Source organism: Perca flavescens, chromosome 24 (assembly GCF_004354835.1).
Source record: "Perca flavescens isolate YP-PL-M2 chromosome 24, PFLA_1.0, whole genome shotgun sequence".
Classification (NCBI taxonomy): Eukaryota; Metazoa; Chordata; class Actinopteri; order Perciformes; family Percidae; genus Perca; species Perca flavescens.
The window spans coordinates 6,041,171-6,287,429 of NC_041354.1; the positions used below are offsets into that span (position 1 = coordinate 6,041,171).

The 246,259-nt window shown below is 40.6% G+C and overlaps 6 protein-coding genes across 21 annotated transcripts; 2 read left to right on the top strand and 4 right to left on the bottom strand.

The window, feature by feature from the left end:
* Positions 1-28,917: 28,917 nt before the first annotated feature.
* On the bottom strand, positions 28,918-42,803 carry rnd3a (Rho family GTPase 3a). Its single transcript, XM_028571685.1, has 5 exons — positions 42,476-42,803; positions 42,010-42,097; positions 33,150-33,259; positions 31,794-31,928; positions 28,918-31,543 (listed from the first exon to the last, which is right to left on the bottom strand). Exons 1-5 carry the CDS (start codon positions 42,623-42,625, stop codon positions 31,295-31,297), a joined length of 732 nt encoding a protein of 243 aa, XP_028427486.1. The 5' UTR covers positions 42,626-42,803; the 3' UTR covers positions 28,918-31,294.
* Positions 42,804-61,728: 18,925 nt separating this feature from the next.
* LOC114550800 (uncharacterized) lies at positions 61,729-64,412 on the bottom strand. 2 transcript variants are annotated; one of them, XM_028571681.1, is made up of 3 exons: positions 64,041-64,412; positions 63,200-63,294; positions 61,729-63,076 (listed from the first exon to the last, which is right to left on the bottom strand). In XM_028571681.1, exons 1-3 carry the CDS (start codon positions 64,237-64,239, stop codon positions 62,627-62,629), a joined length of 744 nt encoding a protein of 247 aa, XP_028427482.1. In that variant the 5' UTR covers positions 64,240-64,412; the 3' UTR covers positions 61,729-62,626. The 2 variants fall into 2 exon arrangements, with proteins under 2 accessions (XP_028427482.1, XP_028427483.1); XM_028571682.1 differs by lacking the exon at positions 64,041-64,412 and adding an exon at positions 63,759-63,840.
* A 615-nt stretch (positions 64,413-65,027) lies between these two features.
* Positions 65,028-111,701, bottom strand: r3hdm1 (R3H domain containing 1). 10 transcript variants are annotated; one of them, XM_028571617.1, is made up of 27 exons: positions 111,516-111,701; positions 103,174-103,333; positions 96,871-97,069; positions 93,456-93,473; positions 92,726-92,815; positions 88,914-89,037; positions 87,404-87,482; positions 86,137-86,196; positions 84,946-85,086; positions 84,567-84,675; positions 84,200-84,295; positions 83,743-83,768; positions 83,400-83,453; positions 82,343-82,575; positions 80,473-80,742; positions 79,765-79,919; positions 79,245-79,358; positions 77,953-78,306; positions 77,640-77,766; positions 74,533-74,690; positions 74,023-74,201; positions 71,701-71,804; positions 69,434-69,615; positions 68,627-68,783; positions 67,492-67,589; positions 67,180-67,264; positions 65,028-66,062 (listed from the first exon to the last, which is right to left on the bottom strand). In XM_028571617.1, exons 3-27 carry the CDS (start codon positions 97,027-97,029, stop codon positions 65,743-65,745), a joined length of 3,492 nt encoding a protein of 1,163 aa, XP_028427418.1. In that variant the 5' UTR covers positions 97,030-97,069; positions 103,174-103,333; positions 111,516-111,701; the 3' UTR covers positions 65,028-65,742. The 10 variants fall into 10 exon arrangements, with proteins under 10 accessions (XP_028427418.1, XP_028427419.1, XP_028427416.1 ...); XM_028571618.1 differs by having other exon boundaries at positions 74,059-74,204; positions 111,516-111,700; XM_028571615.1 differs by having other exon boundaries at positions 74,023-74,204; positions 111,516-111,700.
* zranb3 (zinc finger, RAN-binding domain containing 3) lies at positions 111,385-186,197 on the top strand. The gene is given in 23 exon segments (XM_028571625.1): positions 111,385-111,471; positions 113,236-113,435; positions 120,443-120,461; positions 120,724-120,902; positions 124,303-124,534; positions 128,883-128,968; positions 130,726-130,843; positions 130,845-130,898; positions 135,922-136,056; positions 140,095-140,214; positions 142,924-143,043; positions 143,719-143,898; positions 145,093-145,266; positions 146,270-146,744; positions 152,197-152,481; positions 157,229-157,383; positions 165,307-165,411; positions 169,023-169,165; positions 176,096-176,236; positions 178,935-179,093; positions 180,076-180,268; positions 182,801-182,932; positions 183,621-186,197. Coding segments are annotated over 22 exon segments (3,450 nt in total). The 5' UTR covers positions 111,385-111,471; positions 113,236-113,289; the 3' UTR covers positions 183,720-186,197.
* Positions 186,198-199,718: 13,521 nt separating this feature from the next.
* On the bottom strand, positions 199,719-207,381 carry ccnt2b (cyclin T2b). Of its 4 annotated transcripts, XM_028571641.1 has the most exons (9): positions 207,107-207,372; positions 206,489-206,570; positions 206,270-206,398; positions 204,796-204,856; positions 204,451-204,513; positions 204,118-204,163; positions 202,001-202,164; positions 201,074-201,144; positions 199,719-200,956 (listed from the first exon to the last, which is right to left on the bottom strand). In XM_028571641.1, exons 1-9 carry the CDS (start codon positions 207,262-207,264, stop codon positions 199,913-199,915), a joined length of 1,818 nt encoding a protein of 605 aa, XP_028427442.1. In that variant the 5' UTR covers positions 207,265-207,372; the 3' UTR covers positions 199,719-199,912. The 4 variants fall into 4 exon arrangements, 1 of the variants encoding a protein (XP_028427442.1); XR_003691747.1 differs by lacking the exons at positions 199,719-200,956; positions 201,074-201,144 and adding an exon at positions 203,407-203,460 and having other exon boundaries at positions 202,090-202,164; positions 203,791-204,163; positions 207,107-207,381; XR_003691745.1 differs by lacking the exons at positions 199,719-200,956; positions 201,074-201,144 and having other exon boundaries at positions 202,072-203,460; positions 203,791-204,163; positions 207,107-207,381.
* On the top strand, positions 204,568-239,538 carry LOC114550796 (transmembrane protein 163). 3 transcript variants are annotated; one of them, XM_028571675.1, is made up of 9 exons: positions 204,568-206,474; positions 209,224-209,461; positions 210,718-210,837; positions 217,324-217,367; positions 217,471-217,562; positions 220,722-220,818; positions 234,438-234,549; positions 235,005-235,146; positions 235,612-239,538. In XM_028571675.1, the coding sequence occupies exons 2-9, from the start codon at positions 209,272-209,274 to the stop codon at positions 235,670-235,672; spliced, it is 858 nt and encodes a 285-aa protein (XP_028427476.1). In that variant the 5' UTR covers positions 204,568-206,474; positions 209,224-209,271; the 3' UTR covers positions 235,673-239,538. The 3 variants fall into 3 exon arrangements, with proteins under 3 accessions (XP_028427476.1, XP_028427474.1, XP_028427475.1); XM_028571673.1 differs by having other exon boundaries at positions 204,569-206,474; positions 208,264-209,461; XM_028571674.1 differs by lacking the exon at positions 204,568-206,474 and adding an exon at positions 208,202-208,235.
* The last annotated feature ends 6,721 nt before the right edge of the window (positions 239,539-246,259 follow it).

A 246,259-nucleotide genomic window follows, 5' to 3' on the forward strand; every position in this document is an offset into this window, starting at 1 on the left:
GTGGCTAGGATGCATATTAGCACAATGCATGTATAATCATAACATAACCGGTGCTGAGTTTGTATCATCATTGTAAGGCTTGCAACATTCACTAAAAATTCCTCAAAATTGAAACAATGACAATGGAAGAAGTAAGCACTTATTCTAATAAGATTAGCTACCACGCAGAATAAATCTCATTTTGCATCTTTCATCGTCTCATTATAACAATTTGTTCTAGCTCTGAGATGAAACACTGCCTTGCATTCAGTCACGGAAAAAAAATCTTGACATGAACAGATGAAATTCAAGCGTTTGTGAAAAATACTTTTTGACTTTGTCCGTTATCATACAGAATGTTCTCGTTTGTGCTGTTGGAGGAGGAGAAACTCATTCGGAGGTCATGATGCGTGAGCATGACGGAGGTCACGTGATCTTTGATCTGGTTTGAAGTCAGCTGAAGCTGCAACAACACAACAGCTTATTTTTCTCCTCAAAAAAACGTGATGCTATGCTAACAATGGGAAGTTGTTTACATGACTGCAAGTAATTCAGATATTTTTCTTGTATCTGAAGCACCTCATCGTTTCCTTAGTGGTTGGACTCTGAACAGTTGTGGGGTCATGGTCCACCACCTGTGCCTCAAAATAGAATCACATTGATTAATGAAGGTGAACTCGGGACAAAAAACATCCATGCACCCAAAGTCATTTGAACACATATGGTTTTATCCTGACACCTGCAACTGCCTCGTGTCGAGGTCATTCTGTCTCAGTTATCCATCTAATTAGAACAAATGTCTCCTTATTAACCTCTTATTCAATACTTGATTTCCCAAAAAGTGGAAAAATTACATAATTAAATGCTAATCAAAGGGAAAATAGACACAATGTTCTGAGACAGTATAGAAAATACCCGCTAACTTATGAATTTGCAAGATAGAACAAGGACATAGTAATATGCTTGCTTGTAGACAAATTACATTTTGCATGTTCAGCTGGCCTGCTGGGAACTTAAAAAGAACTATGCATGTTATGTTTGCAATTAATTGGAATTCATTATTTGAAAGTATATTAGTTGAACACTGTCCATTTTAATCTGGTCCTCTTCAGGAACCTTCCGAAAAAATTAGCAGTTACATATCAGTTAATTTCTAGGAAACTATGAGACTAAAGTCACATCATTGTGTGTCCATCATCAAAATAATTGCATTTAAAGTGGCAACATCAGTGTTTTTTCAGAAGTCTCAGATTTTTGCAAATGCAAATCTTTTCTCAATCCGACCACATTAATGCCGTTAGATGGACTTCATTACTACCTGATCCTCCTCACATTACTGCACACCAAATAGCTCCGAGCTGCACCAACATTAGACTATGATGCCTTGATGTGTGGTGACAGTGATCAGAGTGCAGCATCTGATCCACACACATAACCGTTGAGGAGCAGCGATATGAGCAGTGACAGTCATTGCTGTGTACAGTCTAATGAAGTATCCATATTTAATATGCCAGCTGTGTGTGTGTGTCAGTCTGGGACTAAACAGTTGTGAATCTGAATATGGAGCCCTGATACAGTAGCTGTTGAGCAGCGCAGCACTGACACCCTGAGGCCTTTGTGTCACTCGCCCTGTGCACCATGATGAAGTCATTCATAGAGTAGATCACAGCTACGTCTTGTATGACATCACTGTTCAAAAAAGATTGCTATACATGAACTAAACGTCTTTAAGTCTTGAAAATGCAGATGCAATTTGGAATAAGAAAACAAATATCACTTCACTGTTGGTATAAAAAAAGCTGATATTGTATTCATGTGGGACAATAAAGCAGTGCATGCACCAAATTCACTCTGTACTGATGAAACTAATTCATTTAAAAGCAATAAGCAGCCTTATCAACATTTTACAGAGTCTGCAGAACGTTGGCTCAGTGAGATATTTTCAGTTTCCTGGGGGAATATGCCACCGTTCATTTAATCTGTGGCTCCCTGCAACACTTCCCTCAAAGAGGCAGAAAACAAAGGGAGCTGAGAGAAAGGAAAACACAACTCACGTTTCATTAAATCAGTAGGAAACCAGAAAGCAATCAATGCAGCACACGACTTTGCCATTTTCTTATCCATTGACTCAGAAATCAAAGAATAGGGAGTAATTTGAAAGCTTCATCTGAATCCTGTTTGAGTGACAGCTGCTGCAGTTTGTACATATACATGTACAGTATATGAACCCATACATGCGTGTAAAAGTGCACTTCATTCATCAATATTGTGTCAAAGCTGATTATTTATTACCAGTTTACCAGAGTAAAACACACTGTCTAATTTATTAAAAGCCACATCGGTGAGAGGCAGCTCTACTAAACACTATAATGTATTTTTATCTTTTTCAACTGGAACTTAATAGATTTAGGAGATTATGAGAAATAGGTGTTGAATCATTTGAAAGTTCTGAAATGGAAAAAAATAAAAAAAATGTAAACCCTGTGTTTTAGCTTTTCTGCTTTTTGTGCACCATTTTGCTTCAAATCAGACTGGGAGTTTATTTATTTTTAAATCTAGAATGATGGAGCAGTAATATTACTATATATATTTGGAATATTTCAAAGACATTTCTGCTTTGCAGCATTTACTGAGTGTCACAGGATGTGACAGCAGGCTGCAGAGACCACTGTGCTCTGCAGTGACACTCTGTCCACTCGCATCAACAGCATTGTTCCCCACAGCAGCATGCCACTATTCTGCCTTTAAGCACCTGCTCAGGGGGGAAATAAAGCAGCTATGGCAACACCTGCCCACATCTGGCGCCTCTGCAGCCACCCAGTCACTGTTTTTATGGGTCACCAGATGATTGCTGGTCATTTTTCTGATGGCCGGGTACAAAATGCTGGCAGGCTGCTGATGTGGAGCAGGGGTTGGTTTTAGAAATGCTGCATGTGCACTTGCACTTAGAAAATGTTTTGAATGACCAAAGAAAAGGAATATCACTCAGTGCAGATGGTTTCCTTGAAAATAGTGCGTAAAAGCTGGGATAAAACCCTTGACGAAACAGCTTTGACATTTTGAGAAATACACTTGATCGCTTTCTTGTCAAGAGCTAGATGAGAAGATTGATACCACTACCATGTTTGTATGCCAAATATGAAGCTAGAGCCAGGAGATGATTAGCTTAGCTTAGCATAAAGTCTGTAGGCAGGGGGAAACCGCTTGCCTGGCTCTGTAAAAGAAATACGCCTTCTAAAGCTTACAATTAACATGTTATATTTCTGTACAAAACTGAAATGTAAAAACAACAAGCTCTATGGGTGTGTGTGTGTGTGTGTGTGTGTGTTTCTGTGTGTTTATATATGTGCTCGAAATCTTAGCCGTGCCAATACCTCTCTGCCACGGCTTGAACGAAAATCCTACATTTAAGCTGCTCTAATCAATATAGTCGTATCAACAATGAGTGGCATTTGAAAGGGGTCACTCGTAGTGACAATTCTACAGAAAATCAACATCAACTCTGCAGTTTCCCTCCCCTTTACGGAGTGTTTTAACATCTTTCAGCTCATTGTTTTGGTCCGTGGCTAGCTGGTGAACATAGTGGAGCATTTAGCAGCTATATGGCCAGATGGTTCCTCAAGAGCTGGTTGAAACAGAGCAAAAAAGGAGAGTGACTATTCGACATATACTCGTCAGGTGGCCAGAAACACAACGCCAGATGAGTAAGTAAGGAAAGTTTAACACTTACCACAGACCGTGTCACAAAGTGCTTCACAAGCAAAAAACTAACTAAAATACAATAAAACAAATTAATAATCATAAAAGAAACACAATAAATCACAGTAAAACACAAAAGCATAAAATACAAAGTATTACCATGAACAATGTGGCTAAACAAATGCCTGACTAAAAAGATACGTCTTTGCTGCTTTTTAAAGATTGGCAAAGCGTTCCACAGTCTAGGAGCAACTGTTTCAAAAGCTCTGTCACATGAGGCAAATAAAAAGAGAATTACAGTTATCCAAACGCAAAGAAACAAAAGGCATGTATGATCATTTCCAACTCAGCAAAGGATGCAACACGCCTGGGTTTTACAGTGTTTCTGAGGTGGAAAACAAGTGCGGGTTAAGGGCTTCACATGTTTGTCAAGGCTCACAGCCTGCACCAAAGTCCCACCAAGAATGAGTGCTAATATTGCTGCGTGTCTTCTGGATGTTCGTTCCCTCTCTTCAATTGTTATTGTATATTTCTTGTAAATTTGTAAATTCTATTGCATTTTTATACTGTTATACTTAACAGTATTTTTTTTGTATTTCTTACTGTTCTGTTTTTATTCTCTATATGTTAAGTGAGTGTTGTACTTTAAGAGCAAAGATTAACCAGAGTCAAATTCCTTGTTTGTTTACGCAAACCTGGCCAATAAAGTGGATTCGGATTCTGATGTGTTAATAGGCAACTGTTTGCTAACACATCAACTTTATAAGGCGATGGATAATATGTCAATGTTGTAGCTAAGGTGTTAAATTGCATTACATTGTCAGGTGCTCCTCTTATCTTGACACAAAACCTTTTTTAATGTTGCCTGATAAGCCTCTTGTTTACGTGTGATCACTGCAGTGCGTGATGATGATTAAATTACAACCCCTTATCTTTATCATTACTATCACAGTTGGGGCCCGCATTTATCAGAAGATTAAATCAATTTCAATGTGAACTGATCGAACTGCGGAGAATAGATATCAGTCTGCCGTGCTGTCAGACACACACAGAACCACGACGCTGGGAAATGAAAAGCGTAACATGAACTGATTTATTTTGTAATGAACTGGGATATATTGAATGTTGAATCCATCAAGTTAGATTGTCTCTGCGGTATCTTTCATGTTCAAATGTGTGAACAATAACAGAAAAGAACAAAAAAAAATGTGTGTACATATACTTCCACAGCTGTCACTTGGATGCCCTAAAACAGTCTGAAGCTCTGTAATCCTGTTTTCCCTTTTAGCTGTTTCTTTTTTTAAATTGCACTTTTGTCTATCACGGGGGGAATTAAAGCATCAAATAAACTAATTGCGCAGCAGTGTCTTGAATTTGTATTCAATATTGAGTGGAAGTAATATCTACCACCTTGTCTATATTGACAAAAAATAAAATTTTGCCAGTGTTTAGAGGAGGAGTTTCAGCATTCATTTAAGCACACAGAGGATTTCATTTATTTGGAGCACGTGTGTTGCTGGGGAGTGCCTTGGTAGCCGAGTGGTTACAGTGCTTGCCATATATCTATCTATCTATCTATCTATCTATCTATCTATCTATCTATCTATAAATTTATATGTATACCATAACGTACTGGGCTCGATTCGGGCCTTGGGACCTCCCATGTATGTTCTCTTTCAAATAAAGCACAAAAAAACACACACAAAAAAAAATCATTGTGTTGCTGGAAGTATGCCTTGGACCAACACATCTCTCTAAAAGTTTCCAAAGTTTTGTGCTTAAGAAAAAAGTTAAGAAAATTAAGTTCCACTGCAAAATCTGCAGTTGGCTGTAAAATGTCAAAAGACAAATCTAAGTTCTAGTAATATTCAAACTATGAATGCTGTGAAGACTTTTTCATTGCTTTTGTAATATAATTTGGAAATCAAGCAAAGCATTGTAGAATAAAGGCAGGGAACAATATACTGTATGATGTCTCCGGATCATAAAACTCTCAGGCAAACATTGCCAGAGTATATTTAAATTAAAATGTTTCCAATTGCAGAATGTATGTGCACTATGGGTTTGGAGGCAGGTAAAGAGACAGAAACAGGAAAAAGATCATGGTTACACTTACACACACACACACACACACACACACACACACACACACACACACACACACACACACACACACACACACACACACACACACACACACACACACACACACACACACACACACACACACACACACACACACACACACACACACACACACACACACACACACAAAACTGGTTATATATTTGAGAGTTACCCTGCTTTCCATTGTTGTATTGACAGAGAAGGCAGTGGTAGTGCAGCACTAATCAAAGGCACACTTTAATTAATGCACTATATTTGCTCGTCAACCTTCATACCACTTCAGCATCTGGCTGCTCCCCCTGTTAATATCATGAAGACGAGAAATTGAGCAACTGGGAATTCCACACTTCAGATTCTGCAATTTCACACGCTGTTTGAAGAAGAAATTCATGAAATCTAATTTCCAAATCTAATTTGTTTTTATGGCACTCAACTGGCCGGTGACAAGAACAGATTAAAATGGAGCCAAACCAGATGTGCAGCAATAAAGTAGAAATCCATGGAGATTAAATTCACTCCTGAAGTTGCATAGCAGTACATTACTTTTTAAGTTTTGGTAAAGTTTAATTGGCAAAAACACACAAATTTATCACCCATTTTAAAGTTGAAGTAATAGTAATTAAATTCACTTTGGGCCACATGGGCTCAGTTAACTGGCTCCAGACCAAGGTTGTTACTACTACTCACGTTACGTTGCACGTTAACTACACGTTACGTTACACGTTACGCCGCACTCTGCAAGTTACTCAGAGGGTTGAAGCTTAGACGCTGTTCCACTAATGTCCCAAAACAACTGTATTCCCTTTTGAAAACTGGAAACATATGCACAATATATTTACTTTCACAAAAAGTGTGAATTCAAATTTCAGTTCAGCTTTACATACCGGTCACAAAAAGTGCAAATACACAGGTGAAGTCAATTCCTTATGTAAACTACACTGGAAAAAAAATACTTCTGCAATGGCAAAGTGGTTACTGGTTGCTACCGGTTTGGCAAACAGCAGCAACAGAAATCTGCAGATCACACCGAGAGCTGCAGCCGCCTCACTGATAACAGCCTTGTAACACCACACTTTGTCTTTTCTGTGTGCATCTCCTCATCAGACTGTGTGTGGCTCTTCTTTCCTCCAGGGGACCCAACAGGCTAATAATGAGTTTGTTATTAAAAGCCTTTTATGTGCAAAAAAGGATAAGGACATTCACAAGCCTGGAGACAGCAGCCTGCTGCCTCTGCAGAGCTGCAGGAGAAAATAATCTGGAAGCTTGTTTGACTAAGCTAAAATGTCATAACAGTTTAGGAGAAAGCTATAGGTCTTGTATGATTAGGTGGCAACTGATGGGCACATTTCTGTAGTTTTCTTTGTTTTTTTTGCATGTATGAATTCTAGCTTATCCTACACAGTAAACAAGAGTCTATAACACCTCCAGATGCCAAAACACTGGAGGTGAAAAGCACCGAAACATGTCAATTCTGTAAGATGCTTAACTCCCACACAACACCTGTTCTTTCTGTGACTCAGCCAATCGGCTGTCTCTGTTCTATCTGCTGTGTGTGTCTCTGAGGAGCTGTATAGGTACGTATGCCTGATACACACATGTTCAACACACAGAGCTGGGTGAACCCTCTCTCTCTGACTTAATCCTGGTTCTTTTGCTTGCAGAAAACAAGCCATACTGATGACTTGAGAGATGTGTGTCGTGCTTTAGGTAATCCTTTGCCTGCAAACATGCTATTTTGCCCAAAACTACAAAAAGAAAATACCAAAAAAAGAAAACCACAAAGAGCCTGAAGCGTTGCTGGTTGCTTTTATCATTAAAAGGCTGCGGCTGGACTTGAAACAGAGACACATTCAGGTATTATGGATGACAATGCTGACAAAGTACAACTAACTTCTTAATTTTTTCCCTTGATCACAATGAGTTATAGCTTTGTGCCTGTCGGTCTTTTCACCGCCAGTCTTTGCCACCATGTGAAAGAAATAATCACATTAATTCTGCTCCAGTTTACCATTGATGTCAGCACTAGACTTTTGTTCAACTTTTGAGTTTCACATGCTTAGAAACTTCAAGGGAAATAAGTTTTTTTTTTGCACTTTTGCATAAGTGCCAAATATACGTGTCATGACTGCAGGCCATACCATTTTATTCTTATTTATAAAAGGAATGGGTATTTCAATAGGACTTGCTACCATGGTTTTTGTCTACACACCTTGAAATAATTAGATACAAATCTTTTCCAAAAACATATTACGTTGCGTCATGACAGAAAAAAACTCCTTGGCGAGCGTAGAAGATAAGATTTAGCTATCCCTCCGTACTGGCCAAGTACATCAGTAAAAAACATCACATTCACTGTTAATGTTACATCTGGTGCTAATGGATGGATTATGAGACAATGGGTCCCTGGGCACAGACACATGCCTTACTCTCAGTCATCTTGTGCCTTTTTCTCTGCTGCTTTGCAGGTTAACCATCACACTGAAGTTCTGTTGGTGAAAAACATCTCCCGGACCTGAGTATGTTGTTTACTTTAGAGATAAAGAGATGTCGCCATAGATATCATATATAAAGAATAAGGCTTGTGGTATTCTATAAATCCCATGAAAACACTGATCAAAATAAGCAAGCAAGAGGAGACAATAGAAGTTATTGATAATATAATACAACATGTGTAAAACATGCGCAGCATTTTTTTTCCTTTTGCACTTCAGAATATGTTAGCTTAGAAATGGTGGTTAGGCTGAATGTGCTTGAGAGACCCTTAGACAGATGCGGCAAGACTCCAATCAAAAAGAACAAAATTCTTTACAGAGTTAATTGACTATAATCAAATATTGCAGAATTAAAAAAGGCACACAACACATGGCTGAAGTCAAAGAAAGAACAGAAAGGAGGGATGCAACATGTATACCAAGGCCCAGATTAGAATAAGGTAAAGTATATGAATAAGGTAAAAGTCTAAAAACAGACCTCAACATAGTGCATTCCTCTACTCTACTTAGACACATAAATACATATGTACTACAGTAGAGGTATGCACGCACACACAAGCACGCACACACACACACACACACACACACACACACACACACGCACACGCACACGCACACGCACACGCACACGCCCATCCAATGACATTGTCTACAAAAACCAAAGGGCAAAGTGTGTGTGTATGTGTGTGTGTGTGTGAGGAGAGGAGGACGTCATATTTACACAATCTGACAGGCAAATCTATGGCGGAGGAAAAATGCTCAGCCACTGGAGTAAAAGTCTGCAGCTTCAGAATTTGAAAAGATAAGTCTTCTTTAAAACACATCACAGATATGACATATCTGGGTCCGCACCAGCGTGGAAAAATTGTCTCAGACTCGCACAAGTGAAGTCACAACAACTCGCTATCATACTTCTGCTCTGTGCCGGCATCAGTGAGTCAGTTGTGTTCAGGATTTCAGGTTTAAATTAGTCAAGCGGCTATTTCTAGACATACAGTTACTATGCAGCACACTAGTCTGTATCCAGTCTTTAGGTTTGAAACCACTTGATTCATAGTTTAGCTTTGTTTAGTTTAGTAATCATTTACAACCTCCCTCTAGAGTTCAAAAATGCAAAAAGCCAGATCTGTCAATGCTGATGACAGGCTCAGATTGTTTTTATAAGTGTAGGACAACATTATGGAAAGAACATACAGAGAAATAATAAAAATAATTTTTTTTTACCTGTTGCTGGATCCGGTCTGTTTGTTATTGTATCTAACCAAGCCTCGGTCACAGAGAAGTCTCGTTCTGAAATCTTGCGGTGGTGACTTGACTCATCCACACTGTCGAAATCATCTAAATATTTAGCCACGACAATGAAAATCTTTAAGATAACACTTAGCTACGCTTTCTGTACTCCAACATAAACTCTTCCCAGCACTCCTTCCTCCCAACTCTCACTCCGCTGTCTCACGGCAACAAGTCAACTCTTGAGAGATTTCAGAACAAGACTTCTATTGGTTAGCGGATCAAGCAAAAAGGTCAAGAAAAACGTCTTATTTCTCTATAGGGATCCTTTCCATAATGTTGTCAGACACTTAAAATAACAATCTGAGCCTGTCAGTGGCAAAAACAAGCACTGTTAATGGACACACATTGACGATTGGTAATTGCCCCATAGGATTACATTGCAGCCTGTTTCGTGGCTGTAGGGCTCTTGCTGAATACTGGACCAATTTAAAAAAAAAAAGTGTCCCTATTGGTCACTTAGACACAAAAAAGGGGAAATAGTGCCTAGGTTGAAAAATACAGAAGTTCCCCTTTAAGGTTTGGGAAAAATAATGATTACGGTTAATAAAAAGGCAAACATTAAATTACGAGGTACTGAATTATAGACTTGATTTCCATGTATACTGTACTAAGGTCAAAAAGTATTGGGAGATGGACTAACACATGGTTGGTTTTGGTCTTTTCATGGGAACAAAACTATAGTTGTGTTATATAAAGAACAAATGTCCTCACAAAAAAAGTTAAAGATGTGAGACAGACTCAGGCCTGCTCTGTTTTAACAGCCACCAAACAGATTTTAAAAACCCCCTCAAAGTGTATTCCCATTGGTCCTTTAGCTTATTCAACTCTGCCAATGCACACTTTTCCAACATGTCAGCAAGTTTGCCCGTCGCTGCTCTATCGAGAGTAACCTGAAAGAAGCGACTGACTGCGACTTTGCTCGCTAAGCCTCTGGATAGACTCCCACTGCCATTCTCTGGCTTTCACATCCACACAGAGAGAGGGAGGGCTTCTTGCCCTCCCCCCCCCCCCCCGCCTTAACAGTGTGTAGGAAGCCTGTGGAAAACACACAGGAGATAATAACTAATGTGTCAAACCTGGAGCGAGATCAAAGCAGCCCGGCTGACAAGAAAACCTTCTTACCAACACTGCAGCAGTACGTAGGGGTGGGGGAGAATTGAAATTGTTATGCAATGCAATAGAAAGCAGTGGCTGTCGATTTTACATTCAAAACATCCCCAGAAGTTCTCAGTGAAATGTTCCCCTTCCCTTAAAATCCTTCCACAGCAGTAATTCAGCATTGTGGGAAAGATGCAATCTGTCTGCAACAGTATTATGGGATGCTATTTCCAAAAGCCACTAGCAGCAGTTTGGTCTTCTATGTTGTACAGAAAGATCCGTAAAAATGGAACGCTTTTCAGTTTGCTCTCTGCAACCGAAGACTTAACTGTTTTCATCAGAGGAGAGGGAAGAGCCAAGACGCACCTGCAGCATTTTTTTAATTAGTCATTTTTCTGAGGCAATAATAAAAAGACTAACCTATGGAGTTTGCCTCCTCACTCCCACATGGGTTTATACAGAGAATGTGAGGTCAATAAAGTGTTAAAGTAGAGGGATGGAAGAATGACAGCATGCCAGATGTTTTTTTTCCCTAAACTTGTATTATCTATTATTCATTATTGGTACTATTCTGTCAGTGAATTTACATTTCTTTATAAATTATTTCAGTATATTTTGGTCCATTTTTATGTTAAATATGTTAAACCCACCAAGTCCAATTCCTGCATAAACAAACTGCCATCAATCACGCACTAACTGCATACATAACTTTCTTGTTACTCCAGAGTTTGTACCAGTCCAGCACACTTGTTTGTCTCACAGGACACCCAATTTCAAATTTAAATTTGACAAAGTCAACGTTAATGATCAATCAGTCGCTCTACTTCACAGATAAACTAAGTTACCTGAAGAAATTTCTTAATCACAAACCAAAGTGCGTTTTCAATTTTTCTCACTTCAATGTACTTGTATGCTCTCTGTCGCCTGTCAGTTTGTAACTCTTCAGCTAACAGTTTGACACAACAAAACCTAGCTCCAGCAAGTAGCTTTGACTTAAATTATCCCACTTTTGTAATCCATTTCCTTGACCTTCCTTGAAAATTGCCCATTGCAGCATCCGTAGGACAGGTTTCAATGTTGTGCATTGTGCAAAAAGGAGCCAGCATGCTTAATCACAAACATACCATCATTTACTTTGACTTCTAAAGATGGACGTTTTGGCAAGCTGACTGACATAGGATAGGTGTTTTAAATAAGGAGCTCTCAGGGTAACCAATTTGAGGGACATAGAAATAGAGGACTTAGAAAGGCCATTCATAACCAAGACTGGCCTGCACAAAAACACATCCACATATCTAGACTCACAATGAAATCAACAACAAACATTTTAGTGCAATGAATCCATGATATACAAATCTATATCCACACATACAATGTTTAAATTCAATTTACAATATCCAGTAATTAAACAGTGACATTGATTTAAAATGTTAAGTTAATGTATAAAACATAAATACAATATAAAACGGTAAAAAAATGGTATTTATATCTGGCATTTACAGGAGGATGAATAAAGGTATATAACATTCTGAGCTACGCACAAAACATCTTTTGGCAAGCAGCAGTTTGGCAAGTATGTAGCATCATCGAGTGAGGCTTCAGTGACAGAAAAGTGTTGAAGAGAGAAAATGTTTCATCAATGCCAATGTCAAGCACAGTTGACGCAAAGAGGAGTCATTGTTTCAGCAAAAAAAGGTATATCATTTGATTGCTTGTGTTGGGGGTGTGTTGGGAGTATTCATATCAGGAATCACATGTATTTTAAAGGGAAGTCAGCTACCAGGATGTTTAGAGAGACCAGCCCTCTCCTCTCTGTCTCTGTTTCCCCTTTGAGCTCCGCCAGTTTCAGTCCCAGCTGAGAGGAAGGAAAGACAAAAGGAGAGAAGAGGAAATGGAACGGAGAATGAAGATGGAAGGGACGGTGGGTGGGAGGAAGCGGGGGGGGACGACACACACACTTCCTGCGAAATCTTCAGCAGTTAAGGATCTGAGAGGAGATGAGCTCAGTTCACAGAGTGAGCTCCTTCACACAGCAGACACACACACACACACACACACACACACAAACACACACCGCTGCAAAGTCCCATTACACATAAGGTCAGAGTGTAAAAAACACATCCTCCTTCTACAACAGGGGTCTTAAAGTTATACATCCAGTTTGTAGGAGATTGGACTGGTAAGTAACAAGAACAAGGATGGACAAGGATGCTCCATGATAACTGTTGTGAATATAGGTTACATTCTGTTCTGTAAAAACTATAAACATCTCTCGCATCTGTTTTAATTGGTGTCATAAATTGTTACACTGTTTTCATTTCTGAAGATTTATCTGAGTGAGCCTACCTTGAATCCATCCACCCTTCCTCCAGTGCCATTTTCCTATCAATCTGCTCTCACGTTATCAAAGTGAATGAAGCGTTTGTTAGAAAAAGTACCGGTATATATTCCTGTGTGTCTCATTAAACCTTTAGAAACAACTTTTCTCTTCTTCTCATCATCATATGCAAGTACTCAGTGAAATGACAAATAAAGTCAATTGAATGGAATTAGAACATTGTGAGCTGAACCCTGCTTTATGTCGCTTTGTTCTCCGAGCGCTCGCAGCTGCTTTCAGAGTAAAGTCACACAGGTTGAGCTTGTGGATGGTTAGTGTCGGATTATAATATAATAGAGAAATTATTCTTGTCGTTGGTTTTCAGATTTACTATCCAGTGAACAAATATGATAATATGCTTTAGCAAAAGAAAAAATGAGTGTAGGCAGGATGTGGTCAAACTGCTGTCATCTGAGACAGGAGATGGTCAGAGGAAATAGCTGTATTGATTCCTCTCTCTCTCTCTGTGTGTGTGTGTGTGTGTGTGTGTGTGTGTGTGTGTGTGTGTGTGTGTGTGTGTGTGTGTGTGTGTGTGTGTGGGACTGAACCGTCATACTGAAATGAATACTTTGGACAATTCTAATATCCATTAAGATAACAGCTCGGCTTTGCTAGGGCTTTCATACAGATCGGTGGTAGAAACAGTCTGAACACTTATATCAAATAATGTAAATATGCAGTATATGCTGTATGCATATTTCAGTTTCAGACGTTTACAGTTATGCAGCTTACCCAACATATAGTATGAATGCTTACGGGGCGGGCATTTCAGGTAAGTTCATTGTAGTATTGTTTTCTTCGCAAAAAATCCATTTTAATTTAGTTTGACTTAAATTCAACCACATGACAATGAAAGAATGGATGTGAAATTTTGAATCAGCAGAGCCTAATATGGCATTTCATAACATGTCAAAGGCTTCCAAGGTTTGTTTCTATCAGGAATAAGTGTAACCTTTGATTTTATGACTAAATAAAATCCAAGAATCAAAACCAATCATGCAGCTTTTTTGCTTTGTGTTTATTTAATTTGATGCATTGGAGAACATGTCACACATGTCACGACACACACCAATTCTCAATGGATCAATGTCCAATATGAGATGATTTTTGTCCAATCCACAAGGTCACGTATCAGTGCTCCCCATGCACCAAATGCTTCACATGGATCAATGTAAAGCCAACATGGACGACTGCCGGGGTTACATGGTCTCCTTTGATCCATTATTAATAATGCTGAGGTACTGCTTTTTGCTGTGTTCTGAGTGTGTGAGGGAGTTTCCTCAGAGGAATATTTGGTGCACACAGCATATATTACTGGCAGTAGCTACGAGACAAATTGTCCTTGGCAAATGTCCTGGAAAAAGTTTTTAGTGTCATCATTTTGGCTTGTTATTAATGTAATTGTTGATTAATGTTGCAGCCTTTAAAGTCGTCATCAATATCACTGTTGTCATCAACCTCCTCATCTTACACCAGGAGGAAAACTCTTTGTCCTTTTAGGTCATCGTGATGTTTTTTTTATTAGCAGACAGTTAAAGTAAAGAAACATTTTAGCAAAAAATCATTTAAAAAGAACCTCAACAAAATTAACTGAGTCATTTTAAGTTTACTGCTATTAGGCTAGACTGTATTATTTCTCTTCAAAATAATAGCCTTGACCTCCACATTGAGTCAAATCAAAACTCCTCTTATGCTCATTCACATAAAGAACTAATTCCTGTTAAAATATGACATAGGTGTGACTCCTAGATTTAACAAAAAACAAACATTTTAAGTACTTTACATAGATGTGGAAAATCAGTGATGGCAAAAAGAAACCTTGACCAGTTTATCCTTGAGTTTAAAGCAGGTGAAAACAAGTTAGTGAATTCATTTTCCAGGTAAACAATAGCCTAGGATTAGCTCTATGCCTGCAGATGCGGTGCGGTCAAAATGCTAGTTGTCCTCTCTCACGTGTGGCCACACGCAGCAGATGGATACATTACCTGTTATGTGTTACTTAGGATAGGGAGTTATGCAGAGAGGTAAGAGATAAGATTCAGCTCATCAGACGTTTCCTAAAAATAAAGATTGTCCACAAGTCCTGCATCTCGAGTCCCAGTCGAGTCTGAAGTCACTGTGTGTGCGACTTAAGTGCGACTCGAGTTCCAGTCTCAAACTCGGGTCCCCATGTCTGCTAAATAAAGAGCCGGACATAGCCTTTAACGTTAGCTTGAACTCTGATAGTAACATGTAGTTGAAGAAAAAAAGGTGGTTTTGGATATAAAAACACTTGAAAATGTTTTTGGTTTTCCTCATACTGGGTTCAGTAAATGAGACCATTTACCCAGGAACACAAGGTAACAACACAAAAAGGCATTTTTCATTTAATGGGAAGATTAAGGGATCGTTAAAGGGACCTCTTTGAATATCTGACATAAAAGCAGCGCAAGGCAATTTCACATACTGGCAGCTGCAAATGGAAACAAGAGATAAGTGCTTGAAATGTAATGAGTTTAGTCGCCAAAAATCCAACAATGTGACTTCAGTAAAATGCACTCTGTATGCCCATGTTAACCAGTACAGTACCAGAGCACACTCGAGGATAATTGAGGTCCAACGTTGGTCCAGCTGTCTCAGAAAGAAGAGCTCTTACTTCCTGTAGGCTTCATTCAACATTCACCATATTGATGCTGTTCAAGACAATCTCACACTCCTGTGGCCCCAAGTGGCAGCCAGAAGAAGCCCTTTGAATTTCTGGAGCTTCATCACCCAGAAGTCATGTAATCGGCCTTTGTCGGAGGAAATGTTTGACAGTACATTTCATTCTTCTGAGTGGAGACCATTTCCCATCACTGTCCATATCCATCACTTAAATTTAATTAAAACAAACCAAAAGTCCAAATCTGCTTTTAAAAAGACAGGATGTTACCTGATTAGATGATGATGCTGGGTGTTCTAAAACGGCTTCAGGATTTTTCGTTGGGTTATTTCTTAATTTTCCAGATGGTGGGGAAAACCCCGAGAGTTTGCCTTGAAATATGCAGAATGACAGCGGCGGTACAGCGATCCCCTTGTTTAATTGAGTTTCAGTTTTTGGGCCCCCACTTCGCAGGGACTTTAAGTCATCCATAACCTCGCTGAGGTTTAATTGCTTATGGCTGTTGAGCACCTCTGGGAGAGAAGCGACAGCTGAACAGGATTCCTGTGTTAGGACGTACTCTGGCACACTTTCACTGAACTTAAAAGGCTTTTTCTCATGCAGAGAATAAGTAGATTTTCAAATAAAGTGCACCACGGATACACCACCATCTCTTTATTCACGTAAGAGTGTCAAATGTGTTAATTTACCAATTAAAGAGTTCAGTCAAACCCTACCTCTCTGTCTGTTCACGAGTGTATGTGACAACAAATTAAAAAGGCAAATATGTTACATTTCTAACCAACATAATCTGTCATGATTTCATAAGAGAAAAGCTATGTGCTAATAAATGTCATCTTACGCACACATTCAATTTCTTCTCCGATGAATTGCTGCTTTAACAAAGGAAGCTGCTTCACATCTGTGTATGCCGATGTTAAAAGAAAAGCCTTGAAATATTTTTTCCAATGCCTAGCATACTCTTTTCTGCACCGATGCCGTCAACAGAGGTATCTCTTCAAATGCACAAAGGACTATTTTCTTTTTTCACCTTGATTCGAATGAGCACTCTTGTTAAGAAACAAACATTGCAAAAAGCAAAGATGCACCCTGGTTTCCTCTCCGCTCAGCAAGCTGCTGGCTGCTCTCTGGTAGCATGCATGTGAATGTTTCTAATAAGGTTTCTAATAATGGTGTTGCTGTGTGTGGCTTCTTCCATCTGAGATCCATCCTCAATCATTGGCTTTGCTCAGAGATGACTGATACGTGAAGAGTCGGGAGGCTGTACACAGCTGATAAGCCAAGTCTGCACAACCCTTACCTCTAATCTCCACACACAGTTTGATTCCAGAGGTTTCCGTGTGTGTCCTTGGCAGTCCCATTTTTGAAAGGCTGAAGAGATATTATCTAGCTAGCTTAAAGTGGAAGAGCATAGACAGAGCTACGGGGTGTACACTTTGACCCTTCAAACGGCTAAATGTCCACAGCAACGGCTTCAGAAAAAAAATCTTTAGTGCATTAGTAGCATTTGCTTTAGCCCTACCGATGGAACAGATCAATGCATTGATTGTTAATTAACATGTTGTTACCGTGTGCATGTAAAAGCAAACAGCTTTCAGAGTAAAGAGAAACTACACCCGCCTACAGCCATGCTTGCAGCTGTGAGGCTGTGTTTAGTCACATGCGCTTTGAGCTCAAAGCTACGCTAACATTCTGATGTTTAGCAGATATAATGTTCACGATGTTTAATTCAATTCAATACTACTTTATTTGAGGGCAATCATCTAGAAACAATCTAAAAAGGATACCCAAGGTAATGCCATACAAAAGCATAACATAATGAAAATAAAAAAAACACCCTATAAGGAACTAGAAGGCAGACAGCAGCGGGGATAAAGGACTTAGAGTAACAATTAGTTTTAGAGCCAGGTAGATTGTAGCAGTGAGATTTCACCAGCTAAGACGTGCTCAGGTAGCTTCAGTGTACTCGCTGAATTCCTCATTGGTCACAAAAAAACTCACCTATAATTTTCAATACTGTTCAGGCTGTTTCCGTTCCAAATTACTTGACAATTGCTGCTCCAAAGAGCTGACAATTCCCACTCTCTTGTTATGTATGATGCGCAAAAATCTGTGCCGCCATGGAAATAAAACAATATCATTCAGAGATTCAAACCAGATTGGCCCGTATCTGACCTTGGCAGGAGGTTGATCGGCTTAGCTCACATTTATGCTAATGATGCTGCATCTCCACCCGCTGCTCCATCAGCACATGAAGAATGAGTTCTCCTCCCCTCTACACCAGTCACCCAAAGTTTAAAGGCGGGTGGAGATGCTGCTAGCTTTCAACCAAACTGTAATCAACTATCTAACTATTTGTGTGTGTACTTTCCAAGACAGGAATGTGTGTGGCTTGGACTGAAAAGTCTCCCTTCACTCATTCAAAAACAATTTAAGAGGCTCTCTGCTGAGCTAATGCATCTGAATACATTACAGTCCTTTAACAAACAGCAGCAGCCGCTGCAGGGATGTAATTGTGATTTGATAGGCTGAGACAGAAGAGGTACCAAATGGACAAGACAAGTTGGAATAAGAAGATGAAGTGTGAACCATCTTTGAAATGAGCATAAATAGTATGTTAAGATGACGTTTGGCTTCAGCTCAAGCTTCCTTCCCCACTTCCTGTGTGTTATTTATATACCCCAACAAATGTTCTGACTCAGATGTTTCTCTAATCTCATAAAAGCGTGATTTCCTTATTTATTTCTGTACACAGCTCACACTTGAGTTGACAATGAACCTGTTTGCATGGTAGGCAACATTTTCATCCTGCGACAACAAAAACTTCCATTTCATTACTAACAAAATTGAGATCTTAAGACATCAACTCAACAGAACGTAACAATGTCAATGAAGTGAAAATAAGATTTAGAAGCAAAGTGAGTTACAGCTCGGTAAAAACAAACGCACAGCGGGGTTTCAGCAGCGCACCAGGAGTGGCCGACAACTGATAAGCGTCTCTGGCTCAGTGTAGCATCAGTGGCGCAGTAGGGGGTGTGGGGAGGGGTGTTGATGGGTGGCAGGGACCCATCCGTTGCTGATTCATGCTAATCGGGGCAGGTGGGAGTCCTGGGTGTTTTTTGTTTTTTTTATCGGTGAAGTAAACACACTCAGCAGGAGGGGGGTCTCACTCTCTGTGTGTGTGTGTGTGTGTGTGTCTCTCTCTCGCGCACGCACGCACACACACACACACACACTGATTTTGTGATGCTCCAGTTTCTTTAATCTTTAGGGGGTCTTCAGCTCATGCAGATACTGTAAATGAACTAATAAATTAACAAAAACACACTCAAAGGCATTAATGCTTCATTGAGAACAGCTGGAATTCGGATTAGTTGTGACCCAAGTTAGTGTGTGTGTGTGTGTGTGTGGTTAACAAGGTTAAAACCCGGAGGAGAGGCTGCTTATAAAGATGGAAAGAGAGAAGAGACACTGTGTAAATGGCTTTGCCGGCTGACTCATCAAATACATATTTGTCTAGCTAATGAAAAGGACACAAGTGCTGCGCAATCATATACCTGAATTAATCGTGTTTACTTTCTTTCATTCACAGTAAAAGAGCAACGGATTTTAAGGAGGAGAAAGTTTGCTCTGGGAATGGCTTTGCTAGATCTTTGCTAGATCACGTTACCTGAAAAGGTAAACGGAACTCCTGTCGGAATTGGAAATGTGTCAAAGAAAACACAAGCATCCCAAGCTGATCTTTTTCATTGGACTTTAGATGTAAAATTGTCCTGTTGGTTATATTGCATGTTACAGGAGAAGAACACAGAAACAATTGTTTATATGTCCCTAATGGATTTTTGGCTCCAGCCCACAGTAGCATAGTCTACATGATGGTCTATATCCACAATGTTCCACTTCTGGGATTGTCCGTTTCCTTCCCGCTTTCTTTGTGTTGGAATTTTAAACTCGGGTGGATTTCTGAGGACTATGGTTAACTGCTCCTCAGATCTCTGCAGGGTAAATCCAGACAGCTAGCTAGACTATCTGTCCAATCTGAGTTTTCTGTTGCACGACTAAAACTACTTTTGTACGTACACATGTTCCACAAAATGCTGTGTGGACTAGCCAGACCCTCCTCCGCAGCGCTGTGGAGGCATGTCTGGCAATGCGAGACGAACATGATGTTAAATGATATTATTGCTATGAAGAAGATCAATTTAGAGCTTAAGCAGGCGATGAAGGGCTCTCCCCTGACAACATGCTCAGACATGTGTTGAGTTTGGCCCCTAACCAAAAAGGCCGAGCCGGGGAGCAGATGGAGAGGAGAAGCGAGACAGAGGAGGTCAGTGGTCTGGATGTAGCCCACGGTGAGGATCAGACATATGGCAAACCAGACCGGAGAAGAGAGGATGTTGAAGAAAGAGGAGGGAGTCCAGTTCACTGGAATATAAGACTCAGTTGTTTGGAAAGGTCAAAATAGTTTTGAGCTTTGTAGTCAAAGCTCAATTCTGGGCCAAAATCCACAGAAAAATATGGCGCTAGTAAACTGTATACAGTAAAACATGAATCAGGAACTTTTCTGGTGATTTGGCAGCCCCTCTGCTGTTCACCGCAGAAACATTCTACCAAGAAGCATGAAAAGCTTCTCCTGTCGTTGCTGTTCCCACAGTCTTCTCCAAACACCATCCCCCATGGAGGGCAGCAGTGAGCCAATGTGAAAAGGTTTTTGGTTTGGTGGATTTCATGAGTGCTGAAATGAAAAGTGGTACTTATAAGTACAAAGTCTTTACTAATTTACAACAATGGCACACTATAGGGGCAATGCTCCAGGATGAAATAATATATTTTCATTGTGTTAATAGTTCTTAGTTTGGTTTTTTAAAGTGTTAAAGTGACACTATGTAACTTTTGAAAGAAGAAAACACACATTATTCTTCTGAAAAATAGCTCATAAGCAATAAAACTAACCATTGCTTAGTTCAATATACTCAGGGGTTTTGGTGCCACTGTCTTAGTTGGTCTGGTATGACCATTAGGTTATGGTCAGCTAATTACAAACAGGCTCATTTTAAAGTCTTGATTAATTATAAATAAGGATGCTTTTCAAACTTTAACTTTGACTGTTGCTTATTCAGTCACGAAAAGGTAATTTTATAGAGAAAGACTGAAGATTTGAAACTAAGAAACTAAGCTTCATAAACTTCAGCAAAAAAAATGTTCTGACTACTCTACAACTACTCTTGTAAAGGCTCTACACTGTTACTTTGCCTAGCTGTGTCAGCATTTTAGATTAAGCCATACTTTTCCCATGTTGCACCAGTTCATTCATAATGAACCAAAAGCTTGTCATTAAGCTCAAGCCGTCTGCACGCCTCAGAGCCACAAGGAAACACGTTCTTCTCATCATCCTCTTTTCTCAAGACCTTCAGCCCGAGTCCAGCACAAGCTTATTCTGTGAAAAAAAAAAAAAAAACATCTATTGTTTTGCTTTGAGCCTGTCTCTATTTTACAGCTGTGCATGACTGATTGTCTGAGGCAGAAGGATTGGGGGGAAACAATGCACCACCAGTTTAGACCTATTGATCTACACGCTCCCAGTCTGTGTCTGTCCCAGCTGGTCCTGCAGGAAAATGGAAAACTGTGGGGGGGCTGCTCTCACACACACACACACACACAGCTTGCATTAACATTCAGAGTACTTAAAGAGTGTGTGCGAATATTCTGTGGGCGAGCAGTGATGATGCCTGTTTTGTTGAGCTGTTGCGTGAAACATAGCAACTCACTTCCACCTAAGCCTTGACTTCACCCGGTTCAATATCAGGCAGTCGATTGCACATAAAAAGCAATATGTGGCTGATAGATGATCATTCCTGCTCAATCAAGTTGTTGCTTTTGCCATAACAGTTAATCCAAGCAATTGTATTTCTTAATCAAGATGAAAAAAGAGCTTCTTCGCTCCTACAAAGATGGCGATGAATAGCGCCCATCTCTCTCTAAGGCTGTTACTGCAGACAGATTAGGAAAAGTATTCTGTTTTGCACTGGAGAGTGGGAAAAGGATATTTGGCTTAATATTAAAACTATTTATCAAAACTGGACATGCAGGAAATCCTGAGTGATTTAGACATTTAAAATGGTCTTGGGATAGTTTCCTCCCCATGAATCAAAGTCAAATAAGCAATCAAAAGCTTTTTTTTCCATGCTGTGATCCACTTATGTGTGTGAAACTAAGAAAAAATTGTCCAATAAGAAATGGCATCCTATAAAAAGCCTAAAACCTTCCAGCTCAATTTCCAAGCACGCCGTTTGTCACCTGTCAGATTAATGCACTGGAAGGCAGGTGTAAACAAAAGAATATGATGACAAGATTCTCTAATTCTCTTTTCTTCAAACAATTTTTGTCTTCTGGGACTGAGCTGCTGAAGGCTACAATGGAGCTCAACTTTTCCATGTGCCAGATAGGAGTGGCTTCTTGTCATATTTCTCTCATGTATAAATGCCACCACTGTATGTGTGTATGAGTCATGTATGTGTCAGTCAATTTTTGTTTTATTAATTAAAAAACACTAAGAGCTACAGCCATGCTAGCCGCTCTGTGAAATGGTACAGAGGCAAAGTGGTGCTTTGAGCTTATTGCAAATAGCAGCATGCTAACATGCTAACAATGTTTAGCAGGTATAGTGTTTATTGTTTAGCATGTTAGCATGCTTACATTTGCTAATTAGCAGTAAACACAAAGTATAGCTGAGACACAGATCATTACTTATGTAGGTATTTGGTCATGAGTATTGGACAAATTTTGACCTGATGATGGCGCTAGATTAAAAGTTAAGGGATCTCTAAATTCACTCTGTGAGGAACAATTAAATGTCTGAACCAAACTTCATGGCAATCTATAGAATAGTTGACTAAATGTTTCACTTTAAACCAAAAATGTCAACATCATGGTGGTGCTAGAGGTAACGTGAGAGGATTACCTAAATCAGTAGGATTTATTGTCTGGGAACCATGAATGTTTGTACAAAGTTTTCTGCCAATCAATCATGTAGATATTGAAATATTTTACAGGATAAGTTAAAACTTTCACATGCTGCTGGCACTAGAAGAAAGGTCATGGGAGGGGATTACCAAGTCATGAGGATTCATCCTCTGGGGACCATGAATGTCTGTACCATACCGCATGCCAATCCATCCAATAGTTTTAACTAACATTTAACTAAAAAAACAAAAATGTCAACCTCATGGTGGTGCTAGAGAAAAAAAAAATAAGGGGATCACCAAAGTCAGTAGGATTCATACTCGGGACCATGAATGTCTGTACCAAATTCCATTGCCATTTATGCAACAGTTGTTGAAATATTGCATTCTGGACGTCGCCATTCCTAGAGTCACAGCACTAGCACAGCTAAAAAGAAAACATGCTCAATGTATCTGAACAGCTGCAAATCATAAGAACCCAACCTTGGGGAAGCTGCGGAAATCACTTACAGCACATCTGCAATCAATGGATTAGCTCACTTCACCTCCCATACTTCTACAACATGGCTGAGTAAAATGAGGCGTTGTGGGACACATACTGTACAGGGCAGGGTGGACTGCAGACTTGCTCAAGGCTGATTTTCTGCCAGCTCAGCCCACCAATAGGGAGTGTTTAAGACCAGAGCTGTGCTCAGGCGCTCTGCTTTAGTGGGATTCCTTACTTATTACAGTATCTGGGTTAGTCTAAATACCATTACAGTCTGGACCCAGCTGTAGAATTAAGGTTAAATTGGCACAGAGATGTTTTGTTCTTTGTGAGTGTCGGTGTTTGTTTACCACTGCTATCATAGTGAGCAAACGGTGCTCAACTTGTGTTGTAGAAGCTGCTTGGGGTTAAAGTGTTAAATTCAGTTTCTGTTGTTTCCCTTCTCCACCCTATCTCGTTCTAGCTGAATTATGTTGTACATTTCCCAAATGCATTTCAACAAGCCTCAGAGAACTTGCCTGGACATCACCGTTCAAATATGTGTGCATGCAAGAGAGAGTATGAAAAAGAACAACAATGGTGGCAATAATGGCAAGAAAGCAGGGTTTTCCAGTTGAGAAAAAAACTGGGCAAGTTGTGCACTTCACTCAAATGCTCAACATGTCAAATGTTCTGGTTTATGAAGCTACACTCTGAGTGGAGAGCGTGTTATTTGATCTACAGACTACTCCCCTGTGTGTCTGGGGAAAATAGAAGCAAAACCAGCTCTAGAAGAAAACCTTGCTGTTTAATAGTTAAGGACTGACACCCAAACCAGATTACAGCTGTTGTTTTGCAGAAAATAATGTGATGTCACTGCAACTTTATGAAAGCAGGAACAACACCAGATAGCACCTAAGGCTAAAAGGAAAACAATTTTTTTTGCTTTCTTACTGAAAGTTAGATGAGAAAATCGACATCACTCACATACACTAAATATGAAGCTATGGTTAGCTTAGCTTAGCATAAAGATTGGAAATGGGAAAAAGATAGCCTGGCTGTCCAAAGGTAACAAAATATGCCTCAACAAAATATATAACATTGGTCTAGTCGCTTTTAGACATGTTAATGCTGAAAAATTACACATTACACAGTACTTTTAAGTCGCAACAGGAATAAACATATTTCCCAAAATGTTGCACTATTCCTTTAATTTGGCTAGTAAAAAGAATAAACTTACATACTTTACAACAGTTTTTTATTAGGGCTGTTACTCTATATGGATATTGTAGCCACGGGATGTCAGTCCAATTAGAAATATAAGAAATGAGTCTCAAGACTATACAAATGAGGCTGAAATCTAATATAAATGCATGCTACTTGAAAAAAAAGGTTTCCTCCATGTAGAGTCTTTCATCTCTGACATTTATTTTTCACCTGACAGCCCTGTTTTCCTGCCCCTGACAACCTAATACATCTTAGACCATATATATGTGATGAAGTCATTGCGTGATATATAGGCTTGCTGTGTGAGGAAAAGCAGTTTGCATGCTAGGCAGCCCCGGGGATTTTTTTCACGGCCTGTATGACATTGTCTGCTTCCAGTGATACTGTAGCTTTTCAAGCCGATGGAACGATGTAGGCTGACTTACAATGAGCTTTTTGTTCCGTTGCTACAAAACCAGCTTTTCACTGACATGTCAAGACTGTCAAGGACTGAAGTCTAACTTGTTTTTCCAAAAGAAATGACTGTTGTCATACTGTAGAGCTGAAGAAGTGATATGTTAACTGTGCTGTGTAAAAACTAAACTATTTTAACCCATTTAGTAATGCATCTACAGTTCTTTCCTGGTGTGTTCAGTAAGCTGGGCCCCACTCTTTCAGACAATGTTACATTAGCAAGCTGAAATGATCTTGTTCACTCTTATCCACCTCATTTGGTTCTTTGAACTCATCTACATATTTGATTTGTTAATCTTGGATTAAGTAATCTTGAATACCAATGCACTCTTTTTTTCTAAATAAAGGCAAATGAGTAGAACCACAATCAGCACTCATGTGTTTCGCACACTTTACAGTAGTTAATTTAAAGCTGAGAAGGCATCTTAAACACATTTTAACTATGAAATGAAAACGCCGAAAGCTGATTAAACTTAAAGGTGCTGTAGAGGTAGGTAGGATTGCGAAGATCCAGGATTTAGCCAAAAAATATTAACTTCAACAACTTCTCAGTCCCTCCCCGCTTTCTGCTAAAGCCCAAAAGGGTATCCTAAGCCCCTCCCCCCACAAGGGAGAATGAATGCGTGTGCAAGAGCAGTGATTGACATGCAATTAGACACCCCCCCTGGCCGTGATTGGTGCATCTGAACAGGGAGCTGTGGATTTTTGCAAAACGCACTACAGGCTGTAGGTGGTGCCAGAGGAGCCAGATTTTTTTTTAGTACCTGCTTCATGTAGTTCTACTGGAACATAGGGTCAGTTTCAGCAAATATGACAGAAAGTTAGTTTTATAATGGCCGCGTCTCATTTCTCTGTCTTACCCCTTCCACTTACCCCTTCCCCTTAGTTTTGCGCATTCACGTGAGAGTAAGGGATATCCCAATTCTCGTTTTGATTGAGGGGTAGGGCTAAGGGGAAGTGGTAGATACCCCTTAGTTTTAAGCAAAGTCGCGAGCTTACTTGAAAGCAAGGGGTACCCAGAATACACTGCGCAGCCGGCAACAATGGCGACCAGATCGACCAGAGAGACCCATAAATGTAAGTATTTTCGGCTTAGAGAATTGATTTAAAAATTACGAAAGTCTTGTTTTGTGCTCTTGCATATATATTTGCAATGCAATGTTCTTAATTGAAACGTTTTTAAAAATCGCTAGTTTGCTACACTAACGCTAACGCTAATGTTACATTGCTTCATGTTTCTGCGTTCATGTTGTAGACATTCATTATTGTATTGGTACTGTATTATTGTAATCATGTGTAATTCATTCCTGTTCATGCACCTGTACATTGTTGTTGGTTATGATACAAGACACTAATGAAAGAAATGGGGTTGGAGGGATAGGTCACTGGCCAACAGGCATCAGACTGGGGTCTGGAATTTTAGAATAGCTGTGGTCTTGTGTGCCTTTTTTTAGTTTTATACATTTGAGTGCCTTTTTTATGTGTGTGACATGTAAGTTGTGGTTCTAATAGTTGTAATAGTTGTAATAATGTTATGTTTACTTTACTGGGCAATAAAGACAGCTTTTTGTTAACAAAGAAAGTGACATTCAAAACAGTGATAACTGAAACAGATATACAACACACCATGCAGTGTGTATAAAAATATTTATTGCAAACAGACCTAAGTATGTATGAAGACGTAACCAAGTGGTGTCTCGTTTCATAGGGGTATGTTTTCACCCCTACCCCTTACCACTCGGTTTTGAGGGACAAGGGCTAGGGGTAAGACGAAGGGGTAGGGGAAGGGGTAAGACAGAAAAATGAGATTCAATTCTTACCTACTGCACCTTTAATTTAAATTTAAATTGTCAAAATCCCCAGTATGATAACATTCAAACTTTGGGTTGAATAAGCCATGTTTCTTTTGCTCAAAAAATGTCTTAATGGCCGGGGGTTTAAGCTGAAAAGTCTCGATCCAGCTAATTGTGAATAAACTGCACTTTTGTAGGTTTGGGCTCAAGGACTTGTTGCTCCGACAACAGCGCCATCTAAACTTTAAGCTAGTCTTGAATAACTGAAAGAAAACAGGCTTTTGTCCCATCAACAATAAATCAAGCTAATGCAGTGATCCATGTACAAAGAAAAGGACATAGCAGAGGATTTACAGAATTGTTAACATGACTAATGCTCATTCTCCACCCAATTTTTCCACGCCCAGGCATCAATAAACTTTTCTGTCACAAGCTCAAATCTCATCTCTATTGAACTGGATCATTAAACATTTAAAAAAACAAACACCCTTACAGTCTGGATGAGGGCGCAAGTGAACTTGGAAAATTGGCTATATTTCTGGTTTCTAAGATAATTGACTCCAGGCATGTTTGTGTAATGCACATGTAAAAAGCTAGCTGTTGTCAGAGACAGCAAACAAAGGCTAAAAACCACCACCACATTTCAGCTGCATGGCTTTGTCTGAGTGCTACAGACCAACAGGCCTTACATAGGCTGCACCTGTGCAATCATGACATACATCACAGATGTGTCCTTTGTCCTCATGAGTCATATTGAAGAATGAAGGAAAACTAAATATTACTCAGCCAATATGTACCTTATCTAAGCCTCTTTTTGTGCATTTAATGTGAAGAAGACAACTGATGATGAAATTCTTCTTCTAAAGCAAGAGTATTTTTGCAAAAAATTTCCTGTTTTAAATAAGGAAGTTGATTTTTGTCCCTTCTTCTCCTTAACTGCTGTATAGCATTTTTTTATATCCTGAGCCGGTGCAGTGGCCTTATGGAAAATATTTTGCATTCCTCCATGAGGTGTTGTATGCCCAATTTTATTCTCAGAAAAACCTGTGTAGTATTTCTACGATTGCAAAGCTCTTTACATAAACGCACACACAGTATGTGCCTGGAATTAAGTTGTTTACACCACAGGTGTGTGTGATTTTTTTGATTTGATTTTTGATTCCTGTTTTTGCACAAGATCCCTATCGTTTACAATTGAAACAACCTGTATGCATACACTAATTTATGTGAATGTTGATTCAAGCTGTTTCTTTCTATATGAATTCAACGTTGAGATAAGAAAAAGTATCCTTGACAGCAGCCTAAGCCTAACCCTTACCTCAGCTCAGAGGAAAGTGTGACATCTTGTGAGAACCCAATGACACAATGTTCAGAAAAATATGATCCGTGCCAACATCAACACAACCAATTTGCTTTAAATGAAAGACAGGTGTGCTTCCTATAAGTGAATTAGGTGCTCTCTGGTAAAGTGATAACGTGTGGACTGAAAGGTCGCACTACTATGGCTTCAGTTTACTTGACGTCATGTTTTCTTAACCTCCAGATGCTCCAGATGGTTTGGTACACAGAACTAGGGCTGCACTATATATATATATATATATATACACTGTATATATTTTATTATTATTATTATTATTATTATTATTATATATATTTTTTTTTTAATCGTCATCTCAATATCAACTGGCGCAATACACACAGGCTGTGACATATTGCAAAAGACACTCCAAGATTTTTTGCAAATATCAGTAGAAGATTGCACTTCATAATGTGTCTCTTTTTTTTAGAGGTTCAATGTTCAATAAAAGAATGTTGTAAATGATTTCCTTTCATTTGTTTTAAATTCAAGTTGTATTTTAGCAGAATACTGGAAGCAGCAGAAAGGCAGAACTGAGTACATATCCGTTTATTTATCCCAAGTATCGTATCATTATCGCGATATTCAACAATATCGCATATCCTATATTTTCCTCATTTCGTGCAGCCCTACACAGAACCATCTGAGAAGCAGTTATTGGAAACTGTTTGGCACTTTCAAAAAAACACCTGGCAGGTGATTGGATGGACCATCTGTCTATCATGTCCGCCATTGTTGTTTGAACGAACAGTCGCGGCAGTCATACACACCTAACCACGCCCAGAGCTGCCAGTAGCTCCTCACCGGACGCTGATTGGTCCGGTCCTCTGCTGTTCAGACACAAGATCTTTCACTTGAAGCCTGACTAGAGGGATTTTCGTGTGTATGTGATCTCGCGAGAATCCAGCTGCTTTGCAAGGTACACGTTTTCTCTCAATGAACAGAAAACATACTTCTCTTCAATTCCATTTGCATTTATTCTAAAGGGAAAATATATAATTCAATAAATATTGCGGCAACAACATTGGCAAAGACATTTGAAGGGGACATCAACATTCAAGAAAACATGATACTGTACACGGGGGAGAGACAACAGGTCAGAAAATCGAGATAAGAGTTGGGCCACTGAGTTGCCAAATGTGACAGCACTGGCATTTGCAACAAGATTATGGGAAGTTACATTAAAAGTGTATCAACGCCTTTGATATTTAAACAGCTCCTTAATTGCACTGTTAGAGGAAAAAAAACACACTAATTTACACTGTAAACAACACTGTTTGTCAAGACTTTAGAAAAAGTCTAGTTTTCCAATTAACACCCATTTGTTGTTTACATGATGACGTATTTCAAATGAAGGTTAATGGAACCCATACACTGAAACGACCAAATTTTGAACCATGTAAGGAAAATAAAACTAAACTACAATTTAAGCAAAGGCCCAGTCACACCAGAAAGTGAAACAGCAAAATGATTTTCCTCGTCTTCGCAAAATATGTAACCTCTCAATAGAGCTGCAACTAACGACTATTTTCACAATTAATCTATTAGTTTGGTCTATAAAATGTCAGAAAAATGGTGAAAAATGTAGATCAGTGGTTTTCCAAAGCCCAAGATGACGTCCTCAAATGTCTTGTTTTGTCCCCAACTCAAAGAAACTGAAACTAGAAAATATTCACATTTTAAAAAACTGAATCAGAGAATAGTTACAGTTGACTTAAACCGATTAATCGATCATCAAAATAGTTGGTGATTAATTGAATAGTTGACAACTAATCGATTAATCTTTGTAGCTCTAAACCACTAACAAACTAACCAGACAGCTAACGCCAATCAGACACATTAGCTCCATGCTCCATTTACTCCCCCTCCGCTCAGTATTGTACTAAGTGCTAACGATTATTTTCAGTAACGATTAATCTGCCGATTATTTTCTCGAGTAGTCATGTAGTTTATAAACTGTTAAAAAGTAGTGTTGAATGACAATTATTTGATTATCCAAATAGTTGCTGGTGTGCCCGGGCCTGTGTGAGGATTTTACCTAACAGCAAAGTCTGAACACTTCATGGAAACGCAAAGCAAAGAGCTCTGATGTTTTCACAGCCTAATAAACAAGCTTTAGTTGTTGCTTACATTTACACTCCCTCCCTAAAGTGCAGTGGGAAAATGACTCATAGCTCAAACTGGCTGTCAGCCTGTTAGGATATTCACATTTTACACAATTAGTCCATGTGTGTTGGTCAACTAAAGCTTTACGACCCATTAAGGGTCCATTAAGGGTTTTAAAACTTGTTATGCAAGTTTATTTTTTTATTTATTTCAAAACAGTGTCACTAATTAAAAATCCAAACTGCATTCGTTTATCACAAGGACTTGAGGAATTGTTGGCCATATCCTGAAGTCTGACTTAAGCTTTGAGTCATTTTGCTTACAGCTCCACAAACGTGGCATTGTGGAGAACAGTTTAGATAATCTATCTTCAGTCTTTTTATCTATAGCTGTTGAGGTGAAATAAACGGGCACAGAATGGCTGTCTGACTGCTACAAACAAGCTGTTATAAACTCAAAGAACCACTCCTAGGATTAGCTGTTCAGTGAATTAAACTCATCAGGATGAAGCTAAAATTTAACAATGATGCAGTAACACAGCAATGACTTCACATTATACCGACGAGATATCAGAGACAGGGGACAAACAGCATCAGGTTTCCTTTGTGCAGGACTGAGAAATTGCTCTTCTAATGTCCTCTGCACACAGACTATACAGTTACAGGAGTAGGTGGGGGGGACGGGGTGGGGTGGGGGGACGGGAGGAGAGGAGTGAATCAGTTCCAAACTACAGTGACGAGTTGGTGTACAACCCCTCTGAGCAAAAAGTCTCTGATCCAGCACAATCAGCAGCTCCATCACCCCCCCCCATCACCGACTTTGGCTCTCATTCAAAAGATCACATGTTCTTAAACCCTTCCCTTACAAATGAGCGTCTCCTAAATGACATCACTCCTCCTACTCATTTCCTGCTGGTGTGGAAAGCCTCGACCGCTCTGTCCTCCCAGAGGAAGCAGGTCACTTCCCCGAGCAGGTAGCTCGCTGACAGATAGCTTCCTCGTCCGGTAGGGCAGGGGGGGGCCACATGGTTTGGGACGCTACTACGCATTGAGTTTTCACTGGTGCAGAGTATTCCAGTAACGTGTACATGAATTGAAGCTTATAAAACCTCTTTCCAGACAAAAAAGGGGTCTTTAGCATGCAGGAAAGAGCGTTGCCCCATAGCTTCCTGCTTGCACTGTGCGCTGTCCTCATTCTCAGTCTAATCCCCCTCAGTCTGATCAGTCACATCACTGAGCAACTTTTGGCTTTGTCCTTCCGGAGGTCCGAGGCCACAGCCGCCAGGTCGGGCCTACTTGGCATGTGTGAGATCCTCTTGTTGCCGCGGGTGGCCTTACTGCGCTTGACATTTTTGCTGTTTTTGTTGATGCAAGCCAGCGTGGCCACATGGAAAATGTCTCTGACGCTGTTCTCCGACTGCTGAGCCGAGCACTCGATGTAGGGCGCCGAGATCTGCTTGGCCATGTTGGAACCCTGGGGAGGAAGAGGTCAAATATGGTCACCAGGGGAATAAAAGGCTTGCGGGTCAGGTTGACGCATTTTTTAAAGTACTCGCGTCAACAATGACGACAGGATTTTCTCTCTCAGGGATCAGTTATGGCTTAAATAACAATGAGCGATTATTCATGAATGATTCCAGTCACAAAACTGCTTTGCTAATCGCATGTTACATTCAAATCTGCCGTTAAAAATCGGTCACCTACAACACTTTTGATCTGCATACCTGGTCATAAGAGACTGGTGTCTGTCTGTGGTTGGAAAGCTCCACCAGTGTGCTCAGGTCGGTGCGCAGGTCTGACTTGCATCCAACCAACAACATCTTAGTGTTGGGACAAAACTCCTGGATCTCCCCTTTCCACTGTGGAGAAAGACAAAAGCTTGCATCATGCAACACTCGGAAAGAAAACTCTTAACTGATTGCACAGGAGAAAGCAAAATGGTAAATTATCTAGCGCTGCTGCTCAAAATGTAGCTCCCATTTTCTCGACAGACCACATATGAAGAAAAAAAAACAAGTAAAATGTTTGAAATGTTTGAAAAGTATTATTTAACTGCAATTTAACTGTTAAAATATGCATGTTGGCCAGAATGACCTGACACAACATCCCATGAGTCTCCCCCCCCACCCCCATCACCCGTCCTTTAAGTACAAAGGTTAAAGCTGCCACTTCCTGGAAGGGAACTACAAATAATCCCCAGGTTTCCTCCCTGACAACAATAAATGCTCTGTGATTGATGGTATTTCTCCAGGGGCTTTAATCTGAGGCTCATGTGCCTCAGGGCTGGCTGGCTGGATGGATGGCTGGATGGCTGGTCAGGGGATCAAGTTCATCAACATTCAAAGAGGAAGTTTCTTTGTGCAATGTGTCTGTCATTTTCTGTCTGCAAAAACACCACTATGAGACCAATGCTAATTCTAATCTAGACCCTCATTGTCTGAAACAGGATCTGTGACTAACACAACGTTGCGGTAAACACAATGAACTTGCTCATATTGTAACTTTTATGGACAGCTACAAAAACACGCCATGACAACAGGAAGTTCCTTACAAAAGAAGAGCACTACCAGGTGCGTTTTACTGTAAAAAAAAAAAAAAACAATAATTTTACATTTTTAGCAACCTTTTTTTCTGAGTACAATCAAAGCCTTCTACCAGTCAGATGACTGTCTGATGCTGCATGTCATGCTTTATGTTCAGTACACACATGTGGGAGTCAGCCAGTGTGACCACAGTCATCAGACGTCAGCTCCATGTGAGTAACTGGCGGCTACACCTCAGTTTTAAAGTCAGTCAGTGTGTGAGAGCGTTACTTCTATTATTCCCCGCTCCAGGGATTCAACCCAGTGACCCTCCAGTCACACTACGGCTTTACATCCTCACATCACAAGATCTGACGTGACTGAGGCTACAGGAAAATCTCTTGACTGTAGACGCGGCCTTTGTCAGCGGATCAAACCAAATCAAAGACTTTACAGTGGTGGAATGTTTAGAGTTTAAGGGCTAAAAGACTTCTATTGAGCTTATCAAAGGCTCGATCACTGCTTCATGAATGAATGTGTCAGTAAAGAGGAACAAACCTTTTTCAGTACGCTGTCGAGTGTTTCAGGGCGGCTGATGTCGAAACAGATGAGGACGGCGTCAGAGTCGGGATAGGAGAGAGGCCTCACATTGTCGTAGTACGGAGATCCTGAAACAGAGGAAGACAAGAAGCTCAAACAGTATTCACACACACTGCAAATCAACTGGTTTGGTTTTTAGAGCTGTTGGGCACATGGACACACAGGTACATGCACCAGAAAATTGGACAACTTTTGTCACAAGGATGGATTAGCACGTTTCCCAATTCAAGACTGTGATCGTGGAAGAAACTTTTTTTCCTGGGAGGCCTAAAAGTCTTCACCGCATTAAAGTGAGGGGCAGCAACTAAAAATCTACAGAGAACCACAAACATTCTCTTGAATGCATGAACGCAGCCAAATCATCGCTTTTAACTCTAAAGCATTTCTGACAGTTATTCTCATATGGCATGATTGCAGCTCAGCCATCCATAGCAACCATTCGAGAAAAACAAATAATGCCGCATCAGTCGAAAGAATGTGCTGACTACGACGGGATGACTTGTTGAAGAAATCCTCTCCCGAGAAACGGAGAACTTCAGAGCGAGGAAATGACTCCCATACTCAAAATTGATACCATATGTGAGGGAGACGCCCAACTCTCCGGCAGACTGAAGGGTCTCCAGAGAGGAAAAAGGTGGGGGTGGGTGGGTGGGGGGGCAAGGTGGCGTCATGTCAAGGTGAGTCTAGATCACATGACAAGCAAGAGCTGACCACACACAAACGGCTGCCAAGAATCTGGAGAATTTTGTTTTTGGTAACTGAAGGTTCCCCTGGGAGGTCTTTTCTAAACACTGCCGTGGAGAAAAACCAGGAATGCGACACACACGCACACACACACACACACACACACACACACACACACTCTAGTATTCCTAATCTAAACAGTCTGGATGGGAGACGACACCGTTTATACAATCTGTGCTTCCTTCCAGGCCTGGGCCTCGCACAACAAAGCATGACAATAGCTGATGTGTGGACAATAAATGTACCGCTGCTGCATACAGAAATCTGAACCATATCTATGTCCACACATTCCCAGTGTTTGAGCCAGAGTTATCTGGGAGGGGGTCAAATGGGCCAGTTAGGTTACTGCTCCATCCAACAGGGGCAATAAACAATACTGTGAAAAATGTACACCCATTGAGTGGAACAATACTTAAATGTTATAAGAATTAATATTAGACATAACTTCTCAGTTTGGCCCATTGTTGTGCATCTAACAATCAATATTTTGCCAAAGGTCAACTGCAAAGAACTTGACAATTAATCTGAAAGTAGACAACCACACCATACACTTTAGTTATAAATAGCAAAATGTTTTTTTTTTTTCTTTCACAGATTGACAGATTGCTCAGCTCTCAATTTAGGAAATTAAGAGACTGATGTGACATGCTTTAAAGTATACAAGGCAGTGTGGCCGGTTGGCTCAGTTGGAAGATTGGGTGCATGTATGCAGAGGTTTATTCCTCGACGCAGGAGGTCCAGGGTTCAAGTCCAACCTGTGATGGTTTTCCTGCATGTCTTGCTCCCCTTTCATATCTCAGCTTTTCTATCTAATAAAGGCAGAAATGCCCCCCCCCCCCAAAAAAACATATACACACATACATACACACACATACATACATACAAGGCACTATATTACTATCTGCTAGCATTAGTTGTCGGTCAGTACTCAACTGCTATATAGCTACAGCGCAAAGAGCTGGAAAACGACCGGATCACAAATGGAAACGAACGATCACTCTTTTCAGAAAGCAAAAAGATACAATCCTTCCGAACTTTTTAAATATCAAAACAGTACAGAGTGGCGTTTTTTTTTCTAGCAAACCGCTTTGCAATATAACAGTCTAACGGTTACATTTTGTAGTTTGGCCATCTCACTCAACATAAAATGTAAAAATAAGAAGCCTTCTTACAGCATTGAGCCTGCATTTAATTTTATGGGGGGCAATTGGGTGCAGGGAAGTTTGGGGACATTTTATGTTTTAAGGAGGTCATTGTCTCAATTGGCTCAAACCATGAATTCAGTGTTACATTCCCAACTGTTGTTCCCAATCTGTTTCTTAATGCCTTTTACTATTTCAAAAACTATGTATCAAAGTATGGATGCCAGGAACTACACAGAATAAATTATTTTGATGTCTTGATCTAAACATAATTTGTTAAAGATGGGAACAGGCTTGTTATTTCCCAACAACTCTGTGCTTTTCCCCTCAATCCCTGAGGATCTTTCGGAAAGCCGTCTGATAGGTGACACCACCTAAACAAAAAGACCCGACTCTGGGCTGCAATCAAACACGGCAAAGGAAGTACAAAGCGAGGAGGAATTTGGGAACCCCACCACAAGAATTTATTTCCCATTTTTCATGGCTGTCTCACACTCAATCATGACCGCATTGCATTGTCTGAAGGTTTTTCTTTTTTTTCTGCCTGGAACCAATCACTGGAAAAATAAGACTGCGACCGAAAGGGTAAGCTGTAGAGTCGGTTGACATTTAACAATGAATTGATTGTTTTTACCAACCCAATAAGGGGAAAACACACATATCTTATTTGCTGGCTGCAGTGTGTGTGGTCTTGGTTTCAATGTGTCTCTGCACATATTCCTGTTAATTTACCTGGAGATTAAAGTATTTATACCTGCAACTCCTCGGAGTGCATCTCTGCAAACCACTTCACGCTGCACAACACAAAATGGAAACTTTTCACAGAGGATCAAAATTTGCATGTGGCTTGTTGAAGAGTGTGTGCGAGCAGGTCTGTTATGGTTTTCAGGAGACTTTTAATCTGAGAAATTTTGTTTTTGTCTGCTGTTTATAGCGGAGTAATAACTGAATTAGGAATGCTCTGAGACTAAACTCCGCTTCAAGGTCATCTTCATGCCAACCAGAAAGATAAGAGGAAAGCCCAGAGCTAGCACACACACACACACACAAGACCTGGTGACCGTCATCTAATTAGCTCCTGTCATTGTTCTCCCACAGGATCTCTAAATCTGGAAGGAAGACACACACCCTGTCCTCCCTGTCCGCCCTTTAAACACACATCGACACACACACACACACTCTCCAGCCCTCTCGCCTTCTCTTAAACAACTCCTTTGTGTCTTGTACACAGCAAATGATAGCACAATGACATGAGACGATACAGTATACTGTGAGACAATGCCAAACTTCCAATGTGGTCCTGATGAAAACCTAAAGGACTTTCCATAACAAAAGCGGAAACTCTTCCCAAATGTAAAAATGTTCTTCTTTTCTGGTTTGTTAATGTGCTTTTCCCGGCTGGTTTCCACAGCAGCTGGGATGAAAAGCCCCACTTAATGCAGTAAATGCACATGAAACAAGTTGGAAAGTACATTCTACTCTATTCATGTAATGTGACTCAGAATTCAGAGTCCCAGATGTTTCCTGACTTCCACCAAGAACAAAAAAAAGAATCTGATATTTCCTGATGTCTGGAAAACTAGGGCTGTCTTCAATTACAGAAATTCTTAGTGGACTAACACTGATACGATTTTGTCGACTAATTGATTAAATCAACAGATCTGTAAAACTAAGTTTCTCCACAAAGAACATGCAAAAGCACCATTTTAAATTTTGTGTTTGCTAAAGATGTGCTCTTAAGTTCTTGAAACTAAGTCATTCAGCGTGAAAAATGACTAATTGACTAAAGAAATCATATACGACTAAGATCAAAACAAGGGGGGAGCCATGGAATACAGTTCTAAGACATGGAAATGTACAAACGCACACAGTCCTGAGGTAAGCCAGCTGCGACTGACAGTCTGGAGGTATGGCAACAGGTCTGCAGGCCTGCTGGTTTACTGCATAGCTAACATAGCTGAGCAGAAGTGAGCAGAGGGGCGGTGAGAGCATGTGTGTGTGTGTGTGTGTGTGTGTGTGTGTGTGTGTGTGTGTGTGTGTGTGTGTGTGGAGAGGCGTTAAGCCTTCAGGGACACCTGTGGAAACAACAAACAGCGACAGGCACGTCCAGCCATCCCACATCACTGAGCCTAAATATGTAACCTCTCGCCAGCCAGTCACATTTAACACAAACAGAGGAGAGAAGAGAGTAATTTAAACTGATGTAACCTGAACATAGATCAGCTGTTGTTGCTGTGGTTACCAAGATAATTGTTGCTGCAATCACTGCTGTGTCAAATGTGAAAAGGTATCTAACAGCTAATATGACATGAATACAGTAAGATATGATGTGTTACAACACAATGAATTACTATGATGAGAATTATTAAGCTACAATATGTTACGATGTGATACGTTACCATAAGATATGTTATATGTTACTTTATAATGTTACTGTAAGATAAGATATTCATTACAATATGTACCGATACAATACGATATGTAACAATGTAATACGGTATGTACCAATACCATAATATGTAACGATGCAATATGTTATGCAACAATACAATATGATATGCAACGATACAATACAATACGATATGCAACGATACAATACAATATGTAACGATACAATACGATATGCAACGATACAATACGATATGCAACGATACAATACGATATGCAACGATACAATACGATATGTAACGATACAATACAATATCTAACGATACAATACGATATGCAACAATATAATACGATATGTAACGATACAATACGATATGCAACAATACAATATGTAACGATACAATACGATATGCAACGATACAATCATTTAGGATTTCGTTTTTGTAACATGTAACTTCAAGACAAATATTCATCTCTCAGATCTCATCTAACATTAAAAATAAAACAAAAAAAACTCCTAACATCCACATGTGAATGCACCTAAAACACTATAAAAGATCTACGTAAATGAGCTCTGAGGGTGTTAATGACACTTACATTAACAAAGTGTGAATCAAGTACGACTCCACATTACAACACACAATTGAAGTTCAAAATGTGCATTCAACAGGAACCGAAGGACACAGAGGGCCAAGAGTGCAAGGTGTTCAGTGTCGAGACCGGAAAGAGATTTTAATGTCAGGTGTAAGATCACATAGAAAGTCCTTCCGTGACATTAGCAGACAGGAAGCCTATTAATCTCTCCCAGGATTCCACTGTCCTTTAGTTCATATACTGTATCACCACTGTTTGCTCAAGGCTCTCTCACCAGTCGGCAAATTCCAGTGTGATTCAATTTCCCCTTGGAAACGAGGTAAGGCTTTAGTGAACCACGCCACTTCTCTTTCACTCCGCTAAGGATCTGGGCCTGCTGGGTACAATAGGGGTCTTTGTAGAGGAGGAAGTAGAAACCTTTAGTCTGAGGAATGCCAGACATGCGGCTCCAATTCGCTGAGCCCAGAAATGTGATCCAATGCAACAATGGCTGCCGACACAAGAATGGAGGGGGCACAGTGTGTGTGAGCAGCCGAGGGGGCTTACGGAGTGCATGAAAAAGTCCCATAGTTCAGCTGTCCAGCATTACAGGCGAAACCGCACATGCAACATGCTCTAGAAGCTACAGAAGGAAATGATAATCCGGACTGCTCTATCCTCTAGCATTATGCATCTTCCTTTAAAAACTCCTTTATCTGACTTTCTTCCTGTTTCTCCAAGTGGGTCATCTTTTAATGTGCAAAATTGGCAGCTGTTCAAATCAGCACTAAACAAAAAACAACAAAAACTTTCCCTTTAGGTTCCCCGGGATAAATATTATCAAATGAGATCCATGGGGTCTAACAAGTAGGTCACTTTGGGAGTCCTTGATGTGAAAATGCCTGAGAGTTCCTGTGTTTTTCTTATGAGATTTTATTGAAGCTTTTATTTGTCCTAGCTTTGGGAAAGTGCCTAAGAAAGTTGGAACAAACACCGACCTCACACTGATTTCTGGAGTACTAAGTTCTTTCGTGCAGTCCACTGCAACATAAGTACATTGTGAATATTTCACTAGTGCAAAGGTGTCAAATCTGATTGAACCAATCTTCCATGACCCTGGGATTAGTGCTAATACAATTAGTTGATTGACTGAAAAATTAAAGAACACCGTTTTGGTTTATTCTCACCCCTCACGGAGCATTGTTTCCAGACGCAACAAAGCAGCTGTTCCCAGAGTAAACGCTCTCATAAACACACCAAACAGCAGACAGACACACTTAGAGACTAGCTTGTTAACATAGTGGAACACATAGCAGCTAAAGAGCCAGATATTTTTCCCAGTTGCTGGTCAACAACAAACCAAAGCTAAAACGACAGTGAGTACTGGATTTACATTTATCCAGTGGTCAGAAACATGACCCCAAATGAATGCTAATGTTGCTCCATATCCATATCTGCGTTAGTCATTAGCCATAAGTATGTCAGCGTTATTTTTACAGCTTGTTGCGCTGCCCCCTATTCAGCCAAACAAACGTATGCCGGTTTAAGCATCAATACATTGTTAAAAACAATGAAACTGTTGTTGCCTTCTCAAATGTGAGGATTTGCAGCTTTTCTCTGTTGTATATGACTGTAAATTAAATATCTTTGGGTTGGAACCTTGGGCTGGGAAAGTGTGATGGGTAGGTTTTATGTTGTTGCTCCTATTTTCTGACATTTTAATAATGGAAATAGTTGGTAGTTGCAACCCTGCCTGAGATTATGTACTTACAGGTTTTGAGTTTGACTTTTGCTCATTTCAACTCAGGACAATGAGAAGAGGCCTCAGGCACACAGGTACTGGGCCACAGGGGTTGTTCTGTTTACCTTCCTGTCTTCCTGTCTTCCTGTTTCTTGCACGAACACCTTTGCAGCTCATTTAGACATGCAGGCAGACAACGTAAACCGCTTCCTCTGCTGGTGAAAGACATGCGAAGCATCAAAAGGCTGCGCCTCGGCCCCGACGGGCCCCACCCTGAGGCCTGGGAAACAAAGCTTGCACAGACAAGCAGGGTGAGGAACAAATGGAAGGCAATACAACTGGCAGGCATTTACCTTAATGACCTGAATTACTCCCATCTCCCTCCCTTTTAAAACACACTCACACGCCAGCCATCTCATTAGGCCACTCATCACTGCAGAACAAAGACCACCACACTGTGTGTAGGCGAGTGTTTGTGAGGGAGGGGGTTGGCAGTCCTGAGTGTTTGTCTTCACCTCTCTATTGTATAAATCCTCCTGGTCTTTGTCCTAGTGCATGCTGGGATCACACACACACACACACACACACACACACACACACACACACACACACACACACACACACACACACACACACACACACCCCCCTCCCCAGCACACCTCAGGAGATAAGGGATCGATTGGATTGCCTATGGCTGATGGGTGTCTCTACAAAAGGACCAGTCAAGCCAAAAGCTGTATCAATCACTGTGTGTGTGTGTGTGTGTGTGTGTGTGTGTGTGTGTGTGTGTGTGTGTGTGTGGGCGCATGCTGGGTGGGGTTAAGGATTGAAAGGGGTGGGGGGTCTGGTTCCATCTCAGACACACTGATCTAATAGGAACGGCGTCCCCCCCTTGCTGTTTTATGAAGCAAAGAGAAGAAGAAAAATGGCTCCAGGCAGTCGGCCAACGCAGTGCAATAAAACAAAATTCTCTCTCTAGCCGACTTTCATTTTTTCGCCTTTCCACTTCCACGGTACGCACATGCTGTAGGGGTGAAAGAATTTGAAATTTGACCTCCTTGTTTTGCAATCTTGTAGTGTTACTAAGACTGGAAATAAGGATTACTTACTCTGAAGTCTAACACAGAGCAAAAATGTAACTTTGTGCTGCTTTTGCTGTTTAAAGGAGGTACAGCTGTAACATTTGTGCAAAATCAACATTTGTAAATTGACTCTGTAGTTTTGCTTCGTTTCACGCTGATCTTTCGAGTTCGACAAAGTTACTCAGACATCGCTCAGGAATTCCAGGCCAGAGACCCGCAACAGCTGGCTGTAGGCTTGTCCCCGCCCATCTCTCACACACAAACAAACACACACACACACACACACACTCGCACACACACACACACCACATGCTCACACACATGCAACATACGCCTCACTCACGCCTGACTGCTGTGCTTTTCACTGCTGGGCATTGATGGATGGGAATGTGGGTTTGTTTACACACACACACACACACACACACACACACACACACACACACACACACACACACACACACACACACAAAGCAGCTGGTTTGGACCCTGAACACAAAGTCCAACCAACAAGCGATAAAAGCTGGGGAGCCAGTACACGTGTTGCACAACAAAACTTTCCCAAAAACCGCAGTGGGAAGAATTTCAAAGTGTGTTCTCCAGATGTATGAATATACGCTCCGTTCAGCCTATCATTATCTTTCCTTTCCGGTTTCTGCTTCAGCTTTTCTCAGCTGGGAATAATTCATAAATCAAATCCAGCACTTTGATGCATTTCTGTGTTAACACTGAACTATTATACTAAACGTTTCCATGTAGGTAAAAGGTGAACCATTTCCTAATCTGAGGGAGGGGGAGGGGGGGGGGGGAACGTGCCTGGCTTCCAGACTATGAGAAAGGATTAACCCAGCTTTATTGATTAAAATGGGTCACAGATTCATTTCATTATTCAAAAATGTAAGCCTGGGTCTCTTTATATCTTATGATCTGGACATTTTAGGGAAATACCTCAGCGTTAGTGTGCAGTTTGACCTGTGTTTGATCATCTCTCTAACCAGCAAGAGAGCACTTTGCATGTCCACAGGGGTCACATGGGGTTTGTGCATGTTTGGACATGTCTGAACATTTCACCACAACTGATTTTGCAATGACACTGCCACAAAAGACAGTAACATGAAGCACACAAGAGAGGTGATGGAAGGCATAATTACCTGAGGTGTCCCACAAACTGAGCTCAATCCTCTGCGTGTCGATTTCAAAACTGGCTGTGTAGTTTTCAAACACTGTGGGGACATAGCTCTGCAGGAAACATGAATGAAACAAGGGTTTGTGTCTTAACATTTTGGATGAAAAATTACCAAAATGAGGCTTATAACAGAAGAAGTAATACAACATGATTACCTTTACAATAACTAGTGCCAATGCTCAACTAGTATATAGCACTGTTGTCCCTACTGTACTGCATTTCTTGTAAGCATTACAGCTACACCACACACTAACTATACATGCATCACATAGATAAAACTCAATGCATGCCCTTCAACATTATTGGAGCACCAACCCATCTGACACATCCAGCTCCATAAAAGCACGAGCTGTTTAGTTATCACCGTGTATTAATAAAACCAGGTTAATTGGCATCATGTTAATCAGTGTGCGGGCTTTGCAGGGTCTCACCTCGGGGAAACAGTCCTTGGCGAACACGTGAAGCAGGGCAGTCTTCCCGCACTGGCTGTCTCCCACCACCACTATTTTACACTTCACACTCTGACTGGGATCCATGCCGGATTTCAGAGATAGTTTTTGACACGAGCGTCTCTCCTTCATTGATTTCACTCGGAATTAAGTATAAAAGTCCAATCCTGTGTGCATGTGTGTGATTTGTCGAGATGTGAAAGCGACAGAAGCTCTTCCCAGGTTGCCTGCCTGCCTCCTCCGGTGTCTCCGCCTGTTCTGAGCCGTTAAAGGCCATTTGCTTGTATTTATAACGTCGCAGGAGCCAATGGCAGCGGCTCTCCTCCTGTCGGGATGAGACTCGCTCCACACAGCAGCCTGCGGGGTCTGTCCTCCATGGTGGCGCCCCCTTTTGGATTACTCTCTGAACACCACTTTTACATGAAATACATACAAATTAATAACAGTTTTTGACGATTGCTCACACACTGAAATCAAAAGTAGCCTATTACACAATTATCAAAACCCTACACTCAGGGAGCAAAACGTTGGCCCAGATGTGCACCACTACAAGCACAATGTCATCTTCACACTTTTTTGCAAAAAAATACACACAGTGATTTGCAAAACATTAAAAACACTTGTATTCATTAGACACATAAGTATATCATGATGTCACTTCCTTGTAATTCCAAAGCACTGACTGTGAAATGACCACAACTATGAGCCAATCTGTGAAACACAGTCATCAGGTGCGTAAACACATGAAGGCCTTACCTGCCTTCAACCAAAATGAAAGGAAAGGAGTCAGAAGAAGAGGGAAGGTGAAAGGGGGAATCCACAGTGGAGGAGAAGGAGTTAGACGATAAGGTAGCCCTCATTCAGGCCATGGAGGACGCCTGTGAACAGGTTGACTTGCGGCTGTGTAAGGATGAATTGGACATTCAAGACGGTTCTTCCCACGTTGTCTTGCCAATGAGGATGTATTGCCTGTGATGGTGATGAAATTCTCTGGCCAGATCCAGCTAGGCGAAGAGATAATGTCTAGTATTTTCTTGTACGTTTCTGTAATTGTAACCTTTACTGGATACAGTATTTTATGTTTGTCTGTTGTTTGCTGAGCTAACAATAATATGCACACTACTGTAGTAGCTGTATGAAAACTGGGACATGTTTTGTTGTGATTCTCCATGTTGACATACTAACTGATTTGGGTATATGGAGGGAAATACATATTTTCCTCAGTGTGCAGCATTAGGCTTGTGTGTTTGGTGAACTTATTGTATATTTGCATATTCTCTGTGTACTTCATTTACAGTACTCTAATCACTGAGAAGTAGAATTGCTAAAAGTGTTTTAGGATAGCAACAGCAGTGTGTAACTGAACAGAATTAAGTCATATGAAACGTGTGTGTTTCAAATGGTAACAAAATATGGTTTTTATAAGTTAGCGTATAGTTTTTGCAAGTGTCTGAGGCGTTCTGCTAAATGGGTGTGTGGTTGTGCTAATAGTGTGAGGTGTTTTGAAAAAACGGTCTCTGCTTTCAAAATAGTGCTTAAGCAATCGAAAAAAAACTGTAACATCATAATATTTGGAAGAAAGTGAATTTACCTTAATTTTTATATTGATGTGTAAAAATGAATAAAAGATGTCATGTGTTTCCACAGAAGGACAGGAAGTCAACTCATAGTGCTATAGCTTGTTTGCTTACTGTAATGGATGCTTAGAGAACCTATGTATACAGTCTATGAGCAAAACCTAACTGCTTACTGCAGTTAGCATTCATTTGATTAAAGACTGACGAAGAGTATACCATTATTAACCACAAAATAGTCATAGACCTGTCTTACAAATGAAGAAATGGAGACAGAATTGAAATTCTGTTTGTTATTTTGTTTGGGAGACCAAAAGCCAAGCTAAAGTAGGCGTAGCATAATATTCTAAATGAACTTGGCTTTTTAAAAATCTTACACAATTTGTTTTACACAGTATAAGTTTGAAATCATTAAAAAAACATATACTCTTGATTATATAGTATTCTTTATGTAGGCCTACGTAAATTATAAGATGGGAAGATATGATACCTAAAATCAAAATTACTCCCGGCCAGGGTCAATAGGCCTACACTGAAGCTTTTCTTGGTTGTTGTTCTTTTATTTGCAACAACGAAACCCCTAAAACTTGGTTGCTTTATTTATGACCATCCTCTAGATACTTATATTATATATAACACCTTTTTCTGTAAACATACAATATTTAAATTGAGGCACATTCTCTTGTCTTATGTACATATATAGGACAGAATAGAATATGAGTAAACATTCATGAAAATAGGCTATTTATTACATAAATAAAACTTTAAGAATGGAGTTAGAATATAGTTTTTAATTACTCATGTTAATTTACTAAAGACAAAGTTTGTCAGTCTCATGTTTGTTTTCTCAGACACGGAGTGATACTTATTGTGCAAATGAATTTGAATCATAGCCATTGTACATGGTTATTATATCACCAATGAACCAATCAGATTGCTTATTTTGAGCTACTCGTTTTATAATCATTAATATGTTCCCTACACTTTAAACAATATGTTGATTGCAGCAGGTTCAATACAAAATGTGCTTTAAAAACGTTTTGGCTGGTTCAGAGCACAATAAAGGGCCTGTCAAGGATCCTGCTACGCACGTGGGGTTAAATTTGATCCCAAAGTGACGCGGCAACACACCTTATTATTATCATTCTCTATGTTGTATACACATTTCACTGGATTCTTACAGTGAATGAGCCCTCGGGCTCCATATTAGCTGAACACTGTGAGCAGGTATTGATTGAGTCACACACGTGGAGGGTTTTCTTTAGGAGCAATCCAATTAGGAAAAGCAATAAACCCAGTGAACCCAGTACCAAGTGCTGCTTCTTTCTAGTAAGCAGCTTTGGGAGTTTCCCTCATTATCTGTGCATAATACACCTACGTATTGGGGCATATAAAGCCAGAGAAAACACATTAGCTTTCATCTAGATCCTTGTGAGAAGACACAGAAAAAAAAGTCAAATGGAAACTAGATTTCCCTAAAGGCTTGATAAAGCATCACATTCACATTTTTCTATCTTTTTCAGAGTGTGAACAGACACCCTTCTGGTCTCCAGGCCTCACCTCTCAGCCTTCAGGCTACCTTCCCAACACGGCAGCACTGCTATTTTCTTTTTTTTTACAAAAATGGGAAAACAGCAGCGTTCTGCATCAGCTCTCCCCTCTGTGACAAAGTGATTGGACTCTCTGTGTTGCTGGCAGCGTTTTTTTTTTACAGTGGAACAGCTCCACCCTGCAGGCTGTGTGATGGGAGTCCCGTCTGTTGTGTGGGAGCTCTGCCTCCAGGACACAACACTGCCAGGAGAAAAGGGACGGGGGGATTTTACACACTATAGCTCTGCTATTTGACTGCCATTTCTGTACCATAAGCATTTGACCTCATTTAAATTCTGGCTGAATCAGAAGGATACAGGGATTTTACCTGTCATTTTGTGATTTTTGTATTTATGTGATATAGAAATATATATACGCGCATCATCATATACACTCGATCTCTACATCCGTTATCCTCTGATGTTTACCATTTCTTTATGTCTAAATAAATGCATCTTGCTGAGATTGAAAGAGCCATAGCAGAGGAGACAGTGAGCAAAACCACATTAGCTGAGGTGTTTACGCAGTGTGGCCCTGTGCCCTTCTCCAGTTTTTTTAGGCTGACTGCTCTGTGTGTGTGTGTGTGTGTGTGTGTGTGTGTGTGTGTGTGTGTGTGTGTGTGTGTGTGTGTGTGTGTGTGTGTGTGTGTGTGTGTATGTGTGCTGCTATAGCCTGCAGCGTTGCCAATCTCACATTTGGGCCAAAGTGAGATTTTGCAGAAACATCTTAAAGGATAATCCTGCCCCTTTATATATAAGATATCATCAATATGTAATGCATTTAGTAGTTTTTTTTTATGTGTGCTATCAGTGTTTTGGTTTATTATGTAAAAAGAAAAGTTTGATGATGGTATGGTTTACATTTTGTACTATGTTGTAATCTGCAACTGCCTTTATCATTTCAATTGTTGATTGTAAAAAATGCCTTGCAATAAACCACAGTAAATTGGTATAAACTTAGAGCAAAGAGTCTAATAAAGCAAAGCTAAACTAGACACGTCTTGTATTGCATTCTGGTCTATTGAGTCTTATGTCAATATAGAAATTGGTTCCCTGCCCCCTGCATCTATATCTACGTTTTAGATAGCTGAAATAGATAACAAACTGGACCCAGCTGAACATACAGTGTAGTGGACATTGAATTTGGTCTTTATGTTCATAGAACTGGCAGACAAGTGCAGTAGCCCAAATACTGTGCATGGTTCCCAGAATAGAAATGAGGGTACCACCTGTTTCTGGTCACATGGGGCTGTCAACATCCTGTGCATGCAGATACCAACTACTCCTAATCAGAACAACCTCCATATATAGTCATTTTTATACTGCAGGAAATCAAACCACAACAGTCCTTTTTTGGAGATAGGTTAACAGAACATGTACCTTAGCATCAGTTGGGTCAGCATCAATAAGCTCATACTGCATCTCTCCTTTGGAACCCTTTCACCGTGTACAGTATGTAGCTGCCTACCATCCACACTAGCTCTTACATAAAATATAATAATGCAGAGATGCCCTTGGAAAGTGAGGGATTTTTTAGTAGCTAGAATTTGGGTCCCAGACTGTAGGATTTTGAACGCCAATTTATAATAACAAAATAATGATATTCTGTACATTTTAATTAATAGACTAATCAAATTTGAAGCATACAAACTGTATGAGATGAATACTGGATGACCTTGCTCTGTATTCCCATAATGCTTTATTACACAACTAGGTCAGCACACATCTACCTTGCAGTATTTTTTAAAGCAGTTCAATGTGTTGGCACAGTAAATGCTGGAAACATAACATTAAATCAGCCACAGATATTTTTAAAGCTATAAATAAGTTTATCTATTCATAGTGAACAAAGTTCCTCAAAGCAGCAATACTGAAGTTTCCAATGACGAACTCACATCCGTGTGCGGCAAGCACCTATTTACTATCGGTAATATCCAGCACAGTTCAGGTCTGGGTCACGCACCAGTGCACATAATTCTTGGAGTACCACATGAGAGGGATTTGTCATGTTGTTGCAATGATTTCCAGAAATGTCAAGCAACCACAGTTATGGTAATCATTTGAAAATAATGATTAAAAACTATGTTTTTCCAAACAGGTCACAATGGAAGAGGATTAGGGCCACATGTGAAAAATGTATTTGAGTTTTGAGTTTAAAGTCAAAATTCTGAGTTGTTGTTTTTTTTAAGTAAAAAATAACTTCTGACTTTATTCTCAGAATTCTAAATTAAGAACTCAAATAAATTATTCTTATATGGCCTTATACTAATCCTCTTTCATAACAAAATGTTTAAGAATGAGTAACAAATAATACAATTTGAAGTGAATCTGAAGTGGTTTGGTTTTAGCTAGTGGGCCAGCAGTGCTGGGGGGGTGTGATGAGTGAGTCTAGGTCACTGGGCCGCTCTTCGTCTGCCCTGACGGCATGCTGCCCCACAGTTATCTCTGTCGGCGTGCATTCAATCAGCGGGGCACTGACATTTACTGCAGCACACATTCACTTGTTTCATTTTGGAGAGGGATTTCCTGGATGGTTAGTCACCGTGACTGGAAAATTAAGGGCAGATTCAAAACAGTTCAGGGAGAAATAGCATTGGAAGTCTCTTTTTGTTCTTTATTCAAAAATCAGTGTAAGCACCATGGAGGGATTATAGTATATTTTTGCTGCCATCTTGACCTTGGTACCCATAAAAAGGAGGCTTGTGATATCAATCAAAGTTAAATGTATATTATTACATGGCTTGCTTGAATTCTAATGTAGAATGCCCTGATCACCCTGTCGGGGTTGTATTCGCTATAACTACCGCCTCGCTCTACATTATCCCTTACTTAGATCATTTGTAGTGTGTGTGTGTGTGTGTGTGTGTGTGTGTGTGTGTGTGTGTGTGTGTGTGTGTGTGTGTGTGTGTGTGTGTGTGTGCATGCATGCCTGTACATGTATTTTCACACACAAATTCATTTTCCTAATAGTAATTTGCATGGAGAACAAATGCTAAAAGCAGTGACATCACTAAATTCACTTCAATCCCACCATGGTGACATCATTAAAGAGACATAAGGTAACTGTAGTTATTAGAATTTTACTAGTGACTAATGGCGTCATTTGAAACATGTCATAATGTCAACATCACATGGGTGTCAACTGACTCTTTGCTAAACCGCATCCCCCTTAGATAAGGCCTATTGATTCTAGCACATGCAGTAATTTTCCAGTCAGAATCCAGTTGAGGAAACATGTAGAAGACATGGTAATAAAGAAAATTCTTCTTGTTTTACAGTGTAGAGCTAGTTAGTCCTAGTCTAGCCATCAAACACATCAATACCTTGTTTTACATATTGCTGATTTGTTAATTTTCTAATGTAAACTCTGTTGTGGCTGGTGTATTTTCCTTCCATTGCTAGTAATTATGAGTAATATCCACCCCCAGTCCGTTCAAACCTGTCATGGGAGTACACAGTTTTACCAAATACAGTATGAGTCACCTGCTTTCACTTAACATTGCATCAGATGGAACAGCAGAGCCAACATGTCTCATCATTTAACAGGTAAAAACAGCTCCACTACGACATTCCGGGTTTTCTAGTGCATGAAGCAATGGCAACTAACTGGAACCCCCTAATGAATCCTAATAAGCTTCAGCTCTTCCCCCCCTTGGCTTTACTGACACATGACATTTTGTTTTAATAAACCATTAGCTTAATATCCTCCTCCACTATACTGTAGGGCAGCGAGGGCACAGCACACACACACTGTGACGGGAAAACACAGAGACATGCACACAGACAGAGGCAGAGGAGAAAGGCAATGGTGCGTACAGTAGAGTACAGTAAGTCTGTGGAGTGTCTCCCGTCAGTCATTAGGTCTGTTTAGGCATGGATACACACACGGATGTAATGAGGCACATTGAATGTGTTCAGTCTGTGTGTATGTTTAGATTGAAGGATGAATCATTTCAGGGATGACCTGATTCTTCAGGGAAGTTTGAGTGTGTGTGTGTGTGTGTGTGTGTGTGTGTGTGTGTGTGTGTGTGTGTGTGTGTGTGTGTGTGTGTGTGTGTGTGTATGTGTGTGTGTGTGTGCGCACATTTGGGGGTTAATGGCGCATGAAATTATGTCTTCATTAACATCTCCTCAAGATAAACCACATGAAGGGACAGTAATCATATCTGTCAGTTACATACATGACAGGAACAAAGGATATTTGGGAGTCTAATAATTACAGTAAATGACTACATTGAAAAAATTATTAAACTTTTCTGGTCTGATCGGAAAACAAAAACAGCCGCCTGAAAGTATGCTGAAGTTACACCCACATACAGGGCTCTATAATGGAACGTTAACATTAGCTTATCTTTTTGTGGCCTGCCTGTTTTTATTGTTCTTTTGCCTCTTAACAATTTTTTGTGTGATTGTGAATTGTGAACTGTGAATGCATTTGGTCCGTTAATTGTTACTTTATAAGTTCCATGAAGCGGTAACGTTTTCAACGTTTTCATAATGTGAGGAGGGTCTTGCACATCTTACACAACCTGAGGATGAAGTGAACTTATTTATTCGAGATTCTTGGACACTTTGGCCTGGGGGAGGGTTTTTGTAATTGGGTTAAACTTTTGTACAATGATCCCTATGCAGAAATTATTACAAACAATATTTAAAAACCGATAAGAATTAAAAGAGGCTGTAGACAAGGTTGCCCACTGTCCCCCTTACTTTTCATAATTGCAATCGAACCGTTTGCCATTGCTGTGAGAGGACATAGTGGAATCACGGGTATAGGCATCGGAGAATCCATTTTAGAACAGTTACATACCTGGGAATTCAAATTGTTCCTAAACTGGAAAACTTAGTGAAAGCTAACTACAGCTCAATGGTGGAATCTATATCCAAATCAATCACGGAATGGTCTGGTCTTCCTATCTCTCTGATTGGTAGAATTAATTTACTTAAAATGAACATTCTCCCCAAACTTTGATATTTATTTCAGAATATCCCCCTGCTGCCTCCTTTATACCTTTTCTCCAGAATGAAAAAAAATTCAATAATTTTATATGGAAAAATAAACGCCCTAGGCTTTGTCTGTCTCTTTTATATCTACCCTATGACAGAGAGGGGTTACAATGCTCTAATTTGCTGTGGTATTTTTGGCCAGCACAGCTAAGAATGTTTATGTTTTACTTACCACAGACAGACCCTTGACATGGAAGGATATTTATTCATACTCCCTAAGTCTCCCATTCCCCACTTATCTATCAGATGAACCTAAAAAACTCAAAATATTGTGTTAAAAACATGATTGGAGTCTGGCAAGAAGTTAGGAATTACTTAAAAGTAAAAATTATTTTGGAAGGGGCATCATCTCTGAGTTTTATGACTTACTGAAAGACTTCTCTCCTGAGTCTAAATTTAATGCATGGAAAACTGATCTACAGGAGATTATCTCAATTAGATTAGATATGGAACCTAGGATCATTCTGCTAGGTCTTCATCCAGAGGGACATAGAATAAAGCTTCATGAAAAAATGTTTCTAAACAAGTGTTCTCTACAAGTAAAAAGGACAATAGCCTTATCATGGAAAAACTTTGGTAAACCCGCTATCGCTGGTTTAGGGAACTAACTTCTTGTTTACCTCTGGAAAAAATGTCTTACACTCTTAAGGACAGACAGGAGGTATTTCAAAATGTATGGGGTCGTTTCATCAGTTATATGAAGGACAATGATTTGTCACGCCTGATGGACGGGCCTGGGACAGTATAGGTGACCCTCTGCACAATCTGCATAACCCAGTTTTTCCTCGTCTCCTGTTCTCTGGATTATATGTTAATGCATCTTCTGTGGACCCATGATTATGTGCCTTCAATGGGGAGGCCCCCTGACCGGTAAGTATTTTTTTTTGTCATTTTGTTGGTACAGTTGTATGGAGCAAGTGTTTATAGTGTGAAAAATATGTTCTGACGGAGTATGTTTGTACACTTCTGTACCATTTTACACACTTCTCTGCTATTATTTGTTCTTGTATGTCTTTTTTATAAAATGAAAATCTAATAAAGATATCGTTAAAAATAAATAAATAAAAATAACACTGTAGTTCAGTTCTGGCTGTATCTTGCAGTCATGTAGTCATGCAATCCAAACCAGAGCCTGCTGTAAATACCTCATGATCCTCGGAAATGTGTGGCTGCTGTGCGAGGATGTGGTTTTTTTATTTAACAACCGTGCGCAGACCCACCACAGTCACCCCGATGAGTCAAATCACATCACAGGGAAATCCAGATCTGAAGCGGTGTGTGTCTGTGTGTGTGATGTGTGAGGTGGAGATGAGAGTGACAGCCAGGAAATAGCCTCCAGTGTCATCCAGCTCTTTATCACAGTAATGATAAATGAGAAGCTCCATATGTGTTGGGAGGATTTTAATGTCAGGACTGAAATTTGCCCTCAGATATATCAAATACACAAAAGGCAACAAAAAAAAGGATAATGCAACCATTGCTGTCGCCAGTGAAGGTCTGATCAAAATCTATGCAATATTAATAACCACTGACAATGTTGGCATGATAGTAGGGTGTGTTCTTTAATCACTTTCAGGCGACATAATGCGCCCCTGGCTACTTTATGGAGGTCCTCAGCTGTTAATGACATTTAGTAACTAATTGTATTCCTTAATGCATGACCAGGGGTATCATGCATCTATTTTTTTTTTTTTTTTTTTTTGAGGTTTCAAAACCTATAATAAAGACAGTCAATTACTTTATTATACAAGATAAAACATCTAATATTAATCTGGGTGACTGTGGCTCACCTGCCTCTCCAGCTGTCTGTGCTCTGCTACAGTTTCCTGGACGCCTATATTAAAATGAAACCTGACATAAAACATGCGTCTCTCTGGCTACTTTGCATACTTCACTTAAAACAGTGTGTGCTAAGTGTTAGCATCCTTAAAGTATAATTTGCTTTCTTACTGGGAGTTAGATGAGAGGATCGATACCGCTCCCAAATACAGTAAATATGAAGCTAGAGCCAGGAGACTGTTAGCTTAGCTCAGCATAAAGACTAGAGGTGGGTGGAAACAACTAGCTTGTGTCTGTCCAAACGTAAAACATCCCCCTTCCAGCATCTCTAAAGTTCACTAATTGACAAGTCGTATCTTGTTGTTAAATCCGTACATTGAATGGTAAAATGACAAGCTACAGGGGGTTATGTGCTGCACTATTTCTTTGGTCGGGCAGAGTGCTTCCAGTCATCATGCTAAGCTAAGCTAACCATCTCCTGCCTGTAGCTTTATATTTAGGGTGCAGTAACACTGCAAAACATAATGCAAAAACAACATGGACATTTCCGAATCTTACATTTACCTTTACTTAGCTAAGAATTTTTGGTTCTATCTTCCAACTGTAACTTTAGCTAACAAGAATGGCCTTGTTTTTTTGACACATTTGATTTGAGGTGTTATTAGAAGTTAGTGGTCTCTCTAAATACGGCCTCTACATCCACACCAAAATAACCTTCTCAGATATTTCATGTTCTGGTTAAATATAGTTAACAAGCAGGCCATCTCTCTGGCCTATATATGCATAATGTGTGTCACCTTGTAAACAGATTTAAATGTGAACATTTTTCATTATGCACTTTGACAATGTTTTGCTTCGTCTTTACATTTAGTTGCACTTGTCACAGTAAGAATAAGACTAAAATGAATGACGGCTTAATTATATATTAGCTGGGACCTCCATACTGGCTCACGTTGTTTTTAATTGGGACTTAAAATTATTCTCCTAATCGATTGACAATTCTTGTTCTTGCTAAATTAATTTAATTGATTAACAGTTTGTTTGATTGTGAAACCAAAGGTCAAAATTCTGAACATTTTTTAATGATATGAAGCAGAGAAAAGCAGAAATCTAGCTATTTTCAGCAAATATATGGCTTTTTCGCTTAGTAAATAACTTAATTACTCATTTATCTAAATAGTTAACCTCATTCAAGTTAATGTCATGTTGAGATAAACTGTTTAACATATGTGAGAAAGCAGAAAGTAGAGCATCACTGTCATCTGGATTCCTCACAGCGGTGTGCCACACAGTCAGATGAGAGCATCATAGAGCTTCCTAATAGCTCGGTGTCCCCTTCTCTTTGTCAGCACTGTGGTGATGTTCATGCGATCTTTGAGCTCTTCCCCAGCCCAGCCTGCAACCCCCCCACCTACTGGCAAGCCTCGGCCCTGTGGCCTGGAAATCAGCACCAGACATGGCGAGGATGCAGTGTGCGAAGCCAAACCGTAATGCTGCCCAAAGTGATTGAGGGAGCTTGGAAGGGGGGGATGGGTGTAGAAGCAGGAGGTGTGATTGTGTCAGCATCTGTGAGTGCGCATTTATGTGCAGGAATATGGAAATCCTGCACACAGAGAAATATGAGACTGTAATGTCCTGTATGTGCACAGAACAGCCAACGTAAATATCAGACATGTTTCATAACGGTTGGGTTATCCCAGACAAGGATGGAAATCAAATGGAGGCACGCTGACCCTCTTACAGCTGGGTCTTTCAGGGCTTCTGTTAGGGCTTCCTGAAAGGGAAAGAGTACTTAAAGCAAGAGGTGTGTTGTGGGCTTACTTTGAGCCACTGTGGTGCTGGGATTTAGAGGTTTTGGGAGGCGGGGGTTCATACCAACATTTCTTTGATCTACTGAAGTGGCCTGAGGTCTGAGCAGCCTGCTGTGAGTGGGGCGGGTGGGTGTAGGGTAAGTAGGTGGGGTGGAGTGTGTGTGTGTGTGTGTGTGTGTGTGTGTGTGTGTGTGTGTGTGTAATTCAACTCATAAAAGAAAGGTTATACATAAAACACTGTAGTGCATAGCCTTGTATTGAAAGGTAATTGTTTTTAATGAGATTAAAAACGGGTGGGATTAATATGAGAGGCTGTTTAGTTCATAAATCATAGCACATACACCATTACAGTGTGGAAGAGAATACTGGTGTGTATCATACAGAATCACATTGTGTAAGACAGTATGATAATATTATTATTTATTGGACAGTAAGGCAAGTTCAATTCTTGTTCCTGATTGGTTCACTGCTTAAACAAAAGTTGTTTGAATGACAGCAAGATTGTGATGTTTGTTTTCTGATTATGTTCCTCGTTGTTTTCCCAATGTATAAGCCAATCAGAAAATGTTACGATTTCAATTTTAATCAACCTCACATATAACTATTACCAATCACATATATTAATAAACTATGCTATGTGATACAATCAATAACATTCCCCTAAACATAAAATGAAAGGTACACCGTGGAATTTTTGACCACTTGTAGCGCTGTGGAGCAATGTTTTAGTAGTATTTTAGCAGTCAGTAGTATAAACACATGCAAAAGAACACACTGATGCAAGTAACGCGATACACATTCCTGACACCTTTTACACACTATTCTACTGATCGATAGTTGGTGGTGGTAACATGCAAAGAATAATGGTAATGTGCCTGCAATGGCAGTTAAAAAGAAGAACATGGATGTATAGAAAATGCATGATTTATTTATTTATAAAAAGCCAGCTTTTAGTGTATGAGGAAGGAAACATCTTCATCACATTTGTTACGCTTCAAGGAAATACACAATGACTTTGGGTGTAAACAGTGACTATAAATATAGCTGTGTTTGTTTTCAAGAAAACTCCCCAGGGGGCCTTTAGGTTCATATTATCCAATTCTTAAATTGTTATGGTTGCTAAGCTAAGCTAGGCTGGTTCTCCTAAGGACCCACAAACTAAAGGCTAGCCTAGCAGACAACATCAATAAGCTGTCTCTGTTCCCCGTGAGCTGCGTTTGACTTGAGAATGAGACCTAAGCTTGCCTGGGTAGAGGGGGACTCAACCCTACGTCTGAGAGGGGTTGTGCTGTGTTTGTGACTCACCCAGCCACTTCTCGTCCACGCTCCGAAACGGCCAGCCCGCTCGGAGAGTAGTTGTTCAGTTTAAAAAAGGTGTATTTTCAAATCATTGTGGTGTGTGGTAAACAAGACCAGCTTCAGTCTTGTCTTCAACAGTATCCTCTTCCAGCGTGTCAGCCTGCAGCTTGCTGGGCTTAATTGAGTCAAACACCACACCCCTCATATGTGCACATGACAGTCTGGCCCTGTCCATCAAGCTACAGCCACACCTAACCATAACAATACAGAGCTAGGGTTTGTGTGGGAGAGTATAGTGGTGTTTATGTGAGATTATAATCCTTTTGTATAAGAGCAAGTATAATTTATTGGCCTCTCACAACATTACTGCACTTACTTTACTCTCATGTTGACTACATTTGGCTGTGTAGGTGCAAAACCCACCATTTGTCCAAACGTGATGCATTGCTTGCTTTGTTTAACGTAGGGCAGAGATGCTCCTCTCGCTGAAGTGGTAATGCACAGAGAAAGTGCATTAATGTAATATATGGGATGGAGGCAGCCTGAGCAAACGAAGAGGAATTCCTTGTAAAAACAAGCACACGAGTGCATGTGACACACTTGCGAAGGCAGCAGAGGTTTGGTGGGCCGAGGGTGTAGCTACGAGGGAAATGTCACTTGTCTCTCCTCGATTCCAGTCTGTCTCCACTTATAATAAAACTCCCATAAAACCAATAATGTTGTGCAGATGTAGACGTTTTGCCCGTGAGCTAACTATATAGAAGGCGCAGTATGTTGGGAATGGCTTTGATCAAAGCTTTATGAAGGGGACGGACGCTTTGATGATTTTGCTGACATTTCCAGGAGACTTTAAAGACTTGAGTTGGGCTAATCAAATCAGTGTGTATTCTCTCTCTTCGAGGTTAGGTCGCATGTATGCGGCTAGCCTAGGCTGGAGTTTGGTTTTTTATGGTTTGGAGATGAGGAGACATTGTGTCTAAGTGTTTTTTGAATGAATTAAAAGACATTTGCACATTCTGTACAGATACAGGCCTTTCTGCAGACTTCTTAATGTGATTTGCAAATTCTATATTTTCATTTTGAAAGTCCTATGTACAGAATGCACAGCATTGTATATTATGGTCTATTTAGCTTTGTGACCCACTGATTTGGACTGTAACTAACCAGCATGTTGGATTATATGATTTGTGTAAATGTCTTCCTCATTTGGAGACATCTTTGTCCTTTGTCTAAGCACTAACATTTTACTTAAAGCCAGCACCATTCGTCTTCACCACACGACTGATTTCAGATGCCGACAGCATATAAATGCACTCATCACACACACCTGCATGTTCTAACACACCCATGCTGGCGCATCCTGTTGGCTCAGTAGGCCACTGATGTATTCACAACCTTTTCTTACACGCCGTCGCCTCTCTCTTCTCCATCTGTCCCTTCTCTTTTTACCATTTAGTCCAGACAAACCAGATAACACTGGGGTGGGTAGAGAAAACCCGAGGAATGAATTATACGGGGATTCTTTTTATGTAATCTGTTCACAGTGTAATTATGTAAATCTTTCTATTGTCAAGGGGGGACTGGGTTTCTCTGCTTGGCTGTCACAGATAGTAAAAATGGCAAAGTTCTCATTTTGTTTGCGTCCAATCCTTTGCAGTTCTTATTCATAACACAGGGTAAGTGAACTCATCACACCGATCACATCTAAAACTTCAGGGTCACAGATTTTATTATCAAACCGGGGTCCTATCATGGTCAGTGCAGCATGTATAACTGCAGACAGAAGACGAGATAGTGCCGCTGATGCCATTTCTGTGGTGGCTTCAATTCTGAAAAATGTCCAGGCCATTAAATCTTACAGGTGCTTTCACACAAATCTCAATTATTAGACCTATTTCTGGAGTTTTCAGCTCCTGCACACATCCATGTACAGTTTAAAATAAGACAGAGTGCCTCATATAATCTAGAGCCACACACATCATTTCATGCCATGACGTGGTGCCACCTGAGAAATGTGCCTCTCAGGATTCTGGTATCTTTTGTCAGTTAATGGAGGTGAGAGATGAGGGCTGAAACTGAGAAGCTCTCCCTCTGCTATCACAGCACATCGGCACACTGAATCATATGATATTTTGGACCAGCTGCAGTCAATGAACCAGCTGGGCCATCGAGCCTGTGTCTGAGACCAAATCTACCACAGCATCACTTTCTCCACAAAGGTTTTATTGTCTTCATACTATGATTTCTATCTCCCAAATGCCTTGCAACACTGTTATCTTTAGCACAGATCAGTCCCAGAGGCCCTTGTTTGCACACAGCCAGCATCAGACTCAACTGCCCCCCCGTCTTTAAATATTCAAGTGCAAAGTAATAGTTATGGGGGGCCCACATGTGGCGTCCGTGTGTTGAGCCTTGCGGCCAGCGGTGTCAAGGTTTAACAGGCAGTTGCGATTCTTCTTTACACCCCGCTAACTGCGATCTTTTTGAAATGGTCAGAGGAGAGACTGATTATTGTACCGCCACTTCCTGGATCGGCTCGTAAGTGAGGTTGTGCAGATGGGACGCTGAAATGTGAGAAAGCAGGAAGACGGAGCAGATGATCAATACAGTACACAGCATGGACTTAAAGGATAATTCCACTTCATTGCAACGTGGGTCTTGCTTTCTGTGCAGAGCTGTAGAAGTTCAACAAAACAATATCGATAAATGATGAGCTATATTCTGAAATTATCATTCTTCCTCCCACAACAGAGCCACAAAGGACTTCTCTTGCTATGGTAGGTACAGCATCTGCATGTGCTGCAGTGGTGAAAGAAGTATTCAGAATCTGAATCCTTCACTTAAGTAAAAATACTAATACCACACTGTAATAAGACAGAAGACAGGAACGAGGGACAGGTGTGCAGGGAGGTGCAAGGTCACAAAGGCGGGAAACTCTCAACTGGCGGAGGCATGGGGAATGACAGCGTCAACAAAGAATAGAGGTAAAAAAGTAGTTGGAGTAAAACGCTTAAAGAGCACCACAGTAAATGGGATCACTGGGTTGATACCAATCTGAAGGCACACAGTTTACCTCTACACATTAATCATTAAAAATTCAGTGGGATCCGGTGTGTTTACATTATGGGTCATATGCTGTGAGTCCAATCAAACACCCTTCATCCTTTCTTCCACAGCTAACACACACAAACTGTTTTCTTGGTCTGTTGCCCCCAATTTCTCCTACATGGGTCTTCCATCACAACTCCCTAACACCCATGGTGGTTGGGGGGGAGGGGTGGGGGGGGGCAGTGGGTACAACTTGTATCCCTCCCTACCTTCCCCCTCCTGGGCAGGGTGATGATCTGTAAAGAGAATCATTAAGACGCAATTTGTGACTGCAGCGTGCACACACACATCGCCTGGAGAAGACTATTCATCACCAGCAGCCCCATCCCTCACTGTGAAGAAATGTGACGCGGAGGCTTGCTGCTTGTGACCTCTGACTTCCAAGATATGTGTGCCTCAACATGACCACACACGCATACGCACTCAGAAATAGAACAATAGGTGGTCTGGTGGTGACAGGCACCATCCAGCATGGACGGACTGGCGTGTACCCACCAGCCCTCCTACATATGAGCACGCTTTGTAATCGTTTGGGGGTCTTGATTTGTAATTGTTTTGCGTTCCTCTGTAGTTGCTGTGCCTCTCTTGTGGTAGTTTTCCATCTCTTTTTGGTAGTTTTGTGTCTCTGTGTGGTTGTTTTGAGGCTCTTTGTGGTCATTGTGTGTTTATTTGTGGTAGTTTTGCGTCTGTGATCATTTTGCTTCCCTTTTGTGACTCTTTGTGTAGATTTGCATATTTTTTTCAGTCATTTTGTGTCTCTATGTAGTCATTTTGTATCTTTGTAGCCATTTTGTGACTCTTTGTGTTTGTTTTTTAGTCTTTTTTCTGTCATTTTGTGTCTCTCTGTAGCCATTTTTTGTCTCTTTGTGGTCATTTTGCTTCTCTTTATGAGCATTCTGATTGACTTTCCAATAAGAAATGTCAACAGTCACAGTCCCGACCGGCCTGTGCCTGGTTAGACCCGTTCAGTAATCCATCCATATTTCAATCACAGCTTTGACACACAGCAGACCCCCGTCCCCCATGAAACATCCTTGAGACAGACACTCTGGGCTTCCTTTTCTGGCCTGCTGCTGTTCTTGACCTCCATCATGAAAGTCATACATATTTAATATATTCAAAAATGCAATTACCTAATTATTCTTTATGCATAATGAGGACAAAGAATGAAAAGGGATGTAATGGAGGACCAGCGTCAAGACCATTTCAGGAAAACAAATTCATGCTTTCTGCTCGTTGACCCTCCTTTCCATTTCAACTCCAGCCCCCACCCAAATAAAGGGTAATTGTTCAAGACGTGCTATCAAAGGGGCAGCAGAGGGGTCTGGCTGTTAAGAGGCATCACTATCTCATCTGTGCATCTTTGATGAAGGGTTATTCTGCTGTAATGCAATTCAATTCATCCTCCTGGATGTTTTCATTGTATTCGAGAGCTTCCCCTAACAACGCCCAGTGCTGCAGCTCAGCAACCTCTCCCACTATGTTCCTATGGTAACAACCCACGGTGTGTGTGTGTGTCTGGGAGATGAGTGATTGTCTGTTTGTGTGTGTTCATTATGGTTGTGTGGCTTCTTTTTACATAATAAATCAATTATCGAGGCTGTGGAACAAGCTCATTTGAATAATCGCAGAGAGAAAAAAACGCTCTCCACACAACATGATTTTACTGAGCATCTTCACACAGCACATGTACAGATCAGTATTTCCCTTGGTGAAAGTTCAACACTGTGTGTGTGTGTGTGTGTGTGTGTGTGGAGAGGGTGTATAATGGGGCGTCCAACTGACATCATTTGCTTTGCCAATCTGCACCCGGCTCGCCAAACCCAGCCTCAATAATAGAGAGCCTATGGCAGCAGCTACAGTCTCTCTATTTTGAATCATATGGGAGAAAGTGTCATACTGCCCCCTGCTGTCCAATGTGGGTCCATGATTCTGATCACAGCTAAACTACAGGAGGATTTATGACCATATCACAGCCAAGCACAGAACATACTATAATACAATGTTTCCTCTGTTGATTTTGTAGTGGCAGCCCACCATGGCAAAATTTCTGCCATATATAGCCTCAATGGTGGAAATGTGCATTTTCAATTCTGTATTAAAATATGTTAAACAGAGACATTTTTAAAACTACATTCTCTTCTGGGAGTTTTTTCTTTCGTCTGTCTGCCATGAAGACTTCAGTTTACCGGTTTAAAAAACAACAACAAACGCCTCAAATAAAATGATTTATTCCCATTAAATGATTACAGAATCTCTGGGAGAGAAAGGGAAGATGACAGGTTGTCATCTGACATGTTTTGTTTTATTTAATGAGAAGCCTATCTTTTGTAATAAGGATGTGAGGAGGTTAATTAAGACTTATCCCTACTGCTGTGAGAACATCGTTTGGATTAAGACCTGTTCTTTTAAAGGCCTCATTATTCACCCATGCATAAACAGGAGGGAAGCTTCACCATGGAAACAAAGAGAAAAGCAAAAGCATTGGGGTTTTATAATTTAATAAGAGCACAAGAGTTCTCTGAGTAATGGACACAGATATGTAATAAAGTATTAATCATTCCTATAGTTCTAATTATTAGCCAGTATGAGTGTAACGCAGGAATCAAAATGCCTTTTGTGAAGGCAACATGCAGCACAACTGCACCACCCTGTGGTTGTAGATAAAGGTAAAATCATTTCTTTTCACTTCATCTATGACACGTTTCAAACTCAAGGCCCGCGGGCCAAATCCGGCCCCTCGTAGATTATGATCTGGCCCGCATATCAATTTAGGTTCACAATACATTTTGGCCCACCTAGTTTTTGTCGCTTTTTCTGACGTTGTTGTCTTTTTTTCGACGATTTCTAACTTTTTCCGACATTGTTGTCACTTTTGCTGACGTTTTTGTCACTTTTTCCCATGTTTTTGGGTGCTTTTTTTCTATGATGGCTGAGGAACTTTTTCGTGACTTCTTTAGGACTTTATGTCGACCAAACTGTAAGTGAGAAGACTATATGACACATGCAATAATACAGTCAAAGATATTTGACTTTTTTGATTAAATAAAAGCATATCAATAAAGTAAACATGTCTGGCCCTTGATGTGATTCTTATTTTCCAGTGTGGCCCTTAGTGAAGTTGAGTTTGACACCCCTGATCTATGATATTCTCTCTTTGTGTTTAGCCATTCTATCCTCCACCCTCTTACATAACAGGTGACTCGATACCGAAGGACCGGTGACTCTTATATGCGAGAATCCTCCAACATGTACAGCACGTTAGAGTTCAGGAAATTCACATCATCGCAGGCTTGATTCAGTTTCTGTTCCTCAGGCCGCTCCTCCTCAGCGTAGTTGATCTGTTGAACTCCTAAAACTGACAGGCCAAAACTCCACCAAACTCTGGAGGTCCTCCGACGCCTGCTGGACTCTTGAGGCCGTCTTGGTGGTTTGCCTCTCAGTCAACACTATCCGCTTGAGGTCGCTACCTTCACACTCAACGGACACATCAAGACCTCTCAAGTATCTGTCAAACGACCGTATCCTGCACGTATCCTCCTGATCCTCTGGACACATTGCAGACAGCTCTCCTCAGTATCGCTCTTGGAGGACGGTGAGACATTTGTAAGTCTGGTCTGGAGGATCTTAGCAGTGAAGAAGGTGGAGCTGCTCTGATCTGATCCCTTCAGATAGTCAGTACTGCTGTAGCAGGAGCCTGTGTGATTCTTTCTGATCTTGGTTGCTGAAATCCTGTCTAGGCTGCGGTGTTTTTCTGAAATGTCGTCTTCGCCTGGCTGTTTTGCTGATATTTCCTCTGCTAGGAGCAGGTCCTGGCCTGATAAGAAAGATCTACCCCCTGTTTTGAGCATTTGTCTGGGGTTGGCCTTTGTTCTCTCGGTCCTATATTCTGAGGGCATTTCGAAATTGGACCGATGTCTTCTCTCCTCTTTATCACTTTCGCAAAAGCTCCCGACAGCCAAACTCTCAAGGGAAACGTTTTTGCCTTGAGGAAACGTTTTGAGTTTTTGCATTGGAGAGCAGGCTTTGGACTTCAGTCGCCTCACCTGTGGTCTGCAGCGGCGTTGATAAGCAGTTTGAGCTTGCTGGTCCCAGCTTAGCTTTAGGACCGCTGCAGCTTACAGAGCCGACAAACTCCTGATGAGATATTACCCTCGGATTAGGAGGAGTTTCTTTTAGTTTGGCGGCAGCAGTTTGGGCTGAGACTGTGGATTTAAGCCGTCTGGCCCTGCAGATGAGGTCCTGTCTCAGGGCCTGGACGGCAGCGAAAGGCCCTTCAATGTTGGCTTTCATCTGCTGATGGAAAGGCCGGAAACGTAGCGACCTATGAGCTAAACGCAGACTCTGAATCAGCGACGATTGATCTCTGCCGAATACGGAGAGGTCAACCATAGCGCTGGGGACGTATAAAAACACCTGCAGCACAAGAACATACCTGAATCAGTATTTTATACCATCCGAGAAAAATGTGTTACTCACATAAGTTACAGATGAGCCAAACTCTCATGAAGTTTTCTTTAAAACCAAACCGATACTTACATCTCTAGTGAAGGGAAACACTGTAAGAAGGAAGTCTTCAGGAAACTCATTGTCCGTCATGATCTGTTGCTCTTTTCGCACGACCCTCTCTGCATCTGCCAAGAGTAGTGTACTGTGTTCTGCTATGGTCTCCACCCATGTGCACATTATAATGTTCCATGATGCCATCAGAGCACAAAGCCTACTTATTATCCATCAGTCTGATACTGGCTTGCCGTGACTATAATTTGGCGAATTAATCCATTCATCAGCCAGGCAGCACTTGTAAATACATGTCTGAGCTATACTTCACTTCTCTACATATTGCATAATAGGTTCCCATGGGAACCAATTAAGCATAAAACTGGAGATACTTAACAATGACTATAGTTGGTTTAAGGCATTTATGTATTTTCATTTCCATTCACTGATAAAGGCAGCCTCAGTTGTGCCTCTCGCACAATGCCATTACATTAGAGTCACAGCTACTAAGCATAAACAATAAACAGATGTTTTTTTTGGAACACAAACAAAACATTTGGCATTACTTTGTAAAAAAGTGTAGGAAACATCAACATACCAATAGTAGAATGTTGTTGTTGTTGACATTGTACAAATTGAGCAATATGTAATTTCCTGCCACCCATCATCTTTGATTGGAGTATTAAAATAACATTATTTTTTAAATTATATATTTTTGAGCCACGTGGTTAGTGTTGCTTAATGACCTCTGTGGTTTTGAAAGATGGCTGGATATGTAATAATGCTCTGTGACTGAAATGTAATGATAACGTTATTACATATCGTTATACGCACATATACGATTAGCTAACCTGTGTTAGCTGTAACCCTGTTCATTTACCTTCAATTTTGTCAAAAGTGACAAAAGCGACTCGGTCCATGCTGGTGGGATATTTGACCACCTGGACGTCTCCTCCTCCACTCCTCCTGCAGCTTTGGAAATGAATAGTCAGCTTGTCATTCATCCTGCTTACGGGTAACACGTCGGGCACCCCGGAAACAACCACCGTCCTGCTTCCCTCCCAGGAGTCGGTCTCCATTACAGCCGCAGACACGAAGCCTTGCAAACATCGCAGCTAACGCGCGTTTTTTTCCAACCTCTCCCGCCGTTGCTATAAACACAAATTCAGTTACCTGAAGAGTCAAAGGTTTAGTTCAGTTTCACTTTCACTCTTCTTGGAGCTACGTGTTGGTTAGAAGATGTATCAGAAGCCTTTATCCACTAGGCGTCTCTGTTTCTCTACATTTCAGTGACTGAGAAGAGGGGTTTATTCAAAATGGCTAATTTATGCAGCTGGAAATAAGGCTGCTAAGCAGAGCAAATATCTCTGCAATGCCCAAAAGACAGATACAAGCCTAAGGCAACATTTTCCAAAGAGTTTTTTTTCCCACACTAAAGGAACATCTTGCTCCAAGAAAAAAAATTTGATTTTAATACACCTTCAGTTTTAGATCATTGTTCGCCTTTTAGTATTGGAAAAAGTTATGTCAACACATGTGGTGCAAACATTTATTAGAGTCAAAAAAAAAAAAAAAAAAAAAATAAGAAATAAAGAAATGCCACACCAGACACAGAACACCTCTCATGATTCACACAAACAAAATCCCCCAAAAAAGAAGCCAAGTAGAGTGACAAACTCGATTGCATTTTTCTTGTGCATATAAACATTTTAATTAAATATAAAAGAAAGGAGGCCTGGCTGAGGGGGTCGATAAAAGAAAATCCAGGCCTTGTCCGATACTAATCAAATCTTCATCTCGTTCATCACTTCAGTGCAAATCCAACATTCACGGTGTATAAAAGTGACTTTAAATAATTCAGGTAGTATATCTATTATTCAGTGTTTATTATTGTATGGGCTCACACTGTACAAGTGTTGCTGCACATTATTGTTAGAAGCATGTTATACAAGAGAAATAACCCATTCCTGTGTAACTAACGGAAGATAAATGCTGCTCAGTTGTATGAGTCAGTGGCTAGGACACAGATGATGGAACTGTTGATGAATGTTAAATAAAATAAAACACTTGCTTAGATATGAATGCTCAGTTTCAATGCATTAATATGGTACAGAGCCCCAAATTCTAATTGTCTAATTTTCAAAGTGGGCACAAAAACATTCTTGAACCAGAAACAAGTAGAATATGTGTATGTTTAGCTCGATATGGTGCTGTCCCACTCATACACCTGCTATTAAAAGAGCCACAGTGGAGTCACTAACAGCTGGCAAATGAAACCCAAAGCTCTCCAAACACTTTCACTTTGAAACAGCAAACTAGATTTTCAGAATAGAGAGGGGCCAGCTCAGTAGCCATGGACGCATTTCACAAACAAAACCAAACTCAGACCTGTTGGCCAGAAAAATTATAAAATGAACTAAAACAAAGTAAAAGTCAACATTCATTCTTCAAACATTTGATACGTTTTTTTTGATTTGGACAGAGTCTGGGACTTGATCCGAGAGTCCAGACTGAGGCAGCAGAGGCAGGTGGTTGGATGTGTGTTCATGTGGCGCTCCTTAGGTGCACCAAGATCTTAGCAGCTATGAGCCGGCCTTGTCCGAGTCACACAGCTCCCCTTTGTGTCTGGTACTAGTTCTGAGTTTAAAGGTTGCCTGGGGGCTGCTGTGGTGAAGCGCGGTGCTCGGGGCAGCATATCTGGAGGGTAGCATGGCAAAGATGGAGTATGATGAGGCCAGGTGTCCGCTGGGAGCGTCTCTGGTTGTGTTGCACAGCCGGGGCTGATGGTCCGACAGCCGCTGGATCAATTCGCTCCCTTTGCACAGCTCTGCCAGGAGATGGTGGGAGTCTGTACAGCTGATCCCCTCTGGAGGATCGGTCACATCCAGGATCTGACTGCTCACTGCACACACACACACACACACACACACACACACACACACACACACACACACACACACACACACACACACACACACACACACACACACACACACACACACACACACACACACACACACACACACACACACACACACACACACACACACACACACACACACACACACACACACACACACACACACACACACACACACACACCACTGTGAGCAGCAGAGCCAGTAAGTAAAACAACTATCATGGGTGAAGAGAAAACTCAGACCTGCACCATCGGGAGGCTTCAATAAACTGCTGCTGTCAGCTTTAAAGCTTTAGGTGGAAGGTCAGTCAGACCTGTCGCAGAGTGATCAAGCAAACCTATATACAAATATCACTCAAATTTTGTGTTGTTACTGTTTCTTGATAGGTTACGTTTTCAAAAACTGCCAGTCTAGAGATAATGCTGCTTTTCTTATTTCCAAAAAGTGTGACATTTTAGAGGCAGCGCTGTAATGTTGAACTTTCCACCGAGCCTTAATGCACAACACACTGGGCTGCGTACGAGCCCCCTCCTTTTGATTGTACTAGTGGGATTGTTGACAAAAGCACCTGAATAATGCAAAAAAAAAATACCTCTGAGTGCAAAAATACGACGCCATATTTGAAATAATCAGCACATTTCTCTCGGCACAATACCGCCGGGGCTGCAGGTTCCACTGCCAGGTGTGAATTCCGCCCCGTTTGTAATTTATTCTGCTTACATTCACAAACAGACGCTTTTCTCCAGAGCTGCGGAACGCAGCAAGCATATTTTGACACAACAAAATCCTGCTGTTATTTCAGTTAATCTGCTAAACTGACTACACAGCAGCGGAGTTGATCACGCGATGATGAATTTCCTTTTCTGATTGACATCTAAAACCTGATGTTTCACTCTGGACTGCAGGTTTTGACAAACTGCTTGCCTGAATTCCTAGACAACTGAATAGAAAGCATTTCATAATATAGCAAATTTCTATTTGGTGCATCTTACAGTGGAGGGAAGGTCAAATTTCGGTCAGAAGCTCCGATAAATTAAAAATGGCCGCTGTTATCTCGAGGTTCACTAAAGTCAAGCCTCCCTCTGGACTTCCTATTACCTGCTTCACCTACACTGAGATCTGAAGACAGAGATTTTCTGCTGGCCTTCCTCCCATGACCGCTACGCCAAACCCCCAGTGGACCCTGAGGAGACAGAGGACAACAGTTAGGTTATCTGTGGAGGGCAGAGGAGGGATGTTTGCTCACCTGAAATATAATATCTTTTTTTTTTTTTTTTTTTTTATAAAAGAGGAAGACCTTTACAACTGCAAGCTCAGAAAACAACCGTTAAGATTACTGATAGAAGACTCTGAAAAAAAAAACCCAATTAAAATCAAGCGTATCACGCAGTGAGTGTTTGTGTGTCTGACCTGGTGTTTGGCCACCATGTGGGCAGTGTGGATCAGCGGAGGTCTGATGGAGGGTTTGTACTGCAGAGGTTGGCCCAGTAGAGAGTAGTGTGCTTCACCTAGACAGTAGAGCCAAAACACAAAGTTATCACAAACTGAATTTTCAGATCAGTGGAAACAAGAAACTGAGTTTATATGGAGTTAGATGTGGGTCTTGATCCTGAGCAAACAATGAAACATTTGAATATATGTACTGTATGTATATATATATATATATATATATATATATATATATATATATATATATATATATATATATATATATATATATATATATATATATATATATATATGTGTGTGTGTTTTTAAATTTTTTTTTTATTTGAGCAAACAAAATGTAGTTTATTAGCTTGCAACCTAGCCCTCTTTTTAGGTAGCTAGCCTTCTCCAGCCAGATAAGCAGCAGCTAACTGAGTTAGTTGGCTAATTTGATAATTCCAGCTAAACAGCCAAGGCATTAAGAGTTTCCTTACAACACATTAACTTTGACTGTGTCTCTAAATTTAAACAATTTCAATCTAAGATATGATATTTGTTGGACAAAGTGATCTAAATTTCAGTTTAAAAGCATGCTATAAAAAGGTGGTATGTAACCAATACGGTATAAACTACAACTACCTACGTGTGGCTTTTGAGTAGCTGCTTACCATTGTCCCACTGCTTCCATACCTCCTTATTAACAGATAATCTAGTAGCAATCGGACTGGAGACAAAACAGCCAATCAGAAATGACCTACTCCAATTTTCCAATTGGCTATAACTGTGGCACAGTACAAGGCTGTGTGAGCTTCAGTGAGAAGCAAGGCTAAGCTGAAAGTGTGCAGACCAGGGATGTTGAGAAAGGACAAATGGGTAAAACTGAATGAGAGAGGTTATCATTATATGCTCATGTGGATAATTTACTAAGCACAACATTTTAGTTTGCTCAAATGAAAATCACATTTTGCGCGATAACATCTCTACAAAATAAAATGACCATGCGTGCGAAAAATCTTTGCACACTTCGGATTAAGAAATACAACTGCATACATTTTGATGAGCCTGCTATATCAGTCTGTGAGTGAGTAAACACCCTGGTGGCCCATGTGTCTCTGACCTTGTCCACTGTGGCAGAAAGCTGTAGGGAGCGGCGGGTGGTGGTGGTGCGGGTGGTGGGCCATGACAGGGATGGACGAGATGCCTGATGGGAGGCCCTTGACGCTGGGTGGCTGGCCTGGCAAGGGAGTGAGTGCCGGAGACAAGGGCAGGCTGCTCTACACACAACACACCGGCGGTGCGGCGAGAGAAAGCGGGGAAGAACACAAACACTTTCATTCAAAAAAAGCAACAATCTCGATTTCTCTCTTTCGCAAAGTCATTCTGTCGTTCAAGTTGTTGCTTTAATGTACCGTTTCATCCACATTAGTCCCCCTAATGTACCATTACACCCTAATGCTAAGGACTATTTTCTCCTCGTTTTCAGGTTACGCCAGCGTTGACTTCATTTGCAGAGCCTATTTACTACGACATTTAACCTGCCTGGAGCGCCACGGAGGCCACGTTTGGCAATTCTCGTGTCACTGTCAGACTCAGACGACCAAACTAAATTGGCTTTCAAATTGCTTTCTTGCGACAGTCTTACCTTTCTGACACATGCTGTATTGTCCTATGTGGCAAACATTACCTGAGTAGATTTATAATTTAATTTTACATTATTTGGAAATTGTTGTCAAGTCAAAATCTCTGGGCCACTGAGCTAATTAAATCTTCTCAAAACCATAAGACAACCTCAACAAGGTTATTAAAAGGTTATAAACACAATCGTTTGACTTGACATTACAACAATGCAGTTTTATTTTAACTCTGAAACTCTGAAAAGTGGTATTGTCTTTGCCTAATCGATGCACATGGGCAGCGTTTGTACCTGGGTTGTGTCTGGAGGTGGGGGGAGCTCAGCAGGCCTGCGGCTGCGCTGGTGCTCGGGGCCCGAGTGTTTGTGGCTGGGCTGTTTCCGCTGGCAGGGGGAGGGGGCCCGGGGCTGCTGGCAGGAGGGCGCTGTCATTTGCAGCATCACCATGCCGCTGCCGTGGGCCGGGGGTAACAACCCTGCACAAACACCAAAATAAATAAATAACACAAGCTGGAATTGAAATACTGCGTTGGCAAATCAGGTCACGCAGACATGGTAAAACACACCATAACTTATTTTCATTCATTACATCCGGGTTTCTTTTACCCAAAAACTCTCTTTCAGCACTTTTGTTTAGTTACACATCAGTGGAGACACCGCTCTCACACCATTAGCCCCAGAGCAATTAGGTTCTAAGTGCCTTGATTATAAGGGCACATCCGTAGCAGCAATAACAGTCCAAACCATTTAGCTGCTAAACTTTCTGCAATGATCCGGGAGATCCAATTAGTTTGTGACGCATGAACGTGACTTAACAACCCCCCCCCGCCCAAAAACAAAAAACCAATCGGAGGTTGAGAAGCAACCTTCTGCTCCATCCATTCAAAAAATATATATTCCATCTAATTAATTTCTGTTTACATAAAGCTTGCATTAGGTGAAAATCACATTGGAAACTTTGCACAGCCGACGCCAATGTTGATTTATGAATTATTACCCAACAACAGTAGCAAGGACAATGGATATTTGGACTTAATCTGCAGATTATTTCTGGCCCCGGCCTAGCCAATTAAAAATGTTTACTGGTGACGCTGTAGGTGAGGCCGCCGCGAGACCTTCATCTGACCTCATTACTGACGGGCTGGAAATGATGGCTCCCTCCATTGCTCCCCGTAATAATCAGGCATGAATAATAAAGGTCATTAGTAAGGAGACTGCCCCACCTGGGCCTCTGGACAGAGATTCTGTGAGCCGTCGAAAGGCCAACACAAAACAGGCAATACATGAAAAGATGGAGAAGGGTTATTATGGCGACTTTCAGTATTTATTTTTATATTATTTCACCCCTTCCATGTCTGTGTGACATCCACTTAAGCCGTCTCCTCACACGGGCTACGGAAGAGCTTTTTTCCCCCAGAGCTGTGGACAGGTCGCAGAAATCAACCCACACCCACACCCACACCCACACGTCTGCTTAATGCAATAATGGACAGTGCAATAATGACGCAATAACCTTTGTGTTCATTGCTATATTTATATCGTGGGTAATATGTGTAGGTGGTCATGGGCATGAGTGAGGTGTGTGGGTGTGGGTGAGAGTGTGCATATATCTCATATTTTATCTTGTATTTGAATGCTGCGAACTGGATTGCTCCAACCAAGTTTCGTTATGTAAATATATGCAATGACAATAAAGATTTCTCTATCTATCTTTGGTAGTTTCAACTATCTATCTCCCAATTTACCTATATATCTCTTTCAACTACACATATCAACAAGGTCCATATATCTGCTGATATTAACTTATTAAAGAAATGCCTTCGCCTCATGTTTTCTGTACTGCATTAATGATATCAAAGCATGTATGAGTTCACATATGATGGTCTTGTAGTGAACAGCAAGCAGTTCATTTAGAATCATCATTTAGGAGTAGGACAGTAGGGAAACAAGGACTATTTTTCACTTATAAAATTAGATTAACCATGTAATAATATATCCCAAAACAACCATTGGAGCATAACTCACACTGGAGCTGCCAACGACATGATTCAAAGAGTCACAACGACATCAGTGATTTCTCACTTTAATAGTTTTGAAATGTACCAAACAACATGTGGACCAAAGTTGTTGTCAACACAACATTTGCAGTGGTCGACCTACTTGCTGTTTAATCTCCGTACAGCTTCGGCGGAAGAGGAAGATGGATGTGCAAATCCCTTTCACTTATACACACACCAGGGAGCCGTCATCACCACGCCTCACTCTTTCTCATTTTGAAAATCCGGAGTGTAAATCTAATCATGCTTCCGACGCACATACAACTGCAAAGTGAACCCAGGGAAGATTATTTCATTATGAAGCCCGGGTCGTAGCTGTGAAGGAATACATTCTGCAGTTATTGAGGGATGGGGGAATATAAAGGATGTCTGAGTGCTGCCGGTGGTGGGGAATCTCCAGGGCGGCTAACGTCAGAGACAGAAAAGTGATGCTGCTGCACATCACTGTGTGTTTAAATCTGCACCTCGGATTTGGCTGCGGTTGGCTGTCGGAGGGGAGCGTACCTGCATACTGCTGGCCTGGGTGCTGCTGGGAGACGCAAGGGGACGAGGTCTGAGGAAACTGGAGCTGCTCCATCATCTGGGCAGGCAGGAAACTCACTGTAGAACTGTGAATGAACACACAGAGGAAAGTGTTTTAGAAAAGGGTTCAAAACTTTTTTTTTATAGCACAATTTAATACTTGTATAAAAAGGTGATAGGGTAGGGATGATAAGGCCTAGAAATGTTAGCCATCTGCATTCATCTATTGACATTTCCATCACATTTTTGTCAGTACTTTTCAGCAGTATAGAACAATTAGAGCTGCTAATAGTCAATTGATAAAACAATTTGTCCACAACTATTTTGATAATCGATTAATTACAAGTTATTCTTCAAGCAAAACAATTGAGGGTTCCAGCTTCTCAAATGTAAGAATTTGCTGCTAGTTATCATCTTACAGTATATTAAATCAATGTATTTGGGTTTTGGACTGTTTGGCTTTGAAAACAGAATTTGATGCCATCAACTTGTGTTCTATAGTCTTGTATAGAAAAATAAAAAAACTAATCTGCAAATAATCGACAATATTAATGATGGTTAGGTGGTTATAATTGTAGCCCCCGATACCAATACTTCCTAACAATATCATTATTTCATCATTAAACACCACTTACACCTGGATAAGCAGCAGAAAATGAACGGGTAGATCATACCCTGTATAAGGTTTAAATGTTGCCAAATTTGTCAGCAGAAGTGCTTCTGGCACTCCAAAGCGTGAGCATCTCGAGAAAAAGAAGTCCAATACGATACTGATCAGAGAATCACTTCCAAACCTGCACAGACGTAAATCTCCAGAAGCTCGGCGATCTTAACGCTTCAGCTGGAGGTATTAAATTTGAAATTTAACGTTAAGTCCATCTGCAAAGCAGGTGCTCTGCTCAGTAAGCAACCTGCCTGCAGGGACTCGCGTACAGCTGGTGAAAAAGCTGGCTGCAGGTGGACAGTCGGGCCTCGTGGGAGAACACGGAGCCGTTCGAACACTGAGGCATAAATCATTTCCACACTGACTGCCCTACTAAAGCAGCCTCATTTTACAGCTGGGAAAATGAGAGTGACCTCTTCTCTTGTGCCTGTGTGTGCGCGCACACATTGTTCTTCTGCAGGTGATGACTACAGTACATGTCTGTTTCATGTCTGGTGTTGATGTATACGAGCATGCACAATGGTCCCAGTAGTGCTCCCCCTCACCAGTATCCAGATTGATTGGGTCCATGGAGGTAGAAACTAATTACATGTTTTGCTTTCTGTGAACTAGTTCTATCAATCAGCTTATAATGAGAGAGAGAGCACAGCGCTCACCACTACTCGGCACCAGCAGTAATGGAGGAAAACGACTCCAGCTCTTTGAGTCGACATTCATCACTTATACGCAGACCCGAAAAGCATCACCCAAATCACGTGCTTGCTCCCCCCACCCCACAGTGAACAAAGATGACCTTGGCTCGGCGGTGCTTTGGGGAAGCACTCATCATGCTTGTTAGGTCTATAAATAAGAGGCACCTTTAGGAGTGAGAAACAGCAGCAAGTACCTGCAAATCGGTTTCTGGGACAAAGTACATCCACAGGCGAGCTAATCATTTCACCTGAACCTGATTAAAGCAACTTCAGCTATTAGAAACTGGCATTATAAAAGGATGAACATAAATCAAAGTAAGTTTATTATCAGTGTAAACGTAATGTAAAAAAAAAAAAAAAGCCGAACCAGAAAACATTATTAACTTTTTTTTTCCTCATACATTTTAGACAGTTTAAGGCCTTTAGAATGATTATTAAATTGATCATTGAAACTGGCTTATGGAAGAAATCCTAAACATAAAATGTGCCATAAACACCTTTGCTCCCATATATCAAAGTATTGATGTGCATGTACACTGCTGCATTTGAACAATATCTTTATGCAATAAAAGAATTTAAACATACAGTTATATGGTATTTTAATCTAAAATACGATATCATACTGGGCTCCTTAAAATGGATTGAGTTACAAAAACTGTTAAAATGAAAATGGATGGATGTTCAAATAATGTGTAACCACTGTACATTGTGTATGCTTATACTATATATGTTCATTCTTGTGTCTCTTGAAAATATATAATGATCTCAATGAGACTTCCTGTTTCAATAAAAGAATAAATAAAACCAAAAAAAAAACATTCATCTTTTATCTTTGGTGAGTCATATGCCCTTTTCTGTTGCATTTGATGCTGGTACAGTACATTCATTTCCATTCACATTTCAGAAAAATAACTAGATATAATTAACATAATCATGCTTTTTCATTACTTTTGGAACATTTGCAGAGTGTCCATGTTGTTTAACCTGAGATGGTACCTCATGGTGGTGTGCTGGTTAGGGGGGAGCAGGCTGTAGCAGGGCTGCATGCCAGCAACAGCCACCGCCCCCTGTCCTGGCTGACAGGACACAAACACTGGCTGCTGGTACGTCTGCTGTGGCACAGAGACCTGCTGCAGGAAAAAAAAAGGTTGGAAAACAGCGGTTAAACATGTACACTTTTCTTTTGGTATTCTCCTTACTGTTAAGACGAATCATTTTAAAGTTTGTTTTCTCCATTAATCTCAGGCACACGCTTTTATTTTGGAAGGTCTCTTCTCTTCCTGTGTCTTGCCAAGAATAAAGAGCTACCAGCAGCCTCCTTCGAGAACAACAATGGTCTTGAGAACAACAAATTACATTCATACCAAAATGAACTGCATGCTCTTTTTCATCTTTACACTGTTAATATTAATCTGACACTCAACGGGAAAGCTTGCAGGCGTCTCGTCATCAAAATACCTGATAAGACTGCATTGGAGGGTACTGGACCATCATGCCTTGCATCTGGTTGCCCATATTGCTTTGCTGGTTGCCAGTGAGAGCGACGGTGGATGTTGGCTGCATGCCCACTATGGTCTGGTAGCTGGATGCTGGGTTTGGCATCATGGCTTGGTGCACTGAGGCAAAATGAGAAAAGGCACAACGCTGTGACCGAATGAAAAGAGACTCCTGATAGGAACGCAGCGATGATAACACAACACTGCAATTAATATTCACGACTCCCTATGAAACACAGCACTGATAAGAGCTTGCTTATCAAGATTTTAGAGATTTTTTTTAAAAAGGGAAATTTGCTTGTCATCAGTAGAAGAACAAAAGAAGGAGATTCAAAGATTGACAAAGTCTGAGCTTGGCTCAGGGAGTAGAGCTGTTACAGCTAAGCAGGTTTGAGGCACTCGGAATAAATGAGAAAGTCAATATATTTGATTTAGCCTGCGGTGGCCTGAACCTGCAACCTGAGTGGCCCAACCGCTCCTTCGCCTCAACAAAAAACAACTTCCACTTCAACGAGTGATTAGGTTCAGGGGTAAACGGAGAATGGGAACACATTTCTCCAGTACTACTTAAAAACCCATTTAGAGCGCCGGGAGAAAATGACACACACGGATCTGTCCATTTTCCAAAAGGTCTAAAATGGCGGCGCTTATTCCTCGCCGGAGGGAAAGGGGAGATTCAGACACTTAAATGTCAAGGTGACAAAAAGAGACATTTGAAAATACGTTCCCTCCTGACACACACACGCGGTATTCCAAGGGACAAAGGAGAGGGCGTCCTTTTGTGAAGGTGTCTTTACAGTCTGCCGCCCTGGGAGAAAAGTACGACGAGACAATGAGAGTGCTCGACGAGGAACAGAGAGGGGAGGACTATTTTTATCCAGCCTCGTCTCCCACCTTCACTCACAAACCAAGCATGAAATGACAGTAATATCAAACGCACCCCATTTTATTCCATTCCAGCAGATGAGGGACGACGGTGACTTCTTTCCTTCGGAAATTCCTTCCTATGCCTGTTTGTGCATCTTAGGGATTTGAGCCATCCAGTGAGGACAGGCTGAGACTAATTATGAGGACTTTTTTGCTTTGCATGCACACGCTCCATCCTCCGCGCCTTGTGCCGACCGTCTAGCCATGGCGAGACTACTGCATGTCCTGCATGCGAGGAGCGAGGGGCTGAAAAAGAGACCGGTTCACTGTGAGATTCATAAAGGCCTCTCAGACAGCGTCCCGGCCCCGCATCCCGCCTCTCAGATTCAATGTGCTTCCTCTTTGGTATTAAATCATACTTCAAAGCCTGGAAACCATTAAGATGAAAAGGAATCTGGTCTTGAAAGGTCCAAGCAGCTGACTATCTACCTGCCTCATTTGTAGGGCTGGGTATTGCTCAAAAATATTTCTAACGGGACGGATACCAATACCGTGACTTCGATACTGGTTCCTAAACTATACGTTTTTGGATACCAATTTAGTAAAAAAAAAAAAGAAATTACAACATTACGGCACAAATCTTTTTGATTCATGTTTCAGCTCCTACTATGTGAGCCCAGTCTCTGTGCGTAACGTGCGTGAGTTTTTTCTGCCTGCCTCTGCGACCTGTAAAGTTAAGACAGCCAATCACAAACATTATTAGATCTTGGTAGAAGCATGCCTTATTGGCAGGCTTTATATCCAGTGTCCAATGTTTTAACCTGGCGGCATGCACATATTTTATGTAGAGTTTTAACTGTTTGCAAGTATGATTCAAAATGTGAGGTATCTCAGGATTTTCCCATCATTCCTTGAGAAAAACGGTCATTTCTTTCATGTAACTTCCATTGAAAGTAGGGATGGTGGCATTTTTTTCCCCCAGCGGGGACAAATGAACTCTCATCACCAAACGGAAACGAGGAAGGAAGACAAATCCTAATGAACATGACTGAAGCTGCAGCGAAGAGTGTAAACACAAGTATATACATAATACATAAGCTTCTCTGCGGACCCTGACTGCACCATCAGAGAATTCCCACTGAGTACTTATTTATTATGTGTGAACCCATTGCTACACTATCTTTACCTTTAGTTGGTCATATATATATATATATATATATATATATATATATATATATATATATATATATATATATATATATATATATATATATATATATATATATATACATACATACACACACACCATATATCTTTGTTTTTAATTAATGCAAAAACAGAAGGGAAACGAGGCACTGAAGTAATTTTTTTTCTGTTTCCCTGAGAAATAATTGCTGTCCTTTGCTTTTGTAGGTCAGCTTCATTTGTCCGCTGTCTGTTCTCCGGGTCCCCAGCAGGGAAGCAGCATTTGCAGCCTACAGATGACAGAATAGTGCCGCAGCCACTTACAGAGACGTGTGTGTGCACCAGCGTGTGTGTGTGTGCGCACGTGTGTGAAAGTGTGAGAAAGACTAAGCAGGAGCTAACAATCTCAACTCCTGTGGTGAAGGAAAAAAAAAATAAATAAATCACCAGAATAATCAAGTGGATGACTCCCGGGGAGACATCTGAACTCGTAAAAACGAATCAACTGAGGAAAGAAAGGGAGAAATTTGTCCTTCAGTAGAGCAGTCGGACTGCGGCTGGCATAGCTCCCTTGTGAAGAAACATACAACAACAACACATAAATACTATCTAAGAGCTGAAAGTGAGAAGTCAAACTATCTATTTAGCAGCAAGAGCTCTTGGCAACACGAAGTCTGAAAAATCAAGGAGAAATCCATTGCTTTACATCAGAGACTGCAGACCTCGTTCATTAAAACATCCTTTGATTTGTCTTTGGATCCACCATGTAACTATTTCAAAGCCATGTTTGAAGAAGTTTAATAAGCTTTGGTCCATCACAGAAAACTGGAGAAAAGATGGGCAACCTGCTAATTTTTTTTGGCATCCAGGTGTGTTTGTTATAAAACAACTTTTACCAGTTTATATTGACAATGTAATGTATCAAAAGAAAGGGGGGAAGGGGGGGGATTTTCTCTTTAAAAAAAATAAAGACGTAAAAACTCAATTGGATCTTCTTTAAAAAGACTGTGTGCATACCTTGTTGCTGGGGCAGGTTTTGGCTCTGGGGGCAGTTATAGGACAATGGGTTGACGGGGGGCCGGTAGTGCTGCTGCTGGCTGGAGCAGTGGGGGTGGTGGGCTGAAGAGCAGTAACATGCGGACATCTGGAAGAGACACACAACACGAGTTCAAGGACTGTACGACACATCAGCACTCCCGTTTGAATCTACTTCCCAGCGAGAGGAGAAATGAAGGATTAGTCATAAAGCTGGTGTTCCACTGCGGGAGTGATCCATGGTCGACACATTATCACAATTTGAAACAGTTAGCATGATTTTAGACGTCCCTACCTGCTGGACAGGCTGATGGATGTAGGTGTGTTGCTGGAGCAGCTGCTGGTTCAGCGTGGATCCAGAAAAAGCAGCAGGGCCTGGGGTGGAACTGGGATAGGTGTGGTTGGGGCCCGGGGTCGGGACAGGCTGACCCTGCAGCACCCCTGGGGGTCCTCCTGATGGCCCTGCCACCATGTAGCTAGCAACCTGTTGCTGCTGCTGCTGCTGCTGAGCTCCCTGCAGTACCATCTGGGAGGGGTGGTGGTGGTATACGGCCGGATAGTGGCGGGCGTCCGGAGCTGAAGCCCCACTGTTGCCGGGCGGCTGCTGCGCCAGAGTCATGTGACTGAACTGGGCGTTGAGGGCATCAGGCTGGAGAGAGAATCTAGTGTTAAAATGCATTTTACTCAGTCAATGTGCTCAGAATTTGGATCAATACAGTTCAACCGTCCTGGACAGTCCGATGATTCCTAAGCTAAGCGCTGAATCAAAGCCACTCGCTAAATTGACTTTCACTCGAAGGTTCAAACAAAAGCAGAGTTTAAATCTGACCCAGGTCTGCAGAGACCAGCAGAATCTAAAGTGGACTATTTATCTGCATCACCACTGCACGCCAGTTCAGGTCATTTCTGACATGTTGGAAAAGTAGTGTTTTTGGTCATGGATTATTCAGCGCTAACATCTGGTGATGAATTAAATATTTATGGAACTTTCCACAGGCATAATTAGTCGCAGAGGCATGTCTTTCACTAAAACCAGGTCAAAAATGAGGTTAAGTGAATGCATGATCTATATATGTGGGTACCGGCTCCTGCTGGATTTAAATACACCTTTCCACCCAATAAAACAAACTGAATAGTTAAGTGGGGGGGGGGAATAATAAGGGGTTTTGAAGTTTGAAAAGGTGAGATAATGCTTGATTTTAGATACCATAGATAAAAATCTTGTTGAGCCAAACCTTTTAAAAACACTGAATGTGGATACCAAACTCTGCTTGCTAAGTAGTATTGAATATATTATATGTGGCCAATAATTTATCTCCTTTTTAAATATATCACAGAAGATAATTAATTAAGGAGCTCATTAAAAAGGCAAATAGATAACAGTATGAAGATCGGAGTCGAAATAGAGCGCAGAGTATTTCTTTAGCTCGACACAAGCTTCCTGGACATCTGCGTCAGAGTTCCATTTATTAATTTAACTGCTCAGAGAAAAGTCTAGAAATAAACTCTTAATGAGCCAGGTCTGACAGGAGAAGGAGAGCAGGAGGGGGGGAAGAATAATAAAATGGAAGAAAAGGAGTTCTGTACCACAGCGTACTGTTGGTTATGACAGACGGGCAGGAACTGAGAAGGAGGAAGAGGATACGAGACCGTTGGGTTGTGAACAGGCTCAGAGGACAGCTGGAGAGGAGGACAGATCGGCTGAGGAGGGAAGAAGAAGAAGAAGAAATGGACAGAGGGACAGGAGATGAGACTGGAGGCAGGACGCGAGTAAAACGGTGGGAGCTTCAATTGACCATTTTACTGAACCCCGTTTATGTTTTCACTTTTAATGTAACTAGAGAAAAAAACCTTTAGTATGAGGACTGACTAATGGGTTTGGAGAATGTAACACTATCTCAGGTAACATTGGCTGGTGCTGCTGGAGGGGTTGTCGATGGGTCAATGAATTAGCTTAGAGAAACTCCCAGCATCCTACTATCAGCTCCCATTGCAACACAATAAGTTAGTGAGGTTAGAGAGTTAGAAAAAACAACAACACTTGAGTCTTTACAGGATTTCAATTTCAATGAGTCCTGCTGAAAAATGTAGCCCCGCCCCCACTGACCTGAGGGTGGAGGTGATTGGTTGGCTGCTGCTGTGTCGGGACAGGGATAGGCTGCTGTGGGCTTTTCCCCTGCTGTGGGTTCCTGCCAGCAGCGGGGGCGACAGAGGCCGGGTTATAAACTACGGCGCTGCCATCGGGGTGGATGAAAGGCTTGCCTGTCAAATTTTATTCATAAGAGACCAAAAACCACAGTGATGTGAACTGCACACACAAACACACACATACTAATAATTCATCATCATCATCCAAAAAGGAAACACTTGAATTATGCTCGTGGTGACAGGGAGGGACACACCCAAACATAGTCCATGAGAGGAGAGGCAACAGGAATTAACAACCTTGGCAGCATTTGAAGTTCAGTTTGCAGCTCAAAAGTGTACAACATGATGAATATTTACACATTTCTCCCATCTGTTCAGTGCATTTTGATCAGCGTGCTCTGGTCTGACTACTAATTTGACAGACAAACCGAGTGCAGCCCCATGCCAACCTGTAATTCTGTCCCCAATTCATGGATAATTCATTAGTAAACCAAAATTACAAGACATGAAAATGTATTTTTTTTGCTTTGATTTAATGCAGCAGGCTGAGATTGGGTCACCGCCCCTCAAGAACAAAATCCTGTGCCTTTGTGGGATTTTTGATTTAGTGAGATGGACTTTTACATTGAAACGTTTCATCTTCACGTGGAGGTATCCCATCACCCACCTGTGTGTGGGTTGACCAGAACGCTGCCGGGTGGTATCCCTGAGGCTTCCAGCGGCAACACATAAAAGTTTGTTGCATCTGTAGCTGATGGTGGCTGTGACGGGACGCTCTTGATCATCTCAGGGTGTCCAGAGCCTCTAGTGTCAGCGGCTATGTGGATTAAAGGTGCGGCGGGGATGTTGGACCAGGACGGGGCTGAAACTGGGAGAGGCAGCTGGGGACGGGATAGAGAGCTGGACGAGGAGCCGACGCTGCTGCACGATTCTGAACCTGAGGAAAGGCAGAACAATGAGATTAGAATATTCTTCCTACGTCTCCCAGAAAGACTTCAAGAGAGCTTTTGAGAGGAGGAGCATTAACGTATTGCTTTCAGCTTGCTAGTTATTCAAGTGGGTTAATAGAGTTGATGGTGATAATGAAGCAGTCTGGCTAATAATGCGACCTCTCTGGTGGCTGCACAAGCAACTGTTGATGGAGAATTGGTATCTGTGCACCGTCTGTTATGGATTTCTCCCTGTATAATTACTGAATGGCGTGCAAAACGGCGATTGTACAAAGACGTTTTTTGGGAGGAGGGATTGGCATCGCAATCTAGTGTTTAGAAGAGTTTAGAATTGCAGGAAATTAAATGATCAAGTGCCTTAAAACTTTACCTAAGTATTTGAGTAAATGTAGTTTCCACCGCTCGATTTAAAACAAAGGAAAATTAATGACAAATGTCATGACTTTGACAAAAAAACTGAAAGATTATGTCCAAATTAAATCATACAGGCAGAAACAATAATTTAATTTCAGTTGATTGAGAGCAATTTTACTTTCATCATATATAAGCTCCTATTTTCAGGGGGAGATGGCGTGCAGCCTGTTCCAAGAGAGGTTATTTGAGGGCTTAGGCGAAGGGCAAATGCAGCCAAACACGGCAGCACAGGAAAAATGTCTCCTCGACTTATACTCCCAAAACACAAAGTGAGGGCAGCCAGCCGCCTCGTAAACAACTTAAAAAACTGCTCAGGCAAGAAGCCTGCTGCTGCTGTTACACCTCTGTGTGTTAAAAAAAAAAAAAATATGTAACCAGGAAGAGAAAAACGGTGGTGTGTACCAAATGGAGAGCAGAGGCCAACCAAGGACTTCTACCCTGCATTCACGGAGATAAAGAAGACAAATCCACAGTAAAGAACACTTTCCTCTAATCTCAGCCAATATAGTTACAAATGTATCATGTTGTGGAGTAAGTACCTGCAGTAACTCCTCACCGCTAGGTTTTACACTATTGCTGCTACAACACTTTTTAAGGGCCTCTTCCATCACCAGGTTGCTGTACCGTCATTAGTTTTGACAGCTGTCCGGCTACAGGGCGGCCCACAGACTTAACAACGGCAGGCCAACAAACATTTGCTTTGAAGGCAACTCAGAAGCCCTGAATGCCAGAGGAGTTTGCTTGGAGCTCAATATGCAAAATGCCTATTTTTTGCTCCTCATTTATCCAATTAGGATACTTCGTCATGCTGGGACACTGAGTTTCCTCTCCCTTCTCTGAGAGACTGAATGAATGAATGAATTACATGCGTGAGAAAGAAGTGAGAGAAATCCTTCCATCTACATCTATCAGAACATAGCTGTACAATGTAATCTGCCTCGTTTTAAAACAACCAATCACGGAAACAGCTGAATCTGTAAAAAAAAAAAACATTCAATAAAAAACTGTATATGGCAGAATAATGACTGCTACACTTTGAAAGTGCAAGTAGATGCAGTTTTTTTGTATTTCCGGTGGCATCGGTTTCATTTAAAACAGTGAGGAGATTATGAGGTCAATGAGTCTCTAAACATTGTAGTACAGCTCTACTCCACCTCCCTCCATCCCTCTTGCCTGTTTTGGAGAGCCTCCCGGTGCTCTTGCTGCTGGCCGTGCTGTCCCCTCGGACCAGGCCGGGGGAAATGCCGCTGAAGCTGCTGGCCTTTGTGATGGGGGGCCGCGGGGCGAGCCGGTTGGAGCTGTCCGAGCTGTCGGTGCTGCTCCACGGCCGAGGCTCGCCGTGCCGCGGCAGCGTTTCTGTCTCAGAGCTGCTCTGCCGGCTGGCGCCTGACCGGCCGGCCCGTAGCCTTGAAAAAGAGAGCGCATTTTATTTGAAAATATTTTATGCTAATTTTATCATTCAATATCAAAAATGCAAAACAGTGTAGACCCAACTTTCAATGTCCTAAATCAGAAAGAGCTACATCACTAATCATATCACAGTACCTGCACACACATCTTGATGAATCATTTGATCCATAAATTGTCTAAAATAGTAAAAGAATGTCGATCCCAAAACCAAGTTGACATGTTTAAATTGCTTGTTTTGTGACCAAAGACATTTAGCTTTAGATCATAAAACATTTAACAGCATTTGCGTTTCAGACGCTGGAACCACAGACTTCTTTTGGCATTTCTGGTTTTAAATAGGACTTCCAATTTAATCAATTATCAAAACAGTTGCTTATTTATATATATATATATATATATATATATATTTTTTTTTTTTTTTTTGTCTAATTGCTCAGCTCTAATCTTAAAATTAACTAATAAGTTAATCTTTTGTCACAAAATGACACATGAAAACCTAAACTAAACCAGACACTCGCATAACACGATTTAAAAACATATGGCCTGTGGTCTTCCTGTTGGACCATATTCAGCAATGTAGATTTAGCTATAACAAGACTGCATTTTCTCCCAACAAAAATGGTGTAATTGCCAAGCTTTGGTTGAAACAGGCCGTCCCACATGGGCAGCAAATCCTATTTAACAGAAGCTTTCCTGAGCAGCAAAAACAAATCCTCAGATCAGCACGCCGATTAAGGCTGACGGGCGATTCAAAGGGTTTTCTCTGCCTGCGGTTCAGCCTCTGAAAGAGCTGAATGATGTGCGGCGGGGGCGGACCTACCTGAACATTTGCCGCCTCTGTTGGGTGCTCATGCATGCGCCTTCATCCTGAGCACTGAAGGGAGAAGAGAGGTATTAGGGAACAGGCGCTGACAAAATGAGATATCCACCATTTTAAAACATGACAGAGCTGACGCTAATTGCTGCTCTGACAGGAACACTATAAAAGTGATAGAACATCATTTAAAGTAGAGCTTTAGTTACACTTTAAAAGGATCTATCGGTTCTACTCTGGCCAATTAACTGACAATTCATCATCCATGTTAGCTCTTTTTGAAACAAACTTATTGCTCAATGAGAGGTGAAGCAAAATCAGTGGTTATTAATGGCATAGTATGGCTTACCTTCTATCTAGTATGAAGTGATCTCCCTGTGGGTGGAAATGAAAGTTACAGTCAATTCCAGTGGTGCAGATAATTCACAGGACAGTTTGTTCTTATTATTATCTTCAACGCTTTTCTCTTTACATTTGCTGAAAGCCATGTTTCATGGCTCTGTGCATTAAAAATCCTCATGAATATGACTACAGCATTGATCAATTTATCAACAAATATATAAAAAAAACTAAATGCCGTTGCATTGACAGATGCTTGGACCCCGGTGTTCCCACTTACAGGTCTAGTTATAAATTGGACTTTATACATTTGGCTTCACATCAGAGGGAACCTAGTCTAGAAATTCATAAATCCAGCAGTGGTAATTGGTAGCAAGAAATCTCCTGAATTTGCACATGAATAGAAACGACACAAAGATTTGTGCAACATGCCCCCCCCACCCTCAGCCTACACAAACAGCTCTCACATCATGTGCAAATATCCTTTCTCTGGCTCGCTGGTACTCCTCCTCCCTCTCCTCCATCGATTTGCTCCTCTTGTCAGCTTTCAAACGCATTCGAATCTGGCAAGGACACACACACACACCCCCACCCCCACACACACCCCCACACACACCCCCCCACACACACCCACACACACACACACACACACACACACACCCACACCCCACACCACACACACACACACACACACACACACACACACACACACACACACACACACACACCTTTAGCTGCTATGTCAGGAACGCCAGATTGTCCCACTCTTACCAACATGTCAGAAATGAAAGTGACAGCTTGGTGAAAAACACACATGCACACGCAAACACCTACCGTGCTGTCTTCACGATCAAAGCTGGAGTTGTCTCGTTTTAGAATGTAGCGTTTCTGAAAATCGTCTGCCCTGTCATCCTTGATGTGCTCTGAGAATTTCTGATCCGGTCTGTTGGTGGGGGGATTTCACAAGAGTTTTAGTGCCATCTTAATTTCAGGCAGATGCTGACAGCAACATATGTTAACCAACAAGCAGGGCAGGAAAGTTACCGATCTGTCGACGGATTGCGACAGCTTAAAGTTCACCACCAATTAACTAGCTAAGTGATAGTGTAGTATAATGAGAGGTCTGATAATAATATAATTCATATACTGATTTTACTCTAATACGGTGAGTAAACTTGGAAGAAGATCACCAAAAGACCAAAGAGAGGCTCACATTCTAGTGTTGGTGGTTTTGTTAATCACCACGGACTTTCCACTGGGGTCCACGTTGTGGTCCATGCCAAAGTAGGCTGCCACCCGATGTAGCAGCATCCTGTGGTAGGACGTCATGGGTGGGAACTTTCTCTTTTGGCTTCTAGGAGGGACGCACACATGGTTGAAATGTTTAAGTGAAAATGATATGCTCTGAGAGAAAAAACATTGCAATCCCAGTCTGAAATGAGGAGTTAAGCAAGTAAAGCTTGCCTGTTTTATCTGGTAGAAGGCCATTGTTGTCTTACCTTGTAAGGATATATCTGCTCTTGGGTTTGTTTTAAGAAATGTTTCAAAGCATGTCAGAGTTCACTAGAGGAGAACTTAAAGCCCTCTGTAATTTGAGACCAACATGACTAAATTGGTAATGGTGATCCAAACTTAACATTTCATCCTTTAAAAGGTACTAATACCACAATGTAAAAAAAATACCCTGTTACAAGTAAAAGTCCTGCATTGAAAATATTACTTAAGTAAAAGTATGTAAGTATCATCAGGAACTCAAGTACTCAATGCAGAAAAATGCAAAGAAAAGTGTTTAATGGTCTAATCATGTCAGCTGGACTTATAGGTCTATATATTGTTGGGTAGTTTAATGTATAATAAAACGTCGTATTTTAAAAAACTACATGTGTTTTGTGTACTTAATTACTAATTTGTGAAGAAACTAGTAGCTGAAGCTGTCAGATGAATGTAGTGGAGTAAAAAGTACAATATTTCTCTCTGAAATTTAGCGGAGTAGAAGTAGAAAGTAGCATGAAAAGAAAAGACTCAAGCAAAGTACAAGTACCTCAAATTTGTATTTAAGTACAGTACTTGAGTACATGTACTTAGGCACATTCCACCACTGCTTCCTTTGATGAGCAGAGACAAAAGTCTGATCATAGACTGTTTTTTTAAATGTATGTGATACATCCAAACAGGGCTATACTCTACAGATGAGGCAACAAATGTATCAGCTGAAATGACAAACAGCTGTTCGTCTTAATTGTGTAACATCAAGCACAGCCCATCTGAAAGAGCCTTCTCTGCTCATATTCTATAGAGCTCTTTGGAAGAATATTTGAGCTTGAAGGAAAAGTTTGCTACTGCAGCTGGGTTCACTAATTCAGTCTGGTTGAGAACCTGCTAAATAGTAAAGAATATGTCTTACTCATTATTGCTGATGAAGTCCAAGATGTCCTGTTCCAACTTCAGTAGCATGATTCGATCCCTAAAGAAATGACACATATGAAGATTGTTTTTTGAGACATCCTGAATGCAAAATTGGGTTCATAATCAACATTATTTTCACTTCTCAGGTCATAAGAAAGATCACCAATGTTCAAATAGTACCAACACGATCTCTAAAAAGGCCTGAGGCCGGTACTAAGAATCAAGATCAACATGTCCTGGATTTATTTCAGTTACCCGGCTTCACCTAACAATCCAATCCAGCACGTTCACATAAAAGAGGCGGTGTTTGCACAGCACGACCAATCGCAAACATCTACCAGAGCCGCATATTTTACATAAGAAGAGCAAAATATAATTCGACATAAATATGAAGAACACAGACACGGTTTTACAGGAAAAACGCAGGAAGGAAAGCTGGCAAAAAAAAGCCAACGCTGTAGATGCGTAAATCACAACGCTTATCAATATCACTTCCCCATCAGTCAGGACCACGATCTGACCATAATTACACTTCTGCTTTCCATAAACTGTCGTTGCTTTAGCCTATTATATTATCAGTTGCAACCTTGGCAGTAGGAAGCGATCGTGAGAGAAAATAAAAAAATATAAAAACGTAATTCAAAGCGATGTGTGGCATTGGCAACACACGGCTCAAGAAGCTGACAAACAGCCTTTGTAAACCACTCTGCTGAAAATCTATATCTTTCATTAAAATAACCATCAGGGAATGTTAACGGGATTGTCGGTTTCTAACCGTTTTAACTTTTATGAACGCACCTCTCTCTCTCTCTGAAGTTACCTCGGTAACGCCAAATCTTGCTTCATAGTACAGGCCTCTGGTCGCACCAGAAAGTAGCACAGTAAAATGCAAAATATTTGGTTAAGAAGGCGTGGTGACATAGGGCTACTTGGTGAATACTGTAGTAAGCAAGCTAACCGCTAACTGGCTAGCCAGCAGGGAACTAGCTACTCTATTACCTATCCAGGAAGCCGGAAATAACGTAAAACAAAGTTTACTGTTAGCTGTCTCCATTTTGGACACTGGCTCTCTGTACATTCAAATATCAGCAGTGAAAAGACAGCTTGCTATTGCACAATGGCGGGAATTCCTGTGTCAAGCTCACCAAGGTTGAGCAATATTTTTTTCTGCAAGTGAATCCACTAATCAAAGCGATTCCATTGAAATGGTGTGAGCAGGCCTTTAGGCTGGCGTTGGACTGCAGCAGTGTGTATGTTGAGCGTACCTGGGGTTGCCCTTCAACGTGTTGACCAGGAACTCGTGGAGATCTATGCCAGTTGAATCGGTGTAGTCTTGGCTGGAATCTAACCAAGAGAGACACACATGTTGTTTCAATGACCAATGAGGTTGCCTTTGAAATGAAGGCAGTGCATCACAGGTCTCATTTATAAAACGGAGACTCCACCCTTAATGTTGCCTGCGCACAAATTCACTCCAATATGTCCTGATTTATACAACAATCCCCAAGATTACATGCATGTCATTTTCTGAACATAATTTCATTTATATAAATAATAAGAAACTTGAAAATGTTCCACCCAATTAACTCCCCAAATTATTGATAAACAGTTAATGAAACGCCCATTGTGATTATTGATATGCTAATTAATCAGCTTGTCATTCAGCTCAATTTGGGAAGAAAAAGAAAGAAAGGAAAAGTCATGTGTGAAATAAGAAACTTCACTGAGGGTGACAGTGCTAGCCACTAGCAGTTTGGTGTGACCAATTTTGGAAAGAAAAAAAAATGTATCTGGCAGCTTGTATGAGCAGCAGGGAGCGCTGCCAGCGGAACAGTTTAAGAAACGAAGAAGTGGTTGGATAACGAAGTCGACACTGAAAAAGCTCGTTCCTGTGCACGAACAAAGGATGGGAGCCATCAGTGGGAGTCAGGGGACACGGAGCTCGTTCCTCTTGGTGGGTGTCTGGTTTCTATAATTGGAGGCTGCCTCATCAGTGGCGTTTTCTCCACAGAGGGAAGCAGACACCTTTATACGCCTGTGGGAATCCATATAATTGCTTAACACCTTGAGCTTGTCGCAATTAACTGAATCACGCCAATTATCAGCCCATAATGAGATATCATTTAAAACAGAGAAGTGCTTTTGGACAAACTGGAGGGCACTGTGCCGGGAAAAAAAAAATGTTTAGGATTGGCTGTTGCTCGTGACATGGTAGAAGATATAATTATTAGAAGGCTGTAATTTGGCAGAGTGACATGGATTGTGTGATAAGTATCATTTAAGCATTTGGCTTCATTTCAAAATGTTTCCTTCAGTGTCACCAGTGACACAAAATATTATAAACATATAAATAATCTATAGTGAGGTTCAATTTCAAGATGTGCACATATCCTCCTGCCAAGTTTTCTAAATTAAATCATAAAAATTCAATTTTTGGGGATGGGAAAAGCACATGCATCTTTCAACCTCCTTTTTGGAAGTAGGCAATGTTTATAAATGAGGCCAGGTGGCCAGGTGTTTATGATGTAAAGAAAGCTGTGGTGTTAATGGAAAGATTTCAGCTCCTGTGACTGAGATGGCAAGTCTCGTCAGGTCTTCTTTCGAACCGTAAAATCTAACCAAGGAAAAAAATGTCAAAATGTGTATGAATTCAGAAGAGAGGGTGGAGATATTTAAAAAAAAAAAATAATAATAATAATAAAAAAAAAGAAATACAAATCTATACAGACCTTCGGAAACAAGCACTTCACTATGGGTTTTAATTGCTTTTCTTACCTCTCGACAGCATTTTTCTTGGTGTTTTCTCAGGTTTGTCCACCTTATCGCAACTGTCCTCTTTCTCAGCCTGGTCCTGTGTGGCTCGATCTTCCTTTTCAAAGGGCTGGAGAAGGAATCCATCCTGTTCAGGGAGGAAAGAAAATACAGACTGAAAAACTGGTTGAGGTACAGTATGTGTGTGAAACAGATCTTTCTGATGACCTATTAAATGGCTGATTTTGTGTGTGTGTGTGTGTGTGTGTGTGTGTGTGTGTGTGTGTGTGTGTGTGTGTGTGTGTGTGTGTTTGGGGGACTAGTTACCACACACAAGTGCAATAATGTCAGCATTTTACAAGAGCTTCAAATACTAAATGTGACCTCTGATTAAAGAACAGACATGAGACTTTAATTTAGAGAGGCGGCATTAAATATGAGGCGTTTCACTCTCCATGATCTTGCCTGAGGTTCTAGGTTAATTAGAGAATAGGATGGGCAAGAGAGGACACTGCAAGACACTTAAACTCTTTATCATCCAAACCCGTTTCCTTGCTGGTAATAATGCACCTGCGTCCATGAATTCCAAATCATAATGGCAATTAATCTGTCAGATTACCTTGTTTCTATTAAACCGCCGGAATAAAACATGAATTTGAGCCTAGAATTAAAACAACACAGCACATTTCATTCCTTAAAATTCAACAGCATGAGGAGTTAGCTGTAATCCCCCTCCAACTGTAAAATTCTTGAAAATTGACTGTGCCGCAATCTGAACGGAAGATGTGGATGTTTTTCGAGATCTATTAAAAATGCCTCGATTTACCCCAGTCGTGCTGTGCTACGCCACCCACACACACCCACCCCCACACACCTCAGAGCAGTATCTGATTTGCATTTCAGACAATTCTACAAAAGGCTAAAAAGGAAAGCTGAAAAGAGGAGAAGGCTTGCCAGCGCACAGTAAATGGATTAAACACAACTCTGGGAAGCTAACATCAGAGTCTGTGAGAGTGTGTGTGCATGTGTGAGAGAGAGAGAGAAATGAATGAATGAAGGAGTGAGCAAAGGGGTGTCCTAGTGAGAGCAGCTCATAACCAAAAAAGGTCACAAGTTGGATATCTGTAACAGCTGCGAAGCAAGATAATGAGACGCTACGTTCTTCATTTCAAGACGCTCTTAATATATGTGAAAATGTAATATGCTAATGAGAAACGTGACTGACTAATTGCCTAAGCGAGACTGGGAGAAAGCAAAAATTAGTCTAGGACTGTGTTGTGTAAGTGACAGCGAGTTCATGTGTGTGTGTGTGTGTGTGTGTGTGTGTGTTTTCGTCAAAGCAAAAGGATTTTTTTCTGGCACAAAGCGGTGATGTTTGCTACTTAATGCCACCCTCGGCATCACATGGAAGCCGCCCGGTTGATGTGCAGCTGTTGCGAACTGCCTCATTTGTTTCCTGACATCCATTTACCTCGAGATAAAGAAAAACAGCGTGAAAATGATGGTCCTCTGAATTTGTAATGAACATGCTGTCAGTCTAAAACAAAAAGTGCAGCGTGTATTCAGAGGCTCTCGACTATCGGCCATTGATTGGAATTGACAGCCAGGCGTACAATGTGGGGACAGATGTAGTTTTTCAGGATGTAGAGAAAGCATCCATACAGCTCTTTGTTAATGCTTACAATCGGACATCGGAGACAACAACGTAAAGCGGTGAACGATGATAAATATTTAGATTTGATAAATCAAGAGGTTGAATGGGAGTCAGTGATCTTACAGCTGAATGTGTACTCCACTTACGTGTTTTCTCCTTTTCTCTTTCTTTATTGCTTTACCTCACCCCTCCAGGTTAGTTTGCCGCAGAAGGAGTCTCGACTCCGGGCCCAATAACAGTAGCGGGGGAAATATCAAGAGTATTCAATTAGAGCGCACCACAGCTCTCTGTAGCTGACGTGTGGAAATTGTAATTTCCTCGACATGATTGATGGCAGTAATACAGGACGTTGTGCGAGTGCAGACGATGCGAGACTGTTGTGGGAATAACACCGCTCTCTGGTTATGGAGCTCGGTGCTGACTGGCTGAAACGACTGGAACAAACTCAGCTGTGTGTATATGTGTGTGAAAGCATGCCAGGAGCGGTGCACAGTGGCATGTAATGGAGAGAGTTCGATCAGAGGGGGGTTTGCCCAGAGATACGCAGTAAAAGGAGAGTTGATTTAGCAAACTAAACGACCGGCCCGCTGTTGGAGCTCTGTACTTTCAGTTTTGATGATGTGATGTTTTCATCAAGCGGCCACGGGCAGGTATTTAATCATAGCTGTCAGACGAAGGCCGCTAATCAAGCATCAGAGGTCTACATGCTCAATTGTAATGAGCTGAAATGAAGAACTGATCCCTGGTCAGCACTTCAGCGCTATGCGTGTGGGCTTGTATCTTAACGAACTGAGCCGAGGTGTCAGACAACCACCTATGTCACATCGGGCTTGATGAGATGACTGGGATGAATTCTACTCCAGATGAACAGAGTGTCCATGTGAATTAGGGATGTGCCGGCATCACATTTTCATGCTACGATCGTTGTGGCCAAAAAGGTCATGATGGACTGTATTTAGGGTTGCACGATATTGATAAAATGTGATATTGCGATATCGATTATGAATATTGCAAGATAGATATTAATTTTGATATTTTCAAACTAATGTAAAATTACAAAAGTTACGGGAAAACACATCAAAATAGATTAGTAACAAATTAAACAAGTTTTCTTACAACACAAGGTTTATTTCATATTGGACCGGTCCAACATGAATAAATAAATAAGGACCATGTCTACAGAACAGGACATGTTCTACTGGTTGGACAGTATAAAATAAATAGAGGACACAACTTTTCTTTCGCTTCTCTGATTTGTGGTCTCTATTTCTGCACTTACACTGTCACTCTGTCGAAATATGCACACACGTGATATGCTCCATAGGGATGGTCACGTAGTGGACCTGTGCGCTAACGTGTACCAACATGTGCAAGCGGCACGGTAACTGGCCAATGAAATGATGATCATTAGTGTTTCAAGCAATCTCTACATCGAAAACAGCTAAGCCACACAGCCAACGGACGGGACGCAGCGCTCATCAAAATAAACTCAATATTGCATACTTATTGCGACACTTTCAATATAATTTTGCGCAACGTGATATCGCGAGAACGATATTGAGTTGATATATCGTGCACCCCTAACTGTATTATCACGATAACTATCAAGCTTTCCAGAAATACTATTAGACCTGAAAATTACCTCAAACCTGCATTTTTTGGTGGAAAATCATATCACGTGCAACGAATTGTTCAAAGCGTAGTATTTTTTTCTATGTCTTAAAGTCCAGTCTATGTCCAGAAGTGGTCTTTAAGTAAGTTAGTACTGTAAGTGTGTCCTGCTGGGTGTTATAAGTAAAAAGGCAGAATGTTGTTGTCGCGTACTGTAAAATGCATGTTCTCTCTCACGGAACATTACGACTTGGGCAGCCATGAACTAGCTGTACTTAGGTTCACGAGCTAATGTTGGCATAACAGTTCATGGCCAGAGTAGCTAGAACTAGGCAGGCAGGCAGCCTGGTTCCGTTGGTCCAGCGCTGACTCCGTTTGACTGGTAAAAAGGCTAATAGCTGCTAATAAAGACAGGAGAGCAGTTTTCATGGTGCCCTCTAAAAACAGCAATAGTCGCGGTATTGACAGTAACTGTCCAGTAATTGTTACCATCAGAATATGGTGTACAGTAAAACTGGTAAACCAGCACACTCCTAATTTGAATACACTCTGGTTATTCAGAGATTGTTACCTGAGGTGCTGCTGAAGGCTCAGGAATAGCACAAGGAAAGGACTCTTCACACACTGCCAGGCTCCGCACCAGCTTTAGCCTGGTGTTGGACTAAGGGGGAGGGGGGTGCAGGTAGGTGGGCAGTTACAGTTACAGTTAAAACCATGCGCACACACACATAACCGCATCAATATTATCACGCATCACAGCGACAAGCCAAATTAAAACAAACAGCCAGCGAGCACAATCGATTCTTTGCAAGCAAACCCTACAGTTACAATATTTCCCATTTTAAATGTCAAATCTTTTCCTGAGTGACGGAGCTCTTCGCAGCTAGCATGATTGTCCACCAGTAGCTGCAGATTTTCTCAGATAACTTTATCAGAACAATCTTAAATAAAAAATGGAGTAAGCATTTTCACATAAACCCAAGCCGTCTCATTGTTTTTTTCCCTGAACGAACCATCTACAGCAATGTAGCAAGCACACAGGAAACGGCCATTTCAAACTATTAGTTTTTTCCAGGCATAATACACACACAATAGCCTCCACTATCATTCATTTAATAGCATCAAAACATATTGGTCTGAACTCATTTGAAAAATTTCGGGAGCAATGTGTACAATGACAACTTGCTTGACAGGAAACACAGTTACAACTTCCAATTTATTTCAAGCAAACAACGCAATCCAAGTGCACATTACACAGGTTGGAGCATCCTTGCACAACATGCACGTCGAGCGTACCGTACCTTAGAGTACTTCACAGGCTGTCCATAGGTAAGGGAGGGGTGCAGGGAAAAAGTGCACAGGAAGAAAAATCAAACAAACCACAGAAGTTTGGTGGGAGAAAGAGGATTGTTACTTTAAGAAAGCGGAGAGGTTTGAATTAAATATGACTGGCCTACATTTTGTGCATGCGTGTGCTACTAGCTCTGCAGAAGAGCAAAACAATTTATACCAAGACAGCAGAAAAAGACAAATAACCTTCTGTAATGCCGGTGTTTTTACATCTGTTCCTGAACTGAAAAATTTAAGGACACAGAAACAAAATTTAGCTGCATTGATCTGCAAATTCCCTGTGCAGCATGAAATCTCAAGTTAAACATTTACCATTTTCCTGGGAGCATGAATTAATTTTGCAGAGCATATGCTACTAAAGCGGCTGCACTGTGGACACACACACACACACACACACACACACACACACACACACACACACACACACACACACACACACACACACACACACACACACACACACACACACACACACACACACACACACACACACACACACACACACACACACGATTCGGGTCAGTCTTATGCGCTGCTCTCAGCTCCATTTAGCCGTCATGTGAATCAAACCGAGGCGCTGGAGGTGAGATGAAGAAAGCAGAGAGAGACTGGCCGCCCAACAGTGTGTGAGACAGCTCGCTGCCTCTGTGCTTCACGCACTGGTGGCTGTGTGTGTGTGTGTGTGTGTGTGTGTGTGTGTGTATGTGTGTGTACGTATAAACAGAAGGTCTCTCAGTAGCATGCATAGAGGAGCAGAGGAGGGGAGGAGAGAGGGTGGGGGGGGGGGAAGCGAACCTGGCAGGAGCCATTTCAGGCAAAATTGTAACAGAGCCCAGTCCTCTGCATCCTAATCTCAACATGCATCCACACACAAGTGCACACCACTCTGTCCTTCACCACCTGTCCTCTGAAATCAAAAGGACAACCCCCACCCTCTTATTGAGCTTGAGGGCCAAAACATTTTTTAAATGGACCGCTTTTCGCCAATCTCCAATGCCTGTGACCTGCCGCGCCCCTTTCTATATCAGGTAATATGGATGTGGATGGAGGAGAAGAAGGGTGGGGGGAGGAGAGGGCTGGGACTGTGAGCGCACCGCTACACCAGCTAATTGAGCGGTGTGGGGCCAGTGGGGAATGAACAATGCCGGCAGGAGATAAAGGAATGGGAAAGGGCTGAAGTCAGCAGAAGTAGGCCGGCCACCAGCCACCTGTCCTGCTACAGGGGACAGAGCTGGAGGCAGATGGTGGCAAAGTCACCCAGTCTCTCACCCCCCCCCCACCTTCCTCTGTTGGAATGCTTTTCCACATTGCACCTACTGCCACCCCCTCCCCTGTTTCTTACCTAGTTCCCTACCTCCTCTATTTCTCCCACAATGAACCTTTCAGGCATTTAACCGACGCCCTTACACAAAACGACAGAATTAGCTCCACCTCCTCCACTGCTGAAATTAACAAGCAGAAAGGTCAGGGGCTTCAGGGTGGATGGCATATCTTGGCATATGGTCCTGTGACCATGGAATAATTATGCCAGGGGTGAGTTTTATGGAAAAGGAGTAGAAGGAGAAGTAAGTCGCTAGATACATTCTAAATTTGGAGAGGTCACAAAAAAAAGAAAAACAGAGGAGGCAGTGATACATGCAAAGTCAATCTGAGGTGAGATGTGAAGGGACAGAGTTTTGCTTTAGGTGGTAAGAGCTGAGGAAGAGAACAGTTTGCTTGCTTTAAAATTCCATCAAAAACACTGCTAATTTCATTCACTAGTTTCAAATCGATTGTTTAAATATAAGACAACGGTAAGTCATTTATGCTGAACAGCGGCCACTGTGGCCACAAGTGGTAATTACAGGATAATGGCACGTTGAATTTCCCAAGATTTTCTCATTTCGGTTGCAAAAATAAATAGCTTGACACATTGAGAAAGCAGCAGAACGAAGTGTATATTGAAGTGAGCAATGATGCGTTTTATTGCTTATGAAGTCAACTTTATATTTCCAAGAGGAAGATTGTGTCAATTCATCTTTTAAAAGTTACATCGTCTCAGAGTCTTTCGGTTTCCTTTTTGCTCCGTCTGTTCTGGACAATTACTGCAACCCCTACATAGTTTCAAATTACTGGTGCTGCATAACTCTCAGATGTGCTCAGTGGTGAGTTATTTTGACCACACTTTTTCATCTACAGTAGTAGTTAGAAGGTGTTCAGTAGAGTTAACCTTCATCTACATTCTTCTTTTTGGTCTTCCCTCGGCTTTCCGTCCATCTATCTTCAATACCGTGTCTCTCATGCTCTTTCACCTTCCTTCTATCCTTGCTCCCTCATTCTTAACCTCTTAACCCATCCCTCTCTCTTCCCTCTTCCTCCTATGTCCCCTCCTCTCACCCCTTCAGCTTCCCCCTGCTGGTGTCATTCTGTTCCTCTGGGCAACATAGACACAGGAAGTTCGTAGATAAGCCAGGATTTGAGCTCCAGATTATCTGCCTGCCTGCCTCACTTCCCTGCTCTGCCTGCCTCCAACCACAAGGCCAGATTGGCCTGAATCCTATTTTTAGGCTGCAGCCAGAGACAATCCTTTTCCCTTCTTGGATTTTGTTTCCTTGACCACAATCGAAGACATTGCACATAATTCTGCCATTTGGGAGCACTAACCAGTCAGCACCGGTTTTACTATTGAAGCCAAATTAACAAGTGCAAATTGTCTGCGGTCCCAGAGCACATTTGTTGCAATGACATGGAGAACTAATTAACTGGCAGTTTATTTGAAAGTGATCTCAGCTGCCCTGAATCCCCAGTAGATCCACTGCTTAATATCTCCCAGGGAGGATCTATGAGATTCACTAGTTTCCACAACCAAATTATCTTTTTCCACACTCCGTTTCAGTAGTGACCAACCTTGGTGCTGTGGCAAGGCAGAGTCAAGCACCACATTATTATTTCAGTCTGTGCAGATGATACTTTTCAGGAATCATTTTTCTTGCTGAGGCAGCCCGGAAAAATCATCTTGAATGCCGCAGGTGACAAGAGATCCCCAGGGCAGTTGGCGTTTGACGTCGACTCTTACTGAATTTTTATGGAGAAGAGTGTGGAAGAAAAATGAACATCACTCCTGGTCCGGTCAGGTTGCTGACACCTCTAACCTCCCCGATTAGACGAGTACGTGACGTGTTGAGGAAACGTTAACAAAAAAAGACTGCCTGAACGCTTTTGTGACAAAAGTCAGTTTTGATCTATATGATACGGGTCAGCATATGAAAGGGGTGTTTTTATATATATATATATATATATATATATATATATATATATATATATATATATATATATATATATATATATATATATATATATATATATATATATCATTTAGTTCTTTACCTGTACGTCCCGGTTATTGTTGCTGCCGTGTTCATCTCTGCTGCTCTGGCTCTGGTCAGTGATCTCAGATTTGGTGGCGTTGTCTTTTGGAGATGGCACCGTGTCGCCAGCTTCGGAAATTTTCATCGTTTCAGTGTCAACTGTATCGGACATTCTCATTGCAAAGTCTTACTCGGAGATGCTGGCAAATACAGAGAACCTGAAAGAGACCGAAATGTCCATGAGGGGATGAGCATGTTAGGATGAGAGGCTTCACGGTATGAAGTTCTCCATTATTATAAAGTAATGTCTTTTATTGAAGTATCAAAGCCTCAAATAACAGAAACCTACAAATAAGATATACCACAAAGTATAACTATTCTACACATTTCTCCCCCAGGTATGTACTGTATCTGGACAGCTCAATAATCAAGTAGTTTTAATTGGCCCAAACACTTACAAGTATAACAGATATATGGATGATTATTTGGAAACAGATTTTTGAGGTCACCTAGAAACACCATACATTTGCCGTTGGTCCACCAGAGAGTACTGGCAAGTGTATTATTCTATTACCCGCATTGTACATATGATTGAGTTTCCTTAAAAAAACAAATGTAAGCGATTAATTAAAAATGTTAGTGTTCATTAAATTAAAAAAGAAGAAGAGCTGATGTCGGTGTCAGCCTTAAAAATCCTGCACCAGTCAGGCTGTAATTCCCAAATTCTACTACCTAAAATACTCCCATATTAGCAGTTTTATACTAAATGTGTTTGATTTTGCTTTGCTTTCCAAAAAGCATGTGTCAGGGTGATTGTATATACAGTATACCAACACAATACAACAATATCAACAAAATATGCACTTTTTCACTAGTTAGAGCGAATTTATTATTTCACAAGACAACACAAGGTAACACGGAGAATCTGGGCTGTGCCCAGTGGTTGTTGAGGCCACCAGTCATTGTCCTCATCCTTCTTCTCTACACTGTGAAAGAGAAACAGTTTATCATCATTATGTTTGTGATATGAACTCATTTTAAGCCATTTTTGGATAATGCACACTAGGGAGTAATGCAATAATAAACAAATGCAATAGCACAGGCCTACATTATTAAATAAGAAACTGAATTATAATATATAGTGTCTATATGTATACTGTGGCATTAAGGTCCATAAAAGTAAAAATAGTAAAACAAACTTGACATGAAGAAAGCTCTTTAGCCATACAGTAATAAATAAAACTTACTTGTTCACACGGCATCATTGAATCAGGCCCACAGCAAAGCGCCTGCTCTTCATCTGTGGTGTGGTCCATACTGTTGTTTGAAGAGTGTTTAGTAATGACCGTTTACTTTGTCTCACTTTTTCTTGTGGGTTTTATTTAGAAAGTGGAAGCTACAATACTGCAGCAGTAGTAACAGTGATTTGCCGTGAGTGCACGGATGCCAATTTGCCACCGAGCAGCCTAACAATGTTTTCATGGCAGACATTTAGAGTTGTTGTGGCAGTAGAAACACAGGTGTAACTTATAACATTACTGATGTCTCCATATCTAAATGGAAATCAGCCATTTAGAATGTCATTAGCTACATCAGAGTTTGACAACTCAAACCCAATGTACGCTGTGAGAAAAAGGAGCGGCGCTTTGTGTCATCAACACAGTCTGTGATCACCCGTCACTTTCTGTCCGTCTGTGCTGGCTCACAGTTTTGCAGCTGTTCAGCTACAGACGACGGACGTGATTGGACAAGACACAGCAGGGGGACAGTTTGGTCCTGTGAGATCCAACAGCTTCAGATTACAGTGTTGGTCTCCCCTTGGGCCCAGAAACTAATAAACCTTTGACATCGAGGTTCCAAAGTGTTAAAGGAGGCGTGGAGGGTCACAGCCCCCAACCTTTTTTGGTTGGGGGCCATATATATATATATATATATATATATATATATATATATATATATATATATATATGCTTAATTGAAATTTTGAGGGTGCAGAGTGAAGGCAGTGCAGCCAAAAAGTGACAGAAACACACTACCATATAGGTTTTATTTAATATAAAATTTAATTTGGTATTTAACTAATTTACCTGATATTAAATCATATGATCTATTATCTGCAAAAATGTGGAATTGCCTAAACAATTTCAAACTATATGAAGGTTTATTATTTGTGTTTTCATTCGTTTAACGCTGTAAAGGCAAAGTTTCTGATTGCGTACAGCCATCCAAAACCTTGAATTACCAGCACACAATATACAGTAGTATATGTAAAGGCCATACTGTATCTGAGCAGGAAGATAGGAAAGGGAGAGGTCCACACCCCCCCCCCCCCACCACCCAAATTACTCAGTGTGTAAATTGTAAAGGAACAGTTCAAGCATGCAGATTACACTCCAGACCCAGAGTTTGGTCAATTTAATGACTGGTTCAAACATTGTTCATACAACATGAAGACTTTTGGGGTTTATGTCAGCTTAATTTGTCAAAAAAATAATTTTCAAAATATAAGAACTCTACATTATTGCCAATCTTGGATCATTAGTTGCTTTGCACCTATGGTCTGTTGCATGAAATAACTGTGTAATGCCATGACCTCCCTATGTTGAAGTCATGGTGCGAGTTGATCCTGCTGATATGACCTAATTATGTAGTCAGGCCCCATGCAGTCACAGACACAGACACACACACACACACAGACATAAAGAAGGGAGAGCAGACATCTGGTACATGAGAGCTATGATTAATAGGTTAATTAGAGATGGGCTCATCAAATTCACTTTGCACATCAAAACTGGATCCACAAATGACAGCACCTACTCTGTGCTTGAGTGTGTACGTGGCTGCGTGTGTGTTCCAACCATCACCAATCAGCGGAGACTCAACCTATTTGCCCTGCAGTGATCAGAGCCATTTCCCTATCTGATCGCTGAGCAGCAAAAGCGGCTGGCTAAGAATCGAATGTTTATCTTCGTCCCAAAAGAGCTGAGACAGCGAGCGGGAGCCGCTCTTTAAAAAGGCGGCATCCAATTCCTCTATGTCAGAGTAATTGACTTCTAGTGAGGTCCGCTGCCCTCCGGTGCTCTTCTGCTGGGCAAATGTACTGCTAACCTGATGCTGTGCAAGGCTAGGAGGTTAGCTAAAATGGGGCTGGGCACTGGAGAGTCAGATGTTGAATTTCAATGACCTGTCAGAGGTTTGACAAAAGCAACGGCGGCTGCTGCTTTACATTATTTGTACATTCTGAAGGAAAACAGCTTAATACTCCAGGGTGCTGTGCACGCCTTTGAATATTTAGTGTCTGTTGCTGACATTTTGATGAGTGAAGTCTCTTGAGTCGCTCTGTTGAAGATTTGCAATATTGGACAGATATTTTCAAGAGCTGGGCTTGTGATGGATAGTTACTTTGTCCCTCACCGAATCATTCATTCTTCCAAAACACATTTTATCATGGGACTGGAGTGTTGGACTAAATTTGGCTTCAGACTTTGATGCATTTGAATTTCACCATCTCATCTCTCATGGCTGAGGAAATTGCACTGTGTGCCTGTTTAGAATCCCTGATGTTTTGACTGCATAAGTAATATAGATCATCATTGGATCGTTAGTGTTACATTAAGGAAACGTCTGGGAATTTAAGGAGTAGCAAATTGGGGTCTTATGACGGAGTATGAAAACAAAATCAACATATTTTTCTTTTAAATATACATCTGAGGCTATGTTAATATTGTAATGTCACATGGATGATTCTCTCAATGTCATGATCACTATTTTCTTTCATGCTGCAATACTGTAGCAGGACAGAAACTTCTAACTTGAGTCACAACCAACCAAGTGCACTGAAGAATTGTGCAGCTTCATTTTAATGAATTTCTGCTTCAAGTCAGTAGTAAAAAACAACAACTTTATTACAGGTTGACACTGTACCTGTGTTTGAGACTGACATAAAACGTTTGTTTAGTTTAAAATAAAAAGCTTGGCTTTCTGACATTCCATTAACACAAGAAAAAATGAACAAATTATGTGGTTAATCCATTTATAGTACATTTATTTGAGAAAATACCGGAGTTTCTGGAAAGAGTACTTACACTAATTGTTTTACATGTACTGTAAATGTTTTTTGTTTGCTGTGTCTGTTTTTGTGATTCTGTGTAACTTGTGTACTGTTGCTCCAGGGCTCCCTTGTAAAAGAGATTTGATTATCTCAATGGGACATCACCTGGTAAAATAAAGGATAAATAAAAAAAAATAAAAAAACACTAGTCTAATGATAGAGATATGTGAACAGACTGAAACTGGAGTAAAAAGTATTGGTTATTTAATATATAAGTACTTGACATTGCACTACTGCACAACTAATTACTAATACAGAGTACCATGTCAAAATAACAGGAAATGATGTCATGTATATTCTTAATGTTTTAATGGAAGTGATAACTGGTGAGTCAATGTGTGACTATGTAGGTCTAAAGGAAATTAATGTATCTTTTTAGGGCTTTATTCTTGAATTGCAAAATGATTGTGCAGCACACAATAGTGAAAAGGCAAATGTCTATTTTTGAGCACTTAATGAAAATAAATTTTATATATATATATATATATATATATATATATATATATATATATATATATATATATATATATATATATATATATATATAAATTGCGACTAATCGCTGAATTTCTATAGTTAATCGCGATTAATCACATGTTTTATCACATGATTAAAATTCTATTATTTTGCATTTCAGAACTGTTTTTAAGTATATATTAACAATGGAAAGCAATTCTTACCAGGGTATCTTGATTGGGAATCATATGAATGCAAAGAAAGTTACTTTATGAACTTGACTTTAAGATTTGTATTTGTTTATTTATTTATTTACTGTAAACAAAAGAAGAAAAAAAAAAAAGAAAGGTACTAAACAACAATCAGCAACTTGTTTATTGTTAAGGCCATGGTCAAAATTAAAGATTTAATAATAATGTAATAACTATAACAATAACTATTTCAAATTATATCCACTTATTTCACGACAAAAACAACCACCAGATGGAAAAAGGGGATTTTACAATTACTGTGAACGCACCACGAGGCTACGTGTTTTAAGTGAACGCACCGTCTGTATTGTTTAATTCCGACAACGGCAGCTGAGCAGACTGTTACATCCTGGTGTTGGAATCCTCTACAGTGAAACACAGTCACACTTTACACTGTTTAACGTTAGCTGTCAGCATTTTAACCGTGTTTAATCCAGCTGCTAGCTAAAGGTAGGCTAACGTTACATGCTGTCAGGTGTAGTGTAAAGTCAGGAGCCAAAATGAGGCACCGAAATTTTTGCTCTTATTTCGGTCTCGTTACTACCGTTTAGGTCGGCACGTTACGGTACCCAACCCTACTTACCAGAGTCAAAATAGTGTACAGAAACTAATAATTTGGATTACTCCCTGACGTCCAGTGATCACCGGTTGATGAGACAGCGTTTGCACTTTGGTTTCAACAACACGTCGGCGAGTAGCACTCTCCAAAATAGTGCTTTGCCTGAGCCCACTAGCATCAACCTGAGTCACGTTAACTGGACTATGCTTAGCTCGTAGTTGGTAGCTCAAGCTTGACGTGTTTGGTGATATTTTTATTTGGCTTTACACAATGTGCCTATGGCTTTCAACTTGTCTACGAGCCGTCCGGGAGTTTTGGAAAATAAAAAGCGCCATTCAGAATTGTGTTGTAGCTGCATTTCTCCATCATGCAGCCTGCAGCAGGAGGATGTGTTACGAGGAAGTCTATGACAGCTTGAGTAAGTAAGTAAAGGTGCGGCAAAGGGTCAAAATAGTAGCCTGTTAGGCACGACATGAAGCAGAGTGAAGTGAAAATAAATTAATAAATGGCGGCATGCGATTAAAAAAAAAATTGCGCGTTATGCTCGGCCCTTAATCGCATTGCGATTAACGCGTTAATGCTGACAGCCCTAATATATATAGTGATATAGTTCCATAGCTTAGTCTGAGCATCTCAGAGGCTGGGTTGTTGGTGTTGTTTATTAAGTATGGGGCTCTTTTAATTACGTCATCATGTTGCGCCCTTTTCTTCTGCAGTGGTTTATTGGCAGCTGACAGGAGAATTAGCGCCACCAGCTGTTTATCTTGATGAATCAACTTCTAACATTTGCGTGACAGTAGCGGAATAAAATGCACATTCATTTCTGGAAATTTGGTTAAATTTTACACTAAATTTGTATTGAAACTTGACTTTAATAACATTAGGATCCCCAGAAAATCCATATTCCCTGACTCTTGTCAAAACAGAAATAAACAGGAGACGTACTTGTTGCGTAGCCAGTGGTGGTTGTGGCGAAGGAGGAAGTGGCTGGTGAAGTTGATGAGGCTGAGCCTACCGATGCCATTTGAGACTTCTTTGCCCATGTCTGCTTCAGCTGCTCTGAACAGCAACCGGGGCCTCCGACATCCTCATGACCCCTGCTGACCTGCAACCGAGAGGGGCACGGGGTTAGCGCTGTGGTGTCAGAGAGGTCAGAGGTTAGGAGCGGCACTGACACCGAGGTCGCACGGACTGACAGCAGTCAGGATGTCAGCAACTCTGAAATATTTGTGTGTTGGAGCAAAAAAAAAAAAAAAAAAATAAAAAGATAAGTGTGGCGAGTGTGTATTTCTGGGCCCATGCGTGCCTATGCGCAATAAATAATTGATGTGCACAGAGATGGGAGTGCGGCGGAGGCAACAGGAGAAAGCACCCCTGCCAACCTCATAAAAACCAACCATTAGGAATTCAGAGAGCAGCGGGGGAAGATAGCATTTCTCAGCTGAAATTCCTCCGCCATTTGGTTGCACATACATTTCAAATCGTCTAGCGTACAATCTCTATTTTCCAGCAAATCCCTTTCTAGCTGAACTCCAGGGTGACACTGGCTGGGCAGGGCAGACAAATGAAAACGCCAACAACAACAGAGCTGCATACAGTAAATGGGATTTCCAGCTTTCTAACCAAATTAGGATTTTACCGCCCGCTTCCCTGGACTATTCTGTTGAATTGCTGCCTTAATTGTAATGTGCAAACGTGATATTACTGCTCGACGTTATTGGCTGCAGTTGGTCGTACTTCCCAAATTAGGATGATAAACATCAGATTAGGACTGCAAATAATTATTTTCATTATCAATTAATCTGCTGATTGTTTAGTCCGTTAATCAATTATTCTTTAAGTGAATAGTGAAAAGTGCACATTATAATTACCTAACGCCCAAGATGACATCTTTAAAATTTCTTGTTTTGTTTAACTAGCAGTTAAAAATGCAAACTTAACCAATTTTTGCCAGAAAAAAATAAACAACTCATCCATTAATCAATTATTCGTTTCAGCTCTTACATTACATTACTTGATGTTGTACATTCCTTTATAGCAACATATATATAACTGGTCCTTGCTCAGGCTTCTCATTGTCTCCCTGCGTCTCTCGCATCCTCTCCCTCCTCCCCTAATCTCCGTCTCAGTAAGCGGGCAAGGTGCCACGCTGACTCTGGCACCCAGTGGTGCCAAGGCCTGGCTGCTGCTCCCAACATGGCCTTGGTGAGACCCCCGTGCCAGCCAAAAAAGGTCAAGTGGAATCCCTGCTCACTTTATAATCTTCCTTCTCCTGACTCCTCAGCCTGCAGCGAGGGCAGCAGGCTGCGATGATGATGGGTGGGAGCGACGTGCCATGAACAGTCGCCATTTGGTGCATTGCTTTAGTTCAAACAGCCCAACCATCCACAAATACTAGGAGTGTTCATATTTACTGAGCGACCTAAACAGGACCACTCAATGTTATTTAGTGTTAATACAATCTAAGACTCCAAAACTCCTTAACATGAAAGTCGTTTGACATTTTAGCAAATTTGTAAGGAAAATGTCTCCTACTGCCTGTAGCATTTCTCCCTGGCATTGGCAGATGGACGAGTGGCCCGAGGCAGGATCCATTCATCAATGTTGATGTCATGTATATAATTACTTACATCTGGAGTACATAATCTAGTATATGCAGTTTGTAGCCAGTAATCTATTGCTGCATGTTGGTCATCTCTAGATAGCGTATATCTTTTTCCGAGATACTCTTATCTCTGCCCTTCTGCTCTTCTATTTGCCTCTTATCGCTTTCTGAACGCACCCAGTACCTTTTACATGGTTATTCTGGTGTGACAGAAGTATCAGTTTTGCTGCTGTGGCTCTAGATTTTGCCCTTCTTGCTTGCAAAAGTGGTGCCAATTCAAGCCACTGCAAATAGAAGTGCCAGCTAAATGTCTGAAATGGAAAAATGTGGAGCACTGCTCTGTAATTCAGTGCTGGTCCTGCAGCTATCACACATGCACACACGCAGAGTGTAAAAGTTGTTCCGACAGTGGTGTGGCTGAGTCTGGCCATAGGCGTTCCAGGTTTTATGGCCAGAGCGGCTGAGCGGGCTTCAGGACTTCACACGGAGTGTGTGTATGCAGTATGGTGGAGACGGTCTTATGAATGCTTATGCCGCAAACAATGCACAACACCCACCCCCTCAAAAAAAATATTTTGACAGGCACGGACACAGGGAAACATCACCGTTGGACACACACAAGTGAACTTGTAGAGACTCTCCGTCTGCCTGTGTGTCCTCTAGTATTGTGCTGTAGCTGACAGGGAGTGGTTCATTGGTATTACAGTCGCCGCAGAGCGCGGCAACGTTAAAGAGGCTCCCTCAGGCATCGTTCAGTGTCGCACCGCCCCTTTACACCACCTTTATTGCCATGCCAGATGGCATATCAGCCACACACACACACACACACACACACACACACACACACACACGCACACGCACACGCACACGCTCAATTAGACGGATTACGATACAGGAAACCGAAATAATCGTCACAAAAATCAAAGATGACAATAAAACCAATACTATTTGATTACTCTGTAAATTATCAAACACACATTCTCGGTGGAAATTATTTCTCCAAAAACCCACAGTGGGGTCATAAGGGTGGCTGTCATCTGAGCCGAGTTGATCATACACCAGGCTCTTTGCGGACTACTCACACGGACAATTACGATCAATGGCAAGCTAATTAGAGGACTTTTTTTCAATCACTGTGAAGCGCATTAGAGCCTACTGGTGATAGCACTCACACACACGAACAGGCGAGCGAGCACACTCCAGTATACTTAACACACACACAACACACACATTTCCCTCCCACATCTCTGCCCTGTTCTGTTCTGCTTAGCTCTGCGTGGATCAGGGCACTTGTCTGGGCTAAAAACCAGCTCAACTGGAGGTGAAGGACCCTCAATCCCTCCCTCCATCTATTCTCGGTGGAGATCGAGGAGATGAGTCAACCGTGGGGCGGAAAAGAACAAGCCATCGCCTTCATAAGCTTTTTCCGATCACAAAGTCAATCCACCGATGATTTCTAAGCGCCTGCCGGAGCAAAAAAAAAAGAAGTGGCAGCATTCTCCTGCACGCAGCTGCAGATTACGCATTGAAAAATATTTCATGCTGTATGGCTGCTGATGAGCTTTCGCAAGTGTCACACAAAAAGGACAACGATAGGAGCGGTGCCAAACAGCTGGGATATTTTCTGCAGAGATGTAGAATACTAAACAGAGCTCTATCAGTGGAGCAAAGTGAAACAAAAGCCGAGACTCAAATACAAAGGTAATGCCATGTCCGAGGGCTACAGCTTTGTGTCACCTGCTCCCAATTTCTGAGTTAGAATTGCCACTGATGCTTGGCTGAAATTCTCAAGCTGTACATTTCAAAACACAGGAATCACATCAAGAGCAGCCACAAATTTTACCGCAATTAATTGCTGGCTTTCAGACATACCAACAAAAAGATGGATTTAGAATAAAATCGGCTTCAGCAGAGTGCAGGACATGCACCCTGATAAAATCAGACATCAAGTTAACAGTTAATTAGGTTACTAATGCTGGTTCACATTCATTGCGCTGCAGTAAAATTGATTTCAGCATTTTGCTAAACTGAGTAACTAATCTCCCATTTTCTACCCATTTCTGCTAATTGCAAAGCAAGGAAAGCACTGACAGGGGAGCTATATAATTGGACCAGAATGCGATTAGTGTAAAGCTTATGAAATTATATCACTTTCATACACTGCTTGCTTGAATTTCTGGGGCGACTGAGGCAGTGTCAGTTTAAGGAACTGCCTGTAATAGCTCAGACTGAATTAACTGAAAAAAGCATAAACAGGCACAAATGAGCCTGTAATTGCGCTTCTCGCTCTGCCTTCAGGTCATCTAAGGCAGAGAGCGCGGTGCTGCGAAGCAGAGGCACATTCAGCCAGCATTAATAAATTAAATCCACAGCAGAGCATGTAGGTAATCCATTACCTATTCCATAGGAGAGCTCCCAGGGAATATCAATCTAGGCAATTAGAGGAGAAACAATAAACACAGAAAACAAACATGCAAGTCTAGCAGTTTTAATCTATGGAGCCTTATGAGAGGAGAATAACTCAAAAAGTCAGCCAGACTCATTAAAAGTCAATTTGCAGTCAACACCTGCAGAACAAACAGGGGGGGAAGAGAGGAAGAGCTTGGCTGGAGAACAATGCAGAGCGAAGCCTCTTATTGGCTGATCTTGGTTAATTATCCTCGTAATGAAGAGCAGAAGCAGCATTGGCAAACTAGCGAGGAGATTTGGAAAGCTGTGGCTCAGCTCACTGAGTAACACGGCACCGACGGCACACCAAATGTCATGTTGCGCTTAGTTTAACAAGCCAAAGAAAAAGACTGCACACTTGCTTACTGACTTGCTGCCATGCAATGTTAAAAGAAAGAAAAAAAGCTGAAGCGATTTTCTCATGAATTAACATAAACAGCATTGAATACAGCATGCGTTCACCTTAGGCAGAAATCAACAGCCACAAAGGCACATGACAAAGAAAAAATTTAAAAAAGCAGAACAAAATAATAACCGAGAAATATGAACAGGGAATCAGAAAAAGCATGTGAGATTCAAGTGGCGCGAAGCTGCAGGACCTACCTGCCCGGCAGCTCTGCCCTCCATCCCTCCTGCTACTCAAGCGTTTAGTTTCCATTGTACAAGAGGCACAATTTGCTGGAGAGGAGGCTGGAGTCACCTCCCAGCTCGCTCCTCGGCAGCTGCCTGCTGCCTCCTGTTCGCTCGCTCGACTGAGTGAGAGTGTAAGACGGGGAGAGGGGAGTGTAATGGGAGAGGGTGAGGGAGAGTGGGTGTCACAAAAAAGAGAGAGAGAGAGAGAGAGAGAGAGAGAGAGGGGGAGGGAGAGTGCTGTGCGAGCACAAGCCTACCTGCCACAACCCATCAAGCCAGCCAGCCTTGGAGACAGCGCCAAATCAACAGCTGGCCCCTGTGTGATGTCAGTGCCTCAACAGCCAGTCACGGCAGCCGAGGCCGGCCGCCGCTACGGAACCAAAGTCACCGGCTAAATGGGGCTCTTCATTAGCTACTCTGCTTTAGGATGGAGGCGGGGGTAGGAGGAGGAGGAAAGGGTAGCCAGGGACATGGGATGGATGGAAGGAGACCGCGAGGAAAAGGAGAGCAAGATGAGAAAACAGGGAGGGTGGGAGGTAGAGCGGTAAGAGAAAAAAGGCGACAGCACAGAGGAGGTGAAAAAGAAAGCGAAGGAGAAGGAGAGAAGACAAGTGGGGAGGAGGAGCGGATAGGGGACAGGATCGACATGTCTGTGGCCAGCTAGGTGCTCTCAAAGAGCAGGTGGAGAGGCGATGGGGAGTCGCTGGCCGCTGAGAGGCCGAGCTGTTCACTGGGCTACCTTCCCATTAAAGTTGGCACCCTGCTTTTCACACACGAAGACAAGGCTAGAGCTAATCCCACAGACTTAGAGAGAGAGCCACCACCTGAAATACCACCCAATACTAAAACACAAGAGTAAAATACGGCAATAAAACATTTAGCTTTAGGCAAATCTCCGATAAGCTCATTTTGGTGGATCAGCGAGAAAACAATACACTGACTGCATTAGGAAGAAGAGCAGCTGCCTGTGCATGATCAAACCGCACCCCTAACCTCCTCCATTTCATCTAAAGCTGCCTTTTGTGACTTTAGAGGATTTAATAGGAAAAACAATAAGGGATCATGGCCTCCACCAGAATTTACTCGCCTTGTTTATTTCATTAAAGATCAAGTATTCTGTCTCCTTTGTACGTGCAACGAAGACAGCGTGGATAGGAGCCATAATTGAGCTCTGATAATAATCTACTTCATAAAGCACTTTCATCGCTAAGTGACTGACAGACCATCAAAGACACAGGAAGTGACAAACAGGTCCGATGCAGAGCCCAAGTCTAGACTGCCATAATGCGATTGTTTTTTTGTCCTTTTCAGTCACTCAGACTTCAACAGCAAACACAGTGGGCGGAAAAGTTCCTGCTGTCACTTAGCAACCAACACCAGGCTGCGACGACCGATCCGATCCAATCCTGCCTCATAATTGTACCATTCGTTATGCCAGGTCTCTGAAGAATGTATTATTTGTGCTTCCTTAATCCCATGAAAAGGTCACCAATTGAACAAACAATTTATGGATAGGCGGATGAATTATTTAATGGCCCAGACCAAATATTATAGGAAAGAGAGATTTTCCCCCTGGAAGGTCGATTAATTATTTAGTCATTGGGCCACATCTTTGGTGAAAGCTATTACACAGCATCCTTAACCTCAATATCTGATAATGTCATCAGCTCCAAATATGCCCTAACCTGGGTAATGAATGGTCAACAGAGTCGCGAGGCTGCAGCGGTGGGTGAAACAGTTATGGCAAACAATTATTAGCATTTCTTTTAATGCCTTGGGAGGAGTGTGCCACAGAGTGCAGACAATTACAAGAGAGCATTTCAGCAATCATTTAGTGTACTTTTCTGTGACTGCCACTTCCTAATGTACTATATCTCACCCAGCAGGTACAAACAGATACATATCTGTAATAACCATAACACCCTAACATGGACGTAACCTGATTGAGAAATTCTAAACCTGCATACACAATGACTAATTATGGTTGTAATTCCCCCATTAAGTATACGCACACACACACTGCACACAATATAAGTAGCATATCACTGGACAGCAGAGTTTCCAGATATGCAAAGATGAACACATCATCTCCACTCTCTAAAACAGCAGCCGGAGGGACTGAGCCAGCATCCACTCTCCACCTACCAGGCTGGTACCTTGATGAAAATGATACAGTCATGATGCTGAGCCTCAGTGGTGGCAACGTGTAAGCTTTCAGTTCAATCTCTACCAAGTCTATGAGGTGGTATTTGTCTGGGTCAGTGCATCGGAATTATAGTGGGTATGGATTACTTATTACACAAGTACCAAAATGAGTTATAAGTATGATGTATGGCCTTTTTACTAGCACACATCTAGTGCATTAGGTTGCACTGTCCCATTTTATAATCTATCTGGCAACAGTAATGGAATTGTACAAAACTGTATGTCAATGTTAAGAACTATACTACTATATAAAAAGGCTTTTTAAAATCTATTACATCAGCAATTGAAAAAAATAAACCATGAAAATCTCTGAAATGCCTGTGGCTGATAGTGCAAAGCTACACTGCATCATTCATTATTTAATTAATATTTACAATTAAGTTGTATGCGACAAGCCTTGGAGGACTAGTTTCACTGATAGAGATTGGCGTTGATACATTTTATTTGTCACTCCAAATACAACATTAAACCCCTTTGCCTCTAGCCTATTTGGTAAACTCTGGCACTTTTGAGATATCTGCGCAACGTATCATTTATTAATACGTGGGTTTGATTAATTAGCGTGTGACTTGTTATTCTATGCTTCCATCATCCTAGAAAATTTCACATCGTCAATCATGTATCTGCCATAAAGACAAGAGATTATGAAAATACATGAAAGTATATGAAATGCATTCAAGTAATCATTTAGAGCAATGTAACTTCAATGCAAGTTATCGTTCGCTATTCCACCGCGAACCCGTAACACGACACCAGACTTCATTATAAATGTGGCTGTTTTAATTTTTCCTTGGTAATTGCAAAGCCACAAACCCCGGACATCATGTGACATTTCAATCGGATAATAGCTACATGTAACTAAAATTCGGCCGTTAAGACATTTAAGCAGGTAGCGCAAATATTCAATCAAAGCTTAGCATAGTTAATGGAAATGGCTAACCGTTAACCTTAGTAGACGCTGTTCGTTGCCGCATATTACCGGAGGAGAAACGGAGCCGAACCAGGCCTAAAAGTTAATGAATTATGCTGTATTATTCAACTACTGCCTTTTGCTTTTTCGGACAGACGCCGAACGTAAGTATGGCCGCTTACAATGTGGAGACGCAGTTTACTTGCGAGGTGTGTACTTTTGACGAAAAGCAAGGCAACATTATATGCCACATTTGGCGTTGGATCGTGTCGGGGCTAAGCTAACGATTATTACCTGGCACTGTGGCTTGCTAGCTAATGCTTGAAAACGGCCAAACACCGGTGCCCTAGCTGTCACGCACTAGCAAGAGAGATGTTTACTGCTAACTAGCTCGTGTTACATGATTACAACAATCCGGTTGAAGTTTGTTTACCGCAAAACGGTAACTGTTGGACACGATACTGCAGATATGTAATGTTGCCTTACCGCTTTGGTTTACAATCGGTGCACAGCCGTAGTCTCTACCGAGGGTGAAGTAGCTAGTGTTTGTGGCGAAGTGAAGGAGAGACGGCGGAGTCCAGAAGGCTGGGATAGTGCGTCAGATCCTCACGTACAACCGTTCGACACGTAGGGTGTTGAAAATATGTCACGTCTTGTCGTCGTTTTTTTTTTTTTTGCGTTATGGCAGCACGCATGCACAGCACACAGGTTTGATTTCTACATTTGTCTCACGTATCATTTAACACTGATTCAAAGTCTTTGTACTTTTAGGTGAGTTGTGATTACACTGACGTTGGTTCATGGAGTGCATTGAATACTCAGTGATGAAACTAAGTGCTGCGGAGCCTGCGGGTGCCTGGTGAAATAAACCGAGTGAACCTTAAATTTGCCGCGAAACTTTTCAGTGTTTTAGTTCAGTCTGCTGTTTCATAAAGTGATTGCAACGATTCATTTCACTCCACCTTCTCACTGGGTAGGCAAACTACGCGTACACTAACACAAATAACGTTGGTTTGTTTCTTCTTATTTAGATTTGCTAACATAACACTATTACATGTACGTTGTAGTACGTTACTGCTGCAGTCACGATATCATTACAAGGCTGTAACGTTAAGTGGCAGAAAATTGTAATGTAACATAAACACAACGTAAAGTAGAGCATTTATGTTAGCTTCTGGCTTTTCCCATGGATGTATTAAGATAACCAATGGTAGCTATACCAGAGTCATATGCAAATATTACAAACATAAATGCATATCCGGTATGAAAAATAATGAACGAGTGGTGCTTTTATTTCTATAGGCAAGTCTGTTTACTTCCGGTTTCTGATAGCTAGCTTCAGTGCCATGCGCTACATGGCTACATCCATTCTGACTTCTTTAGGTAGGAACGTTATTAACTCCAAATGTGTTCTTTTCATACTTAAATGTGTATTACTTTGTTGTCGGCCCCTAACCTGGCAACCTGTTATTTGGGCAATTTACTCCATATAGCCGATAAAGTTAAGTTTAAAGTCAATGCATAACTTTAGCTAGTATAACTGCAAGTTTCTGCCTTCCAGATCAGAAGAACTTACCTTGACGCATTTAGGTGGTTTTGGTGGAAAATTAACTATCAAATTTAATTTGTGGTTGTTGTTATTACAGAGTATTTTTATTGTTATTATTTGTATTAGTATACATGATCCAAATATACTTATGTTTAATATAATAAGTAAATAATATACATGCACAAAATATATGACTTTTGCCATTTACTGTGGACACAGCTTGCTCTCTGACTTCTATCTGAACACTGTTGTTATTGGAAGTTGTTACTGTTTTAAACACAATGATTTTGTGGGATTGTTGGTGTAAACTCACCAATATCTGTCATTACATGTGGAGGCAGGATTGATCAGGACAGCGCTGGGTGAGGCAACACAAAAATATGTTGTTGTAACTAATTTTACATCTCATCTGAATTCAGACTATCTTTGTCCACTATACTGCGTCATCCAGCTTCCAATAATGGTATTCCTGTCAGTGCTAGTAGGTAGCAGAGGAAAGCTCCAGTATTAAAAAAAAAAAAAAAAAGTTTTAAATCCGCAATCAATATGGTAAACAAAAGTGCTTTTTAACGTCCAATAGATGCTCTTGTAATTAATTCAGACCAAACCTATATTCAGATGTACAACTTGGTTTACCAATGTTTTTTTTTTCTCCAGCTTAAAGTCCGAGCCGGCTGACTGAGCAAGGGCTGAGAAACTGAGGACGTACGAATGGAAATGGACGATAATGACCTACAGGCCTCTTGCTGTGATACAAGATGGTCACAGCAACTGTCAGGCCTTCCTCACAAGCTCCTGCAGCGCCTGATGCCTTTCCAAAGGGAGGGAGTGGAGTTTGCTTTATCTAGGAATGGACGGTAAGTCAGTTACTTCACAGCTTTGTTGTTTACTAGTCAAAGGTCTAGTTTTTTTTATGTTATGTATTAAGAAACATCTTTGATATTGGAACAACACTCACAAATAGTTCAAAATCTAGTCTGAGAATTTTATAGAAGAATACAAGTAGCTTCTTGTATCTTCACTCAGAAGCTTCACAGGAAGAGGAAAGATATTAAGAAAATGTCGGTCACTGCTGCATTTTGATTTTCCCCACTTTCGAACGATGAAGACTTTCAGGTTGTGTCCATACTTGACAGCAAAACTTCCAGAACATCCGTAGCAAAACACATTTAGTGATTTAGTCTAATAAGATGGACAATTTGCCTAATGGAGCTTTAAAGTAGGCAGTTCCACCTCAACTTTTTATAGTTCAATGGGAAAAGGCAAATCAAAAGTCAAGAACGTATGTGAATATATTCTAAAAATAGAAGGTCAGTAGAATGCAGGTTGTATCTTTGAAAACAACTACCAGTCCATGCAAACACAGGACTTTGCACATTTCCTCCTCCCCGACCAGTCGATGTATGCTCAGGCTCTCGGGAAGGTCAGCGCAGGGGGAGCCAATCTGAGCGCTGCTGCTGTGATGCGGAGCGGCCATATTGATTCAGGAACATTGGGAGGCACTGCTTTGTTACACGGGTGGGTCAGAAGTCAATTGGCTCTGGCTGCACCGTGTGGACAGCTACCTCAGTCAATTGGCATCAATGTGACAGGAAGAGCAGCGCGGGCACTGCTTCTCTCTGGAGACCAGAAGTGGCATTATCACAATATATTACATACTATAAAAGTAGCAATGTAAGATAATATGGCGAGAGGGTAAAGTGCAACATTTTAAAGCCCCCTTTACCTCCCTCAACAGACAGACAGACAGATGGTAAAAGATGATAACAAGCTAAACATTATATTGACAGTAATCTTGATCTTTCTATGTATTTGAGGCACCCTGCTGTTCTTTATTTGTTCATGCCATATCCTTGAAAAGAGCCTTGAATTAAAGCAGCAGTGTCTTTTTTTTCCACTGATGCTTAACAGAGACCGAAATGCAATGTACGTCTTGTTGGATTTTTAGGACAGAGTGTAACAATTATGGGAAATGTAGGATATCGACATATGAAGTGGAACTAGACGAGGCAGGCTGACAGACAAAAAAGTAAATGGCCGCCCTTCATTATTAAATGAGGCATCATTGATGTCGGATATCTAACAGCGTGGGAGGATTTTTCCTTTAAATCTCATAGTTGTTGTATCTTTCCACATCCAGAGCATCAAGAGCATTGAACCAAAACATCAAATGTTGTTGCAATTCAAATACTTATGGAACCCGCTGTATTGGTCTGTGTAGGAGGGTGAGTGAATTTTTAATGGAGTTAGATGAGGGATAATGTGGGAAAGTTGTGGCACAGTACGACAATAAAAAACCCCAGAGATGTGGTTGATGGTATTGTTTGGAAAGTTGGGCAGAAGTGTGCCATTTGAGTGCTGACATCTGTATATATTCAGCTATTCTAAAACACACATTTACCCAGGGTACATCTGTAAAATGCAGTACTCTGACATAGACGTCTTGGTCACTTCCATTATGTGGTGTTGACCGTAGCTTGATGCACTGTATGTCTGCCCTGCTCTGATTTGTCCAAAATATTATTGTAAGTGACTGCCTGTGCTTTTATTGAATAAGGCCTGCTCTGCTGCTGTGAGAGGAGATCAATACGCAGACTGTGTTGTCTCTCCCTGTAATGGTCAAATTACTGAGAGAAGTCCTTTCCAGAGATGGGTCTCTGTACACATACGAGTTGATTTATGTACACCCATCATTATTGTTCATCATATAGACACTGTACACAGAGTCTTTCCATATAATAATTTCGGCTACTCAGCAGTGCACTACTACACAGTTACAGTACTCAGAGTACTATTTGGCTTATTTCCAGAGTCCCTGTTGAAAGGCCACCTCAAATCAGTGAGAAGAAAACATATGCCGCATTTCCACTGCATGGTACGGCACGGCTCTATTCAACTTGACTCGCTCTTTTTTGGTTTTCCTTTAGCAAAAGTTGACGCTAGTACCTGGTACTTTTTTTTTTTTTTTGGTACCGCCTCTGATACTTAAAGGTGGAGTTTAAACGCTGCAGGCCACTGATTGGTCAGAGAAAATAGTCACCAGAGCGACACAGGACATCTGGCACAAACCCTCCATTTTTAAATAGTCAAGCTACCGTCAAAAGCGACCGTAATTCACTCGCCCCGGATAAAAAAAGAAAAAAAAAATGTCAGCCTGCAAAAACTACAATTGATGTAGTACAGACATTGTTGCAGATGAACGGATCCAATGAGTGTCACATTAAAGATGATGTCACTGCTGTTTCCCGCTGAGAATCCCACCTACCCTGAGGGGGTATTATCCGCAGTGAAAATCAAAATAGAGAAAAGCACCTGGTACCAAAAGTGAGTCGAGTCGAGCCGTACCATGCGGTGGAAATGAGACCATAGAAAACCAAACAAAAATACAGCAATGTCTCATGCCAAATAACCAAAACAGTTCTAACTTTGGCAGAAAACTGTGTGAACCTGTAAGACCAGTAAGAAGCTGATTGAGAAAATATGGTTTCAGGGCCTTTAATAGTTTATTCGATGTCATTCATTCAGTTCGTTTGCCTGGACTATTTCTTATTAAAGTGGTACTTTTTTAGTGTTGCACGTCCATAGATTTGGGGGACTTGTGAGAGACAGATTTAAAAAAAAAAAAGAATGTTCAAAATGGAAGCAGCAGAGGCTGAGATATCCTGACTTTTCTGGTATGGGTTATGCAATGTTAAATCAGATCAGTTTCAGGTCACCATTGAGATCCAGCAGTCTCTGTACAAATCCCATGTACCTGAGCAGTATCTGAGGAATCTAAGGAAATCTCTTTTTAAAGTGCCTTGATTACAGTATTTACTTTCTAAGGTGCTCTAAATTCCATTTCTTCCTAAGTTAGCATGAAGGTTGCTTTAGGTTTCAATGTAAGTGGATGTTATATTTTTGTGTTCTGAAGATGGCAGGACATGCATTCAATTATACAGCATGAAAAATGGCATTTTACTCACCATCAGTAACCCGTAGCCTTAATAGCCGCCTTTACATTATTTCATTATTTAGATAGTATTATAGGCTTTTATAGGAATGTTTAGGCTGCACATGATAAATAAACGTAGCATGCTGGGTCAGTTTGTGTGTTAGAGAGAAGAATTATGCTGGTGGGAAACATTTTTAACCAGTATTGTTAACGTACACAATTTGCTCACTTGAAATCTTCAGAATAAAAGCATCATTAGAGTTTATATAATTAGATTATATTAGATAGTTGCATTAGAGCCCAACATTCATACATCTTTATGTACATCCTACTGTAGTAAATACAGGAGGACATGGATCAACCCAGACCAAGTAAGACTGTAGCAGAAAAACTCCTGAGTGCACTGAAATGAGCAATGGTGCATTTTATAGCTTAGGAATTCTTTTTATTTGTAAGAGGAGACTTGTGTTATTGTCTTCAGTCTCACAGCTCTTCCCCTGGAAACTTGCATGCTGGACAGTGTTGTCTTTCTACACCAATCGGCAACCATAAGCCGTCGTGACCAGTCTTAGCTGCGGCACAGTTCCGTATTTAACAGGTCATTGTTTTTTTTTAATCTGGTTATTTCTGTGTCTAATGTGTATTTCTTTTGTTTGGATGTGATTAAAAACATAATATAAGAATGGAGTTTATGTAAATCTCGCCCTATGGGGGAAACGTTATGAAAGATAAATGGTAAAAGGAATCGCTTTCGGAACCACAGGAATAAAGTTAGGGAGAAAAAAGAATGTTCCACTTAACGTGTGTGTGTGTGTGTGTGTGTGTGTGTGTGTGTGTGTGTGTGTGTGTGTGTGTGTGTGTGTGTGTGTGTGTGTGTGTGTGTGTGTGTGTGTGTGTGTGTGTGTGTGTGTGTGTGTGTGTGTGTGTGTGTGTGTGTGTGTGTGTGTGTGTGTGTGTGTGTGTGTGTGTGTGTGTGTGTGTGACTATTGTCAAAGTCCAGCAAGTACAAAAAGTTTTTTCTATTTCAAGTACCACTGGAAAAAAAAATAAAGGAGCTCTCTGATAGATTTGGGTGTGCTTAAGTTAGGAAAAAATAACTGACTGTATAAGCAAAACACAAGTTGTGGATTGCCTGATTTTCTTTTTTTAAGTCACACACTATTAAAACATCCTCCATCTCCTACCAGTAGAAAAAAGCCCAAACCTTTTTCCACTAAAGGCTACTCTTTTGATTTTGAGTTCATTCACAATGTACAGCAAAACTGCGCTCTGAACCCATAAATTGTGCGTGAGCATGGCACACTGTAGCACCCTTTGAGGCAGCCTTTTGTGCAGCGTCCAACCTCTGAGCAGCTTTCCCACTGACCACAGCACACTACAGGTCCAGTCCTCAGTAGTGAACCTTAACGGAGCTGGAAGATTGGGGTTAGACACCGGGCCACACCACACATCACTGTGCACAGGTCAAACCCATCAAATCATCGTAGCCAGCTTGGGAGGTGGGGGAGCCCATTTCCTGACACTTTGGGGCTTGTGGGTTTCAGAGATAACATTAGAAAGATGGGGCGGCGGGGACCGTGCCGTCGTCAGGCAACAGCACTGCAGCATCCTCGCAGTCTCAAACCGTCAAGACGACACTCAGGTTATTTAAAGGTGGATGATTAATGTGTTGGGAAATGGCAAGCACCTGCCCCAGCAGCACTCTCCCCAGTTTGTGAGTGTGAGTGTGGGTGTGTGTGTGGGTGGGTGTATGCGCAAGCACATATATATGTGTGTGTGTGTGTGTGTGTGTGTGTGTGTGTGTGTGTGTGTGTGTGTGTGTGTGTGTGTGTGTACATGTTTTACATGCGTCTGCATGTGTGTTCGTATATATATCGTGTATGTCTTTTCTTTTGTGTGCAATTTTTCACACATTTTTCGCATATTGTCACGTGTGTGTGCGCGTGTGCGTGTGCATTGCGCTGACTGTGCCGGTGTGCTGGCAATTAGAAAAACCACCAGTGGCAAGGTGCACATTAATCATGTTCTTCAGCTGAAAGAGAGAAATGGGGCGGAGATGGGGGGGGGAGAAGGAGGAGGAGGAGAAAGAATAATGAGAGACTGTGTCTGAGGTATTCAGAGCTTTTCAGTCGCACGGTTTGCTCTGACATGGTGTTGGAGGCATTTATGAATAAGCAAGGTCATGACAATAGGCCCAAATCCACTGGGCAGAGAGAACCAGAGGTTGGGCTTTCTGTGCTTTTTCCACCGGGGACAACTTCAGCTAAGGAACGTGTCACTTTCATTGTTCCTTTATCATGTATAGTGTAAAGGCGGAACTAGTAATGGAGGCTGTTATAGGGTGGCCAAAGTACCATATCAGAGACAGCCAGATAGGTGAGCTGTTACTTTGATCCTAGTTTAAGGTTCAGTTGCAGGCAAATCTTACAAATGTCTCCCAAATCGCTCTTAAAAATGTGAAATTAAAGGAGAATTTAGGATTGACAGAAAGATTGATTTAGGCTAAAGGTCTGTAAATACATCCTCACCATTGTTCAGACTAGTGATGTAATTAGTAATCAGTTAAAGGGCTGCAACTAATGGTTAGTTTTATTATCAATTATCTATTGATTTTGTCTAACTGTTTATAAAATCGTTTATAAAATGTCATTGATTTTCATTCTTGTGTTACTCTTAAATGAATTGTCAACACAATACACATATGGACCAATTGAAAGGCAGCGGTACCCTCTGCACTTCTGCTATGAACGGAATGCAAGGAGGTGAAAAAGCTGAAGCTGCAGATGGCTGGAAGATGCTATCAAGACTACAGTAGCCACATCATGTAAAATACTATAATATTAAAAAAAGCTCACTGCATTTTATAATGGATCTTTTGACCACAGCCGCTTGGGAAATTGGACAGTGAAAACACTTCCAAGACAGATTTTTCCACTAGAATGTCTGACATGCAGAATGCCCAACAGCCAGATTGATTCTAAAATTAGTCGGGGGGCCAGTTTGTGGTTAAAGTTGGGCTGAATCCGTGCAGTGGGTGCCTGGCATTAAATGAACTTGCATCTGTGCCCAAAATCAGTTTTTTTTTAAATGTATTTTTATGTATTTATGGAACAACACCTATTTACAACAAAACTCCATAAATAAGTCCCCCTTGTTTTTGTCAACTTTCCAATGGAAGGTTGGCTACATTATTTACTTAAGTTAGGTCAGTGCAAGTAAAGATGCTCCACTCCTAAAGCTCAACTGAACCCTAACCCTTAAATGTGTGATGCCACTGCAATACAGTATTAAATCACTAATTTGTGCGAGTTCCTAAATGATTACTTGATTTTGTCAAACCTCAACAGCTCTAAACAAAGGACATACAATTTGATGTCTTTTCTAAATTCAAAGTTCCCTCGAAAAATATGATTTAATGTGGGGAATTAAGCTTTAGCTTCTGCATCACCCAGCGTATTACTACGAACCCAAACACAGTGAGCACTCCCCAAAGTCTCTCCGAAGACACTCGGGTGCGTCAGTCACAGAACTATTCAATAAGAAGAAGAAGAACAACAACAACAACAGTAACATAAATATTGAATAGAAATGACAGTTCTCACACTGAAACAAAGCACCAGTGCAGACCTAAATTGCAAGTGACAGATTTGTAATATGTCCAAGAGCAGCTGAGTGTGAGGTGACATTGTGTGTGTTTGCTGTGGCCAGGTTTGAGAAGTCTGGTTGTGACAGGAGGGTTTCTGCTGTGGATTGTTGGACAAGCCAGAAATGTCTGGACAAAGGAAACAATAAGTGCCTCTCTAATGAATGATGTTGTGGTGCTCTTGAGCCCTCATGCTGCACATGCTGTTTTTATATGTAAGCTATAAACTTTTTTTACTGTAGCAACCAGTTCAGCTCTGATACAGTTTTCTCTGTTTTGTTTTGCAGATGTATGATCGCTGATGAGGTAAGCAAACGCAACGCTGGCTCAGGAAATCTAAAAAGAAAAAATGAACCTAGGACTTCGCTGCATGCCTTCCAAATTAATTTGTCAGCCCTGTGCAGCACTCCCACGTGCCTAATCTCTTTTGACACAAGAATCATTCTGAGACCTTATTACTCTTGGGCCCTCACGTCAGCTCGGCCGTCATATGCAATTTACCACAGAGTCGCAGCGCAATTGACTTGTTTTTCTCCCCCTCCGCCGGGTGTCGATTTGGTCCGTCCAGATGGGTCTTGGGAAGACGGTGCAGGCCATCGCGGTGGCGTACGCTTTCAGGCAGGAGTGGCCCCTCCTGGTGGTGGTGCCCTCGTCACTGAAATATCCCTGGATCGAAGAGCTGGAGAGGTGGATCCCCGAGCTACAGCCCGGAGACATCAACCTGGTGGAGAACAAGAGCCACACCATGTAGGTCATCCACCTTCATCCCTCCGCAACCACCTCAGCCAGTCTACACACACATACACGTTATTACCTAAGCACATATGAGGAACTTGTTAGCAAACAGTTGCTTAACTACACATTCAGCAGATATTAGGCAACATATGCATTCATTTTGGAGTCCTGCTTTTGGCCACTTGATGAGTGCAAGTCCATTATTCACTCTCCTTTTTAGCTCTGTTTTGGTCTTCACCAACTCCTGAGGGATTTATATCTGGCTCTTTAGCTGCTCAATGCTCCATGAACATGGATTGAAATGTACAGTGAACATTGGATAGATACACAAAAGCACAACACTATACTTTGTAATATAGACTTTATAATAAAATGTGCACTGGTTTTGAAGAATCATAATTTTATTAGAATATGTTTTTTAATATGGGCTTCAAATGGATGATAAATATGTAATATTAACTCTTCACATCAGTTGTGGATGACACGGACTGGTCAATATGTTTTTTAATGAACGGCTAATATTGGCAAACTGATAAAGCCTCACTGCTGTCAAACTGTTTATTAAAGGTCCAATGTGTAGGAATTTCTCTCCCATCTAGCGTTGAGATCACATATCGCAATCAACTCTCTCGCACCACGCAGTTCAAAGTACGTATTACAGCTACGGTAGCCTTCACGCTTCAAAAAGCCGGTCCTTTGCTCTTTTCAATATCCTTTATCTTTTTCTGGGAGAAGAAGACTCCTGTTCCTGAAATTTGGATTTTGAATATGTGTGGTCCTCCATGTTTCCTTCTTCAAACTTGCCGGGGCCGGGAAGCTACTATACCCATTAGCAGCATTAGCAGCACATGTGAGTTTATCATGTGACAGCGAAAGGCGGAGCAGTATGTCTCTTACCGGCTAACGTATTTCAAGATGGCGCATGAATATGGAGCGTCTACCCCAGTTCATGCAAATGTAAAATTTCTAGCCAAAAGGAATACTTGGAATTGATGGTGGAGGTAAATATTCATGAAAAAGGACAAGTTTGTGAACGGGCAACACAGATTTTGATAATGAACAACTAAACACGTTACACACTGGACCTTTTAAAGCTGCACTTTGAGAGCCAACAAGTCAAACCTTGAGGGGAATTAATTTTGAGTATGATTTTGGTTAAACACTAGCTGCATTTAATCCTACTTTCGGTTAAAGGTCACATCATCAGCAATCTAACCAATAATAATTGAGGTACATATGCTTAAAGAATAGGAAAACCTCTTAATTTCTGTAGAAAAAAAAGGTTTCATTATTATTTAATTGATGACTATTTTCCTGATTAATCTGTTAATGATCTTGTCTATAAATACCCATATCCATCATAATTTTCCTGGAGCCCAAGGTGATGTCTTCAAACAACCCAAAACCTAAAGTAACTAAATTTACAATTTACTATCACACATGACTACGAAACCAGCAAATATTCAAATTTGAATATTCTACATTTTCTCCATGTTATCGAGCAAATATAGACACATTTTGCCCATTCAGTCTTTAGAGCATAAATATGCTTAGGTTATCGCAGCAACGTCCATAATGCTGTGGATTATGTTTATTTTCCACGGGATTATGTAAGTGAAAGGTTGCAGCCCTTATTTGAACTTCAGGGGAAGTTGTGTCAGTGTCTCGCTTCACATTCAAGTGATAATAATTAAGGAGCTGGAATAAATACATGAACACACTTTTGGTCACACAGTGTGAAAGTGTGACAGTGTGATAGACAGAGAAGTTGCGGCTGACAATTTAATCTCAAAGTGTCCCTCTGTGTCAGGAGCCAACGGGCCGATTTTTGACAGCGCTGACAGACAAATCATGTCAACGCGGCGTGTGCAATATTGAACAAGAGCTGATTTTTTTTTTTTAATGCAGGAAGTGGAAAAATGCTGTCGTAGAGAAATGTGTCTCATTTTCACAGCTGTTTATATTGATTTGGTTTTCAGTGTATCTCTGCACGGTAGACTAATGCCGCGTATAAAATACTTTTATCATCTCAACTTTCCCCTAGTTCCCCCTAGTTTTTATTTTTGAATGAAACAAACTTTCTCTATGTGTGACTTGGAAAGGGAAAAAAAAAAACCTCTCCACCTCACACAGACGAGGCGCAGAGGTTGTGAAAGCCTTCTGGGGAAAACGTGTCCTTGAACTGGGATGTGTTAATGACTGAACTGAGAGGCAAGAAAAAATTATGCAGCATCTCTTCTCAGTATTTTGACTGACTTGTTCTTTTGTAGAACATGAATGGCACCTTAGGTGTACTTCAGCTTGGAAATGTGTGCGTGATGAAGGCAAAGAATTAAAAGCTGGCAGATGCCGGAATGGTTTTTGATTTCTCAGAGATTCTCATTGAGTTTCATGCAGCTGAATGCCGCCGCTGTGTTTGTTTGTTTATCTGTGACTGTGTATCGGTGTGTTTGTGTTAGGGCTGCGCGTGAACTGGAAAATATAGAAATTGCAATACAGCCCAGGAATAGATTTCTTAAGCACTAGAGAAGAGGAGATGTACAGTATATTGGAAAAAAAAAAAACTGCACCCCTAGTTTGTGCCTGGCATTGTCCGTGTGTGTGTCCTCCTTCAACATTTATCAAGTCCACACACCATTTTTAAATAGTCTGGTTTACTTTACCTTGAGGGTTCAGTTGTTAAGTCAATAAACACTACAACATTTGAACAGATGTTTAGTTTGTATTTAGTTCTAGCTGTACACACACATTTGTCAATGTTAAAAGTGACTACTGTAAGAACTACAGTAGCAGTTCAAAGGATGAGGCTGGCGATATTCTGTAACAAGTATTGTGTGTGTATCAAAGCCTGATATATCTTATTCTGCTGCACCATCGAGCTCAATTGTTCTCCAAAAACTATTAAAAACACATCAATGAGCCGCACTGGCTGACATGTTTCTTCATTATTTGTGGGATTGTGGGCACTGTTGTGATTTTTTTTTATTTTTTTTTCCTCAATCCCAAATACACCGTCCTGTTCAAAAACGGGTACCTGCTATGAAAGGACACACATTTTGGTTATCAGTTGTTGCGAAAATACTACTGGTTCCAGCTCTGCAAATGTGAATATTTGCTGGTTGAAATTAATATATTTTGGGGTTTGGACTTTTGGGTAGACAAAAGCAGCAATTTCAAGATGTCTTTGAGCTTTAGGAAACTGTGATGGACATTTTTCACTGTTTTCTGACATTTTATTAAACTAAACAATTAAATGAGAAAATATTAAGCAGACAACGAAAACAATTTCAGTTGCGGCCCTAATAAATAGATGACATACTGTTTTTCATGTTAGTGTTTATGTGTGGTATGTGTATATGTTTGATCAGCATACTGTGTTTTGTTATATGTGTGTGTGTGTGTGTGTGTCCAGGGGTATCAGCAGCAGTAAGGTGACGGTGCTGGGTTACGGTCTGCTCACCACAGATGCCCGCCCCCTGGTCGAGGCTCTGAGCAGGCAGCGATTCGCCGTGGTCGTGGTGGACGAGTCCCATTACCTCAAATCCAGGAACGCAGCACGGACTAAGATACTGGCGCCTCTCATTCAGAGCGCCAAGCGGGCCATCCTGCTCACTGGTACCCCGGCCCTGGGTCGGCCTGAAGAGGTAATACAATCTGATTATATGAAAATTGACTGGTGCTCCGTGGGGAAATACCTGTTACGGAAAAGAATACAAATATAAGTGGCTTAAGCTGTTTTGGTTTCTTCCCAGGCGACATAAACCTTGCCAATTTAAAACCCTGCTTTGAATTGTTAATTACATTTAAACAGTGGGCAGGAAGGAACAACGTGGACAAATAACAAATCTCATTCAACAGATTATAAAAATACATACAGTACGTTTGCTTCAAAAGGGATTCTGAGCCCACACTCATGAAGAAACATTAGTAGGCCACAGAGCTAATTTGGGCCTCAGCTCTGGCTTCTCACAAAGGTGTTTCACAATACAGCACAGGTATATTGCCATGGTAACTTGCTCCAGGAAAGGTTATACTCCGATCCAACATTCAAAAAGCCAATTAACTCTCCGGCTACACTTATCCTCGAGGATCCCGTGGACTTATTTCAATAACCTTTGTTGCAAAAACTTCATTTACAAAGCCCGATATGAACAGACACTGCACTGCAATAAATGAGACAAGTAATAAAAAGAAGCGCACAGGGGGGGGAAACTATTGAATTTAGAGACAATAAGAAGGGCTGTTCACAGGACAACAGTGTTTGGAGAGCGGCAGAGCCATTCCCCTTTCCATAATGATTTATTATATCATTTTTATATATGGTATATCGAAGGAGCAGATTGCAGCCGTATTCCATCACTGCCGCCGCGGAAGATGAAGTGGACTTTGTGAATGCAAAATCTTTTCACAGTCTTAATGTCCACTCTCTAATGATAGGGCACTGATACAGCTTTGTGCTTCAGCATTTACACTGTTTCTACTTTTCCTCAATCATCCTCTTCACCCTCAGGAGCAGCATTACTTTTGGCTTTTACAAAGTTCTTGTGTTGTTCATGTTCATTATGATAATAATGATGTTAACTACTATACATTTATTCACGGTATTTACAAATGATACAGTTGATTTGGGGAATAATTCTCATCTTTAAGATAACCTCTGCCTTATTTTGTCATTTTTTTTTGTCATCACAACCATTAATTATCTCTGTTCTGTTGTATATTGAAAATAATACAACTTCATGTATACAGAATGTTTCTTTACAGTGTTAGAAAGGGGCTTTACAAAAATGTATTAAAGATGCATAAAATAATTGAAAGACCAGTACAAAACAGAAACTGAACAGAGGCGAGAGCCCCTAAAAACTTACTGTCTTTAAAATTAAATATTCATCACAAAATGTATATAAATATATATAATATACAATAGCAATACTTCATGTTACAGTTTGGAAAACAACATCCATGGATATTATTTATATTAAGTTGAGTTTAACATTCAAAAACTCAACTAATCTGCTTCATCAGGACTGTGTGGGTGTCTGTATGGGTGTGGCAAATGTAGCTTAATCCTGATTGGTGCATAGAAGTACGTGACAGCTAGCCCTCCTCACAAAGACTTTTTTTTTTTTTTTTTTTTTAGCAGCGGATTAATACACATATAGTGTTTTCTAAGATTATTTAATCATATATCTAACTTTGGTATATAAAGGGTCAGGATCTGAGCAGTATAGCCTCGTACGTGTTAGTTAACAGAGTGAGCTAATTACTACATAACTAGTCTGACATCATAGGTTTTGTGTTGACTATGTTTAAGTATCCTTGCAAGATGGTACTCAGATCCCACTGTCATCTAACTGCCACATTGCTGTGAGGAAAACTTAATTATTGCCTCGACTCGATCATGATAATTACCTGATGAGATTCAGGCAGCTAATTAATTCCAAAATGGAGCAAAGTTAATACTTGTAAGAAATCTGAAGAGGGTGTGTGTGTGTGTGTGTGTGTGTGTGTGTGTGTGTGTGTGTGTGTGTGTGTGTGTGTGTGTGTGTGTGTGTGTGTGTGTGTGTGTGTGTTATATACTGCGCATGTGTTATATATTGTGTGTGTGTGTGTGTGTGTGTGTGTGTGTGTGTTATATACTGCGCATGTGTTATAGTGTGTGTGTGTGTGTGTGTGTGTGTGTGTGTGTGTGTGTGAGAGAGAGAGATACATGCCATCCTGTTTTTGCCATTGCCTTCCTGCAGTGTTGGGGTTAGTTTTTAGATACCATCTCTCTCCCTCTCCCTGCCACTAGAATCTGAAACTGAATATAACATTTTATCATCCGCAGCATAAACCTGATAAGCCCTGTCCCTACCTCTGTGCCAGTCTCCTCACTGCCATCATTACTCACTGTGGCTCTGACATCGAGTTAGCACACAGCTCAGGGCATGCTGCACCGTTCATGATGTGCCCTCATTCCACCCACCTATTATATCAACAGTGTGAGGGGGGGAAAATGCAAAGTTCCTGTTGAACAAGTGCTGAATTTAGAATAGTGCTCTCACTGTGGCTGCTTATTCAGATCGTCTTGCTGATGATTACCTGTCATTACTTCAGAAATTGCTGCAAATAATGACAATTGACAGGGATGTTGACGTTTGCACACACACATTCTTGGAGCTTTGTTACCTGTGATGCATACACACTCTAACTACTTACTGTATGAAAAGGCTCTTTTCAAAATGCCATACATTCACTGAAGACGGAACAGTTTGTACGTATTTATGATGCAAAGATCTTTTGATGACTCAATTTTCATGTCAGCAGTTATGTGGCAGCAGTAGGTCTATTTTCTCTATCAGTGCTAAATTAATTTTAAAATAAGTTAAATTTTTTTCCGCCTAGTCTGACTGCACAGTGGTTTGACCTGGTTAATTGGCGCTGACACAAATTACCACACAGTTTCCAACACAGGACTAGTAAACTAGGCAAAGGACAACAGGACCTTGAATAAATTGCACACAAGACACACTTCTTGACAGTAGACAAATCGCGAGCACAGGTATATGGTCTGTGTTGAAAGCCAAAAAAGCTCTTGCTACTTTTGAGTCATTGCATGTAGCTTTCAGAAACTAAAAGGTGATAAGTTGTGGCAACTGGAATTGTATGCAATCTTAATGATTTGCTGATAAATCTGTCAGTTTGGTGTAGTAGATTTTACACAAGATATGATACTAAAATAACTAGAAGATTGATATGGTTCCATATCTGCCTGTTGAATATGATGCTACAGCCCAAGACCGTACAGTGCGCTAAATATGAAGCTACTGCCAGCAGCTGGTAATCTTAGCTTAGCACAAAGACTATAGAAAGTGTTAGCATGAAGCAAGCAAATTAGACCGATGAAGCAAGACTATGTATGTGGCTTTTGGTAAACAGTGGCTACTGTGGTCACAAGTGGCAACCACACAATGAAACATGACTCCTGGTGAGGTGCAGTGTGTTAACTCTTTGTGTAACCTTTGTGATTAAAATCATTGAGATATTTATCTGTGACATGAAAAAGTGTAACAGTAGCACAAATAGAAAAGAATCACAAACTTACTTTGCTGAGTTTATGACTGAGTTAGTAATATCATTAACACAGCAACATTTAGCTTAAGTTTTCTAACATTAACTAGCACAAGCTATATGTACTGGCCATACCAGACCAAGTAAGACTGCAGCAACAAAAAAGTACTGAATTGAGCTTTTGGTGAGTTTTATTTTTCATTAATTCAACTTATCATATGTAAGATAAAGGATATGTTATATTTATATATTTCTTTGTCTCACTTGAAGCCTTAAAAGTTTGCTAACATTAGCTAAAATGAGGCAGAATAAGCTACTGTTCATAGCAGAGCATTTTTTCTTTGCTCACTTTTTCAACTTTTAATTGGAAGAATGTGTTATTTCTGCTTTCTAAATTTGCTGTGTGTGTGTGTGTGTGTGTGTGTGTGTGTGTGTGTGTGTGTGTGTGTGTGTGTGTGTGTGTGTGTGTGTGTGTGTGTGTGTGTGTGTGTGTGTGTGTGTGTGTGTGTGTGTGTGTGTGTGTGTGTGAGTCATGTCTGTGTCAGTCAATTTGTGAGAGTTTTATATTTAACAACCGTAAGAGCTTACAGCCATGGTAGCGGCTCTGTGAGATGGTATTAAGGCAAAGTGGTGCTTTGAGCTCAATGCTAATAGTAGCATGCTAAATTGCTAACAGGCTACTGTAGCTGTCTATGTTGTCATCATTTAATGGGTAAGATGACAAATAGGACAAATCATACTGCATTTTTGTTTACAGGGAATAATTTATTTGGGAGGGAATTATATGCGAGATTAAGAAGGATATTACAATTACAATAGTACTGAGTCTCTGTCTCTCTTTCCTAATTACTGACACAAACGTGTACACACCCTGAAATGTGTGGTTTTTAGCTGTACAGAGTAGCTGTTAATGTCCTATTCTGTCTCTGTATTTAATAGCTCTTCATGCAAATTGAGGCCCTCTACCCCAAGAAGCTCGGAACCTGGACTGACTACGCCAAAAAATACTGCAACGCCCATTACAGGTGAGTCTTTAACACACACACACACACACACACACACACACACACACACACACACACACACACACACACACACACACACACACTTACTCACACCTCGTACAAATTGTTCCACTTTTTCTGTAGTGTATCCTAATGCTACTATAGATGTGATTCACATTTTGTGTGTTTTATATGTCACATAATTTATATTCTGCAATTCATATTTTCCGTGACATACAGTATTTACTACTTTTTTTTACGTTTGTTCAATAAACTAATTCACCTTCTTGCTGAGAGTTAGCTGAGAAGATAACTCTAATTGTGTAGCGAGACCCAGGAGACAGTTAGCTTAGCCTAGCATAAAGACTGGAAGCCGTAAGAATAGCTAGCCTGGCTGTCTAAAGGTGAAAAAAACCCACCTAGAGCATCCCTAAAGCTAATTTAAAACCCCAAAGTGTAAAAAAAAAACAAGTTGTGGAATTACATGGAGAGCTGAACCGATTCAGGCTAGCTGTTTCTTCTCGCTAAAAGTTTTAATGCGAAGCCAATCAACCGTCTCCGTCTTCTGGCTTCAGCTTTATATTTAACATACAGACATCAGAGTGGTATCAATCTTTTTATCTAACTCTCACCAAGAAAGGAAATAAGCCTATTTCCCCTAATGTCAAATTATCCTTTTAAATGTATGTAATATCCTCATTTTGGTATGTTCTTATTTATAAACTCATAATTCTTTGCTTGAAAATTAGCAGAGTTTTAATAGATCTCACCTACCAATAAATTCTCACTCGTTTCAAGTGTCTGCTGGGATAAGGTGGACTGTACCTGAGTCTGGAGTGGTGGTGTTGCTGAGTTTAGGGTTTGTTGTCAGAGCCAGAGCACAACTGAAGCCAAGCGTGAAATGCCAACTGGCTGCCAGTTGCCAGTGACGATCAGTTACATGTGTGAACAAACATATCAAATGCATTGTTTTGGATGTCCATCAAAGTCAGCGGCTCGGTCAGGGATGGGCCCGTCGCCATCAATGATAACACTTTGTATACAATAGCACTTAGTGTGGCTGGGGAATGCCGTGCTGAGCCACATAAACACATTCACACAAAAGATTATAGACACAGAAGGGCACAAGGCAGCGTCGTATAAGCAAAGTCTTCTCATTCCCTTCATAATAGTGAAGTTATTGTGGGAAATGGCAGCAGCTCAGAAGGCAGAAAAGCAGCCTCACAGATGGAAAGATGCTGGTTCAAATCCCAACACCAGGCAGAAGCATCGTTTTAGAAGGAGTGAACCAGTTTCCCCCCTTCCTCAGCAACTACAAGTTTAAATATCGAAGTGTGAAACAGCCGCGTTTTGGCAGCGGCTTGTTAAGTTTGTCCACACTTTCAGCCAATATGGCAGATAACCAGCCTTTGTGTGGAGGGCCAGTTCTATTCTGAAAATCCATTTGGCAAATAAATGGTGAAAGTTGCCAGAGAGTTTTGGGATAAACCTGCTGCTGTGGCCATTAGACAAAATAGTTTCCTGCTCTGCAAAGTGCCCTTAAGCAAAAAAACGATCCCCTGACTGCTCCAGCAGAGCTGCTCAGCGGTAAACGATGGAAGGCAGTTGTAGTGCCGGGCAGCTCCCAGGTGGGAATGTTTAAATGTGTTTAACTAATCCTTCAGGGCATTGCCATAAACAAGTATGTTTTCTTAGTAAGTTTCTTTCGGTTAGAAATGTGTATAAAAAAACAAATGCATCAGCAGCCTCAGCTTTACCTCTCGTTCACTCTCTTACAGGTACTTCGGGTCTCGCAGGCAGTGGGACTGTCGCGGGGCTTCCAACCTGCAGGAGCTGCACCAGCGGCTGAGTGAGATCATGATCCGTCGTCTCAAGGCTGAGGTGCTCACCCAGCTGCCCCCCCAAAATCCGCCAGCGTATCCCCTTCGACCTGCCTAAGGAGGCCGCAAAGGTACATGTTTGGACAGATGACAGCATGTGGCCAGACATTTTGTCAGACATTCATGTCACCCATTATTTGCTTGTTATACGTAAGTGATGTATCCACATTTTCTAGGGCTGCAACTAAGAATTGTTTTGTTTTGTTTTGACGAATAATTAATTGATAAATAATATCCCATCATAATAATAATAAGATGCCCATCATAATTTCCCAGAGCCCAAGGTGACATTATCAAATGTCTGGCTTGAAAAGATGACTAAAATGATTAATTAACTATCAAAATAGTTCCCGAGTAAGTTTCTGTTGATTGACTAAATGATTAATCGTTTCAGCTCCAACATTTTCATACATGCCGTGCACAAATGCAGAAGCATTATGTCTAAATATCCAGGCGAGTGTCGCACCTCGATTAATGGAGATGCCACTGATTCACGCTGTTAAGTAAAATTAAATTCTGTCATTTCCAGGTTTGTATATTTCTCACAACACAGGGAGTGATTAAAGATGATATAAAGACGATAGTCTCCTACTCATCACCATTTGCTATTTTGCTGCTTAACTTTTGTCTCAACTCATTTTGAGAATCGATAATGGTTTGTCATTAATCAAGTAAAAATGCCAAATATCGGGCTCCTACGAACAGATTCTTAAAGGGATACTTTGCCGATTTTCAAAATATACTATTAATAATATATTATCGAATAATGTGTTATATTGTATATTTTAGTATTGGATTGTAAGTATTACTTCAACGTTGTAACTGGTAAATTTGGGGCTAATTCTTAATGACTTTATATACTGCTGGGTCAATAAAGTCTTATCTTAAACTATAATAATCATAATGGGCGCCTGGGTAGCTCACCTGTTGGAGCGCGCGCCCATGTGTAGGGGTTTGCTCCTCGGTGCGGTGGCCGCGGGTTTGACTCCGAACTGCGGCCCTTCGCTGCGTATCATTTCCCCTCTCTCTCCCCTTTCATGTCTTCATCTGTCCTATGAAGATAAAGGCCTAAAATGGCCAAAAAATAATCTTAAAAGAAAAATAATGCATCATAATCAATATGTTAATTCTTTTTTTGTATATTAATCTAAACCTGCAAAGTAACTAAAGTTATCAAATAAATGTAGTGGAGTACAAGGTTCTATAATTCCCCTTAGAAATGTAGAAGAGTAGAAGTATTAAAGTAGCATGAAATGAAAACACTCAAAGGACAAGTACCTCAAAATGTATTGTATGATAACATACAATACAATTTCGGCATGGCAACTTCTACAGTTTTGTTGCTGGGGAGATTCTCTTACTCCAACAGCTACTTGATGCAAGTCTCTGTCAGGGGAGGACATAACGGATTGGTTATAACAGCTGACAGTGTAACATACTGTATAATATTCTCTCGTCCATTTCCATAACTGTCACCTCCCCTTGACTCCCTCCCATCTACTGTAAGTCATGGGCCGTGTTGCTTTAGAGAGACGTTTCATCTTTCTTCTTTCATCTTACGCAGTGTGGTGCTGCTCTGATAATAATAATAATATTAATATGTTCTAATTGTTTCCACTGCTGACATTGCTTATAAGTTATGTTTTCGTCGGCTGGCTTCTGAAGCTCCGCCGTGTCAAATTCTACTCTCTGGAGATGGCCTTATTTAGACAAGTATGGGCAGTTAAGAGAGTTTGGGGAATCCGACTTGGAACACTTTTTTATTTTTTTTATTTAACTTTTATTTATTCAGGGAAGGTTCACTGAGAGGCAGCCTCTCTTTTGCAGGAACACCCTGATCACATTCACACAGTTCCACATTCATACCTGGAAGCTGCCCAGTACAACCACAGTCTGATCTGCTGGCCACGGAGCAGCTCCACTGGAGCGGTTGGGGTTAAGGGCCTTGCTCAAGAGCACCTCAGTGGTGGTAATGGGGGAGGAACAAGACCAAACGACCTCCCGGCCACAAGCTCGCATCTCTAACCTTTACGCCACCACTGCCTACTTTTTTGAGATAATCCTACAGCAAAAAAGTGAGAGAGAGATAAGAATAAGAGAGCCGTTCTCTTTTTTTCCAGCTTCTCAAAAGGGATTTTAAATCAAAGTAAACTAAAAATGTTTAGATTTTTGATTATGGGTTAAACCAAATAAGCAATTATGGACATCACCTTGGCTATTTTTTTTAACAATTTTTTTGTTGACATTTTACAGACTAAACAATCAAAAGATAAACCAAAGATTCTAATATTCCTTATGTGCAGCAGCATGACCAGTCCGTGATGCCAAAGGAAACAAAAATAATGATCAACTGCAACTGAGTGTGAGGTTTGCAGTTTACTCATTTACATGATGGCTACTGCTTCCATTTAGAATGAATACTGTGAAAATACTTCCTATTGCTGCTTTAGAATTAAATAACTCCCCTTCAGCCTACGCAGAGATGAACTGAGGTGTGTGTGTGTGTGTGTGTGTGTGTGTGTGTGTGTGTGTGTGTGTGTGTGTGTGTGTGTGTGTGTGTGTGTGTGTGTGTTCCCTCTCCACCATAGTAAAGATGATACCACAGTATTTGTAGAGTAAATGTCATGTTTCGTGTGTAGGTGTTTGCATCTTTTCTAGCCTCCTTAAAGTTATGGTTGCGGTTTCTGCCTCCCACGCCACACTGGATGCATGTGTGCACGTGAATTCTAATGTGCCTCTGACCTGGCCTGTGCGCCCGTCAGCGTGTTTCCTCCACTCTCTGCATTGGGTCACCGGTGTGAATGCTACAAGGGGTTACTTTCCCAGTGGGAGCAACCAGTACCACGAACAATACACATTTAGAAGCATCCACTTTATTATATTTTGCATTATATCAGCAGAAGTGAACAAAATACTGTAGGAGCTCTTTCAGCGCTAATTACACACGAGCCGCTATCCCAGAAATGACACAACAATAAGGAAGTTGCTCGGAAAAGTGATGATACAGCATTCTTACCCCAATCTCCTTAAATGTTAACGGAAGCTAAATGTGGTCAGTGTTCTACATGGTGGTGCCAATTAGGCCACCTAACGTACGCGTAGAACTGTTGGAAAAGTTCACGTCATGTCTTGCAGTTGTTCTCGCGTTGCTCTCTTATCTCAAGTTGGCTGAAACAGCAGCTGTGATGCGTAATATGCTTAGATAAATGAGCTCGGAGATCATTTGTCTTTTTGTGAAAATAAAAAGCACGACTCCCTGTAGCTGTTTGGCTTTACAGTTTTGGGTTTTCTTTGTTCATGAGATGAATGTGGGAGTGTTTTTAACAGGTGTTTATCCACTGAGAAGAATAGACAGGGATTTTACCCTCCCAGCTAAATGGACTAGTTTTAAGAGATGAGAAAGGGAGATGTGAAGTGGCCAGCGATGGCCATTGTACTTCCCACAAGCACTAAAATATGAACAATGTAAAACATAAAAGACTGGGTGGACATTAGTTTCCTCCAAACAAACTGTCTTTTAAAGCACAGTTTTGCTAACTGACGACATACACTGTATACCAGGACCACTCACCAGTTCTCCCTGTTCCATTTTCCTCCCTAATGATGGCTTTTATCTTCCACAGCAGACATTTTTAATACCCCTCCTGCCCTTTACGTTTTAGCCCTGGCCTTTTGTCAGTGTTAGTCTAGTGAATATCATCAAGGGTGGAGTGTTTAGCCACTCAGCCCCACCCCCCCACACCCCTCCAGCAGATTATAAAGCAATGCTTGAATGTAAAATCTTTAATTAGAAATAGACATTGAGCGACAGTCCAAACTGTGTTTTTGCAGGTGCTGCTGAGTGAAACATCTGAGAGAAAACATAAAGGAAACGCAGCTTTGTGCTCCTGCAATATGATACTATTTATTCATTCAGCCGTCCTTGACTTTGACGTGGTTTGAATCCACTGAAATGCTAATTATTTCGCTAAACAGTGTAAAGCTTTCATGTTTCACCAAAAGCTTTTCATTGTCCCAGTCCAGAACGCGCGGTGAAAAATGCAGTTGTGAAACTGCCATTATGTATGTGTGCGCTCGCAATAATAAGGCTTCTCTCCATTTCTCACTTTTTTTCCTTCCCCTCCGACTCCCATCGCTCACTCATCATTATGTGTATGTATGTGCTTAATCACGTGTGGACCACCTCTTCCTTCAGCTTGCCATATGGTTCACAGTTTTGCATCGTTTGATATGCAATGCTTAAAGAAAGTGTTCGTTCCTGTTGAAATTTTACACATTTCATGGTTTCACAGCCTGAATTCAGACGGATGAATCCGAGAGCTGTGAACAAAAGCCAGAAAATAACCTCTAATGACAAAGTTGTCTGAAGTTAGACAATTTTGAAAAAGTGAATGGGGTTTATATGAAGCACTTTAGATTATAGGCACACTGGAATTAATGCAGGGAAATTGAATCAAACCCAAGCTTTGCAATTATTTGATACAGCATGCTGCTTTTCCTTCTACATTTCTACATACTTTGCGGTGTAGTACAAAATATTGAAAAGAATGGACTGTTAATTCACTAACTTTCATATGTTTTTATGATAAATATGGCTAACCCACATGCTGACAAGAAATGCACGGCCTCTCTGCTTGTCTTGTTTATGAACAGGAGGTAGCATATGCTGCTCTTTACCGGCAGCCTTTCCCACTGCGATCCTCTCCGCTCTCCACACCCACCTTAAATACTTCTCGCCAATCACCTTGAGAGCACGCGAGGCGTCTTTGATTTATTGTACCGGCCCGGTTGCTTCTCCATCTTCGACCCCGGCTTGTCACAAGGCGGCTATAATTGGGAGATGCTCATGACCCACCTAACACAGCAGCCCAGTTGGAGGGGGTGGCATCCTTGGGAATTCTCCATCTATTTCTCTCTCTCTTTTCTCCCTCTTTCTTTCTTTCTCTTCCAGGGAAAGTAGGACACCCAGCAGCACCATTAATTGTTTTGCCCTTTATATCTCAAAAACAGTAGAGAACAAGAGAGAGGGAAGGCTGGATGGATGAAGAAATAAGTGACACGGCCTCACTGTCTTTGCGCTCTTCTTGCTTGCAGGAGGCCTCAGCCAGCTTCGCAGAGTGGGAGAGACTGATGAAGGGAATGGGGTCGGGGGTCAGCGCCACGGACAACCCCTTCACTCAGGTCATGGGCCTGGTCACACAAATGTACAAGCAAACAGCTATTGCCAAGGTAATGGAGTATTTCTTGTTTTAACCCTAGCCTATGTCATTATACAGTATACCTTCAATGTATAAGGCTGGAGATATTCTATATTTCTCTGAATCCTACTAACCAAGTATTGTCAGTGTGTCACAAAGCCTGTGTCATAGAGCTCCGTTTTTGTCCAAAAAACACATCAATGAGACAGATTGTCGTGAAAACATACCAAATGTGGATTAATCCACAGCTGACAATAGTCCCCAACAAATGCAGTATTTCTTACTGCTCAGCATTTGCTGAAAACTAGAGTTTCTATTCGATTTAGTAAATTGTAAATGCTTTAAAAAAAAAGTAAAACTATATATTTATAGCATTTTTTTTAAAGACCTTCAGTAGGGAGCTTGAGGCTGAGTGTTCAGAAAACAGGGTCAGAAAGTATTGAAAGGCGTACTAACACATTGTTGGTCTTAGTCTTTCATTGACTTTCAGGGACACGATCCTTATCCTTCAAACATCATAGTTTAATGCCGAGATCCTGCTTTCACCACTGGCCCTGCTCATTGTGTTAACATTTCATACCGCAGGAAAAATGTTTATTTTCCAACAGCTCAGAAAACCAACCTTGGTTTTAGTTTGACCGCCGTGCATTTCATTTCAGTCAGTCGTTATGAGCGCCCACAGTTTGGGAGAGCATTGTGTCTTTTGTGTCTGAAAAAAATGTCTCCTTTTTCAAGCTGTGCTGTTGAGCAGTTAACAATGTGATTGAATTAAAGAAACAGTTTTTGGAAATAGCTTGTTTGCTTTCTTGCAGAGAGTTAGATGAGTAGATCAATGCCACTCTCATGTCTGTATGGCGAATATGAAGCTACAGCCAGCAGCTGGCTCACTTAGCTTAGCATTAAGGCTGGAAATGGGGAAATGACCAGCCTTGCTCTGTCCAAAGGTAACATAATCCACATACCAGCACCTCTAAGGCTACAAGAGTGTGTTAACATTATTGTCGTCTAGCTGTCAACAAGAATGCATCTAAATAGTGTTTCCCAAAATGTTGAACTATTCCTTTAACTTTAATTTTTTATTTGCACTGTAGTTAAGTTAATGCAAACATGCACATCATGTTCTTAAGTTTTAATTAGTAATTAGTTTTTTTCTGCTTTCAGAGGGGACCATGACAGAAAAAGTTTGAGAACCACTGACCTTAATGTTTTAATTAAAGCTGTCCTGAAAATATCTCATATTTGGGTGAGCCTCATCTGGTCAGTAACCATTAGAATGAGGAAATCTAACACCTGACAACAAATGAAGCCAAAAATGTAACAAACTCCCCTAATAGTTTTGTGTTAAAAGTATGTTGGATAAAGCTACCCCCAATTTTACATTACAACACAAACTGAGAAAACAGACAGCATCACATCATTAGGGCCATATTGTCATACTTCTCTAGATGGATTGGAAATGTGTCCTGTGGTTGAACTTCCAATGGTTTTTACCCTCTATGACTCCTCTGAGATCAAACCGTTCAAAAATCTAAAATACATATATTATCCGGATCCTTTTAAATAGCTTAGAAATTGGCAAAAGACTGCAATTTTTATTAATTTTCCTGTTTCAGGAAATGGTGAATTGATGGTACAGTACAGCATCATGTTCAGAGCGTTTGGCCAACCACTCACTAAGATCGCATGGAAAGGCATTGCCATGGTAACAGAGCCTAATGGTCGCCAGTGAAAGCACTTAGACAAAGTAGGGAGTTATAACTGAGGTATTATTTAGTTTCGTCCAGCCTGGCATGATTACACCTTATCTCAAAGTTACACACCGCACTAAAATAGCATCTCTGTGATGTTGTTGCTATGGAAACTCAGTTGGCTCTCAGTTTGAAGTGGCGCTTTTTTATATATATTTTTTTTTTTAATGAGCGAGAAATAAGCAATGTGGGAAGGTGGCTTGATACGCACAGTACGAGGAAGGTTGGGGTCAGAGCAGCCGGTGTCGAGAAATCTTACAAGCATTTACATTTCCTGTTCCTCAGTAAGGAAACATTTGTAACACAGTAATATAGTTTTCAACCTCTGATCAGTTTACACACTTATATCAATTTCTCAGTAATCTTGATGCTATTAAAATAGGCAGTTCCTAAGTTTCTTATATTTGTAGTTGAGTAAACATTTCCACCAAATGTAGTATCCCTCTCCAATCATCTGCCATGTTCAAGAGCTGGCATTCCTCTCAATTAGCCCGACGCCCTCAGCCATGAGGAGCGTAGCCCCGAGGTTAACGAAGACCGGAGATAACCACAGAATGCAATCATTGACACGTTACTCGCTCAGCCTGCCTCCAAGCTTGGATCTTTTCTGCGCTTGGCGTTGTTTGCTGATTGGATTTCTGCTCAGTTTAGCCTAACACTGGACCTCCTTTCATTACAAAGCCCCCCCCGCCCACTCACCCACCTCCATGCCGATACTGCCAGCCCAGTCTCATTTCCTCTCCTATTGGTTTTTAGAGCCAGACACACTTTCTACTTCAGAAAAAGAAAAAAAAAACGCGTTCTTTCTTCTTTTTTTGGATCATCAGGGGGGGTGGAATGGTGTGAGAGATTCACACATCTATGTCACTCTGACGGGCATCATGGCCCCTGCCTGCCAGTCCGCCTGGCGACGGAGCTGCCAAATGCCTTTGGGGTATTTTTATTGCTTTACCCGCCAAGCATCTGCTCCCAATTACCCAGAGAGGACAGCTCTGATGCTGGACTTTAAAGCAAGCTAACGGGCCGCTTCAGACAGCCGAGAAGTTTGTGCACTAATTAAACTCAGCGGAAGGAAGCCGGCGAAGCCAAGCCGTCAGTAATGAGGACCCCCCAGATCAGAACAGGGTCGGTAGGCCTGGCGGAGAGATTCATTATCAGGCGCATCGGCTAATTATCAGCAAGGCAAAGCAGAGGTTCTCCCACCAGAGCAGGTGTGATGGCAGCAGAGGTTGTCAGGTTGCAGGAGGTGTGGAGATTATAAGGGTGTGATTCACGAGACGGAAAAAGACCTGTCTCCAAAACCGTCTAGTAAGGGCTCTGTTCGACTCAAATCAAAACTCAGTATTTCTCACTAGTTGGTGCTATTCTCGGCTGCTTTTTGGCCTGGGGCTCTGAAATGGGCCGAGCCTAGATGCTCAATGACACGCTCATACAGCACATTCTCTCCAACTTTGCAGAAGGTAGCGGGGACGGCCACAGCCATCACAGTGTGATCGCTGGGCAGCAGCGCACGGTGAAATGATAGATACAGATACCTGCAGGGTACAGTTAACTCACTCGCACTTCTGCTGCTTAGCCTCACACTGTCAATCAGGGCCGGCGACGTCGGCAGAAACCAGCAAGATCTTGTTAAATTTGGACTGTGATGTTCTTTAAGCATTGTTACCATTTGACTTCATAAATAAAACAAGACTAACGGGTAACAAAAAATGCCAGGCATGAATAAATAAAAGGGTTACATAAGAATAGACCAAGCAAATAACTCCAGAATGAAATAGTTGAGAACTGAACTTTTACTTACTGCAGTAATTTTGGACTGCAGCTGTCACTTTGACACTTAACCAGCCTAATAACGTTTGCAAGTCCTGAAACAAATCTGAAAATGTCCTGAAGTTCTGTAGTGTTGAACATCCATTCAAAAAGAACCATATGTCTATATTAAGTTGTTGGTAAATTCTGAAATTCATCTGGTTTTGTGTGGATCAAAAGGTTGATTTTGTCCAAAATGCGAAAAGAAAGAGCACACACCAATCATACCTCCACGTTGTGAGTTATCGATTTGCTCTCACTATCTGCGAGCTGACAAATGTGCCCCAGTCGCTCTGTGTGCCGTCTCTTTTTAAAGCCAGGATCCATGGCATTCAATAGAGAATCGATCACACAGAAAGGATGCCGCGGTGATTAATTGACTTCTTCACTGATCTAGCCGATTCCTCTGTGTGTGGTCAACCAGTGAAGTGATGGATTCAGTGGCTCTCTTTCATCTGTGTCTATTTCTGTATCTCTCTCTCTCGCGTGTGCGTGTGTGTGTGCGTGGCCAGGCGGGAGCTGTGAAGGACTACATAAAGATGATGCTGGAGGCAGAGCAGCTGAAGTTCCTGGTGTTCGCCCACCACCTCACCATGCTGCAGGCCTGCACCGAGGCCGCCATCGAGGCCAAGGTAACCGCAGGCAACTGGAGCTTCTTAGAAGTCTTAAAGGGCCTAGTAAGCAACGTCATACAGCAATAATGACTTGATCTTTTTTTTTTTCAACAATCAAAACAGACAGCGAGAGTTTCTAAACGCACAGTTGAATTCATGCTACTCTACTGTTCTGCCTGTTTTTCCACCATGTCTCCAACAAGAACAAATTGTTTGTATCACACACTGCCTTGGAAATCATTGGCCTCCTCACCCCCGACCTTTCAGATCTCGATAAGAGCCATCACACACATGACCCGTGTTAAAAATAAAAGATCACAACGAGCGTAGTGGAGCAAACTAAAAGTAGTTCGAAAATCAGTAACTAGTAATATTAGCTCCACTTCTTCCATAGTTCAGTCCCATAACTGATTACCTCACTCACCTACCGTACAAATCACATCTTGCACGTCTTGCTGTCACTTTTTTAATTACTGAAATGCCCCGGTTTGTAAAATAGGTCACAGGTTGATGACCTAGTTCCTGTAGTGGAAAGGTGCTACTAGTAAATCTATCTAGCTATCCAGACAATTTCCTTGCTAGCTAGCCATCTACCAATCTCCTTTGTCGATCTATCTACCCATTTCTCTTTCTCTCTCTGTCTACATTTTTTTCTGTCTGAATTATCAGAATGTGAAAGTATTTAATTGTATTTTCATTAATTTGCCAGTACAGTCACTGAAGCTTCTTGCTCTTTCATGCTAACCATTAATTTTCTTCCTTTTTCTATGCATAATTCCAGGGCTTTTGTCAGCTATGATCAGCTATGATGCTCTTAAAAGCAGAAAGGTGGTTTAAAAGTACTAGGATTTGTGTTATTCTTGCTCTGTCAATCCCTTTGAAGCGAGAGGGAGCACTCTTTCTATATGGTTGATAGTTCATTTTGGCGCAATTCTGTCATTTCTATTTCAGATTTGAAAGTTTTTGTTTTTTCTTCTAGCTACAGAGACCTGAATTACCCATTAACAGTAACCTGGAAGCACTAAAAGTGCAGAATGTAGTCCTATTTCACTGGCTAACCAGAGGTAATTGGCTCCATGCTAATTCTTTCATCTATAGTCCTGCTGTGTTTATAAGTCAAATCCTTGCCGTATCTGTGATTAACTTAGACAGAGTACTGAGCACTAAGCTTACAAGTTGGGCTTGTGCTTCAGCGGGAGCCATACAGCAGATGTTAGCAGTCATGATTTATTAGCGTCTTCCACTTTAGTGCTAAATTCAAGTGTACAGTACAGTGTAATGCAGGTACAATATGTAGGTAATTATATTTTGAAACACAATAGAAGAAGTTTATTATTAAGCATCTCTTAAATTATCTATTAATCATCATCTAAAGAAAGAAGAAAAGTTTTTCTTTTTCTCCCTTCGAAAGTAAACTTTTACTTCCACAGCTAATCTCCCAAGGCGCATTTCACAAGTCATCACAAGCAAACGATATCTCTTAGCTCGGCGCCAGCAACCTGCGAAACAGTTCAAGTGTGTGTATGCATACGTGTGCGCGTGTTTGTGTGCGACGCAGGGGTCGCGGAGGTGTCGTTGAATGTAATGCAGCGGTACGACGTGTGATCGCACTTTCCTCCCTGAGACGCTCGCTCTCTGGTGCGTTCGCACTCACCAATTAACAGACGGGCTAAAAAAAGGAGCGTCAGGCAACGCGCTGTGGTGAGGGGCTCGGCAGAGACAAGTGACTGCGCTCCAATCACATGACGTTATCACTGCTCTCCTGCTCACACTTTCCCATTTTTCACCTGCTGTCGAACTGATTGGAGGGTTTCTTTAATAAAGTTGTGAGTGTTTAAAACTAGTAAATCTGACGAAACGGCAGAATGTTTTTATGGCCTTGAGATGTTGAGAACCTGGTTCTCACTAAGCACATTTATTTCCCCTTTATTTTTCTCTGAAACGTCAAACTGACCTCTGTGTTGTTTCTCAGCAACCTTCCGCTTCATATTCATGCAGTTAAAGTTCATTCACACGTGGGAGCTGCACAGTATGAACAGACTCTCCTACTGTCGGCCACTGAGCAGCTCTGCAGGACTGATGGACCCAAATCAAAAGAGTGCAGTGGCCACAGTGCATTAGCAGCTCAGTGAATGTCAAGTTCAGGTTTAATCAACACGCAGCCGCTGCTTTCTTTGTTTGGCGTTATAAAATGTTATGAAAATATTGTGTATATTGATCTCATTTTCTTTTCAAATAAGCTATTTTATTTGCAGTAACTAGTTCATTGCGGCTCTTCTGTTCACGTTTTCTACGGTGTGTTCATTCACACATCTGTCATTGAAATATCTCCAGCATAGAATACAGGTTAATGAAATGTTCCCTGCCTTTAATGTTCCCGCACAATTCTGCCTTTTAGATGCTGCCCCTCCCAAACTGTGTGAACCTTTTTAGTTAATTTAATGGAACTTTAACCACAACAACCACACATTTTCTCCTCCAGTATTTGCAGGTGCACTTCAGATGACTACGCTTCTAGGTTAATACAGCTGTGATAAATAATTATATAAGACTTGGTTTGTCTAGCCTTAAGTTGGAATTATCTGCAAATTTAAAGTGACACTATGTAACTTTTGAAAAGGACAAATCACACATTATTCCTCTTACAAATTAAAGAAATATAGATATTAGTGCAGCTTTAAAGCACAAAAGCTTAAATATTTTGTCGCCTTGCCTCTGTTGTTCCAGGCTGCTTATATCCGTATCGACGGCAGCGTTCCATCCTCAGAACGAATCCAGTTGGTCCACAAGTTCCAGAGTGACCCAGAGACACGGGTGGCCATCCTCAGCATCCAGGCAGCCGGTCAGGTACTCGCACGCACACAAACGCACCCAAACGCACCCAAAATCTATGACCCAACATCACTTTTTGTTCCAGTTGAGATATCGAAATGTAATATAGTGCATTTTCCGAGCTGTTGTAACCACTGAAAACTAAATTTGCTATTCAAGTAGTCACAAATCACACTTAATCCTGGATGAAAAATTATTGAATTCCATCAAAAGTAATGTCTAAACAGAGTTGGTGCCAATACTTTTTAATTAAATGAAACCTATGAACACTGAAGAAATAAACTAGTGCTGTACTATTAATGCAACAATAAATAGCTTAAAATATTGCTAAATAGAGTCATTTGGTGCATATTAGTCATACTGATGACTGTTGTCGTTTGTATTGAATCATAATCGAGGTTGGTCCAAGTAGAAAAAAATGCTGAACATGTATTTTACTCTTAATAATTAACTTGACATAGATTATTCTGGGTGACCAAATATGGGCACAAATGTTATCCATTCCAATCAAAGGAGATCGGTGCTTGATACTCTGATGTGGCAATTAGCTGCTAATATTCTGTTATTAAAAAAAATTCACCATTGCAGTGGATGTGAAGTGGAGAGTTCCATTTGAAGTGGTTGAATAAGGTGTTTTTGCTCTAATTGGGCTAGTGTGTGTTTGTGTGTGCGTGTGTGTGTCCTCTTCAGGGTTTAACCTTCACCGCAGCCAGCCACGTGGTGTTTGCCGAGCTCTACTGGAACCCCGGCCACATGAAGCAGGCTGAAGATCGAGCCCACCGTATTGGACAAACGTCTTCGGTCAACGTGCACTACCTCATTGCCAAGGGCACTTTTGACACCGTTATGTGGTCCATGCTCAATAAGAAGGTACTGTGGGTGACGTTTCAGGGAAAGATTTGTGCTCAGCCTTTGATTTATCACCACACATTCCACCAATTAAGCATTCATTGATGTCATGTTTAATTTGAATGATAGATCACTGGAAAGTCCGCACAGTCTCACCAAACATTTATGACAAAGACATGTACCTAATTAATGATCAGTTTAATTGAATGTGATCTCACTGATATATTCCTCTTGCATTGATCACCTGATCTGTGGGGAATGAACATAGTAACATAGCTGAAAACATATCAACTGCTTAAATAACACGTTTGCCTTATACTCACTGTTCCAGTACGCGCCTGTCTACTAAAACATGTATCTTTATATGCGGCATGCATTCATGAACAAACTTGTGAAATTGATTTGCATGTGAGAACAGGCTTCAGGGATTTACGTTAGTAATCACAGATGTCTAGATTTGTTTAATTAAAATGGAATTATTCCAATAATAAATGTCCTTGGGATACTCTTAATTAGAATACGTGATTTTGGAAAGAACTCATTTGAACCGAACCGAAACATGAAAAGAAGAACACTGAGGGGCAGATGTACGTACATTTGCAAATGTAGCGTTACAGCGCCATGTCCAACCCGCAGAAAGCGCACGCTGTGATACTTCGGCTTACGTCGTAGTTACCAAACCTGCAGTTCATCTGGTAATCAGCGCCTTTCTCTCCGCCCACTATACCGTAATTTGTGCTGTAGCAATGCGTTAAGTACTTGTGCTAGGATACGGCTGAGTGCCGACTGCGACATTCCCGCTGCTGATGCTATGACTGTTTGAAATGATCCTGATCCTTACTGCTGCCATTTCACCAGGAGGCATATTCAAGGAAACCCGCTTCCAGGTTTACACCTGCTTTTAAGAGGCGGAGAATTTTCACCGCAAAATAGAGGCACACTTTCATGGGCGGTTTTTTACGCTTCCCCTCCCATCTCTTTATGGGAAACTCCCACTTTCCCTTTGACCCTCCCGTGAATGCATATGCATGACACGGAAAAGCACAATTTGCCATTTTCAGTTCCCGCGATAGGCAATCTGCGCTTTTACCTCAGTGCGGCCTGTTTGTACATACCTCGCCATGCTTTTACGCACACGTTGCGAAACCAATACGCCTGAAGTAGGCGCAAAAGCGTTAGTACATCTGGCCCTGAGCGTCCTGTGTGTCCCTGTAGGAAACGGTGACTGGCAGCACTTTAAATGGCAGAAAGGAATACCTGAAGGCGGACGAGGGCGACAAGGACAAGTGGGAGTTCCTCAACTTTGCCGATGCGTGGACGCCGAGCGAGATGGTGCTGCCGCTGGAGGGAAACACAGGAAATGCCAAAGATGACGTGTTTTTCACTCATGTGAGTCAACTGGAAGAGTTCATCAGGAACATCAGTAGTGGACCAGTTCATTTTACCTTTTTTTTTGTTTAGTTCTGAGATAATAAGAAAAGAACACCAAATAAGAACTCAAACGGAGACTGCTGATGTTCACCCCCAGCCCTCTGGCTCATACAGTCTTTTGACATCTTACATCTTTGTATACATAACATCACTGAGTCTGTAAGTTGAATATCTAAGGACGTTTTGTTATAAAGAGGCAGGAAGTTCAATATTTCGGTTGCTGTTATAGAGAAAACTACATATTTTATAAAGACCTTGGGAAAAGAACACTGTCACTCACCACATGCGATCTCTTCACTCTAGTTATGTTGTCTGAGTGGAGCTTAATAAAGTCCTTCAAACGGGAAAGAAGCCAGATTATGAATAATTGTATAGACCAAACATACTTAAAAAAAGTATTAGTTTTTAAAACTAAGATGACATTTTGAGTGGAGTAATCATGGTCATGTTGAGATTGGCGTTTCAAGGCTTTATTTTTAATAGATGCAGTTGTATGCCCTAATCAAGAAAGAACCAAAGAGCTCATCTATATTTAAATAATAATAAATATGTCTGAGGGTTGTGAGATTAAATGTTTTAGTTTTAGTAGAAACACTTGAACTTAATTGCTTAAGTCAAAGCGGTCTCAAGATGTGTGTCAGTGTCACAGAAGACACTAAATCGGTTTGTTTCTTTATGGAATTTCTCATAGTTTTCTGTGCTTTTTCGTTATTTGTCATCAGGTAGTTTTCATTATTATTTCCTGTGTTACCAGGATACAACTTGGCATCAGAAAATGTTGCTTTGTATTTTTATCAAAGGGGAAATGATTGCCTTGTGACATTTGTTAGAAAAAGGAAAAAAAAAAGGAGGATTTATGTCATGTATGCTCTGTTACTTTACCAGTAGATTAAAATCTATCGTTCATGTAACAAACTGTGTGCTGTAGTGTCAAAAACTAACTTGCATCTTTTTTTCTTAGTTTGAGAAAGAGAAGCAGCACGACATTCGTTCCTTCCTCTCCCCAAGCGCCAGCAGGGAGAAGAAGAGGAAGAGAACAGAGGATGAAGAAACGTGTCCCTCCGTCTCCTCAGAGAAGGCTGCCCAGCCAACTGGCAGTGGAACAAACTCTGAAAGAAGAGAGGAGAAGGAGTCCTTCTCCCAAACCTCCTCCGCACCCGACCAGGACTTCTCTCCCCAGCTGAAGAGGCTCCGGACACCACAGCCCAGCCCAAGCCCCAGGTCCCGATACGGTGGGAAGCGGCGGTCAACAGCTGCTGTGATCGGCTCCGGCAGCCCCAGCGCCCTGGTCTCCTCCATGGCCCCGCGGAAGCTGTCGGAGCCCAACCCTTCCACTGAGAAGTGGAGCTGTGGGGCCTGCACCTACTCCAACAGCAGCCTGTTGCCTTACTGCGAGATGTGCGAGTTTCCGCGCTCTTCTTCTGGTGTCCAGTCAGGTAGGATCAAGAAACAAGTATTAACAAATGATCTGGTGTGTCTGTGTGTGTCTGTATGTGTTCCACTATTTTTTCTTTTATTAATTCACAAACTTCATTCCACTGATTGAAAACTGGATTCCATTAAGAAGACAATATTTCCATCATCTCTTGCTTGAAATGAAGCACCTCAAGCTGAACCCATTCATTTCTTTATTTTCCTTCCTGTCAATATCAATCGTAGCAGTCTGTTGACATAATACTTTTGAACAGCATTACAGATTTCACCAGATGGAGATGCATGATAGCGAAAGATGGAGGCAGGCTTACCAGAGTCTGAAATAGCTTTGCTCTCTCTCTCTCTCTCTCTCTCTCTCTCTCTCTCTCTCTCTCTCTCTCTCTCTCTCTCTCTCTCTCTCTCTCTCTGCAGATGACAAGGACACAGTATAATTCTCACCTGTCAAAAGAGAGAGAGAGAGAGAGAGCACCTACTATTGCTGCAAATGTCTCGCACAAAGTTGGGAAAAGTTGATATCTCTGACAGCCTATGATTGTATCTTGCAAAAGAGAGGGGAGGGAAGTCGTTATGACCTGGCAGGCTCCAGGTCCATGCTCTTTAAATGTCTGAGATGCATCACATTGGCTCACAGAAAAAAAGTATCCTAGAAATCGTTTCAGTTTCAGCAGCAGTGATATTTAAGCAGCAATACTTTTAGTGCTTATTTTAATGCAGGATGTTGCACTGAATGTTATGGTTGTATTGACATTAGGGTGCTTGTAATTTAAAGTCAGACTACACACTTGGATCAAACTTTGTTGCTTCTTATCCATTCTAACACAGCATCCCTCTCAAAATCACTTTACTAATTCACATTACTACACCAACATGTGGCAAAGATGATTCATTAAACAAAAAGCCATGACAGGCTAACATAATGTATACTGAAATGAAATAAGGGCTTTGTTTGAGGCTTTTTGTTTGCTTCATCAATACACTGTTCACATACTGTACATATAGTTTATGATATTGTCTCTTTTTACTATTTTCTTCTGACAGTTACTTGTAAGGGGGAGAAGAATTGGAAATAATGCATCTACCAAGAAAAAGCATTTAGTTTGTACTATGTTAAGGTTTGATATTGAAAGGACTGATTGATTAATATATTCTAGTGCAGGTACAGTAGGCGTGATTTTGGCCAAACTAGCTGTTTTCCCCTTCTTCCAGTTTGTATGCTTAGCTAAAGTAAGCAAAGCAAGGCTAATCAGCCTCCTGTAGGTTCATATTTAGCATATACAGACATGAAAGTGGTATCAATATTCTCATCTAACTCTAAGCAAAAAAGTGAAAACCACTAGTCCTAATAATTGAAAGGAAACTATAAAGGTTTAAAGGCCAGGAAGGAAATTTTAGTTTAAATGGATCAGAATGCAAAGAGACTAAGATAGTTGGAAATAGAGTTGGAAATCTTGATTGAATGAGGACTTATTGCTTTCTTAATTGAGTCTCATTTACCTGGATTTCCTAACTAACCCTAATGTGAATAACATGGCCCAAATGAGAGTCTAAATTGCATAAAACCACAATATTCTGGTTATTTTACATTAAAAGAATGTTACCTAGCTATGCAGATAGATATACAGATGTGCATGAATGTCTAAATCAAGATTTTTTTTGCCATAAACACACACACACACACACACACACACAGTATACACTTGAGTTATCCAGTATGACATTTAATTTCTCACCTGTCTGCATTAATGAGTCTCATTATGCAAATATAAATCTATATTTAGTTTAAGTAAAGAGTAAATATTGGCTGTGCTGAAGGTTTGTTTGCAGCTCAGTCCATTGGAAGTGAGGATGGTGCACTTAAACACACAGTTCAAACATGTAGTACCTCAGCCTTTGTGCATCACCAAAAACACACACCCACACACTCACCCACACACATATTTTTGAACAGTATTCACCCCCCATTTCATTCTCAGCTGCAGCAGATGCTTGATAACCATTCAGCAATCACACTCTCTTCTATGTCACAAGCGCCACTCTGCATTCACAGCAGCAGGCTGTGTCAGCTCACTAGACGGGGGAATTTAACAACCTGCTAAATTTGTAAATGACAGACTGTGCTGAGAAATAACAACTGTATTTATGGAGGTATCTCTCAACTTGGCAGTGCAATCCTCAGCTTGTGGAAATGTAAGAAAAATAATCAGGTCAGAGCTTACAGTATGGCATGAGAGATGTCTCTTCAAGAGCAACAATTTCTCACAATGACGGTAAAGTAAAATTGCGACACTGTCTCACAAATTGTGTCACTAGTATTAAGAAATGTTGCACAGAATCACTGAATACTGACACATGATGCAAGGAAATTAGGGCTTCATATTCAAAGGAATAGAACAAGTATCATTTGGCTTTAACGGTCTGTGAATTTGAGCAGCATAGCAAAGACAGCAGCTGTAGAGGAAGAATAGTAAGCATGCAGAAGGATATTAGTCTGCTGTACCATGAGGCTGTTGTACCAGAATGAAATGTACCAGAATGTAACAGAATAAGATGCATGAAATGAGAAAGGAAAGTAAGATTTTTAGGATTCCTTGGAAGGTATTGAAGCTTGATGTGGGAAACAGAAATGGCAGATTAGAAGCTGGCTAGAAAATGTCAAAGTGACAAATTCACCCTTTCCCTTAGCTACTGTTGCTACGTCTGGTAAGCTTTCCATTCTGGAAATGCACGTGAAGTTTACAGTGTTTATGGTGGTATATTTACCACTCAAAATTCCTGCAAATTATTGCCCAGGAGTAAACAAAAGCAGCCTCTGATTTCTGGCCGAACGCTGTGGATTTTGTTGACTGAAATGGTTGCTTGCAGATTTTATCAGCTGTAGCTAGCTAGCGGTAGCTAATTTGCCCTAAATTCGTGAGCTATTTGAAAACTGGCCTTCTCTGGCTGACTTTTTAGTGTTTCCACCCTTTTTAAAATGAGGACCCTGTGAAAGGGTCTGAAATGTGCACCTGACTGCCACATAAATTATGCCATGCTAAAAAACTTGCTAAAGCTCCCCAGCAAAACTTAGCATTCTCCCCAGGAGACATTGTTCTTGTATTTCGGTGTATTGCAGTTAACTTTTACCTAGAAAAAATAAAAGCTTTGCGGAAGAGCTACCTCTAGAAGAGCTATCTCAGGAAACAGGTTTGACTGGAGTAGCGGTTAGTGCAAACTTTCCTATACTAAACAAAGAGTTGTTTTTATAATCTCCAGTCTTTTTTTATTGGCGTTGTTGGTACTTTTTGCTTTAACTGTTCAGCCATGGTGGCCATCACTTCTCATATTTACCACAGAAAATGATTTCTTATGCGGCAGGGAGGGGAACTTACCAAAGTACAACAGCTTTCATTAAGTGGACCCAAATTGAATCACTGTTTTGCTATACCGTCAGTAATCAAGAACAGTTTTTAATTATTATGGTTTGACATCTCAGGTGTGTGTCAGTGTGTGTCTATTTAGCACCAGTAAACAACAAGACCGCTTCTGTTCAACCATTTTGGGTTGAATCGGTGGTGTTGAGTTCCTGTGTTTGCAGCTTTTTCAGGCCGAGAGCGTGGGCACGGTTCAGTCCTTCAGCTCTTTTACCAGTAGACCAGCAATTTGTCTCTCAGCACCTGCTGTGTGAGAGTATACAGGATGAGGGCACTGGCTCTCTTTACCTTACACTCTATCCTTGTCCTGTCTTTTGACTGCTTTTTAGCATTAAACAACCAAGTCCAGTCAAATCTTCAACTGTTTTGTTATCATACAGTATGTGAGGACCAAGTACTTTCCTCTTTTTTTTATACTTTTTTTGCCACAGGCTGCAGCTGTTTCACTCGCTGCCGACTGTAATAAAAGCTTTTCCTGTTTTATTTAACTACTGGAGTGTGTTATTTGTCATGTGAATCCTCTTAAGCTGATGCTATTGGCTCACATGTTTTTTGTGTTTGTGTGTAGTAGTATAGTTTGTGTAGTTTGTGTGTCTGGAATCGAGACTCAATTTTGGAACCTAATCAAGCCACTACAGACATAATGGGGCCCTGATCTGAGGGAAAAGAACAGGGTTGACTGGTAAAGTTGAGGCATAGCCCTTTTTTCCCCCCCTGTTAACATCTTCCTCGGTGGGGACAGCTTAACACAAATTGAGCCGTTTCTCTGCGGTCTCGCTCGGCTTGTTAGGGAAGGGGGGCAGCGGCGGGGCCAGGAGCCCAGAGATTCAGATGACATTTTAGGGAGCCGACTAGAGCCTGGCCTTTTGAAGAAACAAGCCACAGAGAGGCAGGATCACTAATTAGCCTTCTGCGTCCCCAAGTCTCACAACTTACTGTCTTGTTAAATTTCACACCTCAAGTTCAACAAATAATGTAAAAGGATATGATTTATATTTAACTAGGAAAGTAAGGAAAGGAAATTGTATAGCACTTCTCTGAATGAAGTTCTGTTCAGACTGAAAGTGACATTTACCTTTGATAAATGTCATGAATAATTGCCTTCTTGCTTTTAGCAGCTAATCTGTCTGTTAGCTTTACCTTGATGATAAACATTTGTACTACCAGACCCTCAGTTTGTGAGTGGCAGTGCCTTAGAAGTGTGCCACTTAAAAGTAAAATTTTATATAATGTGGCATCTATTAATGGTAATGGCATAATCCTTGCATCCATTAACATTTTTATGTCTTAGATTTCTGCTTGACCTTCACAGAATTACAACATTCAGTATGAATGAGAATTACATGAATGGTTTAAGAGCAGAACAAGCTTGGTTGCCAGTTTACAAGGTGCCGTAAGCTGATTCTTTAAAGCAAGATCTGTGATTGGCATTCTGCCGTCGTCAACTGTTTGAATACCGCTCACTGCACCCGGCTGGACTGCTGTACAGATGCAGCAATCGCTGACAATTATTTTGTTTAGGTTTAATTGCACACATGATGCAAGCGGGCAATTAACAAAACAATGTGACACGAACATAAATGATTCTCCCGGCAAATTATATTGATTTGAGAGCTGGTGAAAAGGGGGGCTGCCAGGTGTTCCATCTGCAGTGCTCTGCTTCACTGCCGATGTGCTACTGAGCAAGGATCTAAAATCTGAAATGTCCTCAGCAGTGTAGACCTTCAGTTAGTGGTCAGTATGTAGCAATCAGACAGCTACCTAGAATAGATTTTGTTTAGACATTCCACTACATCCCTGCTTATGTCTATCCATGTTACACAATCTTCTAAAATTGTCAGTAAAGGACTTATGATAGCTAATAACATCACTAATGAGCCATATTGAGTTTTCTTTCATGTCAGCAGTCATTTTGTCACACTCTTCAGATGATGGATATCTCGCTAGGGAATGAAACTCTTCAAAGTCTGATTACACTGTGCACCTCGGCCAATAAAGTAATCTTGCTCTCTCTCTCTCCCTCCCTCTTTCTCTGCTGGCTCAGAGCCACCCAGGCATCAGCTGCCCCCCTCCACCGACAGGGACCAGGCATGCGTTGTCCTCTCCAGCTCCGACAGCGAGCCAGAGCTCAGCCGGCGAAAAGACCAGACTCCAGAATCGCTCAAAGACAAACAGAGCGAGGAGGAGGAGGAGGATGAGCCTCCGAAAGACAAACAGAAACCAGGAGAAGCAGAGGAGGAGGACAAGTTGCAGCTCAAAGGCAAACAATCAGCGGGAGAGCGATGCGACAACATCGCTGGCGGCTGCCTCCCCCCCGACCACACACAGGGTAATCCCACCTGCAATCTTCTCCTTTTCATATCCAGGGAAATTGACTGGTGCTGCATTGTCACCTGCCCATGTAATGCTGTTTAATATCATCACTTCAAACCAATAAGGGGCTATATCTCATTCCATATGCGGCTGGGTATTATTATTCATACTATTATTAGTATCTAGTTGGGGATATTGCCTATTTCTCCACTCAGGAAGCTACAGGAGATATTGAGTAAAACTTTACTAATCTCCAAAGTGCAGCTTGTTGAAACCACAGACCTTCTTGGAGCACGAAAATACACACAAGGTGTTAGGTTCAATCACTGTCTGGTAGGCAACTGATGAGCTTCTGATTGGCTGTTTTTTTAATAAAGTGGACTGAGGTCTAATTACGTAAAAGGCACAAATTCCCTCCCGACACCAACTTATGCTTGAAACACAACCTGCTTTCCCTGTCCACTCTGTTTATATGTGTACATGTCTGCAGGTCTCTGAGGGATGTGAAGAAACAAATTCCCAATTACACAGTGTGTAATATTGCAAATTAAGACCTCTGTGTTCAAGTACTTGTGTCTCAAAGGGATACGCAAAGCAATAAATTGCGCTAATTACAAAGAACTAATTACAACGTGTGTAATATGAAGAGCTCTAAAAACAATTGCCAGACTAGCAGAGTCTAAGAAAAGCCTGTGACCTGGCTGTTGCTTCTGAAAGCGTGCAGACATTTTGGTTGAGAGTTATTGAAGGATGAAACTGAGCTGAAAGCAGTTCAGGGATGTTTTTTAAGCTTCTTTGCAGAATACTTAACATAGCAAGGAATATTGCACAAGCTATTTAGGTTTTAACGGGCAAGCTATCAACCCCTATTACCCTTTAACATCCTCAGATCAGTGTGCAACAACTTGGCAGATTCCTTTCCTTTCCTTTCAGACACACACACACACACACACACACACACACACACACACACACACACAGAGACATCTATTAGTGGCCAGAGATTGTCGAGTGGTTAATTTCCCGTCTGTGTAGCTACCTGTGCCCCCCCAATGGTCTAGGATTGAATCCCACTGCAGCTTCCCCTGCAGTGCCTTCTGCACTATGTCCCCCCTCCCTACTCTCAGGCTAAGAAATATTAAAGGTGAGCGAAAGGCCCACTTTCTTTTTTGAAAAACGCCTCTATTTAGACCGACTCTCGGGGAAAGATAAAAGCTTCAATGTCGATCAGAAATGGCAGCACTAAAGAGACACTGCTGGATGCCAACTTGGCCCCCCACGTCCCCTCTGGACGCCTACTGTTCCCTTGAGACAACTTATATCTGTCTGTGTGTCATCTATTTATCTATCTGTGTGTCTATATTTCTATCCGTCTATCTCTATGTCTATCTTGCCATCTAGCTATCTGTCTATCTTTCTGTCTATCTGTCGTCTATTTATCCGTCTATATCTGTCCATCTATATATATATATATATATATATATATATATATATATATATATATATATATATATATATATATATATATATATATATATATATATATATATGTATGTGTGTGTGTGTGTGTGTGTGTGTATATCTATCTATCTATCTATCTATCTATCTATCTATCTATCTATCTATCTATCGCTTATCTGTCTGCCTGTATATCTGTCTGTCTTTCCATCCATCCATCCCGTTGGTGGTTAGTCAGTTTGTTAGTTACATGCCGTTGCCGGTCTGTCTCTGGCCGTGTGGGTTTTAGTATGAAACTCAGTGGTTGTCTAATAAAAGTGACCTATGGGGTCAGGAGCGGTGCCTAATGATTTCCCTCTACCTGCCCGTGGTTTTAGAAGGCGAACTGCAGAGCTGTCGGCCGCCCCCACCTCTTGATTGCTCTGAGATTACTTTCCTCACAGCACAGACAGGCAATCACTCCTCCTCCACTTCTCTGACTGTCTCTCTCTTTACTGTCTGTCGCCTCATCTATCTGCATGACCCAACCATTCCAACATAGAACATTTTTCTTTGGGATGTTAGTTCAAACCTTGCAGAGCATCAGCTGCATTAAACCTGATTGGTGCAGTTGGAATTTTTTTTTAAATATCTTTTGTTTCGATCCTGCAGAAGATGAGATGACTCAGTCCAATTAGGCGTTGTTTTCTTTCCCTCGCAGTAAAATAACAGATAAATCCCTTGGGGTGTTTTGAAGGCACTGTTCATACTGTGTAAGTGACAGTCTAATAAGACGGCTTTGTAAGATGAATTGCCCCCATCGTATAAATGGCCCACTTAATGCAGCTGGCGCGTTCCGCCACTACAAATAGGGGAAGGGGGGAAAAAAAACTGCTTACAACAAATATAGGGTGTACATTGCATAGCTGCTAGGTTTCATTACAGATGTAGAAGGACAGATAGATGGGATTTTGTGAAACGGTAGTGTCCTAAAAATGTTTTGGCTTTAGGTTTGTAACGATGCACAATGCCTTTGCCTGGTCGTCTTGGTATTTTCAGACACAAAGTGGCCTATTCCAGCTGAAGCCGGGCGCAGATCAGAACAGCGTGTGCCAGACCCAGGGAAATTACACTTATGAGGACGGCAAACATAAAAATGGAAAGATATGGACATTGTACAGGATAGATCAAGGATGATCTGACCCTTAAAATTTGTGATGCAATTTGATGCTAAAACTTGTTTTGTTTAGACAAATCAGTGATGGAATGTTGACCATAAATTCTTAATAGCCATCTGTGCAGGAAGTGCTGAGTGTCATTGACGGTAGCTTAATACGGCTCATAAAAATGGGAAACTCTGAGGAACTTGTACTTTACTTGAGTATTTTATGTTACTGTATATTAACACTGACAGAGCCATTTTGCGTCTGAATAAGTACTTGTACTTTTGATACTTCTGTACTTTGGAAAAAATAATCCTAAAATATGCCAAATTGTTCTGACTTGCAGACAATGTTGTGTCCACTTAGGACTAGAGATGTTCCGATACCGATACTGCCTAAAACGCTGGTATCGGTATCGGGAAGTACTGGAGTTTATGCACCGATCCAATACCACGTAATAAAGCCCTAAAGAAAATCTACGCTAAAGTAGTTTATTTATGTTCTTTTTCCGTTATAAACTGGATAATAAAAGATCTGTGGCATTCATTGTTTGTATTTGTTCATGTTTTACAAAGAGTTTAACCTGAACCAGACCGACAACAGAGATAGAAATCATATCACATCCATACAGGGATAGTAGTATACAGTTGTTAAAACATAATAAAATATATGACACACTGGTATCGGATCGGTACTCGGTATCGGCCGATACGCAAGTTCAGGTATCAGAATCGGTATCGGGTAGCAAAAAATGGTATCGGGCCATCTCTACTTAGGACCCCATCACTCATAATAAGAATAAATTGATAAAATGTGTTTGCAGGGCCTTTAATATTTTGACATTGGAGGGCATGATGGGAGGGATGTTTTTGGTACATGACAGCACCTGTTAACTCGTGTCACAGACGTCAGCCTGTGTCAGTATTCTCCCACCCCCCATTAGCAAGCCAAATGGACACACACACTTTCTCACGAACACACGCACAGACAAGGCAGACAACTGGCCATGCAAAGTGATTTAAGGCAAGTGTTATCAGAGTGTTATAGGTCATTGTCTAAATGAAGCGTGGTCGAGCAGCGGCGGCCTCATTTCCACCGCCTGACCTTTTCTTGCTTGATGCTGGCAGGATGAGCAAGCTACAAGGCTGACATTAATGACCTGCTCTCTCTCTCTCTCTCTCTCTCTCTTTTTCTCTCCATCTGTGACTGTCATTTTATCACTCTCTCTCTCTCTTTCTTTCTTTCTCTCTCTTTTCTTCTAGCTGCGTTTCCATCCTGTGAGAAATAAATTGGGAGGTTTCTGTAAAAGAAATGGGCTTTCTATGTAGCTGCACAGTGTTACACAACTTTAAAAGCACTGTTCAGCATACCGGGAAATATCCTTATTAGCTTAAAGAAAAATGTAATGTTGGATCAATCATCAAACTAGACGGAAGTGTTTAGATTACAACATGTCTGACTGCCTCTGCCACTCGGTGTTGTAGATCACAAGTTAGCGTGATTCTGCAAATACATTGCTCATTTTTTCACCTAATATTTATTCAGAAATGTGGGTTAAGAACAGTAACCAGCATGGGGTGTGTGTATCCAATCAGGTCCAATTTTGAGAGACTTCCTGTCCTTATTCCATGCTCATGTCTGTCCACCATTGACAATGTGGCACATTCAAAATGATTGCTGACACGGCTCTTAAACTCACTAGCTAAAAAACAAAATGTAATTTAAGATATAAGTCATTTTAAGCGCTTATATGTTGCTTTTAGAAATTTCAAACAGGAAACACGTAAGGTTGTTGCTATATCAACTGGTGACGGCAAGAAGCAAAATTCACTTTCCTTCATATTTCCATCAAAAAATGTCAAAGATAATTAAACTTTTTCATTTCAGAATCTATAAACACGTGTTTGAATGCAATAACGCTAAATACTTTTTTCAAACATGCGCTGTATATGTAAACACATTTAATGATCTACCAATGCCATTTCATCTCAATATTGTGCTCTGTATAATAAATCTGAAAAGCTGCTGGGGTTTAATGTCTCGGCTAGTCATTGCATCACCAGAGGAGCAAACAAAGGTACCAATAAAGCTGTGAAAGCCAATAATGAGCCAATAATATATACTCAGTGAGATATTAGCCAGCCTCTTCCTCTCTCCCTGCAGACGGGAGAGCTGCAGCGTGTCTCTCTTCTTCTGCGGATGCTAATGACGAGGATGAGGGCAATGATGGAGATGATGCCAGCGCCGCCCATCCCGTCTACCCAGGCCTGCAGTTCTGCGCCAGCCAGTACACAGACAGAATATATCTTTACTCCAAGGTACCGCAGCCAGTGTGAAACATTTGAATGTGATTGATTGGAAAAATGATTAGACACGGCTCCTAATGGGACCAGAGATTTTTTTTTCCATTAAGGTTGCGTAAAGGTAGTGTTGTAATGTCTTGTTCTTCGGTTTTGTCCAGTGTGACTTTGGTTCCTTTTCTACATTTGAAATTGTTGTTTTTTTGGTCCTCCTAAACTGCCATATAACACCTGAGATATGCAAGCATTGCATTACATGTGTTGTTTTTTTTTTGTCGCTTTGACTTGCAGTTTGCGATGTGCAAATGTCTACGCTTAGGATTAGGTAACTAGTTTAATTTCCCATAGATACACACAACAGGTAGTTTTTTCATTGTACAGTTTCAAAACTCTTCACATTTCCTTTAGTAAACTGCATTCCTGCCTGAGGAGATGACCAGTGTAAAAAACCAAACAACTAGCATGTAGGCGTGCCTATAGTATTTGAAGCTGGGCCAAGAGGAAAGAAAATACCACATAAAGAAAACAAATATCTACACACTTTTTTGGTGCCCTGAGGCCTGAATGGAAAAAGAAAAGTGTTTACTGAGCATTACTGAAAGCCCTGCACACGTAGACAACTAAACATGTATTAGTTTTCATCTTTTAATCAGCGCTACGTGTATTTCATACGTGATTTTCACGTATGAAATACATTGGTCTCACATGTCAAGTGTGGTCACATTCAACCAATGTGACATCACAAAGTCACCCGATTCAAAGTGCTGTTGGTTGTAAACACAATGTGCCCAGAAAGTGATGCATTCAAAAGTTGAAATATCCTAAGCCACTGCATCTAATTTATCCTTCCATTCAGAGAAAGCTAGATGTCATATTTATGCTTCTCCTGTCCTTTTAGTGTAAAACTGTGTGTGATATAATATGTTAGGTACTGGGTATTACATTTCAAACTGTTATTCCTCCAGCTATTTGAACGTACTAAAGTGCAAACACATCAGGACTGTCAGAAAACCGAAGCCCTTTTTACTTTCTAAATGAAAGTCAGAAGTCTCTGATGTAATAGTTTTTATTTCAGGTCTCAAGGCAGTAAGAATAAGTCAAACAGAAAGGGCATGTAGAGTTCTGATACCCACTTGATGTTTTGTTCTTCACCAGCTTGTTTCTGTCAGATTCAACTGAGTAGTGAACAAAGCATAATTAATTCCTTCTTTTTCTTGAGTGGGAAGTCTCATTGAGATCAAGATCTCTTCATCAAGATAGAGCTGCAAACAACAATACAGTTAAGGAAATACGAGACGTGCAGTTCTATCATGCTTTGCCAATTAGCAAACGGAACAGATGTGAGAAAAAAATGACAGGCAACATTAAGAAAGTCAAAGTTTAAGATTGAAACTAATTGTGATTGAAAGACCTCAAATTATTTCAGTTACAAGTTGCACTTTGATGAACATCATGCTATATTATGTCATTATAGGTTTAGCACAGTATAAAAAAAAATACCATGATTGAACAACCCTAATGCTTGAGATTAACATTGATTGCCTCTTGTCTATTACCAGAGGAACAAGAGGCTGTTTGAGTCATTTCACGTTGTTTTATTTCTTTTTCTGAGATTGATTGAGCCCGTGTGGTAAAAGAGGAAAGAGAAGCTCTTCATATCCAGTCATATTCTTTGGTTTAATACAAATTAAAGGGGTTAAGAATTACCAAAGGATTACCGATGCCCTTTAACAAGGATCTGCCCATCTTCAAGCCTCTTCCCAACGTTTCCTCTTTTAACTTTATTTACCAGCTCTCAGGAAGTCTAACATTTTATTTAATATATTTGGTTCACAAATGTTTTTCTTATATTTATGTATATTTAAATGCGCAGTCTACCAATTTTACGTATCAGGATCAGTTTACTTGTCATGGGAAGTACTACTCAGCCTGTGAAAGTAGCTCTATGATAACTTGTGTGAGCCTGAAGGAGCTTTGTCAAGTAACCCTGATGATGTCATAGTGATGTCGTCAGGGTTATCTTGGCTTGGGGTTGGAGAATGAAAGTCTGCATTGCAACTTGGGGATGACAGACTTAGAAAGGTAGAAAGGGTCTTGCGTTATGCATTATGGGAAATGTAGGGTCAAGTATTTCCCTGGCAACAGGGAAGCGCTTAAATTAACAAAATAGTGTTACACAAATAACAGGGAATTGTTAACAGGTAAGAGCATTAGTGCTCTTGTATTTTTTTAATTATAGAAACATCAAGCTACTGCTATAACACAATGTAAGCTAGCTGAAGATAACACTGTAGGTAACTTTGCGCCAAAGATCGTCTTTTCAATACATTATTTGCTATGGTTGTGGTCATTTCACGTCAGGGAAGAGACTTTCGACTTGTGTTTAAACGTGTTTAACATAGCCGGTGATAATTCAATTAAATTGTATCTATAGTATCAAATCATAACAAGAGTTATCTCAAGACACTTTACAGATAGAGTAGGTCTAGAACACACCCTATAATTTACAAAGACCCAACAATTCCAGTAATTCCCCCAAGAGCAAGCATTTAGTGGGAGAAACCTGGGACAGACCCAGGCTCTTGGTAGGCCGTGTCTGACTATGCCAGTTGGGGGTGTGATCAACAGTTGCAGTAATAGTCCCAATAAAGATAATGGAACTATGACTAGATATAGTAGTTGTAGTAGTTCATGGTGTAGCAGGGCGTAGCAGGGCACTGCAGAGTGTAGCAGGGGTGTAGCAGGGGTGTAGCAGGGGTGTAGCAGGGCATAGGAGGGCGCGGAGCAGGACCACGGCGACAGCTGCAACCATGATTTAGGTGCCACCGTAATCAAAGGAAAACCGCTGATAGGGAGCGGATATTAAAAAAGAAAACAAATCTGCTGGCTTATCTGTCTCTTGCATGTCCCATAACGTTATGGAAGTGTACTGTAGTACCAAATCACTGGAGTACCCCTTTAATACTCCTATGTCATGTGTTCTTGACCTATATCTTGGTACAACATTAAAAAATAAATGCATGCTAGCATTGCTCAAAATATGAAAAAAACTATTGAACACCTTGCTGCTTTGTTCAAATAGTAATGAACATCAACAACAATGGCAGCAGTGACAGAGCACTGCAGAAGTGTTAGATCAGTCATACATTTGTAGATATCCCCTAACAAGCTCCAGTCGGTTCATTTTGAAAGAGCTGACCAAGAGATAGCAAACAAAGGCACTGAGCCAGAAAAGGAAGTAAAGACAGTTTACCTGCAGCAAGTAATCACGTTATATTTTAAACCAACTGCAGGCGGTCTCTCACAGGGGGCTTTTACTTGAAGACTGTTATTATTATGTGAAGACTTCACCTTTTTCATTCAGATAATGAAATAGGCGCCACTTGCCACCAGTCCTCCGTATTGATCGGATTGTGATACTTAACGCCCTTTGTTTCATTCATGAGGGATCAAATTCCTTCCCCACTAACGTAGATAAGAGACAAGAGGGTTTTACATAGAGAGGACCAAAGCACTCAACTGAATCACCAATGGAATATTACCCTGACGGCAATAGACAAGTGTCATGTACGCGTGGCTGAGACGATAAGCCACGGAGATAAATGTCCCCCGCTGTCGTTTAAATGATGAACTGTAGGAATTCTGGCTGAAAAGCTGTCACATCGGGATAATCCTGGACCAGGCATCAAATTCACACTGGGGGCCGCTCAATGCACAATCAGAGGAAGATTTGTCACCGGGGTTTGAATGAGAAATATTGAGAGTATTAGTAATTTGATGTCCATTTTCTGTTTTAGTCAAGGATTCAGTGTTCCTGCTCTCTTTGTTTCATGTCAACACCAGGAGTAGCAGATGGCTGGGGTTTACCACGTCAGGATGATTCAGACGTCCATTATGTTGTGCTAAACTTATTTTTTAAATCCTTTGCTGTGACTCCCCTTATTTAGGGGTACTCATTACAAACCCCTGACATACTTAATGAAAACACTATAGAAATCCTATAAAGGTCAACATTAAGAGCTGTTTACGTGATTTTAAACAGATCATACAGTATATATATATATATATATATATATATATATATATATATATATATATATATATATACACACACACACAAATACACTATGTGGGGAAAAAACAAATTACGTGAAACTCATGTATGCCTAAAATAAGATTGAGGTGTAGTTTTTTTTACATGAAAAGAAATAAACCTCTTTTTTTTTGAGAATTCTAATTTGTTTCCCTTTTAAATGATTGTTTTCTTAATTTGTAATGCATGTATTTAAAATATATATAGTATATATTTGTTACTCATGAGCTTGCCATTGGGGAGGATAGCACACCTCTTTTTAATCACATCTAGCGAGGCTCTATTCCTGCTCCATGCTGTAACGGCACAACCCGCTCCACCGTTCCCCTGACTCTCCATGATATTTATTTTGCCATAATCCAAATAAACATGTGAGCCTCAGTGCACTGAGGATACAGCACAGAAAAAAACTTCCTAATGTTGATTTGTATGTCCAAATCCCTGTGTCAGCTGCCGGCAGGTATTAACCTTTTAAACGTGATCCTTTCTCCAGTCTCATGCCTGTCCTCTCTCCGTCCGCCATGTCCATGGCTGGAGTGGCTCGGGAAGCTGATAACTAGATTGTAGCTTTCCCTAATTTCACTCACTAGTCAGCCTCTCTTATAAAACGTCCCTGATGTTTGGCACAATCACTGTCATCTGGGTGAAGTTAACACTGAGTGTAAGTGGCTTCTGAGGCTTCAAATTGGCAGTAGTTAGTGCTAATGAAAAAATAATAACTGGAAAAATTTTCTTTTATTGTTTTTTTTGTTTTTTTTTCTACAATGATTCTGCAGATACCTCCTAGCTGTAGCAGTATGATTAGCCATAATCACAGCAAGGTTCATTCTTGTAGGTATATGCAGTTTTTTTTTTTATACTCTTTATAATCCTCATTATTTTTGTTACTAATGCATGCATACTGTCACAAGAGAAGCAGGATCTTCAAAGTAGTGCACATATATTAGAATAAAAACAAAAGAGATCACTAACAAGCTCCTTGGTTACCACAGGAATTACCATGGCAACCACTAAAGAATTAATTGTGGCCAGATTACAGAACTTGAATGTAATTGGATTCAAGTTCTGCAAGTTAGTTATTAAATATGTGATTGCTTGGCTAAAAATACCTATAGTTTAATACAAATGAAGCTGCAGAACACAATGAAACTAATTGCATGTAAACTCTATAAAACCGGTTATTTGGCTCCTAATTGTAGGGTGACCGTTTTGGTGCTGCAGGTGCTATTGGCATACATTTTCCATACAGGATCAAACGGCTATTTTAGTTTATTTTAAAAATGACAATTTCTTTTGTACTTTAAACCCTTTACAATATTTTCTTTATGTTCACAGGTGTCTTTCAGACTAACAATCAAGGTTCCCATTCCACATTGTGTTATTATCTGCTACATTATTTCACAATGTTATTTTCATATGCACATGTACCAGATGTTCATTAGGAAACAATACTGAGAGTCTACAGCCATGCTAGTATTTCTGTGAGGCTGTATTTACAGTAGGCACAGCGGTGCTTTGGGCTACATGGGTTTGCACGTGTGCGAACATGTTCACAATGAAAATGCTAATATGCTAAAGTTTAGCAGGTATATGTTTACCGTGTTCACCAGAGTATTAGCATGCTAACATTTGCTATTTGTCACTTAACACAAAGTACAGCTGAGGCTGATGGGAAGGTCATTAGTTTGCAGGTATTTGGTCATAAACCAAAGTATCGGTCAAATACAAAATTGTATTTGACTGTTCATGGTGTTCATGGTTAGATGACAAGTGACTGGATCACCAAAGTTCTAACAGTTTATCATGAGAGGGGCATGAATGTCTGTACCAAATTGCATGTCAAACCGTCCATAGTTGTCAAGACATTTTACATTTTCACAAAAATGTCCACCTCATGAAAGCACTACAGGACTACAACTATTGGTTGCCACACGCCAACCAATAGTTGTTGAGATATTTCAATATATTATTCAAAATATTTCAGCCAGGTTATTAACATGGCTAAAAATAAACTATGAAATGTGTGTTTGATGCTAATATGTGGGTAAACCCTTAATAAGGATAAAATACTAGAGTTCAAACATGGAAATAGATAATAATTGAAGTCAAATAACTGTCATACTATAATCACCGTAAAAGGACAGCATGCATGGATTATCTAATGCCAATGCAATTATCCAATAGTAATGTCAAACACATTACACTGTAGTATTTGACTTTATCTTGCTAGTTCACAGTAACGCAGCATTATCTTCTGCTATGTAACAAAGTGATGTGAGCAGTCAAAGAAATCCTTCTGTTGTTATTGACAAAAAGAAAGACGCCCACCTTCTCTGACACATAACACATTTATTTGACAGCTTTTGTTTGTTTGCATTCCACTCCTCACAAAGTTGTATAACTACAATATTACCCTGACATTTATTCTTGTTAAGCAAGTGAAACAATGGCTCTGCTGCGTGGTCATTCACTTAGAGGTACACTGAGCAAGTGAACATGCGTGGTTGTATTTGTATGCTTTGGTTACACCAGTGACTCAGCAGCGAAGCCCACGTCTAACCAACTGTTTGGGCAAACACGAGGAGCCTGTCAGGAACCTCCAAAGAACCATGAAGGGACTGTGTGTAAAGTAGTGGTGCCACTATGCACCATTTACTGCTCCAAGAACCAGCGAGTGTTTTATGGATCTCGCTCTGCCTCGTGAGTGAGACTGAGGGGATTTTAGCCAAAAATAAATTACTACATTACTAAATGACTTGGGGTCAGTTCACCCATTTTGGTATCTATATCGATACAAATAGTTTTTTTTTTTCTGATTTAAATATTTGATTGCTTTTTTCGGAATAATATAATTTACGTTTACAATCATTAATGCAAAATCCATATTCACATACAGCCATATAAAACCGTTATCTGGAATTAAGGAAAAAAGAATTATGATGTGCAGTACATCCCTTTAGAATTTCTGACTCAGGTTTATGAAAGGACAAAAAAAAAGAGCGGTACAAAGACTTTTAAAGTTTTTTTCTACGGGTTGTGTTTTATCTATGATCAGATTTCTTTGGAACTACTTTGTAGCGATTAAATCTTCCCTACAAAAAACGGTTGACAGCACGCTTTGTAGATTACTTAAAGTAATGGTTGCACTAATTCTGAAATGAGGTGTTTATGGTGAATTTTGTAAATGGCAGTAGTTACTACTATGAGCACCACAGATGAAATTCCATTCACCTCCGTTGTATTGCGGTGGAGGCAGATATTTCAGAGACAGATATCTCAAAGCTTGGGCAAATAAAACTGCCCGGCGAAAAATCACTCAAGATGAGAGAGGAAATGTTTTTTTCTTAACACTTTACTTTTTTGGGGGGGTGGGCTTTTCCCTTTTATTATATAATTTATTATATAGTGACAGTGGATAGACAGGAAAGGGGGAGAGAGATGGGGGATGACATGCAGCAAAGGGCAGCAGGTTGGATTCAAAACCGTTGCAGGACTCAGCCAACATGGGGCGAACGCTCTTAATGGGTGAGCTAGAGGCCGCCCCAGTGACACTTTACTTTAACCCCCTTATAATTGTTTATGTGCTGCTTATTAATGCTAAAGAGGGGGGATATAATAAGATGTTAATAGAAAAACACACCAACCTATCCAAATAACTTTATATTTGACAATAAGGTGCAAATATGCTGCTAACCTGTTATCATGCCGACCAAAGATTTTCATCATTAATATTAGTAGTAGCTCTAGTAACAGTGATGGTGGTTCAAGTAGCAGTAATATTACTAACAGGAGTAACACATCTATTTGCTTAAGGCTGTCTTCTTCCTCTCTGTCTCCTCATGTGTTAGGACGGGACTCCGTTGAACTTGAGTTTCGTCCCTCTAGACATCAAACTAACCAACTGGGACGACCTGCCCGAGGCCTTCAGCCAGCGCCGGGAAAATCAAATACAGGTCTGCCCTTCCCGCCAGGCTCTCTCTCTCTCTCTGTCTCTCTCTATCTCTATCTCTCTCTTTCTGTGTGTGTGTGTGTGTGTGTGTGTGTGTGTGTCCTTCATGCATTTCAATATTCATAAACGTGTGTGGGTGTGCATGTGGATTGGATTGTTTACACGTGGGACATGTAGCTACTTAATGTGTCATTACTGTAATAACGCCTGAAAGGGGAATTCCACTGCAGCTGAATTTTAGGCTGTAAAATGTGCCGATATTTCCGTCTTTTGAATTATTAGAAAGATATCAACTTTGGCCGGGTTGGCTCAGTGGGTAGAGCAGGCGCACATATACTGAGCGGTTTATGCTTCGGCGCAGAGGTCCAGGGTTCGAATCCGACCTGTGACGATTTCCTGCGTGTCTTCCCCCTTTCTCACCTAGCTGTCCTATCAAATAAAGGCGGAAAAGATATCAACCATATGACTTTACATCATTTCCAAGATGACAGAAAATCTACATATGCTCATGAGTGTAGTTGAATGTTACGACACTTAGGCCATAGGCTGCTTTAAGGATGACCTTCATTTTAGACTAAGGTGATGTAGTTTGATATCACAGTCAGTAGGACTGTCTTCCCAATTTCACTGATCCAGTGAAAATGAGGCACAAAGCTGTACGGGGTGATTAAACAGATATCGGATATGTGTGTGTTACAGCCATGTGAAACTAATGACACCACTGCGCCTGATAGATAGATAGATAGATGGAGTGTGGGCGCCCACTTCCACCACTGCAGGGCGTGAATGGGGAGAGGGAGGAGAGGTTGGGGGATGATGGAGAAGGAAGGAAAGAGAGGGGGCGGTGTGGGGGTTTGGGCAGCCAAGGAAACCAGCAAACGAGAAAGTGCCGTTTTATGACGGTCGTTAAAGGAGACGGATCATCGCCTCAAACGACCCCGCACGCCAACCAGCTAATATTAAATCCTGCAATCTGCCGTGGCAGTAACCGAGCCGCTGACAGACGCCCCACCTGTCACGTTGTTTATGTTGGTTTGCGAGACGAAGGCGTGCGTGGCATCCATCCTCTGACCCATCATTTACGCCCTGTTACACTCCAATTGTCCATCAAAATCAATAGTAAGCAAGCGGTTTAATGTGGGCTGCAACACGGCTTGGAAGGGGAGGCAGTGGTGTGTGAACAACCAAAAAGAGGCTGCCCAAGCAAACATTTTGTAATAGAATTTATGGGGGAAACTACTATAAATGATATCAGAATAATCTATATTTCATGAAAAATGGAGCCTTTTAAGGGATGAAACATGAATAATACATTTCTGAGAAGATGATTGTGAGGTTGCAGAGTGTACATTGTCATCCTCTTACATGTTCTTACAGTTCTGTGCTTACGCCGTTTACAGGATAAAACTGGTATTATACTGTATATTTCTTAGTGTCAGCAAATCCCATGAAAAGATGAAAAACCAACAGTGTTACTGAGTCTGTCTTTCCAACTTCCCTACCCTGTCTGTGGCACTCAGCCCCAAGCCCATTGGTTCCTGCTGTAGACGTTAATCTTTTAAAACAGCTTGCCTATACAAAGGCTAAACTAATTCCTAAAACAGCTGGGAACTGTAGTTTTTATCAATTGTTACTCAAACAGGAGGAAGTAGTGCATTTGTTGGGGACTAGTTTCATCTTTGCATTAATACACATTTGTTGCTCTAGTGAGTATTAACAGCAGCAGGATCGTGTATGTGTGGCATAGAGTCAAAATAAACTACAGTTCCCATGTTCATGGTATTGAAGGAACATGTCACCCAGTAAAACAGTGTGGCTCACTGATGTTTTTTTTGTTTTTAATAGTTTTTGGACGACAATTGAGTATGGAAAGCCATTTTATTCAATATTAAATAAATAAATAAATACATAAATTAGTAAATATGCCTATGAAATAAATCCTGAAATAAATAAATGAGTCCATCAATATATATTAAAATAAATAATTGTGGGCTAATGAAATAAAAGTCCCTTGAAATAAATCAATGTGTATTTTTTTAGCTATATTGACTCATTGATATATTTATATTTAAATTTATATATTTATTTCCTCATTTATTTATTTACGTACGTATTTCCTAGACTTATTTATTTATTTAATATTGAATAAAACAGCATTCCATAATGGAGCTCTACTCAGAGGAATAATATATATCAGGCTTTGGATACACAATAGATGTTAGAAGGTTACATTCGTTGTTTTTTTATATAGGATTTATTTATTTATTGGGCAATAAGACTAATTCAGAATATCAACAGCCTTATCCTTTAAGAGATAAAAGCATGATTAACGAACACCTTTATCCAGCTTCACAGTGATAAATCAAAGCCCTCCCACCTGTTTAACCTATCTGATCTTTGGAGATGCTGGAAGCTGGAAACGCCATCCCACTCTCCTCCTCAGTCATGACTTCTGACATCTGATTCGACTCCCTGACTTTGGGCTAACCTTTGATGACCTTACAAAACAGTTACCATCTCAGGATATTTCTACATCATCTGTACCAGACAATCCAGTGTATGTAGAGCAGGGTTTCCTCCATCAGTTAGAACATTACATCCATCCTGACTGCAAGGCTTTGACCCCTGATCTCCTCCTGGGCTAAATACTAACCTCAGCTTCACTTCTAGGTGCTTCCATAGGAAAAACAGCCTCTAGGTACCTGGATCTCAAAATTTCGTATTATGATTTATTGTCTTTAAGTTACACATTTGCTATGCCATTTTATTTATTGATATCAGAAAATATACTTAATTAATGTTAAAATAATTTGAACCATATCGCCCATCTCAAGCCTCCATGTGCATCCTCATGTGAAGCCACTTCTTTTGTTCCTTTTTTCATTTCTCTTGTGTTTAAGCTAATATTAATGAGTAGTTAGTCATATTTCTGTCAACATATGCACAGTTGAACTGCAGAAACATCAACAAAGCAAACCCGGGTGTGAAAACTGTCTTTATAATGCATATTGAGTTTTATTTGCACACAAATAATCGTTTTGCGTGAGTAGGTATCATCCATGGAAAGAAAACACTCCTCGAGTGTAATGTACGCAGGTAAATTGCCCATTAGGCCTTGGTGCTTGGTGGGCTATTTGTTGTTTTGCCAGTGGATTTTCTTTGAATCCTTGACTTGGCTGAAAGCATACACAGCTCTCTCTCGGTTTGATGGGTTTTATATAGCTATCTGGATAATGGTGTGTGTGTGTGTGTGTGTGTGTGTGTGTGTGTGTGTGTGTGTGTGTGTGTGTGTGTGTGTGTGTGTGTGTGTGTGTGTGTGTGTGTGTGTGTGTGTGTGTGTGTGTGTGTGTGTGTGTGTGTGTGTGTGTGTGTGTGTGTGTGTGTGTGTGTGTGCGCGTGTGCGTGCGCGCGTGCGCTATGCAGGTTTGGATTGTTTTGTGTTCAGCTAAAGTGTATATTTCAAAATTGAAAAACAAAAAAATGTTTTTCTTGTGAAAAGGCTCCAATATTCAAACTATCAATTTGTGTTGAAGATGAAGGCTCCAGCGGTTTCGGTTTTAGCTTAAAATTGAATATGACGTAAGTTGTCTTGTGTGTGTGTCCCCCCCCTTGCAGGTGCTGAGGTTCGTTCAGGAGTGGAGCAGCCTGGCAGCCATGAAGCAGAAACTGCTTCGACGCAGCGGCCTCCTCTGCCACAGCCCCACTTTAGGCTTGCAGCAGCTGGCTGCCACCCAGCGCCCTCACTCCAGCACAAAGAGGTCAGATTTTAGCTGGGAGTATGTTCTTGAAGGAAACATGCTACTTTGACTTTCAAATACTTAGCTGTGAGTAAACATTCTGCTGGTAATTGACCATTCGCCCAAACCCCTCCCCAGAACAGCAATTGGTTATCATAGCGTAGCATAGCAACCATAAACGAATCAGGGCTGGCCTGTGAAGGGTCTCTACATGTTAAAGAGGTGTGCATGGTACTGTAGTAAGAGTGAGACCTGTACTCACAAGACCAAAAGGAATGGATTAAACTGTTTATCTGCTCGTAAACGTAACATAGCCGGCTAATACCTACAGTAAAACCCTGCAGGCCACACAGGGTTATGTTATACCCCTTTCACACCAATGGCTCAACCAGGGTTATACCCAGGTCGACTGTACGGGTTAACCTTCCTCAATCTACTCTGCTTCACACCCCAGGTCGCCAGGTGGATTGGATCAGGGTAGGTCGCTAACAGCCAGGGCGGGACAAATTATGTGATTGGTTGGAAATGAGAGTGGGGCAGTCGTCACAGGTTGCCGCACACAACAACAACAACAACAACAACAACAACAACATAGATTGTGTTCTCCCTTTGTCTTAAAACAGTAAAAAATCGATACTAGAGTATCCTCGTTGTCCAGCTGCTGCAATAAATATGCAGAGGAGGAGAAATCAGTCTGCACAAAATCATCTGATAAGTTGTTGATGGTTATTTATTTGTGCTTTAGAACGTAATCACTGCAAAACAAACACAAAATAAGCTTTATTTCTCTCTACCCACTGTGCAAAGACAAATTGAAGTATCTACAAAACATATTAGTTTTTGTGGTATACAGATGGACTGGAGTCAGTACTGTATGACAGTCTAATACATTTTTCTTTATCATACTTATACTAACTAGCTCTACCCTGCAATACAGGAACATTGGTGCTTCTCTGTATTGATCATCAACTGGTGAGGATGCCGCTTTAGCTTCAGTCTTTTAGCAAAATAAAAGTAGCCTTCAAGTGCACATTCATGACCCTTTTACAGGGTTCTCATTTAAAAACAGGTCAGCTGGAAAGGTTAAAAAGTCAGTAGTAGACCGTTTTTTCAACCAATTCATGGAGCTAATGTTAATTAGCTATGAAGCAGCTTTTTGAAAGAAATATGAATATTTAAAACAATCTTCCCATTATCATTGTAAAAACATCTGTATACTGTAACAAGGAAACAAACACCCCCATTGTGTTAGTGTGCATTTCTAAATGGTGGAAACAGTGAGATGAATTAGTTCCCAACGTTGTGTCAGAAACCAGAGAGCAATGTGTAAGATTCCACAGAAAAACCCGCAGATTTGTAAATACTAACTGCCTCAGGCATCATGGAAGGCTGAATAGTATTTGTGTGTGTGCATGTGTGTGTGGGTGTATCAAAGGCTTTCAGCTGAGGCAAAAGAGAGGATGGGATGAGCGCTGTGTATGTGTACATGTGTGTTTTTTGACAAACAAGCATTGTTGCTGGCACACTAATTACAGCTGGCGTGGATAGAGGCAGGGAGAGTTTGCCAATTATAGGGTAGACCTGTGTGTGTGTGTGTGTGTGTGTGTGTGTGTGTGTGTGTGTATGAGAGAGAGAGAGAGAGAGAGAGAGAGAGAGAGTGTTTCTCAACCGGGGAACGTGTTTGGGTGCATGAACCTAATCAAGGTGTGAGTAGGAGGCAATTGGCCCAGCTTGATTTGATACCTGTTTGATTTATTCACTAATCAGAACCAATCAAGCTCCAGCTTCGGCTCAGCGGGGCGATCACGGCTCACCTTCCCAGCACTGAGACGCTCCGTTTTCAACTACTTCAAACTTAATGCACTTTGCCTGGGCTTCCAACACTGTGGATGTTTTCGTCATAAGCCACTCATGGTGATTTACGGTGATTTTAGGAAAGTTTAGAGGATTTTAATCGGGTTTGCATCCTTCAAGTACTCTTTTATTGCTAAGATGACTGCAAACATTGGCTATAAACGGTTTACTGTTTCTATAATACGCCATTATAATAGAATAAGAATGCACAAGAATTTTATTTCATGTATATATGTGTACTAATTTTCTTCACATTGGTTGCTAATCAATTTGGTTGCTAAGCAACGCGCTCAAGTAGTGATGCTTAGTAAGATTCAGTTAACAATTTCATGGTTTTATTAACTATAGTCCAGGCAAAATCACCCATCCAATCATAACTGATCAACTGAACACTACAGTATTCAAATTTTTCAAATAAAGACATAAAGACTGAAATATTTTAATGAAATTGGTGAAAGATACTTTACATATAAGCATATACAAAATAATTGGAAAATATCATTTGCCCAGATTGCTAAAAGGAATAAAAGTATTACATTGAATAGTACAACTCTATTGTAGGATAGAATTGAGTGGATAAAATTACTTTTCTTAACATCCATATAAAAGCATTAATTCAGAAATCATATACTATAGTACATCTAAAAAGATGGAAAATGGATAAGGAACTAGAAAATTTGACTGACAAAATGCTTTTTGACATCTTGTCACTATGGCAGCTTATATTAAAGCTAACTCCAGTGATTCAGTATTGCACTTCCATAAAGTTTAGGAACTCAAAAGAAAATGATTCAGCAGAGGTCGTGATATGCTGTCTTTTAGCACCAGGAATAAATCACACAGCAAAAAACACTAGATCCTACACTTCCCATTATACAACTTTATGGTGTCTTTCATTAGACAGTCCCTGCCTGATAAACATCCACATCTTTCAAACTCCACTCCTCCAATTTGTAACAAAGGCTCTCTGCTATAAATTTGAAGTCTCAAGCTGAAACTGAGAAAAGGCAGGATTATTTTCTCAGACTTGATCGAGCTCCTCCAGCTTCTGTCATTAGAAGACATTATACAACTGTTTTCACTGGCTGAACTAGTACTCTAGACTTCATGTGTAAAATCATCACTTTAAAGTAATAAATCTTAAGATTTTCATAATATCAGAGCCCATTTTGGACATTTGGCATTTTTATTTGCATGTATTTGTATTCTGTAATAGCATCTCTATAAAGTAGTTTTAAATTGTTACTGTTAATGTTCGCCTTTACTGTACAGGAAGTGGCCACAGCTGTCTCCTAATCAAACAGGACTGAAATCTTAGGAAATTATAGCTTTAAATACAGCATGTTTTTAGTCCTCATAATACATAGATTTCTTTATACATCATTATGTTAACCTACAGTTACCATAGCATCTATAAGGTCAGTAGTTAAACATATACATTTTACATTTGGATTTGTGGCTCCATGTTTCTTCCTCTGTTCTTCTTGGGTAGATCGTAGAGCTCATCAGTGATTGCCTACTTTTCTAATGGCTGTGGTTCCAGAAGTGTTTTCCCCCCATTCAATTGTTCCATTGACATTTCAAACATTTCTTATATAAAGAGTTTTAAGTCTGGAACCAAGCCAACCAGCTACGAGAGGAATCATGACCATAAAACATTTGATTCGGCGCAAAAAAAAAACCATTTTGAAAACGGCAAGAACGGCAAAGGTTGTGTACAGACAAGACTGTGTACAGAAACTATCATATACTTCAATGGTAGAAGCTCGCTCTAGCTAAACATGTTTATAGTAGCAGTGGGTTGGACCAATCAGAGATGTCGCTGTTATGCTTAGGATTGTAGAAAGTGTAGTATTTCTCCATTAGATCCTGAATGACACATATTTTTCTTTAAACAAGGTTGATTTCATACAGACTTCTAGCTTTTACGGGAGCAAAAACTTTCATTTCACAACCGCGTGTCTCGTGGTCAGTCTACCTCAGATGGTTTAGACATTATGGCTGATAATCAATATCCTTATGGAGAAAATCAATGGGATTTTTACTTCTGGAACCACACTATTGCAGTGCATTTAATTTCCAGCAAACCAGTTTGGAGTTTCTTTCATCCAACATTGAATAGAGCGTTGCTGTAGGAGCCGTGCCTCCCTGAGGCCAGTGGAGGATAGTAGCCATCAATCAAAGCAGCTTCAGCTGGGCCAGACCGCAGCATTAGCTCGTTAGTTTAATTTTACACAGCTGAGCAGGGTCTGGCCCCGGTGCGGTACGCATGCCGGCCTGGGAGGATCCGGCTGCTGTCTGCAGCTCTGTAGGTACGCTGTCAGCAGCCGGCTGCCACCACGCCTGTAGCAGCCCTCATGCAGCTGTGCATCAAATGGCTACCAGCAGAAAACCATGTCCACATAATCCACTGTAGCTGTTGCTAACTTGTCTTAAAGGCATAGCTTGACATTTTCTTTGGAAATTCACTTATTTTCTTTCTTAATGAGTTGAGAAAATTGGTGGTCAAACACTTGTAGTGCAAAAAAAATATAATGCATAAGGAAGGAGCAGCAGTCACCTTAGTGTACAGAATTACTGTCAAAGCTCCCAGCTGCATAAAAAAAACATGCAAATACATACAAACATCCAAACTCTCCCAGAAGCACAGTTGGACTCCAGTTTAGTGTTAGGTATCTTGTTTCATCCAGCCTCTGTGCTGGGACTGTTTGAAGCAAAGGAAGCTCATGTGTTTGATGGAGACTTACCTTCTTCCTCATCTCCCCTCAGCTTCCAGAGAAGCTTCTCCTCTTTGATGTGTCCCCCTCCTCCACTTTCTGCCTCCTGTCATCCATCTTTCCTTTATTTTTTTTTTTACCTTCTTTCCATCTCCCTCCCAAAGAAATATTATGTCCAGATGGAGGTGGTTGAAATGCATAAAAATTTCACTGCGTAGCCTGCAGGGCCAAGTAGAAATATTAAAAGCTAGTTTAATAGTGGCAAAACCTTCCTGTTTAAATAGCAGAAGCTGTGTTCCCTATCACGGAAATAGTGCACTATATAGTGTGTTGCCCATATTGTAGTGGTGTTTGAATTCTCCACGGTTAATTTAATTCACTATATAGTCCCCTATAAAATACCCACAATGCACAGCTAATTTGAGTGTACATACGATTTTATACCCGTTTACCATCAATGCAGAAGCTGAGAAAGCAAAGAAGAAGCAGAAGTAACCGCAAAAACTAAAAAGGAAAAATGGAGCAGGCTTTTGTTTTTAAACAGTGGAAATGTAACATGCAACATATATACAACCTTTTACTTTCCTCCTGGGTGTGTTTCAGGGACGCATTAGAAGTATTTTTGTTTGATTTGTTTACATGTTGCTGGGTGCGCCCGCCTCCATCACACAAATAACTGGTGCATCTCCTGACGCAAGTCAGGCAACGATGTGTTTTCAGTGTGTCCAAAATCTCGTTTGGTCATTCCCTATATAGTTCACACTATTTAATAACAGTATATAGGGAATAGTGTTCCAATTATTGATTGTATTTCAAAGGTAGAAGTGCTACTGTTTCATCATCCTAAAGTTGCATCAAACCAAATTCAAGAATTGTCAAAGCTGCCAGAACAAACATTCATTATCGATCTACCTAACAATTAGCGAACGGCTTAATTGACTATGTTGATTGACTTTGAAACTGCCATACCGTGCAGTGGCTGCCTCCTGTCTCTCCATCCATCTTTTCTTATCTCACCCTTGTTTTTTGTAAAGCTGCTGTTTTGCTTTTCACTTCTTTAAAACCTTTTGCTCGTTATCTGCACCCTAACCAGTAACTACATGTATGGCAGCAGATTGTTGGTTTGCTGAACTTAATCACTTTCTTTCTAGTCGATACAAAAGAAACCTTTTCTGTGGGTATATCACCTTGACTCACTGGCCGACTTACTAAAAGAGTCGTCTTTATTTAACCAATGCCTATTGTCACAAGACCCAAAGGGTGACAACACAGCCTTTACATACTCTACACAAGGAGGCTGAATCGTTCAGTTATCCAATGAGAACGAGACACAAGCTGCACCTCTGACACAGAAACTTTCAGATAAAAGTACACAACAAAATGTTACGCAAACCGCAAAAATCACCACACAAAATACTATCGTAAAACCTACGATAGTAGCTGTGAGTTGTCACACATCCGCTTTGCCAGAGTGTCTTTGAGCAAAACACAGAGTCTCTACCAGCTGCAGGACTGGTATTTAGTGGCAAAGCCTGATCTCTGACCTCCCTGTAGAGGAGGACAGAGAAAGGATAATTGCTCCACAGGGAACATTAGGGTGTTGTATCATCCCTCTGTCGAAGGCCTTGCTGTTACCTGGGGGACGTTTGGTGATTGGTCACTTTTCTCTCAAGACCACAGCAATTTTCTTCCACCTAGAACAAACAAGTCAAGAGATTTCTTTTTCTCCCGACTCCTCCTCTCCTGTATTTTGTGTCAACTCTGACACCCTGGGGTCATTTTAATCCTGTCCAGATTGACGCGTAGTGTTTCATGCAATTTTTCGACTTCGCACACCTAGCATCTGTATTACAAGGGCCATAAAAACCAGTGTCGGGGTAGATGGATTAGATGAGATGATTGACGATCACTGTGGGGAAACTAGATTGCTGCAGCAGCAATAGTGATAGGATTCAGCAGGGGAAGAGGACAAACTAAATATAAGCACACAAATAACACTGAAAATAAGCAATGAAAGTAAGAATTTGCGCGTTTAAGCACAGTTTGGTGTCCAGAAAAGTATAACCGCACATCTGGCATTGCACTGAGGCGGTTTGTACATTTTTTCTAGTTCTGTGGGTGATGGTGTGTGTTACATTTATGTGGGTGAGTCCCAGGATTACCGCAGCCCCAACCAGATGACTAAGATTACGGATATGCTTGAGCAACATCAAATTTTCTATTTTAGCTGGTACTAATGCTGTCCAGGAAGAGTTTCTGAATCTACTTGCACCTACTCCCACATGCTCTACGTGTGAATCAGCTCTCTTCAAGCTCTTTAGTTATATAACATCTGCAAATCCTCCATTCCTTCATGGCCCTGTTTATCCCATTTCCACAGGTACATCAGTAAAGACGAGGTGGCCCAGGCCTCCCTGAGCAAGGCCCAGCGGGAGGGAGGCAGCGTCCGACTAGTCACCAATGAAAACTTCTTCACAAAGAGGAGGTCTGCTGCTTCACTAACACCACCTGCTTCTGAGAGGTAGGTTACAGGGCAGATATGTGGGTGGGTATTCACAGCAGGAGAAAATCAACTGAAGATTAATTTGCATTTGCTATATTCTGGGTTTCTTTATTTGTTTGGTTCATTACAAGTGCTAAATCCCCACCAACGGTATTTAGATTTACCTGATCATGTCCAGCCTTGTTTGTGGTTTTTAACGGTAAGGTTTCATGGTCTCTACGTCGAGGTGATTTGTGTCATCACGCGGCTTTGTCTTTGGGGTTGGGTGTATTTTCATTTTCCTTCCCTAGGCTGTCTCCATGGAGATCTGTGTGTGCCTTGTGGGAGAGGCACAAAGGCCTGCTGAGCGTGTTAGTACAGTAAATATAGACCATAATACAATTTACTGGGTAAGATGCAACCAGCTCACCCAGGAGGGGATATCACTATGGATGCAGCAAACACGCAGTCTTTCCCATATGTACTGTACACATCAGCTGGCGTTACAAAATGTCTGTGATATACCATGAAGTGTCTTAAAAGTGCCTTCTGAGATCTGTGCTTGTGTACACTATGCATCTTTGAACAGCTTAAGGAATACAAAAGTATACCTGAAAATATAAAAAACAAATGTTTACCAAAAGCCAACATTGCTGTCAAGCTAACATGCTGACAACATATATCTAGCATGTTGTTTAGCAAGAGACTATAGTTTTCTCTAAAAAGCTAAAATGTGTAATTGAAAGGTAACGACAGAGAAAAGATAATTGGACAATGTAGCATAGTTTTCTCTTCATCACTGAAAAAACAGTTTTTGTGTTTTGTATTTCATAAACTATAAGCCAATATTGATTTGTAGCCAAAGTTGAATTTCTTTGTTCCATTTTTTAATTCGGTCGGTGTGCTGGTGACTGAGGTGATATTTGCCATCCATACCACGTCAACCCAATGTTGAATATATCAATATAAATTGTATTTTTTTCTCAATCTGGTATGGTGGTTGCCTCACTGTCCACAGGAAGATACCATTTAAAATGTATAAAATATAATTTTTTTCCCCCTCCAAGCACTCCACTGACAGCTGGACTCACCAGCGTCAGATGTCGTTCCTCTCGTGCATTTGGTATAAAGCATCAGAGATCACCTCGGTGGTAAACATTAGCAGGCTGTGTGCCGTTTGCTGAAGGCATGTTGCGTGATTTCTGGGGTTTGAAGCATGGGTTACCTCATGCTGCGATGTAGAGCTGCCAACATGCTCACTTTCTTTGCACATATATGAATTTAAATAACTTTAAAGCTAAATTTAAAGTGCCAATAATAATTAATTTTAATAACATTGCAAAAATAATACATTGTTATGATATATTTTTTTGATTCATTTTCACTTTTATGGCTAATGCATTCAACATTTACAGTTACTAGCAAACCATGTATTTCTGGGTTACATTTTTTTTCCCAAAGTGCCATATTTTAACAATTTGGGCAGTTTGGGCACACCACGAAAAAGTCTATTTCTGTCTCTGTTTCATCCACTAGATGTTGCTGGCACAGCATTTGTCTCTTGGTACTTCCAATTTTTTGTATCTTGTCAACTTTGAAGCAGCAAGGTTCCTTTTTTAGAGAGTTTTTTTCTTCTCCATTTCAATGATTAAATCTCACTATGTAGTGCTCTGTCTCTGGCTCTTTGTTCCTCTCTCTGTCTGTCTGAATTGTAAACTATGGGGAAAGGGAATTTAGTCCATCTGTCCCCTCCATCGTGGCTCTAGCACCCTGCTGGGACAACATGGCAAATGCCCAAACTCGCTGTCCTCTGCCAAAAGGACAGGCATACACATACACATACTTGAAATGTTCTACAGATGCATACCATCATATATACTGTATATACACACACAGTAGGTACACACACACACACACCATATGTCCATCAACTGTGCAGCACACAAAGCAAGCAGAGATGTTTATATTAAATTAATATTTATTGAATTGTGTTTGCTGTTCTGCTGATGTTCAAAGAACTAAGCTCTACATTGAATCTGGCTGTTGGCTTACAGACTGATTTCTACCACATGGGTCAAGGTAACTTCTCTTTAAAGTTAAGTGCGCAAAGGGCTACAAATCTGCAACAGCCATGCTGCTTGAATCAAAACGATACAAAGAAAAGATTGCCTGGACGTAATCCATTTATTTAGCTGCATTTTATGTGCCCTATCTTCCGACATCGAAATAGTTCTGAAGACTGCACATTTCTTGTCTATACGTTACATGCAAGTGTTTAGCCAGCCTATGGTCTGCTAAGTTCACATTTTGTCATATTAACATGTCATGTTAGTTATCTAAGCATTGCATTTCTTTTAATTTGATGCTAAAGTGTTAGAATGGATAATGGACAGAGATATAAGAGAATTCTTATTTTATAAAAAAACAAGCTTTTATGTCTAAATATTTCTGCTTCACAACTACAACTATTTGTTTTCTCTTTCTCTCATCTCTACATTTTCTATAGATGTTTGCTGTAATTGCAAACTCAAAACTCCCTCCATGTTTACCTGTTAACTTAATAAATTCTGAATAATGTACATTTCCACACCACTAATTCTATCAGTACAGTAACGTATAATACAAGTCATGACACACTCACTCTGCTGCTCTGATTTTGTCTTTTTTTTTTAAAGCAGCCAATGAATGAACTTTTTAATCCTGAGTAGATGTAATACATTTGCTTTTCAATCTGCAGCCTGGACAAGAAGTCCTGTAAGACAGTGGCGGAGCAGCCCTCATCAGAGTCCGGATACTTGCAGGCAGTGGACAGTGAGGGTGTCCCTTTGTGTCTGTCCTGCCATCAATCCTGCTCTACCACCGGCGGGGCCTGGGACACTCGATTTTGCAGCCACAGGTATGTAGTGACACTTAGTATATGCAGTTTCGAAGCTATACACATGTGGCTTTAGATACACGTCAATTATCATGGTCAGCATCCTCCAGGTCCTTGTAAAGAGTTGCACAAAAAGTTCCAAAGACTTGTGTCGAATAGCAGATGCTTGTAAGTGTTAGCATTCCTTGCTTGGAGCACCAGATGGGTGGGGCTTACTGCAATGGGTCAATCCATCTGTCTTTGGTAAAACAAAGACAGAAACCAAACTTTGGTCAAAAAAAGCATTTTAAATTAACTTTCAAATAGTTTGTATCTGTGATTGCTTCAACTTTCCTGTACCAATTGTCCTCTGTGCCAAAGCCCATCCATCTGGCACCTAAACAATTCAATTATACTCAAAGCTTTAAGAGTTTTTGTGCAAAACAAACTCAAAAACTATAATGTTGACTTCACCTTGTTTTTTACTGACTTTGCTTTGCAGAAGGAATACTGTTTTCTGATGACTAGAATAGATTGCTGTTCCCAGATTAGACTGCAGCTCCTGTATTTATAATCATCCTTTTCCTATTTTTTTTCAAGATCAATTCACTGCATTTTAACACCAATATATATTATATATTTTTAAATGGAATAATTCTGCTAGTTCCGTCTCTGCAATGACTTGCTAACCCTGAGCAAGATGCTGCACCCTTTCCTGCTCACTCCCATGGTCACACTGAATACAACCGGCAACTAAATTCTTATGAATGAAAATATGTCTCTGTGTCCCTTTAGTCTAACTACCCATTTAATGTAGAAATTCAATTTCCCTAAGTTGTTTTCATGAGCTAAATTTAGGTCATTGAGTCAAGGTGAGATCCTTTACTCTATGCCTGGATTTGATCAAACTTCAACACATTAATGTGCTCCCCTGTGCCTTTCAGCTGAATCATAACTATAGTAGAAAATTCACGTTGGTGTTGGTAAATGTCAAGGCAGATGTATATGTTTCCCCAACTCATAGGTGCCAGGAGGAGTTCCAGTTGCGTTCCAGCCAGACGTACATGCGCTCGCGGGTGCTGGAGGCGGAGCAGGGCATCTGTCAGCACTGCAGCCTCCATGCCCACGACCTGTTCCTGAAGGTCCGTGATGCCCCGCCCTCCCAGCGCAAGGATATGCTGGAGAGCACTTGGCTCGCGCAGCTGTCACTCAAACAGGTCAGACACTGAAGCAGAGGAAATTATAAGCCAGACATAAAGATTTTTTCGGAAGTGATGAAGTTTAGTGGCAGTGCATTATAAGCGAATAACAACCTTATTAGACCTTCAGTATTAGAAACGCCCCTGCTGTGAGCTACATAACTGACAAGGAAAACTATTTTGTGTTTGTGGAAGTGCAAACATAAAAGCGCCCTGCACTGTCCATTCCACCCACCTATGCACACAACACATACACACAAACACACACACACATACACACACAGGTTGATCTGCACTCTAAGGGGCTAGCTCCCAGTAAATGGATTGCTGGGCTCATTGATTTTTTTTTCCCAGTGCCAGGCCTCGACCAGTAAGCCTGTTTGATTTGGTTGGCTGTTATCCTGCAAAGCCCCCCGTGCACACACACACACACACACACACACACACACACACACACACTCTTCCCATTTCCGCCGGCAGCAGCATCAGCGCCGATCGATGCACCGAGCTTTAGAGGAAACAAACTCAGCCACATGATAAGACGCCACAGCGGTGGTGGAGCCTCGAGATTATAGGCTCATTCTTTGGTTCATACGGGGGGTTCTGGTGTGTGCATGTGCGTGTGTTTCCTGGTGTGTGTGTATATGGGTCTTTATGTGTACCTTGAGGTCTTTTTCGGTGTGTGCAAGTATGTGTATAAAATAATTCTGCCATGTGTGTATTGCTATTTTGGTGGTGTGTGTGTGTATGTGGTTTCTTTATTTAAAATGGCCTTTGGATGCCTTTGAGTGGCAGTATTGGGGCCTGGTGTAGCAAGGTGTCTGTGTGTGTTTTATTTGTTTTTATCCTCTTTTATTGTGAAGCGCATTGCAGAAGTGCCCCTGCGGTGCAGAGATTTGTTTAATGTGTGTGTGTGTGTGTGTGTGTGTGTGAGTGTGAGACACGTGAACTCTGCCCCTGTGAGCAGGCTTGTTCTTTAAATCTTTTGGGATCAATTCCAGCTCGCTGCCTTAATGTCGACAGAGTAGCACTGAAAGCAGGAAAATTGATTTTTTTGCCCTGAACTCTTTCCACCCAGCTTCTCTCTTTCTTTGTATCTAATTCTTTCAATCATCTTTTGCTCCTCCACTTGCTTACTCTTAATATCTTTGAGTTTTGTTATTAAAAAGAGGCAACCTGTATCAGTTTAATAAAAATATTTTTTATTAATCAATAGTGTAATTATCATTAGTTGCACCCGACAGGTTATGACAAGTACAGCAGCTCTTAGGCTATATTTAAGCACAGCGGAGCTTTGAGCTAAATGCTAATGTCAGCACGCTAACATCGTTACAATGAAAATGTTAAACTGCTGATGTTTACCAGGTATGTTGCATGTTAGCATGCTAACATAAGCACAATGTTATTATGCTAATGTTTAGCAGGTAATGTTTATCATGTTCATCTTAGCATGCTAACATGCTTGGTAATTATTACTAACCATAGGGCCTCAGGGTTGTGAAGTTGTATTTTAAGTGCATAACTGTAAAGTAGCACGTTACTAACATGTGTTGGTAGGTAATGTGCACCATGTTCATCTTAGTTTAGTGTGTTAGCATGCTAACCTTTTCCCAATATTGGTAATGACACTGTTTTAATGGTTTTCACGGGAAAGTGATGGTATGGCGTTTACATGTATTATTCTGAAAAGTTGAAAATACCAAATATTACAAAGTCATTAACAGCTTAAAAATTGCAATTTAGGTCTATGCATCCTTTTGTAGCATGTTATTCCCTCTGGTTTATTTAACCTCATTTCACTGTCTTTGTCAGGCAGACTTTCATGTACTCAACAGTTACCCATTATCTAGGCCAATCGCATTTTGCTGGTCTATATGGCTGAACCTGACGCATCTCATGGTGATGGATAATAGAAAGTCAAAGTTCACTTTCATGGATTTGGTGCAATTATTGTTTCATCAAATTGTCTTATCCTCACAATCATACAGGCTTACATTAATCTCACCATTTTAAACCTTAATCAGATGCCTTATTCTGCACTTTTCTTTCATTATTTCCTGTTGTAGATTTATGCTCCTTGCTGTCATTTGTACTCCTTGAGACTTATTTGTTTTTATCCTCTTTTATTGTGAAGCGCATTGCAGAAGTGGCCCTGCGGTGCAGAAATTTGTTTAATACGGGTGTGTGTGTGTGTGTGTGTGTGTGTGTGTGTGTGTGTGTGTGTGTGTGTGTGTGTGTGTGTGTGTGTGTGTGTGTGTGTGTGTGTGTGTGTGTGTGTGTGTGTGTGTGTGTGTGTGTGTGTGTGTGTGTGTGTGTGTGTGTGTGTGTGTGTGTAATAACAATTTAGGTCTCTTTAGCACTTGGAAAAAGATTGAGCTTTACTAAAGACATCACATCAGTTAAAAAAAAATGAACTTCAGCATAGATGGATGGTTTGGGAGGGCAGCGCAATCACAGCTTGTTTTTGGCAATTTGGAGCAGTATGAGAAAACATCCAAGGGTAGTCAGTGTACTGAGACACTCACTGTTTCATTCTGTGTGTGCTTCTAGCTGAATGAGATGATCCGCGCTCCGGTCGAAGGGGATTTCTGGCAGGTCGACCACATCCGGCCGGTCTACAGCGGAGGAGGACAGTGCTCTCTGGACAACCTGCAGACGCTCTGCACCGTTTGCCACAAAGCCGTACGTGCACACTCCGCATCGCTGCACCCATGACAACCACGACACTGGCTTTTAGAGTCAAAGGGCTTAAGGGGCAAAAGCAATTTGTCTAACATTTAAGGTGCACCGTGGATGGACCTCTCTTTTATCCCCATATAAAAAGAAAGTCTCATCGCTCATGTTGATGATCATATGTGATGGCAGTAATGTGATACATGGTCAAACACATTCATCAAAAGTCATACCATCCCTCACAAAGCTATATATTGCCTGTAATAACATCACATGATGTGCCTGTATGACATATTGATATATAGCATTTGTTGCCTTGGGAACATTTTCCTTCGTGAGCTTCTTCAGTCAATATTTCATAATCATAGACAATCCATTCCTTAAAAACAGAAGTGATCCGAGAGCAGAGGTTTTAAAATAAAATAGAGCTTTCATTGTAAGCTAAAATGTGCTTTACTTTCACGCCAGAATGCATTTTTGTCAGAGTGGGTGTCGGTTTGGAAGGAAACGCTTCATATGTCGACGTGTATAAACTGATGTGGAGAGCTGCTCGTTCTGATAAGGGGATCCTCTCGCTGTTTATGCCACCACTCAGACACTTTAATCTAGAGATGCTCAATATATTGATCTCGCTTTTCTCTCCAGCGCTGACTGCAGATTTAACCTCTTACATCATGTTCCATTTTTTTCTCCACAGAGGACGGCTCAGCAAGCCAAAGAACGGAGCCAGATGAGAAAGAGTGTTGCTGCCTCCAAGGTTGCGTCAGACATCAGCAGGTTCTTCATCCGGAAATGAAATGAAGGTTTAGTAAGGGTTGTATAGGTGTAACATTTCTTGAATCACATTGTTGAATCCTCACTGGCATCAAGATGCATCATGATTTTTCAGTGACAACATTCACATTTAAGTATTAGAAATGCGATTCCCTCTGAGAGATTAGGATTAAAGGCCGGGTTTCCTTTGATTCCATACTTTTCCTCTCCCTTACTTTCTGATGATATCAGCGGCGTCTTGTTGGACTCTGCTGCACCTGTGGAAATTTACCTAAAAAACAGTGATGACTGCATCAAATGCTAATTCAGCCAACTCCCCTCTCGTCCCCGAAACGTCACAAGTGCAGTAGTTTTGATTTATGACGGCCCCCTTTTGCTCGAGGCTGAAATGGAGCAGGTTGTTTAGAGAGATGCTGCTATTTTAAGATTTTTGCAAACTTGGTGAAAAGTAGCAGGTGAGAGATGAATTGGGGGCTTTGTGATTAAAACTTCACAGCAGAAAACACAACCAAGTGTCCTCATTGGCGCCCCCAACATGTGGCGCCTTGTAAATCTTCCTTTTTGGAAGATAGATGAACGCACCCTAGTGAAATAAAAGCCTATTTTCATTTTGTTTCATGTTGCCTTCCTCAGTTCCTCTGCTGCTTTGACCACGATTTGGACTGTAAATACACCAAGACGTTGGTTGTTCTGACAAGCTAGAAAATCGGTTCATCGCCTCAAGTCAGGAACATTATTGTCCATGTCCACGCATTTTCCTCCTCTTCAGCTGTGCTTGATGATCTGAACAGAGCTAAAGTCATTCAGGAGGGCTATGTTTAGAGAGACGGAGAGCAGAGTTACTATGGAAACAAGGCTTCAGGTTCAGCAATGTCGGGAATATTGAATCTCTTCTTGTGAGAGTTATACAATAAGCCAGACAGACATGAGAAACTCCAATCAATAGCAGCAGGCTCCTGTGAAAATGAGGCCGTCACATTCCTCGGCAGCAGAATTTAACTTCCCTTCTCGCTGCTGAGGCTCCGCGGTTGACTTTGCAGATGTCGTCATGTCACGATTTGTCTGTCAGCCGTGTCAAACTCCAAACTCAGCAAATTCCGCCATTGCTGAAAAGTTTTTAATTTTTCTGGCAGCCCCAACTTCTCTCAGCCTATTGGAGCGCTCGGTTGGAGCCACGGCTTCAAACTTTTCTCGGAGCCCATGTGGGTGCGTGCGTGGGTGTGTGTGTATTTCCCCTACGGCTGCTCCAGGTCTCCACTTAATAAGACCGTTGTTCCTCTCCTGTCCAAACCGACAAGCTTTGTGAGTAATGAACATCTCCCAGGCAGCCTTCCAACAACAGCAGGTTTCAGTGTCAGTCCCTGTCAGCAGCCAATGACTCTGATCTGCTGTTTTATTACACCCAAAAGGTGTATGTGCATGTGTGTGTGCGGGAGAGAGACAGTGAGCGAGGAGGGAAAGTAGTGCAAAAGTGTAGCCGAGTGTTTTTCTGTGCGTTACACAAATAAAGTGTGCGTGTTTGGCAGAGGAAAAGTGTATCTTGGAAGAGAGAGGAAGTGGGGTGTGTGTTTGTCAGACAAAGCCATAATGAGGCAGCGTCCAGATGAAGACGTCTCATGTTCTTCCCAGAGGGGCTGCTGGGTAAAGAGCAGCGAAGCAGCTGTGTGACACTGTTTGCATTGGACAACCTATCAGCCCAGAGGAAAAACATTACCTCTGCAGGTGATGACAGTAATAAAGATGGACTCAAACACTGACGGACGGCCGCCGAGGATTGCATGTTTGCTTTCCGCCTTACACACTCCTCCCTCCCCTCTTTATTTAAAGCTGACATCAGAGCAAAAAAACTCACTTTTTCCTTCAAGTGCAATCAACGTCTGTTCCTTGGTGCCACTGCTGCAGAGATATCTCAACAGGTTACATAGCAACACAGCACACTCTGAACGTCACATGGCCAAAATTAGCTGGGCAAATATCTAGCGGAAATAATGACAGAGTTAGAAAATCACAGTGTATTGACAAAGAAAAGACAATAGGAAAAGAAAAGAGATATGGTGCCATCTGAAGAAAATCCAAGCAAATGGAATTAAAAAGAAGTGCAGTGCAAAAACACTACAGCAGTGAACCTGTCATATCAAAATGAACCACAAATGATTACAACAGAAATGGATTTTAAAGCATGGAAGTCTGGTCATATTCTTTATTTTTCTTATTTATTAATTCCATCGTATTCCTCTGTACCATAGAGCTCCATTGTTGTCCAAAATAAACTAATTAAAAACGCAGTGAAACGGCAGTTGGGGCTTTGGTCTCCGTAATGTAAAGTGTTGCCAAGGGAAATACAAAATGTGGGGAATATGCAGTTACAAGAGATTGGATCGGAGGAAGGTTTGTTTGCTACGAGTCTTACATTTGTTTCTCAATTGTCATTCTTACTTTTGAAAATGTTTGCATCGTTTGAATCACAATTTGTCAAAAGAATAAAAAAGTGGCAAGTTGATTAACACGCTTAACTGCATTTTTACTTTTGCTGTACGGAGTGTTGCAGACTTTCCAAGGACCGTTGTGTTGTGGTTCTTCACTGTTAACCTCAGTACAGTACAGTACAGTACAGTACAGTACACAGAGATAAAATAGCAATTCTACTGAGAAGTAGACTTTGGCTGTAGAGGGCTCAATAAACCCATGATATCGTTCTGCTAGCTACTACAACCCACAAGCTAAAAACGATTTTCAAGGATAGTTAGGGATAGCTAATCACCCAAAATCACATTTGATAGGATACATTTATGCATACACCAAGGGTAAATCAGGAAGAAAAAAGAGAGGAATTTGTTGTATAGATAACATATATTTGCGAGAAATCAAGAGATTAGCAACTGAGACACGCCAAACATTTATTTGGAGTCAATCCCATTTACACCGCCTTGCTCCTGTAAATCTTCACTAGAGCATCAAATGTGTATTAATCCGCAGTTTAAAATAGTAAAATAGCTTTTTGAGAAAGTTCTTCAGCTTTTTAAAAAAAAATTGTTCAAGTAAAACAATGTATTTGTGAAAGGTTAGGGAAGCCAGAAAGTACAGAGAGGTGGACGAACACATTGTTGGTTTTGGTATGCATCAAAAAGGAGAAAGGACCATTCGCAGAGGAATACTGATTTCTGATCAAATGAATGCTAACAGCAGAGTTGCAATAGGGTTTCTCAATATGGGTCAGAGGACCCCCAGGGGCCCTTTAGAGGGCTCCTGGGGGTCTACATCAAATTGAGAAATAGATTAATATCGCTGTAACTCAATTCCATAGGAATTTCTCTAATTACAGACATTACATTATGTGTAATAATGATGATGTGAATGATTGTAATTGTAGGTTTCATTTTCATTATTCTCTCCCCATAGGATGTGGTGTCTTTTTAAAGGTCTGTGACATGAAAATGTTTGAGAAGCTGTTCTAACCAGGCAAAACTTGACAGTAAACCATACAAATCATTCATAATTCAATCATGATTTGCATTTAGACAACAAGGCGTTATATTTGGCACCATTCCATTGGTTATTCCATTTATGAGAAGCCTCGCCTGCCCCTATAATCTACTTTGGCCTTTTCAGCTGAAGGAAGTGCTACTACAAACCCAATCTTGCATGACAGGTGTGATGGAGAAGGGCCAATAAAAGCCTGCGCAGTGCGCTGCGTGCAGCCGCCGGCTCTCCAATCCATGGCTGAATCCTGCTGTGGTTTGATTCCTGGCTGCCATATTCTCCACTGTGATCCCTCTGTGTCTGTGACCCTCCCTGCCCTTCAGCAAGGAAAAGGAAATAGACACGAGGGAGGTCGTACCCCGCTGCTCTCCTTCAGGAGTGAAAAACAGGAACGGCATGGTCTTTGTCTTGCCAAAGCACCTCTGATATTCTGTCATTTGGTGGAATGTGAACTGCAGAACCTCATTATAGAAAAGGAATGGACCCCCAGTCAGACCTCTGTGGTGTTGTGTTACAACATCGAGAGAGCTTGTATTTGAAAACGCTGCACCTGTATCATCTAATTGAACTCCGGAGTCTGCGTTTAGGAAGCAATTCTTGGCTTTAAACGGCCACAGCCGATGAGGCTTTTGTCTTTATCGTCATATTATCTCTTGGGATGGTGATGAGATGATTAATCATTTCCTGCTGCAGAAACTGCTTGCAGAAGGCTGGCACCGCTCGGCAGAGCGCGACGCCCTGGGTGGAGGAAAATGGTATTATGGCCCAGGTAATTGGTAGAGGACCATCACTCATAAGCGATCTAATTAATCTCATTAAAACACCCTCTCTGGTTGCACAGAGATGTTTCCAAAATGGGCTTATCCATCCTGATGAGTGTCATGCACGTAAATGATATTCCAAGAGAAACTGCAGCTGAAGCGAGGAACAGAAAATCGATACAACAGTACCATGTAAACAGTGGCTGGCTATTTCCTAATGTCATTCAGCGTAGTAGGGGATGTGCAGTGGTGAAAGGATGCTTTCTCATTGCTCAGCTGGAGGTGGCTTTTGTCAAGTCCAAATTCTATTTATTCAAGATGGCTCCCTGGTTGTCTCCCAAGATGCATGGCATGCTGCGGATTAAGACCAAAAATGCAATCAATTCACCCAGCAGGAGATCAGGGGAAATAACAGATAAGGTTCTTAGCATAATTCATACAGTCCCCAATCTGGCTAGGATTAATGTATGTCTTTGCTGTAGCTCGCTCTCATTTGTATGTTGGAGCTTGTGTGGGGCTAAATTGGCACATCATGTGGCCCATTACAATCAGGCTTTGTTTGGAAAGGCCCCTATGAGGACTGGATCTGACCACATCGTTTTACAAGGCATCTGTACCTAATGCAATTTAGGACTGATATAATTTCATCTATGTTTTATTATCATTAAGATTTCCGCTTTTACAGCAGGCTGTCAGCATAATCTGTGAATAAACAAAAAAAATCAATTATTCAATGAAGAAAGTCTCCATAAAAACACGCAAAGCTTGCATGCAGCATTAACTAAACATACAGATCATACATTCAAATGTCATATACAGTCACAGAGGAGTCCTGGTGGAACTTTACATAAGAGGAAGAAAGCCACAGTAGGCTACAGTATTACCACTTTCCCCTTTCATGTATGCTGTGTTCAGATGATTGAGGTTAAAAATGGAAAGCTGAACAAAACGCCCTCCAACAAGTTCCCTTTTCATGAGCCTTAAAAGACATCTTTTCATCTCCCATTTTATTTTGTGGCCATTGATCAACCATCTTTCATAGATTGCTTCCAGACATCTATTCAGCCGCTCTGTCGCTGCTCAGCATGCCTTTATTTCATAGGTCTTAATGGCAAGGTCTGGGCTTTTGTGCTTAGATTAACACCTGAATTGCAATCGTTTGAATTGCCAATAAATTCACAGGAAGTTGTATTTATTTACTTTTGTGAAAAGTGAACCAACAGCTGAGAAGGTTAGCACGCTGATGCAAAGCTGGGCAGATTTTTCAAAAAAAAATTTGGGTGGGGGTGCAAAATAGGACTTCTCTTGCCTCATTTTGTGAAACTAGTTTGTTTTTCTTTTTGGCGCATGAGCCAGAAAAAGGTCATGTCATGTGACAAGAGTGACAGGTCTGGGGCATCATTACTGAGACTTGGAAGGTCTGTGTAAGCACCTTTGGTCACCTCAGGAGAATAGATCCCTGCGCTGCCGTCGGCCTAATGAGCACAGACAGCCATGCGTCTAATGAGAAGAGGGCGATTGCGACTGTCTTCCATCAGCCCTATGCTCTGTCGGTACAACATCCCATAATGCCTTGAACACACAACGTGAGCATCTGAACAGCGACAGATATCTTGTCACACATCAATGCTGGGGCTATGGAGTCTGCGAAGGAATCTGACAAAGTGTCCTCATCACAGGGCCAGAGCTCAAAAAAAAAGTGACTAGCTTCCTTTAGGGTGACTTCATATTAATCTACACAGTCAAAAAGAGCATGTCTGGACCGACTGCAAGAAATAACTTCTTCATTGCAGCCTGTTCTCTATGTGGTCCCTTGTTTCCAGTTGGCAGAACATATTTGGATTACATCTACTAAAGCAGTCTGTTTTCAGTTCCTACTCAAGCATTTTATGAATTTCTGGTATGTCGAACTCTTGTTCAGTTCAGCATTTCACATTAGAGTGTGCTTAATGCTTTATGGATGCCAGAAGGGAACCTCAGCCCTATTCACTTACAGCTAAAAAACAGCTCAACTTCTACATGTTGCAAATCATCATGCATCCACAAAAAAGCTACAGGTTTCTTTTTGTAGTATTTTTACTGGAGCAATTAGCTCTTATATACACCTTTATGTTTCAAAACCGTATGAACGTCCTTCAGTGGATATTGGTGGACAGATTGGCTTTGGACTCAGCAACAATTGATTTGCCTTTGGTGGTGATCCAGATCTGGGATTTCTGCCACTAGATGATTATCACCTTGTAGCCATTATATAAAACAAAAACAACAAAACAAAAGAATACAGACTTGATTCCAAAACCTTTGGATAAGTTTGCAGAGGCCAAGTTTTAACTTGAGTCTCAAGTGTTAGGAGCAATTTCTTTGGGTGTAAGTTGGTGAGTTGGCGGAGATTCTTAAGTGCCTCATAGTTTAGGAAATTAGCCCAATCAAATCAGGAAGGAAGGAGACACCTTTTCTTAGCAGCAAACATGGTTATTTACATTCTGCAGTTATGTTGGCATTTCAATTCAGCCTGTTTAAAGCTGTGATGTAAGTATAGCATCATTAGCAAAGAGCCTATTAATAACAAAGAGCAGTTAAAAATTGGATTGGAAATGATTTCACTAGATGTTGCTACAAGTGAACAAAAATGTGTCGCCAAGTAAAATATGTCATCAATGTTTCATCATATATGTAAATCAGACTTCATGCAAAACCAATTATACCTGTGTCACAAATATCCATTGAAATGTATTGATGAGTACTTTCACAATTGGCTCTTTGAGTGGGTTGCATTTGGCCACTCAACCGTGGACATCTTCACACCCACACCACTTTTTTTTGTATATTCAGTTATGCCAGTTTCTCAATTACTGTGCGAGTGGGCTGGTGCAAAAAAGGGGGGGGAAGTTGGCTATAGCAACATTCACCATCGGCCCACACAGAATTATTCTATGTGATGATATAAATCTTATTTAATTATGTGATAGCGGGCAGGTTTGCCAGGCGTGATGAAAGGAGCGCGGTGTCCAGATATACCTGGAGAAGCGAGTTGGACGATTTAACACACGGCAAAAGCATCAGCGTTACTCCTGGGAGTGTAAAAACTGAGTCAACACCGTGCCAGTGTTTATATAATTCAACTTTTTTCAGGTAGTTTTGAACACATGATGTCCTAAATTCATATCAGGTGTATTAGTGAACAGGCAACACTGCTAGCAGCAACTAACTAACAGGAACTCTGGTGTTCAGTATCTGGAAGCAGCTGGATGGTGAATGTTAGATGGCACATAACTCCCGTATACGCATAACGTGTGGTTTTTATACCTTTTTTGTACGAATAAATCAAACAAGATTTAATGTATTAATTCATAAGCTTTAGAGGTGATGGTAGACAGATTGTTTTTACCGTTGGACAGAGCCACTGTAGCGGTTTTCCCCTTCTTCCATTCTTTATGCTAGGCTAAGCTAAGCTAACCATCTCCTGGCTTTAGCCTCATATTTAGCTTACTAATAAGAGAGTGGTATCCATCTTATCATCTAACTCTCAGCAAAATCGCGAATAAGCATAGTCCCAAAATGTTGAACTATTCCTTTAAGCATAGTTAACTGCAATCTTTCCCTAGCCTTACCATACCGTAGTTGCCACGTACAGATTTTGTAGGAAGCTTCAACGTAGTCCGGGGTTTTGCAGAATTGTCTAATTTGTCCCACACACACTAATCACCTCTTTATATTAGTCTTTCTCAAATAAAGGAAAATGTATTAAAGCATGTATCAAATACAGTATATTTTTGTGAAATACAGATTTATTCATGTCATTTTCTTGTTTAATTAGTGTAGTCTTGTTCACGAGAGCTGCACATTGTTCTCTGACAACACAAGAAAAGTAGTCTATTATTTGATGCATGTATCCATTCATATATGACTTCAGTACATTTCTTTACATGGTTGAGGCTCCTTTGTAGATTAGTTAAGTTTAGATTCAATTTTAATAATGTCTGTTGGGAAGACCGCTTTAGCTACAGAGAAAAAAGAGGCTGATAGAGAGTAATGAAGATGATACAACCAGTAAATACAACAATCAAACATTCGGAAAAATTAGGCAAACAAATAAAGATACATCTTTATATACAGGTGTATATGAGTGTACTGTATAAACAGGCAAATATGCTTCATAAGCCATTCATAATGTCAGATTTACTGCAACGTGTGCTGGAATGAGTGATTGACTCTTTGTTAAAAAAAAAAGAAAACGAAGATAATACGAGTACATGAACACACGATGGAGAAATTACCCAGCAGCAGAGGCATCTTTGAGATATTTCTCTCACACACACACACACACACACACACACACACACACACACACAGAGGATTAGCTTTGTTACACCCACAAAAGCATGAATTGCTGCCTTGCACACCACACCTCTGCTGTTGAGGACATGTCGATAGAAGATTAAAGATGTTTCAGCGTCAAATCAATCTTTTAGCGTCATCTAAATGTCAGTGCTGTAATGCTTGACATCGCATCAAGGCACCATAGGTAAACAAAGAAAATGTTAAACATGAACAAATATAAACCCTTTTAATATTGTGACTGCTTTTTATTTTACCTGCTGTGCTTGTCTGGCACAGCAGATATAAAAATATATAGTCTATTTAATTATTGTGTAATATATTACATGAAACTGCAGTAGTTATAAAAGCAAGATACCATTATCCTATCTCAAAACTGAAACCAGAGTCACTATTTTCATCTGTGCTGCTTCACCTTAAGATATCAATAAACCCTTGGCAGCACCCCCACTGCTTCACCCTGCCGCTGCGATCACAGTAAACCAGATTTCTATGCTCTGCCGACCCAAATCCTGCTATGGAAAGCTCAACTCCTACCTTTCCAATTCAGCTTTCTATATAACCAACTCATCCTCCTCCTCATACTCCCACTCGGCTACATAATCCATAACGTTTTGTTTCGCTGCTACGCCGATGACATCCCGCTGTATCTCCCACGGAAACCTGATGATCCAAATAGCTGCTTCCGCCGTGTTAAGTACAGGACGTCTTAGAACTTCCAACAGCTTGATTGTAGTTACTTATTTCAACTGGCAGTCCCTCCATAAAAGCATTATTGTAAGCAAATTAGCCAATTATTTTGGGAAATTTATGTCAATAGGGTCAAGAAAATTAGATTAAGGAGAAACAAAATATAGTTTGTCCTCACGCACTCATGTTTTATATCACTTTGTTTAGTTAATAGTAACTCCTGTACGCCACATGAAATATCAAAGCCAGTCTGTTTTTGAATTGATTTCATTTTACTGAATATTTTCAAATATCTGAAAGGTCTGTCCAGGCTGGTTGCACAGCAATAGACATATATTATATAAACTTCAAAGCTCATTTAGTTGCAAACAGTCTAATTTATTTGGCATGTATTCTTTGTGACTTCATAATTCTGTTATGTCAAATCTATAAGCAAGCTTTGCCTCTATTCTGTCGTTGGTTGTTACTATGAAAACCTAGCTCTTTGATAGGGGTGAGGAAGCTAACTTTTTAGACTTTAGCATTCATTTGGTCCAATGTGCATTCTCCTTTTAGCTCTGTTTTGGTCTCCACCAACTCCTACAAGAAATATCAGGCTCTTTATCTGCTAAATGTTCCAGTATGTTACCAGCTAGCTAGTTCACCGCTAAATTGTCTTTCTGCCCTTTGTTACTGAGCAGGTAGAGCACAGTGGATTTATCAGATCATTTATGCTGAAACTAGCTTCCTGTTGCTGCTATAAATGAGGTTGATGACAGTTAGATGAGGAGATTCATACCACTGTCATGTCTGAACACTAATTATGACACTAGAGCCAGCAGGCGATAAGCTTAGTTTAGCATAAAGACTGGAAACAGGGGGAAACAGCTAGCACTTGTTGTTTTACATGGGTTTAATGTTATGTAACAATTTAATTTGTGAGCTTTAGAGGTGCTGGTAAGCCAATATTTTTAAATTTTGGACAAAGCCAGGCTAGCTGTTTCTCTTTGCGTTAAGTCTTTGTGCTAAGCTAACCGTTTCCACACTCTAGCTTCATATTTAATGTACAGACACAAGAGTGGTATCGATCTTCTCATCTTACTCTTGGCAAGAAAGCGAGTAAGCGTATTTCCCAAAATATCAAACTTTTTCCTTAAGTGACGTCTGGCTAAAAACATTTTACCTAAAAATCTCTGTACTGTATGTTACTGCATACCTTTTAAGTCATGTTACATTTTAGTTTACATCTATCTGTGTATCATTCTTTCAGTTTTAAACAAAAACTGAAAACTCAATTTTAACATGATGATGATGATTCTTTTCCTTTTTTATTATTATTATTATAAATCCTTTCACAAAAGCCATAGCACAATATAAACCATTGGGAGAAAAATAATTATTAGGGTAGGTATTTTCTTGGTGTTGTGATTGCAGGGTCATTATGCTCTCCCTAATGAACCAAACCAGCAGAGAGCCTCCATCTCGGCTGTAGCCGTTATCATCGCCCTTCAGAGAATATAAAAAGGAAAACACTTCAGCAGCAGGCTAATTAAAACCAGAGAGGTCTGGATGAGGAGGCCAAACAACCCACACAGGTGGCGTGTGTGTGTGTGTGTGTGTGTGTGTGTGTGTGTGTGTGTGTGTGTGTGTGTGTGTGTGTGTGTGTGTGTGTGTGTGTGTGTGTGTGTGTGTGTGTGTGTGTGTGTGTGTGTGTGTGTGTGTGTGTGTGTGAGCTACTGTAGCACATCATGTTTATGCATGTCTGTATGAGTGTGGGTGTGTGTGAAGCAGCAATTCATGTTTTTTTTCTTCGTTTGTGTGTTTGTGTAAGTGTGGTACATCTGTGACAATGTGTGTTTGTGTGTGTGTCAGAGGTGTATGATTGTTGGTGCTTTCCATTCATTTTAATGGCTTCAGCCTCCACTGCTGTCACTTCATTCTGCCTGCACCGCTGACAGGAAGGACCTAGCAACTTTCATCTGACAGGACCCTGCTCAAATAGGCCATTGGTGCACCATAATTAGTTCAAATGTCGAAGCCGGTGAATTATTGATGATTGGGGACGAGTAGGGAGGAAGACATTTCACATCAACTGTGTGTGGTTTTTTTTTTTAGCCATCTCTTTTTAAAGGACAGCTGGTGCTTTGCGGTTCCCACCACAAACATGAATCTCTGGTGTTCAGGCCGCAAGAGGATGCATTTGCATCGGCCGGAGAAATAAACTGGGGTAGTAAAGGGAATAATTACAGAGGAAAACTGTGAAATAATGTCTTGTTTTTCATTGAGAACAGCTGGCTAAAGAGAGGGCTACAGTTTTTTTCACCATGTGAAAAAGGGATACCTTAGCACTAGTTGGAAACAAAAAGTAAACCACACCATGAAGACGGAGGCTAATTTATGCTCCTGCCAATCATTGGATATAATTGCGCTACCATGGCATAATGGCAGCCCAGGCCCAGTCATTTTCCCCCTCCGGCTCTATCTCGGGTGCTTAGAGGGGTTTCCATCAGCTCCTGATTTTTCAAGAGAGACCTCACAGACAGGAATGACAATGGACTTTCAATGGCTTATAATTATGCCACTTTCCTGCACAATTTCCTGGGCATCATTTGCATTAAGACTCATATGGGTATAAGTGCACCATATGCTGCTCTGCAAAGGCCTTTTGATCAACTCCACCGCTGAAATTACCAAGTGCCATGGCATTTCCTGGAATGTCTCTGAGCCTCCACCGTCCGACAGTTATCTGAATCTGTTAATTGGATGGATCAAGTCCAAAGTTTGTGGCAGCACAAGCTGACGTGTGTGAATATTGTGACCTAGGATCACAAAGTGTGCTGAGAGGCACCTTGGGTTTATGGCATGAAAAGCTGCATCCTTTTTCAAGGTTATTCAACACTGCGTCTTGTTTTCCTTTTTTTTTATTTTTCTATCCTCTAAAAGCAGTGAAAATGATGCTGGGTGTTTGTGGTGCTGCTGATCTGCCCTGCTGTCATTAAAAGGCCAAATGTAATACTGCCATCTAGTGGACATGAGGCAGTAAAACCGCTATGGATCAGAGACATCATGAAATGAAGGGGGATTTTGCTGTACATCAGAACCTGCCATTCTGTGACAAATGGCTAATATTCTTGTCCCAAACTAAATCATTTGAAATGATGCTGTTGACATCTTGTTGCATCCTGGATAACATAAAAAATGAGCATGAGTTGAGACTTCGAATCATCTTTTAAAGTGTAACTTAATCATCAGTTTACTTGCTACCCTAGCTGCTGAAACAATCATGATAATAATAGTATTTGTGTCTGGGACCTTTGCATTACATGGCTGTACGTCCCTGTCTTTTGAGTTGTAATTAGAGCTTGGACAGTGTTTTCCTTTCAGATGGCTCTTAATTCTGGGATTTGTTGCTCACAAAAGCCTCTCATATCTCTTCCTCTCTGCGGATTTTTGAGCAGTAGGCGTCTCTTATTCAGCTCGAGAGGTTGCTGAAAATAAATCATCACCCTCCCACCAGTATGCGAGAATGTCCAGATGGTTGAATATTCACCGACATCCTCCCGCTGAATTTCCCCATTGTCTTCCACACTAAAATTAGAAGGTAATACTTGGTGAAAACGCTGTGTCTGCTCTGAGGGTGCTAGTTAATTATCAGGAACTGGATTTATGTTCTACCCACGAATGAACCATCAGCGCTGTATTGTGTGAGAGTGTAAAGTCCAAAGCAAAACCTTGAAACCCCCTTAAGGTTTGTTGGAGGGACCAAAAGGCAGGTCTCACTGATAAATTAGCTTTCTTTGGCAACAACAAAAGAAAAAATGTCCACAAGGTAATTTAGCTACTAAAATAAAAAAGATTTTGTAGTTTCTACCATTATCAAGACACAAAAGCATGTTTAGAAGCACAAACTAATTTAAATATTCTGCTCAACTTGTATTTCCAGTCATGCCTCATTACTGCCATTAGCATTACTGATTCAGTAGCACAGCAACTCAACTACTAATCACTTCAGTTGTCTATTAGAGCTCCAATATGGCTGTTTTTAAACCTAGCATGTACTGAAAGACGGCCATTTAATGTAATCAGTATTGTTCAGTAAGTAGCCTGTAACATAATCAATTAATCCATCTATACGTAAGCAGAGAGGCAGAGGGAAATGACCATTGTATATTCTGTTTTGATGAGAATTTCTTTTGGCGGCGTTTGACAAATGACCGTTTTATCTTCAAATGCAGCGAGGGCTTAAATTCAATAGGGAATAAATCCAACGTTATGAGGCTGGGATTAAACCATCTGCATGATTTGGCAGTTCTTTTCATTTTTGCACGCTACATGTGCTTTTCAGGCCAAAATTAGAGGCTTACCATTTTTTTGCACTGAGGACTGCATTTTACTCGAGTGAAACTTGAGTCAAGTACTACATGTTGACTGTTCAGATTTGACAGGGAAGAGGTCCTTGCATACATGTTGGAGCAAAAATGGAAAATCAATGCTTTCAGAAGCAACAAAAATAAGCAAAACTATGACTAATTTACTGATTGGATTAGTTTGTTTAGGTAGGTTAATTGTATTAACGCTGCCTCAAAAACATTCATATTCAGTGTTAAATTAATTTAAAAAACTACTTTCTGCTAAGTTATTCAACAGTCAATGAAAATGATAGAAAACTGACAAAAGTAAATAAATTGGAGATCAAGCTTTTGCCTTGAGCTCCTCGTCAGCAGATGGTTTGTTGTCATCTCAGGTTTTATTATTACTCCATTGTTCTCCCCCAGAGGAAGACAGCGAGTTGTGGTTAAAAGCCCTAGAGAAAGCTAGTAAGTGGCCCGTGAGTTAACAGTTTCTTTTGATTAGAACATAGTCAGAAAATGTGATGGGCCACAATTTTAAATGATTAATCACTTTTAAGCCATTTTTAAGCAAAATGTAAAAAAAAAAATAAAGACTGGTTACCGCTTCTCAAATGTAAATATTTTCTGGTTTCCTCAGTCTTGTATGACCGTAAAAAAAACGTAGACATTTGAAGATGTCACCGTTGGGTCTGTGAACTTGTCACTGGTATTTTTCACTATTAACATTATAACATAACATTATATAGACTAAACGATTGTGAAAAAAAAATAGATCCTTCGATAATTAAATTAGTGGTTAGCCGGACAGCTCCATGGAAAACGTAGCTTTTTCAAAAGTGAAAGAAAACAGAACATTACACACTTTAAAGCCTTGAAGAGTAACTCCTTTCATTGTTGACAAGTTTAGGTTTTTGTTCATCACCTTACAGAACCAACAACCAACCAAACGTAATCAACAACTCCAATGGTGAATCATGATTCTGGTTTCACGTCAGACACTTAAGAACAGAAAATCGCTGTGATGTGTAAAAATCATTTTACACTTTTATTTGGGCTCCCAATACACAAATCGAGGATAAGTTCATCAATATAGAGTCTGCATTAGATCTCGTGATACACTGAATGGAGGAAGGTCTGGACTGATGCAATAAACCTACTACAGTCCTATATACACAATCTTATTTAAGAGATCTGTATTTTCTGATAGTTAATAACATTTATCATACTGTATAACGGTTGACAAGGTACAATCACAAGGCCCTTTTGCAATTTTAGCCGATATATCCTAAATGCACTTTCACAGCAGATGTTACGTAAACTTTATTTGTAGCTCTATAATGAGTCTGCACATTAAAGGAACACGCCTAATAATTGGGAATTTATCTTATTCACCGTAACCCCCAGAGTTAGACAAGTCCGTACATACCCTTCTCATCTCCATGCGTGCTGTAACGCTGTCTGACGGTTCCAGCAGCATCAGGCCAGCACAGAACATGCAGGTGACTGGTTCCAGTAATCCTACTGCTCCGAATAAGTGACGCCAACATGTTCCTATTTACATGTTGTGATTTATAAGAGTCACAGCGTGTGCAAAAAACAACCTAACATTAGACACAGCCGTCTTCTATCCCTAAACAAACCGGGAACTATATTCTTAGTTGGAAGAATATAGTACATATATATATAGCAGCATGTTACGTTATTTTTTGTACACGCTGTGACTCTACAAATCACAACATGTAAATAGGAACATGTTGGCGTTATTTTGTTACTTTTGTAACAATTCGGAGCAGTAGACTAGTTGGAACCAGTTACCTGCATGTTCTGTGCTAGGCTAAGCTAATGCTGGAGCCGTCAGACAGCGTTACAGCACGCACGGAGATGAGAAGGGTATGGATGGACTTGTCTTACTCTGGGGGTTACGGTGAATAAGCTAAATTCCCAATAAGTCGGCGTGTTCCTTCAAGTTCAGGTGCGGCCTTGGAAGTCCCAATAGACAGCAAATAAGAGTCTGCCTTACATTTGTATTGTTTTTTTGGAACTATTGATGCACTCTTTGAAAAGTAAGCAGACCATGTTTCCTAAGACAGATACCGAAGTTCTGCCGTCATAGTCAGCAAATGGACGAGGTGATAATCTCCACAGATGCAGGTAATAAACCCAAACAGAGGAAGATTCGTTCTTATATCAAAAAAGTTCAAGACCTGAGATTTTCAGTGGAACAAAATGTCTTAACATACCAAAAAAACAAACATTAACCATCTGTAAACTGTCACAATAGCTGTGAACACTAGCTTTGTCTTCCCTTTTGTGACTTAAAACATGCACATTAAAATCATAATGTCGGCTTGCGTTAAAACAATGTTTTAAAATCTCATTATTCCAGCCGTGTTCTTAAAACTTCTCATGGTTGTTTTTTTGTTGCAAGCTAGTAGTACACAGCTCTATGCATATCATTTTACATTTGACAGCTGAATAAGAATCATCATAATCAGTGTGTAGATACGACTGAGGGCGATGCAGAATTCAGATAACTTAAGACAAATAAATTCATTTTTTAAACTATTAAACATGGTAATACCTTATTCTAGACAACACTGTGGACTCTCCGAGGGTTACAAGTTCATTCCTTGGGCACTTAGTAAAGAGTCCAGCATGTCAAAAGTGTCTTTGTAGTCAGTGTGTTGGCCGTTGGAGGTCAGCATGCCGTTGGTTCCGTCGTGGCGCTCCATCATCCTGCTCCCGCTCTCGGATGAGTAGTGGGTCGGGCCGAGGCCTCCTTTGGAGCTCCTGCTGCTCTTGGACGAGTGGTGGTGGTGGTGGTGGTGGTTTCCGGCATCAGAGTGAGGCCTTTTACGAGACGAGCCGGAGGAGCCAACGTCGGGAGCTCGTATGGATAAGGAGGCGTTCTCTATTGTCCCTCTGCTGTTTCCACTGAGGGAGTAAGGGTGCGAGTGGCCGTGTTTTGAGTGACGGTGGCCATGCTCTTTGTGCTTGTCTTTTCCAGTCAGAGTCCCGGCCTGCTCTGAGCCTCCGTGACGCTCTGAAGAAACTTTGATTCTCATCTTGAGCTCCTCACTCGTGGCGGAGCCGTTCTCGGCATAAGAAGGAGGCAGCCGAGCCTTTTTAGAGCTGGTCTTATCTCTCCTGCTCTCACCTGACAGGCTGGCCTGCTGTGCCTGAGAGCGCTTCTTGTGGTGGTGCGAGGAGAGAGCCGGAGGAGGTGGTGCGTACATGTCTGTGCTCGACTCATCCTTCATACCGTTCTGCGAGGCCAAGTCCGCCGCATGTTTCTCCCTGTACTTTTCCAGGGTCAAGACTTTTTGCGGCCGTGAAAAAGTGGCGGTGTTTGTACTGAGCTGCGAGTGTTTACTACTAGATCCGCCTGCAGCTTTGTGTTCGTGTTTCACCAGTGTGAAGTCTGAAAGGTGAGGCTCGGAGAACTGGTCGTAGTCGCAGCTCTTTGACTGGTCGCACAGTGGCTGGTAGGAGGCGTAGGAGGCTGCAATGCTGTTAAGGGAGGGCATGTCTAAAGAGTCTGATGAGGTGGAGGGGAAGAAGGAGTTGGAGACACCAGAAAGGCCATCTAAGGAGGTCCCCTGGAAGGCACTATCCACTGTTGGGCCCTCTGTCTTTGGCTTCTTAGCTGCTTGAATAGCCTACGAAACACAGAATTCAACATGAGATACTGACACTTATTGGTCCTAACCTGTACCTTCTCCTGTCACTTTATGTGCCGCCCTTATATAGTTGCATGACAAGAATTAATGACATACCCTCCAGTTTCGTATCCTCTTCAATTTGCTGGGCGTCTTTTCCAGGATCTGAAGAAACTCATGCGTGAGCTCTGAAAACAGTGACAAGACAACTTTGTCAGTGAACACCTCTCTATACTGTAGGCTCATTACTAACATAATTCTGATGCGATCTACTGATAGCTTAGGATAATGGCTGAGACTGCAATACTTCATATGGAGGAGGCAATGTCAGTAGGGGAGACCAGAGACAGACGCTTTGTCGCCCTACTTTTTAAATAGAGGAATGGTTTGTGCCCTGGTGCACATATTTTGTAGCATTCACTTGGGCTGCAACTAACGCTCAATTAATCTGAGGTTTATTTTCTTGATTATTCTGTGAAGTATAAATTTTTTTTAGCAAATAGTGTTAACAAAAAAAAAAAAAAAACACACGTGCTTACAATTGCATAAATCCAAACCTAATGCCTTAAAATGTCTGTTTGACCAGCAGTCCAAAACCCAAAGCTATTCAGCTCACATCAGACAAGAAAACATTTCTTACATTTGAGAGGCCTGAAACGAGGGAATGTTTGGCATTTTGCTTGGAAAATGACTGATGACTGTAGTGACTGACAAACCGTTGGCCTTGATCACTGTAGATACGGTTTATAAATTCAAAACACCTAGCGGGATATTGGTCTGATTTGAACAGCTGTCTATGCAGATTACAGTTTACAAAATGCAACAATTAGATTTGAGTGACGTGTCAAAAACACTTTCTAAAAACACTGTGTAGATTGGCCATAATGTAATCCATCAGCAAGACAAATTTAAAAGCTGTGATATTTAATTTGCAGATACATTCACGGTTTAGGGGAAAATAACTTGGATTATTGGGTAGGTGAAAATGCCCGTAGTCACCCCCCTCCATCCCTAAAAGGATAAACCAGCAGTAGAAGCTCCTACCATCCAGCAGCTGTAACGTTACGGTGCGGTCCACGTACTCCCACCAGTGTTTGCTATCTGTAGACACGGGGATCTCCCAGTTGGACCACTTGCAGGCCAGGTGGATGCAGACACATGCGACTACTGTGGGCCTGTACTGTAGGCAGAAGGTGGTGAGGTGCAAACTGCAGGAGACAAACAAAAGAGAAAGATACAACTGTCAGCTTAAGGCCTTTTATTTTAACATACATATGAGGCAGTTTAACAAGGGAACATTAACATATGTTCAAATTAATAGCAGAACATTAAAGCATTACTGAGAATCAAACTAATATTTTCACATCACATACACACAGCCTTACCTTATAATACTGGAACAACATTTGAAAGAATATATTCCTAAATGTTCATATGATATATTGAACCTGTATTTGGCCACATTAGTAATTGTTTTGATTTGAATTTAAAAAGGGGGAAATTATGAAACATTAAAAAACGTGTTTCTTAATCTCTTAATTAGCAATAATGTCAGGAAATACCAATTCATAAACAAATTAAATAAAATCTACTCACTACTTGTATTAGTATAAAATGATTGATGACGGCACGTTCAGCACCATCATCACTGAAACTTCACGACATCAAACATGGGAACTTTAAGACTGAGAAACACTGGTAGCCAAGACAAATGATTAGACTACGTTTTTTACGGTTTATTTTCTCTGCACCCTGAAATCCCAAACTACGCTGCAAACTGGCTCGTGTATTGAAGCTAAAACTGCTGAAAATGACCAGGGCTTATATTTATCAAGCGTCTAAGAATCAAACTGAAAGTTGAACTAAGATTAAAAACCCTCCTATCTCTGATTCCACTTTCTACTTTTAATATCAGCAAGTAGAATGACTCCAAAGTGCCAAAGTGCAACATTGCTGTTTTACAACAATTTTAGCTGAAAAGCAGAAATTGTTTTAATTTTAACGCAAGTTGCATTTAAAAGATATTAAAACAGCCTTGTAATTCGAAATGCATAAAAAGTAGACTTAAGGTGTAAAGGTAAATATAGTTTGAGTTATCTATATTATTTAAAAAGGTATATGCAAAAATGATGACCTCTTATATCATAATTAGAATAGATTTAAAAAAAATTAAATATACATATAATTAAAAAAGCATACACGTAAAAGTGCAACATCTTAAATACTGTGCAGTATTGTACGTGCAGCGATGACATTCAAAACGCTGTGAAAAATTTGGCTACTTCTGTAATGTCACCCAGCCTAGGAGATACACCGTGACAATAAGAACATTTCTCTCAAATATTATTCTTTAATACCTTCATTGTCATCAATAAAGTTATTACATTCACCACACTTTAATCTGGACTTCATTCTTTGTGCATAAACTGAAATTAAGAGATCCTATCTACCGTCATTTGTTGTGAACATCAATCTCTCAGACTTTCATATCATACTAGCAGCCTCTGTAAAACAAGTAAGATAAACACCTCAAAAGTCAGTTACTGAACAACAGCACAGTAATATCAAAATTAGGAGCTCAGTGTATATAAAGTGAAAATGATTTTGTAGCGAATCTTTAAAACATTTCTGCCACCATATTTCCTCTTCAGAAAGACAAGCCTACGATGCACATGCATTATATAACTATGTTAGATTTCTGAAATGGTCATAAAAACTACATTACCACACAGAACAAGCATTCAGTTTGCAGCATAGTTTGGTGTTTCAATGTTAGCTCTTTTAGGGTGAAAAATGTGCAAAAAGTTAAAAAAAGAACTATAAACTATACTTACCAAAGCACTCTATAAGTTTAAGAATCTTTAGTGGCAATCTATATTCAGGCTACCATTTGAGTTTTTTTAGACATGTGCACTCCGTACCAAACAACCTTGAGAGGTAAACAGCACCACTACACTCCACATAGTGCATTCAACCCCTATGTGCCAACACAGAGCCCTTGTACAATACACCGCACACAGCAGCCTGGTCGGTACTTCCCCACACTGGGGGTTCCCGGGGTTCCAGGCGCAAACAGGGCGTTGGACACAGGAAGGGGGGCCCTGCAGGACAGGAAGCTATAGTGTGCCATTACAGTGCAATAAGGGGAACAGGATAATAACCTGTTGGTAGCCATGAAATAGGAAGTCTGTGCCAAATCCTTGCTTGCTGAAAAAGAAGAAGAAAGTTTATTTTAGAACTAAGTTGATACTCTGAAATAGCATTTTATAATCACCATTAAAGTAAATTTAAATTATGCAGTATGATTCATGGAGCTGTATAGATGCAAAGCTTGGTTACTTGGGACCAAAGTAAGAAAAAGTGGCACTTTAAATTATTTTGTTGTTAAAAACACTGTAAATAATTTACTTTAGAGGGAATTTAGGATTTTTCATTTTTGAAAACAATTATTTTGAAGTACTATAAAGTGATGGTAAAAAGAAAGAAAGTTATACCTCGTACTAGCTGGGAACACCTCACAACATCTGTGTGTGGATGATCAACTGTTATTTCAAAACCTGCAATAAAGATGTTTAATAAAGATGATCAGCCACTCGTGTCAGCAGTAGCAGAAATCAAGTGGGATATTGTGGTTCATATTTGTTTAAAGAGAAAGGAACTAAAAGAACAACCTCAAGTGCTTCCTAAAAATTTGAAACCGTAAACTGCAATGTCAACATGCCTATCTGGTACTGTAATTCTGTTGTTTGCACTTATTCCTTCGACAGGAATAATGCTGCTATAATGGCTGGCTGAAGTAAATACTGTATGTACAGTACTGAAGCTTTAATAGCACTCACCCAGCGTTTGAAGCACTATTGTTTCCAGTGCTACAAGCTCTTGTGTCTGCTGCTGGAATGCCTGAAAAAGATCAATCAAAGCAATTTTAAATCTGCTTTCCAGCAGCTATACACTGATGACTCAACTTATCAGCATTCCTACAAAATAAAAGCATTGCCAGCAGAAAAGCTGGGGTAGTGGAGCTACTGCACCTTTTAGCATTCTGATATAAGAGCTTAACTGTGTGGGCATAGTAAAGCCTTTTAATATAAAGACTTCAAATGAATGGGGGAAAATCCTATGCTCTGTGTAGGAAGAATGGTCACTGGTTTATAGTTAATCTGTGATGTTCATGTTGTGTATTTCGTACAGCATCACTTTGAATGAACCCAGGTTGAAAGGTAATAGCTTTTACATCACAGCTCACACAAAGCAGGCAAATGGAAAGCAGAGGCTACTAACTGTATCAAACTTGTGTAATTTAACATTGCAGCCTGTTGCAATAAGTTTACCATCTGTGTCTGACTCTTCTCACCTACTGGAAATACTGGGGTTGGTTTAGGCGAGGGGTGGTGCCTGGGTAGGGTGTGCAAGAGGCAGGGCATGACATTGATTACACCGTGGTCACGTAGCTTGTTTGTAATTTGGTCATAAACCGATTCTCTTGCTGTTCCTTGAATTTGTCTGACGATTTCAGCGTCTGCCCTTACCGAAAGAAGGTTCGGAATCTGGTCGTATCTCTTGTTAGACATTTTCGTTGCCGTCTTGTAACCCTTATTGGTCACCCTTGCATGTTTTTTTTTCTGGTTTCGCACCAGCCCCTTGAGAAACATCAACACACTCACTTGCTGCTGTGAATTCTTACATACAGCCTCTCAAGGTAATGTCTAGATAGGTTAATGTGTGGAAGGGGTCTTAAATTCACCAAATTATCCTTATCCTTTCTACCAACAACAAATTATGTCAACATGGTTCTTAATAGGGCAGACAAAGCACATGATTAAAATAAGTGGATTCAACATTGGACTTGACAATGGTCCCCCCCCAAATCTTATCTGCAACATCATGTAAACGTTATGTCAAATTTTAACAAAAGGCGACTTCACAAACAATAGACCTATATTTAAACTGTTGATTATTCATTTTGTCTATTAAACCTTAGAAAATTGTGGAAAATGTCCAAAACAAATTTCCAGGAGGACGACATCTTTTAATTGCTTGTTTTGTCCCAACAACCACTCCATGACCAGCAGATTTCAAACTGACTATTATACAAGCCAAAGAAAAACAGCAAAAGCCTTAGTGTAAAAACACTGTTATTTCTGCTTGGAAAACTAGTAGCAATTAACCAATTATTAAAATAGTTATGTTGTTGCTGCTATACAGCAGTTGAAGATGTCTTTTCTCCCAAAAGCCTCACAATGGCACTTTAATCAGTTATTAACAACTGAGTAAATTCCATGAAAACCAAAAGTCTAGTTGTAGTTTACTTACGTTGCTCTTAGTGTCTATGGCAGGCTCTTGTGGGTTAGTGCAGGCATGGGCTATTTTAATGACATGCTCCAGCTTCCTGGGCTGCTCCTCAACTTTTGCTGCCAGGAACAACGTAGTCTGAGAAATGACCTAGAGAGAGAAAACCCTCCGTCAGTTTTCATAGTCGGTACCACCAGTAATTATGGTATCAGCCAACACTGCAGTGGTAACGTTACTTACATTTCTATGGAATTTGCTGAAGGAGTGAATCATATAAAACCTGTGCATATATACTATAGCAGTGTTGATAATTAGTTGAGAGCTGGTATATTATTAAGGCATGATACATGGATGAGATACAGTACAGCTTTAGAGTAGAAACCTTGATACGTTAGCATCAAGCTAGCGTAGAGACAGCTTTCAAGACGTGTACCCTGCTATCGCAGAATAAATTCATTAGAGTTTACTTTCAAGGACGGTCACTTTAATCCATTTGAAACTTAGTGATAGGTTTAACGTGCACGTACAACCAGTAGTAGTAATCATTCATCACTGCTATAATTAGCTTGACACAAAGCTAACAATGGAATTTTCAGTCAACGAGACAAAACAAAAGCTAAGATAGCAAGTAGGCCTTAACGCTTCCAGCTAGCTAAATCTTAACACCATGTTTACAGAGTTAAATTGTCCATCTTGTTATGGAGGACTCTGTACATGATAGTGAACGATTGTAGGTGGATTTTGAGGGATATAATATTAATTGTAACAAGGCTTGCCATTCCGGCCTTTCAGTTAGCTAATGAGCTAACCCGTATGTCGGCTAGTTAACGGTTAGCCTTTGCGTTTCAGAAAGGATACACGTTGAGTCTCTGGCCTATATCTTGGATTAAGTTGGCGGCCTGCTGCCTGTAAGAAAGCTCCCTGTCGGCCTCTATTCCGCCGCGTCGAGACGGCGTGTTTTCGAGCTGCTCCCGGGTGAAGAGCCATTTCGTAGAGGGTCCCCGGTGCACCGCCATTACGCTCCCACAGCCAAGCCCGACGGTGTTAGCATCGGGAGGGAGTGGGGCTACGGGGGCACCGGAAGGACGAAATGAGCAGCCGAAGCTGATTAAAACCGGTTACCTATTTTCTGAACAGCGCCACCGATGTTCGGTAGTGCAAATGGCACTCATTGATGCAACAATCAATTTATTACAATACCTCATTCACGCTGTGACATTTTGTCCACATACAACAACGAACGTTATTTCAGGTGTAATAGCTAAATGTATTCAGCCCTTTAGCCAGAAGCTAAGTTACTAAAGACGTTGCTTTCCTAGTTGATTTTTGCAAAGAAATAGCGAGGCTATAGCAATTAGGGTCGAAATATCCAGATTAGCCACTAGGGGTCACAACTGTACTTTGCATTATTATTACTAATGTAAAGCCCAGAAGAGCCCTTAGAAATCAAAGTTGAATTTTTACCACTAGGCCTATTTTTTTCAGAGTTGGTGCAAGTCGATTGTAAAATCGCCTATCTCCCTATTGTTTGCCACCAAGCCTCTATAATGGCTGAATTCCTGGGAACATGTAAAGCAACGACTCGGTTCAGACATTAATAGCCATGGTAGCCAGAGTATAGTATTTGATTAATATGACAAGAAAACCAGACAACAGCTAAAGTTGTTATTCATTAAAATGTGGATTTAGATAGCCTATCATTCCTCTGTTTTGATTCTGACATTTCCATGGGAGATCAACGCACGTAGGCTACAATGTGACACCACATGGTGGAGCATCCTCTGGCGTTGCCCTCTCACCCAGTAAAAATTATATGAAAAAACAACCTCATCCTTCTCCTAATCATCATCATTATTATCATCATCACATCAGGGATTTGGCCACAGAGGAGAAATAAATAAGTGAAGAAAGAAATTAGCTACTGAGGACGAAGAGTTGTTGTGACCAACTTATTATCACTATTATCTTTGAATCACGCACGTAAAAGGTGAGTAACGGGTCCAGTCTGTCTGCAGGTCCTCCGGCTCGCTCAATCCACATGGGACAGATTCCTCGCGGACGCAGGGCGCAGAGCAGCAGCTTTGTTCGACTCCAGCGCGAGGACAGCTGTCGTGAACTCCACCGGGATTTAGTAATTAGAGTCCAGGTGTGGCTATTTCACGACGTCGCGAATTGGAGCCAGATGTGAATTTTTTTCTATTGCTTAGGCTATCCAGACTGAGCGCATCAGGTTTGTCAGCATAACATAACCTAGTACCGGTTACCACCTTCAAAATAAATAGCCAGGTTATTTGACGGAAACTGCAAATTTCAACTTGAAAACATTTAGTGATGAAAGTAGAATTAGCTTCTTACTTAGCCTACGTAAAAGTAGCCTTTCAATTCAACAATATAGGCTACAATTACGTAACATAATTAAAAGTAAAGTTAAGCATTACGAATTTGACTGAGCAGCATTTTAACTATTAACTAAGCATTTTAATAGACTATAAATAGTGGAATAAAAAAATTAGGCTACCCAATCCTTTGTAAAGGTAGTGTTTGAAAAGTATAAAGTAGCATACTCAAGGAAAGTTCCCAAATTGTATCATACTTGAGTTAATTTTCTTGAGTGTCACCCAAATTACTACTGCTTTTTGAGTAACAGAAGGTAATAAAAACCATGTTTGACTCTTAAATAACGTAATGATAAAGCATCTAGCCATTATTTGCAACAAAAAAACGAAACAAAAAAACACACACACAAATGGCTCAGATGTATTGTATATTTGAACAAAATAGACATTTTCGCATTCTTTTTTTCAGTTGACAAATAGGCGTTTGTTTTGAAGTTCACATCTCCTAATTTCCGGTATTGTTTCACCTTACAGTGTGTAATTTGGCGCTAGTAGACTTGCATCCCTGCACGGAGTCTCCCTCCTCCCCTCACTGTCTCTGGGTGTCTCCCCAGTTGAAAGTCTGCACTTATCGCCCAGGTGTGACATTTTTGGAGTGCCTCATTGGAACCGCAACCTGCTGAGAAGATGACGGACTCTACATTCCCGGACTCCACCGCCGTCCCGGACCAGGTTGTAGTAGACCCCACGGCGTTGAACGGGCAGTGCGAGGAGACGGGCTCCCGGCAGCATCAGCAGCAGCCCAACACAGAAAGCCAGGGAGAGGGTTTCAAGATGGACCAGGAGATGAAGATAACAGACAGCATAGAGGACGGAGGTAGGCGCTGTGAAATATGTTGAAAGTTTAGGATTCACCGGATGCCCCGTAGCCAGGGTGTACACTGTGCGTAATGCCATGGAGAGTAGCCCAATGTATTTTATGCTGTATACGCTGGAAATCTGTTTACGCTTGTATTCCTTCACTATACTGGAAAAATGTTACTATGGCAGGTGTTTTACATCTTAAATGGCACAGATGAAAGTGTGTTTGTATGAAATGTTTTTCCTGCGCCTGTACACTGCCAAGTAAGTAATCTGATATTAACCTAAGATATATGTCATGTTAATTCAATATCTTGAAATTAGTCACTGTAACGTTATGGATGCATTTTTAAGACCCAACCCTGATTATTATTATTAGGATTCTAACCATAGACTGAATAAATGTGCTAACGGAAGATTGGTTCTGTGACTTATGAGAACAAACTTCACTTACAATTTAATCTCTGACTAAAATCAAATCAGACAGGATGTTCATTTGAATGGATAACTTAAACACACTTCAAGCCTCTGCAAGTTCATTGTCATACCAAAGTGAAAATAAGTGGAAACTAGCTGCCTGTAAGGTGTGAAAGACACCATTTAACTACTTTTTTTTTTTTTAGGGTCTAGAGGAAAGAATTACTAGATTTTCTCTGGAATAACTTTTGTTTAAATGAACACAATGAAATGGGACCAGTATCAATTGATAGTGTATTAAGTTAACTCAAAAGTGGATATGAATTACTCAACCACAGAGCTTGTTTGGCTTGTGACCCTTACAAAGAAACTTCTCACATGGTTTCATTTCAAAGAGGGGCAATGTTGGTCAGTCAGTCAGCCAACCAGTTTTGTCCAGAGTGAAATGTCTCATCAAGTATTGGATGGATTGCCATAATTTTGTACAGGCCTTCATGGTCCTGAGAGGATATCCTACTGAATGTGGAGGTCCCCTGACTTTTCCTCTAGCGCCACCATGAGGTTATCGTTTGTGATTTTGAGTGAAATGTTTGACAAGTTTGAAATAGATTGCCATGAAATTTGGTTCAGACATTCACGTTTCCCAAAGGATGAATTTTAGTCCCTTTCATGATCCCATACATTTTCCTGTAGTGTAGTGCCATCATCAAGTCAAACTTTTAATCCGTCCAATGCTTTGTTTTATGACTAAACATTGTTAAATTGTTAAAGCGCCTCTCTGTTTCCCTGCCCTGCTTCTTCTCTGAGTCATGTCTGTATATAGTGTGTCACTGTGCCCTGTGTTGTTGTCTGCAGGTCTTCTGGAAAGCAGCATGCGTCTGAAGCCTCATGAAGCACAGAGCTACCGAAAGAAAGCTCTGTGGGTGTCTTGGGTGTCCATAGTGATCACAATCATCCTGGCCATCGCTGCTTTCAGTGAGTAACACTCATTCCCTTTAATGAGTCTGCTGGCTCACATGAAGAGATGCTTTTTACATTTCTGGTCAAAGACATCTAAGCAAATGAAATCCAAAGAAATATTGATGCCTGCTGTGGGTTCTTCAGTTGAAGGACATGTTTGTTAATTACTGTGACACCCAACAGCCTGTTAAACAACGGTAGGCTACTTAAACCAGAGACAACATGAAGGAAAAGCAACTTATGTGATCACGCTGCTTTGAAAGTCCATTCTTCATGCCAACATCCTGTTTCATACATTGCTAAAACCTTTAGCCTCCCACTACTTCCACATCAAATGACAATTTCACTCAGTCAAAAAAGGAACATGTAAGAAGTTTTATGTTTTTCAGGGCCAAGTTTGAGCGCCCACCTTTGTCGTAAGCATCTTCTGCATTGATACAATGACTCATTCTGCGCTTTGACATTGAGAAGAGAAAGGGAAGAATTCTCTCAAACTTCAACAACAATTTCTCTGCTTGTTTCCCTCTTTTAATCTAATTTGGGAAATAAGTAATTCACTTTGTTGATGTAATTAAGGTTATTTTTACATGTTTTTCAATTTGTGAAAGTGGATTTGAAGGCCCATTTAAAAAAAATCCTGCAGATCATTTAGACATCTATCCATCTTTAAAAGCATGACATTACATCTGCAAAGTGGTGCTTGAGATGATGATTTTTGATGAGGGAAATATCACAGACTCTGTAAGCCTTGTCTTGACCTGTCACCACCACATACTGCTATATTCAACTGTTGCTTCTTCCTCCTCTGCAGTAAATGCAGATTAGTGCTTGACAGATGCATATGTAAAGAGGCTTTGCTGCTGGGTAGCTTATCACCACATTGGTTTGCAAATGTACAGAGATATGAGACATTCCTGTAATGCTGAAGACTGATGACAGTGAGAAACATAGCATGTCCTCCTTATGATCTTGTTTTGAAATGTTTTTGTGAATACATGTTTATTTAGCCTGATTCCCACATATGCAAACCAGCCATTTTCTTCACTGAACTTTCATGCAATTTCTTCATCAGACATTTTTATCACATCTCTGAAGTCCTGCAGTGTTACCACTTGCTTGCAACATTGTGCCTGTCTTACTTATAAATGAAACATGGCACTGCTTGAGCTGCAGAAATAAGTAGAGGAAGACATGAATGAGGCTGTAGCAACAGTAATTCCAGTACACAGGGATCTGACTTGCTCTCACACCGGGCCAGCGTCATTACACACATAATTGTTTGTTTCGATTCTGACGGTCTCTAGAGAAAAAGAAACAATCAATAATTAATTAGTCTTGTTTGAGGAGGAAATTAGGAATTGGAATTGTATCTGTTGGCACAAGTTGACCCCTGGGGTCAGAATTAGTGAAGCGACTTGAAGTGAAGTGGCTGAAGAACGGAGACCTTTTGTTTTGGAAAACAGAGCCTCTCCCTGAGTTCAGTCCGTGTTGTTTCAAACATTTTGCCCACTTCCTGCTCTGATAAGGAAACGCCGGTAGAGAATCAGGACTGGACGGGCCTGTCTTACAACTTCCTGTGTGTCTGTATGTGTGTGTGTGTGTGTGTGTGTGTGTGTGTGTGTGTGTGTGTGTGTGTGTGTGTGTGTGTGTGTGTGTGTGTGTGTGTGTGTGTGTGTGTTGCTTTAGCTATGTGTTTAATACATCCCACTCTGAAAAAGCTTATTAATTGCTAATTGGAGGATTCAGTCCCACATAGTTCATTTGCAGATGCTTTGTGTTGCGGTGAAATGTTGCTTCTAGTCTGCTTTAATTATATTATTTATTGGATTTGTAACTATTTTATTGTGTAATACAATACCATATAATTTTATCATATCAGAATAGTGTTATGCTCTTTTTGTGATTTGTGAAGTTAATGTGGTGAAACCGTTTATTTTATATGAGTGCAGTTGATAACCACATCTATACAGTTTTTCATTTCATTATTGCACACAGTTTATAACAACATCAATTAGATTCACTATGATCTTATCATTGCTGTGCAAGCCTCCTTTACTATGTTGTACCTGCAACTTCCTGTTTAAGTAGTGAAAATGAACATTTATTAGCAAACAAGCACTGCACCAGTTGCGTAATCACTCGTTAAACCTTCTGTGAAACTGTCACTGGGTGTTTGGAGATAAGCCAAGGAGTTGCATTGTAAATAATTTAGATCTTATTATTCTACTACGAAAAGGTTAAATTCTCATGTGCAATTTGTATAATAAAAGATTGATACTTGGCGTCCGTGTATCAATACAGTATTGCCACGGAAAATATTGCAATACTATGCTGCATCGATTCTCCCCACCCCACCCCTAGCAGCAACCACAGCAGCCAATTTCAGTCTGAACTGTTGTGTTTGGATAAATAGAAGCAGATTTGTTGGCAGAGTTTGCGTTTTTGTGACCCACAATGTCACATCCAGCAAATGTGTTGTGTTCTACAATCCTTCCTAGAATGAAATGGGCAGAGTAGAACTTAGTTGAATAAAATGTAATAGAGCCCTCACTGCTGCTTTAATAACAAGGCATGTGCATTGCTATATAAGCACAGCAAGACAAACACCATCAGTCCAACTGTAAAAACAACCTTGACAGTAAAGTTTTTCACTGATATGCATAATTTAGCTCCAGAATCAGCCAATAAACCGGCAGAGCTCAGATGGTGTTTTATCTTCTGTGCTCCTGCTTCTCTTGTCAGATGTGACAAGGAAGGGGGGGGGGGGGGGGGCAGAAAGACGAGGTGTGTGTGTGTTGTGTGTTACCCTGATGTGATAACACCCACATAGCTTTCTTGAGAGCCAATTAGCCATCGTTGGGCTCAGCTTTGACGACTGCAGAGCCGCAGCAGCTTCATTTACACACAATTTCTTCTTTCTGCTCCTAATGAAGGAGCTAGGAGGAGAAACGGGAAAGAAAGAGGGGCTGAGGGAGGAGGAGCATACATTTCTGGATTGGGATCACCATCTCATAATGTTACGGGCAGATCTGTGGGGTTTCCATTCCAAATGAGACCTTTTAATAACTTGCATAAAATTGCATGAAAGCAAACGTATTTTCAGCTATCTGAAGAATTTAACTACAAGCTGTCGATTCAGTGTTTTACCGGTACTTGAATGTACAATTATGCTCCCTTGATGATTATAGTAGATGGCTTTGTAAAGTTATATATTAGCCCTGCCATATGTACTTGTGTTATACATACATGCTCAGTTGGTGTGTCCAAACCCTTCACATGTAAACAAAAGAAGTAACCCTAATGTGCCTGCTACATTTCCCTTGTTATTTCAGTGCTGGCAGATTTTTGATGTGTGTCCCTCCCTCTCTATTTACCTTAATTTGAACAGCTGTCAAGTTTTATTTGCTGTATCATATGTCTGTTACCACACTAAGAGCCGAGGCACACAGGGTTTGACATTTCTTTTGACAAGAAGAATATCTCCACCCTGGATGTTTTAAAGAACACATCAGCCATGCGATGTTCTTTGTGTGATCTGTTTTCATTTCATATGCTTCATACAGTATACATACACTATATGATGTACTATATGTACACTATGTGATGATTGATAGTTAAATAACAGAAGTTAAACTATCTTTTTTTTCACTAGTTTTACAGTCCTCTAACTATATTTACCAGATAACGAGGTCTTCACATGAATAGAAACATCTGGACATCACATTGAAGTCAAAATCAATCAAATTTTAACTTTTAACGCCCAAACCTTTTTTTGCTTTTTAAACATCTTCTTTTTAAATTAATTGAAGGGCAAATGAAAAATGGAAAATTTAAATAGCAGGCGCGACAGGGGCGCTCGAGGTCCCTGCACCCCCAAGCACCCCGTAAAAAAATGTTCTCCCATTTCATAAATTTAATTAAATATACATTTTAATCAAACATTTCTATGAAAGAAATATAAATAATTGTAGTAACTTCAAGTCTTTTGATTGGTTGCTCAGACCTCGTGCGTCAGAGAGAGAAACTGTATCAGAGCACTAGCAAAGTTTGGATGAATCAGCTAACGCTAACTACACGTTAGCCAGGAGTAAAAAAAACCCAAGTGTTTGTTCTGTGGGATGTTATGGATCGATTTGTTGTTTAGTTAAAACAAGTGAGGTTAGAAGTTGACAGATGCAGAAAAACATAGGTAACTATAATCTGTCTGATGAACTTCATCTGGCAAAGCGCCATATTGCATACCATTTTGCAAATAATCACAAAAAACAGTGTTCCCGCTGTGACCAGTGAGTACAGTTCTTTAAATTGATATATAAGCTGCCAATTAACATTAAGGACCTTAGTGTGGGCAATTTAACGTATTGTGTTGTGTCATCGTTAATGTGTGTGCCACATGTTTTCTGTTGACCTTTGGTGATGATGGTAATGTTAGGCACTAATGTGGGCGATATGTGCAGTTTGACCCAGTCTTCCAGTTCTAGTTCAGCACAGTGTGCTTTCTTGTAAGTGATGCCATTCTGTTGATAGTGATGGTTGTCAATAGGGCTGGGCATCGTTCAAAATCTTTCGATCCGGTGCCAATTTCGATACCTCAGTTTCGATGCCGGTTCCTCAACGATACTTTTTTCGATACTATATGTTTTAAAATCCATTTCAACATCAACAAAAATGCATTAAACACAAAACTTTTATTTTCCACCTTAATTGTGAATCAAAACGGTTATCAAAATTAAAAAATTCTGGTAACACTGCTCACTCAGAGTAACATTAATAACACTGGTTGTGCTTTTGGATAGGGGTGAGCCAGTCAGATACTCAGGATTGGTATCAATCTGAACTTTAAAAATTAACAAAAAAAAGAGAAACCTTTTTGCCACAACATGAACATATTATTAATAATAAATAAATAAATAAACAAATGACATTGTGTACAGGCTAATATTGAACTAACTAAAATGCAAAGGAATGTAAACAACAAAGACTTTTTAGTGCAAACTGCATAATGACATAAAGCTTTAACAATAAACTTGGTGATTGCCTTGTTGTCAACATTGAACTAATGGAGAACTAACTTAAGTGCAAAGGAATGTCATTGAATTTCCTTGTTGCTGAAAGGTGCTGTAGAAGTAAAGTTTTCTTGCCTTACAACCTCAGCCTGTCACTCAGTCAGTCCCCAGGGCAGAGAAACCACTGTTGTGCCTGCTTGTCTCAGAGGAAGTGTAACATCAACAGCACTGCGACCGCTTTCACTTCTCCATTAATATCATATCGCAGCAAACACTGTCTGTGTAAAGTTTAAATAAACTGTAACCACTGTGTGTGTGTGTGTGTGTGTGTGTGTGTGTGTGTGTGTGTGTGTGTGTGTGTGTGTGTGTGTGTGTGTGTGTGTGTGTGTGTGTGTGTGTGTGTGTGTCGGAGCTCCACTCTCTGTTAATATGCAGACAGGACGGATAAGCTTGCGCTTACGCGCTCAGACGCTTTTGGCACCGAAAGATAAATATTTTTTCCGGTGCCATAAAAGTATCACTGTTCGGTGCCCAGCCCTAGTTGTCAAGTGAAATTGGTTGTTCTGTGCTGGCTACACATATAACATGTAGCTAAATAGCACATTGAAACAAATGTATAAAACTGTATAAAAAAATATTTCTGTAACTCTGCATGGTTGCAAAGTGTTTCTGCTAGTCCAAATTTGCTTAAATTGACTCAGGGAGAGTTAAAATGCTGTTTGTTTCAATTTGAGCCCAAACCTTTAATTTGTGAAAATCTGAAGTTGAGCTACATACTGAAGTTGGGGAGATAACAATCTTAAGTATTCAGCTTCTAGATGGAAATGTTACCAACTGTTTCCCTTTAACCTCTATTTCTGAGCTTCTTTGCCATTAATATGACGTACTTTGCAAAAGCATGTAAATGCAGCGCTCATTTCTGTTTTTATTTTGGGCTGGGGAAGTGTCGATGAAGGAAGAGTCGATGAAGGAAGGTTTGGATGAAGGACGATGAAGAAAATGGGAGGGAATGGGGAGATAAAAGATGGAAGGAATCATTATTTCGCTATCCTTGCAGAAAGAAAATGAGCGACTAAAGGGGAAGCACAGAGAAAGAGATACCACACAATGCTGTGTTTCTGCATGCAGGGCTGAGGCGAGTTTCTGGCCCCCAGTGAGTGTCGCTAAAAATAAACCTGGGAAGAGAGGAGAGGATTCCTCCCCTCTATCTTTCTGCATCTTTCTCCCTTTTGTCTCTCCTTCCTTCTCCTCTCATTGCCTGCCATTACATATGGCTTATTATCATTTGGCCAAAACAGGCACATAATATGCCGATAACCAAATCGTTTAAGTCAACAAAATGCATCTTACTTGTTTCTTAATAACTAGAACCGCAATTCCTCACAATAATGCACCTTTGGACTTATATGATAATCATATATGATCAATATAATATGTTTTGAAAGCACATTGTATCAGTTACTTGTTGTTCAGTCTCTCTCTGTTTTCTTTGCAGCTGTTTCCATCATGCGCCACAGTGCTTCAGCTTTTGGATTTGCTGTAAGTCGACTGTAGCCTCCACTTTACTAAAGCTACGATGGCTAACACCGTATGCTGTCGTAAAGAGAATATAAAACATCTGCTTTATGTTTTCACTCTGCAGTTTGATGCCACGCTGGATGTGTTGTCCTCTGTCATTGTACTCTGGCGGTACAGCAACGCTGCAGCCGTCCACTCAGCACACCGCGAATACATGTAAGTACAAACACCGTTCACTCAGATCATATATCAAACCTGGTTCAAAATCAAAAATCCATTTTGAGTCCACACTTAAAAATGCCTTCAAAAGTTTATTATTATATAAACTTGTGGCATTAACATCACTAGAATGTTACATTAAAAATAGGTAATGCTGTGATGGCTTGCACCAAATGTAACTAAAACATTCCTGTTTGGTGTTCTGAACACCTACAGTGTTAAACAGATCTTTCCCTGGAAAAATCCCTTGCGTTTAATTGTCTTAGTGTAAGTGTTAGCCACCCAAATGAAAGTGAACAAATATGATATGCATCTTGCAGGTTATCATTAAGTTAATTTTTTTTAAAATCAATGCTTAGGCAGGAATAGTGGCATTTTGACCTCTTGTTTTTGTATATATTTTTTTTAGTCTTAAAATCAAATATTAAGAACACTTCTTGTAGCACACCCTGCAGTTGTTTAAGCTTTTGTTGGCTTGCCCAGATGGTTTAGTTCCATCTATGACCAAACAAACCCAGACAAGTGATGAAGTGTGTGTGTGTGTGTGTGTGTGTGTGTGTGTGTGTGTGTGTGTGTGTGTGTGTGTGTGTGTGTGTGTGTGTGTGTGTGTGTGTGTGTGTGTGTGTGTGTGTGTGTGTGTGTGTGTGTGTGGTCTGCTTTGTCCTGTAGAGGAGTGTGTCAGATAAAGGGTCTCTTCAGCTTTGTCAGCCTCGGCCCACTGGGACCGATCACAGACAGGCGCCTCATGTCTTATCTGTACCTGGCTGAGAATGGTGTGTGTGTGTGAAGGTCAGGTGGGCCTGTTGAATGGTCAGGGTGCTGGCATCAAGCAGGCGATCGAAAGAGGAAAAAAAGAAACGCGAGTTAAAGGCAGTTTTTTTTCTGAAAGTCATTTTATTTATGTTCTGCTCTATTCAATGAGTTTTAACATTACCAGAGAAGATACACAATCAATTAATTTAAAAAATAACCATCATCTGTTCCTGATCATTCAGTCCCAGCACGTGCACACACACACACACACACACACAGAGGAGCGACTGCTAATTGCTGTGGAGACGACAGATGAGATCCCGTCCTCTGGAGATTAGGTAGTAACACAGACAGAAAAAGACATAAATTCAACCGTCGATTCAAATATCTGACATGTTACAAACAATAAAATACCAGTTAGTGCAATCAGAAAAGTACATTTCCCAATCAAGAAATAGTTAGCAAGTAACTCTACCAAAAATAGTTGGTATGTTGGTAGTTGCTAACTGTTTTCCCTTTTACAGTTTATGCTAAGCTAGGCCAATCTACGGTGTCTGACAGGGGCAAACACACTGCATCTAAAAAAAGATATGCAAATAGACAAAACCCAAGCAAATTAAGAAAACTTCTTTATTTATTTGACGTTACATGCGCAGCATTTAGCAAACGCTCTGGAAGTATACACAGCACAACCAAACGCGTAGCAAATACCGAAACGATGCAAAATAAAAAGCACAAAAACCCCGAAAACAAATGCAACAGAAAAACGCTGCATCCAGTTTACACAATGGAAGTTATCCATACCTCTAGAGGGTCACGACAACATTATTATAAAATAGCAACAGGTTTACGTAGCTACCGTGTTAGAGACTGACTTCTACAAGCGCTTGCTAGCTAACACTAGTTAGCCCATATATGTTACGGAAAAGTAGAACACTTTTCATTTTGCCTCGTTTTTGTATTTGCAGTGTGTGTGTGTATGTGGTTGTGTTGTGTGTATTTGCAGTGTGTTTGCTAAATGCTGCGCATGTGTTGTCAAATGAATGAAGATGATTTCTTAATTTGCTTGTTTTGTCTATTTGCGTGTGTTTTCTTAGACTTCCTCCTTGATCACACACACACACACACACACACACACACACTGTATACAACTGTAAACACAGATATATCCATGAATGGTCTGAAACTCAGAAAAGTGAGAATTACCTGCAAGCGCACACACATGCATCCACAAGTACTTAAATAGACGTACACACATATATAACCACATACATGAACTAACACTCACACACATATTTTAGCATTGTGTTTCTGATCTGCACTTCCAGCTGTTTTGTGTGGGTTTGTTAGACAGCTAGTGAGAAAACTACTGACAACTGGGGATTCAATATTAGAATTCTTCAGTTTTGTGTCTGTCTGTGTTTGATAGAGGAGATACGGCTGAATAGTGATGCCCGGTTTACAGACCAGTTGCCAAGGTAACAAGCTTGAGATGTCAAAACAAGACAAATTAGAGAGTTTTGCTCCCAAATGAAACACGGAGCCCTTCTAAACAACAACACCTTCATTTTTTAATTTACATGACTGTGGCAAATGTTAGAATGAGATGCTGTTGTTGTGGCGGTATTGACATTAAAATGAATTGACATCCATATGTGATATGATGGATGTATTGAAACAGAAGCTGTGTTTTGCTGAAAACCTTCGCTGGTCTCTTTGCTGTTTTTGTTGTGGAGCCAACAGCAGCTCAGAGACACTGTGTCATGTTTACACTGTGTGCAAGAAACAACAGGGGGCCTGTTAGTGTACCTGGCTGTGTGTGTGTGTGTGTGTGTGTGTGTGTGTGTGTGTGTGTGTGTGTGTCCTGCTGTTGACTTCCAAGAGTGATGTTGGGTGTTGCCTTGGTTACCTTATCCGGTCAAAACCCAAGACACAAAGGGTGGTTCGAGAGCAGCCTTCAGAATTGAACGCACATTGGTAGCCATGCGTGACAAAGGCATATGCCCCAGTTGTTTTTTGTCTCCTTCGAGACGTTATTAATTAGATAAAGGTTTTTAAAGGACATCTGCTGCTTCTAACTAAGTCTTCACAGAGCATCTTTGCTCTGTACGTCGTGATTCTGAATTTATTTGGGGTCACAGGAACATTTTAGGTTTAGCTATCTTTTTCTCAGCGTAAGGTGTTCTCATTTTGTCTCTGGTGACACTGAATGGTGCTAAAATACAGCAGTAGGTTACTGCTGACTGTCAGCAACACTGCTGGCAATACATGTACTTTGATAGACAGCCACCACAGCTCTACTGGCTCACACCATCCAACTTGGAACTGGCACTGTAATGTGCGTTTGTGTAGTTAGTAATGTACTCGTCACCACAGTTTTCCTTTGTCTCTTTCCCCCTGCAGAGCCTGTGTTATCCTGGGCGTGATTTTCATCCTGTCCTCCTTGTGCATTATGGGTAAGGCCATGCATGACCTGGCCACCAAGCTGCTACCTGAAGTGGTAAGAATTTATCAACTACCAATACAAAAGCCGGATTCAAACAGAGCTGCAAAGACTGGATGAAAATGTAGATAATACTTAATTAGAGTTTACTACCACATGTTTTTGTCCTATATGTCATCTAACACTAAATGTCAGTATGCATGAAATGACTCTGACTGTGGTGCAGGGGTCAGAATTTGATTCCAACTGGAGATGGGGGAGATCTTTGGATTAAAGCATCCACCATATGGGCCAGATTATGTTATCCATTTAACCCTAAACACATTAACATTCTGTAGTACACTGACAGCTGTATTACTGTCAGCTGAACAGTCAAGCTGGGTCACTTAACAGTTTCGTCCATCTCACTGGAGTCAGGGTGCAGAATTTAAGCCAAACATTTGGTGTATAATCAGATTCTTTTAGTGGAATTTCAGGCTATTTTTAAGGCTTGGCCAGATAGTCACAAACACTTTGTCCAGCCAGGACTTGTCTGCTCTCCCCGCTGTAATACCACCAGTCTGCCAGAGACAAGGATTTCTCTCAGAATCCCAAAAAAGCCCTACTATTGACTTTGTGCCTTTCTCAATTGATATCCTCTCAAAATCTGCATGTACTTCTCAGCGTCCAAGACAAACAACATGCATGCCGTAATTTACATGAAGCTGCTGACGTAACGTGGCTGATTCTGTCTTTCCATTTGAACTGGCAGAACATCTAATAAGATGGCCGTCACGTGGTGCTGGTCACTGGAGGGTTGGTGTTTCAGGCCCGACTGAGGCCAAGCAATAAAGAGAAGCAGCTCAGTGTTGTTTCTGAACAGATGGAGAGTTTGGGCTCTGGAAAAATCACAAATCACGTCTGGATGATTAAGTTTATTTTAATTTTATATCTCGAGGCTGCGGTGCATTAGGTTATCTTGTCAAACTGCTATATTGCTTTATTCATATTTGACTGTAACAGTATATTTCATATTCTTATTAAGTTAACTGGTGTGAGGTCATGCAGATTCAGGACAAAGAGTACAATTTGTAAATGTGCATCTTTGCTCTTGTCCAGTCTGCTACAATTGTCACATTTTATTCAATCTATTAGCATTAATCGATATTTGGAATTATGAAAATCATTCATTATCCATTGTCACATTCAAATACAAAAAAAGTATTAGAAAGACTTATGTCCCACTATGTTTTTCAGAACAAATGTCCCTGAAGCCCCTGAAAAGTTGGCTTAAATATTGTATTGTTTTAATATGTATTTTTCTAAAATGGTAAGTAGTTTTGACAACATACTGCCCTTCAAAAGTTGGGAATCCCCTAACACAAAAGCTTGATTGTGTACTGTCACATGTCTGAGAGGACCACTCTATATTTTTAAATGGTCTTTAATGCTTTTAGGTTTTAGATAGGCCTCTTTACAAATGTTGTTATTTTGTATGAAGGGTGCACAATGGTTCAACCAGACTGACAATTGAAAGGGCACAAAGATGCATAGATCCCTCTGAGCAACAGTTAAGAAGAATTTTCATTAGGGAAAGAAACTGTAAGCTTAGCATCAAAATGTGTGCAGATTTTAATAGGAACAGGTCCCCGTTTGTGTCAAGTGCACAATAACGCAGCCTATAACAAGCTGGAATAAACAGGCAACATTTTGCTTTAGCAAAGCTCTTCTTCAAAGAAAAACAAATGCAGAAATCTCTCATATGAAATAAGAAAATACTGTCATTGCTCATAGTAATGAGCTGAAAATCAGATCAAATGTTATTTTTGTCTAACACCAAGCAAAATGTTTTCATTTAATATGAGATCATTTCAGTTCCCAAACAAACAACCCAGCTTGGAGAAAGGCGGATCAATTTTCACCTCAAGACAAGCTGGACTGAAAACGAGAAATGATTGTTCAGCAGCTTTAATTGGTTTTCACAAAAAGATGATTTTCAGCCTCTACATTCAATTAGGTTTGTTTTTCTTCTGTGTGTACTGTATGTATATGATTGTGTGTGTGACAGAGGTGTAACAGTGTTGCTGCTGCTGGATGAAGAATGTCACAAATCTCAGGTGTGAATACTCAGGAGCTTTCACATCTCCTGAAATAGTTTTATTACCCTGTTGCCAGGCAATAGTCATCCCTGTAGAAATGCAGTCGAGGACCTGAACGTAATGATGATGATGATTAAATATGGAAACATTATGCTTTGGTTAGCTGAATTACTGTTGAGAGATTATTCAGGCCCTTCACTGCCTCTTTATACTTTAGCTCTGTGATCTAATTCACACTGATGTAGTTTTGAAAATAGAAAATAATTGTTGCCGTCTGTTTTAGCCTAAATGCGTGATTACAGCCATTATAGAATGAGCTGTATCTAATCTACAGCTCCCAGGCTGTTTCTTTTAGTTGTGTGAAGTTATCTAAAAAAAAAAAAAAAAAAAAAAGAGTACATGATCTTAAAAGCTGGACATCTGTGCTGTATCACACTACAGCATGACACAAGTTAAACTTATCTCATAGAAAAAGTACACAGCTTACATCCAATTTTTAAAATATACTTTTAATCACATTCCCCAGAGGAAAACCTTAAGTAAGCTGTTTTATTAAAGATTGAATGAGTATACGGATTAACTTTTCTAAGATCGGCTCAGGTTATGATCAAACTTTAGTTATAATTTAAGTGTTGACTAAGTGGTGATTTACGTATCACTAAATTAATACAGTACACTCAGTAACCGCTAGGTGTAACCATAGACTGTATATAAAAGGGTGTAACTGTTGCATAGCTGACTGAACTAACTAGCTTAACTAACGTTAGCTTGCTAATATATGACCCATTGAAGAATAAAATAAATTGACACATCTGATCTGATAGTTGATCAAATACTGTTAAATAACAATACAGATTTTGAATTACATTTCACAAAAAATAACACAATGTACTTCAAATTACAGCATGTTTTGCTGCTGGCATTACATATAATCAAAAAACTGCATAATTGGAACTGTTCTATTCATTCTAAACAGCATACTATTAAAGGAGCAGTGTGTAGTCCCCTTCCCTCACCCACCCTTTCCAAGCGTGAAGTAGAACTTACGGTGGCCTTCAGGTAATGTAAAAACATGAAAGGCCCTCTCTAGAGCCAGTGTTTGGTTTGTCCGTGCTACTCTAGAAACATGGCGGGCTCCGTTGAAGAGGACCCGCTCCATAAGTAGATATGAAGGGCTTATTCTATCATGAATGTTCTATTCCATTGTTGCCAATAGATCCCTCTAAATCTTACGCACTGCTCCTTTAACTCTGAAACATGATAACAAGAATAATAATAATAATGATGCTAATAATAACAACCACTTTAGTATAGATATGTAAAAAGGTACATTTATTATCTATTAAATGGGCAAGGAATTGGGATATTGGAGCGGGTCAGACACACTGCATGATTTATCTGATGTTTGTGTGTTTATTTGTGTACATACTCTTTCTTACATACTACAAATTTCCTTTCCAATTAAAATACACACTAACTCCGTGGTATTATTGCAACATGCTTTAGTGTGAAATTGTTATTAAGAATGTTAAGTTCAATTAGTTTTCAAATCCTTTATTGATGTATTGAACCAATCTATTCATCTGTGGCAGAGCAGAAACAAAGGCAGACTGTGGGAGCGGCAAGGCAGACAGATTGTTTTTTTTTTCCTGAGTCGACCTGCTCATCTTCAGTCACACAGTTGGGTTCTACCAGACTGCTTTCTGGTGCATCACAGTTTGAGTTATATATAGGTTGTGTATGCCTCCCAGCCCTCCTCAGTATGCAGATGCTGGAAATAAGGTTACTTTTCACAGCCTCCCTCTATTCCTCCTCATTATGAAATGTTAATGAGCTGCTGCTTGAGAGAGAGAGAGAGAGAGAGAGAGAGAGAGAGAAACCAAATCACCTTCACAAACAGCACACAACGCACCATGACTGCACCATATCAGTTTAAAAGTTGAAAGATCACTCATAGTTTTATAAAAATCAATCAAGACTCTAGATTTGATCGAAGTTAAAAAACATACGTTCACATCATCACTACATTTTTGTTCCACTCTGTTTTTCCTGCTGATGTAAATAGCCATTTTTGCTTGCCCTACAAGGAAATTCAACAATTGACAAATGAAACGGTTTTTCCGAAAGTACTTAAAACCCAAGATAAAGGTCTCAATACAAAACGTTTCATCAAACCTCAAAAACAATTCTTCTAATCTCATAAACAAAGGTTCTAATCTAACACAATGCATGAAAGCATTAAAAACAGTCTCCCTTTGAGGACAGAAAGGGTAAGCAGAATCAACTTCTGGATTCAACACTGAAATAAAAGAATTGACATCAATGGCACCATGGAGAATTCTCCATTGTATATCACCAAACCTTTTAGACAATGGTGGCTTATATAGTGATCTCCATTCAGGTTTTACATCATTTCTCAGTTTAAAAACAGAACGCCATGGTGTATCGATTCTCTTTTCTAACACTTTCTTATTAAAAACCAAAACACAGGCTCTATACAGTTTTTTTTCCATCACTTGACAAGAAATCCAAAAACAAAGATTCACCTGATTTCAACCAAAAACCTGTACCATCTTCAAGATTGGGTTTAATAATCAAACACGGAAAAGGGTCCTCAACATCCGGAGAACAAACCCCTGTAGAAAAGTCTCTTAATAAATGTTCTTCTTTAACTGTAAAACATGCTTTAAGTTTGACCAGAAAACGAGTTAATACACGAACAGATCTGATTCGTAAATGTTTGGATGCGACATCCACCTTCTCAAATTGAGGCCCAGTAAATGCCAACAAATGTCCCAAAGTAAAGACCTTGGATTGCAGAAAAATGGTGCTGAACCCCGGCAGATAACACGAAGTAGCAATGTCCAAACGGGCCCCAAATATCAGTGGTTCCTGCAAGAGCCAGTGGAGAGAATGAGTTCACAGTCTTGTGCACACGAAAAAAACTCCACACCTTGAAAAGATTTTGATAGAAAGCAGTTCCAATAAATCCAATTTGGTTGGATCCATTAAAAAGAGGTATTTATCCAGTCCGAAACCCCCAATAGTGTGCAAAATAGTGCAACTCACAGCACGCCAGCTGAAATCTGTAGAACCATCAAGTAATCTTTTTACAAACTGTAACCGAAAAGCAGCCATTCTACTTTGTAAATTTATCAAACCTTGCCCACCCTCATCTTTAGGGAGGTATAAAACACTTTGTGGGATCCCGTGCAATTTGTCCCAAAAAAAATTCACAAGAGCAGCTTGAGCTTCCGCTAAAAACTGTGGAGAAGGGTCTACACATGCCAGTCTATGCCAAAGTGAAGATGCCACTAAGTTGTTGACAATGAGAGTTCTCCCCCTATAGGACATATTCGGTAATAACCATTTCCACTTCTCCAAGCGCCCTTTAATTTTTTCCATCAAACCCTCTAAATTTTTTGTAAAACACTGTCATCCCCTAGATAAACTCTTAGATATTTTATACCCCCATTTCCCCAACACAACCCATCAGGAAGGCAAGGTTTACCATCAGCCCATTGTCCTATCAATACAGCATCACTTTTCTTCCAATTAACCTTTGCAGAAGACAACAGTCTAAATTCTTCAATTAAATTAAATAAAATCTGCACATCACTTTGCCTGTTGATCATAACCATAATATCATCGGCATAAGCTGACAAACAATTTTTTTTATTACAAACTGGTAAAACCAAACCACTTAATTTACCTCTTATCTGTTGAAGCAATTGCTCAATAGCCAAGGAATACAACATTCCAGACAAGGGGCAACCTTGTCTGATACCCCTATGAACCTGAAAAGGACCACATAAGCCACCATTTATTTTCAGCATACTCTCAACGTCACAATAGAGTACCCTAATCATATCTATAAAGTTTTTGCCAAAACCAAAAGCTGTTAAAGCACTCCACAAATATGAGTGCTCTACTCCGTCAAATGCCTTCTCCTGATCCAAAGATAACAAGCCACAGTCCAAATTTAACAATTCAGAGACATAGAAAATATCCCGAATTAAAGAAATATTGTCAAATATAGATCTACCAGGGACACAATACGTCTGATCCGGATGGATAACCTGACCCAACACTCCAGCCAATTTGCTTCCCAATGCCTTAGAAAGTATTTTATAATCACTGCAGAGAAGCGAGACAGGGCGCCAGTTCTTTATATCTGTGAGGTCCCCTTTTTTTGGAAGAAGAGTGATCACCGCTCTTCGGCAACTCAACGGCAACCCGCCCTCCGACAAGCTGTCCTTCAGTACCTCCAGCAGATCTACACCCATTTCCAACCAAAAAGCCTTATAGAAGTCAATCAGGAGACCATCCATTCCTGGGGCCCTCCCAGATTCCATGCTTTGCAGGGCCTTATAAAGCTCTTCCAGGGTCAGCACCCCTTCAAGACCCTTATTGGCCTCCTCTGACACCTTTGGTAGGCTGTCAAGGAAAATGTTGTCCACAGAACACTCTGACTTGAGCTCGCTCCTATACAGATTTTGATAAAAATTAACTGCTCTTCCCCAAATACCAGCAGGATCTGACAGTAATACTCCATCTTCGGAGCACAATCCATGAATAAGCCGTTTCTGACCATTCTTTTTTTCCAAATTGAAAAAGTATTGGGACGGTGCATCCATGTGATCAATGCTTTGAAAGCGTGAACGAAGCAGAGCCCCCTGTATTTTATGCCCCAGTAGATCCGCTAACTGAGCTTTCTTCTTTGAACAGGCTTCTAAATAATGAATCTGGCTGGTAGATTGTGCCAGATTTTGAAATTCAATTATCTCTCCCTCCAAAAGCTCTAAGGAACGAGTCAACTCCTTAGTAACGTTATGAGTATACTGTTGAGTAAACTGTCTGATTTGTATCTTACCAACATCCCACCACGGTTGCAATGAAGAAAAAGAAGACTTCTTTGCTCTGTGAACTTTCCAGAAGTACTTAAATTATTCCTTAAAAAAGTTATCACTCAACAAATTGGTATTAAAATGCCAGTAGGCGCTTTTTGGTTTTATTGAGCTTAAAATAAGCTTACAGTGCACCATACTGTGATCTGGAACTTACTGGTGTTATATAAGATTTATTGAAAATACTAAGATGGTGATTAAAACTATAAAGTCTGTCCAGCCAAGCTAATGATATAACATTATCACGTGTGTGAAGCCAAGTGTACTGTCTATCATTACCATTTAAAGATCTCCAAATATCACATAAATCATATTTTTTACTAATATGAATTAAGCGTTTTTGCGAAGCCAGATGAGGCTCCATGTGATTCCGATCTAGATTATTCTCAGTACAATTGAAATCGCCACCCAGGAACAAGAAGTCTTCAGAGCAACAGTTTTGTAGAGTTGAACATATGTCCAAAAAAACATTCTTTCAACTGGTGCAGTTGGAACATATACACAAATAAAAACAAACACATAACCTTCAACAACAGCTCTTACTTTTAGAAGCCTACCTTTTACTATTTCATCCACATCATAAGAAATAGAACTAAAATTCTTTGTGAATAACGAACTGCTTAACATCAGGAAAATATTCCTGCACACGCACACCTCTTTTATTTTTTGTTGATCTAAGGAATAACTTAATATCATGAAGTTCATACTCCCGACCACTAAGATCCCCCTGAGAAAGTGTCATGCTGGAGTCAGATGACCCCCCCCCCATCACTTTCCGTTTCCTGATCCACATTTTCTTGCACTACACTCCTTTTACTTATTTTGGCATCAACCATTTCATCAATTATCTTCCTTTTATTAGAAGGTACTTTAAAAAAAAAAATCTTTCCCCACACCATCCATTCCACCTGCCTCCTTCAGAGTCACTGGACTATTCTCACTTTCTATTTGTTCAACACGTCTATCTTCAGAAACCGGTGCCACGCTCGGTACATCCTCAACACTAGCCTCTGAAAGTGTAGCGGTGTGTATCGTCTCCGAGTGCTCATAGTGCAGCGAAATCAACACAACCACACTCTCACCGGGAACACCCGCAGCCGCAACAGCCGCCACCGCCACAACCGAGCTCGGCCCCGGCAATACCTCCTCAACCATGTCAGCCCCACCATCCGCACCACCATCTCCTTTAGTGTTCCCATTCACTGCGTTTGCTTCCCTGTCTGAAACTTTGTCAGGACAGTTACGAATTAAATGTCCAGTTCTACCGCAACCAAAACACTTTGATTTCGCGGTAGTGACAAAAATAACATATTCAAAGTTGTCAATTCGAAAATTGAGCACCATATCTAGCTCATCATCATCAGGAATAATCATATAAGCGAAAACCCTGAACGAAACAATGTGTTTCAACAACGGTGATCCGCAATTGATTGGAATCTTTGTGATCGGAGATACCAATTTTCCATAGCGAGATAAAGCTTGCGTCAATATTTCATCATTTACGAACGGTGGGACATTTGATAAAGTGACTATTTTAGCTGGCAATGAAAGAGGAAGAACAGAGACAAAATCACCAACAATGACTATTCCGTGTTCGACAACTTCATTGACTTTATTAACGCTATTAAGAAACACCACAACGGCACCATTCATTCTGGAGGCAGATAACACGCTCTCATGCCCCACAACCTCACCAATAGCAAGACAACATTAACCGCATTACGCCGCGTGAGTGAACTCAAACCCTGCCAGCGTGGGACCGACATGCTTCCCCGATAAAGTGGATAGCACGCAGCCCAACAAAGAACCAAAAAAAAGAAAAGACCAGCAAACCAACAAGGGGAAAAGATAGAGAAAAGAAAAATCAGCTTCACTAGTTTGTGAGTGAAGCTGATTTTTAGGTGAGAGAGAGAGAGAGAGAGAGAGAGAGAGAGAGAGAGAGAGAGAGTCCTCTGAGACCAATTAATGTCAGTTAGCCACCAAAACAAAGTTGTAGTCTTCATGCTCATCAAACTAAAGACCTGGGGGCTGTTTTACAAAAGCAGAATTTATAAATCCAGGATAACCGACAAAGCGAGACTTGACCTAGTCTAATCTGTGCATCCTGGCTTGGTGCGTTTCACCAAGGCCAAGCCAGGCTGAGGAGGAGTAGTAGGTTGAGCCAGGCGAAAGTAATTTGGATAGATGCACGTTCACGGCTTTCCTTAACAGACCGCAAGGTCGATAACAGATTTACTGATTCTACAATGGAGAATATGCATTGTTCATACTTTATACAGAGTGAGCAGCAGCTTCTTGTGGATGCGTATGTAGCCTAAAAATCTACATTAAATGACCACTGCTCTGAATTGAAACCGTCATAATCATACGTAGGATTAGGCTACTAATCATTTGCACAAGTTAACTGTTGTACTCTTTGCCTTTTAAAAGTAAGCAGAAGCTAATGTTAGGAAATTTACAACGCTAGAATATGATTCATAAATATCTCTTTCACTCTTTCTCCCTCTCTCTCTCATGGGCTAAAATATAAATTACCTAAGTCATATTAACTTCCACTGCTCGCTTTTAATGCAAAGTGTACAACAAGCGACTCACTGAATGGTTTCAGTTAAGAGCAGTAGTTGGTAAATGTACATTTTTAGACTAGCCTATCATTCAGTTGGTCCACTATTATCTGTCACGATATTCTTTAGGTTTTTTTTTTTTCCTTCTTTACATATTATATATATGCTTTGCTCCCTCGTATGTATATGGACATAGAAAAGAAAGACACTGAAGAAATTGGACTCTAAAATCTAGAAACTATGAAGATAATTAAGTGATAAATTTCATGCACATCGTAAACATGAATGTAACAGAGTGATATTCATCAGTTATTTCCCCCCAGCAAAATATAAGGTCAAAAACTATCGGGGTGTCCTCTCCCTGTTGTTACATGAATGTACAGTAGTCTACAATATATAGTTATTGGTCCAGTGAACTAAGACTGTAATTTGGGAGGATTGTACAATTAGGATATGTTCTTAAAATTGTACAATCCTCCCTAATTATAGTCGTTAAAGAATACAAAAAAATTAATCAACTAAAATAATTTAAGGTGCATTGATCCACTATAGAAACACACATGTACAGCACTTTATACAGTATATTGCCCTTCTAACAAACTTCTAACAACAATATGAACAGCAGTCTTCAAACAGCAGTATAACCGTAACAATGTCACATGAATAATTCTAAAAAATTAAACTTTTTTAACAACTTTAAATAATAACAGTACTTAAATGAACAGCAACATGCACCTGTTGTATTTTAATGCAGGCTGATAATAATAAGGTAAAACCACAGTTGAGTGAACAGAAAAGGCTCCAGGATGAATAAATCCTGGTCAGGAGTAGGCTAGCTGTTAGCCTGGCTGTTAGCCTGGTCAGGAGCAGGCTAGCTGTGCAGAATAAATCTCCATGGTAACTTAGGTGCCTCTGCTTTTGTGAAACCGAGTCAAGGCTAAATTCAGCCAGGATAACTTAATCACTTATCTTGGTTTTGTGAAATAGCCCTCTGCCAGATTTTATTTTTTGTTTGTGTGTGCAATGGAGCTGATTGGTAAACATTCAGACCAGGGGCCTGTTGCACAAAAGTAGAATGAAGATATCCAGGATAAATGAAAAAGCGCAGCTTGACTTAGTGTGATCCGCTGATCCCGGCTTAATCGGTTGCACGTTTGCCGAGCCAGGATCAGACGGTGAAGCTATGTCAAGCCAGGTGTAGATAGCTGGGATAAGTGCACGTTCACGGCTTTCTTAAATAGACCACGGTATCGATCACAGATTTACTGATGCAGAAATGGAGAATACGCATGTGGCACATGTTTCAACCGCTGAGCAGCAGCTTCTAATGAAAAGTTATGAGGAGGTGAAGCATATAATATGCAGTAAAGGGAAATACGGCTGTTGTTATCAAATGGAGAGAAAAAGTCCGACAGACAATAGCAGACCAACTGAATGCGTATGGATTTAAAAAAATCTACTTACTAGTCACTCCACATTTTTACAAAGTTGTACATTCTGTTTTAATTGCTTTAATATGCTTGTTTTATGTGTAGGTTTTATTGCTGTATCTGTTTTTATGTGCTAAATGTGCTGGTTTTACTGTAAAGTGTCTTTTAGCCTACCACGTAAAGCACTATATAAATTAAATGTATTATTATTTAGCCTACTTTGCCATAAAGGTGAGCAGAGGGAATTAATGTTCCTCGGGAAATTTACCCTAAGGACTAGGCTTAATTTCAAACCCTTATTCATAATGCGAGAATATGTTTTACAACCACATGCACAAATCTCTATGAGCTATGTCTAATTCTAAATATCTTTCTACAATTAATGATCATACAGAACAAACATGACTGGGCAAAAACTAGAAAAATAAGTAAGTGACTTCAATACACACTGTAAGCATATCTGTAGAACAATGTAGCCTATTATTCATGTTTTTTTATTCTAACTCCCAAACTCGAAGATGACAAGTGACAGCACCAAAATAAAAAGATTAAGAAGCTTTGAACACATTCTCACTCCCATCTCGTAAAATACGGACGTTTGGTCAGGTGCCATTGTCGTTGTTATTGATGCTAAAAGTCTCCACCGCTGCACGGTGTGGGAGGACCCCCTGCCCTCCCCCCGCCTCTCCACGTTGCACGGGACAAATTTCACGGGGAGAGCAGCGGAGGAAAAGCCCATTTCCTCCGTCGTCCCACTTTTTCTCCGGGTGCCATTGCAACCATTTTTTACCATCTAAACAATTGCAATAGTAGATTTAAATCAAACTCATGACAGCAATAGTGACAAGTAATGCATGTTAATAAAAATAAAGTGGAACACATTCGGAAGACAACAGAATAACTTAAATGTTAAACACATTTATTTCGGATCAGCGCGGCAGCTGATTTAACACATAAGACTCCAGGATTAATCTTAGCCTGCCTGTTAGCCTGCTCTGGAGCAGGCTAGCTGCAAGGAATAAATCGCCATGGTTACTTGGCTGGGTTTAAGTCAACCTGCTTTTGTGCAACCAAATCAAAGCTAAATTCATTCAGGATAACCTGAATATCCCGGCTTAATCCCTTATCCTGGTTTTGTGCAACAGGCCCCTGGTAATACCACAGTAATTATTTTTTACATTATTATCATTACATTTTTAAACTCATTTCTCCACATCCAATCATCATCATAAATGATACAGTTGTTGGCCTACCTGACTTATCACAACAGTTGGCACTGTTTTCATATTCTGCACAAGAATCTCTGGAAGTCAAATGTAAATGTCAAGCACTGTGTTCACATTCTGTGCACGGTCGGTCTGTCATGAAATGTTTGTGTGCGTGCCAACCCACACACTTTGAATGTTGATTTAAAGTTCAATGGGGTATTCCCCATAAAGGTACACAGATACCATAGAACATGGAGTACTTTTAAGCTGTAAAATACTTACAGTGTATCTAATAGTCCTCATTTTGCGTTGGTATGTAATGTTAAATTGCAGCAGGCGTGTCATTTTACACAGCCTTCAATTTATTCTATAAAATTAAGATTTTAAACGGTGGTAAATTATGAATAGCTCCCATTTGCAAAATGTGTGTGTATGTATTTGTTGGAATTGATGATTTGTCCTTTGATGCTGAAGAATGTGTTTAATATTTTGAGGATAATATACTATGTATTATTGTTTCACTATTTATTCTTCGCACCTGAGTCACAGCACTGACTCATGTCTATGCAGCATGCTGAGGTTTTCTCTCCATCTCCTCTTTGATGTCTGTGAGCTCGCCAAAGTAGCTTTACATGACTCCAAGGCCATAGTGCAATATTAATGCTGCCGCAGAGGCACTGAGTGCTCCGCATCTTTCTCTTTTCTCATCCCTCCCTCCCTCTCCTCCATCAGTCCTTGTTCTGAGCATTTACATTTTTGGCATTTAGCTGACGCTTTTTTCCGGTGAGTCTCACAACAGGCGCATGAAGAAAGTAATCTTAAAATTCCTTAAAACAAAAAGGACACGTAAGGATGAAGCAGAGCATTTGATGAGATCTAGATAATAAAAAAATAAGGGCTAGGGGAAGTAAACAGGAAACATTTTTGGGGTATAATTTGAGTGAATGGTCGGGAAGGGAGGTGATGTGATTCAGTGGAGATGTAGTGGATGATCATGATAGTGTCTCTGTTGTTTTGAACAATAAAAGTGCAGCTTAATTAGCTGGGATGATAGCCGACAGAAAGGGTGTAGGTTTGGTTAAAGAGAGTATCCCATGATTGTTTCACTTCGTAACTCTGGATTCAATGAGTAAAGGCGTAGCCCTGTTAGAGCTGGGAAACGTTTCTTTCATTAATAATGTTACAAAATATTTGAAATGGTTTACAAATATTTTTAGTCTACAAATTAACTGACTACCTAAAGTCATGTTTAGTTACCTTGATACTGAATGATAGAGGAGGTTGCATTTTTACTGAAAAGAACATTGTTCTTTAGTATAAAATCTAGTTGAAACTGTAAAAGTTTCTCATAGTTTCATGTGGATCAACCAGCAGTGCACCTGAGGGGCACCAGTGACGTGGCCGGGCGGTGAAGACAGAGCAGATCATCAAATGAAAACACACCATGACTCCCACTTTCTCTCTGTGCGTCTGTGTGTGTCTATGTCAGGATGACTTCCTGTTCAGCGTGTCTATCGTCAGCGGCTTGGTGTGCATCACCCTGGCTGTGATCAAGTTTATGCTTGGCAAAGTGCTCACGAGCCGGGCCCTCGTCACCGATGGTAGGTGCACACACACATGCTCAAACACCTCTTATATCAGTCTGTCCACTCATATATTTGTAGGAAGGTTTTTTTTGTGTTTACTCATGAAGTACTGTCCTTTTCCTAGTAACAGCATCACAGTGTGACATCTACCGTACGTTAATATAGCTCACATGTCTGTAACACTCAGGTGTCTTACTCATGCTTACATTCCTTCCATGGAGTAGCAGATATTTGTGGTCACACAGCAGTTTGTCACCTTCATTTTTGCATATCTGTCAGATATTGGAGGCATTTCAAGAATCTGTAATAGCACAAAACACTTTGTATACTTTAAGAGGCCACCGCAGGCAATATCACATGTCCATGGACTCTTAGCAGTTTCCGAGGGAAGCCCAAACACAACGTAAGATGAATTTCAACACTAAGCCGACAAAACCCCCATCAACTGACTTTTTGTTTTCTTTTTCCAGGATTCAATTCCCTGGTGGGGGGAGTCATGGGGTTCTCCATCCTCATCAGTGCTGAAGTGTTCAAGCATGAACCCCAGGTGTGGTACCTGGACGGGACAATAGGCGTCCTCATGGGTCTTATCATCCTCGCCTATGGGGTCAAGTAAGTGATTACTAGAAGTTATTAGAGGGATGGTGTATTCGGATAACCGACAACGATATGTAAAGTTTGCTTGTAGTAAATCCGAATGTAGTAAGATTAAATGTGGAGTCCTGCAAGGGTCGGTATTGGACCATAAAGTTTTCATTTTTTTCATTATATGCAGTGGGGGAAATAAGTATTTGACCCCTTGCTGATTTTGCAGGTTTGCCCACTTACAAAGAATGCAAAAATCTACAATTTTAATCATATGTATAACATTACTCTTCAAACTAGTAGGCTTTCAGATGAAATGTTTTATCTTTGCTGCTGATGCAGTGAGATTATCTGCCGTAAACAACACCCACAATGAATGTATTGTCCGTGTTTAGTGTCTCAATAAGTCGGAATGGAATGCACGCATATATTATATTAGGGGATCAAAGTGTTTGCATCAACTCCGTTTTTCCTTCTCTTCTTCTGCTGCAGGCTGCTGCTCGACATGGTCCCACGGGTCCGACAAACCAGGAACTATGAGCGTTTTGAGTGACGGACCACTGAGGAAAGAAAGAGGGAGAAGACAAGGGTTTGGGAGGGATGGAAAGGGGGCTGACAGACTGACTGACTGACTGACAGGAGAGGGACGGGGGTTACAGTTCTAGTTACAGTTTAGTCTCAGACGATCACATTTATTCCCAAAGGTGCCGGCGGAGGCTTCAGTGTCTGTACAGTCCTCCCATTCAAAGATTTGAACTGTGTATCCAGGCTGATGATGGCAGTGCGGGTGGATACAATTCTTGGCGCCTTTTAAGTGTGTTACAATTTGGTGTACATATTATATATTTATCTGTCTTTTAACAGTGAATGGGGCAGTCTGTTCTTTCATGCCTCCTTATTTAAACAAGAGGGTTAAAAACATAGAGGGGGTGAACTGTGAAAGGGAGTTAAACTAACTTAAAAAGGTTTTTGACTCAGTTGTAGTAGAGACTGAGACGAGCTTGGACTGCAGCGTGCAGGAGACATATGGACCCAGAGAGTCCATAACTCCTTAGAAGCAACACATTTTTGTACAGCAAGTTGATGTACAGTACCTCAGTTACACCTCATCGCCCTGTCAAAACACAGCAGTTTATTTTTTCCCATGGTTGCCAGAGGCCTTTGCTCAGCTGTGCTATAAAATTTTGCAGTGTGGCAGGTCACACTGATTGATGTAGCTGATGTAGCAGTGCAGGATTAATGGTGTTTTACCTTTTATATGACCAGAGAGGATATATCAATACAAGGCCCATTTGGCATAGGGAGCAGGTATATAAACACACACACACACATACACACACACACACACAAACAAACACAAAGGATCAGTAACATGTGAGTTGCTGTTTGCAATATTTATCTAGACTGTTGTGGCGGGAGCAGAAGCCTGGAGTGGGCACAGTTTCAGCAACCTAATTCCAGTGCCCGCTTACAGTCCTGGAGGATAAAAATTTGGCCTCCATTCACTTAGAGAGTCATGACCTGACTCGGCATCCAATTCACTGAACATGTAATAGAAGGAAAATAGCAAAAGCTAGCTCAGCTACTGAGCTCCAGCTATTTTCCTTCTCCTTGTGAAAGCTTGATTAGAGCAGCTTTAAGGTTATGAGAAATATTTTTGATTTAAACCAAATTTGTCTTAAAGGTTTGCACTAAGCAATGTGGACTGATGTGTAAACGTTATTGAAAAGTAAAAAAAAAAATGTTGTTCATTTCATTTGTTAGGGACCATGTACAATTTTTAACATAAATGTTGCCATTTGATGCATTGTACCCAAGTTAGCCTTAGGCTAATTTACATCTGCAGTCCATAGGAAAGGAGGAAGAGGAAAGGCAATCAATTGTGTGTATGTACCCTTATTTCACATTACACAACAACTAGATGAGCAAGACAGAAGGAAATCAGCATTACAGTGACTGTGAAAGAAAGAAAGAAAAGGAGAGAGAGAGCTGGTAAGGAAGGAACAGAAAGGAGTGATTGTGATAGACAAAAGGGGCAAGCAGACACAGGTTGAACACGCTGCACAAATCATGGCTTAAGGTTGCCACCTTTTTTGTTTTTGAAGTTTAAGTGACAAACCCAAGAATATCATTTGTACATGCACAACTTGCACCATCTACTGACCAGAAGAGGTACCTTAAGACAAAGCTCTGCACCCAGTCTTAAGACACTTAAGGTCAAAGAAAAGCTTTTCAAATGCATAAGACAAAAGAAAAAGTTTATTCCTGCACACTGTCAACACTCAGTTTATAAAAGATACAACTTTTCGGCCATGGATCATCATCAGGCTTCAAATTTACAATATCAAACAACAACTTTATACTAAAGTAAAAGGCTGCAAGAGCCAATACAGGAGCTAGATCTCAAACAGCTGTGAGAGTTACCACATCAATAAATAAAAAACATCCTTAAAATTAGACAAACAATATATGTCAAGATCTACAGAATCCTAATAAAATAATAACCCGTCAAATTAAGGAGGACAAGGTAATTATCTTGTAATGTTTATGTTCTCTTTATCTCCAACGCTGAGGTAAAGTGACGTAGAAAGCACCAGTAGAGTTTCTGCGTGATGACACCATTTTGTAAACAAAGCCCTATTGAGAAATCCAAAGAGTTTTGTGGAGCTGATAGTTAGGTTTTTTAGTAGGTCTTTGGATGCTGAAAGGGCTGCAGCTTTTTTTTTTTTTTTTTTTTTTTTTTTTTAACAACCAATGGGTTGTTTTCATTTAAGCCTGACCGAGAACATGAGGAAAGACAATATGGTCTAATTCCAGGGCAGAAGTACTCCCCTAGGACCAGGATTGACATTAGTTATTGGAATCTGTTCGAGTTTGGAAGCTTGGCCTTTGTGGTCTTTCCTTGTTTCCAGCATGGCACATGTCCCAGCACATATTTAGGATTTGGTTCTTGGGTTTGTAACCTAGTATGGCTAGTGTCATAAAACTAGTTTGGTTCCTTTCCTCTTATCTTGATACCTGATGTAGGACCATGACCCAAACGTATCCTTAATGAGCTGACAGTATGCAGAAAGGTTTCAGTATTAAATAGTTTATATTTCAATTTAATATCATACTGTGAATGATTACTTTCCAGCCATTTCAGTACTGATGGTTAGTTATTGATAGGAGACGTTGGTCTTCTGCAGAGCTACTCAGACTGACTGGGAAACAAGATGCAGGAATCCACTACCAGAGTGTCGCCAAATTGTTCTGAAGTGTACACTGAAATTGGACGTCTTTTAAACGTTGCTTTGGTTTTGTCCCTTTTTCTGTTTTTGTACGTGATGCCTGGTGGTTGTTACCACTGAACACCGTGTTGGCTCCCCATCAATGAAACTGGTTCCAACACACACACTGCAGTGATGGTTTTGGACAACAGACAAGTCAACATTGATCTTGATATTGTGTCAAAAGTCAATGCGTGTCCTCTCTTATCTGGAACGGCTGTTTGTTTTTGTATTTATAAGGGAACTCTTTATTTTTCTGGTGAATTAAGTATGTTGTGGAGTAATAACATAAGTAATGTGGATTTACTAAAGACCTTTTTACACAAGATTTTGACTTGTCTGGTGTTCATAGATCCTAAACTTGTCTTAAATGCACCATCAGCTCAACTCTTTCCCCCACTATGGCTGCCAGTCGGAGTGGCTAATTTTTCTGTTCTAATGGTGTTTGCTTTTACCCTGAAATGTTGATGTGAAATGGAAAAGCACAAAATAGTTTAGTGAAGCACAATAGGTACTGAACCGCACTCAGGCATTGAGAAGGAGGTTGTTATTTACTAAAGTATGTCATCAATTTAGAATAACACCTGGAAATCGCCTACCAAACTTAAAATGGTTCTTTCCATCCCATCTGTGCTCCTTCTTAACTCCAAGACCTTAATCTTTCTGCTCAGTGTTCGGTGCAAAACGTGAATGTAATTATCAGGTGGATTTTCAGCTGTTTGATTGTCATAGGTTTCAGGAGCAGGAGAGAGGAGGTGTTAATTTTTCTGAGTTTTCAGACATTTTCCTCAAGTCTGAGTTTGCTGCAGTGACTCAAACTGAACGTACACTCTGTGCTGTGAGACGGTGCCCAAAAGTGCTTCAGTGTTGATTCACATTTAAGGACCTTTATTTGAATACAAAAGTGGTATTTACGTTACGAAAGTCATCAGTTTATGGAGTTCTATTTGTGACTAAAATGTGTATGAGGCCCAAATTTAACTCCATGTGTGTTCAATATTGTATGACTTGTTAGACATGTGTATCTGCTCACACTGTGGGGCTCTCTTGTGCCGATGTAAATACTGAATCTGTATCGCTGTGATGTAAAACAAATATTAAACCAGAGTCTGAGCCTTTTGTCACAGAAAAAAAGTTTATTTAAATAAAAGTTATATCCCTCTTACTCGTCAAGGACTGTGAAAACAATTTTGTTTTTGTCATTGGGTAGGTTAAAGACTTGGGTTCCATAACCCTTCGTTGATGATGGGGTTTAGGAGTAAATCCCTCAAGAAAATCTGATGTTTTTCAGTAAAAATAAAAAGGGATTTTACATCATTTTGGACCATAATTATTACCATATCTGTGTCAAGAAAATGCTAGAACAGATAATTAATAAATATATAAACACTTAAAAAGCTTAAAGACATAGCTTGCTAAAGAAGTCCAACTTCAATCATTAGATCTCAGTATTTCTGAGTATAATTTAGTTAGTTTTGAAGCTCACATTGATTTTACATTCAGCGTAGGTGCTGCCCAAAACGTCTTGGGTGCTGCACCTTAGTCTTATGCTAGGGAAAACCCTGATTGCATTTTTCACCTATTGCCACTTGAACCACAATCATCACCACTCTAGTGATTCAGACACAGGATGCTAACTGACAGATTAAAACACAAAGATTGATACATATGATGTTTAGTATGACTAAAAGTACCAATTCTTATTTTATTTATTTTTTTACAATGGAGACATTCAATGCTGAGGTTAACAAAGACCGATATGGTGAAGAAACCATTTTTTTCTTTTGAAACCAAACAGTTGATAATCTGATGGACAGCATGCTCAGAATAAGCCTGACTAACAGGTTACATAATGCAACAGAACAGCTTTTAGTATTTTGAAAAAAATCCTAAAAAAGTCAGAGTTTAGTATGTTGAAAAGTCATAAAAAAAAGCCATTGTATAATATAAAAATAAATAAGAGTCATCATATGTCAAAAAGAGGATTGAATAGTATGTAAAATAAAAAAAAAGTGATTACAAAATACTTGTATACCACTGATGCCAGAAAAGCTGACACCACTCCTTCCTGAGCCGCTGGCCTTCTCCAGACACACACACACACGGGCTACAAACAGCAGAGCACATTTAAACATCCAATGAAACAAAACCACATCAGTTTCCTCTGCTGTTGAAAAAAAGATGGCTTAATTAATATAAGTTACACATATTTGGCTACATAGTGAAATAAAGACTAAAACCAGAGGTGGAAGAAGTATTCAGATCCTTTACTTGAGCAAAACTATAATACCATACTGTAGAAATACTCGGTTCCAAATAAAGGTCGTGTTTGGAAATGTTTCCTCAATAAAAGTATGTGCAATCAGGAAAAGGTATTTGAAAGTACATACGTGACACAATAATATACAACTGAAAAGATCCAGAACTACAGCAGCCAATTATGTTCCTGAACATAAACCCTTCTGAGCACAAACATCTTTATTTTCTACCTAGGAAATTGTTTATAAAAATTACATTTTATGTAAAAAGAGAAAACAACTTCTGCACAAATTCTCTAAAACCACCTGACCAGCAGGTTATAGAAGGCTACTTCTACATTTCTACATAGACTTGTGTGACATTTACTTTACTCTGTACTGTATTTGCATGTATATAAAAACGTCAGAGGTTGTTGGTCTGCACGCCACAGAGCAGTCTCTTCCTTTAGGCAATAATCATCCGTGGCACCCTTCTTGTCTACGGTGGCAACATCCACACGCCATAACCCGGACACAAACAAACACATGCGTCCCGTTGCTAACGTACAGCTAGCGTACACGCTAACGTCTGTAGCCTACAGTTTGGTACTTTGGCTGTTTGGGGGCGAATAAACAAACGACCCAGCGGTCACGTTCACCGGAATGACCGGTGCTTTTATTTGTCACACACCTGTAGATATATTCAGCCTCAATGGATGTCATGTGGTAAGAAGAGGAAGCTTCTACAGACCAACTAAAGGAAGGAGGTAGGACGTGTTTTCTCTCCCTATTAAACTAGCAGCTGCTGGGTTGAAGGTTTGAGTTCATTTGAAAGTGAGTCCAGAATCTCAACAACATTGTAAGGATTATGAAATGAATCTTGAGTAATTGAGGCACTGTGTGTGGAAGTGTATTTTTTTCCTCAAACAAAATGTTGATGAAAAAAAGACTTGATGGCTCACATGCTTGTGTTGTTAGGTCAGTGGTTAAGTGTTTGCAGGAGCTTGTGGTAGAGATATTTCCAGTGGCAGAACTGTTACCTTGTGTACGTTAGAGCCAGGCTGTGTTGTGTTGTTTCTGCTGAAGAACTATAATCCGACTATGTAGTGATAGAGCAGAGTGTAAACTGCTGTCCTCCGTGTGTTCCATCTTCTAAAACCTGCTGGTCAGGTGGCTGCCTCGGTGTTGAGAAGGTTGGAGTTTGAAGCCCTCGGCAGGTCTGCTGGGTTTGAAGGAGTAAACACACAAAGCAGTGTGTGAAATGTTTGAGAGAACGTGTGCTGAAGCTGAATGTTGTGTCAGCTCATGACACCGATGGCAGCGTTAGTTTTAGAGTTGTCGGTAAGCTGTCAGAGAGGACGTGTGAGTGTGGTAGGCTTGGTGGTGTAGTGCTGTTGTTAGTTCTCATCAGTCTCTGACAACGTTTAGCCGGCTCCATCTTCTCCACTCAGATGGGTTTAGAGTTTGACGTTTTGTAGACAACACTGGAAAAAATGCAGCCGAGTGTGAAAGTAGATTGAAGTTCTTTCTGGTACTACTACTCTTCATCGCTTAATATTGTTCTCCTCCCGCCCTTAGCTTCATGCATCCCTGAACGAACACGTTGCATTTGTTTACGCCTATATGGCATAGAAATAAATTAAAAATACTTGGCATCATGTATATAAAATCCTTTATTTAAATTGTGTAAGTTCCACAGAATGGTTTGTGAAGGTTGATAAATCTTTTAAACCCACACCACTTTGCTGGTAATTTGTCAGCCAACCACAAAACAGTTTGGAATTGAACCACTGACCCTGGAACAATTACGAGGCAATTCATAAGAAAACTACCTGTTGTTTATCTCAGCAGATGTCTTTTCTTGTTGGAAGTGTGATGGTGACTGGTTGTTGTGTGTGGGTTTTGGCAGGCGGCTGCTGTTCCCACTTCCTGCGTACCGGGACTGAATCGTTTAGCGGTACGGGGTATCGGAGCCCTTTCCCCCCTGGTTGCAGCCCTAACATTAATAATGTAGCGAGCTACGTGGAAGAAGTTGAAGAGCCAGAGATATAGAACTGTGGAAATTTATTCAACCGCTCCACATACGCGATACATAGAGGTCATTAACCTAACCCAGTGTTTCAGTCATGATAACAAATTTAACAAAGGTAATAAACATGAGCACATTATCAAGACTAAAACCTAGGTAACGTAAATGCATAACAAAAACACTAACAGAACATCATTTACCCACTTAAACTAAACACTTAAACAACACTAATAACCTAGTCCCATGATGCTTTGCACTGCCGTGCAGAACAGTCAACACAATGGCATCCTGTCGGCCGTTACAATATGTATCACAGCTTTCATTTGTTCCGGTCTTTGTGTCACCTGGATTGACCTTAGGGTGCAGCTCAGATACTAAATGATGTTAACAAGACACGGCCCGTCCTCTGCTTGGGAGCTCCAGTTCTCAGCACTAGTAGCTCTACCTTGTGTCTCGGTGTCTTTTATTCCTCCTTAAGGAAAAGAAATGGACCCAGATGTATTGAAGCAGAACAATCCAATAAACTCTGGCTTTCTCTTGTTTTCTCCCCAGATGAGTGCAGAGTTTCCGGACCACAACGGAGAAGTTCCTTCACTCCATTCATGCCGCCTTCTCTCCGTACTCACTGTATACTCATAGTATTGTATGTCATGAAATAATTTTATAAAAAAGTAAGTAATAGTACGTATTATGTCAAAAAAAGTCATACATAATGTCAAAAAGTGTTATTACATTGTTATAACAAAAATCTATCAAAGAGTAAGTTGAGTTGTCCTACTCTGGTCTCTTCCTGTCCTACTCTGGTCTATTCCTTTCCACTAATACCTGCCTGTCCTTGTCTTAACACTCTCCTACTCTCTTCTTGCCTGCACTTCCTTTCCTAACCTCTCTTTCCTATCTGGGGGGGCCTATCTAAGTGTTTGCACATACGTTGGCAACGAGCCGGTCTTGAACACTCGACCCTGGTGTATTTGTCTTTGTCATTCTGGGTGTAAAGCTCAAAATAAACTGACTCTTCTTGTATTGGAACCCATGACCTTTGTGTTTTCCAACCAGCGTTCCATCACACTGAGCTATTAGATCAGATCAGTTGACTTCTGTGCTGCAGATATTGAAATGCTATACAGGCCACAACACTGATAGAATAAAAATCCTGTTTCAAATTAGTCAGTAGTAGAATAGCCCTGTAACTAATTGAATATATAACATTCTTACTGTAACTGTGATTGTTCATTAAAGTACTGCCTCAAAATGTGATATCCATTGGCATTGTTGTAGTTCTACCCCCACACTTATTACAATTTTAAAAGAACATTTAGTATATTTCATTTAGAAAGCCCTGTACCGTATTATCTTCCTGTCAAAGTAACATTTAGCCTGGTATTATTTTGCGTAATAATAACAGTACTTACAGTACCCAAGTCTTGGCAATCAGGGGAAACAAAAATAAACACTGTAACTACAAATATAAAACTAGTTAGATTGTTTCCCCAGAAAGGTCTGTACACTTTTATCCTGCAATAGTTGTGTCATCTCCAATGCATTTTCTGACATGCATTAGACATCAGTAGGCCAAATCCCACTCTATCCACCCTGTCTGCTTCCAACACACACACACACACACACACACACACACACACACACACACACACACACACACACACACACACACACACACACACACACACACACACACACACCTGCTTGTGTCAGGTTAGGGTTATCTATTGGCTGAGCAAGCTCCCTGTCTCCTGACCTAAACTTCATGTGATTGGTCGACGAAGCCATCAGTCAAGACAGTCAGCAGCCAAGATGGCGGAGGCTACGGGTAAAAGAAAAGATAGCTTTTCATACAAAAAGATGACTCAATAACCGTTCAGTCGTGGATTTATCTTTATGAAATGATTGTGAAAAGTCACAGAAGTCCCACGCCGGATTACTAAACTTCTGGAAGGGCTACGGTTGCACTGAAGTCTTCTGCCCTTTGAAACGGCCAAGCTGTTAGCTGTCAGGCTAAAAACACAGACCAAGGCTAGGTTGAGTCATAATTATTTATTTATTTTACAAAGACAATATAATGCTATTCCATGATAGATTAAAACGCTTCTGCATGGCCTAAAATGGCATTCAGGACTTCGTTGAAATAGCGCATTCTTCCGCTTCTAAACAAAAAAGTAAGTCTCTGCACTGTATCTGGAGATATGAAATATGGCATTCATTAATTAATGATCAAGATCGATGATGATGATAAATGAGAGGTATCTGATGATGACCCTCATGTGGCACTGACGCTCCAGTTACTCCTGTTAGGTCAGTGGTGAAGTGTTTGCATGGGTTTAATTCCAGCTTGAGGTCTTTTCATTGGCAGAAGTGTCCCCTTGTGTAAGTTAGACCAGGTGGTGGTGTTGTGCTGTTTAAAATGCTGATTCAGTTTAATAAGACTATGGAGTGAATGTGATAGAGCAGAATGTAAACTGCTGTTGGTAGTTCTCATAACTCTCTGAGAACGTTTAGTTCTGGTTCCATCTTCTCCACTCAGATGGGTTTTGAATTTGACATTTTGTAGCAATGAAAAGAATGCAGCCAAGGTTGAAGGCAGATTGAAGTTCTTTCCGGTACTACTACCCTTCATCGCTTATTATTGTTCTCCCCCCGCCCTCAGCTTCATGCCTTCCTGAACACACACATTGCATGTATTTAAATTGTGTAAGTGCCACAGAATCGTTTGTTAAGGTTGGAATTGACTGGTGCAGATGACATCATTTGTGTGGTTTGGTCATCAAAAAAAAAAAAAATCTGAGAAGACATGAAATCAAACGCACACTTTCAAGCACTGTGTGTGTGTGTGTGTGTGTTTTAGAAGTGCTCTCGCCCACCATTATTATTATTATTATTATTATTATTATTATTATTGTTATTATTATGCCAGAGTTACAGTTAAGTTGGATAGCTTGTTTGACCTGCTGCCCAGAATAATCCAATAAACCCTCTTCCTCTTGTTTTCTCCCCAGATGAGTTTCTGGACCACAACTGAGAAGTTCCTTCACGTCATATATGTCTTCTTCATACTGTACTCACAGTGTACTCATAGTATTGTATGTCATGATTTTTCTGCGTAAAAAAAGTAACTGTATAGTATGTTGATAAAAAGCCATATTATAGTACGTTGAAAATAGTGATTAAAAAGCCATAGTATAGTATGTCGAAAAAAGTGATAAAAAAGTCATAGTATAGTATGTCTAAAAAAGTAATACAAAAAGCCATGACATAGTATGTACTCATAAAAAGGCAGTAATAGTAGTAGTATTATCAATGTAAAAGTCATACAAAATGTCTTCCAGTTAAACTACATTCCATAAAAGTGGATGTACATTTTTGGGTGTAAAGCCTTTAAATAAATTATCTGTCGGGATGATGACCCATGACCTGCGTTTCCTCAAACCAGAGTTCTATCACACTGAGCTATCTCCTCCAATACTAAAAGCCTTTTCTGTAATTTCATGCTGGGAGGTTGTTCGGGTGGCGCAGAGAGTGTGCAATACTTGGAAATACCTTTCCAAGCGCGTTGTCAGGTTCAAGACCTGCTCGCTGCCAATGTATGTGCA

Bases quoted from the DNA above. Each gene is read 5' to 3' on its own strand.
- LOC114550796 (XM_028571675.1), top strand. From the start codon at position 209,272: ATGACGGACTCTACATTCCCGGACTCCACCGCCGTCCCGGACCAGGTT. The intron at 217,368-217,470 runs GTAAGTCGACTG...TTCACTCTGCAG, and splicing joins CTTCAGCTTTTGGATTTGCT to TTTGATGCCACGCTGGATGT. The intron at 234,550-235,004 runs GTAGGTGCACAC...TTCTTTTTCCAG, and splicing joins CCGGGCCCTCGTCACCGATG to GATTCAATTCCCTGGTGGGG.
- LOC114550800 (XM_028571681.1), bottom strand. From the start codon at position 64,239: ATGGAGACCGACTCCTGGGAGGGAAGCAGGACGGTGGTTGTTTCCGGG. The intron at 63,295-64,040 runs GTAAATGAACAG...TACTCTTGGCAG, and splicing joins CACTTTTGACAAAATTGAAG to ATGCAGAGAGGGTCGTGCGA. The intron at 63,077-63,199 runs GTAAGTATCGGT...CTTGTGCTGCAG, and splicing joins TGTTTCCCTTCACTAGAGAT to GTGTTTTTATACGTCCCCAG.
- r3hdm1 (XM_028571615.1), bottom strand. From the start codon at position 97,029: ATGAGAATGTCCGATACAGTTGACACTGAAACGATGAAAATTTCCGAA. The intron at 74,691-77,639 runs GTATGCACACAG...ATTTTGCCTCAG, and splicing joins AAACCTGCCCCAGCAACAAG to TGCACCAAGCCATGATGCCA. The intron at 66,063-67,179 runs GTAATAGGAAGT...GTGTGTGTGCAG, and splicing joins TCTCAGTGTAGGTGAAGCAG to TGAGCAGTCAGATCCTGGAT.
- rnd3a (XM_028571685.1), bottom strand. From the start codon at position 42,625: ATGAAGGAGAGACGCTCGTGTCAAAAACTATCTCTGAAATCCGGCATG. The intron at 31,929-33,149 runs GTTTGTTCCTCT...CTTTCTCCACAG, and splicing joins TCGACAGCGTACTGAAAAAG to TGGAAAGGGGAGATCCAGGA. The intron at 31,544-31,793 runs GTATGCAGATCA...CTTCCTCCCCAG, and splicing joins CACCAGTCTCTTATGACCAG to GGTTCCAACATGGCCAAGCA.
- ccnt2b (XM_028571641.1), bottom strand. From the start codon at position 207,264: ATGGCGGTGCACCGGGGACCCTCTACGAAATGGCTCTTCACCCGGGAG. The intron at 206,399-206,488 runs GTAAGTAACGTT...TTCTCTCTCTAG, and splicing joins TCAGCAAATTCCATAGAAAT to GTCATTTCTCAGACTACGTT. The intron at 201,145-202,000 runs GTAGGAGCTTCT...CACTGTTTTCAG, and splicing joins AACGTTACAGCTGCTGGATG to AGCTCACGCATGAGTTTCTT.